Raw genomic sequence first — 288,358 nt, forward strand, 5'->3', positions numbered from 1 at the left:
GAACAACCACAAATACTGGCTGCTCAATAACGGATGTCAAAAAATGCTCCCCTAAGGGGCATCGGAAAAATTACCCCATCGAATTTGACTAATTTTCTAACTCTTTCAACCTCGGATCTTCACCGGATTCGACAGGCCACGCGGCGGCGGAAGAGTTCTAATTCTAGTCAAAAATTGCCAACTCACGGCTTAGCGTCGTCATTCGACGTGCAAGTCATACACATGCAGAGGAATTCGGTACGCGGTAATAAGTAGCTTCGGTAGAACGGAGGGACGGATCGGCAGCCCCTTAACTTTGTACGTCTAGGCAAACGCACCGACAGCGATAAAGGGTGGTGGCGAAAAGCGACAGGAGGAGTGGGTCCGTCAATAGCTATTGATTTTCTTGTACTTGCCCGTGTTCGCGAGCAGCAGCAGCACTCGGCGGCGGCCGGCCGGAGCCGCGTACCGAAGCGCGGCCAACGGTTGAAGAGATGGGACGAATGCTTTAATTGGGAAAATTAGTCGAACAATGCACGCTCCGGAACGATCCGGGGATTGTGGGAATTATTTACGACCTGCTGCGCGCACGCATACACGTGCACACACGGAATGTTCCTACGTATGTAATTTGGTACCACTGACCGGCGCGGCGCGATTATGTCGCGGTTCTGAGCAGCAGCAGCGGTAGTAGGCGATGCTTGTCGTTTGTACAACACGTGGTAAGATACGGTACGGACAATATGCAGCGCAGCTAGTTGGAGCCTGACGTCGTGTCGTGGGCCATCATGGCGGTAGTCATAGAAACCGGAACGGACGCTTTGAACTTTCTTCGTAATTGTCGACGGGTTTTGGTGGAACTTTAAACTTTAACTTTATGCGGTTAATTTTATGAAGTACGCGAGAAGTGAGTACATTTCAGTGAGGCAGTTTTTCTAAATTATCGTACCTATAGGTATAGGTCATAGGTCGTAGGTCGTAGTTGTACAACAGTCCCAGAATTTTGTGAAACTTTCTATGCTTGCAAGCACAGGTAATGGAATTGACGGATTTCACGCCAACTCGACCAGAGGTTGACATGACCCTCTCAGAATTTAATGAAACTTTGTGTGTGTAAAGAGTTCATGCAAATAAACATCTTTGCATACTTAGTTTTCCGAAAATTGGTCTGGACTAACTTTTGGAAAGGGCTTAATTTTATTTCTACACTGAGAAAAAAGCATTTTAAAAACTAAAAACCGATTTTCCAAAAAAGGCCATCTCAGAAATTGATGAATTCTTTTTTGAAGATAGATAATTATATGGCCTACAATTCTTCCATACATCGCAAAATGGGCATATTTAAGGGAAAAAAGTTTTTCTAACAAAAACTTTTTCCGGAAAAAAGGTATTTCAGCAGTATTTTCGAAAATTATAGCACCAACAAAAAAATGATGTATGAGTGACTTTTACAAAATTTGCTGAATTTTCATTAAAAAATGTTCATAGTGTTCTAGAAAGTTATTTGTCTTACTAAAATCCACGTTTTAGTAGAACATCATTATACATTATTTTCTAAATTTTCCGAAATATTATGCTTTTTCAGTGAAAAATAGTACTTTTTTTGAGCACTAATATTTCCCAAAGTGGTAATTGGTGGCAGATCAAATAACTCACACATAAAAATGCAACAAAAAACCTGTTAAAGCAAGTATCAGTTGTCTGTATTTGATTGTACCCTGAAAAGTTACAGTTATTTTAGAAAGTGCTTTAAGAGTTTATTACATACAAATCATCATATTTCGACCACCATAAGAGATAGATAGTTACTATATTCGACAAAGTTACTTATTTTATTATGTTCTACAACTTTTGTAAAGACACCGTATTTTCGTATTATTAAAACGTATCGTATTAAAACTTTTTTTATTTGAATCACCCTAAAAAATTTTTTGTTACAAAAACTTTTTTCTCTTCAATATGCCCATTTTGTGATGTATGGAAGAATTCTAGTCCATATAATTATCTATCTTCAGAAAAAAATTCATCAATTTCTGACGGCCAAGAAACTTTACTGAAAACTGTAACATTCTATCACTTCAGCGAAGATAGAAAAATCTTATTTATTGTATATGAATCTGTAAAATCAGTTTTCATATTTTAACTCTTTTAGTAATTGTTGTATGACTTTTTCCTGTACTACAAAATTGTACAAATAGTAAAAGTACACAACTTTACTGAAAACAGTATACCTCTATGTTTGCTTGTTTGGGAACTGTAGAACTTTGATTATAAAAAATACCCTAATTTTGACTCCGAATTACTCGACTACCAGCAGACGGATACATTTTAAGCCTTTCTCATTTGCTGATAGTTTTGCTGCAGACAGCCACCATTTTTCCATATGAAGAAACAAGAGAAAATTCCAGTTGGGGACAAATTCTTGTACGCCTCACATGCTGATTGCTCCGTTTCTGTGATGGCAGTTTATGCTGATCTATTTTCAGGCAATTTGAAGTATTAATGCATTGAATAATTATGACATTTTGCTCATAATAAGTTTATTCAAGAATATACGTTACTTAAACAACGATTTGTACTCAAGTAACCTCTAAGCACTGAATTAAGCTTGAAAGCTGCTCTATATTTTTAAGTCTCATGCTGCGAAATTTAATTCAGCATTGTCAATGGTTAGCAGCTTTAAAATAGCATTCTCAATGCTGAATTAAAACTTACTTGAAGCACTATGAAAAGCTAATTAGATGCTCTAAGCGAGCTTTATTGCCGTTACCGGCATCAAAAGAGATTTTTAACACTGCTCACACTTGCAGGCAATCTCCTTGTGAACGTACGCGTGATAAATGTGAGTAGAGCTATTGGCAGCTGACTCGCAACTAGCGTTTACAGATCAACTAGTAAAGGCGTTGCGCTACTCCTCCAAGACGAAAAATTAAAAAAAATGTAATCTTGAAACGTCAACAGAGTATGTGGCATATAAGGATAACAGAGACGGAAGATAAGAGACAGGATGAATATATATTTTTCCCATTTTTTATGTTTAGCGATTTATCGTTACGCAACAGCCGTTACGTTTTATGACATTTGTAAATCTCCAAGCACTAGTGTAGCCGGATATTTCGTCAAAATCAGCTTTCTAGTAGCATTTTATAGGCATATTGAACTATGCTGCACGATATGGTGTATCAGCATCTTTGGCTCGAGCAGCACGTTCCTCACAATCATGTCGTGCACCATAGACTAATAAAAAGCTAGATTTCTGCTTCTTTAAGTGCTCACTGGTTACTTGGGTAACTTTATAACAATATGGCGTTGAAAAACCTACACGTGTTGTACAAAATACAACAGCACGAGTAACCGAAGGTTAATAAAAATTGATGAAAATTATTCAAGAAAACTTTATTGAAGTGAATCAAATAGAATGGCATTACAGAAAAATATACATAGTTCAAAAACCTATCAACTAGACCTTTACTAGGCAATGTATATGTAAAAGAATAAGATTTCCTCTTATAACTTACTTTTATTTGCACTTACTCAGATTAATAACAACTTACTTATCCTTACTCAGCAATTTCATGATAAAAGGATTTATCAAAATTTAATTCAAATTTTATTCAAATTTTGTAAACTTATTCAATTTTCAAAAATTTATGTAAACCAACGCACTAAGCAACGTTAACCAATAGATGAATTATGTTCTAAAGACGTGTCGATTTCTATCTCAAATAGCAAGTAAGACCGCATAACAAAGGTTCCTTTCACCACTAGGTGGATTAAATCGGGTTTTTATAAAAAAAAAGTGAAAAAAATTAAGCCCTTTCCAAAAGTTAGTCTAGACCAATTTTCATTAAAGTATCATTAAATTCTTAGAGGGTCTTGCCAACCTCTGGTCGAGTTGGCGTGAAATCCGTTAGTGGTATTTTAACCCAATGCCCCTCTGGTATACAAAAAAAAGTGGATTAGCCGCGATTCTCAACGCGGGTGATCGGGGGAAGGTTCAAAGGTCAATACCTGCGATCCACAAGGGCCCGGCAGAAGAAGTGGGGTAATAAATCCGGTTATAACTAGCTCCGATTGTAGCGATTATGGATTAATCCGCAGATCCCTCAGTTTGCAGTTAAAGAAACGGCCTTTTATTCTCAGCATATATCCTCTCGTTGATCGCCTTCTAGTCCATCACGCGATCCAATATTCTGCCCATCACTACGAAGAATTAAGTAGTTCATTGAATTCTTTTAGCATTTATTTTTATGTTACGCAGATTTAAACTGGAATTATATTGGTATTAGACAGTTACAAAAAATAAACAACGTGACTTACAATTTTCAGTGAATCGGTTAATAAGCCACAGTAATTTTAGGTTATAATCATGTGTTTTCCTAGTCTATTAAATTGCATGAATTCATGTTAGATTAAGTATAATTTTATATAATTTTTAATACTCACGACTCAAGCGAATTAGCATTTTAAATGTAGATAAGCAAATAGAATAACAAATTTAATTTATCTGTTTAGTAGAATAACAAATTCAATCGCACGTTAGCTCTCTTAGCAAACTTTTATCTGCATGAACAATACTCTGCCATATCCGATCTAGCTTGTCACTTTGACGGATCACTGATCGTAACGTCAACGCGGCGAGTCTGGGTCCGCAGGGTAGGGTGCCTAGCCGCAACATCCTCCCCCCGTAAACTGGCCATCGAATCCAGTTTTACTACCTGTCTCGACCTCCAACACAGCCATCTTAGATACTGGCCTACGTAATATCCCCCTCGCAGTTTGAACTATAGCCTGACGAATTCTGCCGTCATTCCCTTTAATGGCCTCTTGTATTCGTCCACGAATCCAACCGTTTCGTCGAGTTTCATCTGCGATGAGTACTAAGTCTCCTTCAGAGATAGTTCACTATATTAATCTGTCGTGTCCACCGGGTCATCCGGCTCGAAGGACCACAAAATGATAGTTCTTCTTCGAAAAGTCACTGGTCACAATTTGCGTTTTCTTAACACAGAGTTTATTTTAACAGACTAACACGTTTTAGAGGAACAGACCGATATGATCACAGTAAGTGGTTTATTCATAATGAATGTATAAGATGAATGCTAGTTTGATCGATGGCAAGTATTTATAGAAATTCTCTCGGCTAATGCTATCGTTATTCGTTATAGATAGCGCTGTCAATGTATGGATAGAGAGTGAGTTCCCGCACTCTTTTGATAATCAGTGATGCTGATGATCATTACAGAGTGGGCCGGTTGAACGAGAATCGTAATAATAATTAACAAATGCAATTGATGTGGTTGAGTTGAGTACTGCGCATAAAACGATCACAATATGAGCAGGGGCATGAAAAAATGATTCTACAACATGACAACGCTCGGCCCCACGTTGCCAAACCGAATTGGAAACATTCAAACGGGAAGTAGCATATTCCTTAGACATTGTTCTTTCTGATTATTACTAGTTCCTTTTGATGACATATAATCTGACAGTTCAGCAGTACTCCGCATATGAAGACATCTCAGCATTAAGGCTTATATCGTTATAGTATGCCAGCTCTGCCAGAAAGATGGAAAAAAACTGAAGTCAGCGATGGGCCATGTTTTGAGAGATTCATTTGACACCATTTCATTAAAATATTCGATTCTGTGCGTCAACTTGAATTGTTAAGCGATTCAAGTTGTTCGGGAAATAGATCAATAGCAGATTCTACACTAAAACAGTAAACTAGGTAGCCCACTACGGAGTTCGCTTGACAGGAGGTCATCAACCCTGGCATGCAACCTGGAGCAGCGAGCCGAAGTCACCGCTATTTGTACAAAACTTGCTTACATACTGCAATGTTTCCCCTCCGGCCTGGGGGGAGAGGATGGATGGACAGAGGTACGAATTGAGAGCAACTATCCAACCTGGCAAACCGACCGACCGAGCGAGCGAGCGAGAACGGCCATGCTCGAAATGTCAAACGAAATAAATACCCCTCCTAACCGGCAATAAATAATACATAATGAAACATCAATGATGCCATAATAGCAATAAATACAGATTAGACCGGCAGATATGCTGAAAAGTATGAATAAGTCGCGCTCGCGATCGGTTTCGCCTGGGCACACTTGCCTTTCTTGCTCTTGCGCTGGCCCTCGACGGGCTGAGATTGGCTCAATCGCTTCGGTCCGCCCGCAAATGCCGGACCAAAGCCGAAGACGGGAAAGACAATAGGAACCAAACCGACAGCTCAAGCAACTGCAGCAACAGCAGCAGCAGCACAATAACAGGAACAACGTCAAAAGCAACACACAATCATTTGACAACGGCAATAAATATTGGCGCTCTGCCTCAATTTTCCGACTTAGCTCGCGAAAACATTGATCATCGCCGTTGTCAACAGGTCGGTCTGACACAGTCACCGCTCACTGTGTGCCGGCCGCCCTCAACTCCGGCTTGGCTTGGAAGCGTGGGAGGCAGGCAGCAGAAAAGCTGGCCGGTTTATCAGACCGTAGAAGGCCGACCGCCGCGCCAGGGAGAATTCAATGATGTATGAAGTTCCTTCTCGCGTCCAAACCGGTGACGGGTGAGATTTTCTCACGCCCGCTATAGGAGTATTTTTAATTGATCGCGGCGCATACTTTGTGACCGCAACTTTCGATCTTGCTCGTTTGGATCGAGCTGGCACGGTTACGTAACCGGTCCTGCCGCTGCCAGAGACACCAGAGACGAATGGGAACCCACAAAACTCAATTACAATCGGTCCTTTTGTGTATTATATTTCTGCGCACTGTTTTCGGCTGAGCGTTTGGGTGGGCTGTGAACTAAGGCACACAAGCGGTTTTGCGCGGCAGTACAAACCCGGCGCAGAAGGAAGGGGAGGGGGAATACAAAGTTCAGACGGTCAAAAGTCGACACTAATGAATCGAAGATTTAATTTGAGAATTACCTCCCCTTCCCTTCAATCAGGGTATCCAGGGCTAGAGAACATAGGTTACTTTGATGTGAACTTCTGACATATTATTATCGTACCTGTTTTGGCACCAGCACGAAATTGGCAAACGCTCCAAAGATGTACTCGCGAAGGTCCATCGAAAATTAGACAACCTTTCAATTCGGATAACCTCGTCGTTGACATTCCTTCCAGCAGTAGCAAATTTGTACCGAGCAAAATGACCCATTCACGCAGGGCTTAGCGAGGAAGCGATGGAGTTCCGGCGCAGTGAAGAAGCAGCCAACCAAACGATTATTCCTTTTTTGGGATCTGCGCGATCACCACCATTCGGAAGCCCATAATTTTAACGACAATTCTATTGTTTAGTCACTTTTAGTGATAAATTAGCGCAAAACACAGGGACACAAACACATCACATCGTGTGGCTAAAGCGACATCCAAATGCCATGTTTCTGCGCGAACAGGAGAGTGAGCTATTTGTTGCCATGGTAAAATATATGTACTCCCGATTGCTAAGTTTTATTTTATGGCCTGTGGGTGACGACGGCGAGAGCCAGAGCAGCTTGCAGGTAAGTGCTGCTATTTATGGCCATTTACGGTAGCACAGCGTTGATGAGGGGCGGCAAAATCACGGATTACACCATTCAAGTATGCAACGCCACAGTGAAAGAGGGAAGTTGAAGATCGGTAACTGGTGGAGTAAAAGGAAAAAACCCGGTAGCTACCGCCGCGTCGCCGCCCGCAGCCAGCCGCAGCCAACGACGATGTTAGAGGCCACGTTCATACGTACACGAATTCGGATTCCGTATGCAAATATGTGCAACGAAGCGGTGGCTGCAAACAAAGCGATCCGGTCGTAAAATAGTCGAAAGAGCTAATTAGCGGTTGTCGGGTGCAATATTTTGCTATTCGGATGAGTTGCTTTCGATCACGACCAGAAAAAGGGGTTTTCGCCTGCATTCAAGGCAGAGTCCATTATTGCAGCGAAAGGGAAGCCAAACCGATAGAGACAAGCGATTGGGTAAAGCGAGAACAGCAACGCTACGGTTGAATGTCGAAACACCGCAGAGCAATGATCGCAATTCACTTTTTCTAAAAGTAAAAAATCCTTTCCAATTTGAAAAAAAAAACAATAATAGCTATGATGATGATATGCAGCGTGATGGACTTTCTTCTTCGCTCCAATCAACCACATCAGTAGTGCCGTAATTCATAGAGTCAGAAAAGCCTTCACATAGCGTCAAATCATCATCCGTTAGCATACAAAGAATTTTTTCTAAAATTATCATAAATCAAAACTTAGTGTTTTCTACTTCTCTCAGGAAGTTAGGAGTACGGTTCAATCTGTATGTTAGTTTTGAAAAATTACAATCCGTCTGGGATCTGGCTTTCAGCCCAACCAACAAACATTTTATTTGAAGAGCAGTTTATTCAACCATTATGCAGCTGATTTGCAGAAAACAAACGCTTAATAAACTATTATACAACAAAAATGTTAGTTTGGCGTACTTTCACTTCAGTCCTCTTTCATTCGACAGACTTCGTGCCTTAAAGTACTATCTAATTACGTAAAATACTATCCATGGGCATGAAATACTGCTAGCTTTTCCTCCAGAACATGGAGATGAACAGCCCAAAATAAAAGCAGGTCGAAGAAACTGGTTGCGTGTCCTAAACAACAGCCGGACGGCGCCATGTCCGGCGAATATGGTCGGTGAAGCAAATCTTTCCAGCCACATATTCCGTCTGTTTTTGCTCGCCACATATTCAGTCTGTCAGAGCAGAGCGGTTCCGGTTAGAGCTGATTCCACGGGCTCATGATTGATCCATTCTGATTTCACCAAATGTAGAGCAAAGCAAAGCAAAGCCATGGGCTTATACCTTCTTCAGACATTACCCTTCTTTATCGACAGACTTCGCAGCCGGCTGTTAGAGTACAGGAAAATTACGGGGCCAGTGCAACAATCCTACTCCAAATGTAGAGCATTATTTTGGAAACGTACATCAGTTGAGTTTGATACACAGGAATGGTAAAAGAAAGTAATCACTATAGTAGTAGTAAGGGGGAAATCCACCATCATTTCAAGCACTTGCCAGTGTATGTGGGTAGACTTACAGTAGATCAAAATTTGATTATCAAATGAATATCACACTAATGCTGTTATAAAAGGTCCAAAAGGGGTTGGGCGGACCCACAAGCAGAGACACTTGTGCGCATTCCGGGGTTTTAAGAGTTTCCTTCCAGCGATGGTTTGTTTGTGAGAAGAAGAACTTAACATAACTGCTTTAGATCTTAGGGACTCTAATTGGCAATCCAGTAAAAGAAAGCAATCACTATACAACATTTACCAGACCATTATCCATCAAAACCCCAAGACTGACAACACTATAGGCTAGAAGCTATTAGACAAAGACGGTAAAAACTTTGAAAGTTACGAACAAATTATAAGACCGGTCACAATCAATTAATAAAATACAGATCTTAGTAGCGCTGAAGAAGATATAAATCTGGGATCGAAACGTTGGTGTGAAAGCAATCAAAATGTCTACTTTATTCGAAGACCGAACATCGAATTCCTCATATAAACTGACAATGTTGTCTTCTTGTGCAAACTGCCACAAAATGATATTCAGTTTTTTTCATTCGGGTAGCACATTGGACGCAACAATGGGCTGCACAGTGGACAGAATCGACCGAAAAAACGGAACTTTTTGTTTTTTGCAGTGTTAAGGAGTAAAAATTGAGCCTCATTCACCCCTATCTTCTACTAGTTTTGAAAGAATCATACACAAACGTTCTCTAATTTGAGATTCTATGGTAAGAAAAGAAGAACAATGTTAGGAAAAACGTATATGAACAATTTTATTTTGATGCAACATGATGTAGAAGTCTGTTTGCTCCATTTTACTCAAGGTTTTTGTACTACAGGTAAAATGCCAATTCAATACTTTTACCAAAGATTTTCGAGAAGGCATGCTTGTTGGACAGGTTGAAAGTAAGAAAATCGAACGACGTTCAAATTTTTCACTAAGTTTGCCCTACAACTTATACTGAAATCTGAGAATGTATTGATACAAAAACGAGCAACTGTAAAAGTGTTCCGATTTCTCTCAAATTTGGTATGTTTATTCCTAGTTGAAAAATTATAGACCCATATTTTTTATTAGACGCTTAGTATTTTGTCTAAAGTAGTAATTTTTAGCTAAAATATTTTGTCTGTGGTACAAAAACCTTGAGTAAAACGGGGCAAAGTAAACTTCTAGACTATGTTGCATTAGAATAAAATTGTTCATATACTTTTTTCCTAACATTCTTCTTCCTTTTTTAGAATAGAATCCCAAATTAGAGAGAGTTTGTGCATGATTCTTTCAAAACTATTAGAAAATAGGGGTGAAAGAGGTAAAATGGGCTACTTCCCGAGCAGGAGCGAAGAGCAAAATAATATAAAAACAATATCAAACTGTGTTATAATGTTATATTTTGTTATTGAATAGATATGGAGACACATTGATAACCCATTTTGTTATTGAGAATATATTTAAAACAGTGGTTGTAAGATGAGTTTAATAACTGATTTTGTTATCATATCTTATTATGACCTTAAAATGACATTCAATATATTTCATAAAAATTTTTTAATGATTAAAGAGATATTATATTATAAATATTTTATAAAATGATATCTCATATGCTACTGCATTTGTTATTTAATACCTTGATAATACTAAAATATGTTATTCCAAACTCTGAATACAATCATGTTATTGCTTTGTTATTTAAATAACACAAGTAGTTATTCTTTTGGCCTTAAAGGAGCAAAATTTTGATATTATTTTTTGTTATTTTACCAACTATGTCAGCCAAAACAAGACCAAATTTTGGTATCAGTTATTCGATTTCCATAACACATTTTGATATTATTTTGCTCTTCGCTCCTGCTCGGGTTTGCGTCATTTCCACGCGTTGAGACCATCACCAAACGATTTCTCGTGATTTTTTACACAAGTTTTGATATACGGTTTTTGCAGTCTACGAAAATTATTTTAAAACGATATTTGTTATATATCCGACGTTTCGGCCGTTGGTTTCGGCCTTTTTCAAAGGAAATCTAGCAAATATAGCTATAAATCTAGCTAAACGAGCGTTTCGAGACTAAGTTTAGTTGACACCTGCCTGGATACGCTGGAAGACTCCAAAGATCACGCCACGATAAATTTCTAAGAGCTAGCCGTAGGAATCTTTTTTGGACACGCTCCATCCCCAAGGTCCATGTTACGTCGTTCGAAGTCTATCTTATGGAAGCATTTTCAAGGATCGGTTTAACGAAGGAACAACTAGGCAATACGGGTCCGTAAAGTCTTTGGAAATTTTGGAGATGAAGTCAAGTTGTCGGTTTGCCTTGGAAATAATCGCTACATGTCGATGCGCATGGAAGGTAAGCTTAGGATCCAGTAAAATACCAAGATCAGTTACATGGTCCAATCCGGTTGAAAATAGTACCGTCGATATAATAGTCAGACAATCTGCATAGATCTGTAGAACGATGAGAAGTTTGTTTAGCTGACACCAGTTGACGAACACGTTTAGCAACATTTGCAAATGAACGCAGTTCTCGATACAGTGCTCCACTGCTTAGAGTTTCAAATCATCAGCGTAAATAAGTTTGCATCTGTAACTAAGCGAATATGCAACATCGTTGACGAAAATGACGAACAAAAGTGGTCCCAAGTTACTCCCTTTTGGAAGGCCAAACATATTGGCATTTGTTGAAGAGGTGCATTGGCCATGCTTGATATCCAGCGTGCTTCCAGTTAGATAGAATGAAAACCACGACACCAATCTGCTCGATGCTCTCAATCGCAATAATTTATGGAGTAAAGGGTGTCCCACATCAAATTGCACCACGGGAGAAACGCTGTAGAAAATTACCTAATTGACCGATCCTCTTTTAACTTTCAGACAATAAAATATAACCCATTAGTAGGATTTTGGCATATTTATTTCATTCAACTTCAATATCATAACCGTATGTTCGCACCTTACGTTTAACTCCACTCACAAGGTTCTGTACAACATTTGGCTGCAGCTTCTTATGTACGGAAACCCAGTTTTTCTTCATGTCTTTCTCAGATTTGACATTCTTGGGATGCTTCCGTAGTGGCTGCATATCGCAATATTTTTCGATGGGCCTTAGTTCCGGTGCGTTGCCACTATGGGCCAGAAATTAAAATTTCGGGACAAAAATATTTGCGGTTAAACAGCATGTCTCAGCTCAATGTGGTCTTCGGCAACTTTTTGAATAAAAAATTGATACATATTTTGAAGGGGTCGTCCAATATTTAAGCGTTACTTAAACAACAATTTAGGTAATAACTTTTTGAGTAAACTTTTTTTCACCTTTTTGGTCTCAAAATATTAAAGATAAACCAATTTCAAGTAATTTTTCTGAAGATATGAAACTTCTACCTTTTACCCATTTTCAGCAATAGACCTTTGTTTATAAACGACCCCTCAAATCACATTTCTTCTTGTAACATGTTTATTTCAACAGACAGCTCAATGTGTTGTTCTAGAAAATATTTTGCACATAAAAGTGGAATATTTTTGCTGAAGACTGTTTTGCTTTATATGCATTAATTAATAAGATATAACTGATTTTAAGTTAAAAACCGTCTGATGAAAAATCCGAATATCTTAGCCATCTGCAAGTATCAGCAATTAGTTTGCATACCAATTTGTAGGGAATTATTAAAGCTATCTGCCCAAATGTGTATTTCAGAGAATACCTGGGAATACCATGGCTGGGAATACCTGGGAACAGTGCGATTTTTTTCTCATACATTTTATAAATAAATAAATATGCGTCCTAGCGTCAAACAGTCTTTACAGAAAATACGTATTTCAACATACTAAATAACTTTGTAGAACATTTGAAAGCAATAAAATAATCGTGTGCAAAGTTATTGAGTGTAATTGATTTTTAAGTGCTCTTTTTTAACACATCATTATATTTCGTAACCGGTAAGAGATAGATAGTTACTTTATTCAACAAAGTTGCTTATTTTAGTATTTTCTGCAACTTTTGGAGAAAAAAACTTTTTTTAAAAATTATTTAAGAAAACAAAAGTTTGTTTCACCCTAATAGGTGAATTCATGGTCATCCTAATAGTGCAGGAAGATGCGCTATATTTTATTATTTTACTTCTCCAAAGACACCACCTTTGAAAATATACACATTTTTCATCAAACGGTTTTTAGCCTAAAAACAGTTATATCTTATTAATTAATGCAGAAAAAGCAAAACAGCCTTCAGCAAAAATATTGCTCTTTTATGTGCAAAATGTTGTCTAGAACATCACATTGAGCTGTCTGTTGAAATAAACATATTACAAGAAGAAATGTGATTTGAGGGGTCGTTTATAAAAAAGGTCTATTGCTGAAAAGGTAGAAGTTTGATATCTTCAGAAAAAATACTTGAAATTGGTTTATCTTTAATACTTTTAAACCAAAAAAGTGAAAAAAAATTTACTCAAAAAGTTATTACTTAAATTGTAGTTAAAGGAACACGTAAATATTGGACGACCCCTTCAAAAGATGCATCATTTTTTCATTCAAAAAGTTGCCGAAGACTACATTGAGCTGAGACACGCCGTTTAACCGCAAATATATTTGTCCCGAAATTTCAATTTCTGGCCCATAGTGCGTTGGGGGGGGGGGGGGGTTCATATCCTGTAACCCCGTTGGTTTCGTACTACTCCAGGACATCCTGAATAATAGCACGAAGCTAGATCCGACCAGAATATCGTGGGGCCCTATCAACAGAGGAAGCAGACGCTGCTCTAGACACTCCTAAGGTAGATCTGCCCGTTTACAGTCCCGGTAGTCACGAACGGCACACTCCGTTTGCCACATGAGCAGATCGCTTGTCAAATCATGTATTTCTTGGCAAACTTTGAAAGCTGCTGCTTCCTTATTTCTTTCGGAAGATCAAACTTGTGCTGAGCGGTGAAAAACAATAGCCCTGGAAGCTGCCGGAAATGAGGTTTCGTCAGCATCTGGGTCTAAAGTTTCGGGGCTCGTGACTTCCCCACCGTATTATTGCCGTTTGTCACAATTTGGAGCCTTCTGCAGTTTGTACGTATGTAGTCCCACCCGGTCCTTGGCTCTCTGAACGAAAGACTTGGACAGATTCTATTTGGCTACATCCCTGACCGAAGCATTGAGATTCCGCGTAAACTCTTTTACGACACGCTTGTGACCCTGATCACTAATAGAACATCCATTCTGACCGGATCAGAATTTCGTATCAACGCAACGTTTAATCACACGACTCACCACGATTCCGAGTATTTTTCGATGTTCCGATGAGAGAGTTGCGGATTTTCCAGGTGATTGCGCAAAAGCAATTCACGATGTTCCTTTTCGAATGATGCCATTTTTTCCAATACAACTTGCAGTGATAAAAATACAGTGTAAACAATACACTAAACTACTTCTACCCAAATTTTCAAGCGAAAATACCCAATGGGTAATTTTCTACAGCGTTTGTTCCGTGGTTCAATTGGAAGTGGGACACCCTTTAATACTTTATGGTCAATTTTGTCGAAAGCCGCCTCCAGATCTGCATAGATGACATCAACTTGTTGGATAAGTTTTCTTGTTGGAAATTGGATAAGTTTTCTTATTTTTATTTTTAGGTTTCGTATTCTACTAAGACGCTCCAAAAACTTCAGTCTTCAATCAACTTGTGTTCTACCTTCCATAGCCGTCGAAAAAGTGGTAAAGAAGTCTATTGATATCGTAGTTACGGATCTACCTGAAACAAAAACATGCTGGTCAGAGGAGATATAACACTTCATAGCTTGTAGGATTCGGTCGCTGAGGATAATCTCGAATAATCTCGAAGCGACGGAGGCTGGTTATCCCATTGTAATTCCTGACGTCCCGACGATCACCACTTTTAGACACGGGAAACATGTATGAGAGCTTCCAACTCGCAGGAAATTCTTTTGGTTCAAATGCCCAGTTGAAAACAGAAGGGATCCCATCCGGTCCAGGAACGTACGAGTTTTTTTTTATTTTTCTGCGGCAGCGTCAATCATGGTGGGCGAAGCTTCAAACATATCCAGGTCGACAGAATCAAGCGAGACATTAGACGCGGCGATTCTTCGGCTTGAAAGATGGAAGCAAAATGCGTCGTAAAGTAATCTCAGGCTTCTGCTTCACTTCTAGATTGTCGGCCATTGTAATTGGCCATTGGGATGGCTGGATGGCTGGATGGCTGAATGGATGGATGGATGGATGGCTGGATGGCTGATGGCTGGATGGCTGGATGGCTGGATGGCTGGATGGCTGAATGGATGGATGGATGGATGGCTGATGGCTGGATGGCTGGATGGCTGGATGGCTGAATGGATGGATGGATGGATGGCTGGATGGCTGATGGCTGAATGGCTGGATGGCTGGATGGCTGGATGACTGGATGGCTGGATGGCTGGATGGCTGGATGGCTGGATGGATGGATGGCTGGATGGCTGGATGGCTGGATGGCTGAATGGATGGATGGATGGATGGCTGATGGCTGGATGGCTGGATGGCTGGATGGCTGGATGGCTGGATGGATGGATGGATGGATGGATGGATGGATGGATGGATGGATGGATGGATGGATGGATGGATGGATGGATGGATAGATGGATGGAAAATCATTAAACTACTTAATTTAGAAAATTTTCTATTTATTTTTCGGCAGATAAGTAACATTGCAAAGCCAGTGAGCTTTTTGCATATTTTGAAAAATGTCAACCCAATATACAGGTTAAAATCTCTCATTTCACACATTAGCCTACAGTAAATATTTGCGATAAAATATGTTATGCCTCAACCATTAACAGTGGAATTCAAAATTATAACCGAGTGGGCAAGGGTCACCAACCACTAGAAGACCGATGCCGCACCTTTCAGCCCAGCGATGGCTTTCCTGTGCCTCGCTATACATCGGCACCAATTCAAAGTTAGAAAAACACTGCCCATCTTCTCCGTTAAATAGGAAGCAATTAGTCAAAACTAGAGAAACCGTGATTAAAAATCAGGTTTTTAGATTATTATCAATTTTTACGTTGAGCGCAAAAGTGGGACCTACCGCTACGCGTCCGATGTGACACACACTCGATAAACCACGGGCGGCCACGGGTCGTCCCAGAGCAGAGATGATGGAAATCGTACTCGTCCGTACCGCAGCAGTAAATCGACGACGACGACGAACCGTGCATCCTCGCAGCAGCCAAAATAGAGACGTGTAAAAATTAAAAACCAATAACATTAGGCGAATAATTTGAATAAAAATCCGATTTCGCGTGATCAAGCGCGCAAGCGGCACAAATCTCCTCCTGGCAGGAGTGATGATCCCTACCGTGACCATCATCATTATCATCTCCATCATAAGCAACAACAAGGAACAATAAAACCGTAAAAAACTACGTAAACCACCCGCACCGTGCAGCTAAATCCGAGATTTTCACAAATTTATCAAGAGAAAAATCAGATCTAGTAGTCTGGCTTTACGTCACGGTTCTACGCGCCCGAAGCGCACCGAATTGTTGGGAGGGATTTAAAAGCACAGAAATTATCGATTTAGTTCTGGCCGCGCCGTCTCGAATCGAAGATTATCCGGCCAGGGCAGCTCCCAATCGACGCACAACCAAGTTCTAGGTCGAACGACGATGGACCGATTAGTCTTCCGAAAACCGCCACCAATTAATCATTTGTTTCTGTTATGATCGATGCCCAAAGAAAAACGTGAGAGGTTGAATGGTCGAGCGGCATTTCACCGCGGGCACAAAACAAACAGACCAGAGTCCGTACGATCTCGTACGTATAATCAGTCCTCTGTGGGTCTAATTAAAACAAAACGAACTAAAAACGACCGGAACTGGTAACCGTAGGTCGGATAGATCAATCATGCCCGGTGTGTGACCTCAAAATGTCACAACAATCGAGCTTCTCTTTCTCCTGTATGCCTACGATGGTTGATCTGTCGCGATCGTCAATGGACCTCCGTCCGGTGGCAGCTCACTGGCCACTTTCATGGTTTAATTCATTTTTTCCCCGATGGCTACACGGCCTACGATGGGTGCCCGCCGAGAGTGGCGCGATGGGGTTAGGCACCCAAGGGGGTTCCAATTATCTTCATTAGCTGGATTTTTTCATTGCTCAATCTATCATTATTTTAATTTTTAAAACACCCAACTTTGTTGAGCGACGACGAGCGCCGAGCCTGGCAGTGAGTGACTCTAGTTATGGATTCTATCATTAATTCAATTGGTATTAATCCTCAGGATGATTCGGTTTAGGTATGCATGCTGAATTCCGGAAGGTCCGTGTGAAAATGGTGGCCCCAGGAGGCGACTCTAGGAGGGTTGGGTCGACGATTCTGTTCGTCCATCTGCGAATGTGAGTGAGTGATTAGTATCTCAGTTTGCAGTTTAACTATGTTCACCTAATTTCTCATCACGGACCCCTCCCTGCTGCAGAAAATCAGTTTATGATTTATGAGGAACCGCGTTATAAACCAAGCAGGCTCTGCGGGAGCGACGGATCGATCAGACATCCACTGGAAAGCGGGCAGATAAATGCTCACACTTGGCCAGGGGGTTCTCCAATCAATCAAAACCATGCGGCGATTGGAATCTGGCGGAGCGCCGACCACACTTACTCTATGGCCCGCTGCTGTCAATTAGCATGGTAATTGCTCTAGTTGCGAGCGACGCACGCTCGCATGCGTTTTTGGCTATTTAAAAACCGAATTATTGATTGATTTGATTGAAAAAAAAACTGAAAGAAAACCAAAACGATTCGCGCTAGGAGCGTTTGTTAGCGGTCGAAGCTTTCGTTTCGGGTCCCTCTTTTCGTTTCGTGGCCAACATCAAGCCGAGTTTGATAATTGCAAACAAAACGGCCCGCTGTGCTGCCCAAATGATGATTATCCGCGGTCGATATGCCACCAGCTGGCCGAAGTCAGAGGTAGCGATCGCCCGCTCAAGCGGACTTTTTTTCGGAACACGGGAAATGTGAAAGTGAACTCAAACTGAGTCTGTTTTGTGCATAATTAGCCTTGTTGGAGGGTCCCCAGTCCCACATGTACCGTACATTAGGCCACCGAATGGCATTTTAAAGTCTGACAGATATCCTAACAATTTCATCACGCACCGACAGCACTGGCAGGCTGCCCGGGTCAGGCCAGGCTGAGGCTGAGGCTGCGACTGCGGCGTTAGCGAGTATTTATAAATAGTGTTACCTGTCAGGCGGCTTTCGATGCTCATGAATCAAACAAAACATTCCAACTAAGTAGGCTCCGCCTAGTTTCGCAACTGTGCGGCTGATAGATGCTCTGCACGACTCCTCGCAAGCTGGGTTGCCAGGCTAGTAATTCGGAACTCGGCACAACGTAAACATAGCGACCGGGGACAGCATTAGCGAAAGGCGTGCGCGCACTAATAGTGGAAAACATACTGTGGATTTGGTATAATTCATTTTTCCCACCGCATTTTGTTTGACATGCGCACGCTTGCTCCGGGCGGTAAGCTACCTGCAGAGCACTGCGTTCCACTTGCCGACCGACAACGCAAGCACACAAACACAAACACGTTAGTGTGCACCAAATTGAATCATTAGAAACAGGTTGCTGTGCGCATAGTTTTAAACTGCGATAATATGCCCCAATCAATTAGAGCCGTACAAATTACAGGGTTGTGAACCTGACGAAGGGTCCGAACCGTACATTTACTTCCCCCTCCGTGGTGACACCAATCTGTGCCGCGCTGGAATTGAGATGAAACCCACAGACTTGGCAATCAAAAATTTTAAACCGTAACCGTCGTTGTTTACTCGGCCTGCGGTGCTCTCGATATCAGAAGAGAAAGGCGAAGGTGTGAATGATTGCGTCCAAATTACCGGGTATTATTTCAATCAATTTCCGAGCACTTCGGTGGCGGCAGCCATCAGTTGATCCGGCGGTGCGCTGCTCGGTCGTTGACGGTGAGAGGCGACTTTGATCGAAGGATTTCTGACGATTATGAACGATGTGTGTGACACACCCCTCCGGTTGCTCGCTCCGGTCCACGCGGCTGTCAAAAAGGCGACAGTCGAGCGCGGAGCGGTTGCTTTGTTTAATTCTGATGTGTCAGATTTATGTTGGCCCAGGAAAGTAAATATCTCTTTTCTTTCGTTTTATTTCGGGAAGGTTGTGCGTGCCTCGGTGGGAAAGGGAATTAATGTTACGTTCTCTTGCTCGGACCGAAAGGTACCCGTACCGGGTCAGATGACACACCATTAAGCATGGAAGCAGGAATGAAAGCTTGCATCCTGAACGGAATCGATACCAAGAGGTTTTAGATTTGTAGTATTTCAAAAGTTTTAAATTATTTTTTGGTTTTTTGACTTCGGATTATGGTTGGTGAATGGCTGAAAAGTGCGCAACATAGACCCCATAATGGCCCTTAGCCTTTAACCAGCAACTCCTATCGCTAGCTCCTCGTGGATACGAAATGGAATACGAGCAACAGTAGCGGAGATTGGGTAACCAACCCTGGTGGAAATTAAGGTTGGATATTAACAGGGAAGGAGGTACTCTATTGTCTCGGCACCTAAGATGGCAGCCCATCACGAGACTTGGCAACATGACCCTAAAAACCCGGTACTTGAAACAGCAGATCGTTCAATTCTTCAGATGGCGACCGAGTGCTGCTCGAACAGCTTAAACCCCGTAAACTCAGCATCGTAGCTCTGCAGGGACTTCTTGTCTGCGATTCACATCCCTTTTACGGTCGGTATAACGGTAATTTTACATTATAGCAATGGGCAAACTAAGAAATTACTCGCAGCCCGTGATAATAATCACAAACTTCATCGGACCCGTTCATATCAAAGACAACATCATCCAAATCCCATTAGCCGTCAAATGAGCTCTTGTGCTCTACTTGATTTGAAGCAATTAATCTCTCGTCGTCTCCCTTTTTCCGCTACTGCATCCACACCGACACGAACAACAATGGCCAACGATGTATAAACTTCGCAGCCTCCCGTGGCCTGGTAGTCCGAAGCATCACGCAGATATCCACAAACCTATCTGGAGATCACCTGACCAACGTAATGGCGAAGTTGCAGAAGGAGACGGGACGGAAGTTAACCTAGGAGTGTCCATGGAAGATAGTAATGTCCAGGTACCTGACCTCCAAGAAGTCAAACGAAAAAGCGGGTTGCTGAAGACCAACAAAGCTGGCAAAACTTTATAAACATAGCCGAGAGACGCAGCCAACGGGTCTACACTTAGTTATTTCCAAGATTTGGGAGCATGAGAAGCTACCGGAGAAATTGATGGAGCGAGTGGTTTGTCCCAGCTACAAACTCGACTGCTGCAACTATCGCGGAGTAACGCTTGTAAACGCCGTCTGCAAGGTACTCACCCAGATCCTGTTAAGCCGGCTGCCACGTATAGCACGTGGTTTCATAGGGAATTACCAGGCGGGTTTCATGAGAGCTAACGCAGCTACAGAACAAATTTTTACCATCCGACAGATAATGCAAAAATGTCGGAAGTACAACGGGTCCACGCATCACATCTTCATTGATTTCAAAGCAGCATACAATACATATTATTAGAACTTGTTGATTCTTTTCGGTGAAAACCAAAAACTATTGATTTGGTGTGACGTTTCTGCCTACTGTTTTCCTTTGGCCATCATCAGACGTAATAACGCGTCAATTCTGCATCATCACTCACAACCAATTACAGTACAGTCGGTCGAGGCCAGCGATGGCAGATAATGCACGAATATGGCTTTCCGGATAAACTGATGCGATCGATCAGAGCTACATTGGATCGAGTGATGTGTTTCGTGCACATCTCGGTGACGCAAGGTGACGGATTGTCCTGAAGGCTGTTCAACATCGCTCTTGAGGGGGTGATCCGATGAGCGGGCGTCGAAACGAGAGGCACGCTTGTCACCAAGGGTGGCTTGTCAGGTGCTTTTAGTATCATAGCCAGCAACGCCTGGCGGAGGTCAGACCGTTTAGAAGGATTGGGTAAAAAATAAATGCGTCGAAGACCAAAAGGAAGAGACTCAAATGAAACAAACGTATGCCTCCTACGGATGGAAGTTGCTAAGGCCGTTCATAATTTGAAGCAATTCTATAGCCCTGGCCCCGATGGCATTCCAGTCGCTTTACTAAAAAATTGTTACGAAGCTTCAAAAATCCCGCTAACTGCAATTCTATAATCTCTCTTTGCAATGCCAACTATTTCCTTGTATCTGGAAGGAGTCACATATGTTCCCGGTGTTCAAGAAGGGCGATAAACGTAATGTGGAGCAGTATCGAGGAATTTCCTGTTCGTGCACCTGCGCAAAAGTTCTAAAAGCTATTGAATACGATCATCTAATGTTCAGCACAAAAAACTATATTTCGACTGCACAGTACGGCAGTGTTCCCTGGCAGGTATGTAACTACCAAGTTATTAGAGTTCACTTCATTTTGCTTGTGCGGCATTGCTTGGGGTCTCCAGATTGACGCTGTATACACCGACCTGAAGGCTGCATTTGATCTTGTCGATCATGCGGTATTATGTGCTAAGTGTGATCAACTCGGAGTATCTGTCTCGATGGTTGCATGAATAAACGCGTACCTGCAGGATCGCACAATTGCTGTGAAGCTGGGAACGTCACAATATTGCTGGTTAAGTAACAACTGCGGAGTCTCTCAAGGTAGTATCTTAGGGCCTTTACTGTTTTCATTGTTTATCAACGATGCTACAAAGTTATTACCTCGTGGCATACGACTGTTGTATGCCGATGACACAAATATCTACCAGGTTATTCAAAGCTACGATGATTGCTTCAGACTCCAAACGTTAATTGCCTTGCTCGCTGAATGGTGCCACCGCAACTTTTTGACATTAAGCATCGCCAAATGCACTGCCATGAGCTTTCATCGAAAAAACAGCCTTTGTTGTTTGATTATCACGTTGATGGAATATCCCCAGCCCCACCACGCAAGGAAGTTGCCACGGATCTGGATGTTATTCTGGATGCTCAATTGACATTCAGGCCACATTACTCCTTGATGATTAACAAGGCGCATCAGCAACTTGGCTTAATTTTGAGAATTGGAAAAGAATTTGAGGATCATGGAACCTTACTGACCCTCTATTGCTCACTGGTACGCTCAATTTTGGAGTCTGCCTGCGTTATTTGGAACCCGTATTACGACATCTGGGTGAAATATATTAAACGTATTCAAAAACGTTTTTCTCAGCGTATTTACTGCACCCTGCCATGGAGAAATTCCGAGAGCTTACCATCGTATAATGACCTCTGCATTCTTATTGGAATAAAACCCCTCGAACAGTGACGCAACGATATAATGGTCATTTACGGGGTTATTTTAATGTGACTATGTGCATGAAAAGATGCTGGGTTTTTGCGCCGCTTTGAAAACTGCACTGTGCATTTTCAAGGTGGCTTTTCTCAGCCACCATTTAATTATTCATTAAGACTACGTATGTCCGATGAAATGATCAATAAATAACAATAACCAGTGCGGACATTTGGCGGAGTACAAACTGAAAGCGGAGAGTAGCGGAGACGTATAAATCACGAACTACATGCACTTCTTGGAGAGATTCCTATCGTCCATCTGGCGAAAGTCGGTGAGCTACGGTGGGCCGGACACGTCGTAAGGATACCGGACGATAGTGTAACGAAAACAGTTCTCTTCAACAACCCCACCGGCACCAAGAAAAGAGAGAGGCCCCACGTATAAGATGGCCCGACGCTCGACCAAGTCAAAAATGATTTCCCATGCCTCCTGAGACAACTAAATTGGCGGCGAGTGGCCCAAGATCGAGTTGAATGGAGACGACTGCTGGAAACAACGCAAGCCACCCCGGCACGACTGCTTGAAACATCCAATCGACGACCGACGGAAATGGGATAGTAATGCGAGTAGCGACAGAACTGGTTTTTAATAATTACGAAATTTCGATGGCGCGTTGATTTTAACTAACCTTCATTCCAGTATACACGATAAAATTAAACGCGTATATGCTGCACAACTGCAGAAACTGCTGAAAATTTCTTATTTATTTCGAATATTCTATAATGGTCGCTATAAACCAAATTGATCAGGATGATCTGCCAGTAAAACTTGACTTTTCTGTTCACAGTCATATTTTCAAGTTAACAAAGCAAGCTGGCTAATTTACCTTTTTTGCTTTAACCCTTAAATGCGCAATGTTGCTTTAAAACAACATAGTGAAAAACATCCCCAGAGTAAATTATGTTTACCGCCTTTAGATAAGTAAATTTTCTTTATAAACAATTTTTTCAGCGTACACATTTACGGGTTAATAAACTTTATCGAACCAAGCGAAAGTGCGCTCCAGAACCTCGCAGTCTATTTTATACATGCAGCTATAAAATAGATTCCACGGAGGTCCACAGCCTCTTATTCAGCAACTCCTATCCCTACCTCCTCGTGGTACCATCCGAGATACGTTCCTTAATGGAAATCGGACAACCAGTGCAGTGGTATGACTACTAAGAACCAAAGTAGCAGAGGGTCCAAAGCCTCTAAAAGGAGGATGGTTTTAATAGCCGTTATTCATGGCTATTACGTAAAGACTTGAATGGATAAACCCCTAATCCAGGGTGTGACGCGACCCGTGCCGAGGGATGAATGGTGTCTATAAATTCTCTGCCGCAACGGAGCCTGTGGAGTACCAGGGCGCCCTCCACAGTAATTTGCCCTTGCTGCATCAAGCCGGTCACTGATGCAGTGGACCATTTCTTACCGAGCATGCTCTCTCTGCCGAAAGACAAAAAAACGAAGGAGATGGAAAGGAGAATGGGAGAATAGGAGAGGAACACCAATCCCGGTTCCTTGTCTATCCCCAACACGCCGACTCGTAGTGAGTCGACAGACGAGGTGGCTCCAACTCTGAAAAGGGGGAGCCAAACAGTCATGACCAATTGGATGGCCGTACAATCGCTCAAAAAATCTAGAAATCTATAACGTCGAGTATTAAGGTTATTATTATTAGAACTTGTTGATTCTTTTCGGTGAAAATCAAAAACTATTGATTTGGTGTGACGTTTCTGCCTACTGTTTTCCTTCGGCCATCATCAGACGTAATAATGCGTCAATTCTGCATCATCACTCACAACCAACAACAAATGAATTGGTTCTAATAATATTAGTGTCACGGTGATCTAAATAAGCAAATAGAGTATTAAGGTTACTTAAAAGTCTCAATAAGAGAGATCTCAGTACGCTTACCGGTCTTTGTGACAGGACATTGTCCGAGTAAATATCATGTTCGGAATCTCGGTTTCGCATAAGATGATATTTAACCCCGGAACACTTGCTCTGCAATTGTGGAGCACAAATAGCACGCAGACTGCAATATCTCAAAAAGGGGAGATATGGTCTGCGTCGCCGATCAGCATAATAAGATTCAAACCAAGTCACCTCGGATTGGCACCTGTCTCGCTCCAGCTACCATCCTGTCACTTCCTCAATAAGTGATAGGTCAGCTTGAAGCGTTCAGTAAAAGTAATAAACGGAGCATATCACAATAGTTCAAAATACTGGACGCAGTGGTAAGAGTACCCAACAGAAGTGGAAGCGAAAAGCTTCAATAAATCATTGCTGCTTCCCGCAGAATGTGATAAGACTACCTAAGTTTATAATCTGACTCTGAAAGAGGTTATATAAACCTTCTCTAGAGAGGACCACTTGCTCGGTAGATAGTTTTATAGCGATAATCAGAAGGTTGTAGTGGTTTATTATTGGTTTATTAGCGTCTCATTGGTTTATTAGTGGTTTTATAAAACTGGTCAGGAAAATCACTAGAGGAATGTAATAAAACTTAAATTGCTGCTTGGGTAGTGACTATGCTTATTTTGATTGCGTCTTCATGTTATAAGTGTACATTTAAGATCCATGTTGTTACTTCAAAGTCAAAATCAAAGAGCCAAAAAGTCATAGAGTCAAACAGTCCAAGAGTATCCGAGTGTTCAAGAACTTCGAGAGTCAAGAGTTTCTAAAAGCTTAGGAGTATCTAACAATCTCCGAGTCCAAAACTATCCGAGAATAGAAGAACATCAAAAGTCTCAGACGCCAGTAACAATTTGTCATTCGATGTTGTAACAACGCAAGCAAAAGTCGGACATCTTATTGAACAAGAATCTCCGCGAGTCCACGACTCCCTAAGAATCTCTAAGAGTCCTCAAAAGTCTTCAAGAGTCCGAGAGCTCAAGATACCAAGAGTTCAACAGAGTTCAGAATCCACAAGTCTACAGGAATCCAAGAGCCTCGAGGAATACAGAGGAGCAATAAAGAGCTTTCAGGCAGTGTGGGTCCTTAAAATCACTCGCAATTTTAGAGATGAAGCCCAACTGACGTGTAGCTTTCGATATCAAGGCGGCGTGGTGTAGGTGAAATGTGAGCTTAGAATCCAGAAGAACGCCGAGGTCACTTACATGGTCGACTCTTTTTAGTTTTAGTCAATCGACATGATAATCGAATAAAACTGGCTTCAAAATACACTGAAATGCCATAACCTCACATTTCGCGATGCTGATAATGAGCCAATTTTTCCGGCACCAGCCAAAAGATTCCAAAAGTCCCAACGTCCAAGAGTCTCCAGGAATTTAAAAACTACCGCGACTTCAAGAGTCCTCGAGACTTAAAGAGTATTCGGAGGCCATCGAGAGTTCAAAAGTTTTCGAGAGTCCAAGATTTCCAAGATGAAAACTTCAGTTTTACTTGCAATCATCGATTTAGTTTAAAAATAATTTAACTCAAAAACTTCTCATGGGTGCTCTTGGACTCAATTCTTTACTGATAAAAATAAAAAGATCTTCGCATTGATTTTTTTTAAATCTAATTTTGTAATATAGAGTGACACAATTAGTGGTGACGATGTTTATAATGAGGATTTTAAACGTGAAATATGTAAACAAAAGAAATTTTCGACGCTTTCCATGAAGTTTAGAGCAATTTCTAAATACGAACACTTAAAACTTAAAACTTCAACGATCTGATGCAGCTTCCTCAGTCCTAGGTAACAATCCTCCTTATGTAAAACCGTGACCTAATTTGTGAATATTTTTTAAGTTGTGGCTACCTGCTAAGTAAAAAAATTGTTTTAAAAATAATTTTACAAAATTAACAAACAACTCGTCAATGGAATATTTCACAAAAACGAGCTCCTGGCCAAAAAACTATTTGTCCAATAGGGGTTTTCAGTTAAAAAACTCGACATCTTTCAAACTCGACATCTGTAATTTGGTGCAAAGAAATTCAACTATCTTGCAATTTTGTATTGAGTGAAGTTTTTGGAGCGTCTTAGTAGAATACGAAAAAAGAAAACTTATCGAATTTAATTCTACTATGTATATTTTATTCTTGACAGATACGTATTTCGCATACGACTTGCAGGCTTCCTCAGTGTCTGTTTTCGAGCTTCAAACAATAACCTATTTACACGGTTTAAAATAATCATAAAAGATTCTAGAATCAACGAAATCATTGTTACTCGTATTGAAGGTATTTTCGAGGAAAAATAAGGAAAGGAAGAATATGACCTGATGGACCTCTATTGTAGTTTTGGACGTTTGTACAACTGAAATTCATAGATTGAGAGTGTTATACAACCCTCTTCAACTAATTGTGATTTTTCTCTGAATTTTGCTAGTGCCGCATAGAGCACTGCTGTTTCATTACGATGATGAGTTGTGGAACGTGTTGGACTCCGGAGGAAACTCCACCGTAATTGCCGCAATCTAGCGAGCATCACACGAACCAGGAAAATCAACTGTCATCGATTGTAATTTGACAGCTCGCAGCACAGCATCGCACGTTTTCGGTTGTTCGCTGCCCGATCGTTCGAGGGTTCGAGAGCTCGGCGGTCGAGCAAAAAAAAAGTTAATTAAAACTGTAATGAAATCATAAATTTCACATCTCTCCAACCGGCAACGCCGGATTGGTTTGCAATAAATAACGCTGACTGAAGTCGTCGTGGTTCATCGATCGCGCACCCTGTGACTGCTGGAAGGTCCTGGCAGCGAAGCACGACCACCGGCACGGAACCCATCGCAGTAGGCGGGTGCAGCCGCGAACAAATGAATCGGTGGCCCCGCGCCGAATCGAGGTTTACGACGATCGTAGTAGGGGAATTAGTCAAGGATCGAAGCGAACTGGAATTGATTTTCCCTCGATCCAGCCGGGCAAGCGAGGGGAGTTTTCGCACCTCAGGACGATGCTGTGTGTGCGCTCGCGGTACACTGCACTGCCCTACCGGCTTGGTTCTTTATCTAGATTAAAATGTAACGAGCGAAACGATGTACAGCGAAATGAGGAAAATACGAGCAAATATGCAATTACTTTTCATAAACCGATTTTGACCTTTTTTGTGTGAAAACGTCGGCGGCTTCGCTTTAGAGGTTGCAACTCAGCAAGATGTTCTACTGTGGAGGCTATATGGTAACCGCCTACTACGGTACTTTCTTCCCCGGCATGCTAGATGAGATTATTAGCTGCTGGAATGATGACGACTTCGACTCCGACTCCGATTCCGACACGTCGAAGGCAAAGGTTGCCATACTGTAAATATGCCTAGGGCAACCAGCAGTGAGATCGCTTGCTTCGAGTGATCTGAATGCTGATGAGGACTTTCGAACATGGCGGTGCTTTGATGAAGACGCCGCCGCCGATGTCAAGGCGGAAGAAGCCCGACGCATCACATAGGCACACACACACAAGGGGGTAGCCCTGAAATCATCCCAATTAATCGTAATAAGCGTTTCGAATTTTAATTTTCTTCCTATCTGAGCTCATCTCCAGAACTTTACGGGAGATAGAAAAAAAACTCAATGTTGGAAAGTTGATTCGGATAATAGAAGGAGTTCAACAGAATGAATCAGGAAAATAACCCTATACATCACCGATTTGTGCAGCAAAAAAGAGCAAACGATAAGGCACAAAAGAAACTAATTTTCCCAGGCGCGGCCAACGGCCACGGGAAAGATTTGGACGATAATGATGATGCTACCAAAAAAGAAACTCCCGATTGGCCCGGAGGGTAAAAGAAGACTCAATTATGCCTTCACGGACGGAACACGCCCCGGGAGCTGAAAGACACAAGGATCCTACCGCTTATAATGATCACCTGAATCTCTTCCTCAAGTGCCAGGATGATCCTGCAACGCGATGAACTTCTCATTGTGCCCGATGACTCGGAAGTTTTCGAGCATTTTTTTTCTCTCTATTTCTTCTCGTCACTGGAACCCTCAAGAGTCAGGTGCGTGGGGAATTTTTCCTCCGTCATCTAGCCGGTCAGAGCGGGTCTAGCGGTTGTGGCGTGGCAAGTTCCGATTTCCAATACTCTGTACCCAATCGACTAAGTAAAACTCATTTCCATAAATTGTCTCCGATTGGCAGTGCCCATAAAAAGAAGCAACGAGAGGAAAATATGAAAAAGTACAGATTCATAATTATACTGCTTATACTTCTAATTCCATAATTTTCAGTCTCATTAAATCGTCTTTGAGTTCTCCGTCCGCAACAGGCATCCGCGTTTGTGGGGCTGTCAGGGCCCGGTAGCATCATCCCGAAGCTAAAAACGACATGCTAAATAGCACGCTGTTTTCCAGTTGATCGGTGGAAAGTCGTGAGGCAATCAGCCGCCGCAACATCATCAGGAAGCATCCGATCAGCGCCAAATGAAGAACTGGGACTGCATTCGGTCGGCTTCGGGAGCCCTTCTGCGCCTCCCGACTGGAGGCAGTTAAACTAGTTATAAATATGAAATTTAAATCAAATGAATTGGAATAATAAATTTCTGGCTAAGTATGTCTACTGCTCGGGGGGTTTTTCTCTCTACCGCAACGCCGCTGCCGCTAGCCGTGCGCTCGCGTTTCCAGGTGGGTGATTTTCAAGCGGAAGAAGAATGTGTGTTCCTATCGGATTCGATGGATAGATCGGTCGGGAATTAGGGGGAGAGAGGAAGCGAGAAAGTACTCGAGGGCATTTCACGTAGCGCGAATGTACGCCACGAGTTGAAAGAAGCCGATCAAGACGTTCCGTGTCCGCGTGGTCGCCGTCGTCGTCGTCGTCGCATCTTCCACAGTCACTCGCTCTGTTGCTGTTGCTAAATTGTTTCTCTCATGGCCTACCCCTTGATTGTCATTCTGCGAGCTGCGAGGGGACGTATGCAGTGTCACCGAAATACAGCGGCGATATCGTTGGGCGTATTTCAGATGATCTCGTTTTTCATTGTCCAATGATACATTATTTTATTATAAAATCATACATTTTGAAGCAAACATCCAGTCAAAAAAAACATACTGGATACCGTACAAGACTACTTGAAAAAAAATCCTGGCTTTTTCCTGACAACCCCTCCCCCTGTCAGTGGCCCAACACCGGAAGGACAAAAACTTTATAAAATATTTGTAATGGCCTTATTATAATTTATAAATGCCTGCTTTAAACGGAATTACAGATATGCTAATATCTACCTGTTTTAAAAGATCGTACACAGTAAATTTTGACATTTTTGCCATTTTTTTTTTGGATTTGGACCACATCGGGTTGTTCGACACGGGTCTGCAAGATAAATTGCTTTCTTTCGTTTCTTTAGCAGCAGAACTTTTTTGAAACTCCACGCACAGGCAAACAGACGCGCCTCTTGCGTTGATTCAATCGACCACTAAAAACCACTCATATCTTAAAAAGCGCTCCGGCTTTGAACTTCAGCTTCGCAACATGTATAACAGAGGGTGTTAGTGTGCAAGCAAAACACTTCTGACGATGATTTTGAAATGATAGTCATCAAATAATAGTCATATCTGTTTGCTCAGCACTGATAGATAAGTTGCTTTTAAAACGTTGACAGACAATTACTTTTCCTATGAGATAAATTATGTTCCCGAATTGTAAGTGGACCAGTTTGTTGTTAGTCTAGGAAGTCGGAAGACTTGTCCACTGTCCGCTTCGTGGAGTTGTCCAAAACCGTCAAAATCTGAGTTCGTACACTTTAAGGGCATTTTGAGTAGTTTCAACCTAGCTTTAACTGAATCCGACCTATTTACAGGTAGAATCATTTAAGAGTGTAGATTGGAAGATAGGTAATAATATTTATGGTTAGAGTATGGTTCCAATTAATACGACTCCATGGCAACATGCGAAGAGCGTAACGTATAAACTTTCTTTGCAGTGACTCAGTCCTTACTATCTAGTTATCTTGAAACGGGTACCAAACTGCTGAACAGAACTCGAGTATTGAGCGTACCAAGGCGCAGTAGAGCATTCGGACGGAGTCCAGGGGAAAGCGGAAAAAGCGTGCATGGCCTTTGGGCAATGTAGATGAGCAATTGGCAACTCTTGGGGGCTTAAACCCAAATACATACACTGGTTATACACGGTTGTTGTCAGACCAATACTGGCGTATGGTTGTCTTGTATGATGGCAGAGAGGCGAAGTTGTGACTGTCCAGACAAAGCTAAACCATCTTCAAAGGATGTGCTTAATGGCAATGTTTGGTGCATTTACTACAACTCCTACTGACGCCCTAGAAGCTATTTTCAATATTAAACCTCTACACTTCCACCTGAAGCACGAAGCACTAAAATGTGCTTATCGACATTGGCGTAGCTAGAGGGGGTGCCTGGGGTACCAGGCCCCCTCCAGAATTCTGCAGGCCTCCTCCAGAAATTTTCCTCATCGGAATTGGAAACCGGAAAAAAACTCAGTGTATATGTTACCGCTGTGTAGATATTTTATTTTTCACTAGGCATCACAAATGCGTAGTTGTCGTCGTCGTCAGTGGCTTAGTAGCTACTCCGGCTCATGCTGTTTCAAGTGTTCGTCTCCATTTAACTACATCTTGGGCCACTCGTCGCAAATTTCCCAGTCACAGAAGTCGGAAATCACTTTCAACGTGGTCGAGCTATCTTGCACGTTGAGCCTCCCTGTTCCTGATGCTGGTGCATAGTCGGTCTCGATTGACTGTATCGTATGTTACTTTGAAATCAATAAAGATGTGACGCGCGGACAGGTTGTACTCCCGACGTTTCTGGTAATTGCGCGGACCCTCATCAAGCCCGCCTGGTATTTCCCTACAAAACCTTGTGCTATCGATGACAGCCAGAAAAACAAGACCATAATCAAAAATTTTTTGGAATGCACCCCCTAGGCCCCCTCCAGGGAAATTTCCTAGCTACGCCAATGCTTATCGACTACACGCGGTTGGCCTTTGGCAGTCTGTGGACGATTCCACTGGTCATACTCGATTGTGGTCGCAAATTGTTGCTGAGGACAAGTTTGCCCTTGCTCCTAGCGATGTAACGCTCATGCGTACTTTCCCGTATAGGACTTTCTCAAGTGACTTTCCGCCTAGAGAGGAGTGGATGTCAGGCTACATGGAAAGGAAAATTTCCGACTATGTGGTCTGTTATACCGATGGTTCCTTGTACGAAGGTCGTGCGGGTGCTGGTGTTTACTGCCGTGAGCTGGAATAGGAGGAATCCTATTCATTGGGTAGTTACTGGACCGTTTTTCAAGCAGAAATCTTTGCAATTATGTGCGGAGCTCAGTTTGCACTTCAGAAAGAACTGAAAGGCAAGATTATCTACTTCTGTTCTGACAGTCAAGCCGCTAGAAAAGCCCTTTGTGCGGCTAATTCTAAATCTAAAACAGTCATCGCCTGCCACACCCAATTAGAAGAACTAAGCATTCTAAATGCCGTTCATCTGGTTTGGGTTCCTGGCCATTCTGGTATAACCGGGCTGGGCTGATGAACTAGCAAGATCTGGAGCAGAAAAGTCGGTTTTCGGACCGGAACCTGCTTTACCAAGTGCGGCATGTTGGATAAAACAAATGGGCTGATGGAGAAAATCACGGATAACTATATCCGCAATGAGTTTTTAAAAAAACTCTCCGTTACATGTAACTCAACATGCATACCAACACGGTAAATCTACGGAAACCGCACTGCACTGCTTAGTGACGTTAATTGAGAAATCACTCAAATATCAAGAGACAGCACTTTGTGCTTTTCTTGATACTGAAGGCGCTTTCGATAACGCGTCCTTCGCGTCAATTAATACGGCTCTCTACACTATCAAAAGAGAATCGACCACACTACAATGAGCTGAATTCAAGCAATGCTCTCGAGCAGAGATTACAGCATCATTGGGAGATACGTCGGTCACGATTTCGGTGATCAAAGGATGTCCACAGGGAGGAGTTTTCTCCCCCCTGCTCTGATCACTGGTGGCCGACGCACTCCTTCACAAGCTATCACAGGTTGGTTATGAGACCATAGCTTACGCCGACGACGTTGTACTTAACGTCAGAGGAAAGTTTGACGCAGTGACCATGTTATGGTGCTCACAAGCGGGACTTAATGTTAACCCCACCAAAACAGTCGTTATACCATTCACAAGGCGAAGGAAACCACTATTATCCCTATACTGAATGGTGTCAGACTGGGCTTCAGTAATGAAGTCAAACACCTCGGAATAATTCTCGATAAAAAACAGAACTGGACTGCCCACCTAGATTATGCTGTTAAGAAAGCAACTTCGGCTATCTGGGCATGCAGATCACTGTTTGGCAAAACCTGGGGATTGAAACCTCAACTAGCCTTTTGGTCATAAACTACTCTTGCACGGCGTAGGATAACCTATGCTGCAGTCGTATGGTGGCCAAAGGTGAATGAGGTGACAGACCAAGCCAAACTAAACAAAGTTCAGTGCCTTCAGTGCCTGGCCGGTCTTACAGTTACCAGTGCGGTGCGTACAACACCTACTGCAGCCATGGAGGCAATGCTACGCTTACTTCCTTTGCATCTTCATGTGAAGAAGGAAGCAGAGCTAGGCGCACTACGGCTGCAAAGGAGTAAAACTATACTCGAAGGTGACCAAATCGGTCAGCTTCGCATACTTCGGGAGTTCAATCTGACACTCTTAGTAACTTTAGTCTCCAACTTCATGGAAGCCAGGTCCAATATGGACGTTCTATATGAGGTGATTGAAACAGATCGCTCAATGTGGAATAATGGAGGGCCCGATCTTTCATCTGGAACTGTATCTGCTTTTTTACAGGTGATTTAAAAATGGGGGCCTGCACAGGATCCGGAGTCTACGGACTCGGTATCAGGGAAACTATATCATTAGGAAAGTGGTCCACCGTTTTTCAAGCAGAAATATATGCAATATATATCTGTGCAACAATATGCTTGACACGAAAGTACAGGCGTGCGAAAATCGGTATCTTCATGGACAGCCAAGTAGCACTACTGGCACTCAAGTCCGCCAAATGCGTGTCCAAATTAGTTTGGGTCTCTCGCCAAAACAAAGTTGGGCAATGAATTTGCTGACAACCTAGCAAGACAAGGATCAGCTTAGCAATTTATTGGTCCTGAACCGTTTCTGGGCACCTCCACATTCGCCGTGAAAGGCGAACTGATGACATGGGAAAAGCTAGAAATAGTATCCCGTTGGAATCAAACACAGGGCTGTAGACAAGCTATGGCATATCCATACTATTATGAAGGTGGTATACGTGATGAGGAATGATTATACGCGTTTCTTCTATATAAGTAGTTATATACGATAATATCCGATTAAGCACGACTGGCCTCGTACTGCTATACAATTCTGTGCTGAAAATCGTATGTGTGTCAGTTATTATCATTATATACGACTGAAAATTTACTTGGGAGCACTTTATTAAGCTTTACGATTCTGAATTTGTATTTGTGCATCAGTAATTTTCCAGTTAGAAGACTCTTCCGAAAGCTCCCAGGTAGCAGGTCTCACGATGAATGTAGCAAAAACTAATTCTATGGTAGTGGACACTGACAATTCAGTCAACTTCACAGTAGCGGAACAACAGGTTGAGCAGTTGGACGTATTTCAATATTTTGGTAGCCAGACAACGCCCGAAGGTGGTACCAAGACTGATATGGATAATAGATCAGGAAGGCCAGGGGTAGCGAAAGGTCGCTTACTTTTCACAATCGAGATTTACGCCTGACTCACGAACGTGGTCAACTCGTTGCAGTGCACCAGCCTTTAAATGTCTCGAATATTTATTGTAATCTGGCTTCGTACACAAATTACGTAACGCTTAGAGGGGAGCGAGGGGGGTCGAGTTTGCGTTACTTGTTGTTACATAGGGGGGAGGGGGAGTCATGAGAATAGTTACGTAACAAATTTATGAATACCAAAAAGGCAGTTGCCAAACGTGGAAAGAACGAGTTGGAGGTGGAAAACAGTGAATGGGTTTATACTGATGAAAATCATGATACAAAATTATGGTTTGTAGCTGATGAAGATAATCCTATTAAATTTCCAGTTATTACGGTTCAAGACCATTTCAGCTTAACATGGGCCGATGCCTGATTGTTGTTTTTAATATGCCATTTTATTCAACGTTGAGGTACGGGGGGAGGTTTGGTTAACGTTACGTATTTTATGGGAGGGTTATGCCAAGCGTTACTTAATGTTACATAGGGGAGGGAGGGAGTCAAAAAACCGGAATTTTTGCGTTACGTAATTTGTGTACCACGCCTCTCAAGCATGTACTTGGCGTACGGTTTTATAGATAGGTGTTGTTGGCCTACTCCATTTGGCCAGCGCGCTAACCTGCATTATCCCAACCCTGCGACTGACCTGATCGCTCACAACACTGGGGCGGTGATAAGAGAGTGACAGATAACGAACGACAGATCACCGAGATAAATAAAAAGAGAACCGTATTAGAGCAAGCGTGCAAGTAAAGTTAACTACCGCAATAGAATTTTATATTCCTAAAGTTATTAAAAGTAAGCTAACGCTAAATTTGACTTAGTGCTTATTAACTAAAACCCTAACTAGTACTTATTAGCTAAACCTTAACTAGTGTTTATTATCTATGCCTTATCTAGTGCCTAATACGCAAACGTAATACTTTCATAACCTGCATTTAATTTGTTAATATACCGGTAAGAAATATGTTTGTGCCTGAATATGCAAATGCATAATTAAATATTCTTATTCAGAAACCATCATTGAACGTCCCGTAGACGACGCATATAATAGTAACGATACATAAAGGGAAGTAAACGTAAGTTAAACAATCATTATACAAACCCAAAGTAAATTAGTATATTTACCAATCTTATGTAAATCCTTAGGAAAATTATATTCTCCCAGCAAAACAGATCTGTCTTTCACTTCAATTCGCGGAGAATTATAGTTTTGAAAATCCCGTTGAACTGTATTCAACACGATATAATTTTCGTTTATCACGGAACGCATCGGTTCGCGAACATGTCAAGTCGTTCGAAGTCAAACGGTGGAAGTAATAAGACCGGTCGACCAAATCCGGTAGAAGGTGGTGTGGTTAGTGAAAGTGGAAAGAATAATAATGGTAGCGATGATGTGGTAGCGGTGGAAGAGATGGAGAAGACTATCGATGGTCAAACGTGCAAAAGCTGTGCAAAACCTGATACCGATGAAATGGTGCAGTGTGACCATTGCGACGGATGGCATCACTATAGTTGTGTTGGGGTAACGGATGATGTTGCGAACCAGAGCTGGAGCTGTACCAACTGCAAGACCGCTAAATGGATCCAGCGAACTACGCCAACGTCAAAGAAACAACCAACATTGAAGGATGCCAAAACGGAGCTTAAGTCCAGACGTACTTTATCTGTTCAGGAAGGTAGAACTTCCGCGCGTTCATCCTGTGGTAAATCCATTCATTCTGAGCCACCGTCAGTACCAGTTATTCAATCGAATCTACGGAATGATAAGCGGAAGGAGAAACTTTTCGTACCATCTGTAGAAGGAGTGCCAATAATCGAATTGGAGAAGCCGTTGTCGGAAGTTTCCTGTTCTTCATCGCAAAGGTCTGCTCGAAATCGTGCCAAGTTGCAGCTACTGAGACTTCAGGAAGAAAGGGAGTTCGAGGAAAAGCAAGCAGAGCGACGTAGACAGGAGCAGCAAGAAGAGGCAGAACGCCGACGAATAACGGAACAACAGGAGGCGGAAAAACATAGGGAGTTCCTAGACAGGAAGTACAACATTCTGGAAACCTTAGCTAGCGAAAAAGGATCAAGTCGGAGTTCTCGCTCCAGTGTGTCCCGAAGCAGAGTGGAGCAATGGGTTGAAACAACGAATCGCTCGCCGGTGGAGACCGTTCAGCGTTCTACGGGCCCTGCTGCTCTACCACCACACGCTCTGCAGGTGGAAGCTTATCAAGCAAGGATACAAGAGGGGCAATTCCCGCAACAACAAAAGCTACAGCAAGAACTGCTTCGGCAGCAACAACAAAAACAACTGCAGAGGGAAGAAGAATTCCTGCGATTGCAACAGAAACAACGTCAACTTCAGTTGCAACAGGAAAATATCCTACGCGAGCAGCAGCAGCAGTTGCAACAAGACAGAGACCGTATTAATATCTTGTGGGATCAGCAGCTGCAACGAAAAAGTTGCCTACCGCAACAGCAACATGCGGAACATGTTCAGACAGGGAATGTGGTGTCTTCCCAACCAGCCTCTGCGCCACTTACCAATCTACCAAATTCTCACCAGAACCCAGTGCGTGGGCAGTCAGAACACTTCAGTCCAGATAACTTGCCCCAATCAACACAGGTTCTGTCAGCATCAAATGGCTTGAACAGGTCGATTAGTAGAATGGTGAATCCGAACAGATCTACTCATTGCGCGTTGCGTACTGCACGCACACAGAGGACGTCGATAAACAGCGCAATCATCGAAGAAGGTGACGACCAATTCCAACTCTCACGTTCCCAGGTAGCAGCACGGCAAGCGGTTTCGAGGGACTTGCCTACGTTTTCCGGCAGTCCCGAAGAATGGCCAATCTTCTTGTCCATGTTCAATAGCACGACAACTATGTGCGGGTTTACGGAAGAGGAGAACCTGGTGCGGCTGCAAAGGAGCTTAAAGGGAAAAGCCTATGAGGCTGTTAAGTGCAGACTTATGCATCCAGGCAACGTAGGAGGAATTATGGACACACTGAGGATGTTGTATGGACAACCGGAGGTCATCATACACTCCCTGATTGGGAAGATAAGCTCGTTACCGGCAATTCGAGAAGAGCGATTAGAAACATTAGTGGATTTCGCAGTGAGTGTGCAAAACTTTTGCGCTACAGTCGAATCGTGCGGTTTAGATGAGTATATGTACAACGTCACGTTGTTACATCAACTTGTCAGCAAATTGCCACCGTCTATTAAGCTTAGCTGGGCTACACATCGAAAAACACAGCTCACGGTCAACCTGGCGACCTTTAGTGAATGGTTATACAATTTGGCTGAAGCAGCCAGCTCGGTTACGTTTCCTACTATCTCGTTGGAAGTAAAACCTGATCGTAACGATGTTCATCGGACAAAAAAGAGAGATAGCTACCTAAACGCACACTCTGAGTTGATAGCTCCACAAGACGTAGAACCGCATCCGTTTTCGAAAATGGCAATAGATTCCCAGTCAACACCAACGAAGGAGACGTGCCCAGTGTGCAAAGGGAACTGCAAATCTGTGGACAAGTGCAAACGATTCCACGAGTTCTCCAGGGATGCCAGATGGGCAGTAGTCAGGGAGTTCGGACTCTGCCGCACATGCCTTCGTCAACATAAAGGAAGTTGCAAGGCCAAACCATGTGGTAGAGACGGATGTACATATAGACATCACGAACTGCTACACAACGAGCAAAGGGAAATAAACCATGCTCCGAGTGACAACCAACAGTCAGCTCAACCGAACGCCAGTGAATTTGGACATGGCTGCAATATACACCGGACAACATCAAACCCTGTGCTGTTTCGCTATCTTCCAGTAGTGCTTTCTACACCTGAAAAGGAAGTACACACTTATGCATTCCTTGATGAAGGATCCGCATTGACGCTGCTCGATCAAGAATTGGCTGACGAATTAGAGTTGACTGGAATCCCGAGCTCACTATGCCTGCGATGGACTGGCGGCGCACAACGCCATGAGAAGGACTCCCACATTGTCAAGCTTCATATTGCAGGAAGCCATCGCAAAGACAAGAAGTTTCATTTAGAAGATGTGCGAACTGTCAACCAGCTAATGCTGCCGCCGCAAACTTTAGACCTCGACGAGTTAGTGCGCTCACATCCCTATCTTAAAAAGCTACCCCTAGAATCATATCACGACGCTCGTCCACGAATCCTGATTGGGATGAAGCACGCTCAATTGGGATTGACGCTAAAGAGCCGTGAAGGAAAACTGGGACAACCGATTGCAATGAAAACACGACTGGGATGGACTGTTTGTGGAGGACTGGGTATCGGACAAACACCAAACATGTTTCATTACGTATTTCATGTCAACTCTTGTAACGAAGAAACTGACGAAGATTTGCATCAAGCCATGAAGGATTACTTTTCCCTTGATAGTATCGGAGTTGTAAAACCAGCTAAAGTGCTCTTATCGTCCGAAGAGGAACGAGCTCAGTCACTTTTACAGTCTCGCACGCATTTTAATGGTGAGCGTTATGAAACAGTTTTGCTTTGGCGCTATGACGACATCCGTTTACCCGATAATAGAGAAATGGCACTCCGCCGTCATCAGTTGTTAGAGAAGCGTCTGGAGAAAGATAAGCAGCTAGCGGAAGTATTGCAGCAGAAGATCGCAGACTACGTTGCAAAAGGCTATATTCGTAAGCTTTCCAGCGGCGAAGTGAAACAAGAATGCAAATGGTTTCTTCCTGTGTTCCCAGTCACAAATCCGAATAAGCCCGGAAAAGTGAGAATAGTGTGGGACGCTGCCGCTAAGGCTCACGGAAAATCACTGAATTCCGCTCTGTTGAAGGGACCAGATCTACTCTCTTCCCTTTTCGCTATTTTGCTTCGGTTCCGTCTACATCCTGTGGCAGTTACTGGAGACATCCGTGAAATGTTTCACCAGGTATTAATCAGTGAAAAGGATCAACGATATCAGTGCTTCTTTTGGACGGATAAGGACGGAAACTTCGTGGTATACGCAATGAAAGTCATGACCTTTGGAGCATGCTGTTCTCCTAGTAGCGCTCTATACGTTAAGAATATAAATGCGAAACGGTTTAAGGATGAGTACCCAGAAGCATACGAAGCCATCACAAAGTCGCATTATGTGGATGATATGCTAATCAGCGTCGCCTCCGAAGAAGATGCTATACAAACTGCGAAGGATGTTAAATACGTGCATGCACAAGGGGGATTCGTGATGCAGAACTGGATCAGTAATTCCAGACGTGTGACATCAGCACTGCAAGAAGTAAGCACGAAGGAGAGGAGTCTCGACCTGTCGTCAGAGCTGTCCACTGAGAAAGTCCTTGGCATGTGGTGGAATACTACAACAGATGCATTCACCTACAAGGTTGGATGGAATCGTTACGGCGAAGCGTTACTAAAAGGAAAACGTCGTCCCACGAAACGAGAAGTTTTACGAGTCCTCATGTCCATATTCGATCCACTTGGACTTCTCGCACACTTCCTAGCCTACTTAAAGTTCTTATTGCAGGACATCTGGCGATCTGGCATTAGTTGGGATGAGGAAATAGACGACGATACATTCGCAAACTGGATTACCTGGCTGAAAGTCCTTCCCGATGTTGAGAACGTGCAAATCAGTCGATGCTACAGCACCAGGTACTCGTTCGCGGAAGCCGATGAAATCCAGTTACACACCTTTGTAGATGCCGGAAGAAACGGAATGGCAGCCGTATGCTTTATTCGCTTTGTGAAGAAGGGATCAATTCACTGTTCTCTTGTCACTTCTAAAACAAGAGTAGCTCCGCTAAAGCTCACCTCGATTCCACGACTGGAGTTACAAGCCGCTGTAATAGGAACTCGGCTCGCTCGTACAATCATCGAAACGCTGGCTATGAAAGTTACTAAGAGGTTCTACTGGACAGACTCAAGGGATGTTTTGTGTTGGCTCAACTCCGATCATCGGCGATACACCCAGTTTGTCGGATTTAAAGTTACAGAAATTCTGGAGTCCACAGAGGCGTACGAGTGGCACTATGTACCCAGTAAACTAAACGTTGCTGACGATGGAACGAAACGGGACAAACTTCCTGATTTATCTTCACAGAGCAGATGGTTCAACGGACCGGACTTTCTGTGGGCGACTGAAGACAAATGGCCGCAACCAGTAACTCGAAACGAATCCACAGAAGCCGAGCTCGTGGCAAGTCTCTTAGTTCACTGCGCCTTTCCGGACCCAGTCATCTCCGTCACAGACTACTCTAGTTGGCAACGATTGCGAAATGTAGTAGCACGTGTGCTGCGGTTCACTGCAAACTGTCGCTCCAAAAAACAAAAAGAACTGTTTGCGACCCGACTTGCAGGACCGCTTGGCGAAAGAGAACTCTGCGCCGCTGAAGTATACCTTATCCGACTCGCACAGCAAGAAGGCTATCCTGAGGAAGTTTCCATCCTGCAAAATTTACCACAAAATAGCAACACGCAGATCACAGGGCTTCCGAAATCCAGTTCATTGTACAAACTTACACCTTGGTTGGACGGCCATGGCATACTGCGTATGAGAACCCGTATCGCAGCTTGTCAGTACACCACTGAAGATGCAAAGACACCCATCATCCTACCACGTAAGCATCATATTACTACCTTAATAATATCGCACTACCACAATAAATATCACCACCAAAACCACGAAACGGTGATAAACGAACTACGGCAAAAATACCAAATCAGCCGCATACGAGCATGCTTTAAGCAAGTACGCAAAGATTGCCAAAGATGTAAGATCAAAAACGCAGTACCGAACCCTCCGTTCATGGCAGATCTACCACCTGGTCGTCTAGCAGCATACCAACGTCCGTTTACTCACACAGGTATCGATTATTTTGGTCCAATCGAAGTGGTCGTCGGCAGAAGGGCCGAGAAACGCTGGGGAATGCTAGCCACATGCTTGACAGTTCGTGCGATCCATATAGAAGTAGTGCATTCGCTAACCACTAGTTCGTGCATTATGGCAATCCGTAATTTTGTCGCTCGTCGTGGGCAACCCCGTAAATTCTACAGCGATCGTGGCACTAATTTCATTGGGGCAGATCGTGTACTGAAGAAACTCGCAGAAGTTATCGATCAAGACAAAATTATGGAGGAATTCGTTAGCTCTGATACTGAATGGGTATTTAACCCTCCGCTGGCACCTCATATGGGCGGAAGTTGGGAGCGTTTGATACGTACCGTAAAGAGCAACTTGATGGCCATCTGCATACCGAGAAAATCGTCTGACGAGGTGTTTCGTAATACCCTCACTGAAATAGAGAACGTAGTTAACTCCAGACCACTCACTCATGTGCCGATAGACCCCGATTCAGCTCCCGCTCTTACTCCGAACCATTTCCTGCTCGGTTCATCGAACGGCACAAAACCACTAATCACGAGTATCGATAGCCGCCTCTGTCTAAACCAGAACTGGTGCACTTCCCAGATACTGGCCAATCTGTTCTGGAAGCGATGGGTTAGTGATTATTTGCCGGAGATTACTCGCCGAACGAAGTGGTTTCAGCCTGTAAAACCTCTCACTACTGGAGACATAGTGGTTATCGTGGACCATAAGCTACCCCGGAACTGCTGGCCTAAGGGAAAGGTTATCTGTGCTACCCCTGGTCAAGATAACCAAGTTCGTGTTGCGACCGTGCGGACTATGACCGGAGTGTACCAACGGCCAGTCACACAGCTGGCGATTCTAGATGTTCAGCGCGTCGAAACGTAAATCAACCGGACCTTGATGTACCCTGGGGGAAGTGTTGGCCTACTCCATTTGGCCAGCGCGCTAACCTGCATTATCCCAACCCTGCGACTGACCTGATCGCTCACAACACTGGGGCGGTGATAAGAGAGTGACAGATAACGAACGACAGATCACCGAGATAAATAAAAAGAGAACCGTATTAGAGCAAGCGTGCAAGTAAAGTTAACTACCGCAATAGAATTTTATATTCCTAAAGTTATTAAAAGTAAGCTAACGCTAAATTTGACTTAGTGCTTATTAACTAAAACCCTAACTAGTACTTATTAGCTAAACCTTAACTAGTGTTTATTATCTATGCCTTATCTAGTGCCTAATACGCAAACGTAATACTTTCATAACCTGCATTTAATTTGTTAATATACCGGTAAGAAATATGTTTGTGCCTGAATATGCAAATGCATAATTAAATATTCTTATTCAGAAACCATCATTGAACGTCCCGTAGACGACGCATATAATAGTAACGATACATAAAGGGAAGTAAACGTAAGTTAAACAATCATTATACAAACCCAAAGTAAATTAGTATATTTACCAATCTTATGTAAATCCTTAGGAAAATTATATTCTCCCAGCAAAACAGATCTGTCTTTCACTTCAATTCGCGGAGAATTATAGTTTTGAAAATCCCGTTGAACTGTATTCAACAGGTGTATTTTATCGTCCTCAGCATTAAACGGTATCCAGTTGGTAAGACCATAGAGAGCTCGTTGATGAATAATGTAAAAAGCAATGGGCTTAAATTGCTTCCTTGACGTACACCCGATAGATTGCAAAACAGTTCCGTTTCTTCTGGACTGATTTTGACACATAAACTACGGTCGTAAGGTTCATCTTGTGAACACAGAAAAAAATCCAGGCTTCTCCATCCAATTTCGCAATATTTCGGGATCTTCACGGTCGAGTGCGGCTTTTTAGTATATATCGCGTCTACTTGCGCGCCTTCTTCTCGGTTATTTAAACAGAACGAAACAAGTTCCGTAAGATTTGTGGCGGCATTACGTTTCCAGCTTACAAAAAAAAGATAAAAAGTCCATTCTCGAGCTCTTCGCAGTAGTGCCTTCTTCAGATTGCCTGTTCGACGCACTAATTACGAAACCTACGGTGCTGTCATCGGTCTGAAAAGAACCTTTAACCGAGTTTCTTCGGGTTCGACTACCACATTATACGTTCTAGAATTAAAGTAAATTTCAAATATTTTTAAGCATCATTAGGACCATCTGGATCTGATGATTTGTTTGTTACAAATTGATATATGTAGATCTAATGCAGATTGTCAAATGTAGTCTTACGCGCTGGGGTTTTAAACATGATACTGACATGTACTACGAATTTTTAATGATGTTCATGAGGTGTTCGCACCAGCTTCAACTTAGGTGGCACATGTATTAGTTTTAGCTTTGTACGAGGCGTGTAGGAAGCGAGCAGTGATTCTTGCTTATGCTTTGATAAATAAGATTTATGCTCCTCAAGGAAGCTATATGGTGCTTCAGCTCTTCACATTCCCAAGTAACAGTGTGAGTTTTAATGGACCCTTATTGCGGTTTTCAAGTCCAATTTTGGCAATTGAAACCATCATAAGAGGGTAATAAAACCCAAATTGTAACCTGGGATTATTATTCTGTAATGTGATCATGCTAGTAAAGGCCGGATGTGTACCTATCTAATCTATGCTAACGATCGTAAAATGTTTCTCACCATGCAGTTGATCGCCATCAAGGATTATCAAACTGTTTTTGTGAACTGGTCCAAGTTGAACTAGCTGATTGAGATGTGAGAAAATTATAATCCATCGGACCCAGAACCCAACGATCTTTGATTTTAACGTAAACGGATATTCTTCGGAGTGCAGAATTAGCTTTTAACGACGGTATCTTGGTTAACTCAAAACTTACGAGAAGAGTTCAGTGTAAATTAAGACACACAGCTGAATACCATCCTAACAGACAACCAATCCAGTAGGAAAGGCTACACGAAATGAGTGACTGCGTTGCCAGTGCAAAAAAAAGTACAGACAAAATAGTACCGATCCGGTTGCTTACCGGCAGAGTGCTGTTCAGCGAACTATTTGCTTATGTCCGTGTCCGTACACACATCTGCCGATGACGGTGTCACCCGCACCCGCGGGAGACCAACTGTACACCGTTACGCCGTCTTCTTCGTCGTCATCGTGGTGGATCCTTGTTCAATATTCACATAATTAAGCTTCCCGGTGCAATTTAGGACTGATTGTGGCTCATCCAGGGTCGGCTTTGCGCAAAACCCGCAGAACCCGAAGGGCCGTGATTGTCAGTTAAATAAGCCCGATCTGATCTGTCGTCGGAGATAAATCCATCCCGAGACTGACGCCGGGCCGATTCCGAGTGGCAGCCGCACTAGTTACAACGTGCCTAATGAAGGTTAAATTCCACCGATTCCGAGTTCCGACCGCGGTGGAAGAGGGCCCATCCATAGCCCATAGAAAACGGACTGTTGAATGGCAAATTTTTGCGCGGATAATTAGGTGATTTAAGGCCGGGAAGGTGGTGCGCTGAAAGTTGCTGAAAGGTCGACCGGATAATGACCCCCCTCCCTAAGAACTAGGTTGCGAGAATCGGGAGTGATGGTCACGAATGGCTTATTAGTTTAGAGGATAGAAGGTCTGTCTATTCCAGCAACTTTTCGTAACTTGTTGGAGTAAAATAGACAAGTGATGAAACTTGTTGCAGCAAATGAACCATTTCGATCATCTTAACGACAGCTAAGCTGGTTGAAGAATTGCCGATCCACATGGGACACGATGTTGTTCGGGGAAATGTTTGCAATAGGACCAGGACAACCTAAGGCAATGTCAAACGGGTTTTATTTTAGTCGGGTTTTCAATACCTAGTCATGCCCGTTGGTTGTCCTCCCCTCATAGATCGGTCGGTTGTCTTGTTTATTATTTGCATTAAGTTCTACACGTTTATGACACTGCACCGATGATGACAGCAGATTACTCAATCTGTGATTTCGCAAAACGACTTGTTGATAGATATGCAGACTGCAATTCATCGAACAACTAAACTGTTAAAGAGTAACCATAATGGAACACGATTCTTGCAGTAATAAACATGTTCGGGGAACAAACAAAAAATATACGGTACATACCACGGTACAACTAGGATAGATAGAGAAACTTATCGGAGACTCCTGCTGGGTGGAAAAACTGGCATTCGCACTTCGCACATTTTCTGGTGGAAGTGGAAAAGCGCTTCTAGCCTTTCACTAAACTAGCTGACAACAACCAGCGGAGGAACCGAGGAGAGCGTAAGGCTACTACTTATGGTTATGGTGTATCTTTCACTGGCGCGACTGGCACTCAATCGGAACCGAATTGTGTAGGTGAATAAATCAGATTTCATTGCCGCTCGGTCGATCGGTTTATCGTTAGCGGCCGAACCGGACGGATCGTAAATAAAGTCATCCGCAGGCGGTGTCCGTTCGGGCACGAATCGCAAATCAAATCCTGAAAAGTAAAAATAAAAAAAGAAATTTCAACTCTGCTCGGGTATTGGGTGAAGAAAAAAAAACCAGGCAGAAGCGATGAAATATTATAATGAGTTATTGAAATATTATGGAAATGCTTGAAAGCGCGAGCGTTTTTTATGCCGTTTTTTTGTTGTTTGGTTCGACCAACTGCCCCCAAAAGCGTGTGAATATGGTGACATCCATCGGAGATGCTTCTGCTGTCCGGGCACACTTCCACCACAGCACAGGTGTACCTATTTAGTGGTCAAACCTCCACCTGGAGCTCAACCTTTAGCCATAGTAGCCTGAGACGATTAAATTAAATCCATTAATTAGCCTTCACTGCTCGGCCGCGCACCGCTCGTTCCTTCGGTAAGTAGAATTTCCAGCATAATGATAATAATACGATATAAATAATTAATACGTCCTCGCATCGATGGGATTCTAGTCGAGCTCGAAGACCTTCGTCAATCGTTCGCAGCGAACAGGGCTGGAGCCTAAGCAGACAAAAAACTTGAAAAGAATCAGAGGGGTTGTGCACAAGACACGACCGCATAGCTGACGTAGGACTACGTAAGTCTCATTCTAGCGATAGTAGGATGTGTCCATGTATGTAATAATACGATTCTTCATGTATACATGCTACATGCGTTGTACGTAACGTTTATCAAAGTAGAAACATTGTATACGTTCAATCCTCAACAGATTTAGGAGTTATTTCTATGAATTGATTAAATCTATTTTATTAAAACGAATCAATCACACTAAACCAAACAGTAAATCAATTTTCATGATCTGTTTCTACGTTGAATAGTGCTTTTCCTCTGGTAATCGGTAGACGGTACGTACTAGTTTTCAAATTATGCGCAAAATTTTTCTGCGGCTTACAAAAGCGACAAGAATCGGTTCCGCCTATTTTTCGTGGTCCGTCATTCCATCATCTACGTTGAAGAAAATGGAAATGCTCCATGTCTGAAATGCTTCAGTCTGAACAAAAGAGCAAAGTTACCAGTGAGCCGTTCACCTTTGCTGTCAAAGAAAAATTGCGCTGCGTATTACTGTAGCATTAGTGATGGATATATTTGTGTTGCTAAAGAAAATCTAGTGAAAAGCCCTAAGTTTCAAATTTCCTAAGTTTAATCAATTACCGAAAACCGTTCTTTTAAGAATAAACTAATTCTTATATGAAGATGCAAAAGATGTTACTAAAAAAATTCAATCCATAGTTTTCAATGCATTTTGACGCTTGACCGAACACATTTACTTGGAGCTGGTATATTTGTTGACTGCTTTGGACTGCCTTCCGAGACGGCCAACTCAACCGGCAGCAACAAGCAAACAGAAGCACAAGAGCTGATCGGTTAAAAAATATTTAATATGAAGCGAACAATTAGAGTCAATCGAATTAAATTGACTATCAGTGAGCGAAAATTCCTTAAATCTTCATGAACATATGTTTCGCTTTTAAAAGAACGGGTTTTCGACGTGATATGTTGGAAACTTAAGCCTTCATTTCCCGTCTACTTGGGTGAAATGTCTTGAGGACAAATGAAACTCACTTCTAATTAGCAAAACTTATTTTTTAATAATACTTATAAGGGTACAATAAGTGCGTCTGCACTGTTCGATGGTCGTATGGAAAGTGATTGAGCGGAAGTCGTCTAGTTGGCTAGCCTGACAGCTATAAAAATATTATAGCTCTATCCCCTGCTATTCTATAAACTTCACTAGATATACTACATTGGGCAGCAACAAAACAGCTTGGATGTTCGGAAAGACACTTCTCTGAGCAGTGGTGACACCGGACAGCAATTTATTCAATTCTTCGTCGTTGCAGATGGCCAGCTGCTGACGATTCTGGTCGTTTTGTTGTCGCGAGCAGCATATTTCCTGCTAATTCCAGAACTTCAGCAGCCAGATATTCCATCACGGCAGCGAAACGAGTGCTCCAGCTCCGACACACGCTCAGCATACTTTCCTTTCCTCAGCAGCCGATGAATACGACTGACCGGGAACTGCAGACGTGCACGACTCGAGCGTGACTTTCGCTTGCCCTTGGTGCTTTCTCCTTTGTCACGTCCAGACATGCCAGTAAAGTCATATATCTCCATGAGCCAGAGTTCAAGTCATATAACTCCATGGATCAGCATGGCTTCTACCCTGGCAGATCAACGATAAATTTACTGTAGTTCACATCGGATTGCATTAAAAGCATGGAAAAGGGCGTACAAGTGGACACTACTTACACTGATTTGAAAGCTGCGTTCGATCGTGTCGATCACTCGGTCTTATTAGCTAAAATTGAACGCCTCGGAGCTTCAATACATTTTACTGAGTGGCTGAAATCTTATCTCGTCGACCGCACGCTTTCTGTTAGATTAGACCACATCGAGTCCGACAGTTTCACTACTATGTCTGGTGTTCCGCAGGGGAGTAACCTGGGACCGCTGCTGTTCTCTTTATTCTTCAATGATGTGTGCTTTATTATACCGCCGGGCTGTAAACTCATTTACGCTGATGATCTGAAATTATTTTTTGTCATCCGAACTCTAACGGACTGCATTGAACTGCAACGATCCTTGAATTCTTTCTCCGCCTGGTGCTTGCCAAACTTATTTACTATTAGTGTATCAAAATTTTTCGTGATTTCTTTCACACGCAAGAAAAACCCAATATTGTCAAACTATACTACTAAACTAAAGAACTAAAGACCTAGGTGTACTACTAGACTCACAACTCTCATTTAAACATCACTACTCTCACATCATAGCACGTGCTAATAGAAACCATGGCTTTATTATGAGGATAGCCAGAGAGTTCACTGACCCGTTTTGCTTGCGATTATTATATTTCTCACTTGTCCATTCCATTCTGGACACATCGGCCATAGTATGGAGTCCCTACACCGAAATTTGGAATAACCGGACTGAATCAGTACAGGCCAGGTTCCTACGCTTCGCTCTAAGGTTTCTACCGTGGCAAAATCCCAACCGTTTGCCATCTTATGCTGACCGTTGTCGACTTCTGGGCATCGACACACTGGTAAAGAGGCGAAATATTTTTCAAGTTATTTTCGTGGGAAAACTATTAACTGGGGAAATAGATCCTCCAAACATACTTTCCGAAATCGATTTTAATGTCCCCTCCAGAAACCTAAGATCACGTGATTTTCTGCGCCTTGCATTCCACCGCACTGATTATGGACAAAACGAACCTCTTAGGGCGATGTGTGACGTCTTCAATAACGCGTTCGAATTATTTGACTTTGATTTACCAAGTGTTATTTTTAAGAATAAACTAAGGCAAATACTGTAAGACGCTAAGTTAAGAGTGTGTTAATGTTTTAAATTTGTGCTACACTAATATTATAATTGTATGTAGAGTGTATGCCTGATAACTATTTGTAATATTCTAATTTAAAATGGTGTCAAATTATTAAAAGATAGTGGGGTTTTTACGCGCACTTGAGGGTTGACCTCAAGTGGGCTTTTCCCCACTCCTAAGTTTCATTAAAACCAAAAAAGGTCAGATGAACTAATGTACAATAAACAATAAACAATAAAATGTTGGCAGTAGCTCAGCTAGCGTTTGAATAATGCTGTTCGCTGGTTTACCTCGTGTTATGTACCAGAGCAAGCGACAAGAATCGGTTCCGCCTATTTTTCGAGGACCGTCATTCCATCATCTACGTTGAAAAAAATGGAAATGCTCCATGTCTGAAATGCTTCAGTCTAAACAAAAGAGCAAAGTTAATAGCGAGCCGTTCGCCTTTTACTGCCAAAGAAAAATTACGCTACGTATTACTGTAGCATTGATGATGGATAGATTTGTGTTGCTAAAGAAAACCTAGTGAAAAGCCCTAAGTTCAAAGTTTCCTAAGTTTCATCAATTACCGAAAACCGTTCTTTTAAGAATGAACAAATTCTTATATAAAGATGCAAAGGATATCACTAAAACTGCTGATACTAATACTGCCTATATGAAGATATAAAAAATTGTTGTTCTCCACTGATCACAATAATGTTTATTGGGCCAGCAATAATTATTACAACAAAACTTTGGGTTTAGTTTCAATGCGTTTTCCTGCGCATTTGTTGCGGTTAATAGTGTTACATTTGGTGTTAACTTGGTTTTAATTGCTATCACTTGTTCACGGCAGACAAGTTTTCAATGTGACGATCATTGAAATTAAAATTGCTGCGGCACCGCTCGTGTTGCCGTTGGTGGTACATCACTATAAGGAATTATCAAACCAATTAGCAATCAATGAGAAAGGGTAGGATTACATTTAATTCTCTTGTGACTTTGTTACAGTAGAATTAAATGGAATTTTTCATCAACTTTCTCGTTGGTTCCTGAATTGTATCAAAACTTCGAAATAATTGTGAATTATTCCAACCAATCACGAAGCGAGCATTTATACCTCGACGAAGAGTTGAACAAACTACTGTCTAACTACCGAGTTAATTATTTTCAATTTTTCAATGGCGCGCATTGAAAATCAATAGTTTTCTATATTTTCCAATTCGATTTTCCGATCTATTAGTGTAAAGCCGTAAAAAAATAAAGCCGTACAGTAAAAACAATAAAAGTTATCGTTCGAAAAGATAACCAAACTATCAAACTTATTATTGTCCACCATAACTTTCATGGTTTTCAGAGATCCTACCATAAAAATGACGGGTTGTTACGTATCTTAACAATAAAAAAATCTAGTTTTTCGCGAACAAAAATTTTCATTTACTGTAAAAGTTATCGTCCTTTTACGGTAATTTGTTTTAGGCGAAAAAACAGAATATAATTAGAAAAGGCAGCAAATTTATGATGAAATATAGCCAATGTTATAGCTACCTTCCTGAAAGACGCAGGCCTACGTCAAAAAAACAGTCCGATCCGCAAAGTACAACAGATTGCGATCGGATTGATCGGGTTTTCCCTTGCTCAGACCCTCTCTCTCTCTCTCTCTCTCTCTCTCTCTCTCTCTCTCTCTCTCTCTCTCTCTCTCTCTGGGGTCGCGTCTGGTTGAATCAGGCTAAACAAAAAACGAACACTTATCAATGTGCGCATTCCAACCGGTAGAAGGGCGGACAGAAAGGAGAGCAAAAAAACAACAACGAAGAAGGCTGAGAACAACAAAAACTGGCGACTGCATCCGGCGGGCTTATCATCGAAGTAGATATCAATCAGTATCAGTTTAACTAAGAAGGCTGTGCCCGGTGCTGTGCCGTGGTGCATCGCTGCTGACTCAATCAACAATTAAAATTAGTTTCGTTCGAGCGCTAGCGCATGCTTCGATGTTGTTTCTATGCACCCGGCTGACCTACAACGGCTTTCCATCAGGGTCTGCTACTTCCGTTCTAATCGATTCAACCGATTCACACCAAACTTCTCTCTATCTGGCACTTGGGAGCACGTTCCAACTAGCAGAACCACGATGAGCAATTTCCGACACCATCCGCGTACCAAGTTCGTGTTGACCTCAGTCACCGATAACTGTACTCTGTTGCTGTGGATCGTCACACATTGGCGCCGGGAGTCGAACCTCTTTTCGGACTTCAGCGCTGCGCTGGATGGATTGGCCATCGTCGTCGAGGGTAAAACAAAAACAGTCGACGAGTTCTGCTAAATGTCCACATTTCCGTGATTACTGTGCGGTGCATTTTAGATGAGGACGAGCATCGGGGAACCGCGCGCGTGTGTGTCTCTTCGATCCCTTCCAAGCTGCATCTTGTGCCACGACAGAGCCAAGCGACAGCCAAGGAAGATAAGACAAGTGCAGAAACAACTCGAAGCGGAAAAAAATTAACCTTCCCATCCCGTTCACAGCCAGTGCGCTAGTCCTTTTCTAGTCTTGCACATCGCTTCGCGATTCCACATGATTCCGTTGCGATCCTCTTCGTACGGAAAAGTAAACAACACCATCGAGAGACACGAAACTCCTTCCCGGCGCATTTGAAACGAATCCCGAAAAATCGCAATCGGCTGGCCGCGTCGTTGCATTGTTGAGTTGAGAGTGCATCCACAGCCACAGCAGCCGGCCTACTTTGTTCCCGTTGCTTCACCGAAGGAAGCGCAATGAAAAAAAAACAACAAACAAAAATAAAATATTCACCACATGTAACACGTGAATCGTGATGAAAATCCGATATGAATCGTGTGCTATGTTACGAACATTTCACTCCATTTCTATCCCGGTGCGCAGCGCAGCGTTTTGGTGGGAGAACGAATTGCTCCCTGCTCGCGCTACACCGGGCGGTGGAGGAGGAAGTCCAATCTCGGATGTGTTATCGGGACCCACGAGCTTTCATTCATACATTGGCCCCTTTTCGTGTTGGCATGTTGGGGGCCCTGTTTGGCCGAACCGTCCGAGCGTGCATCTTCGGAATATTAATATGAAAAAGAAAAGAGAACTGAGCGAAAAGAACAAGAAATAAATATTTAGTTGTAAAATGGCACAATAGATAAGATGCATCATCCGAGCCAGGCCGGGCCAGGGTTCGCTCTCCTTTTCCAGTTGCGCTGGACGGCGGTTGGCTGTGCCGCCGCGTCGCCGCCCGCCGGGGTCGTGTAGCTCGTAAATCGAGAGTCCTACGTCTCTCGCGCTCGCTAAGCTCCAGCCCGGGCCCGAGAATGGAGCTAATGTAATTATGGTGTTTAAGATTAACGTTCTGGTTTTGTCGAATATGTTTCGTTTTATTTTTATTTTATTTGTACTGCTTGTGAGTGCATATGATTCTGTCGTGCCATTCCCGGTTGACCGGCAGTCGAGATGCTGCGATTCGCGTATCGTCGTTGCACTGTGGTCCAAACGAGTGAAAAGTGAAACATTTTTCCTAGCGTCTTTTGCGTTAATTGCAGTTAAACTCGATCTTAAGCCATTAGCCGCTAGTTTCCTACTCGCCTCACAAGTCGAAAATCACTTTCGAGCTGGTAGAGCTATCTTGCACGTTGAGACCCCTGTTCCAGGTGCCGGTAGGGTTGTTGAAAAGAACTGTTTTCGGCGCACTATCGTCCGGCATCCTTGCGATGTGTCTGGCCCACGGTAGCCTACCAACTTTTCGCCAGATGTACGATGGGAATCTCTCCAAGCAAGGTCTGTAGCTCGAGATTCCGAGGCCTCCGCCACTCTCCGCTTTCATTTTGTACTCCGCCAAATACCGTCCACAGTACCTTCCTCCGTGTTATGTCCTCCGTGAGCAGCGTCACGGCTTAAAGGGTATACAGAACTACCGGTCTAATAAGGGTTTTGTACATTATCAGCTTCGTACGGCGGCGTATGTTTCTGGATCGTAGCGTTTTACGAAGGGGAAAACCATGCCTGCTGAATGCCGCGGTTGGATCTCCGTAGCAGTATTGTTGTCCGCGGTCACTAGCGATCCCAAATACACGAACTTATCTACCACTTCTAGTTCATCGCCGTTAACGGTTATCGTCCCTGGGAGGCACCTTGATCCACTGAATTGTGTGCTGCTTTGAGATAAAAAAAAATTGTGATACGTCGGCACGTTGTTCTCCCAACCAATGTTGCAAATCGAGCGAGTATAAAACTATGTTTATTCTCATGCGAGCGACTATGGAAAGCGTAGCACCCAACGCTTACGCCACTGATGCAAACAGCCGCCGTTGCTGTGTGCAGATATTCTGCAACCTACACACTCGCAAACGTACAACCTCCTACCGTTTTACTGCATAGCGCACTTACGAGGAAAACAACTCATGAGCAACCAGCTACCCGTGAGCTACCCTTCTTTTCTTCCCGTGCCCTCGCGAGTGATCGGTATCAGCTGCTCGGGCTGCAATGATGAGTGAAAGTGACGACGCACGTGGCTGTTAGCTAAATACACACTCAAAAACTCAAAAACAAAAACTCGTCGCAGTGCATGAAGAAATACGAGCGAGAGTCCGGAAAGAAGGCTTATGCCGTTCTGTTTTACGACATACTCGAGAGAACCTATGGAGAGTGCCCAAAACGCGACGTGAAAAGCATTATCGGAGATGCAAGTTGCAAATGCGCAGATCGGAAGTGAGGGATTCTTCCGTCCTGTCATAGGAAGACAGAGCCTTCATCTATCAACCGATGATAACAGTCTGAGGCTCATAAATTTCGCCGCGGCCAGAGGAATGGCCATCTGTAGCACCTACTTTCCACGTCTGAATATTTGGCAACACACCTGGTGGCATCCAAATGAGGTCGGTGAGTACCAAGCTGTTTTCGTGAGGATCGCTCCACGATGGATCAGATGTCAGTTACTAGACAAGTTCCGGGAGTACAACTTGCAGACTCATCATCTGCTCGTGGGTTTTAAGGCGGCGTATGATACAGTCATAGAAATGAGCTGTGGCAGATAATGCTGAAACATGGTTTTCTGACGAAACTAATTACGCTGATTCGTGCGACCCTGGATGGGTCAAAATTATGCGTCAGAATATAATATTAGTGGATTACCGATGGATCCAAAGTTAGTTCGTCGAGCAACAGGCTCTCCAGAAAAAGAAGCAAAAAAGAAAAATCAGTCAAAAGGAGAAAAGCGGTAAAGAGTCCGAAGTAAAATGTAACAAAAACCGGACGAAAAAGAAAAAATGCGAGACAAAAAAAAACGATAACATAACAAGAGGATAAACGGGACAGAAAGAGAACAAAAATGAAGAAAAAATAACTCACAACGGAAAAACACAAGAGACAAAGCGAAAAACTGGATAGAAAAGGAGTTGAAAAACGAAAAACGAAACAGAGGTCAATCAGAATGTAGCAAAACCGGCGAAATGAAGAATAAAAATAACAAGACAGGAATTGTAGAATAAAAAAGAATAGAGAAAGTGGAAGCAGTTGAAAAAGGAAAAGGAAAATACGAGAGAAAAAGAGAGAAGATGAGACAAAGAAGAGAATACAGAGAACAAGAGATACCTACAGGGAAAAGAAGAAAGAGAGCTTAACGGGACATAAAAGGAGAAAGATGGTACAAAAGAAGGAAAAAAATAAAACGGAATACCGCCACTGGATTGTACTAGTATTGTTGTCCGCGGTCGGGTCACCAGCGATCCCAAATACATGAACTCATCTACCACTTTTAATTCATCGCCGTTAACGATTATCGTCCATGGGATCGACTGAATCGTATGCTGCTTTGAAGTCAGTAAAGAAGTGACGCATCGGCACGTTGTATTCCCGACATTTCTACGAAATCTTTCCGTTGGTAAAAATTTGGTTGGCAGCGGCGCGAGCCCCCATGAAGCACGCCCGATATTTTTTCTAGAACGCCCGCTTATTGCCTGTTAAATCATGTGCTATCGGCGAAACTCAATCATTCTCTTAGGTGTTCATCATGTCGCTCGAATTCGCCGGGTAGGTGAGGGCTCTGATAAATAACTTGAGTAAATTGAGGCGTCTTTCGACTCTCTCTCGACTTAAGTCTCACGCTATGCTTAACTCCCACGCACCTGGGCGGAACGGAATCCTCGACAATTACAGAATCTTGCGAATTGTTTATCGATCATTTTTCTTCTGTGTTCGCGAGTTGCTGTACCACTCAATCTGATGCTGAAATAGTTGCGTCGGATGTCCCTGGCCGGATGTTCTGTTGGATCACAAGTTCACTTTCAACCAACAGCTTCGCAGCAACTTCATCACAAAAATCGCTCGTTACTTTAAAAATCCGCATTGCTTGAAAGAAGTGTACTGCACATTAGCACGACCAATACTTGAAAACGCCTGTATCATTTGGAATCCCCATAACTTGTACCGGACAGCTAGAATAGAACGTGTGCAACGAAGATTTGTCCGTATCGCTCTAAGACATTTACCGTGCCGTCTACCTAATAATCTTCCCCGCCACGAAGACCGATGCCAGCTTTTAGACTTGGAAACACTAGAGAGTCGATCAGGTAAACCGGCACCTTTGCTGGCTCAGGTTTCGTTTCCATTTCCTGAACGCAAAAGACTTTCGTTCTTGATAACGTTTTCTGCAATAATTTACGTCGCATGTTGACCGTTCTACTTTTGGTTTAATACGACTTGATGGCGGGATTAGTATATGGGAGAGTAGCGGGCAGAGTCGCTACATATCCCCCCCTTATGAACTGTTGAGCGCCATTGAAAGAGAGGCTCAATAACTGGTAAGTCATAGGCACTTCATGGTGAACGAACAAATGGTAGAGACACTCAATTGCGGGTAGCGGATAATTCTTTAGCGTGGCTTTTCAATATGTATACATAGTACGTTTTCGAGAGCTTTGTTGTTTTTTGTTTGTAATACAAAGCAACAGGAACTCCTACTTTATATTCATCATATTTTTCCCGTTGGCCCTGGTAATAAATTCTTTATATCATTATTCACATGTAACTTTTAAAAAACTTCATAATATGCAAACTTCACAATTGGCATCACAAAGGTACATTTTTGAATACATAAATTTCAGTTACCAACGGAACATTTTCATTGCTATAATCAGCAAGAGCTTCGCTTCTTATCGCCAATGTTAACACCGCTCTGTAACTCAAACGTTTGAGAAGCAAATTAAAGCAGTTAAGATTCGTGGTTTCTTCGCGAGTTCCCATTAGCATATGAGGTTGCACATATCGTAGATGGCTACATAAACGCATTATATACCTGGCTACGTCCGTTAGTGTAGCATCTACTTTTGAAAATGCAGGGAACCCATACTACTTTCATAGATGTTACGGGAAAACAGAGGATATCGTGTTAGTAAAGCAAGGCAAACAATAAGGATCAAAAGAAAGCTTTATTAAATCATGAATTGAATATATTGGCAAAAATAGAACAATCTCACCAGCAATCCTTCGAGTGAAATATAATTGCGTCACTTGAGTTTCCAGCAGTGCATCTAATATCCAATTAATTTAATTTTTTCTGATATCCATGTGCATTATTTAATCTTGATACGACCAACGTTTTTATTGATAGAAGAAGCTTGATGAGCTAAAACGAAACAAATGATTAAAATAACATGTTAGGCTTACCTACTGTCAAGGCCTTGTGGCTCAACCGTCTGCCCAAAATCTCAGTTTTGAAAATTAGGAATCTGGAAACAACGCAGCATCGCACCTCCTAGCTTAGCTACTCAGTAGAGTATTACCGGGTATGACCGCGTGGAGGTGCTAGGTAGGAGCTTGGGCTGGCAAAAGCTGAATTGGTCGCTTTGTTCTTGTTTGAACCTCCACCCCCATCGCCACGCCCATGTTATAGCAGATACCGCAACCAAATGGGGAAAAGGGCCAGAGCTCAAGCCCGGCAGTGAATGGTTTAGGGGTCCCAAATTTATATGGTGCAACGAAGACCAGTGGCCAGCCAAACTTGAACCACGAGCTGAAGATGCTGGAGAGGAGCTAAACCCCAGTTAGTGGTCGATTTGGAAAGATTTTCCAATTGGAACCAGGTGCTACGGGCCACAGCATACTTTCACCGGTTCATAGGAAAAACTCGCGCTGCGTTAATCGAAAGCAACTGACATTTGGTAGCTTTACACAAGCGCAGCTAACTCATGCGTTGGAGTATGTGATCCGGTCAGTACAATGGGAAGTCTTTTCAGCTGAGATTAATGTGTTAAAGTTAAAACAGAATCAGCAACTTCCGGTTGGATCACAAGAGCCCCAAGGCAGATGCAGCAGCATTTATCAGTTGTCACCCATGCTTGACGACCGTGGAATCCTACGAGTGAATAGCAGAACACAGGCATCGAATGTTGCTAGGAATACCAAATTTCCTGCTATTCTGCCCCAGAAACATCGCTTAACCTAGCTCGTCGTCGACTTTTCCCATAGAAAGTACCATCTCGGAAATTCGGAAACCGTAGTCAACAAGGTTAGACAACAGTACTACATTCCACAGCTTCGCACGGTCGTGAGAATGATTGCCGGCAGGTATCAGTGGTGCAAAATCGAAAGTTCGAAGTCGAGGATTCCGTGGATGGCTGCACTCCCGCTTACTCGTCAAGCGTCGTTTACAAGACCATTCAGCTGCGTAGGGCTGGATCTGTTCGGGTTACTCAATGTTAAGCTCGGACGCAGCAACGCCAAAAGAAAGATTGACAATCCGTGCCGTACACGTAGAAGTTGTGCATACACTTTCAAACGAATTCTGTATTTTGAGCATACGTCGGTTTGTAAGCCGTCGAGGAGCACCCCTTGAAATCCACTCTGACAACGGGACGAACTTCCAGGGAGCCGACAGGGTGTTATGGGAGCAGATACGGAAAACCCACGTAACAATGGCAGTAACATTCACCAACACGTTTACGAAATGGGTATTCATTCCACCGAACGCCCCACATATGGGAGGAACATGAGAACGGATGGTTCGTTCCGTGAAGTCCGCGATAGAAGCAGCTAATGGGGGACGGAGATTGGATGATAAAAGCTTACTAACTTTGGCAATAGAGGCAGAAGGAATCGTCAACTCCAGGCCATTAACATTCCAGCCACTGGATTCCAAGGAGGCGGAAGCGCTTACGCTCAACCACTTCCTCCTGGGCAGTTCTAGCGGTGTAAGACAACCGGCAGCGGAACCTACGGAAGAAGTAGTTGCACTAAGCAGTATTTCGGACCAAGTTCAACAGCAGATGAATACGTTTTGGACACGCTGGACACGTGAGTAGCTGCCAACTCTAACGCGGCGAACAAAATGGTTTGGGTAGGCAAAACCTGCTGAAGTCGGAGATCTCTCCTTCATCGTTGAGGAAGCGAGAAGAAACGGTTGGGTACGGGTTCGAATTGCCAAGGTCTTTACGGGGCATGACGGTCGAATTCGTCAGGCATTGCACTATGGGCAAAAATGAGAGAAAAACGGATGCAACTAACCCAAGCAGCAATGTGAGTTTTATCGTACTCTTATGACGGTTTCCATGACCAGTTTTGGTCTTAAATGCTATCATAAGAGTGTAATAAAACCCGAATTGTTACTTGGGAAGATACGACCTGCAGGCTGATAAAATATACCATACGTGATCCTAAGTAAGCTTTTCCGGAGAATTGCGTGGTGCCGACCCCTTTCCTGTTTATCATCGGGAAGTGTCACATTTTGCTCATTTTCCCCTATTTTTAATATTTTTCACCCTTATTGAACTGTTCCAAGCAAGGATTTGAGAAAACAAAAGTTTAAAACCTAATAATTTTGTGTAAAAAAGTCCGCAGAATCGAATAGGGCCTCCCTCATTTAGTTTAGAGCACATTTTTTTTTGGTTAAGCTCCCGTTATCAAACCAATCATACCAAACGGGAATTCAACCAAAAAATTAATGTGCTCTATAATAAATGAGATAAACCCTATTCGATTCCGCGGACTTTTTTTACACAAAATTAGTAGATTTTTCCGGTTTGTTTTCTCAAAACCTTGCTTGGAATAATCCAATAAGGGTGAAAAACGTTAAAAATAGGGGAAAATGTGCAAAATGGGGCACTTCCCGATGAGGGATGGGCACCACGCGATTCTCCGGAAAATTTTACATAACATCACCCATATTTTATAAGCCTGCAGGCCGTATCTTAATTGCGTCCGTTTTTTCTCTCGTTTTTGCCCATAATGTAGCGGCTTCTAATTCTTGGGATTACGAGCTCGGTTTTGCCCATTGTGCACTGCCGGACGGCCGAAATCAGGCTTCCGTACAGCACTTTCGCCTTTCTCGCGGAAGAAGATGTTGCGAACGTTAAATTGCTCTATTCGACGGATATGAAGTGCTTCATCATATCCAACTTCTTCACTGGAAGTACGAACAAAGCATCGAGCGTAGTTGTTTGACGGTTTTCACCATGGCTACTGCATGCAAATCAACTGATAAAGTGGCATAAAAAATCGCTAAAATCAGTATAGTTTTTAATGCATACGTTATTCCTAATACGTTAGTGGCCCTTTTGGTGACCTTAAGAGTTTCCGCCCTTGGCGGGGGCCAGTCTGGCCAACCGCACGTTATGGCAGTGCTTACAAGTATTGCTGTCTCCGGTCACCAGCGATCCCAAATACACGAATTCATTTACCATTTCTAGTGCATTGCCGGCAACCCAGCTAGCATTTTTATATGTATAAAAATGTTAAAAAGCAGCATTATGTACATATATACATGCTAATAAATCCTATGTTGCGGCAAAACTGGAATATTCGTACTATTTTGGAGGGGATATACATGATGAGGAATAAATATGCGCGTTTCAGCTATATAAGTAATTAAATACGATAATATCCGATTAAGCCCAGCTCGCTCGGTGCTGCTATACGATTCCGTGCTGAATATCGTATGTGTGTCAGTTACTGTTATTATATACGACTGAAAATCAACTTGGGCGCACTTTATTAAGCATTAGTTACGATTACGAGTTTATTAAGAGATATTTACGACAATTTTTGTACTTTGATATACGAGTTGGTGCTGGCTGGGAACAGTTATCGTCTGCGGGAGTCAACTCAATCGAATGAATCGTGTGCTGCTTTAAAGTCAATAAAGATATGATGCGTCGGCATGTTGCTCTCTTTTTCACAACAGTGCAAGATTTGCCCCGACGATGTCTTGCGTCACAGCAGCCGATCAACGGGCCTCGCTCACAGCCTCAGGATTTGAAGCTCACAACTTCCTAACTTCCCTTCCAAATTAACCCAGCTCATCTTGCTGGACGAGGATTAGAATATTCCAAGTTCCGACTTTTGTCCGTATTTTCATGCTAGAAATCATTGGCAATAACCCAGATCGATTTCTGTTTTCATTTTCCGCAACGTTTTTAATCTTCAACTACAACCCAATTAACTTATACGCATCGATAAATGATAAATCCGACGATGCTAAGGACGAGTTCTAAGACAGACTCGAGAGGACTAATGCAAAGCAAAGCAAAGCCATGGGTTCATACCGTCTTTAGACATTACCCTTCTTTATCGACAGACTTCGCAGCCGGCTGTTAGAGTACAGGAAAGTTACAGGGCCAGTGCAACGATCCTGCTGACTCTATCTAGCAAGCACCGCCTAGTCGAGATTCGAACATACGATGACTGGCTTGTAAGACCACCATCGTACCTCGAAGCTAGCTGGGCGGGAGGACCTATGCAGGGTGCCCAAAACACGACGTAAAAAGCATTATCGGACATACAGATGTGCGGAAACACACCTGGAGGCATCCAATATCGACTCTGACCATGTTTTTTTAGTCTCCGACAAATCCTCTTGTAATGTCAAGAGTAGAACGTGCCCACGCATCACATTTTCGTGGATTTCAGAGCAGCATACGATACAGTTGAACGCGAACAGCTATGACAGATAATGTACGAGTAAGATTATCCGGACAAACGGACGCGGCTGATCAAATCTACCCTGTGCTACGTGTGCGTTTCGGGAACACTCTCGAGTCCTTTCGCTAGCCTTCGCATGCGACCTCGATATCATTATTAGAAACCTTGGGATGGTGGAGGTAATCTACGCCAAATTAAAAGCGGAAGCAAGGAGGATAGGGTCACAAATCAATGCGTCGAAAACCAAATATAAGGTAGGAAGCGTCTCCATAGAAAGTAACGTTTGCCTTCCACGGACACTGAAATCGAGCCTACTTTTCCCTCCGTAAGACGCATTGATCAAGGAGCATATGCCACCGCACAGAGCTGACGATGTACAAAACGCTAATCAGACCAGTAGACCTCTACGGACTTGACACAGTAACTTTGCTTACGGAAGACCTACGTGCACAAGCCGTATTTGAACGAAAGGTGTTGCGGACTATTTTTGGCAAACGGATAGCGGAGAGTGGCGTAGACGTATAAACCATGAGTTGCAGGCACTACTTGGAAAGTTTCCCATCGTACACCTGGAATCTTGGGACCCAGCTAGCACCAACTCGTATATCAATGTACGAAAATTATCGTAAATATCTCTTAAGAAATTCGAAATCGTAATTAAAGCTTGATAAAGTGGGCCCAAGTTGATTTTTTATCGTATATAATGATAATAACTGACATACATACCTTCCCCCTTTCGTTCCCATGACTGACATACATACGATTTTCAGCACAAAATCGTATTGCATTACGAAGCGAGTCGCACTTAATCGGATATTAGCGTATATAAATACTTATAAAGTCGTAACGCTTATAGTTATTCCTAATCACGTATATCGCCTTCGAAATAGTATGGATATGCCAATTTTGCGCATCAAATACGATTTATTAGCATGTGGATCTGTACGTAATGTTGATTTTTAAGTATCTTTTATCTATACCTATAAAAATGGATTTCTGTCTGTCGGTATGTTCCTTATAGACTCGGAAACTACTGAACCGATCGGCGTGAAAATTTGCATGCAGGGATTTTTGGGACCAGGGAAGGTTCAAATGATAGTTAGAGACCCCTTCACCCCCTAAGAGGGGGCAAATGAAACTCAAATTTCTGCATAACTACAGAACTAATCAAGTAAATGGAACCAAATTTGGTTTGTGGGGGTTTATGGAGGGTAGAATTTTTTCTATGATGAAATATGACCCGTCCCCCCTTTAAGAGGGGGGGGGGGGAGCTCCCATACAAATGAAACACAAATTTTCTCATATCTCGAGAACTAATCAAGCAACCGGAACCAAATTTAGCGTGTGGGGGTTTATGGAGGCAAGAATTTTTTCTATGATGAATGACCTCTCCCCTCTTTAAGAGGGGGGCTCCCACCTCCCATACAAATGAAATGCAAATTTCCTCTTAACTCTAGAACTAATCAAGCAAATGGAACCAAATTTGGCTTGTGGGGTTTTTGGAGGCTAAAATTTTTATTATAATGAATTATGAGTCCTCCCCCCTTTAAGAGGGGGGGCATCTATTATTTTTGTTTCGACGCCCAATACTAGTATATTGAGACCGTTAACGGAGTCCTTCGTCGGCGGGCAGGTTTTCGTGCGGGTCATAACATCCCTGCGTCAGCTACTAGACAAGACAAGTCTGAGAGTACAACTTGCAGACTCATCATCTGCGCTTGTGGACTTTAAGGCGGCTTATGATTTAGTCAAACGAAATGAGCTAAGGCTGATAATGCTAGAACATGGTTTTCCGACAAAACTAATTACGCAAATTCGCGCGATATTGGAGGTGAGCAGGTGACAGCTCAGCCGCTTTCGTGACGTTGGATGGAGTGAAACAATGAGATGCACTCTTTAATCCGTAAGCCTACAAAAGGTGCAATACAAAGAACAAATGCCGAAAGGTGACCCAACCATTGCTGACGATGCTCTACTTCCGTGCACTGAGTTTCTGAGTTTCGCCTATAAGGTATAGGTAAGTACTAGACACCATTCCAGCTTTCCCATTTTCCCAATGGGCCGCAATAATGGGCTTAACCAGAAAAAAATTGACCAAACTCGTGACTTTAGTCATGACCTTGAAATGCGGTCAGGCATATATTAATATTTATTTTGAAACGATGATTCTACAATTGATGAAGGGACGGTAAGGGAAAGTAATGAAGAAGGATTTTTTCGGGAATGAAGGGGAAGGGTGGAAAGGAAGGGGGGGGGGGGGTAATAGGTAGCTATGGTTAACAAGTTGTCGTTGTGACTCCTATCTTTTGTCCAATGCTGGAAGGTGCATGGGTCGAACCAAGTTGTAATCAGAGATTATAACCGGATTTGAACCCACCTGCCCTGGCAGGTGTTGTGGGTTCAAATCCGGTTATAATCTCTGATTACAACTTGGTTCGACCCATGCACCTTCCAGCATTGGACAAAAGATAGGAGTCACAACGACAACTTGTTAACCATAGCTACCTATTACCCCCCCCCCCCCCCCTTCCTTTCCACCCTTCCCCTTCATTCCCGAAAAAATCCTTCTTCATTACTTTCCCTTACCGTCCCTTCATCAATTGTAGAATCATCGTTTCAAAATAAATACAGAAAAAAATGATTCTTAGTGCCTGCAACGTTTCAGCTTTGAGCAGTGTTATCCTCAAGTATTGGTCCTCAAGTGGTAAGAGCACAGATTGAGAGTCATTAGTATGATTAAATCTACGACATGTACCGTTCTCATTTTGTTCGTGTTATCTTTTTATAGAACTTATCAATAAATTCATCAAATTTTGTCACACAAATATTCTGAAACAGAAACCATTTTCCGTCCACTAGGTATTACCGGTCTCGATTACCTAACATCTTACTCAACAAACTTTCACGTGTTTCAGATATTACTGCAAGGTTATTTACCTGTTCTCGCTAGTAAATCCTTTTGCTGTTTGCCCTCACTCGAACAACCGGTTGCGTACATTCGAGTGGAAAAGCAAGCTATACTTTCCACCATGAGCCCTTCGTTTAGCGCGGTTCAAAATTGAACACCCGAAAATTTACGAGGCCAACAGCCTCTCGATTGGCCTTGGTTCGCCGTTTTTTTTTCTCTGTCCTACACCACCTGCCTCTGTATCCTTTCCACACCGGAGGCTAAACTCCATTCATATCGCAGCAGGTTGTATAGTAATATTTGCAAACTGCATCCTATTGCGTGAGAGTGGCAGCTTAGGTTAGATTCCAGCGGTTAGCTGGGATTCATTTTCATTCAAACGACCACCGCACGGCACCGGTTGCACTACTAATAACCGTTCATTTCCGAAGCAGCGCCTTTCGATGAAATCCCTCAGGGCACAGCCTCTGCCTTTCCGAGATGACCGTAGCGTGTGTATTAAAAGCAAGCAAAGCTAAAGAACCAAACTGGTAGCTTCTGAAGGGAATGAAAGCCGTCTTAATCTCGCGCCACAACTGTGTAGCCGTTTTGTTTTTTTGCGAGAGTCCTTTAAATGCAGGTCAGACACACATCAACGGAACAAGGAAAATTAAGCCAGTCTGAAGAAGTCAGTCAATCAAAAAAAAGCGACTGATCCAGCAGACTCCGACCATCATTCAAGAAAGAGTTGTCGTAAAACGAAATCAACTCTTTCGACACCATAAAGTTTGGGTATTTTTTTCACTCAAAGCTCGCTGCCGAGCTGTAGAGAAATACGGCATTTATACGCCGAAAACAGTTTTATCGTTATATGAGTTTACGGCGGATTTATACGCGTGGTTTTTACTGCTCCCATCGAAACAATTTAGCATCAATTTATCCGCGCGGGAAAGGGGTGTGGGCTTCGAGATCTATTGGAGCCTTTATAGACGTAGTAGGCCTAGCCGTAGATGTTCCGCAGTTGCGCTAATTGCTGTTCTCCGTGGGCGAATCTTACTGTTTTGTGTTTTAGGCTTCGACACAGTTAATAAATCAAGCGTCGAACCTAATTTTATTGCACGCCGGCTCTGACTGGTCTGACTGATGGAACCTACGCCAATCGTGTCTTGGTTGCGCTTGTGTGCGCGCTTAATGTGATCGCAAGGGACGAGGAAATGTCAACCACGATTGTGACACTTTGGTTGATTGTTTTCCAACTGATCCCAGCCCGCCCGGTGGAGCAGCAACTTTCATATTAATGTATATTTATTCAAATGCGAATCGCAGTTTGCCATTTTCGATCTGAGAGCCGTGCCGTTTCCATGGCAACGACGCGGATCGGTTTTATTGCGAGGGCGTACGACACTTCATCATCGGAAGCATCTCCTAAGCCATATGTCAACTGGTGTATACAATGGGACTCGAAATTTTGCTAAACCAAACATCATTTACATCTGGGCGCACTTGTCCGCGCTTATTCAACCCTCATTGGCACGAGCAGTAAACCGCATAAACATAATCCGGCTATTCGATTCTCAACGGTAGCCGGAAAAAATCGACATGTGCAATCGACCCTGCTCGTTTGATCGTCGTAATCGTTGTGTCATTCAATTATCGGATGAGCCGAAGCAACAACAAAGGAGCACTTGATTAGTCCGCACAGTGCCGGAACCGGCAATGAACATACCGTATTTCCTTCCGTACCCTACCTAAAATCATGGTAATAATTCATACCTATATCCTTTTGTGTGCGGTGCGCTTCGGTTCTGTGGTTTCTCCCCTCTCACTCCTCGCTGCCGAAAACCATATGCGAATAATGAAAACGTCAGTGAAATCATACCGCGCGCAGACGGGAAGGAGTCTACAACAGCAAATATTTGTGTTTGCAGGTCAGATCGCGGCAGCGAATTTGTCGCCTAAGGGTATGTGCTCTTCCTGTTTCGATCCTCCACACTAAAGCGGTTCAAGTCGGCAGGGTACAGTCAGTGGCTAGCAATAATTCTCGCTGCGCTGCGCATCCCTCGGGCAAACTGTGCAACACCATCGCTCCGTGCATCGTAGGGAGTGAGGTTGTGTCGGTATAGTCTGGCCAGCCAGCCTGCTGCTGCTACTGCTGCTGCTGCAGCAGCCTGCAGGATAATGCGAAAACAAAAATAAAAGCATATTGAACAACAGAGCATAGCAGGCTATGGCTGCTTGGATGGCGCGATATTCGGACGACGACCGATGCGAATGTCTGTAGTGGGAGTGAAAGACTGGACGAACTCTATTGTCGAGTAGGCCAAAATCGGGTGACATTTCACACATGTGATTGACGTTTTCGTTTTATGCAACTGAAATTACCATAATTTTATCGAAACGGTAGAGTTCACGGGAATGTTCGCTAAATATAAACTTTTCCAACTGGTGTTGAGTGCATCATGAAATGAGTGCATCAAAAAATGAGTGTACGAGTTGAGTTAATGCTCTAGCACGAAACAAAAATGGAAATTCGAACAACGAAATTTCCGAAAATCGGCCGAAAATTTTTTCTTTCGTTTTTGTCTTTTTTTGTAGATTTTTGCATGGAAAATAATAACGTATATTTTAAAAGCAAGAATAGATTTGGTTCTCACGTTCAAACTTTAAATAAAAATGCCTAAAATCAATATTTTTTTGATCGATTAAAACAATCTCTTTGTTTTTTTCGCCTTTAGTGGCCCAACACAGGAAGGACAAAAACTTTAAAAAATATTTGTAATGGCCTTAATGCAATTGCACACCTGATTTGATTAATGTTTCTTATAGCATTTTTTCTCAGCTTTCCGATGATGAAATTAAAATCAGTTCGGGGGATCACGGCGAAAACGGCGATTTTTTTTATAAAATTCAACATGGTGGCCAAATCCAAGTTGGCCGCCAATTTGTTTTTCACTTTGTTTATAAGCCCTATCTCTCCTCTTCACATTACCGTGTCGTTTGTAGTTTATTTCATAGCAAATTTTGGAAATATCACAATAATTATATAAAAAATGTGAACCTTGCTACAAATAACTGGTTGTTTTATTCAGTTAATGCCATTGCACACCTAATTTCATGAATCTTTCTTGTAGCATTTTTGCTCAGCTTTCCAATGGTTGCCTCAAAATGAAAATCGGTTGGTGGGCTCATGGTGAAAACGACGATTTTTTGATAAGATCAATATGGCGACCAAATCCAAGATGGCCGCCAAAAAAAATTTTACTCCATTTGAAAGCCCTGTTCTTCTTCTTTACAGAACCGGGCCGTTTGTTAGTTGTTTCATGGCAAATTTATGAAATATCACATGATATAAATCTGAAGGTTTGCTCAAAATTCACCTTTTTTGAATCTGTTAGGCCCCCTGGCGAATGAGGGGTCCACTATTTCGAGATACATATTTAGAGTGTAATTCTCGAATTTCTACCATTTTCATTCTACCAAATAAGCGTAAAAGTTCCAATTATGAACACCTCGTGTCAGTAGAGGCCCCGTTTCAGCGAAAATTACTTCAATATTTTCTTCAATATTCGAGGTTTCTTCGCGAAACCAGCTCTACGTAGTTCTACACCAGCTTCGTGATCATGTCTAGAACACAACCTTTCTGGTTTGATTTTTACTATTATTCATGATCAAAACCTTACGAAAACGTCAAATACGGCCTAATTTTATTGTAATTGTAACAGTTGAACGAAGATAAAAGAAGGAGAATGTTTCATAACCCGCTCTCGAGTACACAAATTTTATGAATATTAATCTAATGATAATAATGATCATTAACGCAAGCAGAAAATGACTGGTAGGGGGATTGTCGTCAGACTTTGTAAACGCAAAACATTTCAGACCCATTTGGTACAAGTTGGCAATTGTTTTATGCTTTAACAGCTCATCCATGTCGTGATCGGAATTAGAACCACCCCTTAAAATTGACGATCGGAATTAAGTGCACTGATACATCATACTTTGATACATTTTTTGTAACTTTCGGTAAATAATTTAGGCATTTTCATATTTTTCCATAAAACATATTTGAAAATACTTGCCAAAGGCACATACCATGTAAATAAATGTCAAAGCTTTATTTTTCAGAGAGGACTTGAAGATGAATCATGCCTTAGGTGATCGGAATTAGGTGATTTCACGGTATATTTTTTTTTAACTCCGCCTGCAAATGACGGATCTCTGTAGAGATATGTTCAAAAGAACATGAATCTACTGACAACCAGAGCAGAGGGTCCAAAGCCCCAGAAGGAGGATGGTTTTTAATAGCTGTTATCCATGGCTATTACGTAAAGATCTGAATGGATAAACCCCTAATCTAAGATGTGATGCGACCCGTGCCGAGGGATGAATGGTGGAGGGGGTTCAATAAATACTCAGCCGCAAACGGAGCCTGTGGAGTACCAGAGCGCCCTCCACAGTAATCTGCCCCTGCTGCGCTAACTGCTCTGTGTCAGGTAAAAGATCACGTGGATCGGATCTGCCCAGCAGCGGAGACAAACCGATCCCCAAAAAATCAGAGGGGTTGTGTACAAGACACGACCGCATATATAGGTGACGCAGGACTACGTAAGTCTCTTTGTAGTGATAGTAGCATGTATTCATGCTTGTAATCATTCAATCATTCTTCATGTATACATGCTATATGCAACATATATACATGTTACATACGTTGTATGTAACATTTATCAAAGTAGTAACACTGTATACGCTCAATTCTCAAAAGATTGTACATTTGAAAACAATTTAACAAAATCAAGAACACAAACTATTGCTTTCCTGCTGCCTTACTGAAATTAAAGATTGTTTTTATTACCCATGGTTCCCCACGTTAAAGGGATTTTACCTATTCAATCCTATTTTATCAATAGCACATCTTTCCACTACGTTAACGTTAATCAGCTCCAGGCCGTGGTTTCCTCTGCTGTACGAAGAAGTCGTCTCCATTCTACTCGGTCCATGGCCGCAATTCGCCAGCCACGTAGTCTACGTAGGGTCCGCAGGTCGCCTTCCACTTGATCGATCCATCTTGCTCGCTGCGCGCCCCGCCGTCTCGTTCCAGTCGGATCGTTATTGAGAACTTTTTTAACCGGGCAGTCGTCCGACATCCTCACGACATGCCCAGCCCATCGCAGGCGACCGATTTTTGCGGTGGCAGCGATGGGTGGTTCCCTAAGCAGCTGATGCAATTCATGGTTCATTCGCCTCCTCCACGTTCCGTCTTCCATCTGCACTCCGCCGTAGATGGTGCGCAACACCTTCCGTTCGAAAACACTAAGGGCGCGTTGGTCCTCCACGAGCATAGTCCATGTCTCATGGCCGTAAAGGACTACCGGTCTAATCAGCGTCTTGTAGATTGTTAACTTCGTGCGGTGGCGAATTTTGTTCGATCGCAGCGTCCTACGGAGTCCAAAGTAGGCACGATTTCCTGCCATAATGCGTCTTTGTATTTCTCTGCTGGTGTCGTTGTCTGCGGTAACCAGTGAGCCCAGATACACGAACTCTTCTACCACCTCGATTTCATCACCGTCTAAATGAATCCGGGGAGGGAGGTCAGCATTCACTTCTTTAGAACCTCTTCCTTTCATGTATTTTGTTTTCGATACATTGATGACAAGTCCTATCCGTTTGGCTTCAGCTTTCAGTCCGATGTACGTTTCCGCCATCCTCTCAAAGGTACGTGTAATGATGTCAACGTCGTCAGCGAAACCAAGAAGCTGGACGGACTTCGTGAATATCGTGCCACTCGTGTCTATACCCGCTCTTCTTATCACACCCTCCAAAGCGATGTTAAACAGCAAACATGAAAGCCCATCACCTTGCCGTAACCCTCTTCGAGATCCAAAGGGGCTCGAGACTGCCCCTGATACTCGAACAACACACATTACTCGATCCATCGTCGCCTTGACCAATCGCGTTAGTTTATCCGGAAATCTTTCCACTACACTTGTAATGAAACGGCAAGCATGCGTATTCATACAGAGTCGTATTATAACCGAACACTACAGCTGTAGCACATTTTTCCAACACAGATATCAAATTCGCCGAGGTTTAATCGTCTTGCAGTAAAGAATTTGCGATCTGTTGGGACAACGAACTTGTGTCATTTGTTCTGGCACACTTCCCCAACACAGACATCAAATTGGACTAGGTTTAATCGCGTTCGTAAGAAATCTATTGGCACGAGGGGGCTTTGTCACTCTTTCTGGCGTACTTCCCAAGCAAGGACATCAAAATGTTCTAGGTTTAACCGCGGTGTTAAGAAATCTTGTTGAAATGAAGAAACTTTGTCACTTGTTTTGGCTTACTTCCCAAGCACAGATATCAAATTGGTATAGGTTTAGATCATCGCAAAGAATCTTCCAACCAATCACGAAGCGAGAAATCTGGTAAAACATAGGTTCATTATTTTCGATTTTTCAATAGTTTAACATCAAGAATTCATATTTTTCTTCATTTGGGTCAATTCTTAGATTTTCCAATCGATTGGTGTAAGAATATTGAAAATCGATCGGAAAACCGCTGAGTTATTAGCGCTCAAAACCTTTCATTTTTCGTGACGCTCGCATTTTTCGATTTTTTGGAATGACACCCTATCTCAAAACTTGCCGTAAGACGTAGTCCTACGTCAAAACCGAAGAGGAATCTGTGCCCTCGAGAGCGAGCGGAACGCTCGTAGGGGAGGAACTAGAGTGGAGTCTACTGGTGAGGCCCCCAAGCCTCCCATGGGCTCCGCTACTGGTGTCTCCTACAGGGAGGCCGTAGGTCAGATTAGAGTTGGGATCCTCTCTGAGGACTATCCCAGCACTGAACTGAGTACGGCACATCTAGATTCTATACAGGATGCTCTATTAGTAGCGATAGAGCAGCAGCGGAACGAGCAGATCAAACCCAAGTTCTTTAACTGCTCGTACAAGGCCGGGTGCCTGGTTCTTTCTTGTAAAGACCAGGCAACCTCGGGTTGGTTTGAAGGAAGTGGTTCCTAGTTTTCCACTATGGAAGGAGTAAGACTTGTTGCTCTGGATGCAAAGAATATTCCGCGTCCCGAAATTCTTCAAGCTTTCTTCCCACAAAGTGAGTCATTTGATGACGAGACACTCAGAAGACTCATAGAGAGTCAAAATGAGAATCTCGTTACTGACAAATGGCGAATTCTGCAGCGAACTAACCCGAATGGAATACATGCGGATTGGTCGCTAACAATAGATGAAGCTTCTATGCATCAGCTAGCAAGTAGAAACTTTATCCTAAACCGTTGACCGTTCACTAAGTGTCAAATTGGGGAGCATTGAGTCATACAGCTTCGTTAGCTTGTTCGGTGTTCCTCAGGGGAGCAATCGTGAACCGCTACGTGAACTACTCGAAAGAGTATCAGTAATCAGAGATCTTGGTATACTACTTGACTCACAACTCTCCTTCAAGCATCATTATTCACACATCATAGCTCACGCTAATAGAAACCTTGACTTTATAACTAGAATCGCCAGAGAATTCACTGACCCGTTTTGCTTACGTTCGTTACATTTTTCTCTAGTCCGCTCCATTTTTGGAGAGCTCAGCAGTAATTTGGAGCCCGTATACCGAAATTTTGATCAACCGGCTTGAAGCAGTTCAAGCTAGGTTTTTACACTACGTTCATAGGTATCTGCCGTGGCAGAATCCAAACCACTTGCCATCTTATGCTGACCGTTGTCGACTACTGGGGATCGGCACACTGGAAAAGGGACGGAATATTTTCAAAGCCGTTTTCGTGGGAAAGCTATTAACCGGTGAAATAGACGCCCCAAATATTCTCTCCCAAATTAATATAAATGTGCCCCTCAGAACCTTAAGGTCACGAGATTTTCTGCGCCTTACTTTCCACCGCACCGAATACGGTCAAAACGAACCCGTCAAAACTCCAGGAATTCTGAAAATCAGGGAATCATTGGGGCCATTGGTACCAAAAAAGGGGTTCCACAACGTGCTCAAGGGTGTTCTAACATAGATTTTGGTAAAGAACAGACTCATCGAGGTGAGTGCCAGGGCCGAGTGGAATCAAAAAAGTGGTTTCCACAAGTGGCCCAGGAAACTCCGGTAAGATCAGTGGGAAAGGCGAGACAACACGAGGCCAGCTTCCCACTCGATCCAAAACGAGTTTGGGTACTGGTAGTAAGAAAACTGTGGCCTCCTCGAGGCCTAAACCTCCGGGAATTCCACCTCTCCCAAATGCCAGTGAGCGGAAAACTCACAAAAATACAGGGCACTAGAGTTCTGCAGATAAACCTCCATCAGGCGAAAGCTGCATCGGGAGTGCTTTCCAGGAGGACAAAGACGGTATGGACCTGGCCCTGATTCAAGAGACCTGGGTCTTCAAAGGAAGAATACAAGGTATTTAAAGTACATGTAAGTTATTCTATGATGACAAGCATGACTCTCCGAGGGCTGATGTCTTGGTCAATGCAAACATCAATTGTTTTCCCATTACAGAGTTCATCACACGAGACATTGTCGCGATCAGAGCTGAGGTACCAACCGCCAGAAGAAAATCCGATGTTATCATAGCATCGGCCTACTTTCCTGGTGACGTTCCTGACGTTCCCACTCAGGAGGTTGTGGCGTTCGTCAAATACTGCAGAGAAGTCAACACAGACTTTATTATCGGCTGTGATGCCAACGCTCATCACACCCTGTGGGGAAGCACCGACATCAACAATCAAGGTGAGTACCTTTTAGAATTTCTCGTCACACAATATCGATATTGCTAATAAAGTAAATGGACCTACATTTACATATAACTAATGTAAGTCATTAATAAATTGAAATAAATAAAAGTATCGTAAGTGTGCTACTTGGGTAAGTTGAATAAGTATCATGTATCTCTAGGTGAGATATGTGCTTATTCAGTTTGTCAACATTGTCGATGATTCACAAACTCTGTTTTGGGAAAATCGCCAAGAGAATACTATTCGCAAACATTTTGGTATTTTTTTCCAAACCAGATAAGCTATTTTACCGTTTATTCGACATAAGCTGAGATATCGCAAAAAGAAATATGATTTTACCAACTATGACATCTAACGGGACAGTTCCGAATTTAACCGATCATTTTCAAATTCGTCTTGTCTAGACACACAATTTTGTCAAAAACCGCAACCTTCTATCGTATCATGGTCATGAGATATCATCATAAGATTATAATTTGACAACGTGCGTCACCTAGTGAGACAGTTTCAAACTTTGTTATGTATTTGTCTGTTACCAAATGTGTCTTGTTCGAACAAATAACTTTGTAGAACACAATAACATTCTATCTCGTTACGACTCTGAGATATTCCAAAAAAAATCAATATGCTCGTTATAAGCGCCATCTATCGCATAAATTCCGAATTTTGTTGTCCACAGGCAGATTGATCTCGTCCAGATAAACAGCTCTGCCAAAGACAGCAACCTTCTATCTCTTCTCAGTCCCGAGATATTAGAGATTCTAGTATCGAGATTCTAGAATCATTTATTTTGGTCGCCATTTGCGCCATCTAGTGAATCAGTTCTCAAACTTTGTTGTTCGTTTCCAGATGCATCTTAAATAGATAAACAACTTTGTCGAAAACCGCAACCTTCTATCTCATGCCAGTCCTGAGATATAGTATTACTCGCCGTGTACTCAGCAGACGACGCGACCGCTCTAGGGTTAACGTGATCCACTCTCTTTAGCGTTCGCACATTAAAAGCATTTTCAAAGAGTTTCGGCGTTTGAGTTCGGTGAAAAGTAATTATTTCACATTAAGCAGTGCTTATAAGCAAGGAATTCAGTTTACACCACGTCGTAAATTTATCTAATAAAAGCTGCAGATGATAACAATCTTCTAAGCTACGAATCATCAAGTAGATTTTGGAGTCATCGGCGTAAACAAGTCGACATCCATTGTCTGTGTCATAAGCTGCATCATTGAAAAATATAATAAATATAAAAAGTGGGCAAAGAATGTTACCCTGCGGTACACCAGATTCGTTTGTGAATGCAGATGATAAATCCGATCCAAGCTTGACTTGTAAAACTCTGTCACACAGGAATGCTTTCGGCCACGTGACAAACCGCTGAGGAGCACCCAAGCTCAATATTTTGGTAAGCTGTGTAAGGTGATCAATTCGGTCAAATGCTGCTTTCAAATCTGTATATATTAGGTCAACTTGTGGTTTCCAAAATACAGTTCGACACGAAATCCAAAAGATTTGTAGTCACGGAACGACCAGGTACGAATCCATGCTGATCGGGATGTATGTAGTTCTTAGTGGTACTCATAATAACTGTGCTAACAACTATTTCAAATAATTTGGATGCAGCCGATAAACTAGTCATGCCACGGTAATTCTTTACATTCCGACGGTCACCACTCTTGAAGATCGAAAACATATATGAATACTTCCAGATATTCGGAAATTTGCCCTGCATAAACGATTTGTTGAAAATGCAGCAGAGAGGAGCAGCTAGAGTTTCAATGCAACGACACAAAATAACAGCCGGAATCCCATCCAGGCCAGCCCAATACGAACATTTCAAGGTTTTCGCAGCAGTAGTAATCATTTGCGGTAAAATTTAGAAAATATCAAGATCAATAAGGTCAGCAGGAACGTTTTCAGCTGCATGCAAAGCACTTTCATCTGAAGAAGGCTCAGCGGCGAATACCGAGAAAAAAAAACCTTGCAGAAAGCTCACACGCAGCAGATCCCGAGTATGATTCCTCATCATCGAGGCACACATCAGTAATAGTTGAGCGGCATTTTCGTTTTGAATTTCAAAATTCCAATTTTTTTCGGATTCCTGTGCAAATCTGTCTGAATTCTCAAAACATGATTTGTAAAGACTGGAATTTAACCTACGGTATTCATCGCAAGAACGTTTAAAATCATCTTCCGTTTCAGTACTCTCAAACGACGGTTACTCCACGCAGGTGAGTGCGACTGTCTAACAACTGGCAAATTGTCATGTCATGGCAATTGTCATTGCCATGAACGAATAATTTCACAAAAACGTTCGGCCACCCAATCCACATTCTCGCTGTCCAGTGAATCAAACCAGTCTATACTAGAGATATATGCAGAAAAGGCAACCAAATCGATTTTGCGGTAATTCAACTCACTCAAATTCAAGAAATCCGTGCCGTGCGTCGACGAGTGTGGCGCTCGCGGTGGAGAGTGTCGTGGAATTATTATGCCTAATAGCACCATCGCTGCAGTCCCAAACAATACGGGGTTGGTCGTAATCACCGCAAACTAATCTAGTACAATAATCACCGCAGTTCTCACAAAAATCGCGGACAGAAGCGATGTGTGCATCGATGATAGCTTTATCATTACTCTTGTCCGGGGGAATATATATAGCACACATTAAAAGCTTCAAACGGTTGATAGTCGCTCGTACGCAAATCTGCTCCAGACATCGACCGTGTGCGCTTTCGAAGATCGAGCTCGTGTGTTGTCGTGCGACGGCAATGAAAACACCACCAAAGCAACGTTTATTACTGTTCAATTAACTACGGTCGCACCCAAAGACGTTGAACCAACTACCAAAGGATGTACTGAAAGTATGCTATCGTCGAGCCCGGTTTCAGTAAACATGGACGGACTAGTTTTTTGGACGTCAACATCACAAAAACGTCACTAAGGTCAACGCTATTAGTACCACGATCGGATGGGACATCCACTGGAATACGTTCAGCACGGCGGCGTTTTGCGTTTCTTACCGGCCATACTAGTGTAGTTGATAAGTTTATAGGAGTACAAATAACAGAATCAAGAATCAGCGGTTTATGCGTTATATTGTAGAATTTTTGACTCAACCCTTCAACTATTTCAGTTAACTTTTGCACTTGAGCAGGCAGATCAACAGGCAATTGCGGGTGGGAAGGTTCATTTTCATGCACCTCTTTCACGTAGCAGCTAATCGAATGAAATGAAATAAAAGAAAAATGATGATTTAAATGAAAAGTTGTCCAATTACCTCGGAGAGTGCTTATTTAAAGAAAAGCTCATATCGCTTGCACCGAGCGTCTAAGCATCATATGTCTTCATGAAAATGTACGCAAATTTTTTCCGCAATCCAGGAACTCTTCAAACAACAGTTAAAAACCATAAAAGCGAAATATGACTCAAATTTATTAAAAAAAAATCTCACAAAACTGTAAATGACGTGACACTCGTATACAAAATTTCACAAAAATTTGCTAACCTTATCTGTACGATAAAGTTCCCCGTTTCCACACCGTAATTTTTGCGTTGAGTCTCCATGAAAAGAGACTGTCACGGATCCATGGGAATGTTAAACTTTAACACTTTTACAATGACAACCGCTCTAGAAAGTTCTCGCGGCGTCCGCCGCGGAATTGCCGTCAATAACGTGGTGTTTCAATCTAGCATCTAAACTCAATTTAGTTAGTTAGTCTAACTAAAATGGCAGATCAATTTGTCAGCCAATCATAATCAGTCCAATCAAAAGCGATTGCAACGAAGAATTACTGGCTCGGATGGCTGGGATTGCTGAACTTGAAAAGAATCTCATTTCATTTTATACTTCACAGTTTCGCTGTTTTATTTATTTTTAAATTTGATTCAAGTGTACGCTTATGTTGTTGAACAAAACCTGTCGCTGTTCCTTTTTTTTCCGCTACGCATTTGCAACAACATGTAACCCGGGCATGTGGTTATCGGTAGTTAAACGAAAGAACCACAATCAATGACGCTCGATCCCCGCCGGCCAGCATCGGAATCTAAATGGTTCATAAAAAACAGAGAAATAGTCACCGGTGCATTTCAAAGCCACAAACTTGCTCGCAAAACGCATTCTGATCATTTTCCGGCGTATGGAAACAAAGAATCGGAGAGTAAAATTTTCCTTTATAATCATAAATTATCGAGTTGCCACTTACAGCGAAAATGACCGCAGGCGACAATCAAAACAACCGGGCACCATTTTTTTCCGGGCCCGATCGTCATCAGTCATCAGTTAATGGCTTCGGAAAAATTGTAAATTTAAATTGCTACGATTTTTATGTAGAGCAGATAATAGATACAGCCTAACAATAGACGAGCTGGTGCGCACGGCAAAGTACGGTGGAGAATGTGAAAAACTAACAGAGATTGTTTTTAATTTAGCCTGGAACTGTTTTCAACATGAATAGAGTTGACTGAAACCGCAGTAAACATGCCACGTCCACTGTTTCTTTAGAAATGTGTGGATAAATATCAAATTGTATTATAGAATTTTTAATGAAACTTAATCCTTTCATTGATTTTCAGATGAAAAACGACATTACTTTGCGACCAGCTCGACAGAAGCAGCATCGACTGTTTAAATTTTTTGTTACTACCAGAATGTTCGTGGCTTGCCGCTACTAAGGAAAGTAAAATCGGACAGCTGAGTGCCTTACAGCTTAGTAGTTTAATTTCAATTCCTTAGATAAATTTTCAAGCAAAATCTTCAAATGGTCCCGTACTGGAAATATGCTGTTATTTTTAATGGAGGAAGAAATTCATTTGGAACTTGACAGCGCCGATAATGAATGATCACTCATGGAGCACAAAAATGTTCGATCGGCAAGAAACTGCACGGACTGGTAGGTGTAAACGTAGAACTACGTTTAAGGGGAAGGCAGGGTGTCGTCCCAAAAAGCATTGCACTCAAGCAATACATAATTATAGTTTTATCGCTCTCTTATCGTGGTGTTCATAAATAATTGTTGGTTGCTAGAAGGGTTGTAAGTGTGTAATAAAGTCACAGTGCAGCGTTTCCATTACCGTTTCTTCATCCGTCACCGAGAAGCGCAAGGATAAATTTACTTCAAATCTGCCACCACCGGGAAGGACGTCTGTAAATATCTTGAAAACCCTCGATTCCCTTGGTACTGTCGAGTTATTACCGCCCCAGCGTGCAGCAGTTGTTCCGGTCTTGTGCTCGACCATGGAAAAAGAGCCGCAATATCAAAACTCTTCTACTGATGCCCCTCTACTGCAGTTGTCCCATTCGTTTTGCCACCAACCCCTCACCATCTGATGCGAAGGACTGAAACATTCGAACATCTGTTCTCGATCTATTACCAAAACGTGAGAGGTTTTTGGTTGTTACTAAGCAGCTATGACAACCGCTCTAGAAAGCTCTCGCGGCGGCTTCCGCGGAATTGCCGCTAATATCGTGGTGTACCAATCTAGCATCGAAACTCATCGTAACCACGATAACCTCATTCCAACGAAAACATGGCTTCACGAATAAATCTACAGTAGCAAAATCTTTACTGACTATACACTTTTTCCAACTAAACAACACACTGGAGACTACCAGCGGTAAATCATTGAGCAAACGATCGCTGAATAAAGCGTTATCTGCATTCTATAGCACTATCCACGGAATCATAAGAAACCTTGTCCCGTACAGAAGACAAACATCCTATTTCGAACTCTTTTTTTTTTACTAATTTGATATCTAAATTTTGTTCCAATTTTTTACCTATTTTTGTCTCGCTCTTGACTCATTTTTGCTTCTCTTTTAGCACATTTTTGACTCATTAATGACTCATTTTTGACTCACTACTGTCCTTTTTGTTTGCTCAGTATTGAAACATTTTTGACTTAGTTTTGTTTTCTTTTTTTCCTTGACCTTAATAAACTTACTCCACGAATCTCAACCAGAAACAGACATTAAATTATTCAGCTAGTGCATTATGTAGCTTTGAACGTGTAATCAGAATTGCACAAATTTCAGTATATAACAGTACCCTTTTTTGAACCATTTTTGGCTGAAGTTTAATAGGAATTTATTCGTGAAAAGTTTTCTTATTCTTTAACCATTTTTGACTTATTTTATCCAAATCTTGATTTATCTTTAGCTTACTTTCAATTCATTTTTAGACCAACTCTAACCTTGTATGTCTCATTTTTGTTTAATTTGTTTTATCATTTTAGTCTAATTTTGTCTCATTATTGTCTAAGTTGCGTCACAATTTGGTATTATTTTTATATTTTTACCTTTGTTATACTATAACAAAGGTTTAAAAATTCAGTCTTTGTTCGGCTATCAGCGAGTTCACATCGTTTTGTGCAATTGGCGATTATTCGATTCGATTGACTATCTACTTTCACGGATACCCTCTTCCCCAGGACGCATATTGGAGAGTTGTTGTATATTTTGTGCTTACGGCGCTGGTTCATATAGCTCGTCGCGCAAAGTGGTGTTTTTCGCGTGGGCCAATCTTGGCATACCACGGAATAGGTTTTGACGGTGCTTAAGACTGGTCAAGGTCGTCCATTTTAAACAATAGTGTTGAACAATACTGTGCTGAGTGGTACAGGGAGAGAAAGTATATAAACTCTGAGTGACATTTTCTTTGGTCTTTCTACGACTAGTTATCAAAGTGTTTGTAGTGTTGAGGTTTCAACAAGCGACATTCCCCCGTCGCTATGGCGACCGGAGGGTTTCGTAGGGGAGAGAACTTCCCAGTGTTAGGCTCTCCCCCTAGAAGTGGTGATGAGATCAAGTTCGCTCTTGTGGAACGCGATGGTGAGAACCCGTCCCTGACCGGTGTTTCACCCTTCGTCATACATCGCTCCATTATCAGTGTAATCGGTGACGTTGAAGATTCGCGAACAGAACAAAGTGGGGCTAGAATCATTCTCAAAGTGAGAGGCTCTCGAAAATTTGAGAAGCTACTGAACATCACTACACTTTTCGATGGAACAAAGGTAAAAATCACTGAGCACCCAACGCTCAATTACTCGAAAGTAGTCGTTTACGCACCGGAGCTCATCGGTATGCCTGAAAAGGAACTTTGCGATGAGTTAAAAGATCAAAAGGTTACGAAAGTTGAAATGATAAAAAACACAGGTAATTTTATTCTCACGATTCGAAGTAGCACTGCTCCGTCAACAATAGCCTTCGGATTTTCAAAGAAGATTGCAAGAACTTATTATCCACGTCCCATGCGCTGTTTCAAGTGTCAGAAGTTTAGACACATTGGAGCAAAGTGTAATGGACAACAAAAATGCAAGAACTGTAGCGAAAATTTTCATGGAGATGAAGTCTGTACTCGTCCAGCAAAATGCGTCAATTGCTCACAACCTCATCCATCTACATCATCCGAATGCCCTATTTTTAGAGCAGAAATGCAGATTGTCAAATTGAAAGTCGACCACGATGTACCTTACCCTGTTGCTCGAAGGATGTTCCAAGAGGAATTTGGAAACAAGTCCTATGCCGAAGCATCTAAATCTCAGCCTAGCTCTAGTTCTGCCCCAAGTACCAGCATCAGTTCTTTTCCACGTCGTAGCTGTGGTTGCAAATGTCTCTGCCAAACTACTACTCTAGATTCCTCCCAAACTAAACCAGATAGTTCTGCCTCTATTGAATACAATACAAAGATTGCTTTTCCAAGCAATAACAATACTAATTTAAAACCCCGTGAAAATCAGTTCGAAGCCTACTCTGGTTCAGGCATTGGTAAAGATAATGAATTTTTATCTAATAATGACATTAATACTAAATCTGATAGCAAAGTTACAAAAAATAAAAACAAAAAGAAATCAGATCCAGTTCAACCTAAAATTCAGACGCGCAAACAAAAATTAATATCATCCTCTCAAAAAGACGGTTCTCCTAAACAGCCTTCAAAAAAACTTCGAACGCAGTCTAAATCCCCAGATCACATGTCATCATGTTCCTCAGAAGCTTTTCATGAAACTGATGTCAATATAGATATTGATGCGATATAATCGCAATCTAAAAATAAGGGTACCCCTCTCCCCTCCTTTTTCGCATTCACCATCCTTCAATGGAATATCAATGGAGTAAACCCACAACGAAATGAGTTAAAATATTTATGCCACAGCAACAACCCTCATCTCATTGCTTTACAAGAAACGCATCATAAGACTCCAATTCAACTAAAAGGTTATACGCTGTATGATAAATCAGGTCCAGGCTATTCTTCCTCTTGGGGAGGTGTAGCAATTGCAATAACAAATGATTATCCTCATAGCTCGATACGCTTATCAACCACCTTACAGGCAGTTGCTATACAGGTAACTCATCCGTTTAAAATATGCATTGTTTCATTGTATCTTAGATCTGGTCACTGGAACAAGACTGAATTAACTCAGCTTATAGAAAGTCTACCAACACCATTTTTGATCTTAGGCGATTTTAATGCCTCCCATCCAGCTTGGGGCAGTCAAGAATCGAACACCCCTGGAAGAGTTGTTTACGAAGTAATAACAGAAAATGACTTGGTAATTCTCAATGATGACTCAGGAACACATTTTTGCAACACCTCGGGAAATATTACAGCCATTGATTTATCGTTAGCTAAAGGATCTGCAGTTTTAGATTATCATTGGGACGTATTACCGGATCTTTATAGTAGCGACCATTTTCCAATCAAAATTACATTAGGAGAAGATAGTGCTGTCACACTCAGACGACGGAAAGGATGGTGTACTCGTAGGGCAGATTGGGAACAGTATGAAATGTTGATTGATATGGAGCTTCCCCCGGGTTCAATGGCCATTATACCAGAAATTAATGACGCTATCATTAAAGCCGCTAGTGAGTCTATTCCGCGAACCAGTGAAATTGTTAACAAAAGAAATGTACCGTGGTGGTCTCAAGATGTTCATAATGCCGTAAAGAAAAGACGAAAAGTCCTCCGTGCTCTTAGGCGAATAAGCAAGAACGATCCTCGGTATAGTAGGTTCCTCGACGAATTTAAAACAGCCCGCAGTGAATCAAGAAAAACCATAATTAAAGCTCAAAAGCAATCGTGGTCTGATTTCACATCTTCGTTCAATACAGACGCTCCCATAAATGTGTTGTGGGATAAGGTGCGCTCCTTGAAAGGAATAAACAGCAATACAAAAACGAGAATCGTTCAAACTCCTAATGGTAGTTCTAGTGATCCCATCATTGTTGCTGAAGTTTTAGCAGATCATTTTTCAAAAGTATCGGCCGATTCTTCATACGACCCCGAATTTCTAAAAAGAAAATTACGTCAAGAGCAACACGCATTAGAGATACTACCCAGTTCAACAGAAGATTATAACGCTCCTTTCAAAATTAATGAACTGCTTTACGCTATAGATAAAGGCAAAGGGAAAAGCTGTGGTCTTGATAATATCAACTATGACATGATTAGGCATCTCCCATATCACGTGAAACAGACACTCCTAAAAGAGTTTAATAGGATCTGGGCTTCTGGAGATTTCCCAGAAAACTGGAGAGAGTCACTCATTGTTCCCATACCTAAGCCTGGTAAACCATTTACGCTTCCTGAGAATAATAGACCAATTTCACTAAACTCGTGTTTATCGAAAACCATGGAGAGAATGATATGCAGCAGACTAATAACAACTCTAGAAGAAAAACAACTATTGGATGCTCGGCAGATTGCTTTTAGGAAAGGGAAATCCATGGATGAACATATCTGTACTTTTATAGGCGATGTACAGGAGGCTTTCAGGAAAAAACATATTGTTGATGCAGTATTTCTAGACGTAGCCAAAGCTTTCGACACAGCTTGGAGATATATGATTATCAAACAACTTTATGACTGGCATATAAGAGGAAATATGTTGGTTTTCATCTTCAATTTTCTCAAAAACCGAACTTTCAAGGTGATTGTCCATGGTGCCCTATCGTCATCAAAACCCCTAGAAAACGGAGTTCCGCAAGGATCTGTTCTCAGCGTGTATTTGTTCCTAATTGCTATGAATTCTATTTTCCCGTATATTTCTCCGAATGTTAAGATCCTAGTATTTGCTGATGATATATTAATTTACACTTCAGCAAAAAGTGGAAAGCGTACCAGAAAAATTCTCCAGAAAGTACTTAAAAGAGTCGAAAAATGGTCTGCAGCTACTGGATTTTCTCTGTCTCCGAGAAAGAGTATAGTTGTTCGTTTCTGCAATAGTAGAACTCCTCTACCTCCTAAACCATTGTTATTGAATAATGTAACGTTGCAGGATAGAAACGAAGTTAAATGGCTTGGAATCAGTCTTACGTCCAAACTAAGTTTCTCTCCTTTCATCCGTGAAACTTCTAAACGTTGTGAAAAACGGTTTAACCTTCTTAGAGCTATTTCCAACATCAATTCTGGGGGTGAAACTAAAGTGCTTCTCAATATTTCTCAAAGTCTTATCTTAAGTTATTTATTTTTTGGAATGCCAGCCCTCATCCATGCAAAACAAAGTGACCTCAGAAAGCTCGAAGTTATGTACAATAAATGCATTCGTACATCAATAGGCGCGTTTCGTACTAGTCCTATAGTCAGTATTATGGCTGAAGCTGGAGTCCCTACTTTTAAGTATTTGTTTTTGACCCACAGCAGTAAACTCTTAGCTAGGTTGTCAATGACGGACAACTCAGATCTAGTGCGTGTTATTCAAACCCCTCGTTTTGAAGCAATTAAAAACTCTGTTCAGTGCGAAATTTCGTGGAATCTACCTGATATTGAGTCCGTTATACCATATTCCGTGGACTGGAAGTACTCTAAGCTACCTGTTAGTTTGGATCTGCTTACCTCCATTAAAAAGAATGACCCGGACTATGTTGTCCGCATAGTATTCCAATCTTTCGCAAAAGAAAACTTTTACAGACATAAATATGTATTTACAGATGGTTCAAAAAAAGATCAATCAGTGGCTGTTGGAATTTTTTACCAAGAAGATAATCGCTCAATAACTGTAACACTTCCGGGATTTATTAGTATATTTTCGGCAGAGGCATTTGCAGTTCTATATGTGTTGCGTGACTACGAAAATACCACAACACCCGTGGTCATTTTTACTGATTCCGCTAGCGTACTGCTAGATGTCGATTCAGAATATTCACGGCATCCGTGGGTGCAACAGATTATCACCATTTTGAGAAAAAATCAGCTACTAAGACTGTGTTGGGTACCGGGTCATAGAGGGATTGAAGGAAACAAAAAGGCAGATGCTTTGGCTAAGGCAGGATTGGATAAAGATCCAATCTCGATGGCTGTACCATTTAAAGATGTAAACAACGAAATCAAGCGTATATGCTCAGTGCTTTGGGATAGAGAGTGGACTGAAATAACGGAAAATAAATTACGTGAAATCCGTGGTACGACTAGGAAATGGATATATAACACTAAGGTGAGGCGTGAGGAGGTCGCACTGCATAGATTGAAAATAGGACACACTTGGTTGACTCATCACTATTTAATGGATAAAAGTAGTTCAACATGCCAAACATGTGGAGATTCGCTAACTGTAAAACATCTATTGTTAGAGTGCAGAGAATACGAACAAGCCAGACAAGATTGTGAGTTAGGAACTACAATTGGAGAAGTATTGGGGTATAACGATGAAGCCGAAGAGAAAATTATTAAATTTATTAAAGTTACTGGCCTGATCAACAAAATCTGAATTATAAAACAGTGTCGTGAATTTTGTATTACTAATATTATTGTAATCTAGCTATTAAGGTATTATTGTATTTGGTTTTGCCGGACCTGAATGAATAAATCTATTTAAAGGGTCGTTAATAAATAAAAAAAAAAAAAAAAAAAAAAAGGTTTAAAAATTGGTCGAAAAACACGAAATTGATCCGAGGCCCGGAGGGCCAAGTCACATATACCAATCGATAGGGTTCGACGATTTGAGCAATGTCTGTGTGTGTGTGTGTGTGTGTGTGTGTGTGTGTGTATGTATGTAATGATTTTTTCTATCGCCTGTTTCTCAGAGATCGCTGAACCGAATGGTTCGCGATTACTTTTGTTTGAAAGGTGTTATTGTCTAGTAGATCACTATTGAGTTGCTTCGTGATACGACGTTTCGTTTAAAAGTTATAAGCAAAAATGTGAAAAATACGTGACACGGGTTTCTTCGAAACACTCGCGCCAACTTTTGTAACACAGTTACTCGCGCTCAAAATAGCCCCAAACCAAAGAAAACGTGTGCACTAGAGTTTTGACTGGGAAAACTTGGTTCTAGGTTTATCGAACCTTTGGAAGAGTTTCTTGAAATTGAAAGCTCTATCGTCTGGTGGAATTTAAATTTTTATTAATCCCCCTAAAAGTGAAATAAAAAAAATATTTTTCTTCAGTGTCAATATAACACATTGATGTGTTCTACAAAGTTATAGAGCATATTATTACAAGAAATTTTGCTAAAGACAGTAACCTTCTATCTCTGCAGCGAAGATAGAAATATCTTATTTATAGTATATGAATTTGTAAAATCAGTTTTTCTATTTTTGCTCTTTTTGTAATTGTTGTATGACTTTTTCATGTACTACAAAATTGTACAAATAGTAAAAATACACAACTTTGCTGAAAATAGTATACCTGTATGTTTGCTTGTTTAGGAACTGTAGAACTTTGATTATAAAGAATACCCTAATTTTGACTCCGAATTACTCGACTACCAGCAGACGGATACATTTTAAACATTTTACATTTGCTGATAGTTTTGCTGCATACATTTTCCCAACAATTTAAATTATTAATGCATTAAATAATTATGACGTTTTGCTCACAATAAGTTTGTTGAAGAATATACGTTAGTTAAACAACGATTTGTAACTTTACAACAATATGGCGTTGAAAAACCTACACGTGTTGTATAAAATACAACAGCGTGAGTTAATAAAAATTGATGAAAATTATTCAAGAAAACTCTATTGATGTGATTCAAATAGAATGGCATTACAGGAAACTATGCATAGTTCAAAAACCTATAAACTAGACCTTTACTAGACAATGTATATGCTAAAGGATAAGATTTCCTCTTACAACTTACTATTATTTGCACTTACTCAGATTAATAACAACTTACTTATCCTTACTCAGCAATTTCATGAAAAAAGGATCCATCGAAATTTAAAAGTGTTCCTATTTTGTTCAAATTTTGTAAACTTTTTCAATTTTCAAAAATTTTATGTAAACCAGCACACTACGCAACGATAACCAATAGATGAATTATGTTCCGAAGACGTGTCGATTTCTATCTCAAATAGCAAGTAAGACCGCATAACAAAGGTTCCTTTCACCACTAGGTGGATTAAATCGGGTTTTAAAATCATTTTTGGCTCATTTTAGTATCATTTTTGACTCATTGTTAACTCAATTTTGACTGGTTTCTGTCCAATTTTTGCCACATAAAATCAAACACAGATCTAACATTTACCGAAAAGAAACAAGTTATTTCTATTTTTGCTGTTCCTATTTATATAATTTTTATAATTTTTGTTAATTTTGTAATTTTTGCTACTTATGTCTGATTTTTATTCCATTTTTGTTCAAGTTTTGCGTCATTGTGCTGCAGTTTTGTCACATTTGTGTTTCATTTTAGGCTTAACAGTCAAAAGACTTATAGTTGACACATTTGTGACTAATTCTAAAACTAATTTATTTTCTGCTTTTGACTAATTATTGCCTCGTTTTTGACTCACTTCTATCCCACTTTTGACTCGTACTAACACATTTTTGATTAATTTTCATCTCGTTTATGACTCAATCTTGACTTTTTATTTATCTCACTTTTGACTCATTTTTGTCTACTTTTTGGCTTTTTTGACTCATTATTGTCTCATGATTTCGCTCATTTTGTAACAATTTTGATATACTCTCGACTCATGTTTTGCCTGTTTTTGAAGCAGATGTGACCCATTCTTGACACAGTTTTGTTTTAATTGTGACTAATTTTTGTCTTAATTTTGTCCTATTTTTTTAGTTTGACTATTTGAATCCCGAGCTTCGGTTTTAGTACATTTTTGACTCATCTTTTTGTCTTATCTTATCTTATTTTGCCTAATTTTCAACTCCTATAGATCCAACTTTTGGCGAATTTTTGATTCATTTTGGCCTATTTTTGCCTCAGTTTTGTCAGTGTCATTCTGGCTTCGTTTTTGACTCATTCTGGGCTCATTTTTTATGTCACTTTTGACTCATTTTTGTCTCACTTTTTATCTTAGTTTTTCTCAGTCTTACTTTTGCATCATTTTCCCTCATTTTTGGCACATTTTTGACTCATTTTAAGTCGTTTTTGTCTTAATATCAACTAATTTTTGTCAGTTTTGTTTGGTTTTTCGCTCTTTTTGAAGGTGAAATTAAAAGTCATCAATTTTGCAAATTTCACAAGCAGTTTTTTGGTTTGAGACAAAAATTTTGATGACGAAAATATATTCGCAGTGTTCAGATTAAAAAGAAGAATGCAGTGAATGCATTTATATAAACAGAACCCCGCTTTTGGGTCCAAAAAGTGCGTCCGGAATTGGGCTTTCCGGCGACAAGTTACTGACTGCTAATTTCCCGTTAAGGCAATTTTAATTTATTTTTGACAGATTTGCACTCTTATTGCACAGTAAGGATCAGGTTTCATTTTCAGTTTTTTGCTCAGTAGATGCTCATTTGACTGCAGCGCTTCAACGAAATAGAATTCGAAAAAGTAGTGTAAAAGGTAATTGTAGAGTTAATTATTATCTACATTATTGTTGAAAGTATAGTTCTATCTCTTGTATTTACCGCGCTATGGGGCTGCTACACCGCTGAAAGCCTCTCTAATATAGAATAAAAAAAAGGAGCGCTCATTTGGCTACCAACGGGGTAGCAATCGCATAGCGCCGTAAATACAAAAGATAAAACTATACTTTCTTCAACAATAATGTAGATAATAATTAACTCTACAATTGCCCTTTGCACTACTGTGCAAAGCAGTGCCGTGTAAGTCGCAAGTGCCTGTACAGTTTCGTCGTTCCGGTTAGTAAAAACGAGTTAGGTTAAACTTCTCAATTCGGCGGTTCAATTACAATAGATCGAGGAAGAGGCACAATTTGTGTCTTTAAATAACCCAACCCACCCCGGATGGTGCTTCTTTTGTCCAGCGCCAGCGCCTCTATGGTTCAAAGGTACATGAGTACCAGCGAGCCACATGGCGGGTGTTGTGGGTTCGAATCCGGTTATAATCTCAGATTATAGCTTAGTTCGACCCATGCGCCATTCAGCATTGGACAAAAGGTAGAAGTCACAACGACTACTTGTTAAGCGTAGCTATTAATAACCCCTCCCCCCCTCTCAACTTACCGCTCTTTCTCCTTCACTCTACAAATTCATTACTTTCTTCTACCGTCTCTTCATCAATTGTAAAAGAACTCGTTTCAAAAAACATTAACTGAAGTTATGCTAAGTATTGATTTTATATATGATTAATTCTCGCAGAAACGAGGCTACTACTGACACGAGGTCTTCAAAAATTGGAACTTTTGCACTTAATTGGTTGAAAATGGCTAAAAAATAAGAATTACACTTTTGATACCTCGAAATAGTGGACCCCTTGTTCGCCAAGTGGCCTAACAGGTTCAAAATAAGTTGAAGTTTTAGCAAACTTTGAGATCTATATTATGTGATGTTTCATAAATTTGCCATGAAATAACTAACAAATGGCCCGGTTCTGTAAAGAAGAACAGGGCTTTCAAATGGTGTAAAAAAATCGACGGTCATCTTGGATTTGGCCGCCATGTTGGATTTTATCAAAAAATCGCCGTTTTCACCATGAGCCCCCAACCGATTTTCATTTTAGGACCACCATTGGAAAGCTGAGGAAAAATGCTGCTAAAAACATTCATAAAATTAGGTGTGCAATGTCATCTATACCTATAAAGAAGGATTTCTGTCTGTCTGTCTGTCTGTCTGTCTGTCCTGTGTTCCTTATAGAATCAAAAACTACTGAACCAATCGGCGTGAAAATTTGCATGTAGAGGTTTTTGGGGCCAGGAAAGGTTTTAGTGATGGTTAGAGACCCCTCCCCCCACTAAGAGGGGGGGCTCCCATACAAATGAAACACAAATTTCTGCATAACTCGAGAACTAATCAAGCAAATAGAACCAAATTTGGCATGTGGGTGTTTTCGGTGACAAGAATTTATTCTAGGGTAATTTGAGACCCCTCTCCTCTTTATAAGGGGAATTATAACTCCTCTCCCCTTTAAGAGGGGGGGTTTCCATACGAATTTCCTCATAACTCGAGAACTAATCAAGCAAATGGAACCAAATTTGGCACGTGAAAGTTTTCGAGGGCAAGAAAATTTTCTATGTTGAATTAGGACCCCTCCTCACTTTAAGAGGGGGGGCTCCTGTACAACTGAAATACCAATTTCCTCATAACTCGAGAACTAATCAGGCAAATGGAACCAAATTTGGCATGTGTGTGTTTTTGGAGACAAAATTTTTTTCTATGATGAATTGGGACCCCTCCCCACTTTAAGTGGGGGGGGGCTCCTTTACAAACGAAATACAAATTTCCTTATAACTCGAGAGCTAATCCAGCAAATGGAACCAAATTTGGCATGTAGGTGTTTTTGGAGGCAAGAATTTTTTCTATGATGAATAAGAACCTCTCCCCACTTTAGGAGGGGGGGCTCCTATACAAATGAAATACAAATTTCCTCATAACTCGAGAACTAATCAAGCAAATAGAACCAAATTTGGCATGTGGGTGTTTTCGGTGACAAGAATTTATTCTATGGTAAATTGAGACCCCTCCCTCTTTATAAGGGGAATTGTAACTCCTCTCCCCTTTAAGAGGGGGGGCTTCCATACAAATTTCCTCATAACTCGAGAACTAATCAAGCAAATGGAACCAAATTTGGCATGTGAAGGTTTTCGAGGACAAGAAAATTTTCTACGGTGAATTAGGACCCCTCCCCACTCTAAGAGGGGGGGCTCCTGTACAAATGAAATACAAATTTCTTCCTAACTCGAGAACTAATCAAGCAAATAGAACAACATTTGGCATGTGGGTGTTTTTTTTGGTGACAAGAATTTATTCTATGGTGAATTGAGACCCCTCCCCTCTTTATAAGAGGAATTATAACTCCTCTCCCCTTTAAGAGAGGGGGCTTCCATACAAATTTCCTCATAACTCGAGAACTAATCAAGCAAATGCAACCAAATTTGGCATGTGAAGGTTTTCGAGAGCAAGAAAATTTTCTATGGTGAATTAGGACCCCTCCCCACTTTAAGAGGAGGGGCTCCTGTACAAATGAAATACAAATTTCCTCATAACTCGAGAACTAATCAAGCGAATTGAACCAAATTTGGCATATGTGTGTTTTTGGAGACAATTTTTTTTTCAATGATGAATTGGGACCCCTCCCCACTTTAGGAGGGGGGGTCCTATACAAACGAAATACAAATTTCCTCATAACTCGAGAACTAATCAAGCAAATGGAACCAAATTTGGCATGTGAGAGTTTTAGATGGCAGAATTTTTTTCTGTGGTGTATTACGACCCCTTTCCCTTTTAAGAGGGTGGGCTCCCATACAAATGAAATACAAATTTCCTTATAATTTGAGTACTAATCAAGCAAATGGAACCAAATTTGGCATGTAGGAGATTTTTGAGTCTTGAATTTATTTTATGATAGTTAGAGACCTCTCACCCCTGTGGTAGGGGGATATGGACTCTCATACAAATAAAACAGAATTTTTTGCGAAACTCAAAAACTAATCCAACTCGAGAAATTCGAGACTCTTCCATAAAACATTAATCAATAACAAGACCACAAAAACTATCTATAGTAACACTAGATCATTCAGGACGAGCCGGTCGCGAGTGTTGCCGGTGACCCGCCGTCGGAAGCGCCGCCCACTGGGGGGCTTGCAAAACTCGAGAAGTGACAAAGATCATCCGAGATTCATGATTTATGTACAACACAGGTTAATTTGTGGCAATACGAAGTTTGTCGGGTCAGCTAGTTAACTGAATAAAACAACCAGTTAATTGTAGCAAGGTTTACAATTTTCATACAATTATTGTGGTATTTTCAAAATTTGCTATGAAACAAACTACAAACGACACGATAATGTAAAGAGGAGAGATGGGGTTTATAAACGAAGTGAAAAAAACCGACGGCCATTTTGGATTTGACCGCCATGTTGGATTTTTTTTTAATGAACATCGGTTGGGGGGCTCATGGTGAAAACGGCAATTTTTTGAAAAAATCCAATACGGCGACCAAATCCAAGATGGCCACCAATAAATTTTTTGCTCCATTTGAAAGCCTTGTTCTTCTTCTTTACAGAACCGGGCCATTTGTTAGTTGTTTCATGGCAAATTTATGAAATATCAGAAGATATAGATCTCAAGGTTTGCTCAAAATTCAGCTTTTTTTAAGCCTGTTAAACCCCTTGGTGCACGAGGGGTCCACTATTTCGAGGTATCGAAGGTGTAATTCTTTTTTTTTTAACCATTTTCAACCAATTAGTGGCCCCGTGTCAGCGAGAATTACTCATATGTGCAAGCACAGAGAACAGACATCCATTCAGGAACAAATTTCGGGAATTCTTGGATAAAATTTCAAATTAAAATCACCTAATATGCTAGCGACACCACCACTATAGTTTCCCAACTAAATGATTCTTTTGATTTGCACACTGACAACCTTTGGCTCCACTGGCGCTAGTATATATGGACTGTAAGCGTTATGCTAGCGCCAGAAGCTAGCTGTTTTGAGTTTAGTGTAGAATTTTATGCGCCTTTAGCGATATCATCACTATAGTTTCCCAACTAATTTGACATCCAAGTGTTAGTTTTATCCAAGTGGGGACCTTTCGCTTGGATGTCTGTTCTCTGTGGTCCAAGTCCTTAGGCACAGACAAACAGACATAACACTCGTTTTCCATTCATCGTACCGATTAAACCGTCATTTCAAAATTATGCTTAGTTGGGAATGTCTTCGTTTTGGTCAAAGTGGCGCTTTTTGACGAAAGGGGAATTCCCCATAAAAAATACTTGCTACTTCGAGAGATACCCATATTGCTATTTGATATTTGGGGATGTCGATCATAAATGGTGCTAGTGTTCAGGCTAAATGTGAGGTACGATAATTTTTGTTGATTTTTCTTCCAAGAGTTATGTCTGTTTGTCTGTGCCTTAGGTGTCCAGTACTGGGGGACTTCCTCCTAATGTCATGTTTTGTCATTTTTGTTAATTTGGTCACTTATGCCTTAATTTTATCTCATTTTTGTCCAATTTTTGATTTTGACTTGACGAAAAAGATTTATGCTTGACCCATTTTTGACTATTTTTTAACTCATTTAGGCTCAACTTTTGGCAAATTTTTGCCTTATCTTTAACACATTTTTTGTCTCATTTTGGCCTCGTTTTTGATTTATTTTTATTTCACTTTTGACTCATTTTCGTCTCAGTGTTGCTTATTTGTGTCTTAGTTTTGTTTCGTTTTTGTCCTACTTTTGCATCATTTGTTACTCTTTTTTATTCTTATTTATTTTGACTCATTTTTGTTTCATTTTTGAAACAATACTGACCCATTCTTGACTCATTTTTGGCTCTTTTTTGCAGCAATTTTGGCCCATCCTCACACTTTTTTGGCTGATTTTTTGACTTATTTTTTGAGTTTGGCCATTTCAATCTTAAGCTTAACAGCATAAAATATTTACCAGTTTTCACGTTAGCATGAAACAGTAACTGACGTTATCCATTTGCGTTTGAAAATTAATCAATTTTGTCTAGCAGCTTTGCTTCATTTTTGTTGCATTGTATTTCGAATAAATCTTGTTGAAATGGGGCCACAGCTGACACGAGCTTTTCAAATATTGAAACTTTTGTAGTTGATTGGTTAAAAACAATTCCCCAAAAAATTGACCAGAACGAAAGCGACTATAAAATGGAATCAGCGGGTACAGTTTTCCCCTGTTAGAATTCTTCTATCTGTCAGGCAGCACATGCCTACCTGAACTGTTTGCTGCGTTTGTCTCACTCAGTTTTTTGCCCTTCAAAACAAATCATGCACGAATTGCAGTGCTGAATTATAGTTCGATCAACTTGTCAGTTCTTTTCTTGTTCTGGAGAGATATTTTCGATCTCAATATTTAGTTTTTTCAACTACTTGCTGCCGATCGTTTTGCGTTAATAAATCGGAGCTTCCCGTTCTGAACTGTTTCCAGAATGTTTCTGGCGTTCCCCAGGGGAGTAATCTTAGACCCCTTTTGTTTTCGCTATTTATCAACGAGCTTTTTGCCCTACTACCATCTGGATGCCGCCTGCTTTACGCCGACAACGTCAAAATATCTAACATCATCAACAGTACCAATGGTTGAGACTACCTACTTGCAACGAAGTCGAATGGAGGGTTGATGCTCCCGACACGTTTTGACATTGAGCATCAACAAGTTTTGTAGCGTTGTATGGTGTCTGTCCATACTAAGCGTGTAAGAATTGTTAGATTCGAGAGACTACAAACAAAAATTTGTTCTTCAGGGAGAGTTGCACGTCAACGCAAAACGGTTTTACGGTTCACAGTCGACAATACGCACAAAATGAGCCAATCCGTGTGCCATTTGCATTCAATCTAGTGTACACAGTCTTCTTGATTTTAATGTTACATTGTATGTTTTTATAACCAGACTATTGTGATTCTGTGTGTTCGTTTCTTTTATTAAGATATAATATCGTCAGATGAAGATTTATATCGTAAATGAATAAACTCGTTTATTCATACGGCCTATTGTCGGCAGTTCAAATTGAATGAATGGTAGCGTTTGATTTTGTTCACTACTTTTGAATAAATGAGTGTAGAGAATAACACGAACAACAGTAAAACAAAACTGATTGGCTCAAATCGTCGGTTTCAGGTCGGCAATGCTGAGTTTAGAAAGAGCAAAGGATGAGCAGTATATTGTGTCAATTCAGGCGAATTGCGTAAATTGAATAGGAGATTTCTAAGAACTGGTTGAAAATGGTTTAACAAAAAAGAGAACTACAGTTTTATTACCATGAAACAGTAGACCCCTCGTTCGCCAATGGTTCGACAGTTTTTTCAGCAAACCTGGGGATTTACGTCATTTAGTAATATTGCAATGAAACAACTAACAAATGACACGGTTCTGTAAAGAAGAACAGGGCCTTCAAAACAACCAAAAAGCTTTTTGGCGGCCATCTTGAATTTAACCGCCATATTAGATTTCATCAGAAAATCGTCTTTTTAGCCATGATTACCCACACCGATTGTACTCCATTGGAAGCACCAATTTTTGACTCACTTATTAAGAGTTTTCCAAGACGCTCGACTTCCAGGGCATCAAATTAATGCAGGTTCAAGGTTCCTCGACTTGTTGTGGGACGGAGAAACTTCTATCACTCTTTTTATGTGCAATGAAAATAACCGAGATCACAGTAAATGTCGGGACGGTGCATGTAAAACAAAGCGATTGCACAGTAATTTTGACTTTAAGGGTTTTCGATAATGGTCGTTGCCTATCGATTGAAAAACGCTCATAATAATGCCACAATTAGCAGAGTTATTAGCGTTCGTATTTGTTTGCCCACTATTTTTAATGTCTGCTGGCAGATAAGTGTTTGTAAATTGTTCGTGTTGAATTCGTTTTATATCAAAATTTACTCAAAATTTTAACCACACCATGTCATCGTCGCCCATCCAATGTTCAACGGAATTCATTTAAATGGCCAATCTGTTTTCTTGATAAAATAGTTCTGCGACAATGGTTGTGCTCCTATAAAATATTAGCCCTGAGAAAAAATGTTGTTAAACAAGTTAACTATCGCAGTTTTATCAAATCAAACAATTCTTTTACTATTTTCTGCCCTATTGTGTTTCGTCGCTAAAAGGCCGCTATAGATCAATAGGAAAAAAATAATTTGCTTGCTAGCGAATAAAGACATAAAAACCCAAACGAATGCTTTGTGAAAACTCGAGCTGCAGCTCGTCACCATCTTTAAAATGGTAAACTTGCTGCTAAATTGCTCACGAAAATAAAAAAATAAGTGGATTTTTAAGGTGACTTTGATTACGTGTCTTGAACTTCAGGGGGAAAAACAGGAAAATAAAGCATTGACATTATTGTGGAGACCTCATTGCTGTTGCAATCGTCACCACTTTTATAACATAAAATTGGCTATAAACACAAAATCAATCGGAAGACTTTACGAGTGTAATAACGGCGGCATCACTGTATTCCACGATCGCTCCCCGCCCCGCGCAAGGATGTCCCCGAAACTGCGCACTGAAAGCTGAAACAGACCGAAAGGGACCTAATCCATCGGTTCGATCCCTCTATGCTGTGTAGTAGCCTTTAGCCACACGGCATGGCACGGCACGGCAGCCAGACAGTAGCATGCAAGGAAGAGAAACGGCGAAAACCGCTGAGAGGCTTTCACACGCTCGCACTGTGCCTATTCCAGGGCGCGCAGCGGGAATCAGCTGAGAGAAGCCCTCTGAAAGTTTAGCATGCGTATGCGTACGTTCTGTGCGCGAGTGCCAGAGGGAACGCGAACACGCTCTCTTTCATTTCACTCAACTCTCTGCGGAGTACCCCGGAGGCACTCGCGCGCGAGCTTCCCGGCGAGCTACCGTCCTGCAGACAGACGAGACAGACAAACAGATCACCGTCGTGTAACCCCTAAGCATTAAGCCCTAAATCCTGGCTGGCTGGCTGGCGCACATGTTTGTTTGATCTGATTGCGGAGCATAGCGCGAGCGGCTGACGATGGCTCCTTTGCTGTGCAAGAGCAGCTCCGCCCCCTTGGGCGATCGCATCTCGCATCGCAGTAGGCACTCACCGACCGGGGCACAGTGCCAGTGCGCGCGCATCTGCTGAGTGTGAGAGAGCCCTCCAGGGAGAATGAAACGAAATGAAAAAAAAGAACCGTCCTATGTTGGGCGCGTTGATCCGATGAGCAGAGCCAGCAGCATTGCCGCGGGTCGTTTGGAGAAACAGTTCACGTTTTACCGCTGTTCAGTTTGTATCGCGCGTTACTCAACTCCGATCCAATTTTGTCACCTCGACGGTTTCGTTCGGCGCAATCAATTGCTCCCAGTGTTTGTGTGACAATAATCATAATCATAACTCGTTCAATTATTGGATACCCCCCAAAACCGGCTGCGGGTCGCGAGGAGGCGCAACACAGCTGGCACATTCCGTGGCACACAACAGACGACACAACGTTGCTTATCTCGTGCGATTTCCGTTATACAGTGTGCGCTGTGCGCCGATCAACCCCGGGCAGGGACCCCTCGGTGGGTCGTGAGAAATTCAGCGAACGAATCAAATTGTTACTTTCAGTACTGTGCCACCGAGAGTGCCGTCGGCGGTTTAATTTCGTTTTCGGTGGCAGGTGATCTTTATTTTGTCCGCGTCGCCGCGTCGAAGCTGGATGCTGGTGTGAAGAAGAGGCTGCTCAAGTGGTACTCGGCGGTAATTGGACTAGTGTGCTAAGAGTAGTGATTGTTCTGCGCCTTTCGGCAGCGACCGCCCAAAAGTGTCCGCGGCGTAATTACGGAGTGTTACCAGGGCTAAGTATCGGGAGCAGAAATCAATTGGCAGAAAAGTGAAGCGCGCGTGGTTGGTGCGCACCTATAGGGTAAGAAGCATGAGGATCTGAAAGTTGCGCTTCTTCGGTTCGAAGGAGACGAAGTGTGCAAAATAGTGGCCGTGGAAAATGCTCATCAATTTCGGGCACAACAGCACGTCGTTCTTCGTCATCATCAGCAGCGTGATTACCGGTGCCGGGCAAGTGACGACAGTTTCTGACAAGTGGCAGCGTGATTGCAAGTGATTTTTAAATTGAATCGTGGAAGATACAGAGGCAAGGTGCACCACCGGAGGAAGTTGAATAAATTAATTTTTTTTCGGGTTGGTTGAAAGAAGAATGAAAGTTCCCATCGGATCCTATCGGTTGCGTGTTGTTGTTGGTGGAATTTTGGTCCAAACGGTTCTGCCACGGTCAGTAGCGGTAGAGGAAAAGTACTGAACCTGCCGACGAAACGGCACATTACAATGGCCATAGAATCGTTCGACGCTGGGCTGGGAAAGAACAAGTGATGAATATCGTCATCTGGTGTAGAACAGCGAACACAATTGGCAGAAGAAAAGGAAAAAGTGATACCGGAAGCGACGGTGGCAGCGGCGGTGGTGGTGATTGCGGACATCAGTGCAACTGGATTAGAGCAGCGGAAGTGGTGGTGGTGCTGGTGGTGGAGGTTGTGCTGCTGCTGCAGCACGATTGCAACTATACGAGTGCGGCCGCAGGCGGAAACTGCGGGAACTGAGACTGAAAGCGGCGAACAGTGGTGGTGCGCTAGTGGAAACCAGCCGTCCGTTCGTCCGGAGCGGTGCAGTGCGCGAGCGATGGTGAAGATGGGCATCGGTGGCCTGCCCGTGCGGACCGATGCTGCCGTCGTCGTCGTCGTCCTGTTCCTGCTAACAACTGTGATCTCAATGGTGAGTTATCCAGAGGAACCTGGAATCGAAATCCCGAATTATTTGGAAGTTGCTCTTTTTCACCAGTATTCTCAGTAGGCGGGTGCATTTTTCGGGCGTTCTTGTTCCGATCCCAAAATTATCGGATTATTAATCGTAGTAGTCTAAAAGTATTACCATGGATGGCAATAAACTTGTTACGACTTTGCAACCTACAATCCGTTCTTGAATTTATATGTGACATACAAACACCAACTCATTTTTATTAATAAGATTTTGTGTCATGAAAAAAATTCAGACTAATATTTACATTTACATTAGTGCCAGGTGGCCAAAAACAACAGAAGAAAATGGTAGGAGAAAGTAATAAAACAAAGATGTTACAGTACCCCTAGCATGTGACAAAAAGTGAAGGGAAAGTGCGCAAAATTAGAGTACCTAAGGATTGTCGAAACAGCACTTTTTTTTGGTTTATAGGAAACTAGACCACTGCGACCAGCATTTAGATCTGTTGTGGCATGTTTCATCCTTAATCTATGTGCACTGTTTGACATACCACCATTCGAGCGGCTGTCAGTACTCAGTAGGCACAGTAAACAGCATTTACTAGGCTCACAGTTCGTTGCTTTCTCCCAAGCTATGAGATTCGCCGGTTAAACCAGGTTATAATCGGAGCCAATTATAGCCGAATTCGAAACTGACTTTTCTCCTAAGCCTCCATGATTTGCCAATATTGCAGACTGATAAAAAGTAATCTTTACCATCATATAAGCGTGCGACACGCCTTTCAGTCTTCGCCATCGTTGACGGAGCTGAGTACTGCCTGAGCTATCCAAAAAGCACGTAAAATTCTCCGTTAGAGTTAGCAAGCTAACCCAGAAAAGCCTTGGGCTCAAACGTTTTTCTAAGACTTGACCCTTCTTTTCAACAGACTTCGTGGCCGGCGGTTAGAGTACAGGGCAATTACAGAGCTAATGCAAAAATCCTACTGACTCTAGCTAGCCTCACCACCTAGCCGAGATTCAAACCTACGACGATTGGCTTGTTAGGCCAGTATCGTACCTCAAAACCTGCACCCTCCTAAGCTTTCTAGACAAGCTTAGGGGTAAAAGGGAACTTCGTAGGTCTGGGAATCGTGCGAAGTTTTTTTAGCGTTTTAAAGCCCGGACTCGCTTCTCGGGGAAGATTCACCTGAGACCCACCTGAGTATGGTGAGACGTGTAAAATAAATAGATCTGGCACCCAAAGTTTGTAAAACCGTGGTTGGCCTGATTTTTCGTTTAACGTAAACGCACTCTTTGCGTTGTTTATGATGCCTATAGTATAATTTACATTTTCCACTTTACCGCTCTTATGGTGGCGTTACACCCTTCATGAAGTGGCGTGGCAACTGTACAGAGACTATAGATTACAGAGGCGACAAGACACTCAAAACCCGCTACATTTTGAATCATAACGGAGAGTTACCTTTATTTGCGATGGTACTCTCCGTTTTGTTTCAAAATTTAGCGATTTTTGAGTGCCTTGTCGCCTCTGTAACCTATAGTCTCTGTAGGCAACTGTCACGGTCGCCATGAAATGTTAAAAGGAGCTGGCATGATTCGCCATGTAATATTAAAAGATGAATTGGTCACCGATGCTTAGCAAGTTCCTGTGTCTGGTGTGCTATCCGTTAACTTCACCGGCGGATGTACTATCTCGAACGGACTACGGTATTTGATGTTACCTAAAGCGCAGAATTCCTAAGGGGTTTTCTTTTACACGACCGAGTGCCAACCTGAGTTGATTCGATCAAAGAGTCAATACGACTACTTGAATGCTAAACTAACATTGCCTTTTTATTACTCATATCAGAACATATTTATATAGTCGCAAATTTGTCACACTGTAGTATGATACATAATGATGTTTCGCTTAATTACTATGTACCTGCGCTACTGTTGTTTTGAGACAATTTTGGTTATTTACGTAGCACCCTGCGGCAAGTGCAAGAAAGCTTACGCGCGATTTACTTTGATTAAATAGATAGGGTTTATTTCTAATTCCCGTCGTAGTAAGTAAAGCCATTCTAATTTTCATCATTTGTTGGATGGATTTAAAGAATACTCCAAAAGTTCTTGTAATGATTTGACTAAAACACACTTACCATCCCATCCGTGAACTTTGAAATCACAGAAAAGCGATTATTAAAGCATATTATTGAAATTACGCAACTGACTAAATTCGTTGTACCGTTTTAAAATCCGTCCATTAAAATTTTTGCATCGCCCGAGCGAAACGAAGCTAACGCGCATGTATTTGTGTAGGACGGCATGACAAATGTTATTCTGCAGGTCAGGCAAGTTTTTCTGGCTGTAGAATAACGACAATGCCTTGCGTGAGTTATTTTCATTTATGAATGACGGAAATTAAAACGATTAGTCGACATTTTCTTCTTCGTCGCACGAAAATCCTAGGAAATTTGGCTAGTAGGACTTCTTTAATGATAAAAAGCATTTATGTAGATCTCAGCTTACTTTGATTGATCGCGTATAATAGACAACAAATTAAAATATTAGGAAATAACTGGTTTTGCATTGTGTGTCATACAAATGCTGATATTTTTTTGTGTTGGATAGGACGGGAATAGGCAATTACGACGAAGAAGCAACGTACCCTATGCGGTACTTGCTTCGCTGGGAAACGGTTATCAGAAAGACTTGAGTGTGGTATTTTGTATTTGTAGGGTGGTTCTCTATGTTCGGTTGATTACCCGAATAAAAATGTATAGCAAAAAAACATTAAATTTCACTGTTACAAACATTGAAAAACTTCGAAAAACCACATTGAAACAGTGAAAATCTTTGTAAAAGTTACACTGAAGTTACCATGAATACCGCTGTTTTCACAGTAAATTTTAATGGAAACCGCCAATTTTACAGCGAATAAGGGGGTGATTAAGTGATGTAACACTAAATTTTTCGACTTTTTCCCATACAAATAAAAACCAAAAACAGTAAAATTTGTGGTACATTCACTATAAGTTTTACATTGTTTTACAACGAAGTTACAATGAAATTTAAGGTGAGTTCTGCAAAAAAAATTGTAGGCTTTCGGATTATTAGGACAAAATTAAACCGGCTGATTAATTACGGTATTTCATGTTTTTGAAGATATAATGAATTTGATAGGCTTCGAACTATTATGATTTTCGAGCCGCATTCATCGCTCGTATTAGGAAAGTATTAGAGGTCAGTACACCTACATAAACAAATTCCGCTCTTTCCCATTCACGCCTTATCTCAATCTGTTATATCCTATCGGCTCTTTGTTTTATGACTGTCTTCTATCGTTTCCTTTCAATTGTAAAATCTACCGTTATAAAAACTTAATTATATGCCTGACACCTCATTCGATGTCAAGACGTAGAAACAACGAGGTTGGTCTATTTCATAGGAACGGAGCCTTTCCCCGAACACCTGCGTTAAGAATCGCGGCTAATATGTTGACAGACGAACAAGTAAGTCGCAAGCGCCTGCATAATGTCGTCGTCCCGTCAGTAAAACGAATTAGATTAAACTTCTCGATCGGTGGTTTCTACCTGAGAGAGAGTCGCGAAGACGGTTTTCTTTTTCTCATTCTTTGACAGTTTTTATTCTTCTTATTATGTTTGTGTTCATTTTCGGGCTGACTGTTGAAGCGCGTGCATGAACTCGACATTGGACGTGAAAAGTGCGTGTCTTGCAGTGACATTTTTTGGTGCTAGTTGGTCTATGGCGCATCAGCTTTTGCAAAAATACTGTATGCAACATACGATAAATCGGAAGCGCATAGTTTATTGCATGTAAAATGACACGTTATGAGTACTTTTGTGAGAAATTCGTAAGTATGCTTAGCGTAAAATATTATCAAACGTGTTTTAGCTAATTTACAACGAAAAAAATAAGACAAATTTAATTTCTTATTTGTGTTTTCCTAAAGAACTACCAAACGAAAACTTCTATGAGTTACCAACACTTTTCCATTTCTGACCAATAATAACAACTGGCTGCATTTGACAGTTCGAACTGGCTGCATTTGACGTACGATTTTTTCCTATCCGCGAATCTCTCTCAGGTTTCTACAGTAGACGGAGGAAGAGACACAATTTGTGTCTACAAATAACTCAACCTGCCAAGGATTGGACCTTAGATAGAGATTATTTCCTGCTTCTAAACAATTTGCATTGTTGCCGAATTATATGAAAAATTTTCCAAGAACGGTACAGTGAAGTTACAGCATAAAGTGTAGTAAACAATAAAATTCATTGTATTCGTAAAGTTTTTACATTAATATGAATAAATTATATGAAAATTTTTCCAAGAGCGGTACAGTGAAGTTACAGCATAAAGTGTTGTAAACAGTAAAATTCATAGTAACCGTAATGTTTTTACATTAATATTCGTTATGCATTTCTACCCGGGTACTAAGACTCCGCGGTTTGGTGAAATGGCTGATCCGTTCACTTTTCAGGATTATTCTTCCTCCAAAATCACCGCCGAGTTTAATCAAAATCGACCGTACAGCTTGACGACAAAATGGATAACAGACCCCCAACCTCTTTTTGGTGCAACCAAGAGACTTCCCAGCCATTTTTCCGTTGCGAAGGTGTTAGTAATCGAAGGGGACGGCTGACCGCATTAATTAATAATACCGACCTCCCCCCCCCCCCCTTAGAGCGGGATTTCCATTCACTTGGTCATTTCTTTTTACTAAGGAGTTTTCGACAGAACGTTACCCTGAGACTTAAGGGCAAATTTTCATGCGATGTTTTGAGAAACTATTAAATACCTTCCATTTCTTACTCTAAAAATAAAAGCGAGCCGCGACAAACCAACTAAGCGGTTAGAGAGCTAATTGGAGGGTGTCCAAAATAAAATTGAAACACACTCAAATTGCTCTAATTTTTGAACTGTTGGGTAAAATTAATTGAAATTTCAAGTGGAGAAAGTTTAACGTGCATTGTTAACAATCTGTGAGTGTTTTCATTGTTCGCAAAAAAACATTCTACAATAAGATGCCATCATGCCATCGGTAAAAAGTTGAAAATCTTAAATTCTTCGGTTTCTCGTGTCATAAAATGGTTCGAAAAATGTCTGACTGTCGATCGTCTGACGCTAGTCGTTATCGTTAAGGATCACAAGCGCGTAGGTTTGGGGCCTTCGACCACAAAATCGAACTTATCCGCTCAATATCTAACAAACGCGAGACAAAAACAACTGAATCGGAGCAAAAGTTTCGATCAGAAGGCCGAAACTCGAGCTGGATTACGTACATTTAAGGTGCAAAGAAGCCTAAACCGTGATGAAAAACAGAACACGGTCACGAAAAGCCATAGTCATAAAGTAAGAGCGATCAAGAGCGGACTGCAACTACATTCCGGGGAACCAGTGAACCACTGCACTGATGTTTCAGAGAACTTCCGAAAACAGAAAACGCTTCCAAAAGCGACTTCTACGCCAATGTCGATTTTGTACCGAAAGTCTTAATCCCCCAAAATACACCGGAACTGCAACTAATCGAGAAATACTGGGCTGTTATGAAGCAGAATCTTCCGAAATGTACTAAACGATTAATGTAAATATTTGAAGAAATGAAGAAAGCATGGGTTAATATGCAAAAATATGTGGAATCTGAGGTCGTGCAAAACCTCGTGGGTGAGGTCAAGCCCAAAGTACAACCCTTCTATAACTTCTACTGACAATAAACACAAGCTTCAATAAAACCTTATGTTCACATACGAAAGAATCCAATAATACTTTTTTTGTTGCAAAAATACTTTAAAAAATTAATAGCAACACAGTTGCCACTTCTCGTTAATAAGCCCGAAAAACATTTCTTCAAATATTCGTGCCAATTTCTAGGATAAATCTACATAAACTTCTATCACAAGAAGTAGTCTTAAGAGAAAATTATCAAGACTGTTTGATGTTCTCCTGAGGTTTCGCCACCTTGCTGGTGTCTTTTTCCCTTATTGCTAAGTACTACCTCTTGAAAAAGAAACCAACAAATAGCCGAAACGTCAGAAAACATCAAACCTTAATCTTGATAACTTTCTCTGAAGACTGCCCTGCCAAATGTCACAAGAAGTCAAGCATAGAACATTACTATTAAAAAAGTCACTTATTTCATGGTTTTTCTACTAATTTAAACCAAATTTACTGTTGATGCTCAAAAATTAAGATTCGTTTCCATAAAAGTGCAAATTCAATGATATAAAATCATTGCAAAATATTGTCCTTTTTTCGGGTTATCCAACTGGTCGCTTAAAGGGGCATAGTACTTTTTACACAATATTTTTGGCCTTATTTCAAATATTTTTTCTTGATAACGCGCAAGGCAAATCGATTCGGGTTTTTTGCATTGTAAACATTGTATTTTATAGTAATATTTACAATTTTGTTTACATATCGGAACCTCCTCCTCCCTCCCCTACGGCTCCTTGAACATGATCATTCGAAAAAAACATGAATGCGGTACCATGGATTCCATGAAAAATTCCAAAACGACATAAAAGTACATAAAATTATCTTGTCTTTGACCCATCCTGTTTTTTGAAATTCGAACGCATAACATAAAAGTCAGTTTTTTAGCCAAAAAATTAACTTTAAACGTTTCTAAAAAATGCATAAATTACAATATCGAAAAAAGCATGGGTCAAAGACAAAATAATTTTATAAGCTTTAAAAAAAAGAAGCTAGAGAATCGCTTGAGCCATTCTTGAGATATTTATGGTACCGACTTTGAAAACCTGGTTCCTAGAAAAACGGCATTGAAGTTTTTGTGCGCTGTGCAACCGTTCCAGACATGCGCGGTACAAATAACACTGTAACTTTGTCATTTTTTGGAACTCATCGAAACGGCTTCAAACACAGATGCTAAAAATGTTAATCTTCTGATATAAACAATAGAAAGAAAATCGATTTTTTAGAATTGAAAAAGTACTATGACAAAAGCATTTTTTTAGTGCCAGCTTACATTTTGGAGAGTTGTATTTTCTGGTGACAGCGGTGGGACTCACAAAGCTGGTCCAGATTTTACCACTCCCAAAACGTACATGGCAAAGCTGTACCATATATTTTTAGCGATACGGTCATAAATTAACGTATAAAACTCCGCGCTGGGCCCTTTTGTGATGACAACAAAGTGTCAGGGAGACCTCAAACATCAGTTCTACCTGACGAGACAGGCAATGTCACCCACTAAAACACAGAGCCCCAAGCATAAGCCGTCACGCCGGCGGAGGCGTTCCGGTCCTGCGCGGACTCCACGAACTGATTCTGAGATCTCTCTGCTAAAGGCCAGAATATCATGTTGATGGCGATGAGAAGAAAAATGATAGATCGAATTTGTAAATGTGCTTTGCCCTGGACATTTTGTACTACTTGAGTTGTGAAATGTAGTATAGTGAAGAAGTGGAGGGTTCGTCAGCCCCACCAAACACCGGTCCTCAACCGCGCGCCCGCCATCAATTTTCCAACACAAACAACCACAAACGAACCAAGAGGAAAACAATTTTCGAACCGTTATCAGGGCAAATTTCATCTTACATCCTCCAGCATTTGAGCACTGTCCCAAGACAGGTCTACAAAGTAAATTGAGCGCAGCACGACCAGGACGTTCGCAGTAGTCGACAGAAGCTTTAAAATACAGAGTCGCACCCGCCTCCCAACCCTCAGACCAAAGAGCTAGTGCGCAGTATCTATAACGGAAATCCGTCACCACTCAAGGTATCTGTGACTTATTTCGCGAACAGTTTAGCAGTGTTTTTGTTTCCGAAGCTTCAACTAGTGATCAAGTAGAACTGGCTTCCGCAAATGTCCCATGTCACATATCAGTAACCATGCATCTCAAACGAAACAACCAGTAGTACCTGTACCCAAGGATGGTTCGATCACTTTGACTCAATTTTGATTCATTTGACAGTACCGTCTCAGCGGAGCAAAATTTGACAATGTGACATATGAATCATTTATAGACCAAGTTATTATCTACAATTTTGCTGAATAAAGTTTTGTTGTATCTTTTGTATTTACGGTGCTACAATGCTAGTACCTCTTTATTAACTAAACGAACGTTCATTTAGTCACTAAAGAGTTACTAGCATTGTAGCGCCGTTATTACAAAAGATACAGCAAAACTTTATTCAGCAAAATTGTAGATAATAACTTGTTTTATAAATGTCTCATATATCACTTTATCAAATTTTGCTCGGCTGAGACGGTACTCTCAAATGAATCAAAATTGAGTCAAAGTGATCGAACCATCCCTGCCTGTACCAAACTGAAATGCTCCACCAATTCTGGCTCAGATGGAATCCCTGCAATCGTACTCAAAAAAATGCTCAAATAGCTTTTCTGTTCCTGTTCAATTTATCACTCGGCTCACGTACCTCAGGCTCAGGAAATAAGGCAAGCTGCTGCAACTACCGTGGAATCGCGTCTCTGAGCTCCGTTTCCCAATTGTTCGAAAAGATTACACTCGACTTTTTTACTCACTATTGCCGTAATTTTATAGCGGAGAAACAACATGGGTTTATTTCTAAGCGCTCTACAAACAACACTAATCTTATGGTGTATTCATCTGCAATCATCCGTGCGCTGCAACATCGGCTCCAAGTTGACGCTATATATATAGATTTTTCTGCTGCATTTGATAAACTAAACCACCGAATTACAATTGCTAAGCTTGAACGTTTTGAATTTGCCGGCTTTATACTGAATTGGATACGCTCGGACTTGGATGACCGCAAGATGGCAGTAAAAATCGGTGACTCTCAATCGATATTTTTAGCTGCAACATCCGGAGTTCCGCAAGGAAGTCACTTAGGGCCCTTAATATTCCTACTTGACTTTAAATTGTTTCATATTATACAAAACGTAGACGACCAAATCTTTCTTCGAAAGCAAGCTTTTACTCATGGTGCGTTACCAATCGAATGGTTTTGAATGCCTTACAATACTAAATTATTCAAAAACGTCCATTGTTTTAAATCAGTCTACTGTTCTCTGGTTCGCTCAGTTTGGAATATGGATCTATTATCTGGGCACCATATTACCAAAATGGCATTCAGAAAATTGAAGCAATTCAACACAAATACTTGCGGTTTGCCCTTCGCTTCCTTTAATGGAATGATCCTAATAACTTACCTTCTTATGAAAGTAGATGTCAGCTAGCTGGACTTGACCTGTATAAATTAGGTGTATTGTTTGTGAATTAGCGCATAGGATAGTATATAAGCAATGTTGTACTGTAGGATGTCATGTTATCTGTTGTACAACTAATAGATGAGAGGTTTTGTGCCCACGGGAGAAGATACAACGGCATAGAGTATCACTCCTGAGGGCTTTTCCCTACTCCACAGAAAATAAACAGAAAAAGCCCAACACCACGTCAAGGTTGTTTTATCGTAAAATTGCATCAATATTCTATCAAGCTGTTATGTATGATTGGCTTGTACTATTAAAACGTTTTATTCAGAATGATACATTGCTGTTACACTCATTAATAGTGATGATGATTAATAGGTTTAATAACTGTCAGAGTTATCCAAAGTTGCAATATTGCAATAACTCTTTGAAATGTAGAAATCGCTTTTCATCGTCCGACCGCTGGGCATAAAGTCGATAAGTAACGTTCTGTGCTTGCCCCAAAATACAGAGGCTATGACCCCTTCTTTTGTCTTCTGACGCTTGTCGCCTTCTCTACTCCATAGGCAATATCGAATAATAAATGACACTGTTTTTGCTGAGCCAGTAGGATGCTTGCACTAGCCCAGTAATTATCCTGTATTCTAATAAACGGTTGCGAGGTCTGTCGATAAAGAAGGGTAATATCTAAAGACGGGTTTACCCAAGGCTTTTTTCAGTCGGAGAAAGATTTTCCCAATTTTTCGGTCAAGAAGTTCGTATATTCGAACAAGTTGATCCCAAGAATTAATTTAATAAAGCAGGAAACATCCAAGATTCATTCGTGAAGAGCAAAACAAGAGTAAAGAGGCACAAACGCTGGATTGACGTAGAACTACATATGTGGATACAATTCGATAACGCTAGACATTTTTCGTATGTTCAACAACTTGTTACGCAAATCCTTTCCTTTTTTTTCCTTTTTTCGGGTTATCCAACTGGTCGCTTAATAGCGTATAAAACTCTGCGCTGGGCCCTTTTGTGATGTCAACAAAGTGTCAGGGAGACCTCAAACATCAGTTCTACCTGACGAGACAGGCACTGGCGCCCACTAAAACACAGGTAGAGCCCCAAGCATAGCCGTCACGCCTATACCCGCAGGCGGAGGCGTTTCGGCCCTGCGCGGACTCCACGAACTGACTCTAAGATCTCTCTGCCAAAGGCCGGAATGTCATATTTTAAATATAATGATGATGATGACGATGATGATGATAATTATGATGATGAGAAGAAAAATAATAGATCGAATTTGTAAATGTGCTTTGGACTTTTTGTACCACTCGAGTTGCAATATGTGGTATAGTGAAGAAGTGGAGAATTCGTCAGCCCCGCCTGACACCGGTCTTCAACCGCGCGCCCGCTTTCAGTTTTCCAACACAAACAACCACAAATGAACCAATAGGTAAGACAAATTTCGAAGCATTAGTGGTTATCAACTTATCAGGGCAAATTTAATCCTTCATCCCCTTAGTATTCACAGTGCATTCCCACGATACAAAGTAAATTGAGCGCAGCACAAGCTGGACGTTCGCGGTAGTCGACAGAAGCTTCAAAATATAGAGACTCGCCCGCCTTCCAACCCTCGAGACCAAAGTGCTGTAAAGCTGTGGGCTTAAACGTCTCTTTAAGACTCGACCCCTTCCCATCGACAGAGCCCGCGGGCGGCCATCAGAGCTCAGGACAGCCACGGGGCCAATGCAAAAATCCTACTCTATCTAGCAGCACCGCCTAGCCGAAACTCGAACACGCGACACGAATTGACCTAATTTTCCCATCTGCTACCTAAGAAGTGCTATTACCCGTAATCATTACAGAGTGGTCCTTCGGCATCCAATCGGATCTGGTATCCCGCTTACATCTCCTTACTAACCCTAAGCCCCCGACCAACTCAATCAATCCGACATTTTTCGGAGATATTTGTGACAGTTGTGTTAAATAAGGATGAATCCCAGAAAACTTCATCTATTGTCAGAGATCCCCATACTGGCCTTATTCTTAAACGGAATAAAAGCACTTTCTGAACAACGCAACAATCACATTTGGTAAATTTTTACCCCGAGTCCCACTTGAAATCACAAAAGTATTTTGATATATACCCACATTCAGAAGTAAACGTGACCGCTGTTCATTTACTGATTAGTTAAAAAGCCGTACACCACGACAAGGTTCAGTTTTATCGTAGGGAACAACTTGTTACGCAAATCCATACCTATAAAAATGGATTTCTGTCTGTCTGTCTGTCCGTATGTTCCTTATAGAATCGAAAACTACAGAACCGATCGGCGGGGGTCTCCTATACAAATGAAATACAAATTTTCTCATAACTCGAGAACTAATGAAGCAAATGAAACCAAATTCGGCATGTGAAGGTTTTTGGAGGCAAGAATTTTTTCTATGGTGAATTAGGACGCCTCCCCACTTTGGGAGGGGTGGCTCCCATACAAATGAAATACAAATTATCTCATAACTCAAGAACTAATCAAGCAAATGGAACCAAACTTGGCATGTGTGGGGTTTTGGAGCCAAATTTTTTTCCAATGGTGTACTGAGACCTTTCCCTCCTCTAAGAGGGGGGCTCCCATACAAATGAAACACAAATTTCTGCATAACTCAAGAACTATTCAAACAAATGGAATCAAATATACCTGATACCTGATACCTGATAACACCAGATGATTCAGGGCGAGACGCAGCACAGTTTCATTGGCAATACGAAGTTTGTCGGGTCAGCTAGTCAATTATAAAAATCGATCTCCGACCCTACAAATTTACTTGGCACTCTTCTTTTCAGTTATTTCTGATTTTCAGTTATTTTTATATCGATATAATTGATGGGAGGGAATGAATGGTTGCGCTCTTTTTTAACGGTTTACTTTCGGGACATCAGGTTCGTCTAGGTTACATTGAAATAAATAATTGCTGACCTGTTGGGACGGAGAAATTCTGTTACTTTTCTCTAGAATTGATGTAAACGCAAGTATATGAGATTGTTGTACTGGGTCTGAGAAGCAAAAGCGTGCTTACATGTGATTGACTAATTTGTTTATTCAAGGGACTCAATAAATTTTTATTATCTATTAACTATCTTTAAAACCCATTGGAAAATAGCTGAGTTCTAAGCATGCAAAACGTGACCATGACAAGAGTGTCACATAACGTGACGTGAGTGTGAATAAGTAGACGAGGAAGAACGTGTAGTTCTGCTGTTCAAAAATAAATATTTATTGCAAAAAAGTGAAGTGATTATAACAAACTTATCCGGTTTTTAGCGGAAAAATTCCGTTCGTTGGGTGCTTTATTTAGTCCATCAAGGATAAACCACCCCAAATGAAATAAAAAATAAAAACATTTATCATGCACAATTGCAGCAGAAACGCACTCGTTCACATTCACATTCGTTTTGGGACCATTTCGAGGCCGTAAAAGTTACTCTCCCTGAGACAGTCCTGGAGCAGCCGACTTTCAACGATAAGTTTCAACAATAAAATAAAGGAGGCTGATCGATTCTTACCTTTCACACACCGATCACCGCCGCGAGCAAATTAACGATCACATTTCGGACCTTATTCATGCCGATTGCAATCCCACCTGAAGCGAAAATAACTGGACCTACATTGTTTAAAATGCCCCGTTAAAGTCCACACACTCGCCTCGTTCGTTCGCCACTCGCCAGCAAATGGCTCAATCACTGTCGCAGCGAAAAAGTGAAAGCCTCCTCCGGTTCGGAAAAGCATAATCGTAAAAATCAGAGCATTCACTTGCAATTGCACATTAAAAGGCACGCAGTAATGCACCCCACAAAAATCTACTAACTACTACCTGTCGGTGCAGCACTACTAGTACAACCACTACTACTACTACTACTACTTGGTCGATTGAGAATGCCACATACTAATCGGTGGGGTCGAAAAAGCGAAACTAGGTCACCGCCCGCGACCACCGGTCGGTCGCTCGGTCAGCCGTTATAATCCTACCCGCCTGTCATCGTCGTTCCCTGGTGGGGGCCGCCCGGCACAGCAGGATCACCGCAGAATCCACCGGCACTTGCTTGGCACCGGGTTCGCCGGTATTTGCGCAATCTTCATAAACTGCCGCTTTTTACGAGCCAGAGCCACATTTTAATGAGTTCCATTTCAATCTGCCATCAATTTTAACTGGATTAATTTTTAAGATCCGCGCTCGGGCTTGGCTTGGCTTGGCATAAGTCTTTTTCCCAGCCCGGCCACCACCAAAGTTGGTTCGCGTTCGTGTTTTACTCTTTTTTTTTCTCGAGCTGAACGCGCGATTGGGACTGAGTTTTGGGTTTCTGTTTCTGTTTTTTTTTGGTGAGGTTCCTCGCAGTTTAAGACGATAATGAAATCAACGGCGAACGGTGCCGGTTCGTCGAGGTGATGCTGCATCTAGCACACACTTACAAAAAGCACACATACAGACAGACAGACGTACGGTTGATTCGCGGTGTTCGCGAGTTCAGTGTGTTTTAACAAACCACGGCTGAAACGATAAGCAAAAGAATAGAGGAGTAACACAAAAAAAAGTTTAAAATGACCGCAACAACAACAACAACCACAACACACCGGAGCGAGCGACGCTCGAGAGGCAAAAACGAAGATTCTAATTAAGATAAAATTGAAGGTAAAGGAAAAGATTTCTGTTGTATCCGCGGCTGACGATGCCGAGGTTGTTGCTGCGTGGATTCTGTTTTGTTTCCTTGCGCGAGTTTTTTGTTGTTGCTTGAGACTAGATGTGCAAGATGGACTTTCGATTTGGAGGCTTTGAGCAAACGCGGGATGTTCGGAGCCACTGATGAATGGGGCTGGGGGGCGAGGGGGGAAGTAGGTGATAAGATGGAGGTGAAAGAAGGGAATGGGGGTAGATTGATTTGGGTGGATTTTAACGTCGGAGGATGAAGACCGGGGTGATGCTGGCTGCGGAGGCTGTGCGCGCACGTAATGATTCAACAATTTTTTCCTCGACTGACCGGGCGTCTTTTTCGGAAGATTTTTTTAATAAAATCATTTTTTATGAGCACACACATGGGACGAGGCTGTGTTTCGTTCGTTTGGATCTCGTTCCTCGCACAGGAGATGATTCAATCGTTTCACGTTTTCTTTCGTCGAGGTCTCCGAGAATGTTCGCCTCGGTTGATTGGCGTTTCTGTGTGTTTGTGATTAGCGCGGTGGAACACCGCGTGCAGCGACTTCCTCGTTCCGTTGCTGTTTGGCGGCGTTTTTGGCTACATAATTGGGTAATTCTGGTTTTGATTTTATTAGAGAATAATAGTAAACAAAATCCCTTCGCTTTGAGCGGGGCAGACGGCGAGTTGCTCGGTGTCTGGACGTTTTTCTTTGCCGACAGCAGAACGTGTGGCAGCCTGTTAGTAGTTGGCCGACTCTGTGATTATCCAATCCTATTGTCTCTCTAGGCGATTGAATAAACAGACAGACAGTTTCCATTCAAACCCAAAGTTATTTGATACCTCTCGGGTAATCAATTATCACCCTCTAAAGAGCTTATAATCAGCCCATCTTTAGAGCACTCTAATGGCGCCAAATAGCTCATCAAACAGCACCACCTTTCTCTAATCCGCCCATCGGCCGCGCGTCCCACCAGACCACGAGTAGACCAAAAACACATAAAGACCTAAAAAGCCAAACGCTCGAAATTAACACAAAACAACCCCCTGCGAATGGGTGCGCAACTAACAAGAGAGAGTGCTTTTTATGTGTGGTCATAAACGAAAGGTTTGCATAGGTCTGCCTCGATGTCCGCAGAGCGCACCCATATATGCTGCCCATATTACAGCTCACTTAGCGGTCGAGACCGATCCAAACGAAGAGCCAAGCAAAAAAGGCCAAATCTGGAAACAAAAGCACTAAAATCAAATCAGCCACCGGACAATTGAATGCTTCTCGTCAGCCGTCCGGCTAAAGTACCCATTACTCGGCAGTAACGATTCCCATTCATAACTTCTTTTTTTTTTGCCTCGTTTCCTAAAATGTGCTTTACGCCATCTCGATGAAGAAAACAATTTGCGATCCATCAGTTCATTGATATTCGAATCACGCCAAGCCGTTCGCAATCATATACGTTTACGGATCGATCATTTGCAACAAAAGGGAGTTTTACGATGAATGCAAAAACCGCAGCTATGCACCGCATCGGGTTCGTCACTTGCTACGTTTCGTGATGGCCCGGTTGAAGTCACTGTTCTAATTCATCGAACATACGACGGCGGGCCTGAGCCGGCCGTCCGGAACTCTCTGTATCTTCAATTAGTGAAGAAGTAACACATCAATTATTCACAGTATATGTTCTCGTTAAAAAGATAATAAAATTTCGCTGCAATGTTCCAATGCTACTAAAACACCAGTTTGTCATTGTTTGCGAACCGAAACACACAGTGAGAAAGTTTTATACTCTGTTTATTATCGACTGGCTTGTTTTGTTGCACTAAAATTGGTTCGCATTTTTATGCGCTTATTATCGTCTATCAAAACGGACAAAAGCAACACATTTCGCAGATCGTTAGGGTGGACAATTCCGCTCGCCTTAATTATGTTCTTTTGAGAATACAACAATTTATTGAGGTTGCCAAATGACCGGTGGAAAATATATAGCTGGAAACTGGCAGCCATTCTTTGATTGCCCATTGGAAAATCTGCTCGATTGAACGATCTTTGCAAAAGGGGGTTGCTGCATTGCATTGGCAGCCTATAGTTTTTGTTCGCAAAAAAAAAATGTATTGATGGGTGAAAAAAAATCAACGGTGGCAGTTTGCACCGCAGTTGAGGTTTAAAAGCGGTTGGAATTATTAGATTTTGTGCCTTTATAGCCTATCTGACACATTTGAGTCGTACAATGTCCATTTTTTACGACCGAACACAATCGGAATTATGTGAACACATCGAGTAAGTAACAGAAAAGTGATTAGTGATAGAAAAATAAGATTGGATAACATTCTCTAATGGTAAAAAAGAGACAGCCATTTTGAAAGTGCACAATTCAAACAAAATATTATTAGAGATAAAACTCTAGGAGCACGGTTAACGGTTGTTGTTTTCATTCGATTGTTCCATTCTTTTGAATATTTTTTAGTGTTTAAACACAGTATTTTATGTTACTGTCCGCATTATGTCATGCAAACACTTAACGGTGCTTCTAACTTAAGCGATTATATTGGAAATGTTGAAAGGTCTCTCTTAATCACTCTTCCCGCACATAACTGATCTCCTCAAATCCTTGTAATGTTATAATTCATTACAAAGAAAACAACACAAATTGTTTCGACTGTAAAAAGTGATACTATTACCTGCGTTGGAAGCGAAATACCGCAAGGAATATTCCTAGGCTCTTTACTCTTGTTTACTAAATTCTTAATTTCTTCATAAATACCTCTTGCGAACGCTCCGTTAGCTTCGTGCAACGATGCTGCTCTAACAAACCAGTTCACAGTGGTTATCATTTATGGTCTTCAGCGCATTTGTTCGTATGAACACCCCCCTTAATCTAAACCTGTCAAAAGTTCGTCATTGCTTATTATAATGAAAATAAAATAAAATTACTTTTTTGTGTTAGAAAATATAGACATAGTTTCTTCGGCAAAGTTGTAGATATTGTAAAGACAAGCAACTATGCTGAAAAAATAATATGTCTATCTTTATCGAGTGCTGAACTATAGGGCATATTCTTTAAAACTTCTTTAAAAATTAGTTTTTCATATTTAGCTTTTGTTAGTTGCATTTTACAAGAATACAATGCTCTAGGCAATTATCGAAGCTCTCAAAATACACGTTTTTGCAGAAGACCGCATATCTCTTGCACCTTTACTTGCTGAGGTATCGCATATTCAAGCTTTAAAGTTCCATAACTTCTCGAGCCCATGGGGTAAAATGGGGCAAGCGGATTTATGAAATCAGCGCTTCATCTTAAAGCTTAAGTCGAGTACTATAAACTTGTATGGGTTCCGCTTGTCCCCAACCCAACCCATATGAGAGTACGGCAAGCATACCTTTTATGTGTTTCGCGTTCGCAAAAGGCTCGATAGACGTCCATTTTTTTGTGTTAGTAGATAGACACATGGTTTCTTCAGAAAAGTTATGGAAAATGTAGAGGCAAACAACTTTGCTAAAGAAATGACATTTGTATTGCTATCGAGTGCAGAGCTATAGAGTATTTTCCTTGGAAATTCTTTAAAAAATAGTTTTTCATACTTAGCTTATGTTGGTTGCATTTTACAGGAATATATGGTTCTAGGCGATTATTGAGGAACTCAAAATACACGTTTTTGCAGAAGATTGCAAATCTCTAGGGCCTTTCCTTACAAAGTTATCGCTTTTGACTCGTGAAATTAAGGAAAAATAAAGCTTGAATAACCGAATTTTCTGGCCAAATCACGGTCCTCTTGATTGTCTTCAAAATCTTACCACGCAGTTTCTGGTCGACAGTTCTACTCCGATGATTAGCTTGAGGCTTCCGAATCGTCGTCAATGTTTCCTTATACCGTTTGATAACGCGCCATGCGGAATTTCTGGGCAATTTCAGCTATCTAGCTAGCTTAGATGCAGACCACAATGGATTTTCCACATAACTGTGTACAGTTTTTTCCCTTCTTTCGACTTTCATGTAGTTTGTTTACAAAATACAGTCGTTTTGCGGAATGTCAAAAATACATAGGTGAAGCTAACAAAATTTGCGACACGTGGGCGCCAAGAACTTCCAATTTCGTCCACCAAGAGCGCCACAATATGAGCAAAAGTTTGTTCCAATTCTAAATGAAGCAAACAAACTTACGGCGGTTTGAGAAGTAATTGCAACAAAATTATTTTTTTGTTAGTACGCCATATTGTATTGCTACGCCCCACTTTATAGCTTTATAGCTAGCTATAAATATGCTTTGACTTGTATCGTTTTGGAATTTTTTCGAGGCCCCTATACTCAGCAACAAACGAGCTCCGAGAAAAATGAGAGTATGTATGTATTAGCTCTCTCTCTCTCTCTCTCTCCTCTTTTTGTCAATATTTTTTGTTTGGTGTATGCTTGCCCAGTTTTGCTTAAAATGGCGTCGAAACAAGAAGCATTTCGGGAGCGCGTTGTACACTTCTACGAACTGCAGCAGAAACTCGGCAAAAAGTATACGGTACAACATTTAAAAAGCAAATATGTTGCGCCTTCGACTGTTTACCATATCCTAAGATGCCCAACAACTATACGCAAGCAAGGTAGTGGAAGACCAGCCAAAATTATGGACGCAGAAGGACAACGTTCTCTTTCTTGTGCCTTCAACAACAAGTCCTCTGGTTTGGCTATCAATTAATATATACACCAGACAATTGTTTGAAGACAATTTTGATTCCGTTTCTACAAAAACATCATGCAGATGGGTAATACGTGTTTTGGCCGGATAGAGCAGCATCGCATTGCGCCAAAAAACACAATCGGTCCTGAACCTGACCCATTCGATCCCATTTGTACCCAAAAACCACGACCCGAAAAATCTGTCTCCTTCGGAATTTTGAGTTCTTTAGTGTGCAAAAATAACCGGAGAGCCACGAATTGCAAACAGTTGATTGATAGAATCAAGAGATGCATTCGCAAAGTTAACATGACAGCCGTACAACGCTCCGGTTTCGACATCAAGCGGAAGCTTCGCCGAACAGCCGATTACGGACCATTTTCAAATGTACACTTTTTTTCAACAATGGATAATGTATCTTCAACTTCGGTAAATCAGATCTTCTTCATGTATCTTTGTTTTTTGACAGCTTGAGAAAAAAGTTCCAAAATTTTAGTTGCCACCCGTTAATAAAACCAGATTGATGATGAATGATTAATACCGCAATAAAACCTTTATAAAATCCAAAAAAATCAAAGCGGCTTTAAAATAGTTATTTGGAATTGACTGCATTAATGTTATTGCCTTTGTATTTTACAGCAGAACCAAACTGGTAACTAGAAAACATTCTCGTTAAATACTTTTTTGGTAGTTTTATAGTAATTACCGAATGGAAAATTTTAACATGTGATGTTTAACACACCTACCGACGAAATGGGGCACCTTAAAGAGCAACCTATTGATTAACCGACTTCATCGGGTTGAGTCACCCAACGCATTAAGGAATTTAATCTGTTATCATCGGATGACACTAAATCGATAAACTTGATCTCCCGGTTAATCAAGTCGGAGAGTTCTGTAGGTCAGCTTTAACTCTTATCACACTACTTAACATGCAACTTAGTCGGGTTTAGTCGATCTGTATTTCTATTTCAATTTCTTACTTTATATTTGCCGATACTTTAGGCTCAGAATAGTACAATAATAAAACAGCGCTTGCTAAAAATTCAATTTAAATATTGCTTAAATTAGCCATTCATCACATTTTCCAATTTCCAATCTCGGTGGTGCAATCTCGCCAAGGACTTGGATTCAGATCCCAACCCTGCAGCAGTTAAGCTGTTAAAGTGACTGACTGTAATCAATCAAACAAAAAATTGCTTTCTCAGGTTTTCTCTAGCGAACCTGTGACAGATATAGTTTTCGGTATCTTAGACCGAAAATTACAACCGAACAGATTCAGTTGTCAAAAGTAAGTCTAATCGAACTGGAAACTTATCCAAAAACTGTAACGATTAGAGAGCCTATAGTGGATAGAAAAACGCCGTATGAAAAGGAGTATATTTTTTGGCATTTTTTTAATTTTTGAATCTTTTTTGTTATTTTGGAAAGGGAGGAAGTGTCTGGTGCGAAGAATATGATTAATTGGATGAACTGGTAAATTTCAATATAGACCAAATGTTGTGCAATGGCAGATGGAGCTCGCAACCACGCTCTTTTGGTTGGTACCCGAAAGTTTTTCTCACTAGACTCCTGCTGCCGGTTATATTGGGTAGGCTAATATCTAGTTTTTGTTTTATTGTTTTACATGTTTACCGCGCTCCTACTCCGCTGTCCTAGTCCCTGCATTAGGATTTTCGTAGCGTACCATTGCGGGGTATAGGGGCAAAATTACATGTACATGTCTGCGGGTTTTTCTTAGTTGATCGACAATAAAACTTTCCCGAAAATTTCAGCTTCCTAAAAAGGTAAGGGGTCCAAATTCATCATAGAAAAAATTCATGCCTCCAAAACACCCACATGCCAAATATGGTTCCATTTGATTAATTAGTTCTCGAGTTATGAGGAAAGTTGTATTTCATTTGCAAAGGAGCCCCCTCTCCTGAAGTGGGGAGGGGTCCTAATTCACTATAGAAAAAATTCTTGCCTCCAAAAGCCTTCACATACCAAATTTGGTTCCATTTGCTTGATTAGTTCTCGAGTTATGAGGAAATTTGCATTTCATTTGTATGGAAGCCCTCCCTCTTAAAGGAGAGAGGGGTCATATTTCCCCTTCTAAAGAGGAGAGAGGTCTCAATTCACCATAGAAAAAATTCATGTCTCCAAAAACATCCACATGTCAAATTTGGTTCCATTTGCTTGATTAGTTCTCGAGCTATGCAGAAATTTGTGTTTCATTTGTATGGGAGCCCCCCCTCTTAGTGGGGGGAGGGGTCTCTAACCATCATAAGAACCATCCCTGACCCCAAACACCCCAATATGCAAATTTTCACGTCGATCGGCTCAGTAGTTTTCGATTCTGTAAGGAATATACGGACAGACAGACAGAAAGCCATTTTTATAGGTATATAGCTTCAGTAATTTATTCCAAATACCGTCAAGCGGGATAACTTGCAACAGTTCTCAACTATGAGGGCAAACAAAAACTTATCTGTAGCACATTTGAGGATATTTAATTAATCTAAAGTTATTAGTTCTAGGATAGAATAATTTCACATGAAAAAAATATGGGATCAGTATTGGCTGTTGTAGAAATTTTTTCACTAGTTTGTTGCTAGTAACCCCTTCAACGGGGTAATTTGCAACAAGCAATATTTTTTTTTTGAAATTTAATGATTTTTGTATGAGTTTCTTTTGACTTCAATATACAAATAATCCGACTTGCGATTTTTAATGCTTTTGCTATTATTATACGCATAAATGTCCTATGTCACGTTGGTGAAAAAAAATTATGAGCCCCGTAACGGAATTTACAGAAATAACGTTTTATATTATTCATGCGGTTGATATTCCTTGTCTGGATCCGATAGAGCTGCCTTCTTTAAGGATCATTCACATATTATGTAACGCACTTAGGGAAGCGGGAGTTGTGTAACAACGCATTACACGTCGTATATCCACTATGCAAAATCGCGTCATGAAGTCTAGCGGGAGAGTTAAAAATCATCGATATCTTGGTTACGTAATATATGAATGTTCATTACGTTACTAGTGATCGTAATTAGAAGCAGTCATATTGCTGGTCGATTCTCTAAGTGAGGTTATTTTCTTTTTAGCCTCTTCTATGGCCATTTTCAGTATATCCAGAGAAAATATTTATCGGAAATATAGTCGGAAATATATTTCCGACTTACCGAAAGTATCTTACACTCTTCAGGTGTGCTTTAGTATTGTTTGATGCAAAATTAAATGATAACTTGCCTCTTGAAGCTAACGGAACACAGCTTTTTTATATCTACCAGCTGTTGCAAGTTGCCCCGTTTAAGTACTTGTTTTACGAATAATGTGGTAACAAGCAAGATAAACAAAACTAGTCATCATAAATCAATTATTTTGTTTCCTTATTGTTCATTTTACTATAAAAAAATGTTTGTTAGGCTTCTTTTATTTGAAGTACCTGTGGGCGACACAAACGTTTTACTGACGAAAACTTGACGATGAATTTGACACCATCTTGTGGTATTTTTTAAAAATCACTAAAACAGCAGAAAATCAACATAACAATATCTAAGGCCTCTTTGAACTGTTAACAACAAGATTCAGTGACTGATATAGATTAAAAATTGAAGTAACAAATCAAAAATACTACAAATTCGACCGATATAGCGTTGTTGCATGTTATTCCGCTGTTGAAAGTTACCCCGTTTGACGGTATCACATAATAATCCGCCCATGTGGCAACACAGGGGTCAGTTCCGGCGTAGTGGTCAGCATTCACGCCTCTCACGCCGAGGACCCGGGTTCAAATCCCAACCCCACAGAAGTCACGAATGACATAAGCTGTTAAAGTGACTATAATCTAACAAAAAAAAAATGTGGCAACACTGACTTCACAGGTGTATTGTTGCTCGATTAATTGTTTAAGATGGCGACTCTCTTTATATATTATAGTCTTCGTCTTTGGGTCGAAGCTAATTAAAACAAATTTTATGTTAAAACTTGTCACACGTGCGTTTGTGGTGTTGTGCTTTGATTTATCAACTAACTTGTTGGATCAGTGTCGTACTTTAAACCCAACCGGATCACCAATAATTTCTTTTATCTCATTATTTGACGATTTTACGATAGACAAAGGTAACGGAACAAGAAAATAATGGTATAAATTTGTTAATAGTATCTTCAGAGCGAGACAAGACATGAAGGGGGAAAAGCGAAAAATTAGATAAGGGAAGGTCATTGAAGCAACGCTTGCTAAGTTTGTATGACGTCCCTCTTTACCCCAGCTGGGGGATCCGCGGATCGAACCAATCGGAACCCCCAGGTGCAGCGGATCGCAGATATTGATTAACCTTTGAACCACAACGGACTGGATAAAAAGTAAATTCTACAATCCCCTTACCCAAGCAGCACGATTTTAGCACTTCTAATTGTATCAACCTATTTATAACCAGAATTAGTCATATATCGGTTGCCATAACTACTCCAAAAACCCCGTGCGAGCTATTTCAAACTCCACCAATATTGGCGGGTTGAGTTGAGTGGCAAATGGCAAGTTTAATCTAACACGTTTACTATCGGGACAATGAAACTGTACAGACACTTGCCACTTACAATACACTACACGTGACGTTGTTCGTCCGTTACGGTGTTAGTCGCGATTCTCAACGCAGGTGTTCCGCACATTTGTTGTCGTTTTGATGCTGTCCAATCCTGTTCCGTCTGGTGCAAACGTATTCTGTCCTGTATGGTTCCTTATTTCCGACCTGCTACCACGCCCATCAGAGAAACTTTTTCAAAATAAGAATGATGATTAGAGGGATTAGTTGCTCTATTTTATATTATTCCTTGTGCGACAATTAGCAAGTAGGTAATGCTCGTTATTTCGATTTTGTCCAATTCTGTTGCATCGTGCTCTGTCCTTATCTCTTCTACATCGCTAAGCTGAAACCGAGATCAAAACAAAAATTACCTATTTTAATTATTTGCTGCTTTCTTTTAAAAATGTTCACACACAAGACACAACATCTAGTTCGTATATGCATGTGTGGTCTGTGCCTGGGAAGTTATTAAATTATAGACAAATTAGCTATTCTTGAGCGTATTTGTTATCCTATACTCTATAGTCGTATCACAGGAAAAATTGCGATTGATTCATATAAAAGTCCTGTGAACCTTAATAAATGACTGCGATAAAAGTATTTAAAATGCAGCCACCTACTTAATGGTCACATTTTAGCATTTGAAATTGAAACCGGAGAAGATCGAACCAAAACTGACTTTTTCGCCAATTTTGCGTTCCAGTTTATCTTCCCAGTATCAATCTGCCTACCAGCCAATCTCTGACATGAACGACCGACCGACCGCTTGGATAGACAGACACTTCCGAATGCAGATTTTCACTGAACTTGGTGACTGACAACATTCCGAAGCAGAGGATGCATTGGAGTGTCATCTCATCGCACCCGCTTGTCTTGACACACCTACGGGTTTTCCTCCCTCGCTTGTTGTCCCTTCTCCCGCTTGTGAAATCAAACAGAAACCCGCCAACCGTTTTGATTGGCCTTTTTTCCGCGTGGGTTTTGCTTTATGTCAACCGAAAACAACACAGGCCAACAACAAACACGGGCTACTCATATTTCGCAGCTCATTCTCGCCTCGTCATTCTTATTCAAATTGGGCTGGATTTGGAGAGCTCAACCTCTGTGGCCGCCCGTCTGCGGCAGCAATTGTTATTAAGATATAAAATTTCATTTAATTAGATACGATTTAGCTTTGGCTTTAGCACCGTTCGTTGGGGTTGGGGACACTCCCCTGTACGAGGTCGATAACGGCGATGGCGACGGCTACGGGACGGGGCTCGCACTAATCGCGGGTCATCAAAACTTCGCTTGACCGGGGGAATCGTCGTCCGTCGCGTCTCGATTCGACGGTGATGCATTGCTATCGCAAAGATATGCTAAGCAGGCCTTGCGAGAGTAGGTGGACACGATCGAAAGACCCCGTGTTTTGATATGCTAAACAGTTTTGCTCGGACTTTCAGGCGCGATAAAGTGTCGCTGCAAATCGATAACCCACCCCGGCTATAGCTAGCTAGGACGCAAATTCTCTCGCCAAAAGAGGACAATAAATTGTGAAGATTATCTTCACGGCAGCTTGAACGAATCAGCTGTTGAAGCCTTATCGCCTAACCCCGCCGTACAGTCTCTCAACGGAACGGAACGCACAACCAACGATGGGCAACAACTACTTACTAGCCGCTTGCCGCAGCGAATAATCGCAGTTGGTCAACGTTTTGGCACTGGGTTCGTCTTGGTCGTTTTATTATAAACAGAAAATAAATTTAAATGAAACAGGAAACGATGTGATAAACGCTGGTGCTTTGCCGTTACGACTCTCGCACATACTCTATGGATCGGATCGTCGTCTAGCCTAACAACAACGATACTGACTGCTATTTTTGTACTTGCGCGAGTACACATAGCCGAAAGGGGAGATGGGGGTTACGCTGACAAATTAGGTTTAATCATACACATATCCACACATACACACACGTACATCCCGCAGCATCCCCCTTTGCTACAGTTTGTAGATAACCAACCGTCTAGATTTGCCTCAGCGCCGGTGCCGTCGGTGACGGCGGCCGTCCGTCCGCCCGACCCGATGGTGGGTGCAGATTTTTGATTTATTACCGTCTATTACCGGGGCATAAACTAGAGAAAAGAAGACATGGAAATTGCGGCGTCTTGCGCCACCTCGCGCGTGTAATAACACACACGCCGTCCGAACAGGTGGATTAATCCGCCGCTGGCTGTGGGTCGTAAATTGGCCGATCCGCAATGATCGCGACGAGCATTATCCACCATCATCATCATTGCCGGTGCGATATTAGTTGACACAGAAAAAAGTGGGTCCACCGTTGAGAAGCATGCATTAGCAATTGATTGACTTCGGTTTATAAAGCAAATCGACTGATTTGTAAGACAAAAACCCGTGGAATATAAATTAGCATTTTTTTCCAACTGTGCATCGTCGATAATCAATTTTCCCGTGCATTTTACCGAGCTCGGTTTCATAATCGCCATTCTTTCACAGCTCGTTGCCCGTGCGCCTATTATAGTGCAACAACACGCTGTCTGGTCGTCGGGAGGAACGGATAAACCGGGCTCTAACTGTTCCGGGGTGAGTCACGGGTCGGTCTGTAGCCGCCATTCAGCTTTGGCAGCCAGCAGCGCTGAGAAAGCGCACATTTTGCGCGTACGTCGAAAGCGTTCCGGTTCGGGAATAGTGGGACTCTGACCTGGCGATCTTCCCAACCTTCCGATCCTTACTGCACAGTGGTCAAATTTTGAAAAAACGCGGACATCAGCAATTGGGTAAAAAATGCGTAGTTTTTCAAGCGTGATGTCTTCAGAGAAGTTTAATAATAAAATATTGCGCATCTTTCTGTACTATTAGGGTTACCGTGAATTCTCCTATTAGGGTGATACGAAGTTTTGTTTTTTTTTTAATATTAATTGAAAAAAAAATTTTTCTTCAAAAAGTTGCAAAACATACTAAAATAAACAACTTTGCTGAATACATTAACTATCTAACTCTTACCGGCTGCGAAATATAGTGATGTGTTAAAAAGGAGCGCCTAAAATCAATTACGTTCAATAACTTTGCACACGATTTTTTTACTGCTTTCGAGTGTTCTACAACGTTATTCAGTATGCTAAAATACACATTTTCACTGAAGACTGTTTGTCGCTAGTACGTATATTTAATAAGTTATAAAATATAAAATATAAATTTCCAACATTCAAAATTTTTTTCATCAATTTCGGGCACCTTCGCACAAACCAGTAGGTGAAAGTACTATATTTTATCTATAAAAAAATATTTCCATCAGGAGCACTCCAAAGGAATCTCAGAAAAATCAATTGAAAAATGTGTTATTTTTTGATATAATTTTTTATAACTCATTAAATATGAATCTTCGTGGAAAACAGTCTTCAGACAAAATATGTATTTCAGCATACTGAATAACTTTGTAGTACATTTGAAAGCAATAAAAAAATTGTATGCAAAGTTATTGAGCATAATTGATTTTTAAGTACTACTTTTTGGCACATCATTATATTTCGCAACCGGTAAGAGGATAGATACTTACTATATTCAGCAAATTTGTTTATTTTAGTATGCTCTGCAACTTTTTGAAGAAAATATCGTACCACCCTAATAGGTGAATTCACGGTCACCCTGATAGTGCACAAAGATGTACTATATTTTATTATTAAACTTCTCCGAAGACACTATGCCTCACAAATAGCTCATTTTTGCGTTATAGCAAACTATTGTGATTTTGGTGGTTGCATGAGGGTGATACCGTGAACGTACCATATTCTGCGCAGTTAAGACATTTTTATGATTCCTCCGCTATTATAAGTATTCTAGAGTTAAATTAATAACGTTGATAGCAGCAACATGTAGTGCTACGGTCTATAATATATGGTAAAAAACATGGGAATTAAAAGTCGACCAACAATTGAGTATATCTTTCGTTTTGTAAACTTATCCACGGTGCCTAATTCTGCGCACTCTCTTGCCCATGTTCCTAATTCTGCGCATGTTTGTTCCTAATTCTGCGCACCTAAAAAGTAACAATAAACATTCATACCATGTAGTTTATGTCTTTATACGCTGAAAGCACATCAAAAATCCGACATTAGCCATTACCATGATTAAATCCATGATCTGGCCTTCTTGTGCTGTCCAGGTGGCACAGGAACATTATTATCATTTGGATTGGCTTATTTTAAATATTTTATTGTCGATAACGTGAAGGGCGTGTTCATTTGGGTTCTCTCTATACTGAACATTATACTTCAGACTAATATTAACAATTGTGTTTTCATATAGAAACCACTTCCCCACTCCCTGACAGCTCAATGAAGTTCGACTGTCAAAAAAAATCAGAAGACATGGTTCCATGAATTGGCGTTCGTAGGTTCGGACCCCGAGCCGTAACACAGGATTCCAATCAATGCAAGTTAAAGGTTCTACTTGAATTTCTATGCCTCTATACCTCAGCCATTTGGGAGAAGTTGCGTATTTTTTCGCGATTTCTTCATAGGATACATTACTGCGCAGAATTTGGAACATGAATAAAAAATCTGTGCCTAAATCTGCGCACTACTGCATCGCATTTTTCCAACAAAAACAAGGCATGCAATCACTCTTTTTGTCTAAAACATGACTGAAACTAATTATTCTTTCTAATTATGCTGGGTAATTTGATCATTGCAAAGAATTTCGGTCATAATTTTGTTAATTTTCTAGAAAGACAGTTTTAGCGTTGGCGCTAACGACGTTGTTTTCTGACATATAAAATACTTTCAGTTTCACTTTAATTTATTTCGCTGTCAAATATTATGGCCCTTTTGTGAATAATGGCGTAATATTCAACAGAGATTTATGAAAAAATAACACAATGGCCATAGTTATGCGCAATGTTGAAAAATACATATATAAAGAAAAATGCGCAGAATTAGGAGCTGCGCAGAATATGGTACGTTTACGGTACAAATTTTCGTTTATTTAAATGCGTTCAAAAAGGTACGGTGTCTTCAGCAAAGTTGTAGAACACATTAAAATAAGCAACTTTGTTAAATACAGTAACTCTCTATCTCTTTTCCTTAACGAGCTATAATAATTCTATTAAAAAATAACACATTTTTTAATTATTTTTTATGAGATTCCTTCAGAGTGCTCCTAATGGAAATATTTTTTTTATAGATAAAATATAGTACTTTACCCTAATGGATGTCTAGTTTGTGCGAAGCTGCCCGAAATTGTAAAAAAAAAATGAATATGCATTGTAAATTTTTGTTTCATTTATTTTATAACTTATTATATGCGTCCTAGCGACAAATAGTCTTCAGTGAAAATGTGTATTTTAGCATACTAAATAACTTTGTAGAACGCTCGAAAGCAGTAAAAAAATTGTGTGCAAAGTTATTGAGCATAATTGATTTTTAAGCGCTCCTTTTTAACACATCATTATATTTCGCAACCGGTAAGAGATAGATAGTTACTATATTCAGCAAAATAGCTTATTTTAGTATGTTCTGCAACTTTTTGAAGAAAAAAAATTTTTTTTGAGGTTATTTAAAAAAACAAAAGTTCGTATCATCCTAATAGGTAAATTCACGGTCACTATAATAGTACAAAAAGATGCGCTATATTTTATCATTAAACTTCTCCGAAGACACTACCAATGAAAAATTACGTATTTTTTACCCAATTGCTGATGTCCGCGTTTTTTCAACATTTGACCACTGTGTATTGGCCCGCCGTTGCACAGTGGTCCAAAAGGGCAAAAAGTGGAACTTTTTTCCTAGTGTCTTTTGCTTTCATTTTATCATTTATGGTCTTCAGTACTTTTGTTCGGATGAATATACCCCTTAAGGGGTTATATATAGTTGGGAGGCTCAAAAAAGTCGGTCTTTTAGAAATTTTCTAGAGAAAACCCTTTAACCGATTAAAGTGAAAATTTGTCTATATATTATGGTAGCTTTTGGCTGTCTTTTAACATATTTTGTTTTTGAAAAAAGTTATCGAAATAGCTGCTATAGTAAATCTCCCGGAACTCTTCTAAAATAAGGCGTTCTGCGGTGAGCACGATATGTCTGGACTAAATCATAGGAAATCGAAAAACCAAAAAAGAATCGGTGATAAAATATATCCTCTATAGATTGATCGAAGGGATTGGCAAAATAATCATTTTCGATGAAATGGCGACTTCCTAAACATAAAAAATCAACTTTTGGCTTAAATTTTGCTTCACAAAATGAGAAATGTAATTCGGTGAGGAAAAACCTCAGATGTTTATGTTAGTTGCATTTTACAGAAATATATGGTTCTAGGCGATTATTGAAGGACTCAAAATACATGTTTTTGCTGAAGATTGCAAATCTATAGGACCTATCCTTACAAAGTTATCGCTTTTGGCTCATGAAGTTAAGGAAAAATAAAGCTTAAATAAACGATAACTTTGTAAGGAAAGGTCCTAGAGATTTGCAACCTCCTGCAAAAACATGTGTTTTGAGTCTTTCAATAATCGCCTAGGACCATACACTCTTGTAAAATGCAACCAACGTACACTGAATATGAAAAACGTATTTTTAAAGAATTTCCAAAGAAAATGCTCTATAGTTGTGCACTCGATAGAGATAGAAATGTCATTTCTTTAGGGAGGGGGGTTTCCATACAAATAAAATACAAAAAATTTCCTCATAACTCGAGAACCAATCAAGCAAATGGAACCAAATTTGACATGTGGGTGTTTTTGGAGACAAGAATGTTTTCTATGTTGAATTGAAACCTCTCTCTGCTTTAGGAGGGAGCTCCTATACAAATTTTCTCATAACTCTAGAAATTGGGGGAATTATTTTCTACTTTACTGTGAGGAAAATTTGTATATTAAAACAGCCATGAACTCCTCAGAAACTTGCAAAACTCGAGATTGTGGCAAAGGTCATCCGAGATTCACGATTTATGTACAACACAATTTAATTTGTGGCAATACGAAGTTTGTCGGGTCAGCTAGTAAAATATAAATGAAAAAAAATTGCAACATTCAAAATTTTTTTTATCAATTTCGGGCAGCTTCGCACAAACCAGAAAGTACTATATTCTATCTATAAAAAAAATATTTCCAAATATTTTATCTATTAAAAAAATAATTTCCATCAGGAGCACTCCAAAGGAATCTCAAAAAAATCAATTGAAAAATGTTTTATTTTTTGATATAATTTTTTATAACTCATTAAATATGAATCTTCGTGAAAAACAGTCTTCAGACAAAATATGTTTTTCAGCATACTGAATAACTTTGTAGTACATTTGAAAGCAAGAAAAAAATTTTATGCAAAGTTATTGAGCATAATTGATTTTTAAGTGCTACTTTTTGGCACATATTTCGCAACCGGTAAGAGATAGATAGTTACTATATTCAGCAAAATTGCTTATTTTAGTATGTTCTGCAACTTTTTGAAGAAAAATATTTTTTTGAAATTATTCAAAAAAACAAAAGTTCGTATCACCCTAATAGGTAAATTCACGGTCACCCTAATAGTACAGAAAGGTGCGCTATATTTTATTATTAAACTTCTCCGAAGACACTACCAATGAAAAATTACGTATTTTCTACCCAATTGCTGATGTCCGCGTTGTTTCAACATTTGACCACTGTGTATTGGCACGCGGTTGCACAGTGGTCCAAAAGGGCAAAAAGTGGAACTTTTTTGCTAGTGTCTTTTGCTTTCATTTATGGCCTTCAGTACTTTTGTTCGTATGAATATCCCCCTTAAGGGGTTATATTTTATATATAGTTGGAAGGCTCAAAAAAGTCGATTTTTTTGAAAATTTTCTAGAGAAAACCCTTTAACTGATTAAAGTGAAAGTTTGTCTATATATTATGGTAGCTTTTGGTTGTCTTTTAACATATTTTGTTTTTGAAAAAAGTTATCGAAATAGTTGCTATAGTAAATCTCCCGGAACTCTTCTAAAATAAGGCGTTCTGCGGTGAGCACGATATGTCTGGACTAAATCATAGGAAATCGAAAAACAAAATAGAATCGGTGATAAAATATATCCTCTATAGATTGATCGAAGGGATTAGCAAAATAATCATTTTCGATGAAATAGCGGCTTCCTAAACATAAAAAATCAATTTTTAGCATAAATTTTGCTCTTAAATTATCCACAAAATGAGAAATGTAATTCGGCGAGGAAAAACCTCAGATGTTTATGTTAGTTGGATTTTACAGAAATATATGGTTCTAGGCGATTATTGATGGACTCAAAATACATGTTTTTGCTGAAGATTGCAAATCTATAGGACCTATCCTTACAAAGTTATCGCTTTTGGCTCATGAGGTTAAGGAAAAACAAAGCTTAAATAAACGATAACTTTGAAAGGAAAGGTCCTAGAGATTTGCAACCTCCTGCAAAAACATGCGTTTTGAGTCTTTCAATAATCGCCTAGAACCATACACTCTTGTAAAATGCAACCAACATACGCTAAATATGAAAAATGTATTTTTAAAGAATTTCCAAAGAAAATGCTCTATAGCTGTGCACTCGATAGAGATAGAAGTGTCATTTCTTTAGTAAAATGGTTTACCTTTATATTTTCCATAACTTTGCCAAAGAAACCATGTGTCTATCTACGAACACAAAAAACTGGACGTGTATCGAGCCTTCAGCGAACGCGAAACACATAAAACGTAGGCTTTCCGTACTCTCATTTGGGTGGTTGGGGACAAGCGGAACCCGTACAAGTTTATAGTACTCGACTTAAGTTTTAAGATGAAGCGCTGATTTCATAACTCCACTTGCCCCATTTTACCCCATGGGCTCGTGAAGCTATGGAAATTCAAAGCTTAAATATGCGATAACTCAGCAAGTAAAGGCCCAAGAGATTTGCGGTCTTCTGCAAAAACGTGTATTTTGAGAGCTTCGATAATTGCCTAGAACATTGTATTCTTGTAAAATGCAACTAAGAAGAGCTAAGTATGAAAAACTAATTTTTAAAGAAGTTTTAAAGAATATACCCTATACTTCAGCACTCGATAAAGATAGAAATTTTATTTCTTCAGCAAAGTTGCTTATTTTTACAATATTTACAACTTTGCTGAAGAAACTGTGTCAATATTTCCTAACACAAAAAAGTTATTTTTTTCATTTTCATTATAGTAAGCGGTAACTAACTTTTGACAGTTTTAGATTAAGGGGAATATTCATATGAACAAAAGTGCTAAAGACCATAAATGATAAAATGAAAGCAAAAGACACTAGGAAAAAGGTTCCACATTTCGCCCTTTTGGACTATTGTGCGTTGGTTGGTTGGCTGATCAAACAGCATAAGCACTGCACAAGTCACCGCAGAAGGAAAGTCGCTTGTTGATTGATCCAATCCAGATCACAAAGAGACACGCATAGATAAAGATCTATTTGCAAAAATAAAGTAAAACAACAACAAAAAAACTGGCAGGCACTAGTTAGTCGGTCGAGGGGAAAGACACTCTCTCTCGATCGGTCGGTCGGGAAACTGGTTTGTCATCTGATGACAACCTGCTGTGCAGTGCGCGCGATCCACGACAAGGAAGAAGAGCAAAACAAACTGCGACTGCTGACGTTTAATTGTTCCTATGTTCCGCCGTGGCGGACGGCGAACCTGGCCGATTGGAGGCCAACAATACACACATGTGAGGAGGGTCTGTGCGCGAGCGCTGTGCCGTCGTTTCTCCCTTTTTATGAGACAAACTAGAACAGAAATTGATAGTTTCCAGTTCCAGCGACGGATTACGTGGAAGCTAGATCGCGCGACGGGCGAGCGGGTGACATTGTGGATGAGAGTTGGAAAAATAACAGGTTTATCCTCAACCCTTAGTGCCCCCCCCCCTCCCTTCATCGCATCGTATCGGATCGCTCGGTTGATGATCGCAGGCGGTGCTGTTTTTTTTTCTCACGTATGTACGTACTTCGTTCGGAGTCCGGAGTACGGTTTGACGAGACCTGCAATTTGACAGCTACACAGATAGCGCCACAATCGACGTACAGCGCAGCTGTTTGTCACCCGCCATGTTTCATCCTGTTGCCATCGCCGCGCCGTTGTCGACTCTAGCGGCGATGGGAAAATATTCCTTATTTTTACGACTACTGACAATTTGATCGGGTAGATTTTAATGTGTTTCTATGGCATTTTCGTTTTGAGGTTACCTCGATCAGACTCGATCGCCTTTAACCTCCGCACCACAGCAGAGCGCGCGAGCGGGGAACACTTAAAGCGGAACTTTATCGCCATACCCATAAATTCAGGGTGGTGGCAATCAATTTCGAAACTTGTGTAAAGTTCTCCAGCTGCGTTTGTGTTGGGAACTAAATCACGGAGGATCGATTGACAGGTTGTTGATCCTTGCGCCGGCCGTCGCAGTCCGTCGTCGGAGCGATTCCGAGAACATACCGTAATGCTACGTTCCACTGTGGGAAAGACCCCCGTGAGAGTGATTAGTATTCCGCGCGGGTGTCCGACACCTCCGTCCTCATTCACCATCCCAACACCACAATTCCGTCACACAAAAAAAAACATGTCTCATTAGAGCTCCAATTCAAGTTCAATAGAAAAATGTCTCGCAAAGTACAATGTCATTTGCATTTAAATGGTTACTTCACACTTGGAATCTGCTTCGGCATTGCAGAACGTAAAGCCATTTGTAGGCAGACTGCGTCGTCGCTGGCTATGCCTGCTAAGATGACCCCTCCGCCCTCTCCGGGAGCACGTTTTCCCGCAACCCGGATCGTACAAAAATGTGACAGTATGTATGTAGAGTTGTGGATTTATTTTTCGGTCATAAATTTTCATGGCATGCTGCTTGCTACTCGATTTGTTCGGTCCTGGCGGAAATTGAGCATGTCCCAGCAGTGACGAGGTGATTTAAATTCTGGCGCACCTGACCGGAATATTATTAACGCGAACAACCGTGCGGTGTTTTGTTCACTTGTTGTATATTATTTTGAAGGGTCATTCGAAACCACTTAAAGTCGTGAAATGGACGTTAAAATGGTAATTAGAATCGGTACCCTAGAGGAAAACATTCTTCTAGAACATGATCAGCTCTAATCAAGTTCAGTCCGTCCGTTTGCGGCGTATCGAATTCCTGTGTTGATCTCGGCAGATGCTCTGCAGTCAACGTTCGGCAGTGACCTTCAGTCAGCGCCTACTCCGACCGACGTCCACGACCATCTATTTTGATCTCGATCGACGAAAGCCACAAACAAAACACGCTCAAAGGCGAGTGCCGACCTCCGAATTCGAACTCAGAATCCGTACACGATTAATTGAGCTATTTTACGATTTTTGGGTCTCGATTTCGATGTTTTGTTCTCTTTCTTTCGTTACGTCTTTTTGTTTTATTTTATGGGAACCACCTTGCTCCGATCGGTGGTAGGGGCACCTATTCAAAGTACCTCGCACAGTAACGACACTTTCGGAGTCTGACTCGGACGCTCGGAGATGATGTCACATCTTCCAGGAAATTCTCGTTCCTTCGCAATCGCGCCACTCCACTCCGGTGTGGTCCGGTGGTGGACTTAATTGCCGGTGTCTTGCTCCAAACTCCTTTGGTTTGAATTTATTTGCCGGCCGGGGCCCGATCGCGCGAGATCGTCCTCTCCCGTTGATCGTTAACATCGATCATGTCAAACCTCGGCTCGCTCGGATCGGCCGATCGTCCGAAGTCTGCGCGACGATCACGCTGCTACTGCCGCTAATTGGGAAATTATTCACCACTGCGCTGCTGCTCCGTGTTTGCTCCGGTTTTCGGGACCGATCGCCGATCGGAAAAGATCGAATTTTCGAGCCCCGTTGCCACTGACTACCTCAAACGCGCAGCTTCATCGAGCAAAAGCCACAACACACGTTAATTGGATAAATTGGATGTGACCAAAGGAGGGAAGAATTTATGGTTCATTTAATTCAATTTTCGTCGAATTAACGCTTCGGTTTGTGGTTGGAGCTATTTTGCTTTATTTGGTGCTAATGGTACGAGGATTTATCTCTTCGGTCCGGTTGACATAAGAATCAGCCCATCCCATGATCGTCAACAGCGGCAGCGGCAGCTGTCTGTGGCTGCGATGGGCAATCGCAATCGATGGTGGCGACAATTTTTTGCGGTCTTAGTCACACCCCTCGGTAGGTAACGTCGGCGATTGGAAGCTTCGCAAAATATGTAATATACCTCTATATATTTATTTTCCGCCGTCGAATGGCCGTGTGAAATTGCCACGGGGCTCACCGGAAGTTGCGATCATTGCTTAGCAGCAGCAGCAAAAAAAGCGACATTCAGTTGGCGAATCAGGCGCTAATTGCACAGCCCGAAAAAAAACGATGTTTAAGAGTCAATTAGTACTGATTTATAGACAGCTTTTGGCAGTCTCTTAATTTGGGTGGCAACGGAAACTACCATCCCCAGCAGCCATCCGGTCGCCAAAGTTACAGAAGCGAATATTTTGCGAGCAAATTTTCACACATTAAGTAAGTCAGCCTAGCAGCTGAGATCTTGTGTGAAACAACAATCGAAGAAGCGAAATTTGTTCAGATTGGTTAGAAAAATACGGTGAATACATTTTTAAAAGTAAAACTCTTATTAGTATCGTCGTTGTTTCTCAAATCCAAGCGATAGTAGAATGTATCCATGCATGTAATAATACGATCCTTCATGTATACATGCAGATATATACATACACATTTTATCAACACCACATCTTTTGACTACACTTCCAATGAAACGGCAAACATACGCATCCAACGAATTTTTCTTTTTTTAATCGTCTGGACCTAAAGAATTTCCGATCCGTTGGAACAATCGACTTTTATCATTTTTTTGTGGCACACTACCCTAACACAGACATCAAATTGGACTGGGTTTAATTGCGTTCGTGAAAAATTTTGCTAGAACGAGAGGGCTTTGTCACTCGTTCTGGCGTACTTTCCAAGTAAAGACATCAAAATGGTCTAGAGAAGACTTTCTCATTTCTCTGGTTAACTTCCCAAGCACAGACATCAAATTGGTCTAGGTTCAATCGTCGTAAAGAATCTTCAACCTGTTGAAACAGGGAGATTGTCACTTTTTTACTAAAACCACGTTAAAACGGATTTCCAGGCGGGCCTTACTTCTTTATTTCCAATTTCTTAACAGTGCGCACTTAAAAATGAATAGTTTTCTTAATTGATGTCAGTGCAGAGAAAATCTTCCGATCGATTGGCGCAAAAATACTGTAATATTCCGATTTTGTCAGCTCCCGATTTTGTCTGCCCCCGATTGTATCAGCTTTTTATCCCGATTTTGTCAGCCTATAAATTTTGTTAAACTTTTGTGCTTTTAAACATAATTTACAAAACTTTTTAACCTGCTTGAAACTATTTTGATTCTCTGGGGAGAGTTTTGAATAAAATAATTCCTTCTTGCGAGTAATTCGGGGTCAAAATTAGGGTATTTTTCTAGTAAAAGCTCTATAGTTCCTAAACAAGCCAAGGTAGAGGTATACTATATTCAGCAATGTTGTGTATTTTTACTATTTGTACAACTTTGTAAAACATGAAAAAGTCATTCAACAACTATAAAAACAGCTTAAATAGAAAAACAGATTTTAACGGTTTTTCATTTATGAGACAGTGTTTTTCTATTTTTGGTGAATAGATAGAAGGTTACTGTCTTCAGCAAAATTTCTTGTAATAATATGTTGTAAAACTTTGCAGAACACATCCATGTGTTATGTTCAAACTAAAGAAAAATAATTTTTTTATTTTACTTTTAGGGGGGATTAATCTAAATTTCAATTCGGCTGAACGATAGAACTTTTAATTTTAGGAAAGTCTTCCAAAGGGTCCATCAACCGAAAACCACGTTTTCCCGCTCAAAGCTAATACGCACCAAAAAAGGTTCTGGACCATTGAGCTTTCGGTTGACCAATTGAGGGTTAAAATTGAATTTTTAGTAGAAGTCTTAGATATTGCAAGATCTTAAGCCTTGAATTTTGAAAAAAATTCTAAAACAATTCCCCGATTTTGTCAGCCCAAAATTCAACATGGGACTGACAAAATCGGAACAATACTGTATTGAAAATCGATCGGAAAACTGCTCTTTCGTCTGGTCGTGACGCTATGAAGGCTCGTGCTACTACAGAGATCAAATTTTCATTCTCAGACAAATCCGCCAGAAATGTCGGGATGGTCGTTGATTTCAGGGCAGCATACGATACAGTCAAACGCGAACAGCTATGACAAATAATGCACGAAAACGTATCACACCTGGTTGCCTCTTGTACCACATAATTGGTGTCATACCCGTTGGTGCGAGCTGCATCCGCTAGCTGGCGGTTCTTCATGCCATTTAACAATTGAGATCGAAAGTGTCGGCCTTGGTCGATCGGGGCTGTACTCGCACAGACGACCTTTTTGTACTAACTTGCTGTGGAACATAACAGTTGATTCTCTACTTTCCTGTTGCATAGTTGGTTTGAGTCATTAAAATCCGGTTCGGAGTCTCGCCGCTTGTATTACGCCTTGCATTTCCTCTCCAATTGATAGGTATAAAAGCTGGGAACGTAGCGCGGGAAAGCTGACATTTGTTTGAGTAGCCGCAATCTCGGAATTTTTCACGGTACTTCGACCATTCTTCTCATATTCCATTCACTGGAATATTGTTGGGAAATGGCTTAATGTGATCCCAACGAATCACTGTTTCGCGAGCTGTTGAGCGGTAACTACTCCCGTTTGCCTTATTTGCTTTGTTATATATCTCCAGGAGAGGAATACAAATCTTTTCGACACTACTATTCCCACAGCAAAACGGAATGGTAGAATTGTAGAAAGCTACATGAAAACAACTGACTATGGTAACAGCAGTATAATCAGGATCAGATTATGTGAGCGAGTTTCGTGCTGTTATCCAAGCACACAAAGCTGCAGCGCATTCAATCACTAAAGTTACCCCCGAAGAAGTCTACGACGGAAGAAAAATTAAAAAAGTACTCCCTTTATTGTTACCAGTGCTCATGAAACTTGACAGCCCTGCATGGAGGCGAATATAAAACGCATTTAGCGCATTCAGTTTTACCCCTGGTAGCATTCTTTTATCTGTCAGCCCATGGACATGACTACTGAACTGCTGACAGCATTTGTTTTTCTTAGTTTTATACATTCCTGAATTTCAGTGCTGAATGATTGCCCGATTAATCGGTCAATTTTATTGCTTTAGACTGATAGTTTAGATCTCAAAATTTAGTTTTGTAAACTGCCCAATTTTGAAAATCAACCAAAACCTGCTTGAAGGAAATTAATTAAAACCTCGGAGCAATGTTTACGTTTATTGTAATATAATTTTCCGTTGTCGGTAGTACAAAATGAATGACTGATTCACATTTAATTTCATTCACTATTGTCGAGAATGAATGAATGTAGAGAACAATAACGCGAACATGAACGCCAGTGATTCGCTTGAATTGTTGGTTTCAGGTTAGCAATACTGAGCTCACTTCATCTGTACTACAAACAGAAAAGAAAGAGTGGTAGGTATATTGCTTGAATTCAGGCAATCATTGAAACCAACGGTAATCGGAACACACAATGGCGATCCTGCCAGGAGAAAAGAAGTCGATTCTACCGTGAAATTTCACAGCACACTACGACGCTTGAATTTGCAGCGCCTCCTAAGACATACGGAATTTTGTATCGCAGTTGATGTTAGGTAAAAATCGTGCGCATATAGCGTACATCCGTTTATTGGCGCAATTGTTTACTGGTATTTTCTACCTGCCATCTGCGCTCAGAGCTACGTGCGTGTTTCAGGGATGCTCTCGAACCGCGCAGAGGGTTGCGGCAAGGGGCTGGGGAAAGGTCCGGTATGTTATTCATCGCTATTGAAGGTTTGATCTAGCGATCGGGCATTGAAGAATTGAGAGAAACGATCTTCTGCAATAGTAACCAGCTCCTAGCCTTCGCAGATGATCTCGACTTCATTACTAGAAACCTTGAAACGGCGGAGGCTATCTACGCCAGATTAAAAAGGGAGGCTGGGAGAGCTGGACTGGAAATCAATGCTTTGAAAATCAAATATATGGTAGGAAGAGGCTCTAGAAGGTACAACGACTTCAAGGACAGTGACCATTGTCGGCGAAGAACTGGAAGTGGTTGATGAGTTCATATGATAGGGATTTATGGTCACCGCTGGCAATAATACGAGTAAGGAGATTCAACCCTCATTCAAGCTGGAAGTCGGGTCTACAGTTTCCTCCGCAAGACCACTGTGGACCGGCCACGTCGCAAGACTGCCGAACGACTGTGCAGTGAAATTTGTTCTCTTTAAAAACTCCGCCCGACGCCAGGAATAGAAGAGTCGACATGCTAGATGGCTCGGTCAGGTTGGAGCCGACGCGCCTATGTCGAGAGCTCAACGAGTTGCCCAGGACCGCAGAAGCCCCGTAACTGTCCTGTACTCTAATAGCTGGCTGTGAAGTCTGTCGAAAAAGAAGGGTCAAGTCTAAGAAAAGACGTTTAAGCCCAAGGTTTCACTTTTTGCCCAGGACCCAGGACTTTTTGGTGAGGAATCCTTGATACAGCAAGATCCATCCCGGTTCTATGTTGTTAGAAGAAGAAGATTAACTGGTATTTTTCGACTGATATATATGTATCGAATGATTGGGGTTTTGACAGTTCAGTCAATAAATTATAGTGGAAGCTGGATTTCACTTTTTACGCCAACGTTTCGATCGCGGATTTGGATCTTCATCAGGGGTTCCATAACGTGTATTTTTATTATTTACGTAAATATCGGCGCCTTAGATCCGCGGAATTAAAACCTGAACATAAACATACCAGTGACGAATATCGTCAGCTTAACGCCTCCCTGTATAAGTCATATGTTCTCCGTGTGCAAACTAACCTGCGAAAAACCCCGAAAGACTTTTGTAGTTTTGAAAACTCGAAACGCAAATGCAATTCTATTCCCGACAACGTCTATCTTGATTGGCTCAGAATCGTGCTCCACTACAGACTCCTGCGAAATGTTTGCATATTTCTTCTCCTCATTTTTTTTGTTAGATTATAGTCAATTTAACCAGCTTGGGTCATTCGTGATTTCTGTGGGCTTGGGATTTGAACCCGGGTCCTCGGCGTGAGAGGCGTGAATGCTAACCTCTACGCCGGGACTGACCCCACTCCTCATTTGCAAACGAGTTCGCCTCCGAAACAAAAGCTGAATTGGCTGCAGTGAATGTTCCCGAAGGCCTCGTCGACCTCGACACTTTCGAAATTACTCCAGTTATGATTGTTGAAGCAGTTCGAAGACTGAAGCGATCATTTTCCCCCGGACCTGATGGAATCCCAGCCGCTGTTTTTTGTCGCTGCGCATTTAACTTACCTGTACCACTTTGTTGTATTTTCAACAAGTCTTTTGCACAAGGCAAATTTCGTAGTATTTGGAAACGATCCTTCATGTTTTCCGTTCATAAGAGTCGCGATCGTCGCAGCTTCCAAGCTTTTTGAAATTATTGTGGGCACTGCCATGCTAAACCGTACCAAAAACTATTTATCAGGCTACCAGCACGGGTTCATGCCTGGCCGATCGGTTTCCACCAACCTACTCGACTGTACCTCCTTCTGCATCACGCAACTTGAAGAAAAAAGCACAAGTCGACGTAGTTTACACTGACATAAAGGCCGCATTCGACCGGATCGTTCATCGCATCCTTCTACGGAAATTGCAAATTGCTACTATTGACTTGGCTTGAATCATATTTACGCGATAGAGTCTTGCAAGTCAAGTTAGACTCTGCTGTTTACAAATTTAGTTTACAAATAAGCCTGATGTTCCTCAAGGGAGCAATATGAGGCCCTTGCTGTTCATATTGTTCTTCAACGATGTAGCTATGCTACTAGAAGGCGGATGCGCAATTATCTACACTGACGATCTTAAATTGTTTCTCACCGTGCGCTCCATCGACGATTGTCGTCGGCTCCAACGATTGTTAACCTTTGTGAATTGGTGCGAGTTCAAGTACTTGATAGTGAGCACAGCAAAATGTGAGGTAATAACGTTCCATCGCGCTCAAAATCCTATCATCTTTGACTACAATATAAACGGAAATTCTCTCCGGAGGGTAGAGCAAGTTAGCGACCTCGGCATCTTACTCGACTCTAAACTTATGTTTAATGCTCACCGTTCTGCTAGTATTTCTAAAGCATCCCGACAGCTAGGATTTATCTCCAAAATTGGAAGAGATTTTAAAGACTTTCACTGCTTGAAATCTTTATACTGTGCATTAGTCCGTCCTTTGCTTGAAATCGAACGCATCCAAAGACGATTTATCCGCATTGCCCTCAGAGATTTGCCTTGGAGAGACCCAGAGAATCTTCCTCCTTATCGTGAACGTTGTCTTCTGCTCGGTTTGGACACACTGGAACGGCGCAGAAAAGTAGTTCAGCAGGCAACGCTGATAGTAAAAATTTTTTACAACGATATTGATTCGCCGACGCTGCTTTCAAAAGTGAATTTCCAAGCATCGACAAGATCTCTGCGGGCTACGGCTTTATTGCACACGGAATTCCACCGAACCACGTTTGGGTACAACGAACCAGTAACTTCATGCATCCGGATGTTCTCTCGAGTTGAAAAACTGTATGAATTTGGAGAGTCTACTCGAATTTTTGTTCTAAAATTGTCAAGATCTGACGCTTTGTAAGAGCTTGTGTGACCTTCATTAAGACATTGTCAGATGAATGCATTAAATAAATAAATAAATAAATTCTGCGTAAATAGTATGAGTGCCAAAGTGCAAGTTGATACGTACTACAGGGTAGCAATTAGGGGCCACTACTTTTCTCTATCTAAACAAACGATGCAGCGTTACTACTCAATGAAGGTGGAAGGCTTTTCTTCGCTTTCGCTGACGACTAGGCATGGAAATACTTCGCTTCTAGCGATCAAGAACATAGGAGCTATGAGATTCAGATTCATTGCCATCACTATTTGTAAGCGACAAATAGTTTGTCGCGATCTGTACAGATTATGAGAAACCTCATATCACATCATGTTCATTGATTGATTGCGTTGAGAAATATAACATATACAGACGATCGGTTGTGTGCAGTACGTGAACAACTCTTTGCTTTTGCTGCGCCTTCCTTTTGCTTCATCACACTAGTAAGACGATGCGAAGTGAAGAGAGCTGGCTACATGCATTGAACGTATGAATATTTAAGTCATGGTAAATGACAAGCTTCTGGTCTACCTAACGCCACCCACGTTGAATGCTTCTCCGGACCTCAAACCTGCCGACGTTCCGATTCCGATTCGGAAGATAACGCAAATACTTTTACGCTGTCGAACCAACTGTTACAACGACTTACATTGTGTTCCGTTCATGTTTGTGCTTTTATTACCCAACTAAAAACCTGAAACTAAAAACTAAACCCCTCTCTCCGGGGCCGACTACACGATTTTCACAGCTTTCATCATCTCGGCATTCCGCCGATAGCATGTGTAAGTGAATGTCGTCCCACGGATTTAAAAACGCACACAGGAATTGCCGCACCTACTTGTCGTTCACTCTCACGTTGCGTTGCGCGGTTGCAAACAACTCTATCGCCGCCGTCGCCGCCGCTGCCATGCCATTCTCTTCTGGGTAGCGCTAGTAGTAGTAGAACCGCGCCGCTCCAAATCTCATCTCGCCAGCTTCTAGCGGTTCACGACGACGACGACCGGTGTTGAGATGACGGTGCGCTGGTGGTGTAATGAAAATGTTCTGTCCGGCATACCACGACTGCCGCGGGACCGGTCATTTCCCACAATGGCAATTAAAGCGAATCGAAGAAGCAAAAATTAAGAACTGGTCGCAATGCCGAGCAACTCCGCGCTCATAACGCAACAATAAAGTAAAGCAAGCGTTAAATTACTTCTCGCCTCTACACCCCCGGTCCGGTTCCCGTTCGACCGGAGACCGGTCGGGAAGCTAACTCCCGTGGAAGGCAACTTGCTGGCTGCGGATGGGAGGGGGACAAGGAGCGCGTCCCGTAGTGTCACACAAATTATAAATTCTGCTGAAAATGAGCTACACGGCTCGGTGGAACTGTTGTTCCGTAACCGGCGCGCGGTGGCGGCAACCAATTGTTGCGCAATGATGCACGACCAAATGGTCGTCATCCGTCCGTCGTCGACGGTCGGTGTGCGAGAAACAGTGTGTGAATATAACACACCAGTATCACATTCCTGTCGACCAACGCCGGTGCTGCGCCAGGGTTCCCGTCCCGAGCCTGGTCAGTCCGGCAGCAGGGAGACGGGAAAAAGCAGCAGACCTGCAATCTCAGCTCAGACCCCAGCAACAAGTTCGGGTGAAACTGAGACACACTCACTCACATCGACCAACAGAAGAAAACGTGCGTTAACGCGAGGACCATAAAATGATGCTAACGTTGTACCGCACCGGTTTGGGGTCCAAATGGTTTCAACATAAATGAAAAAATCAATGAAAAATTTAATTTTTTTAAAATAGAAAAGCATGTTAATTCTTGTTTGCTGTGTGTTTCAATTCCATGGAAACGATTCAGTGAGAAAGATTTGTGTAATCGCTTCGATTTTGCACGACTGGCCAGGAACTGGCTGGCCAGAGACGCGACGACGTCGTCGTCGGATCAGATTTCGTCAAGTTTTATTGCAGTGTTAAACTGCGGTCCGAAGATGTTCGCGTTCCTGCGCGCGTACTAATTGGAGATTTATGACGGATTTTTTTCTATCCGCGTGCATGTATGAGTGTGTGCGCGCGCTGGAAGTTGATGATAAAAGCTGGCCTAGAGACGAAACGGGTTGAATTGTCACTCGTAAATCGTAAATTTTCGGGAGAATGAGCTTCAAACACGATAGAGCAATAAAATTCATCAATCGGAGAAACGCTGTGCAACGGACCCGAAATACGGAGTGTAGACTGATTGAATGGCAACATTATTTATTCCGGTGTGGGAGACAACGATATGGGGGTGTGTAGCGGGCAAACGGCCGGAGTTCGGTCGGGGCGCAGATGGTTTTGGCCTTTCGCTGCTCATCACACGTCGATCACGAAACCTAGTTCACGAAAAACGACGACGACCGGTATGGCTCTAAGCGGTGTGATTGATGGGTCCTGATAAAACTGGATATTCATTTTGGTGGCGATAAAAGCGAGCTGATTTACATTGATGACGACAGTGTTTAACCATTTCCTTTCCCAAAATGGGTGACCCGAAAGAAGAAAAAAAAACAACTAAAACGAAACATCTAGGATATACAGTTAGATCTGAAATGAGAACGTTGGTTAAGGAGACACCGGAGCGTGAGAAGGAACTAATATCAAGCAAACTGGAATTGTAAATTTCAAACCAAACATCAGCTGTCACCATACGGAAATTTTTTTTATAAAATCACTGCGGTTTCAACAACCCAATCTAAAGAATCGACAGAGTTTTCAACCGAGCTCAGTATCATCAGCTTAATAGATTAGATGATATGTAAATGGGTGGCTATTATATTTTTGTTGTCCTTAAAAAATGTTTAAGAGAACGGAAATCGAAACAAAAAATAAATAAAAATAGTGTAAAACAAACGTACTGTTGTGATATAATACCACAATGATAATTCGGAGATAAAACAGAACAGTCAGATGGCAGCAAAGCTGACAGATCATTTACAAAACGAGAAAAGAGCATTGTTCTAAGGTTGCTACCCCATGGTACGCCAGACATATTGCCGAATGCATCGAAAAACTCGGAGCCGATGGTTCACACTCATCCTTCATCCTATGATGTACTGGGTATGAGTGTAGTCAGTTGCAGTTGCGGAGAGGACACTTTTGTTTCTCAAGCCTTGCAAGGATGATACCGTGATCAACTCAATCAAATGCTGCTTTCAAGTCCGTGTACACTGTACACTGCATCAATTAGCACTAACTTTATCACGAGACGCAAACAGAACGAGACTAAATCAACCGAATTCATAGAGACTAAAGGTTTTGATTTTGAGAAATACCAATGCTGGTCTGGAGGGATGAAGTGTTGTCAGCTAGCGAACAAATCGTCATTCACGATTATCTCGAACATTTTAGAGGTGGAGCACAACGATGTAATTCCTCAATTGTTTTCAGCGTTGTCACCCTACTTGTGTACAGGAAACTGAATTTTTTCGTAGGATAGGGAACTTCAGCCGCTGAATTGACACATCAAACACTAGTGAAAGAGGTCTAGTGAAAATAGTAGAACATCCGTCAGAACCGGCCACTAAAGAATATTTTAGTTTTCCAATGGCGGTTTTGATAATGTCATCAGTTACACGAAAAATGTTGAGGATGATGGGTAATTTGTTCCACGAAAGCAGGAAAACGATTAACAGTACACAAGAAGTATGTACGTTGAAAGGTGGTTGGATTTACCCTGAGCAGAGTTGGTTCTACGATCGTCTAGAAACAGTTCTACAGACAAGCCATCTTCTTTTTTCTTGGAGTTGACAAATGATCACAACTTCTAAGGATTCCTGCGAAAGTTTTCTTACTTTGGTAGAATATACTGTTTATGCTCTTTAAAACCGGTTATAGAAGTTGTAACTCAACAAATCTACGATAAAAAAGGTTATAAAACTCTCATAAAACTAGAGAAGCACGCACTAGAGATTGTTCTCATTTCAAACTTGGATTTTTTATTTAACACTAGCTGACCCGACAAACTTCGTACTGCCAAAAACGAAACTGTGCTGTACATAAATGCTGGGGGCTACCCCCGCAGTGGCCGGCGCTTCCGACGGCAGGTCGCTGACAACACTCGCGGCCTGTGGCCGCCTTGCCTTGAATCATCTAGTATTACTATAGGTAGTTTTTGGTGGTCTTGTTATTGACCAATGTTTTATGGAAGAGTCTAAAATTTCTCGAATTCGATTAGTTTTTAAGTTTCGCAAAAATTTCTGTTTCATTTGTATGAGAGTCTGCCCCCACTAACACAGGGGTGAGGGGTCTCAAATCATCATAAAATAAATTCATGCCTCATGCCAAATTTGGTTGCATTTGCTTGATTAGTTCTAGAGTTATGAGAAAATTTGTATTTCATTTGTATGGGAGCCCCCCCTATTAGTGGGGAGAGGGGTCTCTAACCATCATAAAAACCTTCCCTGGCCCCAGAAAGTCCTACATGCAAACTTTCACGCTGATCGGTTCAGTAGTTTTCGATTCTATAAGGAACATACGGGCAGACATTCCATTTTTATAGGTATAGATTCGTATGGGAGCTCCCCTTTCTTAGTGGAGGGAGGGATCTCTAACCATCATAAGAACCTTTCCCTGCTCCAAAGACCCTTACATGCAAATTTTCACACCGATCGGTTCAGTAGTTTTTGATTCTATAAGGAGCATAGAGACAAACAGACAGAAATTTGTGTTTCATTTGTATGGCAGCTCCCCCCCCCTCTTAGTGAGGGTAGGGGTCTCTAACCATCCAAAGAACCTTCCCCGGCCCCATAAAACCCTTACATCGGTTCAGTAGTTTTCGACGGAACATACACTCAAAAAAATCGACACATCGCATCCACGTGAAAAATCATGTAAAATTCTGTACAGCAACGTACGTGAACTTCATTTACTAGTTAATGGGAAAATTGATAAAATTTACCGGGATCGCACGTAAACTGGTTAGTATGAGTGCGAGTTATCAACAATTCACGTGAATGTTACATGAAAAGTGTGATGGATGAGAATTACCTATGTTTTCACGGAAAGTTGACGTGCTGATTTTTTTGAGTGTACGGACAGACAGAAATCCATTTTTATAGGTATAAAATAACCACCACAAGTGTTAATGGTTTTATGGTTCTCCGATTAAAGAGCGCTTGTGAGACATCATAAATTTTTCAGACTTTATTTCCTAACGCGGTTTACCTTGCCTGATAAAGACTTAATTTTATTGTAAATTGACTGAGAGCTATAACTGAAAAAGTACCATGGATCCCCGCTAATGTAATTGTCTTAAACGGGATCTGTTTTCATTTAAACCCTGCTGCTAGCTAATGTGAGCGCGTTCACATTGAAAGATGAAAAAACGTCATTCACAATTGACAGTTAAGAGGACTGGACGAAGTGAAAATGAATCCGCTCATTTTAAACAAATGAATAAATTTGTCTTTCACATTAGCGGGGGTCCCACTCAAAATTGAAAATAAAAATTGTGAGAATCTACTTTGTAGCACATAAATGAGAAATTTTTCATGCCACGCTCAGTTTGTCGATGTTTTGTAACATAAAAATTAGAAAATTTTAACGTACCGCTAGATTTTATAAAGCGCTAATAAAATTAAACTTTCTTGCACATACAAAGAAGATTTTTGCAAATGCGCGACGAGTTCATCAATTGAAATTATGCAATACACCTGAATTGATGCAATATACTGCTCATTCTTTGCTGTTTCTAGTACAGATGACCAACGATTCAAGTGAATCACTTCCCGTAAAAAAATTTACATAAATTTTGCAGTAGAAACAATGCATCTACAGCAGTTTTTATTGTGTACATTGAAACTGATGGTAAATTTATTGTAAAAGTGCCTCAAATTCAAATTTTATTCATATTTTTGTTTCTTGTTTTACGCCATAGAATTGGCCATATTTCATCATAAATTTGCTGCGTGTTTCAATTAAATTTTGTTTTTTCGCCTAAAAACATTACCATCAAAGGACGATAACTTTTACTGTAAATGAAAATTTTTGTTCGCGAAAAACTAAATTTTTTTATTGTTAAGATACTTAACAACCCGTCATTTTTATGGTAGAATCTCTGAAAACCACGCAAGTTATGGTGGGCAACAATAAGTTTGATGGTTTGGTTATCTTGTTTGACGATAAATTTTATTGTTTTCACTGTATTTTGTATTCTACTGTTACAATAATTTTTATCTTCGTGTTATGGTTATTTTTTTCTGGGTTCCGTATTGTTCTCTACATTAATTTATTCTCGACGATAGTTGAAAGGAACCAAATGTGAATTACTCATTCATTTCGAACTGTCGAAATTACAATAAACGTAAACATTCACACTTAAAACGATCGGTAAAATTTTACCGAACTCTGAACAGCCGAATGTTCGGTAAAAACTTCGATGGTGCCAATCGACGTTTACGGATCGTTAGTAATGTTTGACATCATAAAAAAATTTTACCGAACGTTCGGCTGTTCTAAGTTACCGAACTCGGTACTTTTTTTTTAAGTGTGTTGCTTTGAAGCTTTAACTAATTTCCTTCAGCCAGATTTTAATTGATTTTAAAAAGCAGGCTGTTTAAAAAAAATTCAGTTTGGAGATTTAAATGATCAGTCAAGGGAAAGACTGACTAACAGGTTAGTCGAGCGATCATTCAGCACTGCGAATTAATGAAGGGTTGATAACTGAGAAAGACAAACACTGTCAGCAGTTCAGTAGTCATGTCCATTTGTTGACAGATAAAGAAATACTACCAGAGGTAAAACTGTATGCGCGTTGTGCATTCGCCTTCATGCAGGGCTGTTAATTTTTTCGAACACTGGTATTATTCTTGAAGAAAAGTAATTGCCCTTGAATAAAACTTGTTTGAATTACTTATGATATAACCGAGTTTTTGGCCAGATTGCCAAAGTATGAACAAAGAAGTATATCTTCATTATATGGAGATGCAAGGAATGTTCAAAATACTGTACTCAAAAATGTACGGGTTTAAAAGAATTTTATGGAAGAATTGTTGAAACAAATCATCTTGCAGAAGAATGTCAGAAAACACTGTCAAAGGTTTAAGGGAGCTATAAAACGTAGCTTTTAAACGAGAATTAAGTATCCTTTAAAACCACCTCCAAGGCCGATTTATGAATGATTTTTCAAGTTTTCTTCGACCATACTTCAAAACTGTAAATCAAATAAGACGAGACAAACCATTGTAAAACCTGATAAACTCGGCAATGTTCTTATAAGCCTACTATAAGAAATGATTAAAACCGATTTGCTATAGGTTTGCTACTTCGGTTGCCTGGAGACAAAATTCGTCAAGTGCGGTACAAGCCGCGGGAAGTGTGAAAGAGTTAGTTATCCAAGCTGAGGCAGCCGCTTACAGGAACATTCAAACTACACATTTCCAGCTAAGTCGATATGTTCGCTGGTACTCCCTAACGTGCGTCGTCACCTCCCCCGCGGAATTTTCTGCTGATTACGAACACATTTAAAGACAGAAGATATACTCCAGAATAGCTGTTGCGAGTGAATTTTCTTGTCAATCCAGATTTCTGTTAATAAAGTTTAATTAATCAAAGTCGAAGTTCGAATCTATTTCTAGAATAAAAATCATCGATTTTCCTTCGCAGTCCACGTACGTTCTGATAATATATCAGCAGCGGTATGGAGTTCAGCTGCAGTTTACACAGCTGGAAGCTGGAAACGGGGTCTGTGCCATGGCGAGAACTGTTATGGGAATTATCGAACTTGTCTGGTCTGGAATCAACCGCCCAGCTATCTTCGGGTTACAATGCTGGTCTAACAAGCCAGTCGTCGTATGTTTGAATCCTGACTGGGCGGTGCTACTATAGAGTCAGTAAGCCCCGTAATTGTCCTGTACTCTAACAACTGGGTGCAAAGTTTGTCGATTTATTTCTACGGATAATCCCCGTTCCAAAATTTTTGTATGAAATTTCTAATTTTTAAATGGATTGAAATGTCAACCTAACTACTTAACAGTTCCATCCAGTCACACAGTCACTCTATTTGTCCCACGAGAATGCAACTTTCAGAGTAATCGTTTTGAAGATTTCTGAAAAATAGAACTGAAATTTACATAACGTCAAAATACTTTTTTCCAACGTATCCGCCATGAACAAAAAAACATTGAGAGATAAATATTCGATAATAAAACCTTTATGAATCAAAACACGCCCCCAATTGTTGACCAATCAAGCTTCAAAAGAGGACTCGCAGCCCTCTCGGATTGGGCACCGCATTTAGCCGGGAATTAATCCGACAATGAAAGCAACTTAGTGAACCACATTCTACATCTTCCAAATTTAGGCCTACCAAAATCAATAAAACTGTTGCCCTGGAGCCACTCCGCTCAGCTCAGTTCAGCCGTTCGTGCGCTTGCTCAGCCGCTTTCAGACAGTTCTCGTCGTCAGCATCGTGTGTGGCTTAAGCCAATTCTTGACCCAAACGGGGACGCTGACGGTGAGCTTACTTTTGCTTTATTGACTCTTGAAAAATCACACATACTTAAAGCGAACATACCTGTAAGTTAATTAATAATAAATAAATAACTGTTTGTTTATTTAAATTACGATATACCGTGGTCGTCACACCGTCGATCGCTGCAAGATCACTGCTGCAGCAGCGATCTGGAGGCCAAGCACAGTCAGTCGCAGTGAGCAGTTGAGTGAACGGTGCGCGGTGTCGTTGCAAACCGGTTCCTTCCCGTCTGCGATTCCTTGCTGGCCTGGTGGCCAAACGGTGACCGACAGCCGGACTCGTCCGGCTGATCCGGGTGTGGGAATTTCACCGCGCGATTCTCTGCGCGCGACACACACGTTCGATCAAGTTTTCGCTCTCACACCCATGCGCGCGGTCGCTCTACGCGGCCGATTGGCGATCGATTCGTGTGCACTTGCGCTGCTGCCGCCGGTTCGGGGCGATTTGCATAAATCAGGATTAAATCATTCGTTCCGAATGCGCTGCTGCACAGCGATTACAACAATGGTTCGCACGGGCGATTGGCGTTATATGAAATGACCTATTTTCCGGGTTTCGGTAGGGTTTTCAGCGGTCACAAAGAGAAAACAAAAAAAAGGTTACAAAAGCAAACCATTCTTCACACCATAAATCTTGGTAGAATCCAGTTTTAATTAGCGCCGTGAATAAATTTGATGGCCATCGGCTTGCGGTTCGCGACAGCTGCCAGCGAGGCAATAAAAGAAACTAAAACGCTGTACGATTCCGTAATCGTTGTCGTTTTTATTTTTGCTCGTTTTTTTTTCTTTTTTGACCATCATACAACAAAACAGCCGTAGCACGGCGATTTCCGGTCTGTTTTATGGACGGGCGCGCTTCTACTGTGCCATCCAGACGACGGCCGAAAGTAGTAATTTTAGCTACATCTGTTTGGCCGTTTTTGGGAGCAAATCTTTTTCTTTTTCTTTGCAGAACCGGATGAGGTTTTTTTCTGCTAGCGCCTGGTTGGATGACCTTTTTGAAACAGATTGCTCCATTTAGTTTAACAAGATCTTTGGAAGTTGATGTAAGATCGATACTAAAGATTTGGTCGATGTCGATGAAGATCACCAATTTAGGGTTAAGTAGTGTATCGAAAGAGGGTCAATCTTATTGACAGTCGAATGCATCAGCAGCAATGACATAATATTGTTCCATCATTATAATTTTTTTGTTTATCCAAAGCGATATTCGTCAGTCCACCCGTAATTAGCATCACTCAGCAGCACGATTACCAAACAGGCTCCGCTTTGAATATTCACAACACCAGATCGCCCTCAATTGGGCCCATCCTCTTTACCGAAGTACGGTTGCGATCGAACTTCGATCTACCATTTTCGGTCGTACAACCATTGAAATTGCAAATGTAATCCTCCCGCGCTCTGTTCACCCAACCAACCGTTCCTCCTCATCCCATCATGGGATGCGCGTTGGTTGGTTACGCAGCCCGGACGGAAGGCTCGATGAGCCGTCGATCTCTCGCGCGCGCAGAGGAACCGTGAGAGCCACCATAAGCCACGGTTCAGCCGCCCAAATTGGGCTACTGCTGGCTGCAGCATCAACAGCAGCAGCTGGCTCCGAAACCGAAAGCGAAAACCACTCATGTAACTTATTTGAATAATGAAATCATCGCACCTCATCATAATTATACTGTGCGCCGTTGTGTTGTTGTATGGGAAAATGTTGTTTCTGCTGCGCAACGCAATCTTCTCCCTTGCGCCGAAGGCTCTTAACCTTGACTAATTGATACCTCTTTGGGCGCTTCGGCGATCTCGGACGAGATCGCAAGCTCCGCAGCGATCGTGGTCCAGTTCAACGCAACGATCCCAAGTTGTGTGACGTCGGGTGACAACGAAACGATGTCGCCAAATCACAGGGTCCGCAACAATGCACGACACTAATTGCACACTCGCATGTGCTGTAGGCAAATGATGGCCAATGATGGCGGCCGCCAGCGATTGGGAAGAGGACAATCAGCGCGTGACGAGCAAAACAAACACGGCACCACTCACACACGCTGCTTGATTGAACTTAATGTCCGTAATTACGGGTTAATTAATTGCGCTATAAAGAAATAGCACGTTGGGAATTCGGGTGGACCACGAGTTTTTACCTTCTTCCTTATTTCAGCGATACCGATCTTCAGCACCATCCCATAAATAATCACAGATTTCGACAGCGGCAGCGCTGATTGTACGGTTTCTTAACTTGTGTGAAAGACACATATAAATTGGTATCATTTTTTATCTCCTTTCTCTCCTTCCCTTTGTTACTTTCTTTCTGACTTCTGCCCGGTATTTAACTAATCGACGTTTTTCGTTTCTCCCCCACCTTCTATTCCGCAGGTTTCCTCGTCGGGCTTCTTCGAGATGCAAATTCTGGAGATAGCCAACACCAACAGCCATCTACTGTCCGGATACTGCTGCGGTCTGCCGGCGGACAAGCAGCAAACCCAAACGACCGGTAACTCTATCCGCTTGCGTTGCGGTTGTGACCAGGCTTTGACCAACTTTTTTTTTCTTTTTCTCCCCTCAACGCGTATGTATAGGATGTCCGGCATGTGCAACGGCGTTCAGTCTGTGCCTGAAGGAGTACCAGGGCACGACTTCCAGCGCCCAGCAGCAGCTGCTGCTCAAGGGCGGCGTCCAGCAGGCGGAAGTCATCGGCCACATGCAGCAGCAGCGGGGGGAAGCCCTGCTACTGGAACCACAGCAACCGTCGGCCATGTACGGCTGTGCGTTCGGCAACGCCAGCACACCGGTGCTCGGCGGTTCCAGCTTCGTCCTGTCCGATTCGGAAATCGGCCGGGTCACGCTGCCCTTCACGTTCCGGTGGACGGTGAGTCACGGTTTGAGGTTTTTGTTGTTAGGTTTTGATTTTTTTTTCGGTGGTTTGAAGCAAGATGAAAAAGGGTTCATCACCCGGGAATCCGTTCCGGGGTGCGGTCATTCAAGTCTTTTGTTTTACGGTTTGTGGGTGACGTGACACATGTGGAAGATAACAAAAAACATTTCAGGGGACATTTAGTTGAGGAAAAGTGACACTTATTTTGGATATTGGCAGCACTGGAGTGCCAAGATGTTAACAGAAGGTGGAGTGCCGACACTTCAGAAGGATGTTTTGGTCTAGAAAAATCAAGCAATCGTATGATGGCGGATCTACTTTTATGCAATTAATTTACTCTCTGCAAAAATTATGAACTTTGCCCTTTTGGGTAACATGACAAGTTAATTTATAATAGCTGAGTTCCCGATAATGCAAAAATGTAACGCTTGTTCCTCATTTGGACGTTCCTCCCCATTTGTCAGCTCCCCCTCTTTTGTCTACCCGGCCACTTGCACATCTGTTTTCTTTACGGAAACACAGACATTTTTCCTATTTGCACCTTCCGCTTTTAACAATGGCCATCCCACCCATAGGAAATGAATAGTTTTGTTATTGTACTTTTCTAAACAAAGCTTTTTATTTATTTATTTATTTATTTATTTATTAGTTTAGTACTACATGCTATCCTGATAAAAGAAGAAGAAAGTGCAACAGTGTTTCTTCCATGGACACAACAAACCTTTGATTCTTTTCATTTCACTTCAAGACAAAACTTGTTAGTAAACAATGTTTTTAGTTTCACCACCAGGAGCAAGTATGCACAAATTATTGGCTGAACAAACAAACGACGTTTGATAAAGACCAATCCAGAAGTTCCGGAGCTATGGCGGCACATACATTCATACTCACGCTCCTCGTCACCCTACATGTAGGTTCCTTCCCAGCCAGCTCCCCCTTCTGTCACATAGCTAATTATGCATCGGTTTGCTCAATGAAAATCGCTATAATGGAAACGAAACAAAGATTTATATACCATATATTCCTCCTCGGTGGAACCCCCCTCTTTTCTCAGTCAGTTGCACAACTGCAGTCGATTTCAATGCAAAAGAAACGCAACCCCTTTTACTTATTTAGATATCTAGCCCCCACCCCCCCTGTTAGGGATTCCCCCTTTTGTCATCTTCCTAGTGCTGATTCCCTAATGTCAAGGAACGTTTATGCTAAGTTTGATGGAGGCATTTGTCCAGGCATTTCGGAGTTATGGCCTCCCCCCCTGTTATGCCCCCTGCTTTTGTCTACGCCCTGAGTTCTGATTCCCTTATGCCAAGGAACATGTATGCCAAGTTTGATGGAGATCGGTCAAGGCGTTCTGGAGTTATGGTAGAACATACTCACGCTTACTTTTCAATATAGATTGTGTTTTTATCGACTGGATTCAATTGTAACTGTTAATATTTGGCAGGGCAGTCTTCGGAGAAATGTATCAAGACTGAAGTTTGATGTTTTCCCGACATTTCGACACTTTGTTGGTGTCTTTTTCAAAGGGTAATATCATTTAGACTTTTGTTCTGTTTTTAGGAGTGTACATATTACTTTCATGGAGGGTAGTTGTTGGTATCAGCATTTTTGGCTCGAGCAGCACGTTCCTTGTAGTTGGTACATGAGTTAAAAAAGTTAAAAAAGTTTTTCCTTCTTTGTAGCTGTACTGCGGAACACTGAGCGCTTCTTTACAAAGGGTTTTTATCGAAGCACCACTTGAAAAAGACACCAACGAAGTGTCGAAACGTTGGGAAAACATCAAACTTCAGTCTTGATAAATTTCTCCGAAGACTGCCCTGCCAAATATTAACAGTTATATTGATAGAATAGATGGATTTTTTAAAGAATGCAGCGCACGTTCCCAAACGTGTGCTCACCAGTAGACTTGTACTTTGTGAATTATGTACAAAAAATTAGACTTCAACTTGGATTTTTAGTTGAACTTGGCACTAGACATTCGACTAGAATTTGGATTTGAATCTAAATTTTTAAATTTGAAGTTTACCTGGAACTTTTTTTTCCATGTGTGGACTCATTACTGCGACCAGTATAGTTGATCTATTGTAATATCGCCCGGGTGTTTGCTGTATGACCTGCACTGCATTTCTTTTTGCTATAATCGCTATTGAGTGAGCGATATGCTTATTTTAAATTGTATGCGTGCTTGCGTGTATTAGGGTTTACCCTTCATTCAAAGCTTGATCTACTTTACCCACTTATTCCTCGCTGCCAACACTATCCACACCTGGAACTTAGTTTTATTCGAAATTGGACTTTTGATTGAACCTAAACATGAATTTGAATTGGTCGCGAAATTTTGCTAGAAACTAATGTTATTAAAACTGGGCCTGAAATTGGATTGAAAACTGAACTTAAATTAAACGTGAAATTAGGATTGACATTGACTTGGAAATTGGATTTCAAATCGGAATTAAATTAATAACAAGTAATGAGCTAAGCTGAAGTACAATTATATCGCCTACCTTATCTTAACCACCTGAATCATCTGAAAAGAAAATAATATAAAATTAGGTCAAACTAAATTTCACATTGCCAAAAGAAAATCAATATTAGCAGATCAATTGGGCAAAAATCAAATACAAATGCAATACTAAATTAAGGCAAAAAGATACAAGACACAACTGACACCTTTTTATTACAACGTTGTTTTAGTTTTGTGACATTTTGGCATCCTTTACGGATATTTTCAGCATGCTTCTAAATTCACCCTATATTCCTTTTCTTTTGATGCACTTTCCCAAACAGCTGGTTTAAAACAATGCTTAATCGAATGAGCACTCATAGGTTATTAACTATTTTTCATAAAAATGTAGGAAATTTGCTAATTTTTATTCAAAAAACATCAAAACCACTGTTTCTCCACTTGTATGTAATTAGGCCGAAAAAATAGAAGCAATCGTTTACGTGTATCCGCTTTCGATGAATGATTTGGAAAACAAGCAATTAAGTTCACGCTTACTTATTCTAGAAATGAAACAACTGTTAATACTCAATCACAGAAAAATTCTTCTTCTTCAGCTAAAAATTCATCATGTTGTTAGTTCCATCCTAAACAAACTGAGGTCATCATTTACACTACTACAAAAGTGCGAGGCAGAGGCGCCAAGAACGTTTCTAGCATTTTGAGTAAAAATCCATACTAAATTAATGGATCATTGAAGATAGGTAGTTTTTGAGTAACAACCGCTAGCTTTTGGCGCTAGTGTATATGGACGATTTAATGTACACTAGCGCCAGAAGCAAGCTGTTGTCACTGCAAAACTAGTTATCTTCAATGATCCATTATACTGCCGGTATGTAGGCAGCGCTTGAAAAACACCGATAGATTAACACCATCTGATTCCCTCCTTTTGGTCTGCTGTTGAAGTACAGCAATCCACCGAATAGGCCCTTGGGAGGTCCTGTTTCGTAATCGGAATTTCTTAGGTTTCTTCAAATAGATCTAGCACAAGTGTTTTATTGATATTTGGAATACCATAATGAACATAACATAGTCAATAATTTAAACATAGTTATATACTGAATCAATATAATATGACTCCAAACCCTCAATATTATATGGCTTAAAATGACTCAAATTGGCATTATTTTTAGTTGGTATCGTCATATTGAAATGATTTTAACGTCATTTACTTTTCGCCATTGGCGAATTTCAATAAATCGTTTCTAAGCGCATCGCGAGAACCAGTCATGCAGTTGTTTCTCAACGAAAATCCATTCTGTTTTCACTATTCAACTGAAAATTAATTGTTTTTCGATAAAAAAAATAAATGATAAATGAATTTCCAAACTAGAACAAGACACAAACGATGCCTCTGGGGGTGGCGAAAACTGGGTTTTGGGGGTCGAAAACTGGTGCCTCAACATGCATCACAAATTTTACATTTAAAACGACTTTTTCAAATATTGGGGATTAAGTTTTTTGCTGAAAACGTAGCAAATATGTTTCTGTTTAATGCAGACTGAACAAATCTCATCGATATGGAACTGTATGACAATGAATCTCGGTTTTCTTGCTTGCTGCCTGAAAAAGTGACGATTTTCGATGTCGTTACCCTATTTGTTTGTATAATTTGCGTGTAGTTTTTCTGATTTTAGTTTTGTGTATTTTGTCTCATGAAATTACAATGTTTTATATATTACTAGCTGAGTGCCCGATCTTACACGGGGCCTTTTTCTCGCCCAGCCACATACGCATCTGCCAACGTAACGCAAATTGCCATAATACAAGAAACAAAACCCTTTTTGTTCATTTCGACGTCGCTCCCTTTATGTCAGTTTGTTCCTTATGTCCCTTAGGCTGTTTTTTTTTCGAAAATCCCTGTAAACATAGAAAAATAAAAGCCTATTTCCTTATTTTGTCCCTCTCTCCTTATTAGGGATAACCCCACTTTTATCAACCACCTTAGGCCTATTGTCATTTATTCACTTTTATATACTTCAATTTGGCCTTCCTCTCTTGTCTTGAGGCCATCCTTCTTTTGTCTTCCAGCTATTTACACATCTGATTTCGTTTCAGAAATTCCCCTAATTCAAGAAATAAAGCTTATTTTCCTTATTTGGACGTTATTCGCCCCTTGTTAGCTATCCTTCCTTCTTCCCTTTTGTTTCCCAGCCAGTTAAACATCCATTTTTTACATCAACGGTGCGCGCTATGTCCGAAGGTACTTATTAGTTAACTTACATGCACCTCAGATTTTTCTTCATAGGATGTTAGTATTAATCAAAACAATTATTTTAGAGAAGGTCTTAAAATATTCTATCTTGGGTTTTTTGAAAAATTCAATTTTCAAAGTTATTTAGGGGTCATCCCCTCTCAAAAGATCAGATCCGTTGTAATCGACCACCTCCGATTTCAATCAAATTCGGTATAATTGCCTATTCCGACCCTACATTTAATTTCTCTAAGTTTTGTATGGATTGAATAATCCCCCTTGCAGTGACATGCAGTAAAAATGAGTATTTTCGAAAATCTGGGAAAAATGGAGAAGCGTCACTGCAAGGAGGATTGATCAACCCGTACATAACTTTGGAAAAATGAACGTGAGGTCGGAATAAGCAATTATACCAAATTTGGTTGAAATCGGATGTGGCCAACTACAACGGATATGATCACTTGAGAGGGAATGACCCCTAAATAACCTTGAAAATTGAATTTTTCAAAAAACCCAAAATAGAATATTTTAAGACCTGCTCTAAATTAATTGTTTTGATTAATACTAACATCCTGTGAAGAGAAATCTGAGGTGCATGTAAGTTAAATAATAAGTGCCTTCAGACACAGCGTGCAGTGCAGCACGGTTTCCTGCTTGATAGATCTGTTTGCACTTTGCACTAATTTGCTGGAGTTTACATCTATACTGACTTGAAAGCCGCTTTCGATCGAATTGAATCTCTTACCTCGGTGCTTCGTGTGAAACTGGGTAGTAGTGTTTCATCGGTGTTTACCAATAAATCTGGAGTCCCTCATGGAAGCAACATGGGACGAACCTCTGCTTTTCTTGCTATTCTTTAACTATGTTACGTTGCTGCTGGGAGTTGGCTGCAAATTAGTGTACGCCGACGATCTTCAGTTGTTCGCTTCGATAGGAAATATAGACGACTGCCGCCGCTTGCAAGATTTGCTTGATTTATTGTAAACGGAACTGGCTCATTGTAAGCGTAGCCAAATGTCCAATGGCATGAAAGAGACAAATGGCTTAACATGTTTTAAGTTTTGAATGTACTGTCACTTTTATTATATCCCGGTTGCCAGTTTTTGCAACATTTTAATCTATAGCAGTATGAAATATGGGTAATTTTTACCTAAATCGTTCATTAACTCGCTCTGTATAGAAGATACGTGTTTAGTTTCTTCTGCAAAAGTGTGTGTTTTTAAGAGATGCAAATGTGTGCAGAACATTATTTTTCCCGAAATCACATAGTTTGAAAGCTATACTGAAAAAACTGATTTTTGGGGGTCTGGCATGAAAGACGCTTAATATCTCGAAAACTGTGATACTCAGAGGAAAACTGCTTTTAGCAAAATGCTTCAAAATAAGATTATCTACAACTTTTTCGAACATATTATAGCTCTATACCATCAAATAAGAAAGTTAAATTTTGCAGCGCCACCTGTGTTTGAGTTCCGAACAAATACTAACCACCAGTCGTTGCATCTATTGATATACACGAATTCTTTCGAAGACGCCATATTGAAAAACACTATGAAAAGTTATTAAAAAAGTTCACGATTCCGAGCAATCAAACCACGGTGCGTTGTTGAGAAACGTGGTCTGGTAAAGAGCGGGTCAGTCGCACATTCATGAAATTCTAAATTTCGAAACTGTGAAATTTGTACGCAACAGCACACGTGATAGCAATGAGTAAAAATGTACCAGCTACTTGAAATAAATGTTATCCTTGCGAAGCCATAGCTTTTTCAGTATATTTTCTTCCCGTGTTAAAAATCCCTGACTTCAAATTAAATTCCCTGATATTCCCTGACTTTTCCAGGTAATGAAACGAATTTCCCTGACATTTCCAGGTTTTCCCTGTTTTTCCAGGTAATCGACGCTTCTAGTCTCACAGCTAATTTCACAACTGCTATCGGCCCTAAAAGGCAAGCAAAGTGCCTGTGTCGTTTTCGTATCATTTCTGCTAATTTTTAAATTCTGTTTAACCCTTTTTGAGACTTTTATTTTTTCACTATCTTTGTTTGATTTGCAGTTTTGTACTACACTAGAATCTTTTTCTACGTCCATTCATTTTACATGATTTCGTTTTACGTCCAAAACTTGAATTAACGTCCTCTTTTTTTACGACCGATTTTTTTACGTTCCGCCAATAGTGATCGTATAATGAGATTTGAGTGTATTTCATGTTTCATTTTTTTTCTGTTATCTTTATTTTTTGCCATTTTTCGGTCCTTTTGTTTGTTTTGATTCATTATTGCCTTATTTTTGCATTCTTGAATCATCATTTTGCATTTCGCCCATTCTTCAATCATCTCTTTCGCTTACTTTTCTGGTCAAGGGTTTTGTTGTTTCTTTATTTTTGCATTTCTTCATAAATTTTGTGTCATTTTCACATCATTTTTGCATTTTTTCTTCAAAAACCACTATCCCTCCACTGGCCTACTTTGTTTTGTATAGCATATATATCTTCGAAGGTTCCGGAAAATAAACCCATTATTTTCATTCGGTAACGGAACAGTCATTTTAGATCGCTACCGAGTTTAACGCCAATTAACCCATATAACTTCGTAAGGATTATTCCTAATATAAAAATAAAATTCAATCTAAGCTTCCTCTCTCGCTGTACCCAACAACAAGGTTCACAGCATTCGACATCGCGCTTGCACACATTGATTGATGTTCCATCCGCTTCACCAGTCAGCTCCAGCTATAACCACTTAACAACGTAAATTCTAACCTCAATCGCGCAGCGCAGTGCGAAACCTGATGGACTTCCTCGTCGTCCTCTTCCTCCACCACCGCCACTACTATACCTACCGGCAGGGCATAGTCAGTTTCGCACATATCACCGCAGCTAGGCACACAGATGCTCCAGAAAGTCCTTTCGTACGTCAGTCAATCCGTCAGAGCCGTCGCGACCGCGGACAGCAGAGCTCCCGCTTGTTTTCAATATTGGATTTGGTCGGCTGGGGCTGTGATCGAGCGCACAGAATGGGCTTTGGTTTAATTAGCGTTGAACCGAAACTAACAGCTGAATGTGATTCGATAAAAATCGGGTGACAGCTCCGCGGCGAAAAGAGACACATACCTACCGAAGGAGAAAGAGAAAGGCAGTGCTGCAATCGGCCGAGAGCCCCGTTGTGCGGTTCCGAAAAATTTAAATTAAACCGGGAGTGGTGATTGACGTGTGAGATATGAGGAAAAATTGGAAGCGAGTCAAGTCAAGTCAAACGCTATAAAAGGATTACTGACTTGAAACCCATACACATACACATACACAATAGGCACTGCGCGGCTTGTTATCGCTCGAGCGATGATTGATTTCTGTCGTTTCCCTGGGCAACGACCAGCAAGCAAGCGGAGGCGCGCGGGTTGCGTTGTTGATCGGTCGATCACACAGCCAAACGGAACGGGAACAGTACAAGTGTTGCGACATGTACATCGATAATGGAACGATCATCATCGCGATCGCATGGCGCGACGGATTTCCAGTGCATTTTTTCGCGTGTTGCGGCGTCTGTTGTTTCGAGAGCAATTTTCGAACCACCTCGTTCGGATAGGATCGGATCGTGATTGCATTTCTAAGCTTGTCCAGCCGGTCGAAGAAAGTTCATCTTTAATTTATCTCTGGTGGTTTACATTCCTCCAGCATGCCTTACACAACTCCCGCGGCGGCGGCACTGGACACCGAACGCGCCTCTGAACCGGGTCGGTCGGTGGCTCGCAATTATATCTCGTTGATGTGATAAAATTATACTTTTCCTCATCGTTTGCTGCACACTTCTAATTCGACTTTCCTGCTCGGTGGTGGTGGCTCTCGCGGACAATTATCCGAGCCTTCGTCGCTGCCGCTGGAGAGTGCAACTGCAACAGATGTAATAATACCTGAATCGAGACTCGATCGAATGTATCATGCTGCAGCACCGTCCGAGCAGACCGAGAAAGGAGAGCTGCGGAGGAGCCCCCCCGTCGAGATCGATTGCAGTGCGAGCTTCAGCAGAAGCATAACCGGGCTGACCACAATCCACAGGTCGGTTACAAACTGCACAGTCTCTCGCACGCGGGGCAATAAATTTAGTATTTTTGTAAAAATCATTTTCTGCCAGCTCGGGCAGAACGGGACAGAGTCGGCTGCCCGACGAGAATAGCAGATTCCAATCGGCGGATGAGGAAAGATGCGATCTGGCCAACCGACCCTGTAACTCCGGTAACCGAACGGGAGGTTATTTTATACATTTGTAAAATATCGATTTTCGTTTCTCTCCCGCTCACCTGTGTCCATCTTTTTTTTTTGTAGTTTCTCGCGCGTATGCCCAACGCGGACCTGAACGGAATCGATGATTTATCCAAGAGCCCTCGCCTCCAGCGTGCGCTCTCCCCTGCCCAACTATTAGTGGAATCGATTGCGATCGGTTCATTTCATGAAAAATCATAAATAATGGAAGATATAATGCAATGTAATATAGCGAGTGCGCGCACGGTCTTCCATTTCTGGTCCGTCGACGTCGTCGCCATCGTCGTCGCCGCTGCAGCAGAGCGTACTTAGAGGAATGTCGGTTGTGTCGCTTCCTTTCAGTGGTGCATTGTTTGCATGGTAGGTGGCAGCATGGAACCTTTCTTAAGGAACACGGGGGAGTATGGAGGGGTTGGAGTTACCCTAGCAAAACAGCGCTACACAACCACACTGTGGCAATAATGTTATTGATCTAAAAGTGGCTCTTTAATATCGGTCCGAAGTGGATAGTCGTGATTTTGTTATTACAGTTCCCGATTTAGGCGGGAGCCAGCAGCGACGACGGTGAGCGTGAGTTCCACAGCGAACGACCCAGGAGGATGTGAGGGTGCAAGAAATCGTTGCTAAATTTTGCGAAATCAAAATATGACTTTGGAGGCTCCACTCGGGTTTCGTTTCGTGAAATTGTTTTGCCAGCTCGGGGATGGAAACTTCGGAGCTGAATAGTAAAATTTTGAATTTATATAGAAGTCCTAAGTTTTTGAAGAGAAATTGTGAAAAACATGCAAAGGGAAAGTCGCTAGTCAAAGCACAGTTTGGCAGCTGATCATCGGGCCATTGCTCAAATGCTGGAATGATCAATGAAACAATTTTCATGTGATTAAAACAACAAACTATCGGTAACTTTCGTTTTGCTTCCCATACCGTGGCACAATCCCAGTGGATCGCGGCCGGGCAATCGACTAGGACCCTCGATAGCAGCCAAAACGAATCTACTCCAGTTGTCTGATCCCATCCATCACGCGACCAAAGTGGCCAAGTTGACCCGCCAGTTCAGCGCAGATTAGCTAGGGCTCGGCAATAAATTTTTCGCTGCTTGTCTACGATTTCTAAACCGTGCTCCGTAATAACAAACAAACGTAACAAAACAAAAAAAGCAGCAACAACAACGCAAGAACCACCGGCGCGGCCGGCGTGCCGATCTGCACTTTGAGATCTGAAAGGGGAGCACACAAAATGGCAAAATTAATTCCCGCTCAGACCCGGGCAAAACGATCCGCCGAGAAGTTGCAATCAATTCCAGCTCATCAGCCTGCGCGAAGCCGAAGAAGCCGAACCGAAAACATGCAACCCCGAGTCAGTGTCTTCCATTTTGACTTTTCCACACGACGACGAACGACGTCGACGACGATCGACGGGACGAAAGAGTTTGGTTTAATTTTAGTAAGTGAGTGGCCTTATTAATTTCCACCTCTGACTCCGATACCGGGATCCGCAAAGAGATCGGCGTTCTGGTCTTGGCCGTCGGTTCCCGTTCACCGGGGGTTTGCGAGCCAGAATTCGAACTGCGGCACATCGCATGATGATGATGATGATGATGATGGCTGTCTGGTCTGGAAGTTGCAACGCGCGGCACTGATCGGGGCCACCAGATCCGAACGACGAGCGGTTCGGGACGGTGTCTCGGGGACGGTGGCAGCAGCCATTTCGGTGCAGAGCAAAATTTCGCTTTATGCAACTATATTTTATATTTCATCTCTTTATTCCTGCCCTGCTGAGCTTCTGGCGAAGAAAAATATAAAAACTTACTGCAGAAACGGTTCGTGCTTTATTTTAGTTGCACAAGAAAAGGGACCGAGTGAGAATTAAAAGCACCTCTTTACACGAAAAGTTTAATTCACACAATTTTTCAACCAATATGGACGGACCACGGAGGAAACAGTTGTTGCTGCTGCTTACCGGCTCCCAGCCCAGCAAATAACATCTGTTGGATGCGCTGAGAACGGAATCAGCCAGTGTGGGCCAGTGCGGTTTGCAAGGGATTGTGGTCTGCCTGGCAATTAAAGGAAAACCGTGATTAGCCTTCGCCAGAAGTGGATTCGATAGTGAGTTAGAATTTTTACTTAGTGTTTCAAATGATCGTGTAACAAGCACTGACGTGCCCAGGGTCGGGCAATTTCTAATATTTTATTGAAAAAATTTCCATGAGAACACCGCTCTTGAGGTACAGCTGAAAAACTCGGTTTTCCTGAATTTCTTGATACAAAAATATGTATCTCATGAACCAAACAACGCAGTTAGATTTTTTATCTGTCAGCCCATGCACATGACTACTAACCTGCTGACAGTGTTTGTCTTTCTCAGTTATCAACCCTTCATTAATTCGCAGTACTCGCTCGACTAACCGGTCAGTCAGTCTTCTGACCCTTAACTGATAATTTAAATCTCAAAATTGATTTTTTTTAAACAGCCTGCTTTTTAAAATCAACTAAAATTAGTTAAAACTTCAAAGCAATGTTTATGTTTATTGTAATTTCGACAGTTCAAAATGAATGAATAATTCACATTTGGTTCCATTCAACTATTGTCGAGAATAATTTTAATGTAGAGAACAATACGGAAGTGTTTCGTTCGAATCGTTGGTTATCTGTACTAGAAACAGTTAATAATGAGCAGTATATTGCATCAATTCAGGCGTGCTGCATAAATTCAATATGATTTCTAACCACTGAATCTATATATATAATAGCGAGCGTGAGTTTGTATGTTCCACCATAACTCCAGAGCGCCTTGACCGATCTCCACCGAATTTGGCACACATGTTCCTTGATATAAGGGAATCAGCACTGGAGGATTGATAAGAAGGGGGGAGGCCATAACTCCTAAATGCCTGGACAGTTCTTCACCAAATTTGTCATACATGTTCCTTGACATAAGGGAATCAGCAGAGATGAGTGGGGAGGGTGGGGAATCATAACCGGGGGAGGCCATTACTCCAAAATGCCTGGACAGTTCTTCATCAAACTTGTCATACATGTTCCTTGACAAAGGAGAAACAGCACTGGGGGTTAACAAAAAGCAGGGAGGAGGTTCCCTAATAGGAAGGGGGAGTGTCGCCAATAGAGGGGGAAACCTTGACCGTTCTTTATCAGACTTAGCACACATGTTCCTTGACATCTGGGAATCTGCACCTTGGTTGACAAAGAGAGGGAAGCTAATAAGGGGTGTGGGGAGACCATAACTCTGAAACGCCTTGACTGTTCAGAACTGAAGGGGTTCATAACAGGGTGAGGCTCCGAAATGTTTGCACGGTTCTCCCATAAGTGACGGTGGGACAAGAAGGGGGGAGTAACGCCCACATGACTGTAACCATTTATTCGTACAACAGAAAAAATCGGAATCAAAGTTACCCGTATAAAAAGTTTTCGATCATCAGTGTAAAGTGTTGTTGACCGACTCTATTTGAGTTACAGGAGCAATCATTCAAACAGTGTGGAGTTGATCTGAAAACACCATGTATTTCTCATGGTCAGCTTTATATGGCATGTTTCAGATTTCAGAATAGGATGCAATACTAAATTAATAAATAAATAAAAAGCTGTGTTCAGAAAAGTACAATAAAAAAACTATTAATTTCCTATGGGTGGGATGGGCATTGTTAAAAGCAGAAGGTGCAATTAGGAAAAAATGTCTCTTTCTTCATAGGTTTTATAGAGATTTCCATAAAGAAAACAGATGCGCAAGGTGCCGGCTAGACAAAAAGGAGGAAGCTGACAAATGGGGAGGGACGTCCAAAAGAGGAACGAGCGTTATATTTTTGCATTATAAGCATTTCGGTTACAATAACTGAGGTACAAGTGGCTGTGAGAAAAAGGCGCCCCGAGTAAGATCGGGCACACAGCTAGTTTACAATAGAATTAAGTCTTTATCAGGCAAGGTAAACCGCTTTAGGAAATAAAGTCTTTAAGAGAAAAGCGGGAGAGAAAAGGACAAAATGCGGTAGCCGAAAAATGGAAAAACAATAACCGCGAAACTTTTGCTCTTTTAATCTCTTTTAAAGAGGAACACAACAGAGGCAAGAACGGAACCTAAAAAAAATTGAGATGAAAACGAAGGACAAATGGGTGCGAATGGACAGGAAGAACAATGCCACAGAAAAGGAGGAAAGACAAGTCATAATAAGAGGAAGAACGGAACACATGAAAACGAAAAAAAGATATAAAAAGAGTTGAAAGGATTAAAAGACGTGAACAGGGACCAGTAAAAAAAAGTGGACAGATAAAAAAAGGGACAGAGAATGGCAAAAGTAAGACAGGAAAAGAGAAAAACGGGGGAAAAGGAAAGAAAAATACGAAAAACTGTGCAGAAAACCAGGACTAAAAAGTGCGAAAACGGGACGGAAAGAACGGAACAGAGAAAAAGGACACAGCGTGCATAAAAAACGGTAAAACGAGGGAGCTGAGAACGGAGAGCTAGGTCAATAGAGGGAACAGAAAAAGAAAAAAACGGACAGAAAAGTGGGAAAACGATAAAGAGAGAAAACGGGACAAGAGGAGACGGAACGGAACAGATAGCAAGAGAAACCAAAACGGAAAAGAAGAATAGCGAGGGGTAAAAAATCAATAAAAGAAATGAGAAAAAACGAGAGAACGAACAATCATATAAAACCAGAAAGACGGACAAAAAACGGGAGTTAAAAAAATAAAACCGAGGAGCAAAGAGGAAAAAAACAAAAACAGAATAAAAACACAGAATCCAAAAGACGGAAACGGCGCAGACAAAGATGACAAACGAGAAAGAAAAGTGTTAAAAAAAGGTATACGTAAACTGGAAACGAAAAAAAGAAGAAAAGGGAAGACTGGAAAGAGGAAAGAAAATAACAATAAATGAATAAAAGGACTGCAAATAACAAAAACTAAAACAGGAAACGAAGAAAAACGGAAGCAGGAATGCAACAAGAAATACCTGGCCGAAAAGAAGGAAAACGAGAAAAAGAGAAAGAACAAAAACAAAGAAAACCAGAAGATGTAAAACCGGAACAGTAAGTGGAAAAGAGCACTGAAAAAGAGGAAAGGCAGAACATAAAACAAGTAAATGTAGGAATAAGACGAAAAATGTGAATTTTAATGTTAAGTAAAACTTTAGGTCCAATTTTAGGTCCATATCCGGTTTGCAGTAAAATTTCAAGATAAAATTAATCCAAATTCAAGTTTAATTAAATGTCCCACGTCAAATTCGATTCTCGGTGCAATTGCAAGCCCGATTTTAAGTCCAAGTTCAGACCTAGTTTATATCTTATTTGTAAGTTTAATTTTAGGTCAAATGTAAACTCAGATTTCGAGTCCAATTTCCAGTCCAATATCACTTGTAATTCCAAGTCCAATCTCAAGCCCATTTTATATCCAATTTATGTCCAATTTTAAGTTCAGTTTCGATACTAATTTGAAATACAATTTTGGGTCAAGTTTCAACTTCAATTTCGAATAAAAACTTCATTAAACGGGCATCAAAGTCATCCTACAATGACTCCCGTTTTTCCAGGCCAAAACATTCTTCTGAATGCCCCACCTATTGTTTGTGTCTGGACGCGCTAGTGGAATCTTAAAATATAGAAAATTGAACCGAATCTAACAATTGAAAACATCTAAAGTGGAAAATGAATTATCCTGATAAAGTATAACACATATTGAAAGATCAGTGAAAGCTGGTCATCCGAATTTATAACATTTTTTCAGTTTTCCCCGTATTCACGTAGCGGCCTGTGTCAACATGTTGGTGGCCAACTTTGGCATATCGTGATAAACATATGTTTGGTCTTGTCGACAAGCTGTAAAAAAAATATTGCAGCATTGACCAAAACCAAAGACTTGCAGTGTAGAAACGTACAGTTAATAAAGACTTCCCCCCATCGAAAACATCAGCCAAACCTAATTACATAATTATAGGAAACGGTTATCGTCAGAACACGGCCCAACAATCTGAACTCGTTTCGTTTCTTAAAATTTGCAGTCACACTGTAACGCCGGCCGTAGTTTTGAGTTAACAGTACAATAGGTCTCTGCAGAGACTGCTGCAACCACATGGCGACCGTGATGCGCGGTTCCTCCTACTTGGAACGCAGCACTGCACCGCACCGCACCGCGACGACGAGATCGTGCCAGATTCACACCTTTTAACAATTCAATTCCCTCCGGCCGTCGGTTGGCTGGCCCGGTCGTCCCCGTACGGCGGCCACAAACCGGACCGGCGAACCGCAAATAGGGGCCTTTTAGCGAGATTGCATTTTTATTATGCACTTGTTTTTTGTCCTCCTCTCTCTCTGTCTGTCGCTCCCTTGAGCTACGGAAGCAGAAACAATGGAAGAGCCCCCAAATAGTTTTAATAAGATTTTTATTGATATTGATACGGACGGGACTTACACCGTGCAGTGGGCATATTTGCAAATTGCAGCTTCATTTCCATATAATGGCAAGCCACGGCCAGTCGGTCCGGGACGCGAACGAAGGAAACGATTTTTATTCGCGCTTCACTTACCCGGTACGGTTGCTTCTGTTTTTCTGTTCAGAGCCTTCGTGTTTTTTCCGGTCATTTTTGTGTACCGAAACCACCACCGAAACAACGGCGTTGAATTTTGTGTGCGTCTCATGTTTTTCGAAAAAGGGTTTATCCTGCTTGCCACGAAAGTTAGTCGTTTGTAGCACCAAATCTTCAGCCGATCTTCGGGCAGGAGAACGAATGATTCTCAGGGCGGAGGAAGAACAAACTTTTCGTCTCATTAAAATTCCTCGGTTGGTGAAATACAAATTCAACGTGTTTTTTTGTTTCGTTTTCTTTCGTTCGGGTGCAGTGGTCTTTGCGCGCGTTTTCCGAGGGGTACAACGTACAACTGAGTTTGGGCTGCAGCATTCTTCCGGCTTAACAGCTTGCTTGCTAGGATGATCCGACGGGCTTCAACTGGATTTGTCAGCCGAAGCCGAGAGCTTACCGTGGCAGCAGAGCAGTCGATCGGCATACGAATCGAAGACTCAAAGCGGGCTACTTGGATTGTCACTCACAGAGGTAAAGCGATGTCTTCCATTCAGTGACGCGGTTCGCTTTTGGGGTTGAAAATATTTCAAATTTTTCTCCCCAGAACCGGGATCGGGTTTTAATTTTGTATGGCGACTCGCGTCCGCACCGAAATGTGCACACCGTCAAACGAAAGTGGGAAAAATGCTCATTAAAATTCCTCGCGAATTCAGTGTGCCGAACCGAGCTCAGCGATAGCGGTTGACGTGTGTTCTGTCGCAAAATACCTTTACGATTCGGTTTGTTGTTGTTTAACTTGTGTGTTATTGGGATGGTAGGGAAACGAGGAAAGCGGCTACATGCTGACGAAATATTTCTAATTGATCGGTTTCCCGGGAGTTGTTGGTTGCTGGTCGGCGCGCTTGAGTTCGGTCTAATGGGTAATTGAAGTCAATTACCGAAGGTGGGTTCGATTAGGCTGCGGCAGCGGTGTCAGTCAACTCTGTTGATGCAGTTTCAGTTCTATGGGCTGACAGTCTATGCGCGCACTGCGAACCATGCTGCTCGATTTCCATGGGAACATAAAATACCCCGAACGGAGAGCCTCATCGAATGTCAATAGGATAGTTCTGTTGACGTCGTCGCTAACCGATTGCGCAAAGAAACTGCCATTCGGGTCCTCAAATCACTTTCTCCACTGCCAAAAGGTGGCGGAATTTGCATGGTTTACCGCGTGTACAAATTCGAGCTGTCAGTCGCGGCGAAGACGCAACAATGGCGTGACAAAATCGCACAACGAATCCAATTATGCAGATAAATGTGTATAATTTTACGACCAGAGATTTGGAATTCGGCTATATTTGGGGAAAAAAATTACAATAAAAATCTCATCTGTTCCCAGTACCATCTACTGTTCATGTTGGCTCATCCGCGAGCCAACGAATTCAAGACGGGCGGCGAAAAAATGAACGACCAACGCCAACAGCCACTTTTGATTTATCACCAAAGAATGAGACGCGAAAATCTCGCACCGAATTTCAAACCGGTTTGTGACTCGTCTTCAGTCTTGGTCAGCGGCGATTCGCGCCATATAGTAAAATCGGCATCGGCCACGATGATGCAGCTTAGAGAGGCTCCGGTTTGAGAGATGTTGACTGACCTAACTGACACACTTTCGGCTTTGATCTTATCAGCGAAGGCAAGCGATTTGTTCATTCGGCCGCCATCATGCCATCGAAGCAGGCGCGTTGCGAAATATGCATCAAATGGCGAAAAAGATCATTTCAAATCAAACGTCATTCGGCTGTATATGTGGTGCACCACAAACGAAAGACGGAAAATTTTCAACCGGAACCATTAGTTGGGGTGGCCCTTCATCTTGCAATGAGACTTAGCCTCTCAATTAGAGGTACATTTAGGACTTTCCCCCCGGTTGAAATCTCAATCGTTTCCCATCACACCTGGTCGAGAGGGCAACATCATCGATCGACGGCAGTCGAAGATCGAACTGCAGTGGCATCAACGGCAGCAATTAGACGATGGATTGATGTTGAGCTAATTATTACCACTATTTCCGCCACTTTATTGCCTCTTTCGTCCGCGATTGACTCTGCGGAGGAGCAATGTGTACACATACATATTTTTTATTGCGCCACAACACCGTTTTCCATTACCATTTTTCAATCCCAGCCCCGGTAAGACGCGTGTGAAAAAAGACTTGCGGTGAGTGCAGGCGAAAAGAGAAGCTGCCACCGCAAAACTGCATGCGCTAGACCGCATAAACAAGCAGATGATCGAGAAATATAACAGTAGGCTGCGAGATTAGCGTAGGATCAGCAAGAAGCTACGAAGTATTAAGATACCGAGTGGCATATTGAGTGGAAAATGCGAGCCTACACCTATTCTCAAGCTGTGCCCAAGTCGGTACGGCTCAGCTGGCTCAACGTAGGGTTTCTTGACGTGCCTCGCGGGGGCCTGATGCCACCTTCCGCCAGGAAGGAGAAGGTGGCACTACTGCGCAATCCGATTTGGAAGTGCACATCAACCGCAGACGACTAGATCTGCCAAGCTGCCGAGCGATACTTATTTGAAAAATGATAGCTTTTCGCCTCCTCGTGCCTTCGCCTACGGATCATTTCTTTATTTCGCACAAAATTAACAGTGTTTCCAGAGCAATTACAAGCGATTCACGACTTTTGCCTCGTTCATTACGACGACCGGAGCTTTGATTTGCCTTTTGTGGCAGGCAGGCGCGCGTGAGACATCCGAAACCGGGCTTGGCGCTACGCTTTTGCCATGGAAAGCGCTATGAATATTCAGCTTGTTTCGTTCTTCGACTTAGACACCGACCGACGAGATGCAGCTTCTACCGACTGGTTCGGTGCACAACCGTATCAGATTTAGAGACTCTTTTGACGCTATCAATCCCGCCAGTAGTACCTAGTGCCGTGCAGCGCAGCGCAGTGCATCGAAGCGCTTAAGCTTCTCCGGCTGCAGCTGCATGCAAATCCTCCGTACATCATTCCGTTGCATCGCGTCAGCGTGGTATGCCGGTGAAGTTCAAGTTCTTTTGCTGCGCGCCAGGAAGCCCAAAAACGGCAGCAGTCTGGTGGGATCTGCCGCAGAATGTTGTTAGTTGCGTTGTAACGATCATCAACCAACGATGGTGGTAGCGTGCATGCAATTTTAATATGCAAGCTTGGCTGCACGAGGAAACGGCATTTTTCTTGTGGGTTCAACGTTATTTTTATTCACTCAAACACTCGCACACATCAGATACGAGGAAGGTAGAAGCGTATTAATTACAGAAATTTAATAGAAAATATGATACTTTTATGTGTGCTTCGCTGGAGCAAAAGCTGTTACTAAACACCGGAGGGCCCAAGCGCGAGGGGTTTCGAAATTGCTGCAAGCATTTGATGATGAGCCCATCGTCAGGTCAAAACGATCGAGATCGAGATCACGAACGATCGATTGTCGAGCTGCAGAGTGCAGTGCAGCAGATGCAACAGCGTTTATCGGTGCGGTTGTGCTTGTGCTTTGCGAATAGTAGCATCGGGAGCAGCAGCTGAACACGCCTCATCACTCATTCCGATCCGCAATTTGGAGGTGCAGTGAATACGTAATGATCCTTACCGGATCGTGAGAACCTTCTGCCGCAAACCAGAAAAAGAAGAAGCATAATTGGTTAATTCGATGCGTTGGCAGCGCGGCTTGCAATCGGAAGCAATCGAACATATGTTTTGCAACTATGGTCCTCAACGAAATCTTTCGCCCGAAGGAACTAGCTGTGCACACAGCGCGCGCAGGTGGTTGTCGCTTTCGATCATAAATATTCATAGCCGCAGCACCCCAGCCCGACAGGCAACCCAGCGGCGGTTCCTTTCCTGGACAGGATCGTGGCCAACCGCGTTGGGTTCAAAGGTGAGATGCAGATTCGTGACTGCCACCACCACAACGACCAGCAATTCGTCGAGAAATTGCAACGAAATCAAGAAGAAGAAAATACCATCGCACACTTCCGAGAACAACCACAATGTTAAAGCTCATCAAACCCCGTTCAGTCTGCAATCGGAATCGGTGTGCCGTTGTTTCGCTTAGCCTCAGCTTCAAAATCTTCTGTTTAATTAAGAAAAATGTGCGGCGAAACTGCAAAGAAATGCCAATTCTCCGGTTGACCACCTTCCCGGCATTAAATCTGCTACGAGCAAACAATTCCGTCACCAAAGAGCGAACCAGCGAAACAGATCTCGCGCGCATTAATTAAAATTCCTTCCCCGCGGTTTTGTTGGACCCTGCGCGCGTCGCGGTTACATTAGCATAAGCCAATAGCATCACCGGTCCCGGGGCCTTTGGGAACCTCCGAATCCTCAGGGAGAAACAAACAAACGAAAAAAGAAAAACTTCTGCTTCCTCTTCCTGCGCACGTCGTTGTCGTCATCGCTGCCGTCGTCGTCAACCGCGGTGCGGTCTTATCGGAATCTTTCGATCTGTGCAGATTTCGGTTTCTTTATCTGTTGTTGAATGTTGACGGTGCTTTTCCTTCTGCAAAATTCCCCCCACCACCCCTCTTTAGTTCTCCGGTACCAGGTTAATTTTGGAGCATAAATTAACCGGTTGGAATCTATCTGCCGGTGCTCATCTTAAGTGGACACTTTCTTTGTTGTGGTTGAGTTTGACTTTTCGTCACCCATCATAATCAAACTCTTTTGTTTTGTCCTTTTGGTTCTTGTCAAGGTCCTTCTAATAATAATTGGTCTTAATTACCAGTATTTGCTGATTCATATAGCTGATATTGCTGGATAGACTGTTAGCTTCATATACAATTTAAAACTTTCAATCGTTGAAAATTGTAGTTTTTTTGCTTAACGCAAAGCAGCTATTTGTTAACAAGAATTTTAAGCTTTCTGTAAAGAATAATCGGTGTAAAACTTTTTATCTGGGAAGTAATAATTACTGCAACGATTCCACTGACTGTAGCAGCAGCTGGCCAAGGTTCAAGTGACCTAGTGTATAGTGAAAAAATTGCGGAAATGTAATCTAAAATTATACATTGCCAGAACAACATGGATTTGTCCCACCAAAATCCACTTGATGAAGGTTCAAAATACGCCTCCCTTCACATTTTAAATCCTGAAAGGTCTCTAAATACCTTGCAACATATTAAGGTAAGTGTTCTTCAGTTGTCAAGTTGAAAAAACTTTCTCGTATTCCATCCCTCCGTTTGAACTTTGCTGGAGAGAGGTCATTAAGCTAGCCTTGCATCATTACAAGTCGGCGCTGAGCAAGCAAAACAACATCGTTGTTGGCAAGGTTACGGTCGGTCATTTAGTTGCTCCATTATTAGAGCAGGAGGATCTCAGGTCAGGGTCTACTGTCAATAACACTTCACAGCTTGCTAGGATCTCGTCCGCGCGGCAATGAGAAACAGTAGCGACGACGATAGCATGCACTTGGTCTGCTACATGAAGCTATCATGCAATGCCCTGCACGAAAATATCTTGTACCTACGTGCGGCGTTCCGCTGGGATAGAGTAGGTTATTTGCGGTTCTTTACGCCTTTGTGAACTGATATTTTCGTTGTTTCAATTAAGCATTTGTCAATTTCTGGCGGAAAGAATGTCTTACAGTTTCTGAAAAGCCATAGTTTGGAAAGTGTTGGTTGGATCCACTTGTTGGATCGGATTGCTTGAGGAGCAATCCGCTACAGGCGAACCGGTCGCCTATATTGCCCACTGGGTTCTGCAGAAGTCTCCCGTGGGACCTGACCGACACTATCGCGCGAGGCTTGTTTTAATGAACCAGCTAAGGGTGGCATTAGTTGAGAGTCCTCTTACAGTTTGGCAATAGACCTTTAGGCGATGACTTCAAGACTTTGTAGCCGTCCACAGAAGATCACAATACAGTTATACCTCGATAGTACCTACCCTCGTTAGTACGTACCCTCGACAGCACGTACCCTCTAAGCAAAACAAAGCAAAGCCTAGATGCTATATTCCGTTGTCGAAACTTGACCTTCTGTTTTTATACGACAGACTTCGCAGCCAGCTGTTAGACTGCAGGACAATTGCAGGGCCAGTTGCTACGATCCTATTGACTCTAACAGCCTCTCCCAGTCCAGATTCGAACATACGACGACTGTCTTATTATGCCAGCATCATACCTCGAAGCCAACTGGGAGGCAAACTGTTTTGTACATTATTGAAAAACCATATTTTAAATTCCAAAACCTAGAATAGTAGATCTTTCATATTTTTATAGAAAAATAAGAACGTATTTCAAAAATTTTATCACGGTGGCACACACTAGATACAATCCACAGAGAAGCGAACTTTGTACTTCCTTTGTGTTTAAAATAGCGACAGACCACTTATCCGGCCGAAGGTTCGATTCCCATGGATGCTGCGCGGTTGTGTTCGGTCTGTGATTGTTTCAAATGCGGAGGCGCAGCAGCCTTCCAGAACTGTCGACCCGCGCGTGATTACAAATCGTACACTGAAGTTGAGTTGAAACACTGGGGCTGACACCGTTGTCGCTCACCTTATTCTGTCGGACACGATTCTCCACCCCGAGACACCTCTACACCGCGTAGTGGTGAAATATTGGCCATCAAATTATAGACCTCTTAGTAGGTACTAAAGATTAATCTGTTTTGCATTTGATTGCTTTAACATCTGCATAAGGCTGCTGCCGCTCCGTACTGGTTGTACAACCAGAAGCAGACTCCCGCCCGTTCGGGAGGGTGCAGCGAAGGTGGTGATTATGATGGCTGCGTACCATTTTGTAATTGTACTTTTTTACAATGCAAGCCAGGCTAGAGCTGGGCGAGGAAAAATAACATTCCCAACCACACAAACCTCTTGCTACAGTTTCCGATCCACTCAACGGGCAGCAAAACAAACAGCTGAAGCTTACCACACGCGCTGAGAACTGAGAAGGGTCTCGTCTTGAGAGCTTCTCGAGTTTTTTTTTCTTTCATTTCAAATATTTTGGTGGAAAATGATTCTCATTCTTTACTCTCGGTGGATGCAAAGTAGGCTGGCAGCAAGAATAACAACACCGGTCAAAAATAATGAGAACGTCATCGAGTGGGAAGCTTAAGAGAAGTAGTACTTACCTTCGGATGGGTTGAAATTATATCAAGTAGGACTTGATCTGCTGCTTAATCAGCTCGTGTCTGCCATGCCGATTCTGAAGGAATCTCAAGCAAAAAAAAAGTTCTTTCAAATACTACTTCAATTTTTTTTTCTTCATTCAATTTCAACCTTCAATACGTGGCCTTTTCCGTGGGAACCATGCCTGAAAATAAACAAGCGAAGTAAAGAGAAAAAAAAATTAATTATGTTACCATAAATGTCACAACACACACAACATGGTTAGAAAATATTTTCATCATCACCTTGCCAGCTTTGGCAGTGCCAAGCTTGGATCGAAATCGCCGTTGGATTAGATGCCACACTTCTTCAATTATATTAGAGGACGGATGGTCGATTGCATCGCCGCAAACCGGCATCATCGGGAATCGTGAGCCAGTGATTCTGCCAGTGCCAAATTGGACGACAAGGCGAGATCGCAACATAGTTGGCGGTGAGATTTACGCAGCGGGTGGCGCTTTGTTCGGTTGACGTTTCGAAGTTATTGGCAGATATTCTGGTGCCCATGGTCTCGAGTTGGCTTGAATTTCGGCAGTCGAATCAAAGCAAACGACGACGACGATGGGAAGTAACGGAAATCCCATGCAGAAGCCACTTGTGCCGATGATGAATAATGAATTAAACGTACTTAATCGAGCATTCACTCGTGTTTCTTTCTCTGTTTCCCTTCCGTCGTGTGAACTTGACGATTTCCCTCTCCCTCTCTTTCTGAAAGGCGACGACGATCATTCCACCGGTCATAAATTCGCACCATCATCGTCATCGTCTTCAACGCCATCGTTTCGGTTGGAGTCCGGGTGAAAATAGAGAGCATTTTAGGAGAGGGGGAAATTGTTATTGTTACACTTTCAATGGATGCCAACCGGCCAAGCAAGCGAGCAAGCACCAGTCACTCAGTCGTCAGTCAGTGTATGAATAACAAATGAGGTAGCCGCGAGCTTCTGGATTTGGGTCTTTATTCAATTCGGTGGTGATGATGGTGTGGTCATTGGGGGTCAGTGACTGACGGACACTTTTTGATTCTAACCTATAGTTTTCTCACAGTCAACCAGCAGCCGCGCGCGATGACCGGTTCGGGTGGATCAACGCCTGTGGAAGGCGTGAATTAATTCCTCAGGTGAAATCTAAACCACGAATGATCTCCTCGCCGGGAATGAAGCTGACGGAGATTGCTCAAGCTTTTAAATAAATCAACAAATTGACGAACAAGCGAGTGATAAAAATCTTGTTTTCCTGCTTTTCAGCTCCGCGCGTCGATGAATCAGTGACAGAGTGTGAGGTGTGCGGTATTTACGTTTCGGTTCGGACCTCGATCGACACCCGTTGGAGGTGACGATCGAATCCACAGGGCACACAGTGTGCTCTCGATCATACAAATTCATTCATAATTCGATCGGTACAGTGGTTGGCAGAAGACCTAATAATTCGGGGTTCAGAGGGGGGAGGCCAAAATGGTCACTATCTCGAATCGCACGTGTTGTCAGCTAAACCAGACGACGAAACGTAATTTCTAAGTCAACCGTCCCGTGGATGAATTCTTTTTTATGTCTTGTTTTGTGATCTTTTAATGCCTAACCTTCCACATTCGGATGTCCCTCGCGTCCGGCGTGTCATCAGCTGCGAGACATTAGAAATTTACATTTTTTTTCGTTCCAGCGACTGTTCGGAGAATGTAATTCAATTTAAACATAATGTCGCCGGTCGTTCAGTTCTGTTTAGTCTCTTATTATTGCTAAACAGTTCGTCACAATAATAAAATAAACCACGCCACAAGAAATAGGAAAGCGAATGACCACAAAGCAGCAACAAAACTATTTATTAACGATATTAAAGCAAGTCAGGAATGGTTCCGCTTATCATCGCGGTGATTCTGAGACCTAATTTATTGACGCTTGTTTTTTGTTCTGTTGTTGGACGCTAGTCGGTCCGAACGCAGTAGGCTTGTCGAGCAAAAGACGGGACAAACTGTTGACAGACTTCCAGCTAGCACAAGTCGTTCGCGTTCGTTCGTTCAACGGTCACTCCGTTTTTTTTTCTTTTTTCGTCGAAAAAATTTAGAATATTTTTAGACGACAACCTAAGCTACGTGGGTGGGCTAATTTATACTAGATTCGGGTTCGCGTTAATTAGAGGCGGTTCTTTAACCCTACTATCAACAGACTTGTCTTATTTTCTGTTGAATTCAACATTAATCAGTGTTTTTTTTTCGAACTTTCAGAAATCGTTTACCCTGATCCTACAGGCGTTGGATATGTACAACGAGTCCTATTCAAGTGAGTATTTAATTCGCCCGTCTGTCGGCACGAAACCACACCAAAACTTTTCCCCTCTGCGACTGCTACTGCCGCGAAGTGAGCACATTTTCCCACACCTCAATCGACTTCTGGACCAGCCAATGCCGGCGTCAATTCACCCGGCACGATTTTTCACCTTCGACAGGCAAAGTGTGAACCTCGAACCGAGCACGACCCGTCGAAGAACAGTGGTTCATATTTGTATGACCGCCGATCGCCATCCACCGAACGGAGCAGGGTGCGAAAAACACATGCTCCCGTTTCGCGCGATCCTTTACACGGTGCCACCGGATCGTGAAAAATTGTAACCTCTTTCCCTACCGGGCGCAAGTAATCCATCACCGGTTTCGACTGCACGCGAGCGAATCTCAGCGCGCCCATACTCTCGGTCGACCCGGAACCCGGCAACTGGAACGGATCGGGTAGTTCTGCGCGTAGTTGCCCTAGGTAGCACCGGCTTGCAGCTCCCGAAAGCTGGCGACCGTTAACTGAAAAATTAGCATAACGATCTCGTCTTGCGCGCGCTCCGTTTCGGGCAAAGCCTCTAATTTGTATCCTCCCGACTCGACTGGTTTCTGCCAAACGATGCTAATTAAAAAACTGTCTTAACTAGAGTCGAGTTTTCGTTTTTTTCCTCTCTCCTCCACAGTATCCGACCGGCTGATCGAGGAGACATCATTCTCCGGCGTTATCCTACCCTCGCACGAATGGAATACATTAGATCACACGGGGAAGAACGCCCGGATCACCTATCGGTAAGTTCCACTGTTTAAGCCGGTAAACCCATTTCATAATCGTTGTTTTTTTTTACAAAATCCACTCCAGGGTTCGGGTGCAGTGTGCGGACAACTACTACAACACGACCTGTACGACGTTCTGCCGGCCCCGGAATGACCAATTCGGCCACTATACCTGCGGCGAGCAGGGCAACAAGGTGTGCCTACCGGGCTGGCAGGGCGCCAACTGTGAGAAAGGTAAGCTAATTCAGAGTATTCGCCCGCACTGAGACAGAAAACAAAACCCAACTGTCTACTGTGATCGATCAGCATTTCGTCCAAGACCTCAGCAGTGACCTATGAAAAGAGAAAGCCTCACGCTCGATCAAACATTTTACCTCTTGATTGATCTCTGGATAACGATTTGAGCTCGATGTTGTTTTTTCGACGTTTATTTCACTAATTTCCTAATTTTATTGCACCTCGCCTCAGCCCACACAGATTGAAAAAAAAATTCAAAAAACAACTCCACGCTCGTGTGAGTCCATTTTTGCGTAATACAAATCTTCTTGTGGAGGGTCATCCACGATTCACGCGACGCTCTGCGGCGCTGCTCATGTTGACCTCTTTAGGATAGATTACGATAGACACCTTCCTCTAACTAACGAAGCTTTCTCTTTTTGTTTGTTTGCTTCCCTGTTTTTTCAGCAATCTGCAAGCCAGGATGCGACCAAATTCACGGCAAATGCGACCAGCCCGGGGGATGCGAGTAAGTATTTCTTGAGTTGATTTCTTTCGCGTTTTTTTAATTAACCCGGAAGCACAGAATCGACCTGACGACCATTAGACGATTGTTAACATCCCCTTGGAAGCTGTGGGAAGGCCAAGGTAGAAGGAACGTCCGAGGGTGCGGGGGGATGAACCACGACGACACTGCAACTCCGCCCTTTGCTGTGCCGTGCAGACCAATCACAGCAGCCCGTGTGTTTTGGTCCCCGGTAGCCAACCGAACAATCGCCCGCTATGTTTATCCATTTTAATACAGCAACTAAACAGCAACGGCACTTGGAGGAAAAACATAAACTATTCAGTCGTGATCTGGAGCGCTATTGGAAAATATTTTCCCGCTTCTGGTTCGTTACCCGCGCGCAGTCACTCGGCGCTGAACCTAATTAGCTCTTTCTTCTATTTTACGATCACGTTGCACCCAGATATTTGCATTCGTCTGTTTTTTTTGCGCTTCTATTTTCCCCGAACCGTGTCGTCGTTTCGGATTCGCACAAACCCGCTCGGCCTGGGGGGAGAAAATCCGTGACTTGGCCCCTCCCGCTTGTCAGGAAGGCTAGCTAAATAGTTTCCTCCGATGGCGGCACAAAGCCGAACATACATTGTGAGCTAACAGTACATATATTAGTCGAAAACAAATAGCATTGTGAAGTTACATGCCGTTTGATGTTTCGGCATTCGGTAGTAGTTGGAGTGTGTATTTTATTCTCCTGCTGGCAGGACGATAAAGAACAGTTGTGAAGGCTGGCGCGAGAGAGCGCACGAGTTGCAGACGACAACGTTGGCTAATTTATCACGATTCGGTAATGAGGGCGCAAACAATAGTGACTTAGTTGGAGCAAACGGTACATCAGCCCACGAAAGGGATGATTTTGTGAAGCTTAGCAGTTTAGACACGACAATCATGTCGTCCAATGGTTCTTGAACCTTTTACTGATAATATACAGGCACAACAACCAAAAAACAATTTCCCTAATATTTGCTAAAACTTTTCAAGTTCAAAAACAGACACTGATGAAGCATGCAAGTCGTAGACGAAATACGTAGCTGTCGCGAATAAAATTAATAGTGTAATTCAATCATGAGTTTTTCTCTGATTTCAACCTTCGCATTTCACTAAGACGCTCAAAACACTTCAGTCTAACACTAAATCCTTGTTCAAGCCCAAACTCCAAATCCATCTTTAGATCCAATCCTGCTGTTTCATCCAGATTCTTCTGAGTCGCTCTACCGTCTTTGCACCGTTGCTCCGATGAATGTAGAATATAGTCATTTTGTACTATCTCAAGTCGCGACTGAACATCCTCGTTAATTACCCGATTCCATTCGTGGAAAAATATCAACGGCAAGTAGTAAAGAACTACAGTGAAGTTTTTAAGTTAGGAGCAACAAAATTGGATCGGGAAAGTCCTACCAGAAACTCAACGCTTCTTGCAAAGGCTTTGTACCACGGGTCGAAAAATGTCAGGACAAGACTAGTAATAAGTAGACGACCGTCAGGTGTCCAAAGCGTGGAAGTAGCACTTCAACGAACACCTGAATGACACCCAGATAGAGAACCAAACGTGGAAGAGGTTCCAGTTCAACTTTATCGATAAGTAGTTAAGGACGCTATCGAGCAGCTGAAAAGCAATGAATCGGTTGAGAAGAATGGCAACGGAGCGAAGCTTATTTAATAGAATCCTGCAAAAAGGCCGTGAATACAGATTTCTCACGCAGCATCTGTTAAGCGACTTCAAAGCAGCATATGATACCATCGATCGCAAAGAGCTATGGAAAATCATGAACGAAAACGGCTTTTCTGGGAAGCTGATTAGACTGTTTGGAGCCGTTCTTTATGCGTTTATCCACGCGTGGCTTCGCCATGATGATGGAATATCACGCTTGCCGTTCGACATAGCGCTAAACCGTGTTATGAACCGAGTGGATATTAATACGCGAACACGATCTCCAACCAATCTAATCAATACATATGTCTTGCCGATGAAATGGACATTGCCGGTAGAGCATTTTTGGTGGTAGCCCTAGTCTAAAGTCCAAAGCAGGGAAGATTGAGTAGAAGCACAAATTACATGCTGTCTGATGGAAGCGAGACCAAGGGACACCGCCTAAGCAATAGTGTCACGATTGATAGTGTAGCCTAAACCTCGTTCAAAGTGTATCCTATACAAGACGCTCATTAGATAGGCTGTTCTATGCAGGCATCAAACGTAAACAATGCTTGAGGAAGATTTGCAAGTGCGTGGAAATTTCGAGAGACGAGTGTTCAGAACGTTCTTCGGCGGTGTGCTCGCGCAGCTGTACGGTTAACCCAGTATTCAACAGTGGGCTAAAGTTGAGCAGATACGAGAGGCAGGACATGTTGCAAGCATGCTAGATAATTACCCTGCGAAGATGTAGTTTGCTTCAAATCCGACAGGACCAGGAGCACAACACAGAGCAAGGTGCAGCGAGAGCTGGTGGCGAACACGAAAAGCAAAGCCTTGGTGCTACATTACGTTTTTGAAATTCGACCTTCTGTTTTTGTTCAACACACTTGCACACATGATTTCACAGCCAGCTTTTCAGAGTGCATACAATTGCGAAGCAAGTGCTACGAACTCATTGATTCAACGGTCCCAGTACCACAGCACGAAGAATGTACGAGAAATTGGGTTTCTGAAGATCAATGAAGCGGTAAGGATCGACCATAAACAGAGTTCAACAAGCGCAGTTATGAAACTCTGGCAACGGGGAAAATTTGCAAGATCTGAGAGACGCAGACGCTACCGGAAGAGTGGATGGAAGGAGCAGTTCATTCCATCTGCATAAAGGGAGATCGGCTTGATTGCTGCTGCATCAGTGTCCAAGATCTTGTTACACCACTAAGTAAGCGGGCTTCGTTGCCACGCTACAATGGGCCAAATTTTCACTATCTGACAGATCGTACAGAAATGTCGTTAACCGATAGTAAAGCAGCATACGATACAGTCGATCAAGCCCAGCTACAGCAGATAATGTACGAATACGGAACTATGGACAAACTGACGGAACTACGGAGAACTCCTAGAAATTGCAGATGATTTTGAGATCGCCAATTAACCGCCAAAAACTGATCGCAGAATTAACACTCAAAGCCACTGAGAGAAAGTCGCACACTCACCTTTACTCTCGTAAGCTTACAGTGCAACCACCAGGAGAATTACCGTAATGGGACTTTTGCTGGCTTTGCAATCCGGAAAGGTATTGTTTTACTCCAGAAATAGTGAAGTATTTTGCCTCTTGAGATAAAATAGTGAATAAAAAATAACCAAAAATATCTGAAAAATACTAGAAGATTGTCCCAGCTATGATTGAGGAAGCCAGCGTGATCCAATCTTTGATATTTTTTACAAATCACGGTAATGTGCAATATCATTCGCATTCAAACTACATCAGGAACTTATTTGATTTGTGGGCTCAAATTAAAAGCACCGAGAGCTCACAGGAACCGCTTTCCAACCAATTAAAAGGTATTTTTAAGCCATTAACGAACAATTCCCTGTTGATTGCTCAGTATTAACCTACATTGGAAATATGCAGCAGCAAAAAGTTCAGCATAGGTTGAAAATTACCATCAGTCTGTCAAATGTTCCGCGACGATTCGCATGACCCCCAGCCCTTCCGAGTTTACAGTCGCTTGCCACGAATCGGTGTCGCAGGTTTTTTCTCTTTCTCTCTCTCTCTCTTTCTGTGATTATGATACAATCAGCTTTCTTCGGCTTTCCGATCACAGAATCAAACATGCATTTTATAGCCAAGCTTCTAGTAGGGACCTACTCCCAGAGTACACCGCAATAAAAATCCACTTAAACGCTCTACCCGCCGTGCCTCCGAGTGCGCGCGCGCATAGAGGCAGTAAAATTATTTCCTCCGAGAAGTCGGTTGTTATCTTCCGTCATTAACGACCGCTTCAAATCTCACCGCACAAAGACCGCTTAATTTCCTTTCGGATAGTTACATCGGATTTTATTAGGAACCAATCATCCCGAACCGGCGCTTGTCGAACTCGTGGTTCGTTCGAGCCGTACCGTTAAACGGACGGCCGCTTTGCGTTGGTCAGTTCTTCAGTTTCTCCCCCTCGATCGATAATAAGGTTAATCGAATCAGGGGACCCCAATCTACTGTTTTCCACGACTCCTCTAGTGTCCGTAGGCGAGTTACGGGAACTCAGCTAGAGTAATCTGTCCATCGCATCCCCATTTCAGCTTGATTTAATTGATAGCGAATCGCATTTTTTTTGTTTATGCTCTATACTCGACTCATTCACTGCTGGCTGAATTTAATTAAAATTAAGCTCCCGCAAGCTGCACGGCAAATAATTCCCTATCCACATTTCCATATTTTTCTTCCGCGGATAAACGTGACTCGGCTTATGAAGTCTACCACCACTTGAGCGGAACTTCGGTTCTCGAACCCACCGAGGATCTTACCCATTTTGGTTTGGTCGGCAGGTAATTAAGTCCATCTCTTTGTTTCTCGCGCCTGATCTCGCAGGTAATTTTGTACCGAGCCACGAAAGACGCTGGCTCCTACCGGACTCCTCCGGGACCGAAGTGAAAACCATTAACATCCGCGAGAAATGGAAAACGAAGCAGCTAATAATAAGTAATGATATGTTTATATTTGTACTTTTTGCCCCCTCTTCTGCTCTGGCCACTTGATTCCCCGACACACCGCTGAAGCTTGCTCGCAATCGGTGGAATGAAAACGTTATGGCGTGCATTACAACCAACCGGCGACGTTTGGCTGCCGATTTTTCCCTCGGAGACTTTGTGCGGATTCGGTGTGATCATTATTATTACTACACCGAGAGCCTCGGTTCGGACGACGGACGGCGTAATGGCGTGCAGACATTAAAACCTTGCTGGGATGTGTTTGAAATGGTTGCAGACCGCGATTCTCGACTGTAGATAATTCAATTAATTCCAACCTTCACCGTAGTTGGAGACCTCGTCGTTGCCCGTACCAGCGGATTTGAGCACGAAATGCTCCCAACAAGGACGCCTACAGCGAGTTCATGTGAAGGTGTGAAAGTTCGGCTACTTTGCTCAAAAGTAGTTTTTTTTTGGAAATCTTTAAATAAAGATTAAGATCAATCAATTTCCAGAGTGTCAATCGAATCGCCGTCTGTCGGTAGCAATTCACAGCTCCAATTTCAGATCTTAATTGACGTCCCGCTAAGCAGCGCTTCGAGCTGTCACTTTGTGGAGCACTACTTTGGACTAAAACGACGCGATTACGTCTATTCGTCCGGGCAATCAACCATCACACACACGCATACATACACACACACACGTGGTAGGAGATCACAATCTCCTGTGCTTCTGTGCGAATTCAACAGCGGCAATGGCAAAAAAGAAGGATCGCAAGCATCATAATTATCGCTTCCCATAAATCAAAAGCACGCAGCCATCGTTTCCTGCAGCGGACGCGCGCGCACGCACGGAGACACAGTCCTTTTACGACGTAATTAATTAATTTAATGAATTGAAAATTCGAACTATTTCGAGTTCGTTAGTTGACGCGGTTGGGATTGTCTCCGTCGGGAGCAATCGCCGCATTTGCCGAACGTGGAATACTTTCGCGCCTTTGCGAAAGTTTGCTAAGAGATGGCGCTGAGATTAGAAGTTATGGCAGACATGTCAATCAATTCATTTGGCGAGGAGAGGTTTTCAAGTTACTTTCAGGTAGTTTTTAAATGCAATTTCCCTCAGTGTATACCGCAGCGGAGCCATGTCTGATTATGCAGCTTCGTGCCCTCTCCCGAAGGGCAACATTAGAAACAGTTAGGAGGCTCGCACTTACTTACGAGTCTCACGTTTTCGTTGATGTTCTCAAATCCTGACCAGCAATGAACTTTGCTCCAAAAGCAGCAGCCTCGCAAGTCTTTCCCCAAGACGGTCGGTCGGATGGACGAACAGAGGACGGAACAACATTTTTCTATAGAATCTTAATTAATCGGGAAATTTAAATTGCCTTCCGTTTGGGGCTGGCTTGTAGCGGTGGCGTGCCTCCCACCGTAGACTTGGTTTCGATTGAAAACCGAACCACAAAACACAGAAATCGGGTTGCAACAACCATATTTCATTTGTTCGCCTCATTGTACGGATGCTGCCTTACGGTCTTCGCCTGCGCCTCCAGCTCCGAATGGAGGCAACTAACTATATGGCCAATGGCATTCTACGCCGTGGTCCAATCGCTAAATTGCCATCTCTCCCGTCCTCTCCACTACAGCAGCGCTAGGGCAAAGAAAAAGTAGTCACAATTAAAATCACGCAGTTAATTAAAAGAAACACCAAATAGGCTACAATATCTGATCATTCTCCCCCTCGCGCTTGTGGTCTCTCGTCTTGCTTCTGCTTTGGCTTCTGCCACCGTTACGGTTGTCCCGTATAGCACACTGGGGTAGTAAACGAGAAAATTGATCGTGTTACAGGCACAAACAAGCGAAATACCTTAATTATTTTATCTGGACTGCTGGCTGCTGTGTGGAAGTGTTTGCAAAAGGTGAAGTGACTTATGGTGACACCTTTCTTCGCCAGAAGGGGGGCTTCTCCAAATTAACCGTAGGGGTCATGTGAATGAAACTAATTGTAAACGCTTTTGTCTCTTAACGGATCTTACTTTTCCCGCACCGATGATAAATGACACCTTTTCTATATAGTTTGTTTCTCCGTGGCTACACTTCACAAATAGATGAACACATTCGTGTGGAATAATAGTTGATAGACACGGGCTCAACTATTTTAATTGTTTTCTGTAGAATTTCTTTCGTCACTACCAACCACTGTCTTAGTAGGCCATTTGCTTCTGCGAATTAATGGATGGTGTGTACTGGTTTTTCTTTTGTTTTGATCCTCAGTCTCCTCGCCCGGTTTCACGGTGGATTTGCATGGAAGAGTGTGAAATTTTCCCCGGTCAAAGTTGCATTATTCATCAATTCTGCTACCGCAGATGCTCTCACGTAGCAATGAACCATTCGTAGGCACAGTACTATCACGGCCGATTCAGAGGGAAATCGACGGAACAGAATTAATTGCTAAATTGGCTTGCTTCTGACACGTCCCATCCACCGTGAAGAATTCTTTCGGTTCCGCCGGACCCGCACCCGGGTAGCATCCAGAATGCCATAACATTGTTTTAATTCAATTCGCTCTGAACCGACACACCGTTGCTTACCCATCCGATCGGTGCTGCTGTGCGGGGCCACGAAAACATAATCTCTCCCAGGAGTCTTCTTCCTTCTTTGAAATGATTCCACACTGGCACTCATCAGGAGTGCCGCGCACGCCGTGGCCCTCCTGAGTTTATTATTAGTTAAGGTCATTATCGTTGTGTTTTTCTTTTCAAGTTCTATTGCTATTACTTTGATTTTGAAGACCGTGCTTCTCACACTCGTGTTGCTGTTTTTTCGGTATGCTCATCCCAAGCTCCGAACCAGCGAGAACGAAAAAATCCGGTAGAACCAGTTTTTGGAAGCCCTTCATCTCTGCCAACTTCCTCTCACTTTCTTCTGTTCGACTCGTTCCTGCAAACGATAAAAGAATACACGTTAGAAACAAAAGATTCCATCTATAATAGATTTGATTACCCCTGCGTAATTCACTATTAATTTTCAATTAGTTACTTCGGTGCCGCCCGGAATTTGAACCTTTCACCGTTTTTTTTCTCTCTGTGTTTTGGTTTCTTTCGATGGCTTGCTTCGATCCGATTCAGTGCACGCCCGGTCCCGACCGGCCGCGGATTTCTGACAGCTCGATGACACTTGACCGATAGGCAACTATCATTATTGTTTGTGCAAACACAGAGTCTGGCCGCAGCCAAACATGTTTACTTTGAAATCTCGCTTCGCCACCAACAGCAACAACAGATAAAAGCCTATCGTTACCAGCATATATTGCGTTTTGTTCGTCAAAATCAAACAGACAAACACAAACAATCAAACAAAGCAAAGAGAATACTTTTTTCTTTTCCTTCTCGAAAGCTGGAAACAAAATGAACGTTATCGGCTTTATCGCAACCAGAAGGGTAGGCTACCGCTGCCGGTCGTCGGAAAGAAGCGTTGCCAACGATGACATTCAACATGACGTCCGACATAACAAAAACGGGGTTAAATTTTGGTGAGCGATGGGTCAAGCTATAATTCTGCAATAACTCCCAACAATTGTATAATAAATTTACGGTTTATCAAATTGTCATCAAATTACTACCATTTCCATTGCGTGGAAGTGACGAGCTAACGAAGGTCTCATCTATCGTGATTGTCGGACGATCGCACGGAGTACGAGCTCGCCATGGTTCGGCCTCGACAGCTTGAGAAGGTAGAATTAATAATAAATGAACACTTAATCATACATAATTGAAGAAGTGAAACATTGTTAAAAAATTTAATTCTGCAATAAATCTTCGACTGGCTGGCTTGCTTCGCTATCGAGTTCGAGATATTGCCGCTTTATGACAGAGCGAAAAGAGTCGCCTGTGCGGGTCCAAGCAGGCCTGCCGGAAAAAGCAAACACAAGAAACTTCGTTGTTTATGTTTGGAATGCTTTCTTCTTTTGCTGTCAGCCCGCTGGCTACAGCTACGGAGGCATTGTTTATAGTTCGCTCGCAGTCCAAACGAAATGGGTCAATTGGTTTTTGCTCGTGGGTTTCGTTAATCATTATCGACCTGTTCGATCTCCGACTGCAAAGCCTGACTGCGAGACTGACACGGACTGAGCGTCCGGATTGTCCTTTCCCTTTTTGTCGCCTAATCAAATCAAAGAACGAAATTAAGTTAGCCTGCCGCCTTCGATCTGACATTTGCCGTGCTGTCACGAGTTCGGATTCATTGCCGCTCGTTGGAATCATGAATCATATCGAAAAACAACGCGCTCCGATGCCTGCTATGATCGGTCAATATTTGACGAGTCATTACCCAGGCCTGCTCGGGCCGCATTCAGCCTTCTTTTGTTTACCGGTAAAAAATGGGCTGGCACCCCTGCGCCGCGTTTTGTGCTAGCTGACAGCTCGGTTGAACTCGACAAACAATAGCGCTCGGCTCAGCTCAAGCCCGGTTCCTTCTTTCTGTTTCAACTGCCTTCTCCGCATTATTGTTTGCAGAAGGTTGAAATTTGAATAAATTCTTCCCACGCCTCGATTTTCGCGTGCATTCTCTAAATTGTCAGACACCGACGGAAATTCGCCGCTTCTGCTGCATTCCGATAAATCAACGATCGAAATTTTCTAATTTAAACAACATCCTGCCCAATGTTGCCCTACCGTTCCTTAGTTAATTATCCACCACACAAAAAACAAAACTGATCGAACAAAATCACAAACCCACTGCTATTTTTGTTGCAACAACGGTGGCATTCCACGGCAACCCCTTGGTACCGTACTATTCAGTATTGTTTGTGGGCAGCAAACAGAAGCCCTCTTGTCCGAAAAATAAACCACACCGTCTGCGACGGCTGTGGCCGGTTGGCGGCTTCGATTGTGCGCTCATCACCGCGCGTCGTAAGTGCGAACCCAAAGAAAAAAAAAAACGATTTTCGAGTGCTTCACCTTGTCACTCATTAGGACCATACCGTCGCGGTGGTCCGCTCGACGGACCACTCACTTAACGACTACGACTACGACGACGACGACAATGACGATGAAGTGTGACCTTCACGTAATCGGCACTAAACGCCAAACACTAATTTTGATTTTTCTTCACCTTTTTTCCAGATGTCGGCCTGGTTGGCGAGGGCCGCTTTGTAACGAGTGTATGGTCTATCCGGGCTGTCGCCATGGTTACTGCAATGGTAGCGCCTGGCAGTGCATCTGTGATACCAACTGGGGTGGAATCCTGTGTGATCAAGGTAAGCTAACTAAGCTCTAATTAAGTAACATCCTCATACCAAATGCAATCGTGCCAATTAGCGTGCTGCCCGATTAATCAGATTCGATTTCGGCATATACAATTAAAAGATTAACTTCAGTTTGAACCGTTTTCATCGCGTGGCCACGATCGGCCACGACTTTTTGCGTTCACTTTTCTCTTTTTCTTCAGGCTGTTTGCCTTTCGCTCATTCGCGTCTGCATAATTTATTAATCGCAAACTCATTAAGCTAAAAAATTGGATCAATTTGGTTCGGATGGTCGGCAGCAAACCGTGCCGAGAGTGTTCCGTTTCGATTCGATTGATTCCACAAATCGATGCAGCCGGGCAATTAAAGCTCCGATGGGCGGCGCTGCACCGGCGTGGCGGCGGCGTGGCAATAAATGTTGCCACACAATCGGCAATCGATCCGCACGGCAAGAGAAGCGGTTGAGACAATATTAAGCGGTTAAATTTCCTTTGCAATCGATGGATTGTTTTGACGTAGGACTACGTCTTACGGCAAGTTTTGAGATAGGGTGTCATTCCAAAAAATCGAAAAATGCGAGCGTCACGAAAAATGAAAGGTTTTGAGCGCTAATAGCTCAGCGGTTTTCCGATCGATTTTCAATATGCTTACACCAATCGATCGGAAAATCTTCTAAGAATTGACCCAAATGAAGAAAAATATGGATTCTTGATGTTGAACTATTGAAAAACTGAAAACAATGAACCTATGTATTACCAGAATTCTCGCTTCGTGATTGGTTGGAAGATTCTTTACGATGATCTAAACCTATACCAATTTGATATCTGTGCTTGGGAAGTAAGCCAAAACAAGTGACAAAGTTTCCTCATTTCAACAAGATCTCTTACCGCCTCGGTTAAACCTAGACCATTTTGATGTCCTTGCTTGGGAAGTACGCCAGAAAGAGTGACAAAGCCCCCTCGTGCCAACAGATTTCTTACGAACGCGATTAAACCTAGTCCAATTTGATGTCTGTGTTAGGGAAGTGTGCCAGAAAAAATGACACAAGTTCGTTGTCCCAACAGATCGCAAATTCTTTACTGCGAGACGATTAAACCTCGGCGAATTTGATATCTGTGTTGTAAAAATGTGCTGCAGCTGTAGTGTACGGTTATAATACGACTCTGTATGAATACGCATGCTTGCCGTTTCATTAGAAGTGTAGTGAAAAGATGTGCTGTTGATAAAATAGGATTGAATTGGTAAAATCCCTTCAACGTGGGGAACCATGGGTAATAAAAACAATCTTTAATTTCAGTAAGGTAGCAGGAAAGCAATAGTTTGTGTTCTTGATTTTGTTAAATTGTTTTCAAATGCACAATTTTTTGAAAATTGAACGTATGCAATGTTACTACTTTGATAAATGTTACATACAACGCATGTAGCATGTATATATGAAGAATCGAATGATTACAAGCATGAATACATGCAACTATCACTACAAAGAGACTTACGTAGTCCTGCGTCACCTATATATGCGGTCGTGTCTTATACACAACCCCTCTGATTTTTAATTTGCACCCAGTTTTTATCGTTTAATTGTATCCAAGTCCAACAGACCCTACCTTTCTGAATTCATGAACTGAACGGATTACACCGACGACCAGTGAAAGGAAAATATGAACTGCCAAACGGCGAATTTGATACACGAAACGAAATTGAAGCAGGCGGTGAAGAGCAAAAAAAAAATAGGGCGAATGAGATTCACGCGCTGCACTCACTCACTGGAATGATGATGGCACAATCACAACACAGGGGGAAAGAAAGACCCGACCGATGCAACCCTATATCTTTCCCCTTAGTAATTCACCTTTGTGTGTTTTTGTTTTCTTGCCCTTTTTTTGTCACTTTACGTCAATGCGCCGCTGCTCAGCCAATGCAGTCAAATAGGATCAATTACAAGGTGTATAAATCAGCCAGGCGCCCGCATTTTCATCTGTCACAATCCTTTTATTGCCGTTTATTCCCGGCGGTTGTCAGAACTTCACAGCACTGATGAAACTGATACCGACCAACCAAAGTCCGGTCCGAGGACCGGTGTTTATGTATGGCGGCGTTGTGAATGGGGTTCTCCTCTATATTTCGGGAGGGGCAAGTCCCGTGTATTTCGAAGATTGGCTTTATGATTTTCTTCGCCTGTACCTATGTGCTGGCAAATGTGCCATCGATCACCCGAATGTGGAACAATAACCGCACAATTTCGTCGAATTTACCAAACAAAATGCTATTAAAGGGTCTTAAATGAGAAGAAAAATAGAAAGAGAAGAAGATTTGTATCGTTTGATTGAGGTTCTGTTTTCCTTCAAGTATAAGTGGACCTTTTCCTGTAGGAAACTTAATGTTGAGTTTGAAGTAAAAGCCAGCGGCAGCTACGACGACGGAAAGGGGGAATATTAACTAATTATCGATTATCAGCCCGAACTCCGTTGCATTGATCCTTGAGCATCAGCATTCGGTTCAGTTAATGCGTGTGATCCGATATGGTCGGTCGCTTCCGGTGAGAACCGATTGGAGAGCTTTCCTGCTCTACAGACATGTTGCATCGCTGCGTTGTCTGTGGTGTAACTTCGATTACGATACTATATGATTTATTATGTAAGTCGAGTCGACTGTCATTTTGCTCGACTGGTCTATTTTAGTATTATAGAAACAGTGCTTGATACGATTTTGTCGAGTTGTTCGACTGAATCGGCCGCTCGGAAGCTAGTGTTTGTTTTGCTTTGGTCGTACCACTGAGATGCTGTGCTGTCAAGTCGAGTCGAATTACTCAGATCGACTTACACAGGGCTGATGCCGAATGGCCGAATTTCAATGAAAACAGTCATAGAAGGCCGAAATATCATTAGGCCGAATCACGAATTTTCTCAGAATGCATTCAATAAAAAACCATGAATTGGCAAGCAGTTAACAAATAACTTTAATCAAACAAAAAACAAAATAAGTAACGCAACTATTTACCATAGAGCAAAAAACATGATGGATAGTCCCCCGCAGAAACCACTGTTATTTAAGTGCATGCATTTTCCTAGGTTTAAGGACTACTAGAGAATATCTCTTAGTTAAGTCCAAACGAGCGGTAGCGAGAAAGAACAGCATATATCCTACGTTTGTGCAGGTAGAAGGCCGTGAATATTTTCGACCAAATATGGCGTTCGACCTTTTGCGATTCGACCATTTGTGTTTCAGCCATTCGTAGGTAATCCCTTACATAATACAGTTTGCGGGAGAAGGTTTGGGGAAGCGAATACGGTACTTGAATCTTGAAATACAATCAAGGTGGGTATTTTAGATCCGCACGTCTGTCATGGACGAGTAAAAATAAACAATAGCATTGCTGACGAAGGACAGGAACATGAAACCTAACGGAAGTAATTGACCATAGAAATTAGAGAATGCATGCAAATACTACACGAATGCATGCAAATACTACACGAATGCATGCAAATACTACAACGAACAACTTACCCCGTACATGGGAATATATAGTTGTGCTGATTTATCTTGAGATAATTGTGTATATTTAATCCTGAGGTGTCGTCATTGTCCTTGCATTGTCTTTTGTTTCCCATCAAATCCTTTTTTATTTTTATTTTCCTGTTTTCTGAAATTGCCATTGTAAAACAGGGACGAATATGGGTACTGGGATCATTTCGGGAAAATTACCATCCCCACACATAATCTACTCTAGGGATTTAACGCGCCCAGTATCGCGTTGCTTTGGAAAAATGTTTCTTATGTGGCCCAGAGACGTTCGTTCGTCTGTTCGTTTTTGGCATCATCATCATTCAACATTTGACGAAAAGGTTAACAACAAATAATGTTCACGCGTACAATCACTAATTCACAGTCACATTAGTTTTGACGAATTCTATACATTTTCGTTTGAACTCATTTACATTGGATTCCCTGATTTGCACTGGTAACGTGTTGTACAGCCTTACTCCCTTATAGAATAGCAAATTTTGAGTACTTGTTCGCAGAAACAATGCCGAATGGATGTCATTTGGTGATCTTGTACCATACCGGAGGATGTCTCTTCCTCGTGTGATCTTAGATGTCAAGTATTCTGGTGCCATGCCCCAAATGAAAGTCCTTCGATCGCATTTCAGGATGAGACGCATAATTTTATTCTGTATTTTTTTGGAGGCGACGCATTTGCTAATCATTGGCGAGAAAAAGAATCGAAGGGCAGAAGTCTATATGAGGTGAAATCAGGGCCTTGTATAAACGAATTAAACTCCACTGTGACAACTCCCTTTTTAACTGACAGAGTAAACCAAACTTTTTGGTATCTTTTTCACTGTGTAGCCAATATGACTGCTAAACCTCAATTAATCATCTATTTAATTTCACCTACACATTGCAGCAAATGATTATCTACAGTCACACACAAATTTTCACAGTTCATTGACTTATTAGTGATTAGCATATATTTGGTTTGTCAATATTTAGCTTCAGTTTTTTGTATTTCATCCATTTAGACAACTACAGTAGATCTAAGTTCAGTTTTTCAGTAGCTGCATTGTCGGAAGAAATAAATATCACAGTATCGTCAGCAAATAAGTTTATATCACAGTATTTTAGCGTTCTCTTTAAGTCGTTAATATATAAAATAAACGGAACAGGACCTAGCACACTACCTTGTGGTACACCGCTTTGGAGTTTGATATTATAGAATTATATTTAGTCCTTTGAGTTCAGCACTCTAGGTAGGACACAAACCATTGTAAGACAGCATATTTTATACCATATTTGTTAAGGGTTAAGGATCAGTTTTGTTCTTGATATAGTTTCGAATGCTCTTCTTAAATCCAAAAACACTGCAATCACATTTTGCTTATCCACCAGGTTTGCTTTCCACTTTGCTAGAACTAGATTTAAGACGCTTTCACAGGAATGCTGCTTGCGGTAGCCAGATTGTTCAGGAACGAGAAGACTATTTATTGTTACGTACTCCAATAACTGTTCTTTGACTACCAATTCTAAAACTTTTTCGTAAATTGGAAGCATGTTTATCGGGCGATTTTCTTCGGCTTTTACCGTTCCGTTGACCTTTCCGATGGGCACTACAAGTGATTTCTTCCACGAATCCGGCACACTGCCAGATGCTTGCGAGGTATTTATTATCTGGGGTAATTGGATGGAACCTCGGTAGACTTTTATCTATGAAATCTACCATCAGCTCCGCTGGTTCTGCCACCTCTTCTACTGATTCATTTATATCCTCAACGCTGCTTACAAAATATTCATTGAACTTCTCCGCAATTTGTTGTTCTTCTCTCACTTCCCCTCCATGCAAGCTGATCGCCTGCGAGAGGTCCACCTTGGGTTTGATCATTTATTTTAGAATCCTGCAAAGCTCTTTTGCGTTTTTTTATTTGTCTCAATTGGTTGCTGTACATGTTCATGTCTAGTTCTTCATAAAGTAGATGCGTACTCGTTGCGGTGAACTTTGTATATTTGTCAAGCTAGGTTGGAGCGATACCGGATGAATTTGGCGTAAGCAGCGTCTCGTCTTCCTTTCTTTTGCACCAATTCCAACGTGTTTACTTGTTTGTGCTTCCGGTTTTCACAAATTTCACCTTCACTCGCATATTTACGCATCTTTTCATCACTTCGTTGCGCTCCTGGTCGTCTTGTTCCTACCGGATTTGAGGGGAACACCACCTTTGCAGGATAGTTGTCCGGTATTCTTGCAACATGTCCTGCCCATCGTGTCCGTCCAGCTTTAGCCACCTTCTGGACACTGGGTTCGCCATAAAGCTGTGCGAGTTCATGGTTCATCCTACGCCTCCATACTCCGTTCTCCTGTACACCGCCGAAAATCGCTCTTAGCATTCGTCGTTCGAAAACTCCGAGCACTCGCAGGTCCTCCTCGACGACCAGGAGGACCAGGTGGAGCAAGATCTGGCGGTGAGTACTCGGTGTCCGAGGAATCGGAGAGCGGTAGCCCTCAACCGAGTTACATGGAGAAACTTTGTTCAACAGGCTTTGTCTTAGGACGGCAAGCCACCTAAGTAAGTGAGTAAGTTCATCACTTCAATGAGACAAGTAGCTTTCTCATGGACGTCATTCAAACTTGTTGCTCTATTCAGATTCCTTCTTACCAAATCAAGTAAGGCAGTACCACCGTATTTTTTTCCAACGTTTAATTTTCACAATACTTTCTTCTACTTTGTTCAAGTTATTATCAAGAGACATACACAAAGTTTAATGGTCAGATATTTTAAAATTCGGTACAACACAAACATTTATATCACAGTTCGAGAATCGTGTTTGACTAGTGCAATGCTGAACCTGTTGTTTGAGTCCCTGCGCTTCAGCGATAAGCTTTAACTGGGCAGCATCCCGTGAATTTCTCCAGTCAATGTTAAGATCACCAGCAGGTAGTGTAAATTTGGATAAATCGACCATTTCTTCTAACCATGAATCTTCCAAAATTCGCAGGAATTTCGAATCGCTATTTCCGGGTGAATGGTATAGTACTTCAAATGACCGGGTTTTATACCGTCTAAAATTTCAATCGCTAGAATCCAATGGCCTGTTTTCTATAAATGATTCGATGTCTTGTACTTGCATGAACATACATCATGACCCCACAAAGTTAACGAAGTTTGTAGAGAGGCCCACACAATTCAGACAGATTATCGGATGATATTCATTCACAAGCTTTGGTTGCTATTGGTTTCATTCCAGCAGCTGTCGTTTTATAGAGAGGACACTCGTGGTTGTATGCAAAATGTCTCGTGCACAAATTTAATTTTCGACTTTGGTTCATCCTGTTACAGTTAGCACAGCCAACTGTCTCCGATTGGCAATCGGCTGTGCTTTTATGGTTCTAACGGCATAGAGCCGGGGTGGTTCTTATTGCTCTCCACTAGGCTAGCTCTTGGGATACTCGTCGCCAATTCGTTTAGCGTCTCGACACACGCAAGTCAGCATTGACCTGGTCGAGCCATCTAGCACGTTGATCCCCTCTATTCCTGGTACCAGTAGGGTGCTTGAAGAGAACGGATTTCACTGCAAGCGTCCGGCATCCGGCATAAGGTCCAATCCTTGGCAGGTTGAGTTATTTTTAGATACAAATTGTGCCTCTTCCTCCGTCTACTGCAGAAACTACCGATCGTAAAGTTTAATCTAATTCGTTTTACTAACAGGACGACGACACTATGCAGGCGCTTGCGTCTGTCAGCGTGTTAGCCGCGATTCTCAACGTGGGTGTTCGGGGAAGGCTCCGGAATAGACTAGCCTCGTTGTTTTTATGTCTTGACCTTGAATGAGGCCAAGCATACAATTAAGTTTTTGTAACGGTAGATTTTACAATTGACGGAGGTAACGATAGAAGACATCATATCTTTTCAAAAACATGAAATATCGTAATTGATCAGTCGGTTTTAATTTGTCCTAATAATCCGAAAGCCTACAATTTTATTTGCAGAATTTACCTTAAATTTCATTGTAACTTCATTGTAAAATAGTGTAAAATTTACAGCGAATGTACCACAAAATTCACTGTTTTTGGTTTTTATTTGTATGGGAAAAAGCCGACAAATTTAGTGTAACAGCAATTAATCACCCACTTATTCGCCGTAAAACTGGAGGTTTACATTCAAATTTACAGTGAAAACAGCAATATTTATGGTAACTACAGTGTAACTTTTACAAAGATTTTCACTGTTTCAATGTGATTTTTCGATGTTTTGTTACAGTGAAATTCAATGTTTTATCGCTATACATTTTTATTCGGGTACGCCTAGCTTAACGTAGATTCAAACCATTAATTTTAACATTGAGTTGATTTTTTGTCCATCACGACTTATCCCCTCCCCTCCTGTAGTGTAATAAACAACGAGTCAGAGACAAAAAAATCCTACCATCAGAAGAAAAACATTATGATGTGGATTCGTCGATTTGTCAATAGCAACTTTTTTGTCATCTAGTTTCTGTTTTCCACTTTCACCCCGGAAACTAACATCCACACATTTTCCTCTTGAAACGCAAACAGTTGCACAGCCTACTCTGACGCCGCCGGGCCAGTCGGATTTTCGACCACTTGTTCACCGCCGCCGTCGCTCATCTGTCATCTCTTCCTGATGGTACCCTTCCCCAATGCTATTTTTTATTACTCACATATGCCGTTCCCGCAATAGTTATACGACCTAATTCAATTACACATAAAATAACAATTAAAACCTTCGGAAAAAACTAGTAAAAGGGTGTTCAATGAATAGAACGCTAAATTAACCGCTCCCTACCTAGCATTCGGCAGTTGCTAGGGTCGTTAATAGAAGGGTTCATTTCAGTGTGAAGTACCCTTTTTCGAGAGCAGGAAATCCCGCTAATCGCGATCGCACTCGTTTGGCTTTACACACGTGCCGTTTCGAGTGTATGAAACCAATACCCCGACAGCCATTAACCAACTGTTTTTCCATTTTTTCTTTCAGATCTCAACTATTGTGGCACTCACGAACCGTGCATGCACGGTGGAACCTGCGAAAACACGGCCCCGGATCGGTACCGGTGCACCTGTGCCGAAGGCCTTTCCGGAACGCGGTGCGAAATCGTCGAACATCCGTGCGCCCCGCAGCCGTGCAAAAACGGTGGCACCTGCGCACTGACCGGAAGCTACGGAATGGGTCGCGACGGGCAGGACAAACTCGGCTCGAGCAGTACGCCCCCGTCGATTATCGTCCGGGGGATGCGGGGGATGAGTTCGATGGGTAAACCGTACGGCCGGGGTGGATTGAGTACGGGTGCAGCGGCAGTCGCCGCATTGTCCGCGAAAGCCAACGGTGGCGTAGAAGGCGGAGGAGATGGAGGCGGTGGTGGTGGTGGTATGGAGTCCAAGGAAATAGCAGCGACACGGCACATTTCGCCACCACAGCCGCTGAAAGATTTCGTGTGCACCTGCTCGCCCGGATGGACCGGACCGACCTGCGAGATAAGTGAGTATCCAAATGCATAGCACATTAGACAATGTAGAAGAGTGTGTTGAATTGGTTCCAAATTTTGTGTAAATTTGGACGAGTCATCAATTTTTTTTTCAAGGCACACACGTTTATTATTTAATCGTTTTTGATTATTGTTTAAACATTACTGACTTCCTCTATTGTTGCCCTGGCAGCAAAGGCAAGGTAGTTAGTTGCAGGGGAATCTGGATGGATTCTTTAACGAACAAAATAGTTTTTTCCTTGTGTTTCTCGCACTTTCCGAACGCCGAAGTCGGCCCAAAAATATTACGGAGGGAAAGAATAAAGTGGATTTATTAGAGATTTCACGGCTTACTTTAGTTTGAACTCGCTGTCGTTTCGTTTCTTTTTATTTTTCTACCGTTCCTTTGGTTCCGTTGGCTTTGGACCTAACCTAGAGAAGCGATTAGCTTGGAGCATTCAGCAGTTCACGAGGGGAAGAAAGCAAAACGAGAGATAATTGTTAACTTTCTTCTTCGACCAAATCTAATCGGAACTCGAACTCTTTGGGAACGGAGAGTGTAGGAGGCTCCATAGAAAACTAAAAATAGGTTTGGGACTGAAGAAATTAGCTTCCTTTTGTATGCAGCAACCTAACAACCTGCATCGTTCAGGTTCAATTGAACCGTTGACAATCACTTTTTAAGGGAATTTGTTCAACAGGTGACACATGACAAATGATGATAGCTTCATCTGTACTGATTATTTACAACACCAAATTCATGATGATGTTCATCCAGTCAAATCGTCTTACGCCGACGGACGCGAAAAGTGATTTGTATCGAAAATCCTATCAAAGCAAGCCAGGGGGATTTCGACGGTTCAGCGCGCGCTGAATATTCGATCAGCGAGGTAATTGATCTCTGATCAATAGCGGCGACGAAATTGATGACCGTAGCGAACCGCATTCGGTGGGGTACGCGTTTCGGGGAGACCGTAACCGATTATTCCGTAGCCCGTAATTATCCTGATTCGCTACGGTTGGAATGGTTACTCTTGGAGTTCTACGAAACTAGAATGGCGCTCCACTGAACGGACGCGGTTAAACCTTTCTTTTTTTTCTTTTTCAGACATTGACGAATGCGCCGAAGGACCGTGCCAAAATGGCGGTACCTGCATCGACATGGTCGGCAAGTTTCGCTGCGAGTGTCCTCCGCAGTGGACCGGCGAAACCTGTAATATCGGTAAGTTTGATAAGTAGGATAAAGTCACTGGAATGATAGCTCAACGCGTTCTTATTTCGTGCAGATGTCGACGAATGTGAAACGAACGTGGCATCCGGACTTGGACCGTGCATCAATGCTGAATCTTGTCGGAATCTGCCCGGATCGTTCCAGTGCAGCTGTCTCGAGGGCTGGGGAGGTCCGACCTGTGCGCAGAATCTGGACGACTGCGTGGGCCGGTGCAAAAACGGTGCCACCTGTATCGACCTGGTCAACGATTATCACTGTGCCTGCGCGGCAGGCTACACGGGTAAGTTGCCTGCCGAGTTAATCGGTATTCAATTAATCAAAACCGCTTGATTGAGTGAGCTGGGCGATCGGCAGTCGAGTAAGAGTTCACGCACGACCCGTGGCGTGTGTCGGCGGGCGGCACGAGCGTTGAGTTGTAAATAGGCCTTAATAGGGTCGTCAAAGAGATGATCACGTGATCGGCCCGATCGATTGCCCCGGGCGGGATGGGATGTTGGACAATTGAACTAATGAAAGACTAATTTGTGTATGTGTGTCTCGTTTTTTTTCTCTCTCATTTTTCCCCAATCGAAACAGGTCGTGACTGCAGCACCGATATCAACGAGTGTGTGAACTTCCCGTGCCGCAACGGGGGCGAGTGTGTCGATCTGATCGGCAACTTCAAGTGCATCTGTCCGCTCGGGTACTCCGGAACCCTGTGTGAGGTAAGTTTTGCCTCCTCCTTCCTCGGGTATCATTGGCTCGCGGACGAGTTCGAACGACAGCGCCCAGGCGGTCGGTCGCTGGCTATTTAAATATTACCTAAAAGCCCATTTAGCTCTAATAGTGAAAATATTTTTCAACAGTCTAAACATTGAATCTTCGTCGGTCTGCTCTGACGTTAATGTATTATTAACAGTTATTAATAATTCCTGTGGGTTTTTTCTCTCCTCGGTCCGCTCCTTCCTCGTTCTCCTGAGACGACGTGTTTAGATGTATAATTCTTTCATTATGATTCGTCTTTTTCCGAGGAACAGCAAGAAGAACGACCAGCAAGACGGACCACTAGAGTAGCAGCAGCAGCAGCGTGACCATTAATCTAAATAAATTCATTCCACTTTTCTCGTCGAGTCTTTTCTTACGCTACGTGATGAAGCCGAGGGGGGCGAGGCGCGCGGCGGGTCGGAGCGCTGCCGAGCGCACAGGTATTCAAATGCCCAAAAATGCGTGACAACTGTGGGAGGAAGAATGGTTGGCTTACGTTGCCGGAGTGCGGCTGGCGGAGGGGGCGCGGTGAAAAGACACCCGCCGCGGATAATCGCCGCACAATGAGCTGAAAAGCGATTGGAGAGCCGCACAGCCTGACGTCTAAATAAGCTTTCGACTGTTCGGGTTTGAGCAGTGTTTAGATTTTGACGTGAATTCGCTGCGGATGCTTCTGCGGATCGCTGCTGACCAACGCAATGACGACGACGGGCGGTTCGAAGTGGGTTTGGGTTTTTCGGGTTTGTTGCTTGCTTGTCGAGCGCGCGCATTTAAGTTATTTTGCACGTGGGGGACGCAGTCGTTGGGCAAAGCCACCGAATCCTGTCTCAGTAGGCCGTTGGAAGTAGACCGATGAAGATAGAATGGCGTCCGGTGAGTTGACTCATTACCTAGAGTTGCTGGTTTGTCCTTTTGACGCAGGACTATGTTTTACGGGAGGGTAGGATGATGCCAGATCTACGGATTTAGAAATTTTCTACGGATCAATTGCTTGTATCTACGGATTTTCTCAAACTTCACAGAAATGGTTGAAAATTCCTTTCAGTTACAAAAACTCACAGGTATGCTACATACAAGTGAATAATAATGAAAGTTTTCTATAGAGTTCTTCTGAAATAAAGAAACAAACAGAATAGTAAAGGTAAACCCTCTTTACTACTCTATTGAGCAGTGAATTAAAAAGGGAATATTTATGTTAATGTTACGACACTGTCAATATGTACTTGCATTTTTCACTTCAACGGGAGATAAAACTCTTCATTTAAATTTTCTTTATTGGAGTATGGCAAAACACGAAACATTTTCATTTAAATGTTTTCGAACATTTTGATAGCCCCCAATACAATTTAAGTAGTGCGGTAGAATCCTTAACTAAGTTCAAGCGAATATAGTTGTTCTTACTAACGGCGAAAAAACGGCAAAAGACGATGAGAAGACTGGCAAAAAAAAATAAAGAAAAGACGACTAAATGATGACGACAAGACACCAAAACAGCAACTAAAAAGTCAATAAAAACGGCATACAGCAAGAACAAAAATACGACAGAGTGATGACAAAAAGATGACGAAAATACGAAAAAAAATAAAATAAAATTACAACAAAAAGACGGCGAAAACGCGTCGAAAAGACAACAATAAGATGATGAATGAAACAGAGCCGTCAAAAAGAGGACGAAAAAAACGCCAGAGCAGTAGCAAAAAATGACAATACAAAACGATGAAACGACCAAAAAATATCTGTAGAAAAAGTGATAACAAGACGGTAAAACAAGGACAAAAACAAGTAAAAAGCTTCAGAAAGGCGATAAAACACGTAAAAGACCACGAAAAGATGGCGACTATACGACAGAAAGATGACGAAAAGACAGTAAAAAGACAGCTTTTGTTATTTTGACAACTAACAGACCATGAGAAAACTGCAAAAATGAACGAGACAGAAAAATGGTAAAACGATAACGAAAAGATGGTTTATTGCCGAAAAAACACAACAAAAAATGCCAGAATAGTACAAGAAAACGTGAGAAAGCTGCCGAAAAAATCAACGAAAAATACCAGAAACAAAGGTCAAAAAAGTACAAGCAGGCTTGACGTAGGACTACAAATGTAGAACAATTCGTCTCCCGGTGATTTTTGTATGAATTTCATGTATAAATGCTCAAGTTGCGCATTAAAGGATTGTGTTCTTACATGTGAGAAATTCATAATTTCGACTCTTCAGATAACTTAAATTGTGGACCTGAAAAGGTCCATTTGTTAATCTTGAATTCTCAAATTTCTGACTCATGATGTCCATTGTCAACTCTCGTCCTTTAGATGGGCTATTGGTGTGAAGATTCACAGTAATGGGAATATCGTTTACCGGACAAACGGTACTGGTAGGATCTGTAATCAGGATAGACTTTTATGTTTATGATCGTTTAGATAAATTTGTCCAACACGTTTTAGTCCGGTAGACAGCAGTCGAAATTAGATTACTTTCGAAGTTCATTGTATTGAAGTTATCCTTGACGTGTGACACAATTAGTAGCAATTCTATTTGGAGACGGGTTCACCGCCACAAATTTAACGTTCCAAAGATCTAAACGGAAGAAAGTTCTTCATGATTTAACAAAACAGCTACATTTGGAAATTTCATTACGATTCGTAAAGAAAATTTCTATGTTTTCATAAATGAATTCGTTCGTCCTAAAAAGGACGGTTTGGAACCTTCAGAATGAAGCCACTGACGTGACTCGAAAGCTGCCTGCCGATGCGTCACCTGCCAAAGCCGCTGACCGAATGACGATGCGCAGCAAAAGGCATAGCAGCCAAAACCATATCGTTCGCTGGCGCATGAGTCGACTGATTCTTTGGTTTGTTGGCATCTCGCTTGGTGAATTTGGATGTCTTCGTTGCTTTATCCGGGGAAGCAGCAACAGCTGAAGCTCAACAATTTTCGATCGGATTCTATAGGGGGTAAATTAAATAGGGGAATGTCGTCGTGGTTGGGCCATCTTTTGGTCCACAAATCTCATTTCAAAAGAAACTTTCGAAATTTAACAAAGGTATTATAATTAGTTCGTGTTTAGACCTTTATATTTACACCTTTGTTAAATTTCTAAAACTTCTTTAAAAATGGAATTCATGGACCAAAAGACGGCCCAACCACGACGACATTCTCCATAATCAAACGGAGCTTAACCCATAGCTCATCTCGTATATATATATATCTGTAATCCATGCTATGGAAGCATTGACGTGGGAGGCAAAAAATTTAAATAATGAAGTAATGAATATTCGTTTAATATTTTCTCAATCATTAAACGTCTGTTAGTGACTGTAAACAGGGAATGTAAACTACTGTGTTGTATTGGATTTTTAGAAAAATTTCCAATCGACTGATACCAATATCTCTAGAATCTATTGACGGATGACTGAGTTATAAGTGTGCAAACTATAACCAGTTTTCGTTACATGTTCCCTTTTCGTTTTTCTAAAGTGCACTCCCATATAGATAAAATAGAAATCAAGAAGGTAGTCCTACGTCAAAAACTACGGACGAAAAAACGACAAAAATAACATGAAAATATGATGAAGATGACGAAAGAAACCAAAACAGCGACAAAAAACACGATAAAACAACATTTAAAAAGCGTACAAACCATGCAAAAAAACAGCGAAAAAATGACGAATAACGGATCAAAAAGACGACGAATTCACAATAGAAAAAGACAAAACAGCAAAGAAAATATTTTGGTTGTCTTTTTTACATACTAGAAGGGCACTGGGTTAAAAACAAAGAACAACGACAGCGACGATGAAAAGCTGTTAAAAAAGCGACGAAAAATGCAAAAACGAAGTCACAAACTGGCGAATAGGATACGAGAGAGATGACAAAAACAAGGCGAAAGCATGTCAAAAATAACGAAAAGACAACATACGAACGACGAAAAGACAAAAAACAGACGACAAAAAGGCGTAGAAGAAGCGGCAAAAAGATAGCGACAAGATGACGAAAACGTAGTAGCGCAAGTAAGCGAAAAGCTGATGAAAACAAAAGACAAAAGGTGACAAAAATACGATGAAGACGCGGAAATAATTGCAAAAAAATGTCAACAACGTCGAAAAGACTAACAAAGAAATACAGAAAAAGCGATGAAGAGACGATTAAAACATAGCAATACAGTGACAAGGAATGCCAAAACAGACTATCAAATGAGAGCAAAAAGACACAGTCAAGAGCAACCAAAAAAATAGACAAAAAGACAAGGCAAAGATGCCAGAAAGCTAGAGGGTAGGAAAAGAACGAACCACCGAACCGGAAAATCATACGAAGAAAAATAAAAGATAAAAGACAGAAAAACATTGATGAAAGATCAACAACGCAAGTCGAAAGTGTAAGTCCTCAATTTAAGTCAAATCTCAAATTTATGAAATGATTTATTTCATAAAATGAAGTAGTGAAGCACAAATGTCGGTAAAATTTTTATTTAAACTAAAATTTGATTAAATTTCGTCTTTTTTTTATTGATTTTGAAACAAAAGTGTAACCCTTTCGGTGATATGCAAGCGATATGCAGGAGGTGCAAGCACTACTTCTCTCTTGAGAAACATAGTTTTTATGCGAAACGCTCTACTGCTACAAACCTTTAAACCTTGTACAGTTTACCGCAGCGTGCATATAAAATATGACCGTAGGTCCGCAAATTGACTCGGTCTACACCGATTTAAAAGCTGCATTTGACCGAGTTGATCACAATACTCTGCTAGCAAAATTGGAAAAACTTGGAGTTTGTTCTGCGCTAATACAATGGCTTCGATCCTAGCTTTTAAATCGAAAGATAGGAAGTCAGCAGTCTGCATATTCCACGAACCTCTCCGGTGTTCCACAGGGCAGTAATGTGGGACCATTGCAATTCACGCTGTTTATAAACGACGTTTCATTTTTACTCCCGGCTATTTGCAGGCGACGTGAAACTGTTCAAGATTGTCAACGATACTGTAGACTGTTTGGCACTCCAGCGAATGGTTGATATTTTTCTTCAGTGGTGTCTCAACAACTTACTAACGGCTAGCACCGAGAAAATTTTTATGTAAACCAACGCATTACGCAACGTTAACGTTAATAGATGAATTATGTTCCGAAGACGTGTCGATTTCTATCTCAAATAGGTAGCACGCAAGACCGTATAACAAAGGTTCCTTTCACCACTACGTGGATTAAATAAGGGTTTTTGTGTGTTTTTATACTGCTTGTTTTATGCTGCTTATTAATAATTGACACTACTATTGTCAGATGATGTATTTTAAAAAAATAAACAATTTTTTGGATTTTTTTTCTCAGCAAAAACATTACATTTTGCAACCAGTAAGAGATGGATAGTCCTATATTCAGTAAAGTTGCATATTTTTTCAACGTTTTTACGATTCTATCGCAGTTCGATTCTGTTCCAGCAATAGACATATTATTTGGTCCAAGTCCACGTACGTTTTGGTAGTAAATCAGCTGCGAATCGGAAGAGCTCAGTTGTACAGAGCAGTTGTCATTGTTTTAGAAGTTAACGCTCTTGTCTGGTCTGAAGATTTGAAAGCCCCGATCTGTACACGAACAGGCAGGACCGGAACGACTGTTGTTTCCTGGCGGAAATAACTTGATTACGCGCAGCTGCGGAGAAAGGTCGTAGCTACCATGATACTGAAGCCATTCCCTGTATAGACTCAAGAACCGGTAGAGATACGATAGTTTTTTAGCCGACATCGTCAAACGCTCTAAAGAGTAGACCGTGTGACTAGGAACCCCGTATTCAATGCGAAGTCCAGTAATTTTTTCAAATTACTTGATAAAGTGGTCGGACGAAATCCGTTGATTTTACGGTCAATTTTTAGATCGCATAACAACAGCAACAAAGCTAACAGTAACCTGTGGCTTAAGTTCATAAAGAAAATTTTTACAATAACCTCAACTTCAAGCTTCGAACAGTTACCACTGGAATGTCCGCTGTCACTTTTAAATCCTCTTCAAACAAGGCTTGCCATTGTTCGTCAAATCACCCCCTCTACCCCGCGTATAAGCATCCCAAAACTTAGCTGTAGAAAAATTCCAAACCGAGAAAAGAAGGCCACAGCCCATATGAACTCGCAGGTCGCAACAAAAGCAACAACAAAGTAGCACCCATTTGTCACCATCGAAGAAAACTGCTCTTTTATTGCATCGGACAATCCGACCGACACAACGCCCCGGCGGAACGCGGAACGTTGTCAGTTCGAAGGCGGAAAAAATCACGTAATTATCGAGCTTATTATCATGCAAAAAAGTGCGCGGTCCATCTCGACATCGCCCGTACAAATTATGCTCACAATATCGCACCGCCGTAAAAAGGCGGAGGAGGACGCGGAGTAGTTCTTCTCGGTTGCCGCTTCAAAGTTCAAACGCGACGACGACGTTGGGTAAACGACGATGACGCGCACGCTGGGGCGGGCTTTTATTGTTCCGGTGAGGCCTGCGCATCTTCGGTTCGTTTTTTTTTGGAAGGATGCATAGAGTTCGAAACCGATTGCGATTGCGAAACGCTCCAAACGGCAAACAATTTTTTCCAACTGACTGTGCTTCTTGTTTTGTTAGGAGCGACAACTGGTGGGCGGGCGTTGTTGCTGTCGTTTCTTTCGAAACTGTCACCATGATGATCGCCTCCTTTGATTTATCACCCAGCATAAAATGTGACACCATTTGTGTGATCGGCTCCGTTCGCTATTGGAGAGAGGTTTCAAATTCCTAATCCGCCACACGTTGGATGTGGGTCAAACGAATAAATTCTGAATTACAAATGCAGTTAAACTTTTAATCAGCCGATCCGCACTTACACGTGTTTAGAGCACTGGATGGTTCTCACAGAATGCAAGTTCTGATTGTGTTTGCTGGTTGCACCAACAACATGGTCGGCTGCAGATCGCGAAACAAGTGGCATTCCTTACACCTTACACCCGCCTCCAGCCGCCCGCTTCGCTACCTAACAACCTCTCCTATCGTGTGCACTCCGTGAACCACGGGAGCCACACACATGTTTCGCAATGGTCGAACGACCGTTGGCTGTGAAGCTTATTACAAGCCCAAAGCCAGGCGAAAGATGATAAAAATGCGAACAATATATTAAATCTTGAAACGTCACTCCAGTCAACATTTCAAACGTTTTGAACTTACACTCGCAGACCGTTTGAACAAGTACGGCACAGGTAAGTGGTGGGTTCGGTGCGGCGGTACGACGACGGCGGTGGATATTCGACGAATGCACAACCTGCGAAACGGCAGCCGCAGCGCCCTCATGTTAAGTGCCTTTTACTACTGCAAAAACTACCAGAGCAGTCCGTCAGTTAGTTTGTCCGTCCGTCCATCGGTTCGTCGCGTCGAGCCGCTCGGTCGCAGGTGAAATGAGTGCAAAACCTCAAACAGGTTTTCCTGTTTATTTTTCTCCTCTAAAAACGAATTAATATCAGGCTCATAACCTCTCTGTGTTTGCCGAGCAACGTTTCGCAGCGTTTTGAATTTATATTTATGTATTCATGAGATCTGTTTCTGTGTTCTGTTGCCTGTTGCTTCTGAAGCTGCGCTGCTGCGGTGCGGTCATCGAACAAAGACGACGAGAATGATTCCTGTCGCTTGAAAAATTCTGGCTGCAGCCAGCAAGAGCTACGGTTGATTCCTTTCACCTTCGGTGAATTTATTCGTTCACCACCACCACACACACTGACACGACTGATCCGGAAGGATTAAATCGATGCCTTCTCGCTGCCGTCCTTGCCGTCAACTGGCATTATTCGAGCTTTTGGAGGAACCTCCTAAAGGAACGTATTAAGTCCATATCTCGTTCAACGGGTGTCACTCATGTTCATGGCTGGGTGTGTAGGGATGAAACCGAGAAGGATTTCTCGGGACGGGAAGTGAGACAATCGGGACAGCTCCACCGAATGGGGATTTGTAAATCAGTTCATAACCGCTATGGGAACCATTCTCTGATTATTATTTTTTTAGATCGAAAATAAGATGAAAAAAAAAACTGCTCAACGACGATAAACAAAATTAGACGGTCAAAACACCATGATATTTGTAGTTAAAGGTGTAGTACCGTTTGGTGAGGAAGAATGGTAGGTTGGACGATATTGCGAAACTTCGACGCGGGGACAAAAATATATTGCGTAGTTCAATCACTGAGTGGCACTCTAACCTACACTCTTTCGGTTCGTGCCCAAATGTTTTGACAATTAAACTATCAGTATACGACACCTTATATTAGACAATCTCACATCTAGTTTTAGATTAAAATATTTGGGCGCAAACCGAAAGAGTGTAGGTTAGAGTTCCACATCCTACTCAGTAATTGAACGCAATATAGTTATGGACCCACATCAAAATTTCGCAATATCATCCAATTTACCATTCTTCCTCATCAAACAAAAAAGATTTATATCTTACGCTACTGGACAATTAACTAATAAACGCTCCTCCACCTTATAAAATGATTTACGTTGGACCACAATAGAGTCAAAGACAAGTAAAACAGAAAAAATATTTGTAGTATTATTGCACTCTTATTGTAACTTTCATTTTTACCGCGAGCGTCAACCGGGAAATTGACGTAAACGAGCAACACAATTGTTACGTGCTGTTTTGACCGATTTTTGTATCCTGCCACTAAGCAGTAAAGGCCATTGAATGGCATGCCGCCAACAGCGTGTCGGTGACACGTTGGACAAGATCACTCCCAACATGCCAAAGCTGATTAAAGGGACTATAATCTAAACAAAAAAACTAGCATCCGACTTCGATGCACGGTTGTAGGCGACTTGTCCCACTTGTTTGTGACATTTTAGACAGAGTGGCTGATGTTCTGCTTGAAATTGCTGACCGCACTTCTTGTCGCTTTCTGGTTTTCAATTCAGGGGCTCGAAAGGCTGAGTGTCATATACCAATCGAGGTTCCAAGAACTCAGGACTTTAGTCGTCTGTTTTTCGGAGATGCCTCGGACCAATTAGCCTGCTATTATTCTCATTTGAAACACACAATTACCTAGCAGATCCCTATTGAATCGTTTCTCGGTCCGACTGCGAAGGAGGCTTGCACCCCCTTCGGTCTTAAAACTAGAAAATAACAGAACGGTTCGAACTGAACCACTTCGACGGGCGACTTACGACTGACCAGAATCGAATGATATCTATTTTTCTAAAGTACACTCAAGTCGCATTTTACGCGCAGGATACGTCCCGCGTAAATCAAAACCGCGTAAATTCCGAAAACCGCGTAAAATCCGAAAACCGTGTAAAAAAACCGCGTAAAAATAGTCGCGTAAAAACCGCGTAAAAAGCGACTTCAGTGTATTTGGTCTTACTCTAGCCTAAAGTAATCGGAAATTTCCCCACCTACTTTGTGTCCCTAATGAGAATCGCTTCCTCCTATTTCGCCAACAGAAAAATTACCTTCCCCGTGTGTGTGCCGCCCTCTTCGTTCCCTCTCCCGCGCGAATTCATTCGTAGGCTTCAAAGCAAGCGGAGGGCGAGAAATTGATAAACAAAGTGGGTTAAGCGGAGAGTGTCTCTCACCTCTCTTCACCTAAATTGGAAGTCGAGAGGCACCTCTTAATTGCCTAAGGGGTGACGTGTCGGTCAATCATGTTTCGCAACACAAATCACAAACGGCTTGACGGCGTGTTTTATTTAATTTTCATTGTTATAAGGTCTGCGGGATTCAATCTTCCAGGTCCAGGATAAATTTCTGAATTCGGTTAGATAGAGGGTATAGGAGCTACATACCCCCCCCCCCCCTCTTATCATTTTTTGACACGGTGTTTTTCAGAACCGCTCAACCGACCACACCGATTTTGGTATTAAATAAAAGATCTATCGCAGGGCTTTTTCCGAAGATTTATTGCAAACGAACAAGCTGTTCAAAAATTATTATTTTTTTGAAACGGTGGTTCTACAATTGATGAAGGGACGGTAGGGGAAAGTAATGGAAATTCTTTTGGCAGTGAGGGGAAAGAGCGAAAAGGCGAGGGAGGGGTTATTGGTAGCTACGCTTAACAAGTAGTCGTTGTGACTCCTACCTTTTTGCTTGGTGCAGGGGTCGAACCAAGCTATAATCTGAGATTAAAACCGGATTCGAACCCACAATACCCGCCAGGGCCCGCCCCTTACCTTTCCGCTCTTTCCCCTCCAATCCAAAAAAATTTCATTACTTTCCCCTACCGTCCGTTCATCAATTGTAGAACCACCGCACAGTGGGACGACTTCAAAAACAGGCAGCCATCAGATTTTGCGCTGAAACTACTAAGTTTTTTGCATTTGAGTCTTCACAAAAGTTTCTTGATTTTTGAAGCACTTTTTTATTATACCAAAAAAAATTGCATTCAGGAGGTGGGTCAATAAATAATCAATTTGACTTTTTTATTTGAAGCCAAAACTAAACAAAGCCCAAGAAAAAGTTGTACAAAATGTTATTTAAGGAGTTTTTGTCGAAGAAAGAGAACTTCTATCTCTTAAGGGAAAGAAGTTATGGTGCTACTAACTATTATAATGCCCCTTAATACCAGTTTTTCTATTTTTTTCGGGTTATTTCGACTTCTACGCAGTTTTGATGTTCCACGAAGTTTAACATACTATGAAAATACACCTTTTTGCTGAAAGAAGTGCAGCTCTACCTTCCTTAGTTTTCGAGCTATTCCAGCTTTTGCCTAATTTTCAATCAATTTTTAAGGGGCTTTATTTTAAAAGGGCGCAGGTATGCGCAGCCAATCTCAGCCACTTTACGTACTGCAAGTCGGTCTGTCCAATCAAGCAGTTGAGTCGAGCAGTCGAATCGAACAGTTCAGTCAAGTAGTTCAGTTAAGCAGTCCAGTCGAGCAATCAAATCGACCAGTTCAGTCGAGCAGTCTAGTCAACCAGTTGAGCAATCGAGCAGGCCAGCAGTCGAGCAGTGAGCTGACTGAGAAGACAACCCATTGCTACGAAAGCATGACGTCCTGTCAGAGACCTGGTTTTCGGTACAGACATAAGCCTCTTAGATAAATAGACTTATATAAATATATTATGTCATTTTCGAGCAATTGATCGTGCAATTTGTGTTATTTTTGCATCATCATTGTGCTGTTTTGTATCAATACTTTCATCATTTTTTTGACGTAGGACTTCGTCTTTGTTTACTATACTGGGACTGGGTAGCACTTTGTGAAAACGAAAATAGAAGTGTAACGTTTGAATGAAAGATTTCAAATGCTAATAACTACTAAACTACTGAACGAAACTGAACAGTTTATATGTCGTTGGATAGATAAAATGAATTTTATAGGGGGGTAAGAGAGCAATTTTAAGGAGGAAGTAAGAGGGAGGGGGCTCCTATATAAATGAAACACAAATTTCCTCAAAACTCGAACTAATCAAGCAAATGGAACCAAATTTGACATGTGGGGGTTTTTGGTTTTTGGAGGTAAGAATTTTTTCTATGGTGTACTGAGACCCCTTCCCCTTCTAAGAGGTTTCCCATTTAAATGAAATACAAATTTCCTCATAATTCTAGAACTAATCAAGCAAATGGAACCAAATTTGGCAAGTGGGGGTTTTTGGAGGCATGAATTTCTTTTGAATTTATTTATTTTATGATGAATCGATACCTCATACAAATAAAACAGGTCATTCATTACCATTTTAATCTCTATGATGCACGCAAGTGATTTTTAAAAGAAATCTCTATGTCTCAAAGGTTACAGGCGTTGTACTTATGAACCCCCGTCCGCGTATTTCCAAAGCCAACATTGCATTAAATCAATAATTGAATCTGAATATTTCGCTCTTGTCTTTTAAATATTCACACAATGACACTCACAGATTCTTATAAACATACATATGCCAGAAAAGCAGTTTACATTAGTCTTTGATCTGATATAGTCCTACGTCACCCTTTCGTACAACCCTTAGGGCTGTATACCTTGTAGTTTTTTGTTTTGAGTTTTTGAATCATTAGATTGTTTTATTTTTGGTATTAAAAGATGTGGCTTTTCGGTCTCGGGTTTCTTACGAAAACTTTATTTTACGTTTTCGGCTGACGTTTCGAAGGTCTATGCCTTCATCCTCGGAGCAACTATTGTTATAAAACATTACAATTATTTAAACAATCTTCGTCATTACACATACAATTACTTACAACGTTAACAAATGTTTTCTTAGTCAAGTGTTTACATTTAAACGTGAGAATGTTGATTTTGTTTAACCCTCTATACTGAAAGTATAACAAAATGAACGGAAACGGACTTTTTACAACTAACTATTGTATAAGATAATTTAAAATTCTAACTTACACTGTAACCTTCCACGCACATCACAACCAGACCGATTAATCCAATGTGAACTTTCTAATATGCTGCTGTAAACGAAGCTTATACTGTATTTAATTTGAGAGACGGAGAGAAAGAGAGCAAAAATTAGACGGTTACTGAGCAAGTGAATGCAAAATACCCGAATATGCCACATTTAAATTGTTCGTATCAGTTCTAAAATTAATTGTAAGTTGGTCTGTAAATATATGGCACATTTCAAGTATTTGCAGTGCTTGAACTCGATTATCTTGATTTAAAATCGTTACTTTAGATAGATCAAAATTATGATCATTATCTATCATGTGTACCATCAGCGCCGTCTTTTTAAACTCATCTTTTTTGTTACTCTCCGCATTGCCCGACGCATTAAACTCTTGATATCGTTTCATAAGTGAACGATGACCAGACAAACGTTGTTTGAGTTGTTGTGTTGTTAACCCAATGTATGCACTGTCGCAGTCTATGCAAGGTATGCGATAGATTACATTGCGCTTAAAAAGTTTTGGAGTCGGATCTTTTAATTTTGAAAACAAAATTGAATTTGTTTTCGAACACTTAAAACCCAATTTAACGTTTTTGAAGTTTCTGCGTATTATTCTTGCAAGTGCGGGAGTTAGAGAGTCAACGTGATGAAGAGATCGATAAACTTGCGGTGTATTCTCAGTGGTAACACTATTTCCATTTCCATTTGCCACTCTGTTCATCAAGCGGTTGACGAGAGCGATCGGGTAATTGTTTTTAGCCAAATACTCACGCACCGTTTTCTTCTTCTCTGCTAGCGGTTTGCATGTTGATAAGCGAAAAACTCGACTTATGAAACCGCTGGCCGTGTTAAGCTTCTGTGTTAGTGGGTGCAACGAAAGATAGTTTAAAATTCGTCCCGAAGAAACGGATTTCATGTACCAGTCGGTGACGATTTTTTGTTCCTCCGTTCTTATTAGAATCATATCTAAGTAGGGTAAACGGTTTTCATTTTCAACTTCACACGTGAATTGAATATGTGAGTCGTACGCGTTGAGAGCGTTCTTAACATGCTCAACTTTGTTGGGGGGAACAGCGGCTATCAAATCGTCCACGTATTTTTTAACAAATGGAATGGGAATATCGATCATCTTCAGCACATTGTCTAGTAGCGTTTCCATTACGAGGTCAGCAAGTGCCGGGGAGAGAGGATTCCCCATTGCAGTGCCTGCCAATTGCCGAAAGTACATGCCACGGAAAACGAAATAACTGGAGGAGAGATTAAATTCGATCAGTTTTATAAACATGTCTATGCATTTGATGGTTGTATTTTTCTCAATTGCACTCCAATTATTTCGCACCGCTTCAATTACCAAATGTCTTGGTATACACGTAAACAAGCTGACGACATCGAATGACACCAGTACATATTCTGGTGGTAAGCTTACATTGTTTATGAATGTGCAAAATTCATATGAATTTCGAACATTGTATTTGTTCTGATCTATCGATTGTCGTAATATGTTCGCCAGATATTTAGAGAGATCATAAGTTGGGCAATTAATGCATGATAGTATGACTCTGAGAGGGCTACCCGGCTTGTGAATTTTAGGTAGACCATAAATTCTGGGACAAGTAGCGTGATACGTGATCAACCTAGACTTGGTTTGTTGGTCGATCATTTTCTGATCGTACAGAGCATTCACCAGCTGGTTGTTTTTTGTTTGAATTTTGCTCGTGAGATCTGTATCAATCCGTTCGTATGTATTCACGTCGTCAACAAGGGTTTGCATTTTAGACTCATATTCGTTTCTATTCATTATAACTGTTTTGTTTCCCTTGTCGGCCGGTAAAATACATACGTCCGGATTGTCGCGTACGAACCTGCTGCTAATGTGATATGCTTCTGTCAGAAAACGATTGACTTGATCGGAATACGGGTTGATTAAACCGTTTTTTCTTTTGTATATATAATTTTGCATGACATTGGCAAGTTGGTTACGGTATGCTGCCTGTAACGTTTCGTCAGGTTCAAGTTTAATGATCGATTCTAAGTCTGCAATAATTTTGAAATAAGGAATTTCGCGATTATTCTCAAAGGGCAAGGCGAATTTTGAACCATAACCTAACAAAATCATCGTTTCGTTTGGAAGCGCTACATCCGTACTATTACATATAAAAGCTTCGTTTACAGTGATATTGATCGGGTTTTCAACTGATTTTTTGATTAATAATCGTTGAAACTTGTTTTCAGTTTTGCGTTTTGCTAAAAGGCCCTGTCTACGTAGGTAAGCTTCTTGCGATTGGAAGAAACTGGTGTAAATGTGCGAGGGGGTTACCTGTGTGATTTGAGCGGTGTAAGAGGCTTTTGTTTCTTCCAGCTGTTTGATTTTGTGGTAGCTGTCTTTTATCTCGATGTTCGAAATCGTTCGTTTGAAGTTGTTAATTGCTCTGTCCAACTGTCCTCGGTATGGGCTGGCATCTTCTAATAGTCCATTGATGCAGCGAAAGGACTGTTGGATGTGTGACGGGTAAAGGCCAAATTTCTTGCACCGTTGGAGAAAACTTTTCCGGGTAAGTTGTGCGCTGAGTTTTTTAACTGAGTCTGCGTAGTGCTTGAGTAATCTGCGTTGCGATGGCGGAAGACTATTGTAGAAGGTGTTCGGAGATTCACTAGGCGCCATTGTTGTTGTATGATAATTATAATAGACCGTTGTATTTGTATTAAAAGATGTGGCTTTTCGGTCTCGGGTTTCTTACGAAAACTTTATTTTACGTTTTCGGCTGACGTTTCGAAGGTCTATGCCTTCATCCTCGGAGCAACTATTGTTATAAAACATTACAATTATTTAAACAATCTTCGTCATTACACATACAATTACTTACAACGTTAACAAATGTTTTCTTAGTCAAGTGTTTACATTTAAACGTGAGAATGTTGATTTTGTTTAACCCTCTATACTGAAAGTATAACAAAATGAACGGAAACGGACTTTTTACAACTAACTATTGTATAAGATAATTTAAAATTCTAACTTACACTGTAACCTTCCACGCACATCACAACCAGACCGATTAATCCAATGTGAACTTTCTAATATGCTGCTGTAAACTGTTATTTTTGGTGTCATTTTTGTATTGTTATTAGGCCATTACAAATATTTTATAAAGTTGTTGTCCTTACGGTATTGGGCCAGTTGTGAAGGGGGGAGGGGGGCAAAAACCAGAGATCTTTTTAATCGAGCACAAAAATATGGATTTTAGGCATTTTTACTTAAAGTTTAAACGTGAAAGCCAAATTTATTCTTGCAGTTTCAAATTGCATTTTTGAGTGTATTATTTGAAACAAACTGGAATTTTCCTCTTCAAGTTGATATTTTTAATTTTTTTTTGACATTTTTCGTAGGTTCTATGGCATTTTACGGTATCTTTTCAACGTGTTTTTGACGTCTTTCGTCTCTTTATCCGTCAGTCATCTCTTTACCAACTTGTCATCACTGTTTCATCATCTTTTTCTCGGTCTTTTCGCCGCCTCTACCATCTTTTGATCATTTTTCTCGGTCTTTCTTTGGTCGTCCTTTCGTTATTTTATTGTTTTATTTTCGTCAACTTTTCGCCGTTTTTTGTAATCTCATTTTCTGCGTTTTCTTCGTATTCGTCCCCTTAATATCAGCTTTTCATGCTATTTTTGTCATATTTTTATTATGATTTCGTCGGTTGTTTATCGTTTTTTGTTTTTGATATTTTGTATTATCGTCTCCTTTTTTGTGATTTCCTTCGTTGTTTTGTCCTTTTTTCCTCGTTTTTTGTCGTCGGTTTGCCGTTTTTTGTTGTGTCTTTATCACTGTTTTACTATTTTTAGGTATCCTGTTTATTGTCAAGACAGAAAAAATATTATTTTTTGCTATATTGTCTTCCTTTTTGCATGTTTTGTCCCTTCTTCGTCTTTTCATCGTGTTTTTCGAAGTTTTGTCGCTGTTCTGGCGCTTTTTCATCGCATTTTTGTCTCATTTTCGTGATAGCTTTGAATTACTTTTGTATCTTTTTTGTTTACAAATTTTGGATATTTTTTTGTGTTATTTTTTGTAACATTTTTATAATATTTTCTTGTCATTTTTTGCTAACCTTTCTTACTTTAAAAATTCATAACTTTTGAACCGCTGAATCGATTTTGATGGTCGAATAGAAGATAGTTTTGTTTGATTATTAAATATATAATTTTCAGTTTTCCAGATATGAGCTTTTGAAGAAATAAAAATGCTAGTCCTATTGACTTTGTTAGCGTCTCTCAGTCGAAATGCAAAATTCATTCTCAAAATCGATTTATTTTTGCCCTCAGTTTTCTAGCTAAATTCCGTTTGTATTAAAAACAAATTCTGCCATAATTTAAATTATTCTTTTTCTTATGCTTTCTGTATCTAACAAATGTCAAATATGTTAAAGGAATCATAGTAAAGAAAGAAAAATAAAACAACGTGGAACTAGTATAACATTGTTGTTGTCTCCAACCGAGGGTGTTAATATTTACTACCTTTCAAAAATGAAAAACACTTGTTCGACAACAATATTAATTAATATAACTGTTGCCTATTTTCTCCTCCCGACTCATCAGCAGAAATCTTTCCCCCGGATTCCAGTCGCGTTGCTGTTTCATTTCCTTTTCCCAGCCAGCCACAACCTCCTCCTTCTCAAGCGAAGTGGTAAATCAAAAAAATTTTATGATAATTATTCGTCCAAACGCGCATCTCCGCAACTGCGCTGTCGTACGTTTTTTGTCGTCGGGCGCTGCTACTACCCTGTGCTTTGTTTCGCTATCATCGTTACCCGCTTTTCACTTTATTAATATTATGCGCGAGGCTGTCGCATTAATAATAACAGGCTGCGTCGTTAGTTCCTGACCTAGCTGGCTAGCTAGCTAGCTAGCCAGCTAGCTGGAGAGGGTGCTGCGGAACCATGCCGGGCGAGGGACAGACCCCATCGAATCATTGGTATTATCATAACAATGTCACGTCTTGCCCGGGAAGCCTGCCGAAAGGAGCTCACAACAGAACGACGGAGCAGGTCCATTTTTATCGCATGTCAAACCGCGATCCAAGCTCCTCTCCAAGTCCAAGAGCTGCCGGCTGATGAAGTTATTAAATCGACATTTTTACGTTATTTTCGCTTTTGGGACGATTGATTCGGGCGCAAGCACGGCAGCAATATCGGGGCTTAATCAGCTTACCGGTTGGTCAATTGACGAGCTTAGACCGCCCGATTTTGGACTTGTTGCTGTTTTTTTCTCTTGTTCGTTTCTTTTGTTTGTTTGACGGATTGAGACGGGGTGAGTGAGTCGTAAAGCGTGAAAACAAGCGTAGTGCTGACACTTCTAGAGCCTTCGCCGAAAAGGTGTCAAAATGCGTAACGGAACATGAAACCCGTTCGGAATGTTGTTGCGATTGACAATCCGACGTGAGACGCTATCACTACTAGGGCTGTCAAAGGGGGGCCATTTCGATGCGGTTTGATTTAATAGGTATTAACAGGCTGTTTTCCACGTTATCTCTTTTCAGGAAGCGAAGGACCACTGCACCTCGTCACCTTGCATCGAGGGTCGCTGTTTGAACACTCCGGGCGGATACTACTGTCACTGTCCGCCGGCGCGGGCCGGAAGGCACTGCGAGTTCCTCAGGACGCCGTGCAGCTCTCCTCCCTGTTCCAATGGTAAGTCCTGCACTATGTTCAACTCTTTCACAACACGCTCAGGTGACAAACCGGAAAGTTAATGGCTATCGTTTCCATAAAAATTGGAATATTTCTTTTCAATTATCTTGTTCTGGATTTTGGGCTACTGTCAGGGTGGTAGCTTTGTGCTTTACTGCGGTACTGTCAAATATTTAGAGACCGTTGTTGTGTCGGCATAATAGGTCCGGTCCAGTGGATGGCGGGAGGAAGTCAATTAAGCTTGGCTTCTATTTCTAGGAATCTCAGTTCCAATCTCGCACGGGCAGATCAAGTGATCCCATCATGCTGAACAACCCCGCACAGCAGGGATCGTAAAACGGTTCGTAATCCTTTCGCTTCGCGAGTCAACATATTTATTACTTTTTCTTCCAGCTGGTTGCGTTTCGATCGGGGGCTGCTAGAGAAGGTGGCCTCGGTATTCTCAATTATCGAGTCGATTTCGAAAACGAAAACACAATTAGAGTTACCGCTCCGGGAGGGTGATCCGCCCGCGAAGAGGACGTTAGTAAAGGGGTCTTGGGTGGAGCGAGAAGGAACACGTCTGTTAACATGCCTTCGTTGTCATGTTCGATGTCTTGGCAGGGAACAAATTACAACTCATGTTCTAGTCAACGATATCTTCCCGGGGTCGGTCTGCGGCAAGGTATCATAGTGGATCATCGCTCAGCTCAAGTCCCAGTGTTCATTTTTCAGCATCATCAACGTTGATTGAGAGATAGCTCTTTCGGTTCCGTATCGGTTCGGTATCGATTTGTGGGCTTCTCGGGCCGAATGGGACTCCCCGCGATGCGTTGATATGTTACCATACCGGCACTCGCAACACATAAATAGCAACATTTTCCAAGTGAAAGTTCCGCGCCTACTTAAATTAACAAGTTCGTTCCCATAGCCACGAGTGACAACGGCCACGAAACTGCGAGCCCCGAAGTTGCAATAATAAAGAGATTCTCGCGAGGGCGCGGACCGACTAAGCGCGAATCAAACCCGCGCAATATGGGCTCGATTTTCTCGGACTGTGAATGGGGTAAATGAAATGCGACGATTGGATCGTGATCGACAGATCCATCGGTAATGTTGACACGCGGGCTGCTGCCAACGCGCCGCTAGGATCGGCTACCGGTCGTAACAGGCGTAACGAGATCTGCTTTATGACGAAGCCTTTGTTTCCACATCGGATTCCATCAGATTGACACTGCCCGGAGGGGAAAAAATATAGCAACTTAAACCGGGACTGATTGTATAATATTAAGTTGTATGTCAAAACTGCCAATTTGCTGGGTGCTGGAGGGACAGAAATCGAAAGCCCATATTGGCAGTGCCCGTGCATGCGTTGATGAGGCGCGTGACAGTCACGCTAGCTGGAAGCCCTGATTGGGCGGAATTCCGTGGATTGTGGGAAAATTGCAATGCGAAATACCACTTAGCGGGTTGTCGTCGTCGTTAGATCGATTCATACGCGAGGAAAAGTAAACGAACTGGAAACTAGGACAATATCCATCCAACGCACTAAAAATCAGATAAATTCCAGTTGGTTTTGGAATAGTTTTTATATGATATTCATTTGACTTTACTTAATCTCCAACGATTTACACAAAAAGCAGCTTTTAAGACGGCTTCTGATCTCGACTTTTAGATGACTTTCAGACGACTTTCATCAAATGGCATTGAAATGGCCTTTCACGTGACCTTCAGATTATCACAAGACTTTTAGAAGAAGTTCAAATTACTTTCAGATAGTATTCAAATTAATTTCAGACAATAGTTAGGCGTTCTTAGGGCGCTAGGGATACTTCAGACGACTTTCCAAACGTCTTTTAGGCGATCTTCAGACAGCTTTCATACGATTTTCGTGCGACCATCAAACGACTTTCTGATGACTTTCAGGTGACTTGCAGGTGGTCTTCAAATGAGTTTCAAACAGGTTTCAGACAACTTTTAGGCCATTTTCAAACGACTTTCCGACAATTTTCAAGAATTTCAGGCGACCGTCAGATGAATTTCAGTTGACATTCAGGCGACTTGCAGATGGTTTTTCGATAACGGGTTTTAAATGGCTTTCAGGTGGCATTCAAACGGCTTTCGAACGTTTTCCTAACGCCTTTCAGACGAGTGTTGTCTGATGGCTTTCATTCAACTTTTTGGTGACATCCAGGCTACTGGATGATTTTCAATCGGCTTTCAGGAGACCTTCAGACGATATTCTGATGACTTTCGAGCAAGAATTTCAAACGACTCTTAAGTAATCTTCAAACGACTCAAAAATGCCTGTAGGTAAAGGGATTTTATGGAACCTTCGGACGAGATTTAAACTTTCAGGTGACTTGTAAATGATTTTTATGTGACTTACAAACGGCTTTCAGACGATTTACGACTAACAATTTTTAGAAAACTTTTTGTATCTTACCCTAAAGAATGGAATGCGCTCTCGAAAAATGAAACAGTCTCAAGGCAATTTGCGTTGCTTTGGTTTCAACCAACAATCTCTCAAGACAATCTCAGGAGAGTTGGTTGTCGACTCCAAAATCTTTGGAATACTCCACGCAGGACCCCAATTGCTTCTGAGTTTAGCTCAATTTACTTTCGCTTGAAGGCGAGACCGGCCAGCAGTGAGGGCTTACGTTTCTTTTTTTGTGTGCCCCTGCACGAAGGCTGTTCACATGGAGTTGATGGCGGATTTATCGGCAGAAAGGTTTCTTCAAACACTTCGCCGTTTTGTATTTCGAAGGGTAAATTGCTCGGGTTTGTATTCCGACAATGGCACAAATTTTGTCGGGGAAAGGCATAATCTCCAAGAGTTGATGCAACTGTTGAGAAGCGGAGATCATCACGACAAGGTATCAAACCACTGTACGGAAGAGGGGTTTCAGCGGCATTTCCACCCCCCGAGTGGGTCGCACTTCGGTGGGCTGTGGGAACCAGCAGTTCGTTCAGCAAAGTATCACATTCTGAGAGTACTTGGTGAGAATCCAGCCATATTGGAGGTTATAAGCACGTTGCTCGCTCAAGATGAGGGATGTTTGAACTCCTGACCAATCACATCTATCCCTGAAGATCCTGATAATTTACGGTCGCTAATACTAGCGCACTTTCTGGTTGGTTCCTCACTTCAAGCTTTCAATTGACTTGTAGATAACCTTTAGATGACTTTCAAACGGTTTTCAAACATCTTACAGAAAACTATCAAAAGATTTTCAGAAAACTTTCAACCGAACATTTCTCAGGCAGTTTTCAAACATCTTCCAAATCACTTTCAAGCGGTTTCCGGATGACTTTTAGATGTTATTCCAACGAGTTTCAGGCGGTTTTCAGAGGATCTTTAGACGGCAAAGGCTTTTGAGAGATTTCAGGTGACATTCAGGCGATTTTTAGTGTATGTTTGGGTTTGGTTGATTTTTTTCGGTGAGGAATGAAACAGTTTTATATTTTCTGCGTTACGTTACAGAAAATATAAAACTGTTTCATTCCTCACCGAAAAAAATCAACCAAACCCAAACATATAATTGAACGGTGATCCAAACATTCGAAAAAAAAAAAAAAAAAAAGAGATTTTTAGTGTAGACCAACCTTGTGTCTTTAGTCTTGACCTTGAAATGCAGTCAGGCATATGTATTAATATTAACCCACAACACCCACCAGCGCATGTGGCTCGCAGATACGTCGCTACCTTAATAAGGGGATTGTGCAGTCTCGTTTTGTCCAGCGCCTCTGTGGTTCAAAGGTGCATGAGTATCAGCGAGCCACATACCCTGGCGGATGTTGTGGGTTCGAATCCGGTTAGAATTTCAGATTACAGTTCCGATCCATTGCACCTTCCAGCGTTGGACAAAAGGTAGGAGTCACAACGACTACTTGTTAAGCATAGCTACCAATAGCCTTTCTGGTCTTTCCCCTCAATTCAAAACAAATTTTTTTCATTACTTTCCCCTACCGTCCCTTCATCAATTGTAAAACCGCCGTTTCAAAAAATCTCGGGTAATTTTTCAAATAGACCTATGTGACAATGAGAGATTCTCTTCGTGTCTCAACTCTTCCATTTTTTACGGCGATACTAATGCATTTTAACACATCAGCTTTGCATGAATCGGTTGCTAAATGTTTTGAAAATTTTCTTTTCTTTGCATTTATGTAGCCGTGAAAAGCGGAAGAGAGGAGACGCGAAGAGAAACTCTCAATGTCACATAGGTCTGTTTGAAAAATTACCCGAAAAATATTGATTTTTATGTGATTTTCGAACGAATTTCTGATGGTCTTTAGACGACTTTTAAAAAGACTTTCAGACAAACATTTAAAATGTTTTCAAGTTTCAGATGATTTTAGTTGACTTTCAGGTGACCTATAGACGGGTTTGGACGACTTTTAAACGGCTTTCAGAGAACTATACTGTTTGCAATTGATTTTCAGATGACTTTCAGATTACTTTCATACGACTTTTGGACCGTATATAAATGTCTCTTAACCGGTCAGGTAGTTTCAAGGTCGCCCGCTTAAGATTAGCTCCGGGGTATGATGCTGGTCTAACAAGCCAGTCATCGTCTGTTGGAATCTCGACTGGACGGTGCCGCTATATAGTTAATGGAATCTTTCCACTAGTCCCGTAATTTTTCTGTACTCTAATAAAACCGGCTGCAAAGTCTGTCGATAAAAAAGGGTCAAGTTCTTAGGATGTTTATATCCATGGCTTTGCTTTGCTTTTAGTTTCAAGGTACGATGCTGGTCTAACAAGCCACTCGTGGTACCTTCCGTGGAGAGTCACTAGAATTGTAGCACTAGCCCCGTAATTGTCCTGTACTCTAATAGCCGGTTCTCTTGGACGACTTTTAGCCTTGGACGAGACAGCTTTTAGACGACTTTCAGGTGACTTTCAAGTGGCATTCAAACGATTTTCAGAAGATCCACAGGAGGCTTTCAGACGTACAACTTTTAGACGACTTTTAGACAGCTTCTAAATAATTTTTGGATGACATTCAGATAGCTTCAGATGACATTGAAACGGCCTTTAGAGGGTAGTGGGAAGGCCTCCAACGAACTTTAAATGCCTTTTAGACGAATTTTTGACAACTTTCATATGACTCTTAGATGAGTGATTTCCAGATGACTTTCAAACAATATTCAGATGACTTTCAAACAATATTCAGATGACTTTCAAGCGATTTCATGATGATTTTCATACAACCTGCAGGCGATTTTCCGGTTACTTTCAGCTACAGATGACTTTTCTATGGCTTTTGGGTGGCTTCCAAAGGAAATGAAGGTCGATATTCAAATGACGGCTTTTAGATTACTTTTAGACGACTTTTCAACGACTTTTTACCGGCTTCCAAATCGTTTGTAGTCGGCTTCTGGATGTCTTTTATATGATATTTGTTGGGTCAGGATTCTATATGGGGCTTCGGGATCACTTTTACCTTCTTCTATTTTCAGCGCTTCTTCTTTTCAGGATCAGCGGATGCAGGCATTGGTAAGTATCTGGGAATTTACACTGGGCGAGTGAACAACCGGGTAAGTATTCTTCAAATAATATCACGAAATAATTCACTAATATTCTGGGGTAAGTATCAATCTTGAGTAAGGTTTATTCATAACAGGAGCAACTGTGCTAACTCGCGACGTTAATTCCAGCAAGTCTTCTAATTGTCTGAACACTGATAAACTATTTGCAGTCCCTTTTATCGGGAAAACAGGGCGGAAGCTGCAAACTGCAGCTGCACTAACTACAACTGCTAACTAAACTTCGTACAGAATATAATAATGAGTCTTTTATGTAAACAAATCATTATATCGAACTGTCATCTGAATGCTGCACAAGATTATTCTATTTAATGCTAGGTGGGAATACACAGGGTTGCCAATTAGTATGCAATGTACATTTGAACCGGTTCATCTGGTATGCAAACTAACATAACCGGCCACCTTGAAAATACATTTTTCAACTACGCTGTCTACAAGTTTCAGTTTAACAAAATTATAAATTCACTTCCTAATGTGCTCCTATTTTGCTGGATGCGCGGCAGTTCGGTAATCATTTTGGATCATTGCTCGTTACGGGATGTTCGGTGACACAAGGAAGCGGGCAAATTCGCGATACAGATCGCTTCAATATTCCGGCTGACGTTCGTAGTGTAGCAACTCGGGTGATGTTGTCAGGACCAGGATGGATTGCTAGAACTCTGGCCAATGGCCATCGTGCTGGTGGAAGCGAGTCGTCTTTGAGAATTACCACCGAGCCGACGTCGAGAGTGTAACGATCGGGATTAATGCTGTACTGGGTTTGAAGCTGCTTGAGATACTCATTCCTCCATCGGTACCAGAATCGTTGTGAATAAGCTTGAACTCGTTGATACTGGCTAAGCCGGTTCATAGGCACGTTTCTAACATCTGGCTCGGGAAGCGGACGAATCATGTTTTTGACCAGAAAGTGCGCCGGAGTCAGCGCAGACAAGTCGTTGGGGTCTTCTGAAAGTGGCGTGAGCGGGCGGGAATTCATGCAACCTTCAACAGCAGTTAATACAGTTGTAAGTTCTTCGTAGGATAGAGTTGCGGTTCCGAGCTGGCGAATAAGATGCTTTTTGGCTACCTTCACAGCGGCCTCCCAAAGGCCCCCGAAATTCGGGGAGCGGGGGGGAATGAGATGCCATTGGATGTGATCTTCAGCTAGATGTTTCGATATGCGTTCTTGCTCCGGTCCTGGTTGAAGCATGATGTACAGTTGATGCAGGGTATTCTTTGCTCCGATGAAATTGGTACCATTATCGGAATATATGTGCGACGGTTTATTTCTCCTCCAAATGAAACGGTCGAGGGCCATGAGAAAGGTGTTCGTTGATAGATCGCCCACCAACTCAAGGTGAACGGCTTTTGTTGCAAGACAAACGAATACTGCGACGTAGCATTTCCTTGCTGCTGCTCTGCGATGGGTAGGTTTCAAATACAGGGGTCCGCAGTAATCTACACCAGTGTGACAGAATGCTTCACTGGCGGTAACTCGGCCAACTGGTAGCTGTCCGATGGGTTGTTGTATGGGACGGGGATTTGCTTTGCTGCATCTGAAACAATTTCGTATGACATTGTGCACTGCTCTCCTTCCATTCAAAGGCCAAAATTCATCCCTAACGACAGCCAAAGTCATACTGTTGCCGCCGTGTAACACTTTGCGATGATGAAAGTTGATTAGCAGCTTTGCAAACGGGTGGAATCCGGGAATAACTATTTGATGTTTCACACTATATGGTTCGTCGGACAGGCGCAACCGACCACCGACGCGAATTATACCTTGTGCATCCAGAAACGGGCTGAGAAGACGAATGTGAGATCGTGTTGCTACTCTGCTACCTCTGCGCAAATTTTTGATTTCTTCGGGAAATGATTCGGCCTGAACCAATTTTACCAAAACAAATTTTGCAGTTTCCAACTCTTCCACAGTGAGAATCGGTTCGCGAACTCGATAGGTTTGATTTTGTTCACGTGCATTTCGGGCAAATCGTAAACAGAAACCGACGACATTGAGAAGGCGCTGGTACGACGAGAATCGTAGAAATAACGGGTTGGGAGTATTTTCTTGCGCAATTGACACTGCTACAGGTCTTATTTCCATTTCTTCTACTGGGTTCGGGTCCAAAACAGGTTGCTGCACAGGCCATTTCGATTTGGGTAAGGATAACCAGCTAGGTCCATGTTTCCATTTATTGCTAAGGACTAACTCGTCAGCAGGAAAACCGCGGGAAACCATGTCCGCGGGGTTGTCGGCGCCAGCTACGTGCGCCCAGGTTGAACCGTGGGTTGTTGACTGGATAGTTGAAACTCTATTTGCGATGAAAGTTTTCCAAGTTCGAGGAGGCGCTTTCAACCACTGCAGGACTACAGTTGAATCGGTCCAGAAGTAAACTGCGCTAAAATTCACTTCCAGCGCAGCGATAATTTTTTCATATAAACAGGAACCAAGCAGCGCCGCGCATAGTTCCAGGCGGGGAATTGTAATTCGCTTAAGGGGAGCTACTTTTGATTTCGATGCCAATAAACTGATTTTAACTTCGCCGTCGATAGATTCGGATCGAACATATATGCATGCGCCATAAGCTGCTTCTGACGCATCTGCAAAACAATGTAGCTCAACGGAAGAAAACTGGGGCAGGAAGGCAAAACGATCGATCCGAAAATTACGAAGATCCGGGAGATTTTGGCAGAACGTCGACCACTTCGTTTGAAATTCCGGCGTTACTTCCTCGTCCCATTTCAAAGATAAGAGCCATAAATGTTGCAATAGGATTTTTGCCTGGACGATTACGGGAGCGATCAGGCCTAACGGGTCGAAAAGCTGGGCGATAGTTGAAAGTACGCTGCGCTTAGTTGCTGGGCCATTGTGCAGATTTACAGCAACGTCGAAGCTGAACAAGTCGCTTGCCGGTTCCCAACTGATTCCCAGCGTCTTGATTGTTCCCTCCGAATCAAATTTGTGGGATGTTTTTGTTCCCAGCAGTTCTTGTGGGAGGTCAGCTAGTGCTTTAGGGTCGTTCGAGTTCCATTTACGAAGACAGAAGCCACCCTTCTGCAATAGCTCGTTGAGTTCGTTGCGCAGCTGGATCGCCTGCTCTACTGAATGTTCCCCACCAATGAAATCATCGACGTACATACATTTTTTGACTGATGGGCCAGCCTTGGGAAACAGGTTACCTTCATCATTCACCAGTTGGTGCAGGGTTCGGGTTGCCAAGAACGAGGAGGGGGCGAGACCATAGGTTACCGTCGAAAGTTCATATGTGCCAATGGGTTGCGTACTGTTGAATCGCCAAAAGATCCGCTGCAGCCGGCGGTCTACTGGGTGTATCAAAACTTGGCGGTACATTTTTTCGATGTCCGCTACAAGCGCGATCGGGAATTTGCGAAATCGTAGAATGTTGCTTAGTAGCTCATCCTGCACTACCGGGCCAACAAGCAGGGCGTCGTTAAGCGAATGTCCGGATTTAGATCTCGCGGAACCATCAAATACCACTCGCACTTTAGTGGTGGTACTGGAAGTTTTGATTACAGGGTGATGCGGGAGATAGAAAGCTTCGGGACCGTCCAAATGGTCCTCGGGAATGGCACGCATATGCTCCAGGGAAATATATTCGGCCATGAAATCACAATATTGTTGCTTAAGGTCAGCGTCCTTTTCTAATTTCTGCTCCAGCCACTTGAAACGTCGTAATGCGTTGAACTTCGAACCTCCAATCAGCTGTTCGAATTTAGACTGTTTCGGTAATCGAACGATGTATCTTCCGGTAGCATCTCGGGTTGTCGTGGCAGAAAAAAGGTCTTCGCACTCTTGCTCGGTGATCGAATAATTTGTTTTACTGACTTCTTCTACAGCCCAAAAACGCTCGAGCAGTTTGTCGACTGATGTAACTGTCGCCACATGACAAGTTACTGGTGCTTGCTGGGCTTCTTCAGCGGGTATTGTGGTCTTGCCTGTTACTATCCAACCAAACACAGACTCAACTAACAGGGATTTGTTAGTAGCCAATCGCAGCCGACCTTCCAACAGTTGCGTATAGAAATCACCGGCACCAATAATCAGATCGATCCTACGACTAACGTTGAACTCGGGATCGGCGAGTTGTATTCCATCGGGAATTTTCCATTGTGAAACAGTGTACGATCTGGGAGGTGTGTCACTGGTCACTTTTCGTAGGACCAAGAAATCAAGAGTGTCCTTGAATCCAGTAACTCGGGAACGGATTTCAGCGCGGATTTGATATTTTGAATTGGTTGTTATACCATCCACGCCTGCAATGGGCACGTTAACAATTTTTCGAGGAAGATGCAATTGCTGGCATAAATGCTCACTGATCGCGTTAGGCTGCGATCCAGTATCCAACAGGGCTCGGGCTATATGCTCCTGACCGTAGGCATCAACTATTAAAAGAACAACGGTCGACAGGATAACGTTTCCGCTAGTTTCCTTTGCAGCAGCATTTAACTGAACTGGATCGGGTGAAAACGGGGTAGCAACTGCGGTAGCAATCTGAAAAGCGCCAGGCGGTGCACGATCAGCAACGGGGTCGTTTTCTGCAGACCGGAAAGGACCGGGATGAATCATGGAATGATGTCGTTTATGGCAGTGCCTGCAACGGTATTTGGACCGACAGGTCCGGGCAAAATGGTCACTTCGAAAGCAGTTGCTGCACAGTTTTTTATCGGTAAGCACTTTGAGACGGCCCTTTACGTCTAATCCGTTAAAAACAGGACATTCAACCATGGGATGTTTGTCTCTTTCACAAGCGGGACAGGGCGGGAACATCTTCGGAGCAGCTTCGGTCATGGCATTGGTGTTCACGCGGAACTGGAAGGGTTTCCTATTTCCTGAATGCTGGCCACCGGACTTGGGGTTGCCGTGTTGGGGACGGTTGATGAGAATGTTCTCTAGTACACGGGTTCTCTTTAGCAAAAATTCAATCAACTTAGTGTACGTGGGTTGTTCTTCCGATGAGACTGATTCCTCCCATGCCTGCAATGATGCGTCATCCAGCTTATCTTCCAAAAGCTCTATCAGTATAGAACTGAAATGTTCAACGGGTTCGCCTAATTGCTGCAGCACCTTTACATGACGTTGAAAGTCGTCCACGATTTTATGCAGAGCATCGACGTTACTGTTCAGGATCTTCGGGTATTTCAAAAGCGCTCGAATGTGCTTCTTGCGTAGTATTGCCTTATTGGAATAGCGCTTGACAAGGGTATCCCATGCCACCGAATAATTTGCTGCAGTAATAGTAATAGACTGGATCAGATTGGCAGCCTCTCCCTTCAAGGCCGCACGGAGATAATGGAACTTCTGCACACAAGAAATTTCTGTTGAGGCATGAATCATCGAAACGAACGTATCGTGGAACGTCAGCCAATTGTTGAAATCTCCATCAAATTCTGGCAGCGTTATCGTTGGCAATTTCACATTTGCTAGACCGGACGGGATGAGCTGGGGTTCTGAAGCTGACGTTTGCGCAACAGGAGCGGGGACTGGCGGGGGCATCTTTGAGATCAGGCTGGCTTTGATGCGAAAATACTGCTCTTCTATTTTTGCTCGACATTCCATGTTCGCAATTAAAAACTGCTCGCTATCATCTAGCTGTTCGTATTCCGACTGGATCATCTCGAACGCTTCATTTAGCTTTTCTAAGCGTTCGAGTCGTAGAGGCACTTCATATTGATGCTCATCTGGAGCGTAATTCACTAGAAATTCATCCATGCGCTTCAACGCTTCCACCACATTTTTCCGCTTCAACTCTTTAGCTTTCATTTTCTTTTCGGCAGGCATTTTAACAGTCGACATCAGAACGGGAACGGTTTCGAGCACGTTTCTGGAACCAAAAGAGACCCAGGAAGTACCGCAAAAAGGATTTTATTTTACTTTGGAAAGGTACTCACCTGGTACCTCTTCCAAAGAGGCCTTGTATTTTTACAAAAAAAATTACAAAAAATGTTGAGCTGCTATTCGGGCGACTAACTCTTCCGCTGCGGGTCCAACTGGTACGCAATAGCAGGAAAAATCGTTGAAACCAAGCGCCAAGAACGATGTCCAGCACGCGGTTTACGAAACTTGAGGTTATGTTTCCTCTCTTTCACTCAGGCAGCGAGACGGGCTTCAAACTAGAGGTTACGTTCCTCTCCTCTTTTGCACGTGCGACGAGTAACCTAACTTTCTCACGAGGTACCTTGTTACCCTCGTGCTGGAACGGATTGGGAAAATATCACTGTGATCCGGGTTGAGGTTAGGTTCCCTCTTTGTTCTCCACATGCAGCGGGTAAACTAGTTTTTCACGGGTTTTTCGCGGGTTTTTCACGAGGCTCTTTGTTACCCTCGTGTTGGGACTTTACGTTGTGTGTAATGATTTTTCACTCGCGACAGATCTGGATAGAAATCCTGGTCACGGCACCAGAATGTTGGGTCAGGATTCTATATGGGGCTTCGGGATCACTTTTACCTTCTTCTATTTTCAGCGCTTCTTCTTTTCAGGATCAGCGGATGCAGGCATTGGTAAGTATCTGGGAATTTACACTGGGCGAGTGAACAACCGGGTAAGTATTCTTCAAATAATATCACGAAATAATTCACTAATATTCTGGGGTAAGTATCAATCTTGAGTAAGGTTTATTCATAACAGGAGCAACTGTGCTAACTCGCGACGTTAATTCCAGCAAGTCTTCTAATTGTCTGAACACTGATAAACTATTTGCAGTCCCTTTTATCGGGAAAACAGGGCGGAAGCTGCAAACTGCAGCTGCACTAACTACAACTGCTAACTAAACTTCGTACAGAATATAATAATGAGTCTTTTAAGTAAACAAATCATTATATCGAACTGTCATCTGAATGCTGCACAAGATTATTCTATTTAATGCTAGGTGGGAATACACAGGGTTGCCAATTAGTATGCAATGTACATTTGAACCGGTTCATCTGGTATGCAAACTAACAATATTGAATGGCTTTTTTACGGGTTCCAGAGGGCTTTAAAAGGTTTCTGACAATTTCGGGCAAGCTCAGGTGACTTCCTGTTGGCTTACATACAATCTTTGTGCGACTTTCTGACAAACATCAGAAGACTTTCTGATGGTCAGACTAATTGCAGACGGCCTTCAAACGATTTTTAAACGATGTTCAGATGTCTTTGAGTCGACTTTTTGACAATATTCGGATGACTTTTGGTAGTTTTCAGATACCTCACAGACGACCTTCACTTTTTCGTGTGAATTTCCAGTTATTTTTAGATAAATTTCAAGACTTTCAGAAAATCTTCAATTGATTTTTCAGTTGACTTTTTAAGGTGACTTACACACAGCTTTTGGACCTCTTAAAAACGGTTTTTAGATGACCGTCAGACAATTTCCATATAACTTTTATACGACTTTAAAGCGTGATGATTTTCAGATAACTTTGAAATTATTTTTAAGCAATTCTCAATTTCCATTCGACTTTTGACTTTCAGATTTCGAAGCACTTTCTAGACGACTTTTTGACGATTTTCAGGTGACTTTCAAATGATTTTCTGTGGCGACCTTTGGACGATTTTTTCAAAGTGCTTTCAGGCGATTCTTAGACGATTTGCAGATATTTTAAGGCGACTTCTAAAAAACTTTCAGGAGCTTTGAGAAAATCTTCAGACGACTTTTAAACGGCTTTCAAACGACTTTCTAATGGCTTCCAAACCGTTTTGCGGCAACTTTCTCTTGGCTTACATACAATCTTTGTGCGACTCTCTGACAAACATCAGAGGACTTTCTGATGGTCAGACCAATTGCAGACGGTTTTCAAACGATTTTCAAACAAACAACCACCTTTAAACGATGTCCAGTTGACTTTGAGTCGACTTTTTGACAATATTCGGATGACTTTTGGTAGTTTTCAGATGGCTCTCAGACGACCTTCAAACGGCATCACATCCAAAGGTTTTAGAGAATTTCAGGTGTTTTTGGTGCGAATTTCCAGTTGTTTGTAGATAAATTTCAAAAGACTTTCAGGAAATCTTCAAATGATTTTTCAGTTGATCCTTTAAGGTGACTTACAGACAGCTTTTGGACGACTTTAAAATGGTTTTTAGAAGACCGTCAGACAAGTTCCATATAACTTTTATACGACTTTAAAATGTCTCACAGACAACTATTAGACATACATTTTTCAGCCGGCTTTCCAACGTCTACCAAATGCCTTTTAGATGGTTTTTGAGTGATTTATTAGATGACTTTCTAACGACCTTTAGTGGGGTTTCAGGCGACTTTTGATACGATATTAAAATCACTTCTAATCGGCTTTTAGACGACTTTCAAATGGCATTCGAACGGTCTTCTGAGAATCTTTAGCGATTTTGGACAACGTTTTCAACAATTTTCGGGTGACCTTCAGATAATTTTCAAACATATTTTTAGAATTTGAACGAAATTTTGGACAATTTTTAGGCGATTTACAGATAACTTTAAAATTATTTTTAAGCTATTCTCAACAAATAAATTATTCGTGCAACGTAAGAGCACCACAATCACTAGACACAATCGCGAACAAGACACTTCTAACTCTTACTTTCCATTCGACGATGACTTTCAGATTTCGAAGCACTTTCTAGACGACTTTTTGACGATTTTCAGGTGACTTCCAAATGACTTTCTGAGGCGTCCTTCGGATTCTTAGGCAGTTTGCGGATGTTTTAGGGCTTGGAAGTCGCCTTTCAGGAGCTTTGAGATAACCTTCAGACGACTTTCTGATGGCTTTCATATGACTTCCATAGCTTCTAGGCGACTTATATACGATCTTCGAACGATTTTCAAATGACTTAAGCGAATTTCAAGAAATTTTCAAATAACTATCAGACAACTAACAGATTACTCTTAGATGTCTCTCAGACGACTTTCAAGCTACCCGGAGACGACTTTCAAATGGCTTTCATACGACGTAAGACGGCTTCTGGACGACTTTTACATGTTCAGCTGGTTTTCAGGCGACATTCAAATTTCAAATGGCCTTCAGAGAGATTTCAGATTACCTTCCAAATAACTTTTAAGTGACCTTCAGAAGTTTTTCAAACGACTTCCAGATGACTTTTTGCTGACATTATTCGACAACGACTTCCAAACATCTCTCAGATGACTTTCAAAACACTATCAAACGACCTTGAGCCAACTTTATTTAAATAGTCGGTTTTAAGCCAGACTGGATCGAATTGCAACATTTTAAAACATGAGCTAATGACAGTAAACGAACCAGTTTCAGATTACATAAATGTTGGTCACAGCCAGAGATGTGAGATGATTTCGAACGATACAACGCTGCAAACAATACAGAGCAGAAAACTTTGAACTCGAAATTCGGATTTTGTCACTTAATTTGATCAGACTTAACACCGACCATGATGGCATTTCCGAACGGCTTCCGAATGAGATCTGGACATCGTTTAGACGATACATCCAGATACCTTTCAGGTGACTTTCAGGTGGCTGCTAGGCGACTTTCAAACGACTTTCAGCTGGTTGAAAAATGACAGCAATTAATGCAACTCTGTATCATGGGCGTGGTTGATGGATATGAGAGAGAACAAAGATTACCAATGGAAAAGCTCTCCGATTTTTTCGGACATCGCTTATTTCAAAAGTTTATAACGATTGAACGAATCATTTTTAGGAAAATGTTAGCAAATTCATAGAAATGAATGAAAAACTCAGAAATTATTTTAAACAGCAGTTTTTTACGATCGACGGAGAGGATAGTAGGAGAAAGTGATGAAACAAAGGTGTTTATAGTAACCAAACAGAGTGAGACAAGACGTGAAGAGAAAAGAGCGGAAAAATATGTAAGAGAGGGTCATTGAAGCAACGCTTTTTAAGTATGTGTACCGTTTCTCTTTACCCAAGCTAGGGGTCCGCTGATCAAACCATAATGGGAGCAAATTAGAACCGGCTTCGAACTTAACTCCTTAGCCCTGTGAATCACAGATATTGGTGAACCTTTGAACCACAGCGGACTGAACCCTGTATGTTTGTAAGCTGCCACAACATACTTTTTGTCCTTAAAATTTGTGTCAGCCAATCAACCAACAGCTCAAAATGATCTAATCACCTTCTGTGGCTCTGCAGTTTGCTCTTCAATGCATCGTTCGTTGCGAACATGGAACCTTGGGTAATTTCAAAATTCACACGATAATAAAATATGCAAATCGTCATCTTCCTCATTCGTATTCGCGTTCGTCGTCTTGAATTATTGTTCCTTTATTGCAAAACACAGGCTCTTCCAAGGATTCCGGCGTCCGGGTGGATCAGGGTAGTGCACCCCGACGGTGTGTCGTGAGTAATTAGTTCTACCATAAATGATCGATTAAAAACATCATCCGCCATGCAACTGGCACCGGCTAGCTAATGGCATTATGATTCGGTCGGTTGGTCGGTCGGTCGGTTCGGATGCTGGGTGTGTTGTTAGCGTGTTTATAGAGTTAATGGCACCCCTGCCGTTGCTGCGGCTGCTGGTGCTGCTGCTTCTGATGTCGATGATGATCAAAAAGTCCAACACCGGGATAACGACGAATAAAAAAAACACGGAGAAGGAGAGGCAGTCTGAAGGAGGACGCGGAACACAAAATGAATACATACACTTTTTCTTTGGTTATTTTTATGATAAATCACTTACAACTTATTCACCCGAAAGAATTCCCGTTTTCCGTTGCCGGTACAACTGAATGAGTGAGTGCGAACAGAAATTAATATTTGTCATGTCTTATTATTAAACTTGTGCTGCTACACAACGACGACGACGACGACAGACTTGAAAACGGAAAGACATTGTAGCCATGGTAATCTAACCAAACCAGCCAGCCAAGGAGGCTGGCTGACAGTTCACACCGGAGATCGGCCGCGGGTTGCTGCGTTTGCACTGAGATACAAAAATGTGTAGAGGCGGCGGAGAGGCAGAAGGAGAAAAACAGAAATTACCTTATTTGCTCAAGAAAATTGAAAAATTAAACACTTTTCTATTTAACGATGTTTGATTTGAAGACGTGTGAGCGAGCGGAGCGGCAGCGGAGAATGCGCGAGAGATGGGAAAAACAAAAGAATGGCGCTGGGCAAATACCGATTCTGTGGCTTAGCAGGCTCCGGCTAGGCACAAGGGAAACGAAATTGTTCCGTAATTACTGGCCGCTAGGAAGAAGAAGAACCGCGCCCCGGGGGGGGGGGGGGGGGGAGTGAGTGCGCGCTGACAAATCATGCCATTTCTTGCACTGGGATAATAAAAAGTTGATAAAGCAGTTTCAGAAGCCAACACGCCATCATAATCACATTGTTCGAGCATTTTTCCTCGCCTGCCGCGCAGCGCGGGAGCAAACGAAAAAAAAACCGGAGGTTCCTCACTAATGAAGTAATTTTGCAATTTATTTACTTTATGCATTAATCGGTTTTCGCACGATGGCAACCCTGCGCGGGTTGCGGGTTCGAAACGAAACGGCAGCCATTAATTTCCGACTAATTGCACTTTTTGGTGCGACGACAAGAAAGGAAGAAATCTGGATGACAAATTACTAAATGTGTTTTTCTTTTCGTATTCTGTTTTTTTGTTCATGTCCGACAATAGATGGCTGTACTATGCCGATGACGAATGAATCCTCGATCAACGCGGCCATCATGACCCCGTGCAGTGGACGTGGGAAATGTGAATCTAACGCGCTCGGATCGAGCTGCATGTGCCAGCCCGGTTTCACGGGGAGTTTCTGTCAGCACAGTGAGTGATTCGTTTGTTCCGGGTTAATTAAGCTGCATGCTAAACTGTTTCGTTTTTTTTTCTTCTTTCTATTCGATTCAAACGCAGATGTTAATGAGTGTATTTCGAATCCATGTAAACATAACGGAATTTGCATCGACGGAGATGCGGATTTCAGCTGCGAGTGTCCTCCTGGTTGGACTGGACGAACCTGTGCCGAGCGAGCCGTACAGTGTCAGCAGGGCCAGTGCTTGAACGGTGGTTCCTGCATATTGTCACCGATTTCCGGTATCTCGCAGTGCCGCTGTACGCTCGGCTGGGGTGGACCGTTCTGCAACGAACCGGTCGATCAGTGCCAGGGGCAGCCGTGTCATAATGGCGGTACCTGCGAGTCCGGTCCCGGATGGTTCCGATGTCTGTGCGCGAGAGGTTTCTCCGGACCGGACTGCCGCATCAATGTGAACGAGTGTTCGCCCCAACCCTGTCTAGGAGGGGCCACCTGTAAAGACGGAATCGGTGGATTCACCTGCATCTGTCCCGTCGGACGCAGAGGCGTGCGTTGTGAAATTCGTAAGTATTTGTTTGGGTCGAATAACCGGGCAATCATAACCTCACAATTTCCCACTTAAATTCGCAGTACTTTCGGACCCCTCGTCGGTTTGCTCGAACACAACCACAAATTCTCCGTACGATCCGCTGGTGGATCGTGACACTCCAACCGTGATCGACGAAAGTAACTGCAACTCGTGCGTCTGTGCCAATGGCAAGCCACGCTGCTCGAATCTGTGGTGTGGCCTGAAGAACTGCTTGAACAGGAATCTCTCGAATCACGCCTGCGAAACCCATCAAGTTTGTGTCCCGGCAGCTCAGGAAAGCTGCCTTTCGCCACCGTGCGCTCCCCGAGGCGACTGCCGGACGTTCGAACCTTCACGGAGGGTCGCTCCTCCACGCATTCCAGCTCCGACCGACTGCTGGCCCAATCAGGTAAGACTATCTTCGACTAACTAGAAGTGCGTGCATCCAGGATTAACTCAATTCGAATTCAAACAGGCAACGTTGGGCTCGCAGTGTGCTCGAATCTCCATCCTGCTGGAGTTGAACCGATTAGCTAGAGGAACATCCGTCGATGGTCTGTGCCACATTCTACGGTTACAGCTTGGCGAAAAGCTGATCAAGAATCCTTCGTTCGACGTTTCCGTCTTCATTGTGGTTCTCTGCGATCTTAAAGTGGGAACCAACGACACAATCGAAGTGACTTTGGTAAGTAATTACTGCGAGAATGTTGCAGAAAAGTATTCTAAATGATTTTTTATTTCATCACAACAGTCAACTCCAACGGATAGCAATACCAGTTCGGGATCGCTTCCGGAAGTGGTTCGACTGCTAGCGGAAATCCTCTCCCGCCAGCAGGGCATCCAGAACGATTCGTTCCAAACGGACATCACCGAGGCAGCGCCACTAACTTCGATCTTGGAAGTCAAAGTGGAAACGGCCCTCATCAACGAGACCGGCAGTGATTCGAACTACCTGATCGCGTTCGGATTTGGAATTGCCATCGTTGCCCTGTGTCTGGGAGCTTTCGTTGCCCTCATATGGCGACAGAAGATCCACAGCCATTCCGGCTCGGGAACGAATCTTACTCCACATCTGGACCTATCTCGGGGTCACGAGGAAGAGAAAAGCAATAACCTGCAAAACGAGGAGAACTTTCGGCGGTACGCGAATCCGTTGAAGGGCAGCGTCAGCTCTCTGCGTGGTGCGATGGAGCTGAGCCTCAATCCGGCACCGGAAATCAACCAAATCGCCGGACCAAGCAGTGCACTGCACCGATCTCAGCAGCTGTATCCGAGCTGCGGCTCCGATGCTGCCGAGTACGAGAAAGATCCGGACAAGCAGAAAGCTGCCAACCGGAACTCGCACATTTTGCTGCACAAAACGCAGAACGCCGACGTCACCAAGAACATCGTCAGCTCGATCGAGAGCCAACACAAAGACTTCGGCAAGCGAAGCATCAACGATCACACGGCGTCCTCGGTGGTGATGTTGGGGACGACGCCCTCGCCAAGCGTGAGTTCCCAACCGGCTGCCGTCGCCGCCGCCGCCCCCGTCACCGCTGCCACCATCTCCACAGTTGCCCCGGCCGGTGTTGCAACAACCCTAAGTAGTACTCCAGTCGTGCCCAGCAGCACGACGACGATATCCGAATCCGATGTTCTCACTGTACATGTGTAAGTGAAATCTTCTTTTTCCATATCTATGATAGATGTAGGTCGCGTTTACAACGAATAGGAACCACTCAGCTGCGTCGCGCTGAATGAAAAAGAGATTCTCATCTTAATAGGACTATTTTTATGAAAATTATAAAGAAAAAAGAAACGTATTTATTTGCCTTCCTAGCAATCTAAGACTATCCTTTGTTGACATTGTGTTTCACAGCAGTGCGTGTAAATATAGCGAATAGCTGATTTATGACGAGTGAGCGAATGGAAGCGAGCGCAATTCGTGCAATGCAAATGACTTTTATTTTATTCTAAATTATAAAAAAACGTTCCCGCCAACACGCCCCTTTGGTGGGAAGAGTAAAATTTCCGTACTTTCTTCCATTGGTTTTGCGTTTTTGCCGGCAAAACAATGGGACCCGATTTAACTGTGTAACTTTGGAACTAACAAACGAAGTCGATTAAGAAGTGCAGACAAGTGTACAGTTAAATGTAATGTGATATTAAGTAAGGAGCAGTACTATTTTTAGGCAACAGTGGAGAAGAGAAAACAATTAAAATCGATTCTTTAACGGTTTAAAGAAACTTACCCCAGCTGTCATCGACAAAAGAGGACCACAGCCTCTGTTGCGCCATCTGTAACAAGCGAGAAAAATAAACGAAAAAAAAAAAATTATTAAATTGCAGACTAATTTTTACAACTAGCCAGTAAGCAAGCATTCCAGCATCCAGTTTATCGTCTAACAGAGTAATTATTGCATTGTTTTCTCAGCAGTAGAAAAAACTAAATAAAATAGTTCCTTGTTTTAAATAATGTTCGAACCTAGTGATTTAGTGAAAGTTGTCAATGTACAGAACCTTTTAAGCCGACCGTGTACATTCCGCACAAACGTCTGTGCTCAGTAGCGAAAGCATACTCACTCACTCACTCAAACATACACAAACAAACGAAGCAACGTGTAGATATGAAATCGTTGATCACGAACGGATTTGTTCCTCACAGAGATGCGATTAAACTCTTCATAATATTCAAACGTGTAACTGAACAAACAGACAAACGAATAAAAATAGTGAAAAAAAAAAACAATATATTTTAACGAAGCCTTAAAAACAATCAACAAAACAGTGTAAATACCTGTAAAAAGTCACAGTTTACTAGGGTAATTTTTTTTATTCTTGTTTAGAAACTAAGCAATTTTAGAACAAAACAGAAAAAAATAGGAGAGAAACACGATAGTCGTCGGCTAGTATAGCAGAAGCAGTTCGAGCAGGTTGTAATATTTTTTTTATATTTTACTTGATTCAACTCTTCAGTACATGGTACTTAAAAGGTCTCAAAAAACAGTAAAGAAAAAAACAGAGTAAAATCACCGAAAAAAAAACACTCACGAAGAAAGAGCAATAAAAGAGTTTTATATTTCTTAAAAAAAAATACAGTTGTTTTCATTTCTACCTTTGAGCTCCTCTAAACGGTGGTCGTTCGGGTTGATTGCGGTCGCAGTTTTTTCCCTTCTTCCTAGGTATCGGACTTTATCCTTTCGTTTCGTTACATATCTTTACGCGTACGTACTTACCTACGGTACGGATGGGGATTGCGGTTTTATGTGCACATCCGCACTGACTGCAGCATCATTGCATCGTTCTGGCTCCTCGGTGTACTGGGTGGCTGGGATTTTTCTTTTTCCTGGAATTCACAACCTGTTTCGGGCTGTTACATATGCCGCTGGTCGTCGTTTTGGTTTTTCTTCCGTGGTACGATTCGCGTTGATCCGTGCGATTTGTGTTTTTGGTGTTTGGTTTGTTTGCATTTGCTGTTTTTTCTCTTGATGCTTTGCAGCTTCTCTGCCTTCGTTTGAATTTTGTTTCCGAAAGAGGATAGTCTAAAACATGTAAGTATAACACTAGACAAGAACTTCTACGAATAGCAAATCAATTTCGTTTACCCAAATCGACTTTCATGACTGGTGGACAGATGTCAAGCCACTAACTCAGCCCTTATATTGAGTGAAAAAATACCTGACGATCTCGGTTTTCTTATCTCTAAGCACGCAAAATTAGTTCGAATATTCACTTATGAATTGTTAAAACTTGCAATGCAAAAATATCTATTTCTTTCTCTTGTTTTCTCACACAAAAATTGAACACACCTTTTCTTCTGTTTTACTTGTCTCTGACTCGCGGTCCAACGTAAAGAATAATAAACTGGATGAACTGGAAAAATACGAAAATGTAAGCTAAAAATATACTGAGCCGTTTGATGACAGGTGGGACACCAACCTGTTGGTACCCAAAGGTTTTATGTAACCAAACTACTGCCGCGCCCTTATGTTAGATAGTCTCATATCCAATTTTGTTCCCCCATTTTTTTTTTGTTCAATGTAGGCACCATTCGCTCCCCCGCCGACGGTAATTATTTATGTACTAGTTGAACCCGAATCTTACGATCCGGAAAATATAAATGTCTGTACAGAATTCCGAAAACTGCGGATACATTCCATTGGCCAGTGTTTGCGATGATGTTTAATCTTTGTATTAGTTCTTTTAGTTCTTATATTGCATAATATAGCTCTAAGATGTTGTAAATAAAAGAGTCTCATAGCCGGAAACTGAAGCAAATAGTTTTTATGGACGTATTGGATTTTATGTATTCTGATTAGAGTAAAATGTTGCTTAGAAAATTCTTGATCGTTTGCTATCATTAACTAATTTTTTAAAATTTTGCGACTTGGTCCGGTCTGATTTAACACCGACCATATGATATCGCGACAAGCAATCGAGTTGAGCAGGCGAGTCGAGCAGTCGAATCAAGTAATCGAGTCAAGCAGTTGGGTTGAGCAGTCGAGTCTAACAGTCAAGTCGAGCAGTCCAGTCAAGCAGTTGAATCGAGCAGTCCAGTCATGCAGTTAAATCGAGCAGTTAAATCGAGTAGTCCAGTCGAGCAATGGAGTCGAGTAGTCTAGTCGAGCAGTTAAATCGAATAGTTTAGTCAAGCAGTCGGGTCAAGCGGTTAAGCCGAGCAATTCATTCGTGCAGTCGAGTCGAGTAGTCCAGTCGAGCAGTTAAGCCGAGCTGTCGAATCAAACAGAAGTCAAGCAGTTGAGTTGAGCAGTCTAGTCGAGCAGGTAAATCAAACTGTTCAGTCAAGCAGTCCAGCCGCGCAGTTGAGTCGAACAGTCGAGTTGGGCAGTTGACCCTAACAGTCGAATCGAGCAGGTCAGTCGAGCAGGTTAATCGAACAGTTAAGTCGAGCAGTCCAGTCGAGCACTTGAGTTGAGCAGTCGGGTTCAGCGGTTCAGTCGAGCTGTCAAACCAAACAATTAAGTCAAGCAGTTGAGTCGAGGAGACGGGTTGGGTGGCTAAGTCGAGCAGTCTAATCGAGCTGTCAGTTGAGTCGAGCAATAAAATCGAGTAGTCTAATCGAGCAGTTGATTCGAGCAATCTGGTTGAGCAGTTGAGTCCAGCAGCCGATTCGAATAATTCAATCGAGTAGTTGAGTCAAGCAGTTCATTCGAGCAGTCGAGTCGAGCAGTTGAGTCGAGTAGTCGAGTCGAGTAGTGGAATTAAGCAGTTGAATCAAGCAGTTGAGCTGAGCGTCGAATCGAACAGTTGAGTCGAGCAGATAAATCATGCTGTCCAGTCAAGCAGTCGAATCGAACAGTCCAGTTGAGCAGTTCAATCGTGCAGTTAAGTCGAACAGTCGGGTCGAATAGTAAGTCAAGCAAATGTGTCAAGCAGTCGAATCGAGTAGTTAAGTCGAGTAGTCCACTCTAGCAGTTAAATCGAGCTGGTCAGTCAAGCAGTCAAGTCGATCTGTCCAATCAAGCAGAGTCGAGCAGTCGAATCGAACAGTTCAGTCGAGCAGTTCAGTTAAGCAGTCCAGTCGAGCAATCAAATCGAGCAGTCTAATTGACCAGTCCAGTCGAGCAGTCTAGTCAACCAGTTGAGCAATCGAACAGTCCAGCAGTAGACCAGTGAGGTGACTGAGAGATACGAAAGCATGACGTCAGGGACCTGTTTTTAGTTGCCGATAAGCCTCTCGTGACATCCTGTCAGAGACCTAGTTTTCGGTACATAAGCCTCTTATATAAATAGACCAGCTGAAACCCGCGTGCGTCGCCTCGCGCCTAATTGAGAGCAAATCGGAGGTACGCTACGTAACGCTAACGCTGTAACTCAATGAGGTGCAACCACGATACTTTTGCTCGTCTTGAATGCAATCTGATGGTAAGATTGGATTGAGCCTTTGCTTCATGTGGCCGATTGTTACCACGAAAATATATTGCGCCCCTCGTTTTGGCTACAGACAAGGCTCTTATATATATATAGATGATTGCCCTTTGCTTTTCCCGCATTAATTGGAACCTTACTCTAACCATAAATATTATTATTTATCTTCCAATCTAGAACCATTTGAGAAATGGTTGGATACCGTATCTAAACTGTTGCCTGATATAATATCAAGTATATTAGTTATGGTTATTTGTCTAGTAACCATAAAAACAATGGGTCGTAAAGAATGTTCACCATTCGAAATCGAGCGACTTTCTATACATATTTCCGAAGTGTAGGATATGGTAAACATAATGATAATGATTGAACCATAATATAAATGGTAAATCCATGATACAAATGGAAAAAATCTAGTTTTGAAATGTATTGTAACCATTGGATCTTATGGTGATTATAAAGATTGTAATAACGATATGATTGGGACCATTTACGCAATTGTTTTCGTTTATGCGGGCTACCATCGAGAAGGTAGACGGTGATCAACTGTAGCGCGATAGAACCAAGCAGTCAGTTGCCGAGCATCGAAGCGGCAAGTTCAATGTAGACCACATCGTGTGTGTTTTACTTGTCTCTAACACTGTCGCGATCAACAACAAATATCAACAACTTTGTAGTCGTAGGTTCGGCCTCTAGTCGAGGCAAGTAATAAGCACGATACTGCCTCGACGTGAGAAATAAAGCCTTTTGTTCAAGAGCCAATCTAAGTTCATTACACAGTGGTCCAAAAGGGTGAAGAGTAAAACTTTTTGCCAACCGTCTTTTGCTTTCATTTTAGCAATATTATGACTTCAGAACTTTTGTTCGTAGGAATACCTCCCATAATCTGAAAGTGTCAAGTTACTTATGGCTTACTATAAGAAATAAAAAAAAACTTTTTCGTGTTGGGAAACACAGGTATAGTTTCTTCGTCAAAGTTGTACAAAATATAACGGCCAACAAATTTGCTGAAGAACTAATATTTCTATCTCTGCCGGGTGCAGAGTTACAAAGCATTTTCTTCGGAAGTTCTCTAAAAATTAGTTTTTCAAGCATAGATTTTGGTGGTTGCATTTTACAAAAACATAATGTTCTAGGCAATTATTAAAACACTTAGAACACACGTTTTTGCAGAAGGCCGCAAATGTTTAAAACCTTTCTTTACAACTTATAAATTGTGTGCTTTCTCTACAAAGTTATAAAATTACAATAACAAAAGCTAAGTATGAAAAACTAACTTTCGAACAGCTTTCTAAGAAATTGCTCAAAAGCTCCGCACCCGAAAGAGATAGAAATGTCATTTTTTCAGTAACGTTGTTCGCCTTTATATTTCCTACAACTTTGCCGAGGAAACCATATCTCTATCTACTAACACAAAAAAGTGGACGTGTATTAATCCATTGCCTCTACTCTTTTATAGATTCTAGGGTCGATCAACTTGAACCCAAAGAAACAAATAAAGATTGAGAAAAATCTAATCGACTTATTTTTGCACAAAGCTTAGATGTCTTCCCAGGTAACAATTTGGGTTTTATTACACTCTTATGATGGCATTTAAGACCAAAATTGGTCATTAAAATCGCCATAAGAGTATAATAAAACTCACAATGTTATGTATGGAGCATTTATAGAGTCAATTATTATCCATAAGATTGCCGAACTAAGTATTGCTCTATGTTAAGTATTTACGGCGCACTCTCACTTCATACTGGGTGGTGCGCACAGAACGTTCTTGGTGCACCGCTCAGCGTGAACGCTCGCATTTGTTGGTTTTTAGGAATGGCACTCTATTTCAAACCTTGCCGTAAGACGTAGTTCCACGTTAAAAAATAAAGCTTGAATATGGAATAACAGAGCAAGTAAATATCCTAGAGATTTGCGGTCTTCTGCAAAAATGTGTTTGTTGAGTACTTTAGTAATTGCCTAGAACAATGTGTTCTTAATGAATGCAACCAAAAAAAGCTAAGCATGAAAAACTCATTAAAGAACTTTCAAGGAAAATGCTTTATAGTTCTGCACCACATAGATAGAAATACAATTTCTTCAGCAATTTTCTTGTTGTTATATTTTTACAATTTTGCTGAAGGAACCATATTTCTAACTACTTACACAAAAAAGTAATTTTTTTATTTTTATCAAAGTAAGCCATGATTATTTTTTGATACTTTCAGATTATGGGGGGGTATTTATATGTACAAAAGTGCTGCAGAACCGAAATGCTAAAATGAAAACAAAAGTCGCCAGAGAAAAAGTTTTACTTCTCGCACCTTTGGACCACTGCGCATTGGTCTAGATATAGGGAATCAGAACTGTGGGGTTAATAAAGCGGAGGTGGAGGCATATGATCCCTAGCAAGAGAGGGAGGTCCGAATAAGTAAAAGGGGTTGCATTTTTCTCTTGCATTTAGACCGACAGCAGTTGCGCAATGGTTAGGCTTAGGAAACAAGAAGGTGGGGCTATGGAGGGAGAATACTGAGAAGGGATACATGTCTGTTATAGGTATTTTCTGAACACAAACATATGCCTAATTGGCTACGTAACAGAAAGGAGAGCTGACTGGGTGAAAGCCACCAGAGAGGGGAGGAGGACGAGGAACGTGAGTTTGAATGTATGTTCCGCCAGAACTCCAGAACGCCTTGACCGTTCTCCACCAAACTTATCACACATGTTACTTGACATAAAGGAATCAGCGCTGGGGGATTGACAAATGGGGGAGGAAAAAAGGACTCTCATAATATCTTAAATTACGTGAATTGCCGAATCGATGACAGATGTACAAATGTACAAAGAGTGAGATCTAAAACGGACCGGGATGGGGTGGCCATTGACAAGGTGGAGGTTCAAATAAGTAAAAAAGGGTTTGTCATATACAAGTCACTGAGAAACAAAAGGACCCCGAGTAAGATCGGGCATTCAGCTAGTACTTATCTGTTGATCAGCATGGGTTTTCCAGAAGATTAGTTACCAGTAAATTAACGCACTTTGCTTTGTTCTGTTTGAACAGCATGGAAGAAGGTGTTAATTAGACACGATATATATATAGACCTAAAAGCTGCCTTCGATCGAGTCAACCACCAAATATTGTTCAATCGAATGGACAAACTTGGAATTTCTGTCGCTTTGACAAGATGGATTAAACGGAAGAATCTGAAGGAACTGTATTGTGATCTCTCAGCGGTTCCTCAAGGCAATAACTAGGGTCCTCAATACTTTACACTGTTCATCAAAGAACTCCCTATACTGCTACCAGTTGGATGCCGTCTGTGATTTACGCAGACGGTGTCAAGATATATCTGTCATGCCTATAAAAAAACACACTTGATTGAGGCCGCAGCAGTTAGTTGACCTATTTTAGTAACTAGTGTCTTCCACCGCAAACTGACCCCGATTACTTCCAATTCTTCTGTTCCGAGTCACGCACTGAAACGGAATAAAAACATTCGTGCTCTAGCAGTGAATCTTGACTGTGCGCTCAACTTTCGTTTGCACTTTGAAGAGATCATCTCAAGCGCTAATAGGCAACTCGTGTTCATTTTCAAAAATGTCAATGAGTACGGGAAAACGTTTTGTCTTCATGTCCGGTATTCGTTTCAAGCTAGCTCGATTGCGAACATTGAAGCGGTACAAAATGTTCGTATGTTTTACTCTTCGGATGCTACACTGTAGCAAAAAGGCAAAAGGATTGCCTTTTTGTGATACATACACGGAGCAAATTGTTGTGATTCGAAACCCCCAAAAAGAGGCGTACGACAACTCAAGTTATGATTGAGCCTGTCCATCTATCGAAGAATAGTTGAGTCTTTAGGCTGCTGAGCGGGCTCTTCAAACGAGGAATTGCCTTCATCTTGACGTACCGAGTGTTAACAACGGTCAATTAAGTCAGATAAGGTAAATGGCGGCTCAATTCAACAACGTTTATATTAGTGGTAATCAATTCCTTCACCATGGTTGGTTATTGATATAAAACACCCACAACGTTCAATTTTGTGAATCAAAAAGCAGTAATTTTTTTTATTTAACTGAAGACTTTTTGTAAGATTTGCTTCTACATATGATTAGTGAAATATATGAGCATCAAGAGAAATCTAACCATATAAGAGCCTTATTTGGTGTGTAATGAAAACCTGACAGCGCAACTAGCCAATTAGTTGTAGTTTCAGCCATTCGCCGCCGTGTGGAACTCAATGTTATGTGCTAGTTTGATTAAGTAAAACACTTGGATAAAATCAAACTATAAGACTTGTCACATATATCTCCTATAGAAGGTATCCCATTCGATTAAAATTGGACGCGTGACGCCTGATATAAAAGTTATTTTACTCTAACTAAACAAATAATAACCACTCAAACTCACCGTGTGTGTATGCTTAATTTTGCGATTGACTATACTTTTTTCCATTTAATTTACCAGCATCTTTTGATGCGGTGAAGTCTGAAAATCTATACAATAACAATATTAAAAGTCAATATCTGGTAGTGCTTTTAATTTTCGGCGTTCAACGTGACTGAGCTTCGGTGACACAATGTTTACAAAAATTATTTCAAGTCATCAAGCATGTTATCCAGCCTCAGTTGAAGCAGGTCGTGTACCTGCGGCGGCCAGATAAGCTACTCGGCCTTATGACAATACAATACAATACGCGCACTTTTTACATGCCATAAGAATATTCTGCCTACCCACACCAGCAATAAATCAATCAAACACACGTTTTTAACCCTTAAACTGTCATGTTCTCCTCTACCGGAACAAACATCCTGTGCGAAGTAGTGCAACGTCATCGTTGCATGCCTCGTCATCATGGCAAGTCTAAACAAAATTCACAACGCGTCGTCGTGCGCTGATAAGCCGAGAGCGATAAGCGGCCATAAAACCGTTGCGATCACATTGGCGAATTAATATTACCTTCCGCAGGCAAAGAAAAATTCGTTCAGTTCACACCGCGATCTCATTGCGAAATCTCCAGTCGGAACTTGTCGGAACACAGCAAGCCAGCAAGCGCTACAATGACTCCACCGGTCAGTACAATATTCACAGTGGAAAAGATCACTCCACCGGGCGAGAATGCCCGGAAACAGACACATTCCTTCGACGAAGCTCTACAGCTGACGGGCTTCGGTCGCGCGCAGGTCCTGCTGGTGATCCTTTCCGGTTGTTCCATCATGGCCTCGATCAACGAAGCGATGGGCATGAGCATTATCCTGCCTGCCAGTCGCTGCGATCTGGATTTGGATCCCGGCGAACAGGGCATGATCGGAGGTGCCATTTTCCTAGGAATTATGACGTCGGCCTACTTCTGGGGCTACCAGGCGGATACTCGCGGTCGGCTGATCGTCATCAAGTACGCCCTGATGGCGGCATCCGCTTGTTCGGTGGCGTCCAGCTTCGCTACCGACTTTACCTCGCTGATGACGTTACGCTTCATCACCGGAGTGTTTATCTCGGCACCGTCGGCTGCCGTTTATGCGTATCTGGGTGAGTTCGGAACGGCGGAAAGGCGCACGCAGATGATATCGTATGCCAGCATTATGGCCTCGTTCGGTGTGGTGTACGTTGCTTGTGAGTTTTGAAGTTTGGTTTTTTATCTGTGAACAAGTGGATTTATGGAAACTTTAACTTCCAGTGATGGGTTGGTGGATGCTGTCGTACGACTGGAGCTTTACTATAACGGATTCACTAGTGTATAAACCCTGGAGACTGCTGTTTATTCTTTTCACCTTGCCTGGTTTTTTGGCAGCCATAGCTTACTGTTTCTGTCCCGAGAGTCCCAAGTTCCTGCTAACCCAGGGTCATCCGAAAGAAGCTTTAGACGTATTAAGGAAGTTATATAGTATTAATAATAAGTCCAGAGGATTTGACGGCTATGAAGTGACCTGCTTATCGCCGGATAGCGATTCAAATCAAAACCAATCGGGAGGAAGGATACTCTACATTCTGAAGTCTATGCGGAACCAAACTGTTCCGTTGTTCAAACTTCCTCTGGTGTTATACTTTTTGGTTTGTTGCATGCACAGCGTCACTGCCTTTGCGATGTAAGTAGCCGATTAGGTAATAGGAAACGTAAACAAATTAACTCAATGCTTCTGACTTTCAGTTACGGTGGACTCGGTCTTTGGTTCCCACACATTATGAATCAAATCTCTTCCGACGACTCCGGAGAAGGAACGTTGATATGTTCCATTTTGGAGGTGAATCAAACGGCAAATGTTACGCAGCTGGCCGTCTGCAACGACAACGTAGCACAGGAAACGTTCATTTACACGATCATTTTGGGATGTTTTGGAGCTAGCTATACTTTTGTAGTTTCACTAGCGCTAGCTCGATTTAGTGGGAAAACCATGCTGGTCTTTAATACACTTGTGGCCGGTACCGCTGGAATTCTGCTGCAGTTTGTTGCCAACAGTTATTTGGTGGCGATTCTGTTCTGCGTGGAGATAATGTTCGCCGGAATTTGCGTAATGCTAGTGAATGCTACGGCGGTATCGCTGTTTCCGACCCATGTCCGAGGGATGGCCGTTTCACTGGTCAACATGGTCGGACGGTTGAGCTGCTTCGCTGCCAGTTCGGTAATAGGGCTTCTGATGGCGCAGAATTGCCCGCTTACGTTCTATCTGCTGTCTGCGGTGTTGTTCTTGAGCTGCGGATTGACGTTCCTGTTGAAATAGAGCAGTTTTATTGGTCTCCATTGGACATCTGTCTTAGCAGTGAAACTTAGAATGTCAAGTGCACTCGAATATTTTTCTTAGATAATTTATGAATTTTTTTTAATGTAATGCACCCAAGTTTGTAATTCTTCGCAACATACTCGTGGACGGAAAAGTGGTGATACTATCTCTTCGGAGAGACAAACCTAACCAGTGGATAATCTCAACCAGTGTTACGATAGGACCCCCGGGTGACAGAAGAAAACAAAACTTCTCGCGTATAGCTCTACATGAAGGAATAGATCTCCAATATGGTATTGTAACTAGAGTAGATCTGGATAAAATTGTGAAACTTTTAGGATTATACCAAAACGATAGAAATAAATCTTTACAATAATGTAATCAACCGAAAATTCAAGCCAAAGGCCTATGTGTGATGCCACTCTGAAATTTAGACTGGCGGATTGTATTTACTTATGGAGTTGGCCTTACGTATTATGACAAGCCCTGCGCAACGTAACTCTCCATCTAATTCGGTCTATGGCAGTTTTGCGGGCACTCAGCAGTGCTCGCCAGATCTCGCTCCACCTGGTCTTACCACCTCACTCGTTCTGCCCCTCTTCGTCTTGTTCCTCCCGGATTCGATGTGCAAACCATTTTAGCAGCATAGTTATCCGGCATTATAGCAGCATGTCCAGCCCAACGTATCCGTTCAGCTTCAGCCGCTTTCTGAATACTGGAATCGCCTTAGAGAAGCGCGAGTTCATGGTTTATTCTTCCCCATCCTAAACCATTCTCTTGGCCGCCGCCGAAGATGACTCTAAGTACTCGTCAACTTTTCGAAAACTCCAAGCTAATTAGCGTTTTGTACTATGTGCACTTAGATGCGCCCAGATTGCAAGTTTTTGTGGTGTTCGTAGTAGGCACGTCTGCCGCTGATAAAGGCGGATTATCAATCTCACGGCCGGTATTGTTGTCCTCTGTTGCCAGTGAGTCAAGGTATACGAACTCGTCGACTACCTCAAACTCATCCCCGTCGATTATCACTGTACTGCCCAAGCGGGCCCTGTCGCGCTCGATTTCGCCCGCCTGTATATACTTCGTTTTAGACGTATTTATCTTCAACCCAATCTTCTCTGCTTAGCGTTTTAGTCTGGTGTACTGATCTTTCGTCGTCTCAAATATTCTATTTACAGCATTTATTGAAAATCGTGCCCCGCATTTCGTTCGCCGCTCGTCTTATAATACCATCAAGCGGAATGTTGAATAGCAGGCAGTAAAGACCATCTCTTTGTCAAAATCTCCTGCGAGAACCGAATGGGTCTGACCATCCATCTGAGATTCTCAGACGACACAGCACTGGATCCCATCCATCGTAGCCATGATACGTCTAGTAAGCTTACCCGGAAAACCGTTTGTCGGAAAGCTCTTGTCGGTTTACGCTATCATATGCGGCTTTGAAATCAATCAACAAGTGATGCATGGGAAATCAAAATTCGCGGCACTTCTAGAGGATCTACCGGAGGGTAAAGAATTGCTCCAAGAAACCAGCCTGATAACTTCCCACGAATCTATTGGTTATTCTATTGGCGACACTCGATGGGAGATGACGCAATATTTAGGATAGTGATCACTTGGTAGTTCTCGCAATCTAGCTTATCACCTTACTTGTAGATAGGGCAAATAACCCCGTCTTTCCCCTCCTCCGGTAATCGTTCCGTAACCGAAATCTTGACAACCAATTGGTGCAAACAATAACAATAATAACTTCCGTGAGTCGTGAAATCGATACAGCGGCTCGAGTTTTTCACACTTTTTCTCCTCCTGGTGGCACTTCTTCTCCTGGAATAGTCGGGTTTAGACTAATCTCAAGTTTTTTAGTCTTGACCTTGAAATGCGGTCATACATATATATTAATATTTAAAAAAATATTCATTTCTTTCCCCTACCGTCCCTTCATCGATTGTAGAACCATTGTTTCAAAAAAAAAATATTAATAGTCGGGTTTGCTATCTCCGCTTCTGTTTGTAACAGTAGATGCAATCCGCCAAAGGTAGTCTACGACGAAATAGTCTCGAAAGTCCTCAGAAGTTAACTAAAAACTACGTGGTATACAGCCCTAAGGGTTGTACGAATGGGTGACGTAGGACTATATCAGATCGTTAGTTCAAAGACTAATGTAAACTGCATTTCTGGCATATGTATGTTTATAAGAAACTGTGAGTGCCATTGTTTAAATGAATGTTTAAAAAAGAGCAAAATATTCAGATTCTATTCTTCTGAATGCAATGGTGGCTTCAAAAATAGGTGGACGTGGGTTCATAAGTACCTGCACGCCTGCAACCATTGAGACATAGAAGATTTCTTTTAAAAATCACTTGTGTGCATCACAAAGGTTGAAATAGTAATGAATGATCAGCCTTCAGATTATTGTTTTAAATATGATTATGCGTAGCTTGACATATTTCAATAATCTTACTTTTACTCGTTTGTGGCTTTTAAAAGGGCCATTGGTTACAAATAACGTTAAAGCCAAAGCAAAGCACGTTCATCGTAAATATGATGTGCCATTCGAATGTCCTGCTCTTTTGACATGAATGGCAATAGGCACGTAAGTTAACGGTGTCGATTCACTGTCTTTTGCCCCGAGAAGGTTTTTCTAGTTTACTTTCACAGCTTACCGTTTGTTACACAGCTGAAAATATGGCACATCCGCAAAAATTTCTGTTTTATGTGTATGAGAGTCTCTATCCTCCTACCGCAGGGGTGAGGAGTCTCAAACAATTATAAAATAAATTCCTGCCTCCAAAAACTCCCACTTGCCAAATTTGGTTCCTTTTGATTGATTAGTTCTCGAGTTATGAGGAAATTTGTCCATCATTTGTATGGGAGCCCCCCCCCTCCTAAAGAGGGACAGGACCTCATTTCACCATAGAAAAAATTCTTGCCTTCTGAAACTCCCACATGCCAAATTTGGTTCCATTTGGTTGATTAATGCTAGATTTATGAGGAAATTTGTATTTCATTTGTATGGGAGCCCCCCCCCCCCTCTTAGAAGTGGAAGGGGTCTCAGTACACCATAGAAAAAAATCCTACCTTCTAAAACCCCCACATGCCAAATTTGGTTCCATTTCTTCGATTAGTGCTCGAGCTTTGAGGAAATTTGTGTGTCATTTGCATAGGAGCCCCCCCCCCTCTTACGCCGTGCATAAAATTGCTGTTCATTTTATCTTTCCAACGACATATAAATTGTTCAGTTTCGTTCAGTAGTTTAGTAGTTATTAGCATTTGAAATCTTTCATTCCAACGTTACACTTCTATTTTCGTTTTCATAAAGTGCTACTCAGTCCCAGATAGTAAACAAAGACGTAGTCCTACGTCAAAATCCCTAGCATCAAAAGTCCGACTCGTATTTCTCATCACTGGTCCAAACGCTGTACGAACAGATCACTGCCCAGCTTCGAAAGTCCGAGTGCGGGGACTGATTTCCCAAGCAGTACTAAACTACAAAACCAAACAAACTAAGACGAATGCGAGACGTGAGACACCTTTTAGACTCTTTAGACCATATCAAACATCACTCCATTAACCTTCTGTCTGTACAAAAAATCAGAAGGGTTGTGTACAAGACACGACCGCATGTTCAACGTAGGACAACTCAAAGTTAATGTAAAGGTGCGTTTAGAATCTTGCACGCCCCTAGTTGCCAATCTAACGCGCCTTAATAAAAGCATTTATGAGAAAATTGATTGCTAGTGGAAATCATTATACTCTACATTGATGATTATGATGGTTCTGAAAAGAACCATTTTGAAATTTTTTTATTGACTGGAAATTTTATAATTAAAATTTATTTAGCTTTGATCACCACCAACATTTCTAAACTTGTATAATATAGAACCTATATAGTAACATCCCTACAAAGATTATTTAACCATAATGAAAGATTGTTGATTTATATGAAACAACTCTAAGGATTTCAAAATAATTAGCAAGACCTGTAATGATTATAGACATTAAGTAACAGAGTAACAGATATACCTATAAACGTGACAAACAGTAACGTTCAAGCAACAAAAAAAAAAACAACTGATGACTGATCCCGTAGGGTACATCTTTTCGGTCTCTATAAAACTCACATGTTACGTTAGGCGATACGCTAGCCTCTACGTGAACCGCAGCGATAACCTCACGCAACACTTCAACGTTGGAGGGACGAGCTATTTCGTGTGATGCACCAACTAATGATGTATTAACCACTTCAGGATGCACTGAATCACTACGATTTCCGATTTTTCTCAAACGGTAGAGATTACAGCGCTGGCCTCTCAGCCGTTACAGTTAATAGTGCCTCCTCACGCACTCGCTTGCGGTATTTGCGCAATTGAGACATTGTGAAATCAGATGCATAAATTCACTCACTTCCACTTAAATTGGTTAGAGTGACGGATACATATTTAGCCACCTTTATCCAAAAAAATTACATGAAACAAAACAGATCAAGGTTCTATAAGTTCAGATATTTGGTAACATGAAAACATTATACTTCGGACATATCTTTTACTGATTCAATCATCATATTCATACTAAATTGTGTATTTTTCTCGTTATATTGATTATTTAAATGTGTATTCTGGGACCAAATTTCGCCAGCCTCTGGACCCAAATTTCGCCACTTTAGAAAAACCCGATTTAAATAGATTTTAATATTAAATTTATAAATGAATTCTCTATATCTATACCTATAAAGAAGGATTTCTGTCTGTCTGTCCTGTGTTCCTTATAGAATCAAAAACTACTGAACCAATCGGCGTGAAAATTTGCATGTAGAGGTTTTTGGGGCCAGGAAAGGTTTTAGTGATGGTTAGAGACCCCTCCCCCCACTAAGAGGGGGGGCTCCCATACAAATGAAACACAAATTTCTGCATAACTCGAGAACTAATCAAGCAAATAGAACCGAATTTGGCATGTGGGTGTTTTCGGTGACAAGAATTTATTCTAGGGTAATTTGAGACCCCTCCCCGCTTTATAAGGGGAATTATAACTCCTCTCCCCTTTAAGAGGGGGGGTTTCCATACAAATTTCCTCATAACTCGAGAACTAATCAAGCAAATGGAACCAAATTTGGCATGTGAAGGTTTTCGAGGGAAAAAAAAGTTTTCTATGTTGAATTAGGACCCCTCCTCACTTTAAGAGGGGGGGCTCCTGTACAAATGAAATACCAATTTCCTCATAACTCGAGAACTAATCAAGCAAATGGAACCAAATTTGGCAAGTGTGTGTTTTTGAAAACAAATTTTTTTTCTATGATGAATTGGGACCCCTCCCCACTTTAAGAGGGGGGGGGCTCCTATACAAACGAAATACAAATTTCCTTATAACTCGAGAGCTAATCAAGCAAATGGAACCAAATTTGGCATGTAGGTGTTTTTGGAGGCAAGAATGTTTTCTATGATGAATAAGAACCTCTCCCCACTTTAGGAGGGGGGGCTCCTATACAAATGAAATACAAATTTCCTCATAACTCGAGAACTAATCAAGCAAATAGAACCAAATTTGGCATGTGGGTGTTTTCGGTGACAAGAATTTATTCTATGGTAAATTGAGACCCCTCCCTCTTTATAAGGGGAATTGTAACTCCTCTCCCCTTTAAGAGGGGGGGCTTCCATACAAATTTCCTCATAACTCGAGAACTAATCAAGCAAATGGAACCAACTTTGGCATGTGAAGGTTTTCGAGGGCAAGAAAATTTTCTACGGTGAATTAGGACCCCTCCCCACTCTAAGAGGGGGGGCTCCTGTACAAATGAAATACAAATTTCCTTCTAACTCGAGAACTAATCAAGCAAATAGAACATTTGGCATGTGGGTGCTTTTTTGGTGACAAGAATTTATTCTATGGTGAATTGAGACCCCTCCCCTCTTTATAAGAGGAATTATAACTCCTCTCCCCTTTAAGAGGGGGGACTTCCATACAAATTTCCTCATAACTCGAGAACTAATCAAGCAAATGCAACCAAATTTGGCATGTGAAGGTTTTCGAGAGCAAGAAAATTTTCTATGGTGAATTAGGACCCCTCCCCACTTTAAGAGGAGTGGCTCCTGTACAAATGAAATACAAATTTCCTCATAACTCGAGAACTAATCAAGCGAATTGAACCAAATTTGGCATGTGTGTGTTTTTGGAGACAATTTTTTTTTCAATGATGAATTGGGACCCCTCCCCACTTTAGCAAAAATATTTTCTACGGTGAATTAGGATCCTTCCACACTTCAAGAGGGGGGCTTCTACACAAATGAAATACAAATTTCCTCATAATTCGAGAAATAATCAAGCAAATGGAACCATATTTGGCATGTGAGAGTTTTAGATGGCAGAATTTTTTTTCTGTGGTGTATTACCCCTTTCCCTTTTAAGAGGGTGGGCTCCCATACAAATGAAATACAAATTTCCTTATAATTTGAGTACTAATCAAGCAAATGGAACCAAATTTAGCATGTAGGAGATTTTTGAGTCTTGAATTTATTTTATGATAGTTAGAGACCTCTCACCCCTGTGGTAGGGGGATATGGACTCTCATACAAATAAAACAGAAATTTTTGCGAAACTCAAAAACTAATCGAATTCGAGAAATTCGAGACTCTTTCATAAAACATTAATCAATAACAAGACCACAAAAACTATCTATAGTAACACTAGATCATTCAGGACGAGACGGTCGCGAGTGTTGCCGGTGACCCGCCGTCGGAAGCGCCGCCCACTGGGGGGCTTGCAAAACTCGAGATTGTGACAAAGATCATCCGAGATTCATGATTTATGTACAACACAGGTTAATTTGTGGCAATACGAAGTTTGTCGGGTCAGCTGGTCTATACCTATAAAAAGGATTTCTGTCTATCTGTCCGTATGTTCCTGATAGAATCGAAAACTACTGAACCAATCGGCGTGAAAATTTGCATGTAGAGGTTTTTGGGGCCAGGAAAGGTTTTAGTTAGAGTTGTGGGGGGAGACAAATGAAACATAAATTTCTGCATAACGCGAGAACTAATCAAGGGAATGGAACAAAATTTTACAGGTGGGTGCTTTTCTAGGCAATTTTTTTTCTATGGTGAATTGAGACCCCTCTCCCCTCTTTAGGAGGGGAATAATGACCTCTCTCCCTTTTAAGAGGGGGCTTCCACACAAATGAAATACAAATTTCCTCATAACTCGAGAACTAATTAATCAAATGGAACCATATTTGGCATGTAGGTGTTTTTGGAGGTTATTTTGAAATAATGAACATCTTCATTGAGCCGATTTTGGAATGGAAAATTAGATCTGGTTTCGTTACCAGCTATGTCAAAGGGATTTGTCTCATATCGAGGTAAAAATTGTCGTGTATCGAATTGTCTTATATCGAGGTGGCTTTATAACGAGGTTGTCTTATAGCGAGGTATTGCTGTAGTAAGTTGTTCAGTGAAATCCCTGAACCAGCTAATGAGAAAATCCATAAACTTTCAAAAAAAAAAAATTAATATCGCGTGTGTCGGTACAAGCAAAATAATGACCAAGTGACTTCCGAAAGAGTTTTTGTTACCTACCCCATGAACAGGTTGAACATGCGGACGAGTCGCCACTGCAATTATTCTATTTTGGGTCAGGCACTGAAACATGTTAATAACATTCGTGCCCAAGGACTGAATTATGACAGTGAGCGCATCTTTCCTTTACACTGTAAAGTGGTCATTTAATAGGCTAATAGGCAACTCGGATTCATCTACAAAATTACCAATCCGGGAACCGTTTTACCTTTATTCGCTCTATTGTGTTTTAGTACACTCATTTTCTTGATTCCTGCTCAATAGTCTGGTGTTCATCTCGAGCTAGCTCGATTGCGAGGATCGAAGCGGTACAAAGAACCTGTCGCTACTCTGTCACTACCCGATAAGAGGCGTACGACAACTCAAGTTATGATTGGACAAATTGCCTGTCCATCTATCGTCGAATAGTTGAGACTTTAGGCTGCAGAACGGGCTCTTCGAACGTGGAATCGCCTTCATCTTGACGTACCGAGTGTTAACTATGGTCAATTAAGTAAGATAAGGTATATGGCGGCTCAATTCAACACCATTTACATTAGTGTTCATCAACTCCACACACCACGGTTGGTTATTGATATAAAAAACTCACAAAAAGAATTCTTTGATTTGCAATTACCAAATTTATAAAGCAATTTCATTTGGTGTCATGAAAAGTGTTAGTTCAAGTTTGTGAATCAAAAAGCAGTAATTTTTTTCAATTTAACTGAATACTTTTTGCAAGACTTGCTTGTACATATGACTAGTGAAGTATATGAGCATCAAGAGAAATTTCACCATTTAAGAGCTTTATTTGGTCTGTAACGAAAACTTCAGTGCAACAGTCAGTGCCAACTGGCAAATGAATTGTAGGTTCAGCCATTCGTCGCCGGGTGGAACTCTATGTCATGTGCAAGTTTGGTGAACTTCTAACGTATATCTCCTATAGAAGGTATCCCATTCGATTTAAATTGGACGCGTGATGCCTGATATAAAAGTTATTTTACTCTGGCTAAACAAATAATGAACACTCAAACTCATCGTGTGTGTGTATACTTAATTTTGTGATAGACTATACTTCTTTCTATACAATTTACCAGCATCTTTTGATGCGGTGAAGCCTGAAAATCTATACAAAAACAAAATTAAAAGTCAATATCTGGCTTTATAATTTCCGGCGTTCAACGTGACTAAGCTTCGCTGACACAATGTTTACAAAAATCATTTCAAATCATCAAGCATGTCATCCAGCCTCAGTTGAAGCAGGTCGTGTGTCATCGTCGCATGCTAGAGATGGTCGGGTAGCGGAAAATTTGCCCGAAACCCGCACCCGTACCCGTACCCGCCGGGTTCGGGTCGGGTTCGGGTATTGAAAAAAAATAATTTGCGGGTTCGGGTCGGGTACGGGTTCTTAATTTTTGTTTTTGAAACCGGGTACGGGTCGGGTCGGGTATCTCCATTGACCTTTTTAACACTAAAGATGGTCGGGTACCCGGGCCTACGGGACGGGCCCGTCGGGTTGCGGTCGGGTTCGGGTATCAAAAATAATAAACTTGCGGGTTCGGGTCGGGTACGGGTTTTTAATTTTTTTCTTGATCGGGTACGGGTCGGGTTCGGGTATTCAAATTTTCATACCCGACCATCTCTATCGCATGCCTCGTCATCACGGCAAGTCTAAATAAAATTCATAACGCATCGTCGTGCGCTGATAAGCCGAAAGCGATAATCGGCCATAACACCATTACGATCACATTGGCGAATTAATATTACCTTCCGCGGGCAAAGAAAAATTTATTCAGTTCACACCGCGATCTCATTGCGAAATCTCCAGTCAGAACCAAACAAGCCAGCCGCTACAATGACTCTACCGGTCAGTACAGTATTCACAGTGAAAAAGATCACTCCAGCGGGGAAGAATGCCCGGAAACAGACACATTCCTTCGACGAAGCTCTACAGCTGACGGGCTTCGGTCGCGCGCAGGTCCTGCTGGTGATCCTTTCCGGTTGCTCCATCATGGCGTCGATCAACGAAGCGATGGGCATGAGCATCATCCTGCCGGCCAGTCGCTGCGATCTGGATTTGGATCCCGGCGAACAGGGCATGATCGGAGGTGCCATTTCCCTAGGAATTACGGCGTCGGCCTACTTCTGGGGCTACCAGGCGGATACTCGCGGTCGGCTGATCGTCATCAAGTACGCCCTGATGGCGGCATCCGCTTGTTCGGTGGCGTCCAGCTTCGCCACCGACTTTACCTCGCTGATGACGTTACGTTTCATCACCGGAGTATTTATCTCGGCACCGTCGGCTGCCGTTTATGCGTATCTGGGTGAGTTCGGAACGGCGGAAAGGCGCACGCAGATGATATCGTATGCCAGCATCATGGCCTCGTTCGGTGTGGTGTACGTTGCTTGTGAGTTTTGAAATTTGGTTTTTTATCTGTGAACAAGTGGATTGATGGAAACTTTAACTTCCAGTGATGGGTTGGTGGATGCTGTCGTACGACTGGAGCTTTGCTATAACGGATTCACTGGTGTATAAACCCTGGAGACTGCTGTTTATTCTTTTCACCTTTCCTGGATTTTTGGCAGCAATAGCATACTGTTTCTGTCCCGAGAGTCCCAAGTTCCTGCTAACCCAGGGTCATCCGAAAGAAGCTTTAGACGTATTAAGGAAGTTATATAGTATTAATAATAAGTCCAGAGGATTCGACGGCTACGAAGTGACCTGCTTTTCGCCGGACAGCGATTTAAATCAAAACCAATCGGGAGGAAGGATACTCGACATTCTTAAGTCAATGCGGAACCAAACTGTTCCGTTGTTCAAACTTCCTCTGGTGTTATACTTTTTGGTTTGTTGCATGCACAGCATCACTGATTCTGCAATGTAAGTAGCCGATTAGGTAATAGGAAACGTAAACAAATTAACTCATTGCTTCTGACTTTCAGTTACGGTGGACTCGGTCTTTGGTTCCCCCACATTATGAATCAAATCTCTTCCGACGACTCCGGAGAAGGAACGTTGATATGTTCCATTTTGAAGGGGAATCAAACAGCAAATGTTACGCAACTGGCCTTCTGCAACGACAACGTAGAACAGGAGACATTCATTTACACGATCATTTTGGGGTGTTTCGGAGCTAGCTATACTTTTGTGATATCACTAGCGCTAGCTCGATTCAGTGGGAAAACCATGCTGATCTTTAATGCACTTCTGGCCGGTACCGCTGGAATTTTGCTTCAATTTGTCGCCAACAGTTATTTGATGGCGATTCTGTTTTGCGTCGAGATTATGTTCGCCGGAATTTGCGTGATGCTGGTGAATGCTACGGCGGTATCGTTATTTCCGACCCATGTCCGAGGGATGGCCGTTTCACTGGTCAAAATAGTCGGAAGGTTGAGCTGCTTCGCTGCCAGTTCGGTAATAGGGCTTCTGATGGCGCAGAATTGCCCGCTTACGTTCTATCTGCTGTCTGCGGTGTTATTCTTGAGCTGCGGATTGACGTTCCTGTTGAAATAGAGTAGTTTTATTGGTCTCCATTGGACATCGGTCTTAGCAGTGATACTTAGAATGTCAAGTGCACTCGAATATCTTTCTTAGATAATTTATGAAATTTTTTTAATGTAATGCACCCAACTTTGTAATTCTTCGGGTTTTCGAGCAACACAACATACTCGTGGACGGAAAAGTGATGATACTATCTCTATGGAGAGACAAACCTAACCAGTGGATAATCTCAACCAGTGTTACGATAGGACCCCCGGGTGACAAAAGAAAACTTTTCGCGGAATAAATCTCCAATATGGTATTGTAACTATAGTAGATCTGGATAAAATTGTGAAACTTTTAGGATTATACCAAAACGATAGAAATAAATCTTTACAATAACGTAATCAACCGAAAATTGAAGCAAAAGGCCTATTACTTATGGAGTTGGTCTTACGTCTTATGACAAGTCCTGCGCAACGTAACTCTCCATCTAATTCGGTCTATGGCAGCTGATATTCAGTTTCGCGGGCACTCAGCAGTGCTCGCCAAGTCTCGCTCCACCTGCTCTTACCACCTCACTCGTTCTGCCTCTCTTCGTCTTGTTCCTCCCGGATTCGATGTGCAAACCATTTTAGCAGGATAGTTGTCCGGCATTCTAGCAGCATGTCCAGCCCAACGTATCCGTTCAGCTTCAGCCGCTTTCTGAATACTGGGATCGCCTTAGAGACGCACGAGTTCGTGGTTCATTCTTCGCCTCCATACACCGTTCTCTTTCACACCGCCGAAGATGACTCTAAGTACTTGTCAGCTTTTCGAAAACTCCGAGCTATTTAGCGTTTTGTACTACGTGCACTTTGCACGGGCGCCCAAATTGCTCGACCGCAAGTGTTCGTGGTGTTCGTAGTAGGCACATCTGCCGCTGATAATACACCTTTTAATCTCACGGCCGGTATTGTTGTCCTCTGTTGCCAATGAGTCAAGGTATACGAACTCGTCGACTACCTCAAACTCATCCCCGTCGATTACCACGGTACTGCCCAAGCGGACCCTGTCGCACACGGTCTGCTCGTGTCAGCATATACAGCGTTTTAGACGCCCAACCCAATCTTCTCTGCTTAGCGTTTTAGTCTGGTGTTGCGATCTTTCGTCGTCTCAAATATTCTAACGACAGCATTTATTGAAAATCGTGCCCCGCATTTCGTTCGCCGCTCGTCTTATAACACCTTCAAGCGGAATGTTGAATAGCAGGCAGAAAAGACCATCTCTTTGTCAAAATCCCCGAGAATCGAATGGGTCTGACCATCCATCCGAGATTCTCACACGACACAGCACTGGATCCCATCTATCGTAGCCATGATACGTCTAGTAAGCTTACCCGGAAAACCGTTTGTCGGAAAGCTCTTGTCGGTTTACACTATCATATGCAGCTTTGAATTTGCGGCACTTGCTCCATGAAACCGGCCTGATAACTTCCCACGAATCTATTGGCTAGTGGCGATACTCTATGAACGATAAAGCGATATTCAGGATAGTTATCACTTGGTAGTTTACACAATCTAGCTTATCACCTTACTTGTAGATAGGTCAAATAACCCCGTCTTTCCACTTCTCTGGTAGTCGTTCAGTATCTCCGCTTCTGTTTGTTCCGATTGTAGCCTGCCATAATACAGCTACCTACTCAGGCCGCTATTCGTTTTCCCAAATCTCTGAAGCAAGCGACTTAAGCGCCACCTCGTGGGAGGGTCACTTGCCATGTTCAGACATGCTCGGGCAGAAACTCAGCCTCAGGGCGGGTCAGCTCAATAGACTCGAAAATCTCAGCTATCTCAGCTATAGTAAATCACCGCCCAAGGCGGTTTGTCTGCTGGAATGCACTATGCTGGCTTCCCCAAAAAAAATGGTGTCTACCTCAGCACATGCCGGTTAGGCCAACCAGCGGATTTTACGTTGTTCTGCACGGGCCGATTATCTCAAATCAGCGGCGGTTTAACGTGGCCAGAAATCCAATTCTAGCCGAGAGTGGGTCGAAAGGTGCGCGAGGAGGGTAGATGGTCCTAGGTGGCTTCCTTGAGGGATACTTGAAGAGGCTAGATAGCTATCGGACCTACAATCTCCAATGATGACCACCAACTGTCGTTTGGTCAGATATGAGCGAAACCAACGCAAATGGTTATCGCTAACGTCCAGTCCATGCAATTTTGCAATTGCGATGTCATGGTTTATCTTATTAAAAGCAGCTGACAAGTCGGTGTATAAGACGTCTGTTTGAGCACGCTGGTCCATACTTTCCGTTATGTATGGTCTCAGACACAGCAGGTTAGTGGTGGTAGAGCGCTGGGAAATGAAGCCATGTTGATCGGCACTTAGATATTGCTTGCAGTGAGACATTAGAGATTGCATAATTACCAGCTCAAATAGCGTTGAAACTGTACTACAGATCGACAAACAGGATGTGTTTCTTCAGGAATGCAGAAGGTACTCCATCGGGTCCAGGGTTGAAGGACGACTTGAGCATGGAAGCGGCCTTTGAAATGCCTTTCTCGATGTTGACATCAATGGCACCCAGTGTTGGACCATATATTGGAACGTTGCTTGCTGCTAGGGCAACACGGTCAACACTCAATACCTCGTTGATGAAAACACTTGCAAATTTGTTAGAAAAGTAACGGCTTATATCCTGAGGTGCGGCAGCGATTTCCCCGTTGTATTCCATAGATGACGGGAGGCCGGACTCTCTGCGTTGATCATTTACATAGTTCCAGAAGCACTCCGACGTGACGCTTCAGTGTTGATGCCGTGAAAAGCACTAGCTCGCCTGTATAAATGGCTTACTCTCGCATAATGAAGTTTTGGCGAAAGCGTGCGCTGCTTCGTGAATTTCCGCAATGCTGCTCTTTCGTAGGACTTCAGTTTGCGCAACTCATTCGTGTACCAAGAGGGGTGAGAAGTGTTGCGGTGACTTCTTTTCGGGACGTGTCGATCTATCTATACCTATAAAGAAGGATTTCTGTCTGTCTGTCTGTCCGTATGTTCCTTATAGAATCGAAAACTACTGAACCAATCGGCATGAAAATATGCATGTAGAGGTTTTTTGGGGCCAGGAAAGGTTTTAGTGATGGTTAGAAACCCCTCCCCCCCACTAAGAGGGGGGGCTCCCATACAAATGAAACACAAATTTCTGCATAACTCGACAACTAATCAAGCAAATAGAACAAAATTTGGCATGTGGGTGTTTTCGGTGACAAGAATTTATTCTATGGTAAATTGAGACCCCTCCCCTCTTTATAAGGGGAATTATAACTCCTCTCCTATTTACAAATTTCCTCATAACTCGAGAACTAATCAAGCAAATGGAACCAAATTTGGCATGTGAAGGTTTTCGAGGGCAAGAATATTTTCTATAGTAAATTAGTACCCCTCCCCACTTTAAGAGGGGGGGCTCCTATACCAAAGAATCACAATTTTCCTCATAACTCGAGAAGTAATTAAGCAAATGAAACCAAATTTGGCATGTGGGTGTTTTTGGAGACAAAATTTTTTCTATGATAAATTGGGACCCCTCCCCGTTTTAGGAGGGGGGGATCCTACACACATGAAATACAAATTTCCTCATAACTGAAGAACTAATCAAGCAAATGGAACAAAATTTGGCATGTGATAGTTTTCGAGGGCAAGAATATTTTCTATGGTAAATAAGGACCCCTCCCCACTTTAAGAGGGGGGGCTCCTATACAAACGAAATACAAATTTCCTCATAACTCGAGAACTAATCAAGCAAATGGAACAAAATTTGGCACGTGGGTGTTTTTGGAGACAAAATTTTTTTCTATGATGAATTGGAACTCCTCCCCACTTTAGGAAGGGGGGCTCCTATACAAATGAAATGCAAATTTCCTCATAACTCGAGAATTAATCAAGCAAATGGAACGAAATTTGGCATGTGAAAGTTTTCTAGGGCATGAATATTTTGTATGGTGAATTAGAACCCCTCCCCACTTTAAGAGGGGGGGGCTCCTATACAAACGAAATACAAATTTCCTCATAACTCGAGAACTAATCAAGCAAATGGAACCAAATTTGGCATGTGGAGGTTTCTGGAGGCAAAAATATTTTCTATGGTGAATTAGGACCCCTCCCAACTTTAAGAGGGGGTGCTTCTACACAAATGAAATACAAATTTCCTCATAATTCGAGAACTATTCAAGCAAATGGAACCATATTTGGCATGTGGGTGTTTTTGGAGGCAACCATTTTTTCTATGATGAATTAGCTTTTTAAGAGAGGGGGTTTTAAACAAACGAAATACAAATTTCCTCATAACTCTAGAATTAATCAAGCAAATGGAACCAAATTTATCATGTGGGTGTTTTTGTAGGCAAGAATATTTTCTATGGTATATTTTCTATGGATTTTTTTCTATGGTGAATTGAGACTCCTCTCTTCTTTAGAAAGCGAGTTATGGCCCATCTCCCCTTTAAGAGGGTGGGCTTCCATGGGAATGAAATGCAAATTTCCTCTTATCTCGAGAACTAATCAATCAAATGGAACCAAATTTGGCATGTGGGAGTTTTAGATAGCAGAAATTTTTTCTATGGTGAATTACGACCTCTTCCTCTTTTAAGAGGGGAGCTCCCATACAAATGAAATTTAAATTTCCTTATAACTTGAGAACTAATCAAGCAAATGGAACCAAATTTGGCATGTAGGGGATTTTGGAGTCTTGAATTTATTTTACGATAGTTAGAGACCTCTCACCCCTGTGGTAGGGAGATATGGACTCTCATACAAATAAAACAGAAATTTTTGCGAAACTCAAAAACTAATCGAACTCGAGAAATTCGAGACTCTTCCATAAAATATTAGACAATACAAGACCACAAAAACTATCTATAGTAACACTAGATCATTCAGGACGAGACGGTCGCGAGTGTTGCCGGTGACCCGCCGTCGGAAGCGCCGCCCACTGAGGGGCTTGCAAAACTCGAGATTGTGACAAAGATCATCCGAGATTCATGATTTATGTACAACACAGGTTAATTTGTGACAATACGAAGTTTGTCGGGTCAGCTAGTAACATATAATGGGACATGTGTGAACGTTTGCGCCGCAGCTTCGACGTCGTCTGGGTCAAGTATCTCTGTCCAGTCAATACTGGACAATACGCCATTTATACTCTGCAGATCAGCTTTACGGAAGTTGCAGGATATAGGCGCGGGAAATTCAATGAAATCGCGAAGAAGCTTATCATCAATACAGGCTATCTGGGGCGGGTGGTGCAGAACTGGTTTAATTAGCGGACATGGAGCTGTGGTACTAACTGGGGTCTTGTCTTGTGAGCTCACGAAGCAGAGATCCAAGCAACGGTTGTTTTCGTTAACTACATGGTTAACTTGTGGAGCATTGCAGCACTATAATTGTCAAGAAGGTTAACTGCACCAGCATGGATCGTCGAGTTTTCAGGATCCAGGAAGAGAAATCCACTATGGGCAAACTTCCATGAGATACCTGGCAGATTGAAGTCGCCCAAAATAACCCAACGAACCAACGATAAACTTCATAATCGGATCCAAAAGCTTGATTGGAATCCGCAAGGACAACTTAGAAGAGGCAGATCCAGAGGCTCATGGCGATGCAGCTTAGCCAACGACATCCGGGCTGTTGACGAGAACCTTTCCAGACTTTCCTAAGTGAAAGTCATGGCAGAAAACCGTCGGCAGAGGAGATCTCTGATTTTATCCCTTTGTTCTGCCGGACCGGCGGACATGGTACAATATGTATAACAAATAACAAAGGTGAGCAATGAATGTATCTCATGATAAGGTCGGTTGTTCTTCAATGTATATATTGTCATAGATAAGGTATGGTATAAGAAGTTCTCTGGTGAAAAGCGTCCCGACTATTGAAACAGTTTCAAATCTAAAAAACGACGTCTAGGTACTACATTTCACTTTCGGAACTTGACGTTCTGTGTTATTCGACAAACTTCACAGTAAACTGTTAGAGTACAGGAGTATGCGCTACAATCCTTTTAAGTCTAACAGTTGCTCCCAGTCAGTCGGATCTGTGGAATAAAAAACTAAAAGCGACAGCTCAGGTGGTATAAAACCACATTAGTTGATATATGAGAATAAAATGTCTCATTGTCATGCGACTGGTATAATCAATTCAAATTATGGTCTCCAGCGCATACGACCAAGTGTCGCCAGAACTCGACAGTAGCAGCCCCGTTAAGATCAACATTTGACGATAGCAGATCCGCTTCATGTCACAGGCAAGAGTTAGAGTAGTGCACAGATGCTTAGGATTTCCTAGCTAGCAGCGCATATATTCCACTGGTGCGACTTTAATGGCAATTTTCTGCGCCATTTGAAGGCAACATCATCATCTTCATCGTTCCGTCTTTGTCCCCGGGGCCGGTGCTGCTCCTGTTGTTGTCTACCTCACGAGTCATCTGTTCGGGTCCGGCAGTCGTGGAAATAATGAAAACATTACCGGCAAGTTATGTACGTACTCTCGTGTTTCTTGTAATCATTAAGATAGATTAAATGAAAAGTTCTGAAATGCTGAGAATACATTTGGTGCCGACGATTGCGCTTAGCCGATTTTACCAACTACTATTATCGTGTTTGTAATGCACCTCTTCAATTTTGTAGAAGAACACTGAAACGTACCTCAACGATGACGAAATTATACCATCAAAAGGAAACCATGAACCTTCCAAAAAGGCAAAAATGAAATCAACTTGTTATTCAGATTCCCCAATTAATGTTGTCGAATAAAAAAATGTTTGAACAATCAATTGGTAAACAAAAAATCGATTCATAAAGGTAATTACATGGTCAAATTACACTCAGCAAGTCGGGGGAAAAAATCGTTCCACTGTTCCGTGCTTTGTTGAGAATCCCCGAACCCCGGACGGATAGGCTGCTGGCTCATGTTATCTGCAGTTTAATCACAACAATTTGGCGTGCTTTGATTGGATTGGGCTTGCAGCAGCATGTTTTTTTTTCTCGTGTACTAATAACACCGCTGTCAGTTAGTTAGTTCCTAACGGGTGTGCTGCAAATCGGCGAATGCCCTTTTCATGTTCTGCTAGCGTAGATCATAGTTCAGATTAGCTTCATTTTCCCCGGTTCGTTGAAACTTCCTCAGGTTTACCCAATTTATAGAGTTTGGAAATTTTTTTTCTCTGTTTTGTTAAGAGTAGCGAAAGGTTACTCGCGTTGCCATGATGGTAATGAAACCAGTTCAGTTCACACAGTGCTTCGCACTCGGCAGTAGTAGGCTTTTGTACGGAAAACTTTCGCAGGTCAGCATGGGTGTCTGTTCTTTATCCAGACTTGTCAAAAGCTGGCCCCCATGGCCTGCAACCATGGAGCGATGCATTCATTACTGACGACCAGTGCGCATCCGCGCAGTGTCATAAAGTGACAATAAACTAAAGTAAGCGTTAAATTGCCTCTTTCTTCGCCATGTTCGTCGTGAAACTTGTCATATTTCTCACTTGTTGTTTGATTCGACCACATCGTTTGAGTGTAAAGATTTCGAGAATCTGCGCGCCCGCGTGGTGTCTGGTTTTTGGAATGAAGCAGGAGGAAGCAACGCCGCCTTTGATGCCTGCTCTTTAGAAACGTTTCTTCCCTGCGTTATATTGTTTGACGCAAATTATGAGTAAGCAATGATGTCCGGTTCGGCCAGGATCGAGTTTCGCAGCAGACACGTCCGATCCTGGTTCCCGTCTCATGGCAATTCCCGACGGCTGTTTTCACTTTATTTCCGCGCGCACTAACTCGTCCGTGGATCGGAGGAACCATCGTCGACTGGCCATAAAAAATTAAGATTTGTGGCGACTGGAAGAATGCGCCGTTTCGAAAATGTATATCGAATTTCTCCGTTCTACGGTTTCCCCTGTTGCAACTGAAAGCCGAACTGAGAAGCGGTGAAGGTTTTATTGCAGTGTGAAATCGTTTCACCATCAATTGCTGACCCCTTCGATATCTATCACTAATTAGAGATTTACGATTACCTCTTGGCGACCGTAGCGAGCGAGCGAGCTTGTTGCAACGAACTTTGACCTCTTTTCCTGGTGAATGCAGTCGGTTTGTTTTTTTTTGTCCAGGAAATTTCACTTATGCAACAACAGCCCTTTTAAAGCCGGGCTGGAATGGCGCAATGGCAGCCAAATTGATTACATTGTCGACAAACTAACCGAAAGCCGCCGATCAAAGAAGGCGAAAGCTTCTTCGGCAAACAGTTGTGTGCAGTGGGTAAATACGAGCGCCCAACAAACATCACAAGTAGTTGTCGTAGAAACGAGAGCCTTCGCCCATCGAAAATAAATAAAACAATGAGCTTTTTTCGGTAAGTAGGACCCATAATGAACCAAACCGCGCCACGGCGCGGCGGGCGGGCGGATGGTCGGTAATTGGCTCCACTGTGAGTGAGGAAAAAAACAGTCTCAAGTGTTGGACAAACACCGTCGCCTTCGTCTGACCAAACGACGAAGACGACCGACGAAGACAAGCAGACCGGTAAGTTACAGCTGGCTTGATCTGAAGAGCCCCCTCGACGGATTTGTCTAAAACTGCGAGTGTCAAACCGTGAGTATGCATTAATGGTTTGTGCCGACCTAATTTGGTTTTGCGAACTGCGCAGTCAAATGTCAAGTACCAGAGGGTGGCCCACGCGCTCTGCTCTGGCGCACAGTTTCACTTTCTGTAGTACGATTTGTGTCACCATACTGTAATAGAGGCATTTTCGCTTTCATTTCTGAATTTGGTTGCTAAAAAAATTACAGAAAATTTTTCCACTGAGAATAATTAACATTGTAATACAATGTAAACTTATCCCATCACTCACCAATCAGAGATTTATTGGTCATTTCTTGCAACTACCTTACTGTCAATCATCAAATGAAAACAGCAGTTACTCATGTTTGCTCATTGCTTTCAAATCCTTTCTCAGGGTGGAAAATTCTTTCCAGGAGGCTCCTTCGGCAGCAAGTTCATCAAGCGGCGGACACACGAGATATTTCACACATGAGCTAATATTTGCCTTCGGCCCAAGATCAATATACTCATCGATTGGACTCTCGATCAGCAGCAGCAGCACCGCTCGGAACCAACCGCAGGCAGGCTCGCTCGGAACGACCACTCGTAAAACCAATCAAGCGTAAACAAAAACTAACTGCATCGGCCGGGCGGGCGCACAAAATGGCCCGGCCGGGCTAGCTGGTAGCCTAGCCCGTGGATACCAACCAGGATAAAAAGCGCAGTTATAAATGGGCAGCAATTTATCTGCACCAGTCTCTCGCCTCCTCCGGAACTGACTGTACCAGAGTGGCCAAATTCCTCGCGCCGTCCCGTCGCCCTTCTCTTTCGTTTTGTAGTCCAAAAGAAGCAACGATGTCGCGCCCGGTGCTTTGGTATGAAAATTGAACGTGGCAACGGCGAAGGAGGACAGTCCGTTGCCACCGCCACCACCACAGATCATGAGTTTTCAATAGGTGTATGTACAGCACGTCGATTTGTTTTACTTGAATTGAAAACACCGGAGAGGAAGTTTGTTTGCAATTGGAAGGTACAAATGAAGTCTAATTCGCTAACATGGATCATTTATGGCCCGTGGAGACGTGGCTGATTTTTTTACGTATTTCAAACGACTTTTTGTGGGAGTTGAAAAAAATATAAGCCACACTATAAGTTTTTAGGTTTTAAGTGCTAACTCAACGATTTCCTAATCAATTTACAATAGCTTTAGATAAATCGATCAGAAAATTTTCTTTGCATCGACTTCAATGAAGAGAACGAATGATTTTCAAATGCGCGCTGGTAAACAGCGGAAAAATGTCTATCGACAGTCCAACGAATTGGACTGTTCGTCGCCAATTCGTTGACTGTCTCAACACACGCCTTTCGGTTTCAATCTGGTCGAGCCATCGTTGGACCCCACTATTCCTGATGCCAGCGGGTAGGGTTCTTGAAGAGCACGGATTTCATTGTAATCAAAGTTACAGTCTCAAGTCCGTAAAGGCCTACCAGGCTGATTAGTGTTTTGTACATCGTCATCCTTGTGTGGCGACGTATATTCTTTAATCGAAGCGTCTTGCGAAGGGAAAAGCAGGCTCAACTTTTAGCTTGAATGCGTCGTTGAATCTCCTTACTCGTCTTATTGTCGACGGTGACTTGGGTTCTCTAGTATATGAACTCATCAACCACTTCCAGTTCATCGCCATCAACAGTCACTGTCCATGGGAGGCGAACGTCGAATTCTCTGGAGCTTCTTCCTACCATACATTTGGTTTTCGATGCATTGATTTATAGCAAAATCCTAGCTTCCGTTTTCAGTCTGGCGTAGATTGTCTTCGCCGTACCAAGGTTTCTAGTAATGATGTCGAAGTCGTCTGCGAAGGCTAGGAGTTGGTTACTCTTGCTGAAGATCGTTCCTTTCGTTTCGATGCCCGCTTACCGGATCACACCTTCAATAGCGATATTGAATAACATACAGAACAGTCCATCCCCTTGTCACAACCCTTTGAGACTCGTGAGGAACTCGAGTGTCCCCGAAATATTCACGCAGCTCAGCACTCGCTCCAGAATAGCTTTGACCCGCCGTTTTAGTTTATCCGAAAAATCATTTTTGTGCATCGACATCCACGAAAATATGGCAAAATGGACCTTTTGCGTATTCTACACGGTACAACTCAACTCAACGTTTTTCATTGAATTAATGTCATCCGAGTTTATTTTCCCGCCTTTGAGTTAGCTTTAATCGGTTGAGTTAGGTTTTGGTTTTATTGGTTTAATTAAGTCGACATCAACAGCCTGTAGTCCCAATGATGGATAAGTAGCTTAACCCCTCTAAGGTCTACATCATTTTTAGCACCGCAAAATTTACTAAAATGGCCGTAACTTTTTTATCTTTCAATATTTTTTCACCAAATTTGGGAATTTTGCCGAAAATATTTTCTATTTTCATAATATCAATAGATAATGGCCATATGTCATATGGTCCCGGAGTTATTTCGGAGTTCCTTGGGGGACCGAGATATGGCTTTTTTAGATAAAGTTGCCAAATATCTAAAATTTGTTTGAAATCTGTTGATTTTTGTAAACATATCATCGACTGTGGACATATCAGTTACTTTGCCGCAGTTAGGAGCCATGGTGCGCGCCATCCGGATTCGGGGGGACACTATAAATCCAGAACCGGTTCCCGTAACGGAACATTTCAGCATCAGTAAAGCATGTCGTGTCGCATATCAAAAAACATCAGCGTTCGACAAAATAGCGATTGGTGATCATCTCATGTCTCTCAGAGGCCGTATGACCGGTTCCGGGTCCGGGGAGGGTTTCTTTTCTGATTCAAGCACGGAACGGATTTCGGAAGAAGTTGTCCGGGACCTGGAATCGGCCATATGGCCTCTGAGAGACATGAGATGATCGCCAATCGCTATTTTGTCGAACGCTGATGTTTTTTGATATGCGACACGACATGCTTTACTGATGCTGAAATGTCCCGTTACGGGAACCGGTTCCGGATTTATAGTGTCCCCCCGAACCTGGATGGTGCGCACCATGGCTCCTAACTGCGGCAAAGTAACTGATATGTCCACAGTCGATGATATGTTTACAAAAATCAACAGATTTCAAACAAATTTTAGATATATGGCAACTTTATCTAAAAAAGCCTTATCTCGGTCCCCCAAGGAATTCCGGAATAACTCCGGGACCATATGACATATGGCCATTATCTATAGATATTATGAAAATAGAAAATATTTTCGGCAAAATTCCCAAATTTGGTGAAAAAATATTGAAAGATAAAAAAGTTACGGCCATTTTAGTGAATTTTGCGGTGCTAAAAATGATGTAGACCTTAGAGGGGTTAATCTAATAACAATCACAGTCAAGAAATTACAATTATAAACACTAACAATTTTCTAAGTCGTCATTTGTGGAAAAAAACATAGAAAAGTTACGACGGCTTGTTTTACATGGCAATTTAAAATGCAATGCGAATGCAACCCGATTGAAAACTCGCTTTATACCAGTCAATGAGTTGTTCCGCCATTTAGATCAATCGCCCCAATAATAGCACGACAATCAATACTTCCCTGCAACGTTTCGACAGAGCTCTTGTGATGTTCCTTCGTGTCTCCAAGTGTATTAATCGTCATCGACTTTCATAACTCGGCAATTGGAACGGATTTCGTCATGGTAGACGACGGAGAGCAAAGCGTAAAAAGTGGCGTTGAATTGTTTCAATCCTTTGCATCCCGTTTTGGTAACATGGATGCCAGACAACAGAACCGTACTCAAGAGTCGAACGGACGAGTGCACAGTATAATGCCTTGAGGCAATATACGTCAGTGAAGCTCTTAGCGATGTGGAAGACGAATCCTAATGTTCTGGATGCCTTGTCCACAATGTAAGAAATATGCCGTTTAAACGATAACGGGCTACCTAAAATAACGCCGAGATTCTTTTCCTGGTCGACACGTTGGATTTCTGTACCGCGTAGCTTGTAGTTAAAAATGACGGATTCTTTAAAATAATGGAACACTTCTCAGGATTGACGAGCATGCGTTCAAATTGCACCAATTCGTAAAGGTCTCAAGCTCTTGTTGAAGACAAATTGCATCGTTCTTGGAACGTATCTTCAAGTAAATCTTCAAATCGTCGGCGAAGGATAAACGAGGACCTCTAAGTACATAGTTGACATCATTGAAGTACAATAAGAAGACTAACGGCCCCAAATGACTACCTTGTGGTTTTTCAGATGAGGCCGGAAACGCATTTAATTGAAAATCCGCAACTGTCGCAATCAGTTGGCTACCTACGAGGTATGAACTGAGCCAACGCAACATACTGCCGCTGATACCGAGTCTTTCCAATTTAGCAATCGCAATACAGGTATACCTCGAGTGTACGTACCCTCCATAATACGTACATTTTGCCTCGATAGTACGTATCCTCGATAATACGTACATTTTGCCTCGCTAGTACGTAGATTTTCCAGCAACACTTTATTTGTTTCATTCCAAGCTTCACAAAGGGCACAATCATTGATTTTAAAAAATTTAAAAATTAACTGCTATATTGAACCAACACCATTAATATATATATTTATTCAATAGTGCATGCAAATTTGCAAATTTCATGCAATATTAAATATAATACCGCAATGTTCTAAAGCATAACATTGTGATTCGATAGTACGTACGCTAAACGAAGCAAAGGTGTACGTACCTTCGAGGTATACCTGTAGGTCTATGATTGATTTTTTCAAACGTCGCAACCAAATCAGTTTAGATGACATCCGTTTGAGCGTGATCCGCTAGACTTTCGGCAACATATATTGTGAGACAAAGGAGGTTCGTAGTGGTTGATCTACCTGCGATGAATCCATGTTGGTCGTCACTCAAGTAATGTTTACAGTGCGACGGCAGCGGAGTCATGACTACAAGCTTAAATAACTTGAAAATGGCACACAATGACGAAATTCCTCGGTAGTTGTTGACATCTTTGCGATCCCCTTTTTTGTGCACAGGGAACATTTGGGCGGTTTTCCAATACGCAGAGTATTCACAGTCATTAGCTGAACATTGCAACCAGCTTGGGTAATTTGGTCGTCCGGGATGATTTCGTCGCAAAAGGTTCTGGTGAATGTATAGGCAAAGAGCTGGTAGACATTCTGGGGCTCCGTAGCAGCCTGTACATTGAGGATCATAGTTGATGGAAGCCCCGATTCCTTGCGCTGATCGCTAACATACTTCAAAAACGGTTTTGGTTGCACCAGATTGCGCTGGATTCTATGCAGGTATCGTCTAAAGCATATCCGACTGGTTCTTTTGTGTAGTGTTTAACTTTATGTATTGATCACGCGGTGAGCGGGTGCGAAACTTGTAATATATCCTAAGTACAGCCCTGTTTTCAGTCTTCAACATGCGAAGCTCGAGGGTCAACCAGGGCTTGCTGTTTGACGAAGGTTTGACAAGGTAGTACTTGGGTACGTGACGATCGATTGCGTGCACAATTATGTGCGAAAAAGTCAAGGCGGCGTTGTCGGCATCGTCTCCGTCGAAAACATCAAACCATTTGATAGTGGCGAAGAATTCGGCAATGCTTCGGTGATCAGCATTTCGAAAGTCATACGAAACAGGGGGGATAGTTTTTGTTAGATTCAAGTGGTGAGATTGCTGAGGGTAAGCATAAGCACTAGTGGAGGGTGATGCCTCACTTGCTTAACTGCTGGCGACGGAGCGAGCGAAACCACTGGACCAACATCATGTACGATGGTGAAGCAGAGATCCAGATAGCGAATATTCTTGTTGATCACGTGGTTGATCTGTCGCAAAATGGCAGAACTGTAGCAGTCTAGAAGCCGTAATGATGCACTGTGCACAGTGATCGGGGAGGGATCGAGATGCGGATGGAGAAAACCATTACTGGCTGGTTGCTATAAAAGTCCTGGTAGGTTGAAATCACCGATAATAATGAGCTCGTCGGTTGCTGTTGCCAAATCGATCACTGACATTACCGAGCGGGAGTAAACGTCAATCAGACCTTCGTCTCGTACTCGATCGGGGGGAATGTATATTCCACACAGGAACAACCTGCAGTTAGTGAACTCGATCGATACACACCCACAGTTGCTCAATACTGCTCCATTGATCATTTTCGATCAGTTTTGCTTTCAGTCTCTGATTAACTGCGACAAGCACGTCACCGCCCATTAACTTTCGACTATTTCTGGGCCCACGGTCGCATCGAAAAACTTCATATTCGGGACCAAACACCTGACACGTGAGAGTTCGAGAGTCGAGCCAGATTTCGGTTAGTACAATGATATCGTAGCATCCATCAGATGCAGCCAGGAGGTACTCGTTCACGTCGCAGTTCATCCCCCCAGCGTTTTGGTAGTAGGTGAGCACATCGTCATTGGCATCACTGCGCGCAAGGTCCGGCCTTGATTGCATATTGGACAAACCAAAAGTTGGGGTATCAGGTACCGGAAGTTCATTACTTGAGTTGCAAGGGTACTCGCCAGAGGCTACGGATTGGAAGACTCCCACACCACAACCAACCGCAGGTCCGGGACGACTGTGAAGAGCGCAGGCTGCGATTAGCTCGACTGGGTTGGGAGGGCCAGGAGCCTCCATGGTGCTGTACACAGTGCGGTCCGGTTGTAGAGTAGGACGAAGAGAAGGCTCGTTACGATCAGGATGCACTAATTATTTATTGTACGGACTTATTGAACGGTTTATTGTAGACGGAACGAGGTTGCCTGGAAGTGCAGGCTGGAAGACTTCTTCCAAACCACCGTGAATAGGACCAGGACGACTGAGATGGCAGCAATCAGATAAACAAGCGTTGTTTGTAACGTCAACTGAGGAACAAGACGAGGTTGTTACGGGGTCAGAAGGAGCTTCCATTATGCCTCGTTGCGTGCGTCCTGGCAAACCAGTAGTTCTTCTACTTTCATGCTCGGCAAACTCGTAGGTGATGAAGTTGTCGTTCCAGGCGATTCCGCTAGAGAAGACTGATCAAACTGTGTTGTACATAAATCGTGAATCTCGGATGACCTCAATCTTCAGTTTTGCAAGTTTCTGGGGAGTTCATGGGTGTATTAATATACAAATTTCCCACACAGTAAAGTAGAAAACAACTCCCCCAATTGCTTAGCCTGATAAAACAAAGCGGATAGCATTTAAATATTCGCCATCATTACAAAGCATTTCGCCGAATACCATTTTGCGGAACACCAATTCTCGGTTGACCATAACGCGGATTATAGTTTCGCAGAATAGCATTTCCGAAAAACCTTACGCAGGATGTACCATTTCACGGAAAATCTTTTTGTAGAATGTACTATTTCGCAGGGGTGACCCAACTGAAGGAAAGTAATAGAGGTCAGTAGATCTAGGAAAATAAATAATCCTAGATAGAGGTGATCTCTACGGGGGGCTGCCCCCGCAGTGGCCGGCGCTTCCGACGGCAGGTCGCCGGCAACACTCGCGGCCTGTGGCCGTCTCGCACTGAATTATCTAATGTTACTGTTGATAGTTTTTGGTGGTCTTGTTATTGATTAATGTTTTATGAAAGAGTCTAAAATTACTCGAGTTCGATTAGTTTTTGAGTTACGAAAAAAATTTTGTTTTATTTGTATGAGAGTTCTTATCCCCCTACCACAGGGGTGAGGGGACTCAAACCATCATTAAAAAAATCCTGCCTTCAAAACCCCCCACATGCCAAATTTTCTTCCATTTGATTAATTAGTTCTCGAGTTATGAGTAAATTTGTATTCCATTTGTATAGGAGCCCCCCGTTCTAAAGTGGGAAGGGGTCTCAATTCACCATAGAAAAAATTCTTGTCTCCAAAAACACCCACATGTAAAATTTTGTTCCATTTGCTTGATTAGTTCTCGAGTTATGCAGAAATTTGTGTTTCATTTGTATTGGAACCCCCCTCTTAGTGGGGGGACGGGTCTCTAAACATCATAAGAACCTTCCCTGGCCCCAAAAACCCCTATATGCAAATTTTCACGCCAATCGGTTCAGTAGTTTTCGATTCTATAAGGAACATTCGGGCAGACAGACAGAAATACATTTTTATAGGTATAGATTTTGCAACGGGTGACAGCCCCCCCCCCCCCCCCGCAGAAACCACTACTATTTGAGTACATGCATTTTCCTAGATTACCGACGACAAGTAGGGATTATCCCTTAGTTAAGTCCGAACGAGCGGCAGCGAGTAAGCACAACATATACCCGACGTTTGTGCAGGTACCGTGATTATTTTCGGCGAATATGACGCCCGGCCATTCGTGTTTTAGCCTTTCGTGATTCGGCCATTTGTGATTCGGCCGTTCGTGATTCGACCATTAGATATATTATGCCTTTTGTTATTTCGGCCATTTGTGTTTCGGCCATTCGTAGCTAATCCCTGTCAGCCCAGCGGATACTTTTTCATCAAATCCAGTCAACAACTTCCACGAGCAAAAACTGTAAAAATCGGTGACCTAGTATATAAGACACAACCACATGGTTGACGTAGCAATAGGTTAGTCTCGGGGGCAAAATTATAATGACAACAGTTAACGTTCAACCAATTCACGCACGTCCAATCACAATTGCTGAAACGCTGGTAATATAAATTGCACTAGATTTGAAGGTAACCCTTATAAGGACACAAATTTTCTAGCTTATTTACAGTCTAACAATGTTTCATTATTTCAATAACGCGCACTTAGACGTCAATAGTGCATTTAAAACTACTTTTTAATCATCTCAAGGAATCTACTAACAAAATAATCCATATTATCTTCCCTGCACGAGACTGCAGAAAATTATTGACATCGTCCACTGACAATTTCATATGTTCAAGTTAGATCAAAGTCACCCCCTTGCTGGAATCAATCCACCAAGACTGTAATGAAGAGCCGATTTGTTAACGTTAACCCCCGACTTATAGTTACTTTATACGCAAAATAAATACCGATCAAAAAGGCTGATGAATTATAAAACAGCCATATGGTTCGGAAATTACGCAAATGGTTTCAAAACGCACAGCAAAGCAGCAAATTTAAATGACTGATTGGGCGTATCACCATTCACCTTCCGAATCAAGGTCGGCTTCAGGCAATAAGTCCATAGGCATACTCAAACTACCGTTCAATCAGCCTAAAATTCACCCTGCTAACCTACATATTTCCTGTTTCCCCTAACACAAAGCTAAACACACACGCCGGCAAGAAGTATCACAAATCGGTTTGCAATTAATCGGATATTGGCTCGCACCCTCTTCCCAAAACCCATAAACCGATCCACCGGTGTTGCTCTCGATTTTGTCTAAAATTTGAAATATCATCCTCCAAACTGATGCGAACAATTTAAGCCTAGCCGATCAATCAGGCGTGGCGTGTCGAATGAGCAAAATGAGCACGCAAATCAGACCCACCAAAGAAAAAAGGGAACCGGAAAGCGAAATTTAAATGAATTAAACACTCATTAAAGCTGCCCTCTGCCAACGAGATTCTGGTCTGGTATCTGGCTGGTCAATGCGATCATATTGTACGGATGTCTGCCGGAAAGTGAGTTCGATCGGATTGAAAACGTATCATTTTCGCTTTCCACTTCGCTTTATTGAACGCGTGTTTTCCAATAAATTTGAAGTCACTATTGCTGTAGCAGAGCATTCAGTGCGGCACTGATGAAAAGAAGACTTGCTATGAAGTAGAGCGTAAGAGTGCAGTGTTGAACGATCAGCACCCCGGTTACTACGTTGGAGATCAGCTGCCCGACACGTCCAATCAAAGCAGTCAAAGATACAGCTGTACCTTTAACCCGCGTCGGGAACAGTGACACCTGCATCGATCGTACAAGAATTATGCTAACGGCTGCAACGGTTATTTCAACGCAGAACAATATGGCGGCTACGTAGGTGTGCGTTACATATTGCAGTATAACGCCAACACCGCCTGCAGCGATCAGGTTAGCGTAAATCAATGTTTTCTCTCCGAAGCGACTGAGTAATATCGAAATCAGCAACGTATAGGTTCCTACTAGCGCACCCAGGATGAGTGTGTAGATGTACGTTTCCGGACGAATTGTGTCGTCGCAGGTGGAACTATCGGCCGGATCCATGGTGGTGGTGCTTGTTCTGTTTAATTGGATGATACTACAGATTGCACTCTCCGTTGGGCCTTGTGTTGAAAAAACGAGATTCATGATTTGAGGATACCAGATGCCTAATCCACCGTAACTGGAAGAACAGGGGTAGATAAATTAGCATTGACTTCTTTGGGGGTATTACAGTCGACTTACGTTCCGTAGACACTAACAGTTTGGAAGGAACAAACTAGCAAAGAAATGGAGTGTGGAAATTTCATCAGGGGAGTGATTTGGTTCCGTAACTTTTGCAATAGCGCAGGCTGTTGGTTTGGAACTTCCGGTGGATGGCTTTCCGACTTTAGAGAGTGTACCTCAAATGGAGAATCAGCGCCTTTGTTGTGTCGATGAATCCAGCGAAACACGTCCAATGCTTCGTCACATCGACCCTGCTCCAGAAGAAATCGCGGAGTTTCTGGATAGAAACAAAGTAGGAGTCCGGATATAAATCCAGGAAGGGCATTGACCACAAAGAGTAGTCGCCATGGGCGAATCGTAAAATTGTTGGTGATTGAAATCGACCAATCATACGATAAAATCCACCAGGCCATCGCTAATTGTGGTATACGTTATTATTTTTCATTGAAATGAAAATGACTGTATCACTATCACCTGCAACGTAGAAAAATCCGAACCCAGCAATTGCGCAAGCATAGCTGATCATCTGCCCCCGATATTTGGCAGGACAGAATTCTCCCAAGTACACAATTCCGGTTGAGCCTGGAGCTGCGATGAATAATCCAACCAAGAACCGCAGCGCCAAAAGTAAATGGAAATTGTTGACAAAGCAAGCGACGAGGGAACAGCTGGTAGCAGCCAGTAAGGTCTTTCTCAGGACCGCGTGACGTCCTTGGATATCGGTTTGGTAACCCCAATAGTAGGTAGAGATCATAACTCCTGCCGAGAACAAAATAGTCCTAATAGACTGCGCCTACACTCTTAAATATTTTCACCTATAAATTGATTGAAATTACCCAAAGTCACCTTACAGTTTAAAAAGTATTTGAGCCAAACATTCTATGCGAGAATGAAGTTTTAATACTTTTGGACGATGGTGAATAGTTTCGATTAAGCTTTAGGTAATCCCAACTCTTTGCGGGTGAAAATATTTAAGTGTGTCCTTCTTACACTCACCAAGAAATACCGCTCCACCGACCAGACCTTTCCGGGACAGATCAAGCTCAAGATCACACTGGCTGGCCGGCAAAATAATACCAACCCCCATGGACTCGTTTGCGGAGGCCATAAGGCAGAATCCGCACAGAATGGTTAGCGAAATTTGCGCTCGTCCAAACCCGGCTTCCTTGAGTGCTTCATCGTAAGTGTAAGGCTGTTTCTCGTCCGTTAGATTTAATGGAATCTGTTCTGGATTTTCCTTAATAGAAATATTCGTTCAATATGGCGCATTTCCTCAAATATTTCAACCGTTTCTCACCATTTCCACGACGAGTACGCCAGACAATCAATGCCCACTGCGATGTGCAGTGTTATACTGCACCTACTTGGGTGCATTTTGCATTTCTGTGTGGATGAAGATAACGAATAGATTGCTTGTGGTTTGATTTAACCAGACTTTGTTTAGTGCGATAATAAACTGGCGATAGCCTAGATAAGAAGGGATCGGTGAAGGGCTAGCTATTAACACGGAAAAGCGAATTTCGCTGGCAAAATCTTTTTAATGTAAGTCTAATGGTACAATAATTCATCAGGAAAGAATGCCTTGAATATAGTGATAAAAAATATGCTGTATATTTCGACCACATAGCTACCTCACTCATGCAGCCTACCAGTTTGGTTCGGAGCTGCTTCGAATCGCGCAGAGAGTTACAGCAAGAGAATGGACTGTTCCATGTTATTCAACATTGCTATTGAAGAAGTAATCCAGCGAGCGGGCATTGAAACAAGAGGAACGAAACGATCTTCAGCAAAACAAGTTAACTCCTAGCCTTTGCAGACGACCTCGAAAACACTTCAAGAAACCTTGGGACGGCAAAGACAATCTACACCAAACTAAAAATGAAGGCTAGGAGGATTGAGTTACATTGGTTTGAAACACCATTGGCACCAAGAATAGAGGGACCCAACGTGCTAGATGGCTCACCCAGGTTGAAAGCGACTTGCGTGTGTAGAGACGCTCAACGAATTGACAACGAGTAGCCCAGGAGCGTGTTTCAAGCTCCTTTTGTCCAATGCTGGAAGATGCATGGGACGAACCAAGCTATAATCAGAGATTATAACCGGATCCGAACCCACAACACCCGCCAGGGCATGTGGATCGCTGGTACTAATGTACCTTTGAACCATAGAGGCGCTGGACAAAAGGAGACTGCAAAACCCCTTTATTAAACGAGCGACGTATCTTCAAATTCCACTATTAGGTAGGTTGAGCTTATTTATAGACACAAATTGTGCCTCTTCCTCGATCTATTGTAATCGAACCACCGAATTGAGAAGTTTAATCTAACTCGTTTTTACTTAATGGACGACGAAACTACAATTTTTGTTCATTTTTCAATGCAAACGTTAGCCTGTACTTTTTCTATAGAGATTACTAAGGATTCCTCTTTCATGAGTCCGGCACTATACCGCTAGTTAGGGAGTCATTCACTATTTTCAGTAGAGGTCCGCCAATCACATCAAAAGCGTCTCTAATTACCGTGGAGTTAACATTATCAGGAGTTGCTGTGGTGCTCAACGACCAAACTACTGAACGCAGTTTATCAAGGTTCATTGGTTCTAAACGACACAATTGCGCAAGCCTATAGCTACCTTGTAGTTCAACAGGTTCGTCTACCCCATCTATGGAATCGCTTAATTCCTGGATGCTATTCAGAAAGTATCAGTTGAATTTCTCGGCAACTAGCAATTCTATTGGTAGACTAATTCTTTTACAAGAGTCTGAAATCTAAAAATTAATTAAATTAAGGAAAACCTGAAAAAGCCTAATGGGATTATGCGAATAATGTGAATCCGGAATCTGTGAAAGGAGAGAGAGCGAAGTTCTTTAACCAGAAGTTATTTCGTCTGAGTTTGTCTCTGTATCTGCGTTTTGGCACATATTTGAAGAGCCAAGAGTAACCGTTTCCAGGGTCTTTGTTTAGTAAAGTGGAGAAGCATCTCTTGTAAATCTCTAAACTCTCCGCTACACCCATCTTCCACGCAGAGCAGTTGTTTATTACTTTTGCATTGTCAATGATCAGCGGATGGTTGCCACTTTTGATCTAAAATGGTGTATCAGACCTTTCTCGGTATAGCTTGATGCTTTTGTTACCTCTGCCAAGTGTTCTTTAGTACGTGTTTCCAGATTCCATCTAGTCTGGCCGATGTAAACTTTTTCGCAATGTGGGCAACTGATCTCATAAATCCTGGATTGTCTATGTTCGTCAATCGGGTCTTTTGTTGATCCCAACTTATTTTTGAGCTGGTTATTTCGGCTGGTGTAGACTAGGTCAATTACAAATTTCCTCATTTTTCTACGGAGAGGCCGTGTTATATTTTTGTCATATTCTACTGCCACTCTCTCAAGTTCTGGTGTTAGTGTTGTGAGTGATTTTTTGTATGCTGTTCTTCTTTTCTTGGCAATGTCCTGGATTGTCCTTTCTTTGTATCCGTTCAGTTTTGCAATTTCCAAAATGTGTTCAATTCTTTTTGTTTCCCTAGCTCACTTAACGGTCCATCCTATGTATCATGTGATGGAAAGCTGCCATTTTGTGTTGGTGGGAGTGGTTAAATGAGCTAGTTATAACTCGTTTGGTGTTCGTTGGTTTCCTGTAAATTTCAATTTCTGTGCTTTCAACTTGTCTGATTACGACGAAATCCAAAAAAGGAAGTTTTCCGTCTTTTACTATTTCGTGTGAGAAGTGTATGTTCCTGTGTGTGCCATTCATGGCTGCTAGAATGGTTTCCAGTTCTCCCTTTTTGACTATGCTGAAAACGTCGTCGACGTATCGTCACCATCTTTTTGGGAGCACCCTGTTTTGTTCCAGCTGCTTTCAATGTTAGCCATGAACAGCTCACACACGAACGGTGATAATGGATTGCCCATCGGTGCACCTTTCAACTGCTTGTAATAGTTGTTTCAGAATGTGAAGTAGTTTTGCTCCATACACAAACCTGTCAGCTTTAAATAACCTCCCAACTTTTTTCACCATGCGTTGTCCTCATGTTGTTGCAATACCCAGTCTTCCAAGAGGCTTATCGATTCTTTCACTGGGACGCTTGGGAATAAGGCCGTAACATCGAAAGAGACCATTATGTCGTCTTCTGCTAGTTCTTCCGATGTTTTTAGATGCTCGTCGAATTCTCGTGTGCTGCTGACAGTTACTACATAGTGTTAAATCTAGAACTTCTTGATTGATAGAGTTCGTGAAAGTGTAATCAGTACCATTATTACAAATATTTATATTATTCTAGCAGTCACTCACCTCTTTTGTTGCTATCATCACAGCTCCAAATTATGCGCATTCACATCACATTTTATGATGTATAGCCTTGTTCTGAGATTTACAGAATGACACAAATACTGACACTTCTTTCTGTTTGTCCACATGTTGTGTGAATTAACTGTACTCCCGGACCGGTACTATATCTCGCCTAATAAATTCTGTAATTGGTAACATTTTAATATTCCCACAAAAGAGAATAGCAAATCTTCGAGTTTGCTGAATTTCGGGGTCAAGGTTGAAGATATTCTCCAGCTCTAGATTCAGCATCGTTCCATCAATGGAGTCCTCTAAATCCATTGTTCCTCGGTATTATAGGGCTGCTAGTACCTGAAATTTCAAAATTCAAAATCATTAACGTATTTTGTGTAATACATTTTTAACTTTAACAAGTGGCTGGAAAATAAAAATTTGCTGAGTCAGAGATTGCATGATGCAGTAAGGCTACAAACACCGTGGAAGGCGCGCTAGTATCATCCGTTAAGGTACTTCTAAACTATACACATAGTGTCTTTAGTAATCTACAAACACCCCCATTAATTTTCCAACCAGTTTGACACAGCTCCTGCGCTGTTCAACATGGACCCACACAAGATCCCAGGCAACGGCCGATGACAGCTCAATCGCGTCTTTTCAAGCCATTCTGCATAGGCAAGTTAGGTAGGTAGTGGCTGATGCAACTAACTGTGTACATCGAAATGATTAGCTGCGGGGTCAAACTGCCGCACCGGCGGCGGCGCCGTCTCCCCATGCGGCATGCCGAAACGTTTCTTACCATTTTCGTCAGCGCTTACAAATTGTGTTCATCGGCATCGGTTCCAAATCGAGAGGGTCCAAACAAACAGATGAACCCGAAAACAGCAACAACAACAAAAAAACGAGCTAAAGTTTCTTTGAACTACATATTTTCGTGATTATCGTGATCACGAGCCAACAATCGAGCCCAAATAGTCAAGCCAGAACAACACGGCATTCGAGAAATAAAAACAGTTACAGCAAAGCCGCGCGATCGGTCGCTTGTCGAGTAAAACAAAGTCTCACTGAAGTCGGAAACCAAACAAAACAAAACAAACAATAACGATGATGTTATAAATATTAAATATAACAAATGTTTTACTTTCGCATGTGCATGTTCACCGCAGCAACCGATCCGAAAGGATCCAAGTGCCGATGCCGTTGATCATCGTGCTGCGGTTCTTGTGGTTTAGCTTACTACTTCTACTACTACCACAGTAATACAACTACTGTGCTGTACGGTCGACCAGTCAGTCGGTCGCATTGTGAAAAGCGAAATTAAAGAGGTAAACTCAACCGTGTTATTATATTTTATGGGATGTTTTAGTTGTTTTCGGTGAATATACAGAGTGTAGTTCTTTTTTCTTCTGCCCTCCTCGCTGTGTGTTTCTGTTTTGCTGTTTGTACCAGCGGTACTTACATTCAATTGTTCGATTTTTTCGTTGCGGTTCTGGTTTGGTGGAGAACTTTTCCCATCGCAAACTTTAGCGCAAACCGAACCGAACCGAACGCCGCGCAGAAAAGCCAACCCATTGTGCCGGGAGAGAGCCGGTAGGCCGAGATTTTATGTTGGCCTGGCTCAGAAGTCACGAACACACGTCCTCTTGCGCGAGACGTGGGCTACCTTTGAACCTGGAATTGTCCCATCCCATCCCGTCGTTCAATTGATGCCGGCGCAAATGTGTCTTTTTTATTTATATGCTCTTTCTCTCGACTCTACTGTATGTGCGCGATCCACTAGCTGTTCCCAGTTCACTCGTCATCATCAGTATCATCATCATCATCATCATCATCGGTAGTTTCAAGTCGAAAGGAATTTTGTTCGGTTTCCAAAGAGGGATGCTGCGCGCAAATCGAACAAAAGAACAAGCGCAAGTGTTTTGCTTCCCCTCCAGGCTCATTCCGGCCCTGGCACCGAACCCGGTACATTGCCCAGAAGTCTCTTACGACAAGGCCCCTGATATGGCTAACCAGGTCATGAATATTCATGAGGTAGCGCGCGGAGGTGTTTAGAAGAAGCGCCGCCGATTGGTACTGATTTGCATAAACCAGACGTGAACTCCAGTCAGGTGACATTTCCGCGTTTTCTTCCAGAGAACCCGTTCCGTTAGTGATGCACAGCGCACGCGAAAAATGCATTTGTACCGTTCCTAACTAAGCTGCTGGCGAAAGGGCGAGAATAAAACCTGCCGAAACCTGCTAAGCGCTATAATTGGCCGTAAAATTTTCGGCAATTTGTTGTAGTTGCTGTTGTTGCTCACTTAGGTGGCGAAACGAAAGCAAAATAAAACGAATTCACGCGTTAATTAAAATTCCTTTCCATCCCACATTTTTATTTCGGACAGAGACGGTGATTCTCTTGGATCGCGATGCAAGACGGATCGTTTACATAAATCAGTGTGTTTGTGTACTGCGGATAAGACGGATATGGACGTTGTGGACTTTTAAACTTCGAACCGTACGTCACCTACCGTACAGTCGGTCGAAGGGATCCTCTTCTATTTGTGCGCTGTCCCGTACCTATACTGGAACTGGGAAGACCAGTCGAACAATTGGCAAATAAATCTAAATTTATCGACCTGTCATCGACTGGTTCTAGCACTATTGCTCTATTGCTACTCGCACCCTAGTCGGGTCGTGCAATAGAAACCTGAAGAATTAGACCGCACCAAATAAGGTCTACCGGAGGGAGATCCAATCGGTGCATTCCTTTTGTGCTCTCAGTTGACAAGCCCTTACGATTCGCTTTCTAACCTAGGCCCCAGCCCCACTCGGGGACAAACGCACGGGACACCAAACGGGAATTAATAACAAATAAATAAACACTTAATCATACATAATTGAACAAGCAGAAACATTGTTCAAAAATTTCAATTTTGCAATAAATCTCTGCTATGGTGGCGAACGGCGGCACGACGGCAGTGGCCAGGCCAGCAAACCGGGCTGCAGAAGTTCTCACACTAAACGATGCTTACGACGACGGTTACCATACCGACCGAATCGGGTGTCGCTTTGGGGTAGCCGTCGTCGGTACATGAACACCGGAATAAGGCTTGCTCTGCTCATGTTGTCGTTACGGTCACCCTTTTTTTTGCTTTATTCCGCATCACCTACTTTGATTGGTTGCCTCGTCCAGCGACCGACCGACTCCGTCCGATCGGTTGCACTGCTATCGAGTTTCACAGTGTCCGTCCCGTCCCCAAGCGAATCAGATCAGCAGCCGCCAGAAAGGAAAGGATGGCGAGAGCATTGTTGTTGTCCAAAAGCAGACAAAACGCCGAGTACTAGAAGGGTACACAGCCTTCTTCTCCTTGGAAAGGTGTTGTGTAATCCAAGACAAGACGAACAAGCCTGCTAGAACAATATCGGTCAGCTCAGCCTGTATGATTTGTGGATGTTTTGACGTAGTCCTACGTCTTACGGCAAGGTTTGGAATAGGGTGTCATTCCAAAGTCTTTTTTTGAAAACTGGTAAGGTTTTAAGCGCTAATAGCTTAGCGGTTTCCCGTTCGATTTATTGATTTTCAAGGCGCGTCATTGAAAAATTGAAAATAACCCTAACTCGATCGTACTAAAAATTGTCGCTTTGTGATTGATTGGAATAATTTCCATTTACTATCGAACAAGTCTTGGTACAATTCAGGAATCAACGAGAAAGTCGATGGAAAATTCCATTTAATTCTACGACTACAACAAAGCTACAAGCGAACTAAATTAAATCCTACTATTTCTCCTTGATTGCTATTTGCCTTCATAATTCCTCATAGTGCTGTACCACCAACGGCAACACGAGCGGTGCCGCAGTTAGTTTAATTTCAATAATCGTCACATTGAAAAATTGTCTGCCGTGAACAACTGACAGCAATTAAAACCAAGCTAACATCAAATTAAACACTATTGACCGCAACAAATGCACAGGAAAACGCATTAAAACTAAACCGAATGTTTGTTTTAATAATTATTGCTGGTCCAATAAACTTTATTGTGAGCAGCGGAGAACAACAATCTTTTATATCTTTATACTACCAGTATTAGTATTAGCAGTTTTAGTGACATGTTTTGCATCTTTATATAAGAATTTGTTCATTCTTAAAAGAACGGTTTTCGGTAATTGATGAAACTTAGGAACCTTGGAACTGGGACTTTCCACTCGGTTTTCTTTAGCAACACATATCTATCCATCATCAATGCTACAGTAATACGTACCGTAAGTTTTCTTTGGCAACAAAAGGTGAACAGCTCACTGGTAACTTTGCTCTTTTGTTCAGACCGAAATTGAAATGCTCCAGTTTGTTCAACGTAGATGATGGAATGATGGACCATGAAAAATAGGCGGGACCGATTCTTGTCGCTTGCTCTGGTATATAACAAGAGGTAAGCCGGCGAACAGCATTATTCATCATTCTTCCAAAAACGAGCTGCCAACGTGTTTAGACTTTTTTCCGAGTGCTCCTTATTTACTTTACTTTAGTGAATTATGAATTATGGTCCTCCAGTACCGTCGGTCCTGGGCTGCCGTTCTCCAATCCCCACGAATACCGGCTGAACGTGTATCGTCTTCGACAGCACAAACCCACCGGGTGCGGGGTCTGCCTCGGAGTCCCTCTGGCCACGTGTCTAGCCCACCGCAGCGTGCCACATTGCACTACTTTCACTGTATCAGCATATTTGTATACTTGGTACAGCTCGTGATTCATGCGTCTGCGCCACACTCCATTTTCCATTTTGCTACCAAGTATAGATCGCAGAATTTTACGCTCAAAAACCCCAAGCACTCGTCGATCAGCTTCCATGATTCGTGTCCGTAAAGGGCCACCGGGAGGATTAGTGTTCTGTAGAGCGCCAGTTTTGTGCGAAATTGCAAACTGCGGGACTTCAGCTAGCTACGTAATCCGTAGAAAGCCCGATTCACGGCTGCAACTCGTCGTTTCACTTCGCGGCTTACATCGTTGTCACATGTCACGAGTGTACCAAGGTATATAAATTCCTCCACTACTTCATATCGTTCCCCATCTAACTCCACCTCGGCACCAACACCACTTGGGCTCCCACGTTTCCTACCAGCAACCATGGACTTCGCTTTGGCTGTGTAAATGGTAAGTCCCAATCTCGCCGCTTCCCTTTTAAAGGACCTGTAAGCCTCTTCCACTGCTCTACGATTGATTCCAATGATATCAACGTCATCCGCAAAACCAAGAAGCATGAGAGATTTCGTGACGATAGTTCCATTCCTTTAGACGTTTGTCCTTCGTAATGCACCTTCCAAAGCAATGTTGAATAGAGCAGGTTAGAGAGTGCATCACCTTGCTTCAGTCCATCCAACGTCACGAAAGCAGCTGAGGTCTCACCCGCTATTCTAACGCATGATTTGGATCCGTCCAGCGTCGTACGAATCAGCGTAACTAGTTTCGTCAGAAAACCATTTTCTAGCATTATCTGCCATAGTTCATTTCGTTTGACTGAATCGTACACCGCTTTAAAGTCCACAAACAGATGGTATGTCTGTAAGTTGTACTCCCGGAACTTGTCTAGCAACTGCCGCAGGGTAAACATCTGATCCGTCGTGGAGCGACCCTCGAAACCAGCTTGGTACTCGCCGACGAAGGAATCCGCTAACGGCCTCAGTTTGCAGAACAGGATACGGGAAAGCACCTTGTAGGCATAATTGAGCAATGTAATGCCTCGATAGTTTTTACACTTCAGTCGATGTCCCTTTTTGAAAATTGGGCAAATGAGGCCATCCAACCATCCTCCGGCATTTGTTCTTCCTCCCAGATCCTGACAATGATCCGGTGGATTGCTTCGTACAGCCGCTCGCTCCCCGCTTTTAAAAGTTCTGCCGGGATACCGTCCTTCCCAGCAGCCTTACCGCTTTTCAATTCAGTGATTGCCTTTTTAACCTCCTCCTGTGTTGGTGGCTTCACAGCTTGACCATCGCTTATAATACCTATCCTGTCGCTGCGGAGATCACTCCGCGTTTACCTCTCCATTCAAGTGTCTGTAAGCAGGTTGCCAACACAGGCATGGCAAAATTCCTGCATCTCACCGTTTTATAGAAACTCCGTGTGTCGTTGCCGGCGTATCGCTCCTCTGCGCCAGCGAGCACGTGCTCCTCGTACTCGCGTTTCTTTAGACGATGGATTTTTTTCCGCAGCTCGAGTCTCTCTGTACTTCTCTCTGTTTTGACGCGTTGCCGCTATGAGCATGCGACTCCTGGCCTGGTTCTTTTCATCTGTCACTCTCTGGCATTCGGCATCAAACCAGCTATTTCGCTGTCTTCCACGCGTCGTGCCTACCACCTCTCTCGCAGCTGTTTCGATGGCACCATGGATGTTCCTCCACAGCCCATTTATATCTTATCCTTCTACCTGCTGTTCTGCGATTCGTTGGCCAAGCTTCCTGGTGTACTTCACTGCTACGCCGTCTGCCGTTAACCGCTGGATGTTGAAACGCAGCGTCCTCTCAGTGCGAGCATTCGCCGTGTTCGACAGCCTTGCGCGAATCTTACTCAGTACGAGATAGTGGTCAGAAAAGTGTCGACCGTCAATAAAGACATGATCGATCTGAGAGCTAGAGTTTCCATTTGGGTGCCTGCAGGTGTGTTTGCGAATATTCAAACGTGGAAAGTAGGTGCTCAATGGCCATTCCTCTGGCCGAGACAAAATTTATGAACCTCAGACCGTTATCATTGGTCGACAGATGCACGCTATGTCTTCCAATAACTGAACGGAAAAATTCCTCCCTTCCGATCTGCGCGTTTGCATTTCCGATGATGATTTTCAAGTCGTGTTTTGGGCACTCTCCATAGGTCCTCTCAAGCCTGTCATAAAACTTGTCCTTAGCATCATCGGAGCTCTCCTAAAAAGAGTAAAAAAGAATGTTACTCAATATCTCTGGGCGTAGCTGAATTATCGCACTCTTTTTACATACGTCCACTTCTCAAGTGTCTTGCTGGTGACGGTTTTTATTCATACGGAATCCAGCTCGGGGGCCATGGCGGCGGCGAATCAAGCCGCTCTCCTCGGAAATGATCGGAGGTTACCGGATTGGATGGACCCCAACAAAGAAAGTGGAAAATTCCCAGACGTCTTCGTCAGTGGTCGTTTATTGGAGAATGCTGCTGGCCGCATTGGCGACTCGTACTCAGTTGACAGTGGAACGAAATAAGTCATCAAGGTAGGAAACGAGGAGAAACGAGTCAGAAACTTACTAGCTATGAAGAAGTTATTTGATGGCACGGAGGTGGAAGTGATGCTGCATCCAACGAAAAACTCGGTGAAATGTGTGGTGAGCTGCTGCGAAGCAATCCACATGTCGTTGGATCTTTTACTTGAGGAACTCAAACCACAAGGTGTTACCCATGTACGACGCATTACCCGTCCTGGTGAAGAAATGAATAGGGTAACCACGCCTACTCTTATTCTGATCATCAGTGACACGGTGGCCCCATCACGTATTCAATTTGGTCCTATTCACTAAAACCCGTCCGTATTTCCCATCGCCAATGGTTTGCTATCAGTGTTTGGAATATCGACATACCTAAAATTAAAAAAAGAAGAAAATTTATCCAATTGAATTCTACTATGTATATTTTATTCACGACAGACACGTATTTCGCCTACGACTTGCAAGCTTCCTCAGTGTCAGTTTTCGAACTCAGAACAACGTTTCGATTTTAAGTTTCGTATTCTACTAAGACGATCCAAAAACTTCAATCAATCAGTCAATATCCGGATCAAGGTTAACAACCCCAGCATGAATTTTGTGGCAGCAAGGAAGGAATACTAACGTACCCATGGAAACCAATCCTTTGCAGCTGTGACAAGTGTGCAAGATCGCCTGAAGGAGGATGAAAAGGACCCAAAAATTAAGATGCTGCGGCAGGAATTGGAAATCGAAGAGGATGACTCGGAAATGGAAACGGAGGAGGACGGGAATAAGGTAGTACAGAAAAGTAAACATGCTTCTTTGAAGACGACCGGATCTCGTTCTGGATCATCCCCCCCTCATAAGAAGATGGAAAACACAGGAACCAATGGAATCCTCCGGCAGTACGATGGATGACTATCAGGACCCTGACATTATTGTGGAAGGAGCCGTGGGAGGTTCCAAAACCCTCCAATTGCGATTGCGTTACAGGAGACTCATTTGAAGGACAACACGTTCATGGGACGTTTCCTGAAAGTGCGTTACACCTGGTTCAACCGTGCTGATCCTGTGAATAGTTCAGCTCGTGGCGTTTCCCTGGCTGTTCGTACAGAATTTGCCCCGGTACAAGCAACTCTCGATCCGTCCATACCGGCCGTGGCTGTCACAATTCGATCACCATATTTAGCAACTCTAGTGTCTCTTTACCTGCCCCCTGATTGCCGCATCGAAGAACTGACCAACACCCTCTACATTATATTCAACACACGTGCTCATCCCATTATTCTAATGGGAGATTTTAACGACTACCACGAAGCTTGGAGATTAGTATTCTAAAGACTATTAGTATTAATCCTCTGGTAATCAATAATGAAGACTGGATGGCGAAAAAATACAACTTTGACCGAATTTTTCGTGTATTTGAGCCTAGGCGTGATTCCTGGGAAGACGGTGGTCCCGATCTTCGCCAAGGCTCGACGGTTTTTTACACAGATGGTTCAAAAATGGACAACCAAGTGGGAGCAGGAGTAACTGGCCCAGGAATAGACATGTCAATTTCTATGGGTAGATGGCCAACTGTGTTCCAAGCTGAAATTCAAGCAATTCTAGAGTGTTCTACTGTGTGCTTGCGCAGAAACTATACACATTCAAATATATGCATCATGTCCGATAGTCAAGCAGCTCTAAATGCTTT

At 42.1% G+C, this 288,358-nt stretch overlaps 5 protein-coding genes across 5 annotated transcripts; 4 read left to right on the forward strand and 1 right to left on the reverse strand.

The window, feature by feature from the left end:
- Positions 1-35,296: 35,296 nt before the first annotated feature.
- Positions 35,297-41,743, forward strand: LOC128735749 (uncharacterized). The gene has a single exon (XM_053830241.1). It carries the CDS (start codon positions 35,297-35,299, stop codon positions 41,741-41,743), a length of 6,447 nt encoding a protein of 2,148 aa, XP_053686216.1.
- A 53,475-nt stretch (positions 41,744-95,218) lies between these two features.
- LOC128735838 (protein serrate) lies at positions 95,219-234,448 on the forward strand. The gene is made up of 19 exons (XM_053830324.1): positions 95,219-96,661; positions 149,282-149,399; positions 149,485-149,774; positions 174,612-174,666; positions 175,337-175,442; positions 175,513-175,661; positions 176,112-176,172; positions 185,922-186,055; positions 194,527-194,820; positions 194,869-195,027; positions 196,122-196,235; positions 196,300-196,524; positions 196,821-196,948; positions 214,839-214,989; positions 232,091-232,237; positions 232,325-232,786; positions 232,854-233,200; positions 233,267-233,476; positions 233,543-234,448. Exons 1-19 carry the CDS (start codon positions 96,569-96,571, stop codon positions 234,446-234,448), a joined length of 4,149 nt encoding a protein of 1,382 aa, XP_053686299.1. The 5' UTR covers positions 95,219-96,568.
- Positions 234,449-243,705: 9,257 nt separating this feature from the next.
- On the forward strand, positions 243,706-245,418 carry LOC128735864 (synaptic vesicle glycoprotein 2B-like). The gene is made up of 3 exons (XM_053830351.1): positions 243,706-244,258; positions 244,323-244,731; positions 244,794-245,418. Exons 1-3 carry the CDS (start codon positions 243,706-243,708, stop codon positions 245,362-245,364), a joined length of 1,533 nt encoding a protein of 510 aa, XP_053686326.1. The 3' UTR covers positions 245,365-245,418.
- Positions 245,419-254,764: 9,346 nt separating this feature from the next.
- On the forward strand, positions 254,765-256,725 carry LOC128745267 (synaptic vesicle glycoprotein 2B-like). The gene is made up of 3 exons (XM_053842295.1): positions 254,765-255,313; positions 255,378-255,786; positions 255,849-256,725. The coding sequence occupies exons 1-3, from the start codon at positions 254,917-254,919 to the stop codon at positions 256,417-256,419; spliced, it is 1,377 nt and encodes a 458-aa protein (XP_053698270.1). The 5' UTR covers positions 254,765-254,916; the 3' UTR covers positions 256,420-256,725.
- A 17,843-nt stretch (positions 256,726-274,568) lies between these two features.
- On the reverse strand, positions 274,569-276,572 carry LOC128735888 (synaptic vesicle glycoprotein 2B-like). Its single transcript, XM_053830373.1, has 5 exons — positions 276,563-276,572; positions 276,195-276,425; positions 275,673-275,957; positions 275,217-275,613; positions 274,569-275,154 (listed from the first exon to the last, which is right to left on the reverse strand). Exons 1-5 carry the CDS (start codon positions 276,570-276,572, stop codon positions 274,569-274,571), a joined length of 1,509 nt encoding a protein of 502 aa, XP_053686348.1.
- Between the last annotated feature and the right edge of the window lie 11,786 nt (positions 276,573-288,358).

The sequence above is a fragment of the Sabethes cyaneus genome, chromosome 1 (assembly GCF_943734655.1).
Source record: "Sabethes cyaneus chromosome 1, idSabCyanKW18_F2, whole genome shotgun sequence".
Lineage (NCBI taxonomy): Eukaryota > Metazoa > Arthropoda > Insecta > Diptera > Culicidae > Sabethes > Sabethes cyaneus.

Excerpts from the sequence above, each read along its gene's own strand:
- LOC128735864 (XM_053830351.1), top strand. The coding sequence starts at position 243,706 with ATGACTCCACCGGTCAGTACAATATTCACAGTGGAAAAGATCACTCCA. Across the intron at positions 244,259-244,322 it reads CGGTGTGGTGTACGTTGCTT|TGATGGGTTGGTGGATGCTG; the intron begins GTGAGTTTTGAA and ends TTTAACTTCCAG. Across the intron at positions 244,732-244,793 it reads AGCGTCACTGCCTTTGCGAT|TTACGGTGGACTCGGTCTTT; the intron begins GTAAGTAGCCGA and ends TCTGACTTTCAG.
- LOC128735749 (XM_053830241.1), top strand. The coding sequence starts at position 35,297 with ATGTCAAGTCGTTCGAAGTCAAACGGTGGAAGTAATAAGACCGGTCGA.
- LOC128735838 (XM_053830324.1), top strand. The coding sequence starts at position 96,569 with ATGGTGAAGATGGGCATCGGTGGCCTGCCCGTGCGGACCGATGCTGCC. Across the intron at positions 96,662-149,281 it reads TAACAACTGTGATCTCAATG|GTTTCCTCGTCGGGCTTCTT; the intron begins GTGAGTTATCCA and ends TCTATTCCGCAG. Across the intron at positions 196,525-196,820 it reads CTGCGCGGCAGGCTACACGG|GTCGTGACTGCAGCACCGAT; the intron begins GTAAGTTGCCTG and ends CAATCGAAACAG.
- LOC128745267 (XM_053842295.1), top strand. The coding sequence starts at position 254,917 with ATGGCGTCGATCAACGAAGCGATGGGCATGAGCATCATCCTGCCGGCC. Across the intron at positions 255,314-255,377 it reads CGGTGTGGTGTACGTTGCTT|TGATGGGTTGGTGGATGCTG; the intron begins GTGAGTTTTGAA and ends TTTAACTTCCAG. Across the intron at positions 255,787-255,848 it reads AGCATCACTGATTCTGCAAT|TTACGGTGGACTCGGTCTTT; the intron begins GTAAGTAGCCGA and ends TCTGACTTTCAG.
- LOC128735888 (XM_053830373.1), bottom strand. Across the intron at positions 275,614-275,672 it reads CGGATTTTTCTACGTTGCAG|CGATGGCCTGGTGGATTTTA; the intron begins GTGATAGTGATA and ends TACCACAATTAG. Across the intron at positions 275,155-275,216 it reads ACTGTTAGTGTCTACGGAAC|TTACGGTGGATTAGGCATCT; the intron begins GTAAGTCGACTG and ends CTGTTCTTCCAG.